The sequence below is a fragment of the Heterocephalus glaber genome, unplaced genomic scaffold (genome assembly GCF_053883595.1).
Source record: "Heterocephalus glaber isolate CG9 unplaced genomic scaffold, H.glaber_assembly_v1.0 deba00001481, whole genome shotgun sequence".
NCBI lineage: Eukaryota > Metazoa > Chordata > Mammalia > Rodentia > Bathyergidae > Heterocephalus > Heterocephalus glaber.
In genome coordinates this window covers 54,787,994-55,076,351 of record NW_028258317.1, presented here as the reverse complement: position 1 = coordinate 55,076,351, position 288,358 = coordinate 54,787,994, and the positions used below count along the sequence as shown (strand labels likewise).

The 288,358-nt window shown below is 38.6% G+C and overlaps 3 protein-coding genes and 1 long non-coding RNA gene across 4 annotated transcripts; 2 read left to right on the top strand and 2 right to left on the bottom strand.

Annotated features, from left to right (window-relative positions):
* The first annotated feature begins 75,030 nt into the window (after positions 1 to 75,030).
* Positions 75,031 to 87,352, top strand: LOC147825968 (uncharacterized). Its single transcript, XR_015440120.1, has 3 exons — positions 75,031 to 75,101; positions 75,627 to 75,852; positions 81,809 to 87,352. It is a non-coding gene; the product is annotated as an uncharacterized LOC147825968 (long non-coding RNA).
* A 17,479-nt stretch (positions 87,353 to 104,831) lies between these two features.
* On the bottom strand, positions 104,832 to 181,345 carry Gda (guanine deaminase). The gene is made up of 14 exons (XM_004838447.4): positions 180,456 to 181,345; positions 147,755 to 147,843; positions 145,612 to 145,783; positions 135,325 to 135,412; positions 133,249 to 133,354; positions 128,134 to 128,161; positions 126,011 to 126,118; positions 123,824 to 123,931; positions 120,121 to 120,218; positions 118,155 to 118,222; positions 111,614 to 111,760; positions 108,484 to 108,614; positions 106,726 to 106,753; positions 104,832 to 105,919 (listed from the first exon to the last, which is right to left on the bottom strand). The coding sequence occupies exons 1-14, from the start codon at positions 180,804 to 180,806 to the stop codon at positions 105,849 to 105,851; spliced, it is 1,593 nt and encodes a 530-aa protein (XP_004838504.3). The 5' UTR covers positions 180,807 to 181,345; the 3' UTR covers positions 104,832 to 105,848.
* Positions 181,346 to 189,725: 8,380 nt separating this feature from the next.
* On the bottom strand, positions 189,726 to 232,822 carry LOC101713397 (carbohydrate sulfotransferase 10). The gene is made up of 3 exons (XM_021253015.2): positions 232,763 to 232,822; positions 229,741 to 229,903; positions 189,726 to 195,485 (listed from the first exon to the last, which is right to left on the bottom strand). The coding sequence occupies exons 1-3, from the start codon at positions 232,820 to 232,822 to the stop codon at positions 194,320 to 194,322; spliced, it is 1,389 nt and encodes a 462-aa protein (XP_021108674.2). The 3' UTR covers positions 189,726 to 194,319.
* Positions 232,823 to 263,885: 31,063 nt separating this feature from the next.
* CUNH9orf57 (chromosome unknown C9orf57 homolog) lies at positions 263,886 to 280,382 on the top strand. Its single transcript, XM_087184101.1, has 4 exons — positions 263,886 to 264,118; positions 264,914 to 265,026; positions 273,091 to 273,213; positions 277,394 to 280,382. The coding sequence occupies exons 2-4, from the start codon at positions 264,975 to 264,977 to the stop codon at positions 277,519 to 277,521; spliced, it is 303 nt and encodes a 100-aa protein (XP_087040227.1). The 5' UTR covers positions 263,886 to 264,118; positions 264,914 to 264,974; the 3' UTR covers positions 277,522 to 280,382.
* The last annotated feature ends 7,976 nt before the right edge of the window (positions 280,383 to 288,358 follow it).

Genomic DNA, 288,358 nt, shown 5'->3' with positions numbered 1-288,358 from the left:
ATTTAAAGAGTAATGGCAATAGTTCTTCTTTAAATGTCTTGTAGAATTCAGCAGTGGAGCAATCAGGACCTGGGCTCTTCTTTGTTGGTAAATTTTTAATTATGTTTTCAATTTCACTCATTGTAATTGGGGTGTTTATAATTTCTATGTCTTCTTCATTTAACTTCAGCAATTCATATGTATCTAGCGATCTGCCCATTTCTTCTGTGTTTTCCATTTTATTAGAGTACAGGTTCTCAAAGTAGGTATTGATGATCCCCTGGATTTCTGCTGGTTCTATTGTGACTTCACCTTTTTCATTCTTAATTGCATGGATTTGAGCCTTTTCTTTACTTATTTTGATAAGGTTGGCTAAAAGTTTATCTATTTTATTTATTCTTTCAAAAAATGAACTCTTTGATTCATTAACTTTTGGTATCATTCTCTTAGTCTCCATTTCATTGATTCCTGCTGTGATCCTTATAATGTCTTCTCTTGTATGAGCTTTGGGTTTATTATTCTCTTCTTTTTCTAGGAGCTTGAAGTTCTGTATTAGTTTATTTATCTAAGTTCTCTGTGTTATCCTAATATGGGCATTCACTGCTATGAATTTCCCACATAGAACTGCTTTCATTGTGTCCCATAGATTCCTGTATGTTGTACTGCCATTATCATTTACTTGAAGAAACTGTTTAATTTCTTAATTTCCTCTGTGATCCATTGGTTGTTCAAGAGGGTGTTATTAAATTTCCAGGAGTTTGTAGAAGTTTTGCGGTTTCTTATGTTATTGATCTCCAATTTTATTGCATTATGGTCTGATAATATACAGGGGGTAACTTTAATTCTTTTACACTTACTTATACATGTCCTATGAGCTAGCATGTGGTCTGTTCTGGAGAATGACCCGTGTGCAGCTGAAAAGAATGTGTATTCTGATTTTCTGAGGTGGAACACTCTGTAAACATCTATTAAGTCCATTTGTTCAATATCTTGGTTCAGTTCTAAAATTTCATTGTTAATTTTTTGTCTAGATGATCTGTCTATTTGTGATAGTGGAGTATTGAAGTCCCCCACTACAATTGTATTAGTGGTTATTTGATTTTTCATATCCATTAATATTTGTTTTGTATAGTTAGGGCATTCATATTTGGTGCATATATATTTAGGATTGTCATCTCTTCCTCTTGGATTGTTCCCTTCACAAGGATATAGTGACCATCTTTTTCTCTCTTAGTTACTTTTTGTTTGAAATCGACTTTGTCTGCATATAAGGTTGTTACCCCTGCTTTTTTCTGGGTTCCTGTCACATGTAGAACTGTTTTCCATCCTTTTACTTTCAGTCTATGAATTTCTTTTTGAGTTAGGTGTGTTTACTGTATACAGCATATTGTTGGATTTTGCTTCTTAATCCATTCTGTCAGTCTATTTCTTTTGATTGGTGAATTGAGGCCACTGAGAGTGATAGTTGATAGATATTAACTCCTCCTTGTTATGATGTTTTCCTGTTGTTGGCTCTTTTATTTTTTATTTTTTTCCCCCTTTCTCTTTAGTTTCTTACCTTGCCTGGTGGCTTCCCCCTGTTGGGCCTCATGGATTCATGACCTTCATTGTCTTTTTCTAGGATATTGTTTAGAATTGTTTGGAGTGCTGGTTTGGTGTTCATGAAATTTCTCAGGTGAAAGTTCTTTGTCATGGAGGTATCTAATTTCCCTATTGATTTTGAGGATAATTTTTCAGGATACAACAGTCTAGGTTGGAAGTTATTTTCTTTTAGAGCTTGAAATTCTTCATTCCAGGCTCTCCTTGATTTTGTCTTGAGATGTCTGCTGTGATTCTGAAGGGCTTTCCTTTGTAGGTGATTTGTTTCTTTTCTCTAACTGCTTGTAGGATTTTGTTCTTCTCTTGGGTTTCTGGGATCTTGACTATTATATGTCTAGGTATAGATTCTTTTTATCATAGCTAGTTGGAGTTCTATATGCCTCACTTGTCTGTATGTCCAAATCTCTACCTCTGTCTGGGAAGTTTTCTACTATTACTTCTGTGAACAGTTTTTTTATGTCAGTGGTGCTTTCTTCTGTTTTTTCTTGGGCTCCTATCAGTCTTATGTTGTTCTTTGCATCGTCTAGCAGCTGCTGGATTGATTTCTCCTGATCCCTTACTATTTTGAATAGATCTCTGCTTTCATGGTCCTTAACTGCAATCCTGTCTTCTATATCTGACATTCTGTCTTCACATTCCCTTAATCTGCTCTGCAGGCTTTTAATGCAGATTTTAATCTCCTGAATATCTGTTTGAATCTGTTTCATGGATTCCATTTCTTTCTTATGTTGGGTGATCATGGTTTCCATTTTTTTCTTATGCTAGGCATTCATGCCTTCCAGCATGTTTTTGAGCTCATCTATTTTTTTTTTTTAATCTGTTTCTGTTCTAGAGCCTCTAATCAGGCCTTTCACTCTGCTCACCATCTCTGTAGTTATCTGGGAAATTATTTCTGTTCTGAATTTTTCTAGAGCCTCATTCATCTGTTTTGTTACTTCCTGTGCTTTCAGTCCAGGTTGTCCAGGTGGTTGATTATCAGACTTTTCCACCTCGTTTCCCCAGAATTTGCCTTTTGTGGGGTGGAAGTCTGAGTTTGTGCCTTGCTTAAATGTCTTCTAATTTTTGCTTTTGGTACTGTCCTTTGTTTAACTCCTGGGTTGATAGTTTAAAACTGCTTACTGTAGGTATCTTTTTTGCTTGTAATTAGAACCCTTATGGAATGATTGCTTCTCAGAGGTGTCTTCCAGATATAGCTGGTCTTTAAGTTTTGATTCTCTAATGGCTCTGAGGCTGTCTCATTTTCATTATACCAGGAAGGACAACTGATTAGATCAATCAGAACACCTTAGCCCAAGTGATACAATCAGCAACACAATAGCATCAAGTACCTGTTAGAAAATGACAATTTGTGGTAGTCATTAATCTATCACCTTTAACTGTGTGAATTAAATCAAAATCAAAGACCAATCCAACATGTGTTTATAGTGAATAAACTCTTCAATATAGCAACTTTACCCTTCAAGATGGGGAGTTAGAAGGATTTGGGGAGGGTGGAATAGGTAAGTAGAAGGATAGGGAAAGGTTAGCAGTGAGGCCAGAGGGCACAGGCAAGAGAAGGAAAGAGAAGAAAAGAAAGATAAAGAAGAAATATGAATTAGGGGCAGAAAAGGAACACAAAGGGAGATGAAGAACAATGTGGGACAGCAAGGGAGTGAGGCAGAGGGAGAGAAAGAAAAGAGAAAAGAAAGAAAAAAGAGAAAAATAAAAATTTTAAAAGAGTTGCAAAGTAGAAAAAAATTAAAAATAAGAGCAAAAAAAATAGTGGTGATTTTGAAAATAACAGATAAAAGATAAAAATGAAGGGCCTCCTTCAGGGTATGTCTCTGCTGTCACAACAGACAACATGGGCAGCAGTGTGTAGGCATAAGTCAATGAGTTTCAGCAAGCCCATCATAGACTCATGAGATTCAGGCAGATTCCTGGCTGCAAGTCCCAAGTTGAGCTCCCTGTCCTCCTGCAGGGTTGAATTCTGCAAGGTTCTACTGCAGGTTCCAGATGCCCTTCCCCTTAAGATAGTCCAGGTTCTGATGGGAGGTGATGATCCTTCCAACTTACCAACTACCATGATCTGGTGTGCCTTTATTGCAGAGATTATCTTCACTTTTCCAGTGGGCTTCTGTTTTCATCAGGGAGCCTGAGAGAGGCCCTCTCTCTGTTGTTCACTTCTGCAGCTCAGGACAATGGCCTTTATGTTCCCCTGTGCCTCTGCAGTATGGATCCAAGTAGCTGTACAGCCAAGAAGCCGGGGAGTGGGGAGGGCTGTAGGCACCTGCGCAGCCAAGCTGGAGGCTGGTGGGCGAGCCCGGGGGTCCTCACTGGCCAGGTCTTTGGCTAGGTCTCCAGGTCAAAGGTGGGCAGAGCCTCACTTTCTCATTTCTGGAAGAATGATTCTCTGGTTTATTTCATTTGTTGTGATAGTTTGTAGTGGTGTCAGTTCATAGTCAGCTGGCTCCAAGGTGGGGTGGCACACAGCAGAGGGGCACTGCAGAGCAGAAACAGTCCACAGCAAGCAGGCAGGTAAGAGCCAGAACTCTAGTAAATTTTGAAAAAATAGAAAATTTAAAAAATTTTTAAACGTAGTAGATGACTACAGAATATTCCACCCCACAACATCAGAATACACATTCTTCTCAGCTGCTGCACTGTCCAGCACAAGCTCACATTGGATAGTTATGACCAGCATTCAGAGACCAGAAGCTGGCTATCAACTGTTGGCATCCAGTTTTTCCTGGTGACATCAGGGTTGCTCATAGAGTTGCTTTTTGGTGATTCATGATTCCCATCTGAATCAAGCAAAAGAACCACAGGCTGATTGGCAATATTTGGACATAGTTAATAATGACAGCACAGTTAAGAATGGTGGCAATAGAGTCAAATCATGTGTGTTTGAATCCTTGTGTATTTGCTTTCTCTTGCTGTTATAACAAATGACCAGAAACGCAGTAGTTTAAAACAGCACAAATGTATTATAGTAGAGCCCTAGAGATCAACCAAATCCTACAACTTATGTTGGAATACAGCTCAGTGATTTTCTTTCTTTCTTTCTTTTTATTTGTACTAGGGATCAAACTCGGGTCCTGGCACTTGCGCAGCAGGCGGTGAAACCACTGAGTTAAATTCCCAGCCCTAATTTTCTTAGTTACGGTTCTTGTTGCTGAGACAAAATACCCAACACCCAAAGTTAAAGGAGAAAAGGTTTATTTAGCTCACAGTCTGTAGAGGTTTCAGTCCATAATTGGCTGGCTCAGCGGCAGGACAGCATCACAGAGAAGAAACAGTTCATGGTGGGCAGAAGATAACAAAACAAGCAAGGGATGACCACAGCTCTTTCTATCCATTGTATCTTATCCAGGTTACTTAGGGCAGGTAGCACTCATACCCTTAATCCTAGTGCCCTTGGTCCTATCATTGTACCACAAATCAATTCCAGCATCACACACTCTAGATCCACCACCTCTGAAAAAGCCCCACCTATGACTGCATGAGGCTTTAGAGGACATCTAGACACAAGCCATAACAGTGGTAGAGCACCTGTATGGCATACATGAGGCCTTGGGTTCTATCCCCAACAGGAAGGAAGGAAGATAGGGAAGGGAGGAGATGGAGAGTGAGGAAAGAAGAAAAAAAATCTAAAATCAAGATATGTTCCTCTGGAACATATTCTGCATGTGTTCCTTGGTTCATGGCCCCTTAATCTATCTTCAGTGTCACAAACAGAGCATCTTGCTCTCTGCTTTCATTATCTCATCTGTCTCTGATTCAACATTCCTATCTCCCTCTCATAAGGTCCCTTATGATAACATTGGGCCCACCCTAATCATCCATGATAATCTTTCCATCTCAAGATCCTCAGAGTCCATTCATCAATGTAAGGTAATATTTCATTTTATCTAGCAAGTGACTTCCATGTAAAGCAATATTCAAAGGTTCTAGGGGTTAAGAGATAGGTAGACATCTTTGGAGGGGATCATTATTCTACATACCATGATAACATATAAAGGACAGAATGATGGTCCCTACTTACAGGTTGCTATGAGGATTGGGTGAGTCCATACATGTAAGTGGTGCTTAGAACACAGAAGCCATGGTATCTAGTTTTAGAATTACATAGTTACCTAAGTTACCTTCTTTGCCCTACACAAGAATGATAGTTCTCTGAAGAAAAATAAAACAGAATTGTATACATCTGTGTGTTCCAGTGCTTATCATAGGGTCTGGGACATAGGAGGTGTTCAATAAATATATGTCAAACTGAATTGTTTCCCCAAACAGTCTATTATTCTGCCAGTAAAAATGATAAGAGAATTGAAATTACGAAAAATATCACAATATTATGTTGTCAAGTGAAGTGACAGAAGCAAAATAAAATATCCCTAGACAATCACAGCTGTTTGAAATATGCAAAACTAAAAATTGTACACAAAAATAGAGTGGAAGGAAATATGCCCAAGCATTAACATTTTAACAGTGGTGGTCTTGGAGTAATGAAATAATAGATGCTTTTTTTCTTCCTGTACTTTACTTTCAGATTTTTTCTGTTGACCATATTCACTTGTGAGACGTAAAAGTAACTTACATCTTATTTATACACACACATCCCTTTTGTTCATTAAATATTAGATACAATATTATAAATTGAATAAACTCAAGTTTTAAGTTAATGTCTAGGTTATGGTTCTGGGTCCAGCATTTATGTGGTAGGTAAACTTTGAGACATCGGCTGAGGCACCTCACTGTCATTTCCTGCTCTGCTGCTGAACGTTGAGGAGGGTGACTATCTGTCCATTCAGGGATGCAGTGAGGTTCTGTATAACAGTGGACATAATGTACTCAACATGTCATGTGGTGCCTGTTAGTTCTTCCCATGTCTGTTATTACTAAAAGCATAATGCTGCCAAACCCACATATGAAGTTATAAGGAAGAATTTATTCAGAAAAAGAAAGCTGGGAAAATAGGAAATAAGACTAAGCTTGCTGGATCTCAGAATCTATAGGATTTATTTTATTTTTACCCCTTTAGAGTAAAAATGTACAAAATCTGATCATAAAAGGTCATTTTCCAAATATTCTGTTTTTAGTAATGGAATCCCACCTCCTCTCAAAAAAAATCTTGTGTAAATCTCTCAAACATAAAACAGATCAAAACAGCTGCCCTGGTAAAAACAGGGCTCAGGCCATGTGCTCTGAGCTCTGGGTCACCAACACTGTCACTGATCTGAAGCTTCTCAGAGAATAATCTAGAAAATTCTGTTGGGACACAAATCTGACTGGCTCAGGAATGCAACTCTCCCCTGACTTCTGGGAGTAGAAGCATGCTATCACCAGTACCCTACAGTGATTGGAAGAGGCAGCAAAAGATCCAGGAACAGCTGTATCCAAGCTCCCAAGCCACTAGGTGCAGAATTCCTGCATCTCTCCGTCCAATTCTGAGAAGTTGTGACCTTATTTGAGCTGGAACTCCACAGAGGGATTGTCCTCCAGCATGGGCCTCCTCGGCCTTGACTACCCCTTGTTTACCCATTCATCAGCAGATGGCAGCTGTATGCTCCCCCTTTGATTTCTGTGCTCAGGAGCAGCCAGCTAAGACCTGAGCTGAATAAACATCATATCATTTGGCACTGGCAGGATTCCTGATAGCCAGGGCCAGGGGAGGTTCAGAGAGGATTAGGTTTAGATTAGAAAAGGGATTGAGTTATTCCCTTTCCCTCATACAGAGGTCTCCTAAGTGCCTTAGGGTTTTGTAAGAGGAAAGTGGGCTGACAGCCCCAGCTCAGCTGCTTTAAAAAAAAAAAAAAAAAAAAAGGCAGTGAGCTTGGCATTCTTTTGTAAAAGGTCTGGTGTGTGGTTCTTCCAAAGTGATTTCTGCTATGAGGGCCATGCATGTTTGGGAACTTGCAGAAGGCTCTGGATCTTTTCTCTAGAGAATTGTACACACACACACACACACACACACACACACACACACACAATGCACTGGTTGGGGAGGAAGGCTGAGGAGAAAGAGAGAATTTTACTTCTTTCTGGAGGTCCCTGACCACTCAAGCAGAAGGAATTGTGAGAGCCTGCACTACTCGCTAACAGGAGGCTACACTCTTCCCCGAGGTGAGCGGGGAGGGTTTCCCACCTGCCATCCTCCCCAGAGTGGTTCTTCAGTGACCACCACGCTGAACGGACCTGCTGTCACAGTGCCAGGTTTCCTTGGCAGTCCAGCCTCAGAGTGGCTTGTTGGGGGCTCTGCCAGTTGCTCTTGTTTATTACACAAAGTCCTGCTCCACTCCATGGAGACAGCTGGCAAACCAAAACTATTTCATTAGCCAGCAACAAACAGGTTAGAGAGAGGAAAAATAAACAAAAGAAGACAAAATAAGGCAGATACCCTTGAAGGCACCACTTCTCCTTAGGCTCCCCGGAAGACTGTTTTCATCCCAGTGTTCCCTAGTTCTGCTGTTCTACTGGATAGTGTTTCTGCCCTCAAGTGAAAGAAACTTCTAGTTGTTTTCCTCCTTGTTCTTCTCTCTCAGTGGGGTTTCCCTCACCATTTTTTAACCTCTTACAAGTCTAATTATTTAAATACAGGATAACCAAACATTGCATATTTTTCATTCATTTTTGTAAGATAATACAACAGGAAATATAAATATAAATTTACTCGATACGAGAATTAACTGGTTGAAATGACACCTGCCCAAGCATTGCTCAGGATTGTCAGTACATGAACAAACGCCCTGCTCAAAAGATGCTCAGGGTAAATATTTAAGTGGCTAAAAGCAATGAGGCTAACCTCCTCCTCCAATTAAATACTTGCTACTATCTAGACTGACTTATTTGGAAAAATTGTAGTATGGATAAGGGTGGGGGCAGGTATCAGGGGAGGTTAGGAGAAGTATTTTTCACCTCTCTAAACAGCTGTGTGCTTCTCATCCTTACCACACAAAAATTCTGGCTCAGAACCCCTGCACTGGGGTGGTTAGACACTGGAGTGCTCGGTCTGCCATTTACTTGGTGACAGTGAGCAGGCTACTTAGACTGTGAGCCTCAGTTTCCTCCCATGATTGAAATGGGACCTACTACATAGGCAATAGTAAGAATTCAATGAGGATTCACGTTAACTGTTTATTATTATTATAGGCAGGCTTTTAATCCCCCAGGAGAACATGAACTTCCCTCTAAAAACACCCTCTGCTGCTCCTACAGTCTGAAAGTTCATGTCCCCCTGAATCCATATGTCGAAACCTGGTCACCCAGGTCATCCCTGGTGGGATTAGGAGGTAGAATCTTTGGAAGGTAATTAGGATATGAGGGTGGAGCCATCACGAATGGGATTAGTGCCGTTATAAAGGCATCCCAGATAGTTACCTTAATCATTTCCATTATGAAGAACACAGCAAGAAGGTACCATCTATGAACCAGAAATCAAGACCTTCCTAGACACTGAACCTGCTAGCAACTGGGTCTTGAACATTCCAGCTTCCAGAACTGTGGCAAATTTCAGTTGTTTATAAACTATCTACTCTATATTTTGTTATGCAGCTCAAACAGACCAAGATGAGCTATAAATACATAGGCTTTCTCCAATTTGTATATTACTTTCCACTTGCCACCCATAGGATGAGCAACCAAGCGTGCAGGTTCTAATTCTTAACAGTACTTAGTACGAAGACAGAACTTGGTAGGTTCAATCTGGCCTACTCTGCATAACATATATTGTAAAAAGCCAGGCATGGTGGTGCACACCTGTAATCCTAGCACTCTGAGAGGCTGAGACAAGAGGATCACAAGTTTGAGCCCAGCCTGAACAATTTAATGACTTACTGAGACTCTGTTTTAAGATATAAGTAAGTAATGGGGTGGGGGTATAGTTCAGCATGAAGACCCTGGGCTCAAGCTCCAGTACCACCAAAAACTTTCAGATTTTGCTCTTCACTGTAGTGTCACTATCATGTCAGTGGAGAAGGCAGTAGAAGATTTACAAAGAGTTAAGATTTACTGGAACACTCCATGTGTTAGTAGATATTCTAAGCAATTTATTTAGTGTAATCCTTTCAGTAACCCTCCCGATAGGTACTATTATTATTATCATTACCATTTTTAAAATGTTAACAAATACCTAGGAGGGTTAAGTGAAGAGCCCAGAGTCAGAGCTGGTGACTGTGAGATCTGGTAGTAAACCCAGAGCTGCCTGCATTGTGTTGCTGTGGTTTCTCCAAATTTTTATTAAACTGTGTTGCTTTGCTTTCTACTCCCAAAATTAATAATTTTCAGTTAAGAAGCTTATCCTTGCTCACTTCAGGAGCCTGATAGTTTCTCCCTAGCAAATCTCTGATGGTTTAAAACTGCCCAGAGCAAACTCAACTTCACATCTATTTAAAGCTGCCTTCACATTGTTTGCAAAACCGCTGGTTAATATAGTTTTTAACCTCCATGCAGAAGAAAATCATGTAAGTGCCCTCCTCCTTGAGTGCTCATCATAAGAGGGGAAAATGGGCCAGAGATTTAGCTCAGTGGTGCCACCACCTCCCTCGCAAGCCCAAAGTCCCGAGTTCAATCCCTGGTACCACAAAACAAAAAAACAATAGTGGGGGAAGAAGGGACAGTGTTCTCCTACATCATCCACAATGTTTGCTAAAAAACGTAAGAAATAGTTCTTAAAGGCATATACAGACACATACGGTGCTTCATAAGAACTTATACCACAGTCACTGTCCCTGGCTTATTTTCTCATTTTAATTGCCCCTGAGCATGTTTTGGATCTGAATTAAATTATTTTACCTAATGTTTATATTTTTCCTGATTCTAAAAATAGTATATCTTCATTGTAGGAAATTCAGAGAATGCAGAAGGATATAAAGAAGCGATAAAATGGAGAGCCAGTTTCTTAGTGTCTGATCTGGGCCCAGATTCAAAATCATTTGTGTCCTAATAATTCCTGTGTAGTTAGTGTTGTGAAGAACTAATAACAAAGAAAATCCTTTTGATTTTAGGACAAGATATTTTAACATAAGTCATTATAAAGCAGCGGACTTAGAAAAAAAATTTCCTCACTACCTTTATTATGGGCAGAGTCAGGAGAATTGTTGAATGGAGAAACAGTAACCCTATGTTACTCCTAAATGTTTTGTATTGTATAGTAAACTGGACCTTTCTCTAAACTTTCACAATGATCTGCGATCTCGAATTTTCAAAAACTGGTTAAAAAGACTCCAATAGAAAACTAATTTCCATTCCACTTTTCCTTATTTATAAAATTTAGAACACATATAAAATACAAAAATTAAGTTTTCAATAGCTACATTTGGATATTTGCAATATATAATATGCGCATCTTAACTGAATGTGATTCAAAGAACAAGCTATCTTCACATAGATTTCTTTCTTCATATAACACCTATCAAACATTCTAAATCTATTTTAGAGTCACTGTCCATATTTGAACACGTAACAGAAAAAAATCATAGTATTTTCTATGTTCTTAACTATATTGAATCTACACTGTGTGCACTGAATGTCTTCAGTGGTATGTAAAAAATGATAATAAGGTAAATTGGGGCCTTATTTTCCTCTTTCTGTTCACTTATTTTCAAAGTCAGATTAGAGAGGAGTTGATTTCATTTTAAATAACATTTCCTCCCATGTCAACTGTGGGCCTAAGTCTTGTGAAGCAATTAGTGTTTACAAATTTACAATCAACAATTTGAGAGGCATTAGTTGCTTGAAGAATTATTTATGTAATAATTAATTTACTTCCTTATCCCTTCACTTCATCTAAGAACCTCAATGTGATTCATAAATATTAGCTTATTGCAATTATATTTTATTGCAAGAATAATAGGATATATAATTATTAGTAAATTTAAATCATTATTAGCTTTGTAATTGACCAAGAAGTTGACATTTTGATTTGTGATTGTGGTTTATCTCTGATTTATACTTAAATCATTCTTCTTTCTGTGCCAGTGAGTTGCTATCATATATTAAAAGAATTCTGGATACTTCAGCATTGTCAAGTGATGCCAGAAAAAATCCAATGTAAGCTGATTCTCATCTCCTTTAAAATACACAGTAATATCTGGGTGTGGTGGCCCATGCCTGTGATCCCAGTGCTCAGGAGGCTGAGGCAGGAGGATCACAAGTTTAGGCCAGCCTGAGCTACCCAGTGAGTTCAAGGCCAATCTGAACTGCAAAGGAAGGCCTTATCTCAAAACAAACAAACAAACAAACAAAATACAGTATTTTTCCTGTAAGATTCTAGGAACATCTTGAATTCAACATGTAAGGTTTCCTTCTTAGTGTTCTGTAATTAACTGGCATTTTGCTTCTTTGAGTGATCCTCAGGAGCCAGCCAAACAAACAAGCAAGCAAAATCTACTAATTATAAATATAGTAATAAAACACACAGAACAAGGAAGCAAAAATTATTTTGATACCTAGTTAATCTCTCTAGGCTTGTACTTTTGCCTTTTTCACTGAAACCTCAGAATATTTCTGGTGTTTTTCTTCTAATCATCAGATCTCTGACCCATGTTATCTATAGTCATTGTCATGGCTGTTCTTGTTTTTAAGTGAATTCTTTCAGGCTGGGGCTTGGGGAGAATACCACGCTGTGTGGATTATGATTTGTAATCTTTTGTGTTGTTTATGCCATTTTGTATTTTTTAAACATGATTTATTGTTTATTTTTAACATTTAGACATCATGCTTTTATATGTCAAAGATAAACTTTGATCTCTGTGTGTTACACTTTCTTAATCTTAGGTCATGGGTCTGGGGAGCCAAAGATGAATGGGACTGAAAAAGCTCTCAGCAACATAGTAGTGGTTGCCACAACTCAATAGCAGGGATGTGAAAATGGATACAGAGTTGCTCAGAATAGGAACTTGTTTGGACTGTGAATCTTAGTCACTGCCTGACCTAGTAACACTTCATCATGGCCCTGAGTCTAGAAAAGGGGTATCTTTGACTGGAGAGTGAACAGTGTCGGCTTTTCCAAAACAACAAAGAAAGATAAAAGGCCCTTTCTTACCTACTTTTAATTATTTTTTCCTAGAAATATGCTAATTTAATAAGTCAACACCTGTACATAACTCAACATGTCAGTAATTTTAATCATGCTCCCATTGGCGTTTTTAAATGTTGGTAACAGGGTCATTCTAGTGACTTGGGTTTGCAAACTTATAAAATAAATGTCCTCCATGAGGATATACTTAGGTGGTTTTCTCAAATTCCCAATTGCATTGCACTTAAGTCAATATTAAAAGAAGTAATTATATTATAAAATTATAATTGCCCAAAAGACTTTTGAGTCCATGTTTCTATAGTATTAGAAGGTAGCAATTATTTGTCTTAAGTAGACCTTAGACTCTGTAATTTTCATTGAGATTAATTCTATTAATTGCTTGGTGGTCCATCCCATTTGGAGAATTTTCTTAAAAAGTAATGCAACTTCCTACTGAAGCAATGTAAGAGTGGAATAGTCCTCAGTGAAAACAAAAAAAAAAAACCATTTTCCTCCTCTGTTCTGTTTCATTTCTTCCTTCCTAATTTACACTCTCACTAAAGAACTCTCATGTGAATCCTGAACATAAGTCATGTGGCTAGAAAGTTAATACTCTGCTACTAACATTATAACATTTGTCATTTTCTGGTTAGGAATCCATCCAACCTCTACAAGGTGAAGGCCAGGTAAGAACACTTCATTGAAAAGGAAAAGAACCAGTTTAGTTTGAGATGCATCTTTACCTAAACATGGCTCTTCACCATTACCTACTGTGATGTTGGACAAACTAACCTTAATTTCAACATGTGTAAAAGGGAAAATAATGGAATGGCAATGAGGACTAAATTAGATAAGAAAAACAAGTAAGTAATGTGCCTAAAAGAGTGTCTTTTACCTGGTAGACCTTCTATATGTGGATATAAGTTATTAGCTATTCTCAAATATTTTGACAATTGTTTTAAATTTCTTCTCTCATCATTCTCTCTAGTAACTTATGAAACCAGTAACCTTTCCTATATATATGAATAATCCCACTTTCGAAAAGAAAACTGACGCTTTCTCTGTACCATCAACAATTATTCCTTATTCATCTTATTTAGTATAGCCAAAGAAGAATATAATAATGGAAACAGATACAGAGAAATAAAGACACTGTCTTTACTTGGGTTGGCAACAGCTGATAATGAGACTTCAACTAGGAATAATATTCTAAGTAGGGTAAATTATAAGATTGAACTGCAAAAGATCTAAAAAGGGAAGAGAAAGTTATATGAAGATAGTATATGAAAGTTGTAAGATGAAATTCAGGCAAGGTATTATGAAATTTTGGCAAAATGAAAGGTACCACTGGGCCAATTCCTGGAGATAATTATAGAGCAAAATTCCACTCAGGAGATTGCCTAGGAAGATGAGTTCAAAAGAGACTCTTAACAAAAGTGTGATTATTGCTAGGAAGGCAATGGGCAGAAGGCCAGAATAATGATACTTAAGTATTTTACAAATACCTTTTTTGTGTTTTCCTGTTTCTCGGAGCTGCCCTGATAAACAGGAACCTTGTTCATCACCACTATTTTACAGATACAGAACTGAATGAATCAGGGTTCACTAGAGGAACAGATTTAATATAATATATTAATATGATTTACAAGGTAGGCTTACAATGGCCACCTGCAGAGTCAGATGTGAAGAATGCAAAAGGGCCATCTTTGTGCTAAAGAGCCAGAGGATCCAGTCAAAAAATCATAGGCCTAGAGATCACTGAACAGTCAGTCCCATGCGAGTTTGTATTGGGAAGCCAAAGGATCTGTGCTGGAAGGTGGAAAAGTCTGAGTTGGAAGGCTGAAGAGTCTGTGCTGGAAGCCGGGAACAGATGCCCAAAGGTAAAGACTACAGCTCCTCCAAAGAAGCAGAAGCAAGACTTCCTTCTTCTTTCCCTTTTTATTACACCCAGGCTACAAGCCTATTGGTTGATACCACCTACATCCAGGAAGGTCTTCCCTCTTCAGTAAGTCCATCATGCAGATACACTCAGAACTATGCTAAATCAGTCCACTTGGCATTTCTTATTCAAATTGACACTAAAGGTAAATATAACACTTAAGCCTAGACACAATTAAGTGATGTGTCCAAAATTATACAGCTGGTGAAGGATGAAGCCAGGTCTGGAATGTAGATCCTCCCAGTCTAAGTGCATTATAACCTCCTCTAAAGAGATGTCAAATGTTGTTTCCCCAAGGAATAATGATTTTTGATTAGTGCCGCCTGGATGTATTCACTTGAACAATTTAGGGAAATGTTTAAAAGATTTAATTATAGACACTATCTTTCAGGTTATCCCCAGCTTCTAAATATTTCCTGGGTCAAAATATTCTGTCTCTGAGGGATGTACAGTCAAGCACTGATTAATGATAGAGATCCATCCTAATGCATGGTTTCATCACAGATTGCATAGATTGAACTTACACAAACTAAGATGACTGCATCACTAGGCAATACAGTATAATCTTTTAGGGCCACAGTTAATATGTGGTCCACTGATGACAAGAAACGTCGTTATGTGGTGCATGACTATGTATGTTGCAGAACAGATTTTAAGCAAACACCCATATTAACACCAACTAGGACTTGACCCCAAATCCTTCCTGGGTTTCCTACACTAGTCACATTAATAACTTGATAATTTCTTCGCTTCTGGCTAACTAAGGCTTACTTTGTATAAAGGCAAACCAACGACAATACACTTAGTTGTTATATTTAAAATCATGGACATTTGCTGGTAATTTCCCAGAAAACTAATAAAATTAACTTAGGTATAACATATACACTAAACTACTTATACAGTATAATACACAAGACTGAAGTAGAGCTTGATGAAGTTTTACATATTATCCAGCATGTAACCATTACTATCAAGATAAATCAGCACATGCAGGGCAGTTTATAGAGTATCTATAAAAATGAGTTTTCTCAGTCTAAGCTGTCAGTCACTAGGTGGATACTGTTTCCCTATGGACTTAACTGGGCAAGCACTATAAGCAATAATCTTTCAATTTTAAGGAGTGCTAGATAATCAAAGGAAGACCCAAAGCCCAATATGAGGTTAGTAGGTCATATTCCTGATACTGCTGTTTCTGGCTCTTCCTCTGCAACATTTACTGTCTGTTTCCCCAGGAGGAAACACTTCTTTCCATGGTTGGTTTCCCCTGGAGGAAACACTCCTTTCCATGTGAGTCAGACTAATCCCACCCTGGAGCTCCAGGGTTGTATGAGGTGAACTGAGACTGAGCCAAAGGGCATGCTGCAATTCTTCTCCCACTGATGCTGGATCGAGGGATAGGCTCAAGGCAACACAAGACTTAATGCTCTTCACTTTTCCCACAGGTGTTCAGTGCTAGAAGATATGAGGACTTGGTGCAAACATCTTGCCATGATGAGCAAAAAGAGAAGGAGCCAATGTCAGGGAGGAGGGAGCCAATGACTGAAATGGAAAGCTGATCTGCTGGTATGCAGAGATACCATACCTACCCTCGCCTAAAACAGGATCTTTCCCTCAACTTGAAGTAATATTGCTCAGTAGATTCTTGAATTTGGTTTTCTTTCACTTACATTTGTAACGATCTGACAAATGTTGGAGAAGGCTAAATCATTCCCTATGGGAAGAGCTTTTTCTTCTTTTAGAAGAGAGTGCACAAACGAAGGGGAAATGAAGAGAAGGAGGCAGCAACTGTAATTTTTGCAGAAAATGACTGGAAGATTTTTCCTTTTTAAGAACAAGGATGATGAATATTGGATTGCTGGATTTTTTTTTTTTTTTACATTCTATGCAAGATAACTTTTACCTTCCTGAAACTCTGCTAAGTGTTTAAGAATACCTTGTGTGAATGTGAGGGTTGTGGGGGGAGGAAGGGAGGGAGGCAAGAAGACTGAGTTCTACAGTGTACCAACATGGTACAAAATATGGGAAACAAGGGCAATGGTGAGATGATCCCTAAATTCAACACTTTCAGCAAAACAGGAGCTTGAGGCTAGAGCTGGTGATGGAAATGTAAATTTTGGCAATGCAGAAAATTGGTAAATGCCTTATACTCCACACAGGTCATGAGGTGGGGGTTGAAGCCTAGCCCCTCTTGATCTTGAGGGACAGGGTGTCTCTGACTAAGTATGGTTCACCTTATTCCTAAGTCTATTTATCTGACAATAATATTACTTAATAGTAGGAGGGGTTTTTTCAACCAATTGTAATTTTTGTTTTGTTTTGTTTTGTTTTGTTTGTTTGTTTTTGGTACCAGGGATCGAATTTGGGACCTTGTGCTTGTGAGGCAGGCGGCAGAACCACTGAGCTAAATCCCCGGCCTGTTTTTTTTGTGGGGGGGGGTGGGTACCAGGGATCAAACTCAGGTCCTTCAGCTTACGGGGCAGGCAGCGGAACCACTGAGCTAAATCCCTGGCCCAATTGTAATTTTGCATTGGTTAAACAGGAGCCAAAAAGGCAAATAAAAATCTACACACCGAGTAAAAAACAGGTAATGCAAGATATTTTTCAAAAATGTCTTGAAATAAGGAACTTCATAATTAACAACAAATTCTTTCACTTTACTGATTTGCAAAGAGCTTCCCAGCCTCCAAATAAACTGAAAGAAAACATAATAATAAAATGTACACACATTATGGTATCAAACATACCTATCTGTACACTATGCTAGGCTTGTGCCAATTTACCTCGCTTCCAGTTTTCAGAAGTTGTCATTATCCCCAAATAAGAATCCTACTATCGTGAAAAACATGTGCATTACCTACTTTTACCACCACACTCCAACATGGAAGTTTTGCCATTCAGTTAACATTTATTAAATTCTACTGTATTGGATGTTCTATGAGACATAGAACTATTAAGTAGCCAGCACTTATACTGTCAAAAATTCCATGTGGAAAAACTTACATATATGATCCATACATTTTTCTATTGGCTAATTTCTTTTTTTAAATTAATTTTATTGGTACATTTTAGGTATACAACATGTTGATATTCATTATGGGAATTGTACCTTTACATAATCTCTCTTGGTTCTTATTTTTTCCTCATTCCCTTGCCCTCCCTTCAATCCCTCCACCCCTCCCCTATTTACAAAGACTTTGTTTCCATTTTTTCCTTTTCTCATATTAATTCCTTTCCCTTCTTTCCTTTCCCCAACCCCTCCCACTTCCCCTTCCCTTTTGCCCCTTTTCTTCCTATTTCACATTATCTATTATACCTTTTGATCCTTATTTACACTTTCCGTTTCTCACACTAGAGAAACTATTGGGTATTTACACATGTGTCCTATTTATTTCACTGAAGACTATCACCTTAATGAGCACCCATTTAGCTAATTTCAATCGCAAGAAAGCAAAAGTAAATAGAAACTAAGGAAAAGGAGAAGCCAGATATTACACATTGTGTGCTGCGGAACCAAACTCGGAGAGATCAGTATGCAAATAATATTTTAGGGAATTTTCTTTTTAGGATCAAAAGATGTAAAAGGGAAGGGAAGAAAGCAGAACTGGCCAGAAGCAGTACAGCGACACAGTCTGAGTGCTCTGCATGCTATGAACTCACTTAGACCTCTGGATATATAAGGGCACCGAATGGTTGGTGTTGCCTGACCTGAGAAGGCAGCTGAGATGTGGTTAATCCCTACTGTTGGCAACTTGAATATCTACTGTCAGTGAAGAGAGTGTGGGACCCAGCCTGTGGAAATATACAAAGTAAATAATAAACATCTGAGGATGCTGACCTAACAAAAATGTCCCATAGAATCCCAAAGGTAAACTTCTGTGATTTTTTTCCTTGATGACATGGAAGGAAAACAAAATCCAAATTCTTTCCTTTATTCCTTTTAAAGGACTACCTGCAGCTGCTCAAGCAGCAGAGAATAAAAGATGTGGCCGAGACACGCCACATGTCAGGTTAACAGGAATGGGCTGTCTGCATTATTGCTCAATTATTTAATTAAGTTAATGGCCCTACCACATTAAAAAGGCCAGCCCCTCACACATTCTTTCTTTGTGTAGATGAAGCAAGGGAAAACAATTCGGGAGAGACAGTTGAGGCCAGGTCCCGTGTTGGTTCAATTCATACTCATTTGCAAAAAGAAAAGAAAAACATCAGATGCTTTTAATTGGAAACCTTCTCTTTTTTAGAGAAATATGCCTTGCCATGTCTTTATCTGAGAACCTCTATGGAGTCTGCAGAGCTTGGGGACAGCTCTGCACAAAGTTAATCATAGCCTGCTTGGCTGATTATAGCATGCATTTGGGTTGCTTGTCACGTGAGGGGAGTGCGCCTCAACTGCATGACATGGAAGGGCTGGACTTGCCAGAGAATTATGTATTGTGTTATTTGTTAAACTTTAGAGACGAGACCAGCACTTAATGCTGAAAACCTCTAATCAGCATCAGATTGTTCAGACTCAAAGCTGTGTTTATAATAATAGCAGAGAGTAGGCTGGATGTATCTTCCATTTGCAAATCAAATAGAAACATACATTGTAATTGAAATCCCCTTAAAATTTCCCCAGATGGAGCTAGAAATTAATTACTTGATGAGTTTATTGAAAAGAAAATGGAAAACTCTTTATTATAATTACTCAGTTACCAGAACCCTTTCTGTTCCCAAGGAATGTTGGGGGTGATACAAAAACAAAGTAACTCCCCAAAATGTATTACATTCTTCATACTAATTGATAAACAACAGCTAAGAGAAAATAGTTACTACACTAATTAATAATTGTAATAAGCCAAGTTAGAGTGAAAGTACCCTCTCCTTGTTCTTGAAATCCTATATTAAAATCCAAATGCATTGTTCAGGACTTTTTGCACGTTATCATAGCAAAATATAGTGAAGTATAGCTTCTAGAAGCATACCTAAACATTTTACGGGCATCTCTCTGTTTGGCTTTCGTCATCTAGTACCTTTTTTTGACAGAAGTAATGACAAGAGTGGGGAAGTTTCTTTGGATTTTTTTTTTAGTAGACACTTATTTTAGCATAATTAAAATAACAAACTCTAAGGACTGTTCTTAAAAGTCATCAGCCTGAAAAAATATTATTGCCTTAGCACATTTTTATTGATTCTGCCTGAGTTTGCTGTTGTTGCCATCAGTGTCTCTGAAGTTCCCCAGAGAAAAGGAGTAAACACACTTCAAGCTACACTGAGGCCTTGGGGTGGAACTTATTTTTATGATAGTTGGAAAGGGTGACGAAAACAGATACATTTTCACTGATATTATTTAAATATGCAAGCAACAATGCTTTTTTGGTGCTGTTGCTGTATTTTTAATCTAATCATCCCTTCTTAAATTCTGTCTCCTTTGATTAAATGAAGCACAAAGTAAATTCGGAAAAACTCAAATACTTTGATTAATTTATGTCATTGTAGGCCAAAGAATTTTTTTCTTCTCATTAAAGGACTGAACTTGTTCATTTGTTCAGCTGGTCAAAAAAGAAAAAAATCAACCAAAGCACTCTAAGCTTTCTTAGGCCCCAGGAGGAAAGGAAAAGGACAAGAACCTACTCTGATTTGACAGATACAGAGAAGTCCTTGTCTCCTCCCACACCTGTCTCACATCCTTCCTTTTCTCTGCTTGCCCAGTACACACACACACACACACACACACACACACACACACTCATCAATCGGACCCACTCTACTTCATTTTAATTAATTCATTCTACAGCATGGAGCAGCAATTGCTTAGGAATATCAAATATTTTTAAGAAATCAATATTCCTTTACTAGCACATATTTATACATTTTATGTTACCTCACAGTCAACTGTGGTCACTTCTTAGAAGAAAAACAAGTTTTCTTTGTATTCTCCAAGCAATGTGAAGTGAGCCAGTCCTAGTAATCACATAGTGACTGACATACACTAACAGACTCTATGGTGTAAATACACCAGCTGTTGATAGCATGGGTGACAACAGGTGGTTTCATGAGGAGTATGAATTCAAGAGTCACCAAGACCTGGATTTGAATCCAGGCTGTATCACTCACTAGTGAGCTGGTTGACCTTGACAACTTTACCTTTCTTGAACTCTGGTTTCCTACTCTGCAAAATGAATGATACTCTCTGACTCAAATATACATGGTGAGATTTAAATGGAGCCCAGTCCAAGTTGCCCTGGGCCTTACCCATCCTGGGTACATGAAGCAGCTCTCCTTAGGGATAGCTCCTGGTATTGTAGCAAAACACCACAGACCGCATGTCTTACACACCAGAAATGTATTTTCTCACAGCCCTGGAGGGTGGAAGTCCAAGCCCAAGGTGCCAGAATAGGGTTTCTGCAGATGCCTCTCTCTCCATGGCATGCAGGTGGGCCTCTTGCTGCCTCTTCTCATGCTCATTCCCCTGCGCACATGGATTCTGGTGTCCTCTTATAAGGAGACGTCACATTGGATTTGAGCCCCTCCAAAGGCCTCATTTCAACTCTATCAGCTCTGTAAAGGCTTTTTCTCCAAATTTTGAAGCCCTAAAACTTGGGGGACTTCAACAGATGAACTGGAAGAGGAGAGGGTGGCACAATTCAGCCCATGTCTGATAGTGATGTATAGGATCAAACCTCCATATAAATCCAAGAGGTATCTTTCACATGCTCAGGGCTCTCGAGTTTTTCCACTTAGGCACTGCTTCTGCCTGGGCTCTCGGTGGGCACATGAATGTCTGTGTCCAGGATGCTGCTCCCACTGCTGAGGACCCTCAGGTGGCACAGCCCTCCTTGCAGCCTATGCTTCATGCAGCCCAGACAGCCTTGTGCAGTGGGGAGGACCCCCTACTCTGATCCCTAGTCACATCATGCACAGGGCCTCCAGCCAGGCTCCACCTAGTTTTGTGTCCCAGATTCTTCATGAGAACAGCTACTTTACCATCTGTCTGCAACCTCTTCCCCTCTGGAGTTTGGACAGTGGAGAACCAAATGTCATGCTCTATTCCTACCTTGCTCTCAAATCCAGTTCACGGGGATGCTCCACCTGCCCACCCCAAGCTTAGCCAACCTCACTGACACTGACTTCTAGCAATCCTCCCTACTAGGTCATTCACATGCTCTCAGTTCCACTTTTGGGCAGGACTCTTTCCATTCAAACCCTCAGACTTCCTCAACATGTTCAATGGGTACTTCAAAGGGGACTGTGCCACTAGCCCCTGATACGGCTCTCTTTAATACTTGCCATCCTGTACTTTCTACAGAGATAGCTCTGAAGTCAGATTGCCTATGCTCAAATACTTACCTTCTTTAAAGCTCAGGTCACCTCAAGGCCATACTCTTGAGTGAAATAAGTAGGACACACATATGTAAATACGAAATAGTTTCTCTAGTGTGAGAAACTGATAGTGTAAATAAGGGTTAAAATGATTAAAATGAATAATTGATAATTTGAAATTGGAAAAAAGGTCCAAAGACATAGGGGTGAAGGGAGGGGAAGGGGAAAGGAAAGAAGGGAAAGAAAAAATTATGAGAAAAGAAAAAAAATGGAAATGAAATCTATGTAAATAGGGAAGGGTGGAGTGGGTAAAGGGTGCATAGGTAATGGGGAAAAAATAAGAACCAAGATACATCATGTACAGGTACAAACACCCAATGATAAATGTATATACCTAAAATGTGCCAATAAAAGAATTTTGAAAAAAAGCTCAGTTCACCTATCTATAAAATAGTTATAATACCATAACAGCTCATATCTGTAGGATTGTAATGAGTTGAATCAATGATATATGTAAAGGGTTTATCATGATATTATGATTATTATGATCATTATTTAACACTCTCCTGAATGCTAACTCTTCTATGTATGTTTTTCAGGTATGATCTTATTTAATTCTAAACAATCCCATGAGGAAGATTGTTTATGATCTCTATTTTATACATAAGTAAACAGTCAACTCCACAGCCTAAATTCACATGGTTTTCAAGCCTCACTGGCAGGATTCAGACCAGTTCAGTCTGGTCTTACACACTGTGCTCTTCACCACTGTCCTCAGTAAGTAATATTTATTAGTCAACAGATTTTATATAGATGCTATATGCTGCTTCATAGGTGTGTGAGAAATACAAGAAGAAATAGCATTTTCCTTGAAGTTTTTTTGTTTAGGCAGCTGTGTTTTCCAACCTATCACCAAACTCCTGGGCTCAAATAATTCTCCTCCCTTTACATCCCAAGAAGCTGGGATGCCAGGTATATCATTGCACTCAGCTTTTCAAGGATCTTATAAAAATTTCACTGAGAAAAATTGGTAAATAAATAAGAAACCAGAATTGAAATCACAAGGCACTAAGTGCAAATAAACAGTGGGAATGAAAATATATTATGAGTTTTCAAAGAGAGAAAAGAGACCCCAGGGTGAGCCAGAAAGGTCAAGGAAGGCTTCATGGAGAAGGGGGATGTGAGGCCAGAAACATAAGAGCTTTGTACATTCTGATGATTTAATAAATTAGGCAAACATCGAAGGATAAATAGAACCAGGAGAAATTGAGAGGAAGACCAAAGAAAGCTATACTTTCAGAAGACTAAGATGAGTAACTGCTAAATTGGAGGATATATCAATAGACTCACAGTATAATTTATGATAACCCTAAACACAAGCGTCACCAGATACATCCAAAGCAAAACTACATTCACAAAGTCACTGCCCTCTTCAACTTTAGGGAACATCAAGAGAGTGGTAAATTTTTAATTGCACAGAGCTCTAGCCAATCCAGGCCTCACCAGCTGCCTGAGGGCTGAAAGGAATGAATAGCTAGATACATAGGCCAAGGAGCTCTACTCTAAACAGCTTAAAGAATAAACACCTGGACACACATGTGTGAATACCGAATAGTTTCTCTAGTGTGAGAAACTGAAAGTGTAAATAAGGATCAAAAGGTATAACAGATAATGTGAAATAGGAAGAAAAGGCGCAAAGGGGAAGGGGAAGTGGGAGGGGAAGGGGAAAGGAAAGAAGGGAATGGAATATGAGAAAATGAAAAAATGGAAACAAAGTCTTTGTAAATAGGGAGGGATGGAGGGGTTGAAGGGAGGGCTGGGGAATGAGGACAAAATAAGAACCAAGAGAGATTATGTAAAGGTGCAAATTTCCAATGATGAAGGTCATTACAGTGTATACCTAAAATGTACCAACAAAATAAAAATTTTAAAAAAAGAATAAACATCTGGGGAGAATAGAAATATACTACATACTGTTTCTCAGTGTGTTTCTACGTAATTATAAGCTGAAAGTGTCTAAAAATAATAAGCTACATGTTACCAAAGCAAGCAAAGAAACTATGCAATCAATTTTACATTAACCCAATGACTCAGCAATCCAAAGGTTTAAAAATGCAATGACAGAAAGCCAGCTAGCCTGAAGGGTTCTACAGCTTGAAACGCTCTACCAGCAAAAGTCAATGACAATAAAAAGCACAGTTTTATTAGGGAATGTCTGGCCACAGAGAATGCTGGGAGTTGGGTTTCACTTAATAAATGCTTTATTAGTACAGTTCACATGAAACAGGACAGCTCATGCACGGCAGCACACTTTGAGTAGCAGCACATCAGCTCCAGCCTCCAAGGTTCTTTGAAACAGAACATTCTACCCACTTTGCATGATTAGAAAATCTAGTGGCCACCAGGACATAGCAAGTCACTTTTAGCCCCAGGCAAGGTGGGGCCCTGTCCGAGGACATATAACCTAGAGTTCTACTTTGGCGCTCCCCATGACACATCCCTCCTTATTGAGCTAGGAATCAATGGGCCCAACGGGATGTGCACACCTAGAACCCACAAATCCTCTTCTCACTTTCATCAGATATCTTGCAGCCACTATGGAGCCCCTGTAGACCTTATCCCCAATGCTGTCCTTTGGAGAGTAAACAGTAGTGATGGAGAGAAAATTCCAGCCATACAGTAACCAAGGACATGGTGCCTGTGTGGTATGGACAGAGTTCAGACAGAGTCCAGGGAATCCATGCCAATTGCACAGAGCCCCTTGTGGCTTACTCAAGACAAAGTGTTCAGAGGGAAGAAGATGGTATACCTTTGAGGGTCTGGGCCCAGCATCCCCTGTGTCTCGTATTCCAATCTGTCACTCTGGGGAGTTTGATGATTCTAAATGCAAAACTAGCTCACAAAGTCATTATAAAGGGGTATTTGTCAAAGTATACCATTTGTCAGTTGTTTCTTTGATCTATAAATTTTATACACACATCAGGTATATGGATCTCCTTTGCCTTCTTGCCCTGGGCCCCATAAATATTTGTAGTGAGCCCAGGACACACAAGAGTCCAATAGAAAGTGGAAAGCATGAGGTTATATAAATCTTTAGTCCCATCTTCTCTTAACTAAGGGCTATGAAACCCAGGCTATGGGTGGAACTTTCTTTCTTCTTCTTCTTTTCTGGTATTGGGGTGGATCCCTGCACCTTATGACTGAGCTACATCCCCAGCCCTGGCCCCTTTTTGAAAGGGTCTCCCTAAGTCACTCAATGGGCCAGGCAGGGCTCAAATTTGTGATCCTCCTGCCTCAGCTTCCCAGAGGGCATATACCACCCTGCCTGGCTGGCTGGTCACATCTGTTTAATAACTGTAATGTTTCCTGGGCATGTCTAAGAACAACTACAACATCAAAGATTTGGGTAATATTTTCACTTTGTGAAGAGAATGGAAAGAGGTAGCCTTGAGGAAAGGTTTTGAGATGTGGGGGAAAAAAACCTAGCAAAATCTTTCATTAGCTGGGTAACACTGAGTAGGTAATTTACTATCTCTGAACTTTGGTTTCCTCTATTGCAAAATGGAAATAGTATCTATGAATGACATCGCTGTATATTTCAAGTGAGATTATGTGATTATGTATGAAAACTTTTAAGTTATGTATGAACTTTTAAGCACTGTGCCAATATTAATTACTATTAAATGCTTATTATGAGGATTTATTCTCAAGTCTCTGTAAGAAGGGGACAGAAAAGAACGCTCAGAAAAAAGAGAAAACTGGACCAGGGATGTAGCTCAGTGGTACCATGCTACCTGGCAAGCACAAGTTCCTGAGTTCAATTCCCAGTACTGAGAAAAAAAAAAAAAAGAGAAAAGTTTGGGAAAATAGTAAAAAGACTCACTAAGCCAGCAGCTGTCCAAGTATTGAACATCTATGCTTTGGACTCTACAGTCAGTATTCATAGGTAGAACTTTAATAACTGACTTGTTAATGAAACTTCCCCAGAATGTGACAAATTTTAAATTGATAAGGACCCCCAAAATTTCCTTATCATTTCTAAGTAAATGTTCTTCTTTTTTTTTTCTGTATGTGTGTAGTACTGAAGATTACAGCCAGGCCCTCATGCACGTCAGGCAAGTACTCTACCACTGAGTTATATCCCCAGCTCCATTTCTAAGTAACTGCTAAGTGGACAAAATGCAAACTTCCCTAAAAGATCCCTAAATCCTATTAAATAAGCAAACAAAACCCCCAAGTAACCATGGCCCCACACATATAGGAAGGCTCCAGCAGAGCACAGATTTCGCTGCTTTATTCGCTGAAGTCACCCCTGAGCAGAGCAGGCTCATTACGTATCTGTTGAAATAAATAGACTGATAGGTAAATGGGGATTATTGCTGTGATTTGGCAGCTAGTTCCCACAGATAATTTACTCTAGAAGAGTCACTAACACTTGCCAGTCCAATGAGAGTCTTGCTAGTTTAAGAGCTGTGTCTCAATGGATGTTTTTAAATGAAAGTTTGGGGTAAAGCTGGCTTTGTACCTCACATGGTGGCCTTGAAGCTTATGGTCTCCTACCAACAGGAGCAGAGCTACAAGATCAAATGTTTCTTGTTTTAAAAGTAACTTATATGTTACAACTCAGTTATTTTAAAAGGCTCTTTCATTTGTTATGTCATTTGATTAGTTCAGCAGCCCAGTGAGGCCGGAAAATGATACTATTTTGTGTTTGAGAAAAAATGAGACTCGAGAAGGAAAACGATTAAAGACTAGTAAGGAGGGAGAAGATAAAAGTCAAAGTTGGGTCCCTTGAATCTTTGTCTCATGGTGAATACATGTAGTCATAATTAATTCATGGCTCATTGGTTGTTTATCTTTAGAAATATATTTAAATGCAAACAAAAACTAAGCAATTATTTGGGCTAAGTCAAAGTAATCTTCAGTTGAGCATAAACACTCCAAAACTGAGTTCAAAGGGCATTGTTTTTTTTCTAGGTTTTCTGAGTAGCTCCCTTTTCTTCACTTATCTTCCCTGCTTGAACACAGCTTTTGTTGATGATTCCCTATGGCTGTGTTAATTACTACCCAACTTCATTCTGTTGGGAAAAAAATGTTTTTTGGTTTCCTCTTGTTTATGATTTAGGGGAACTGAACTTATTTTATGTAATTCATACTTCCAGCACCTTAAGTACATCATGGAAGTTACAATACCCCCAAAATGAAGTCTGTGAAAAAAGTGTGCCCTCTGTTGGAGCAGTAGTGTCATTACAATATCAGGGACCTGGCATGATGTAAAATTTGAAAGAAATGTGATGTTCTCTTAAAGATTCAGTCTGATGTGAGGCTTTATTATTTAGGCCATTAAAATTAAAAGTCTTACTGTCTGTTTGAATGAACTGCAATCACATACTCAGTTCGGAAAATTCAGAGCTCAGTAGTAAGATAACACACTACTGAGTTCTCTCTCTATATAAAATTCCACCTTAGACCAAGGGATATTCTCTCACAAATTATTTATAATAACACTATAGAAGCAAGAAAAAAATGGCTTCTTGAAATTTTTAAAATAAAACCATATAAATAGAGAACAGAATCAGAAACAGAGGAGAAAAATCCTCTTCCTTCCCTGCCTTCTATAAGTTGCAAACTCCTATCCATCTCTTGGGACTCAGCTCAAATGCCATCTTTTCTTTAAATTCAATCATACTTCTATGAAGAAGACTACTCATTTTCCCCTGTACTCCTATAGACCTCATATTTATCACACTGTGTTGAATTCATTCATATATCGCCCCCATAATAACCTCAGAAATATTAAATTAAAACTACAAAAACATGTAAAATGTTCTCTTTAAATCTGAATTACACATATTATTTTAAGAAATGAGGGATTACAACTAGAAAGTATGTATGTTTATAAATTCAAATATAGTCCTTCTCCAAGTTCTTCCTTTATTCTATTTTATAGATGAAGAAACAGATTGTCAAATTAACTAGTCTCTCATTTAGAATTAGAAAATAAGGCTATCAGCCTTGATTCCAATCAGTGCTCTTTTTTTTTTCCACTTCAATATAACTACCATCTTTCCACGGGGTGATTTTTTTAAATTTTATTTTTATTAGAATATGTTTGCAGTATACAGTGATTACATTGTATGGAGTTGGTACATGTACATTACACATCTTAATATTTTTTTTACAATCCCCTTTTCCCCTACCTACCCCATCATTCCATTTCTTGGCCCCCTTCCCATTTGCAAAAAGATCTATTTCCTTTCCACAGGGTGACTCTGTAATAATACATCCTATTAACTCTTTAGGGCTACTTAATCTGGTGTTCTTAAATTTCCTAGAATTATATATAAGATTTATGTGAATGTATTTGGGGCCTTTTTGTGTAAGGAAGACCTTCACTCTCCAAACATTTACTCATTTACATGTGCATGCATTCATTCAACAAATACTTATCAGTGACACTATTTTCAACAAACAGTAACAAATGGAAATTGGCAACATAGGAAAAGGATTATATACCATGACCATGTAATTTTGTCATGAATGCTAGTTGGTTTGACATCTGAAAATCAATCATGTATACACTATGTTGACAGCATAAAGGGCAAATGTGTATGATCATATCAAGAGATACAGTAAAAGAATTTCACAAAATTTAACACATTTCATGGTAAAAAGATTCAATAAACTAGAAATAAAAGGGAACTTCTTAAGCCTGATGAAGGACAACTGTGAAAAACTTAACAACTAACTCATATTCAATAGTGAAAGACTAGATAATTTCTCCAAAGATTAGAAATAAGACAAACACATCCTCTCTCACTTCTGTTCAACATATACTTATAGTCCTGGCCAGGGAGATTATGTAAGAAGAATGAATAAAAAGCATCCAGACTGGAAAGGAGGAAGTAAAACTATCTCTATTTGCAGATGACATGATCTTGTATATTTAAAAAATTCTAAGAAATATGCATACACACAGTTAGAACTAATCTATAAGTTAAGGAAGTTTTCAGGGTACAAGATTAACATACAATATACAGTTGCATTACTACAGGACAGTAATGAAAAATCTGAAAGTGAACTTTTGTGTGTGTGTGTGGTACTGGGGATTGAATTCAGGATCTTGTACTTGTGAGGCAGGCAGCAGCACCACTGAGCTAAATCCTCGGCCCTGAAAGTGAAATTGAAAGAATAATTCCATTTTCAGTAACATCAAAAAGAATAAATATATGAGGATAGATTTAACGAAAGAAGAACACTAATTGTGCACTGAAAACTACAAAACATTGCTGAAAGAAATCAAAGATTTAAATAAATGGAACTCTATCCCATTTTCAAAGATTGAAAAACAGTATTATTAAGATGGCAATACTTTCCCAATTGATAACAGGTTAAAGGTAATCTTGGGCCGGGGATTTAGCTCAGTGGTTTCGCTGCCTGCCTTGCAAGCGCCAAGGACCCAAGTTCAATCTCTGGTACCAAAAAAACAAACAAAGGTAATCTTCAAAATCCTAGCTGCCTTTTGTAGCAGAAATTGACAAACCCATCCTAAAATTCATATGGAAATTTAAAGGACCAAAACTAGACCAATTCTACATAATTTGGGGGGGGAAATCATTTGATTAGGCCTAGTTCTCCTGCCTACAGGCCAGCTATGGGACTTTGAGACAAAACTCCATTTTGGCCTCCAGTCACAATTTAAACCTCAATGATCTGGTGATGCTGTGATGCTCCAGGACAAGATTACACCTACTGAAGACATCCTGGGAGGAACAAAATCTTCATCTGCATAGTTCCTCATTGTTCTAGGATTTCCACTGCTCCCTGAGTCATTTGTTACATTTGTTTCTCCCAATGTGCTGAATAAAGGTGTGGCAGCCAGACCAAGGTACTGAGTACCACTGTTCCCGGCCCAGAGGTAGGGGCTTCTGAGCCATCGTCCCACTGCTCCTGGTCCAGAGAAAGGGGCTTCCTGGTCACCATCCCTCTGGCTGCTCCCAGCCCACAGGAAAGGGCTTTTGGGTCACCATCCCTACCGCTGCTCCTGGCCCCTGTCCCACCTCACCCAGCTCAGAGGAAGTAATCAGTGCAGGTGCTAACAGCTCCCCTGCCCCAGTTGAAATGAGAAAACACATAAATAAGTCTCAAAACCAGACTTCCAGATCACCTACAGCAACCCCAAAGGGAAATGAGATGGAACACTCTGATACTCAACCACCTGGACCCACTAAACTGGCAACAAAAGGGGATCTGGAAAAAATGAAATCAGAAATAATTTCTCAGATAACAGGAGAAATTGTGCCCCTAGTGCAAGACATGATTAATAAATCTAGAGAGGAACTGAGGAACATGATGGAATCCCAACATAAGAAACAAATGGAATCCATAAAACAGATGCAAATAGATTTCCAGGACATGAAAAACTCCACTGAAAGTCTACACAGCAGAATGAGCCAGTGTGAGGACAGAATTTCAGATATAGAAGATAAGATTGCAATTAGTGACCAGGAAAAGAAAAATTGCTTCAAAATTATAAGGGAACATGAGAAATCAATCCAGCAGCTGCTAGATGATGCAAAGAAGAATAACATAAGACTGATTGAGCTCAATGAAGAAACAGGAGAGAGTGGAGATGACATAAAAAATCAATTCACAGAAATAATGGCAGAAAACTTCCCAGGCAGGGGAAAAGAGCTTGACATACAGATAAGTGAGGCATATAGGACTCCAAATAGCCTTGATCAAAAAAAATCTACACATAGGCATATAATTGTTAAGATTCCAGAAACACAACAGAACAAAGTTCTCCAAGCAGTAACAGAAAAGAAACAAATCACATACAAAGGAAAGCCCATCAGAATCACAGCAGACTTCTCAACACAAACCATCAACACAAGAAGAGCTTGGAGTGACATATTCCAAGCCCTAAAAGAAAACAGCCTCCAACCCAGATTGATGTACCCTGCAAAACTCTCTTTCAAAATGGATGGAGAAATAAGATACTTTCATTACAAAGAGCACCTTAGGAACTTCGTGAATACCAAACCAGCACTCCAAAGAATTTTACAAAACATCCTAGGAACAGACATTGAGGATCACAACCCCAGGAAGCAAATCAGAATGAACCCATCTGGCATGACAAGAAACTAAATGTAAAGGGGGAGAACACCCCCAAAAAAGAAAAAGTCATGGCAATGACAAGTCAATACATTTCAGTTATAACCATCAATGATAATGGTCTCAATTCACCAATCAAAAGAAATAGACTGGCACAATGGGTCAAGAAGCAAAATCCAACAATATGCTGCATACCAGAAACACACTTCATTCAAAAGGAAACTCATAGACTGAAAGTTAAAGGGTGGAAAACAATACTCCATGTGACAGGAACCCGAAAAAAAGCAGGAGTAGCTATCCTCTTGGCAGATCAAGTAGATTTCAAACCAACACTGATTAAGAGAGATGAAGAAGGACACTACATCCTTGTAAAGGGAAGAATCCAAGAGGAAGAGATGACAATCATAAATATCTATGCACCAAGCACTAGTGCACCCAACTATATAAAACAAATACTAACGGACATGAAAAGTCATATATGTACTAATACAATTGTAGTGGGGGACCTCAACACCTCATTGTCACAAGTAAATAGATCAACTAGACTAAAAATAAGGGATGAAATACTAGAACTCAATCGAACTCTTGAACAAATGAACTTAACAGATGTTTACAGAGTCTTTGACCCCACAAAATCAGAATACACATTCTTCTCAGCTGCACATGGCTCATTCTCCAAAACAGACCACATACTCACACATAGAACATGTTTAAGTAAGTGCAAAGGAATTGAAGTTATCCCCTGTAGATTATCAGACCATAGTGCGATGAAATTGAAGATCCATAGCGAAAGAAACTCAAAAAATTTCATAAACACATGGAAATTGAACAACACACTTCTGAATAACCAGTGCATCACAGATGAAATTAAAGAAGCAATCAGGGAGTTCCTTCAATTAAATGACAATGACAATACAACATATCGGAATCTATGGGACACAAGGAAAGCAGTCTTACGAGGGAAATTCATAGCAGTGAATACACATATTAGGAAAACAGAACGAGCCCAATTAAACAACCTGATGCTGAACCTCAAGCTTCTAGAAAAAGAAGAGCAGGCCAACCCCAAAGCTCATACAAGGGAGAAAATTATAAAGATCAGAGGAGAAATCAATGCAATGGAGACTAAGAGAATGACACAAAAAATCAATGAAGCGAAGAGTTGGTTCTTCGAAAGAATCAACAAAATTGACAAACCTTTAGCCAATCTTGTCAGAAAAAGGAAAGAAAAGGCCCAAATCCATGCAATTAGGAATGAAAAGGGTGAAATGACAACAGACCCAGCAGAAATCCAGAGGATCATCAATACCTACTTCCAGAACCTATACGCCAATAAGATGGACAACACAGAAGAAATGGACAGATTCCTAGATACATATGAATTACCAAAGTGGAATGAAGAAGACCTCGAAATTCTGAACAACCCAATATCAACCAATGAAATTGAAAATGTAATTAAAAACTTATCAACTAAGAAAAGGCGGGCCCTGATGGCTTCACTGCTGAATTCGACAAGACATTTAAACACTACTGTTTAAACTTTTCAATGAAATTGAAAGGGAAGCAATACTCCCAAATTCATTCCTGGAAGCAAGCATCACCTTGATCCCCAAAGCACAGAAAGACCCAACTGAAAAAGAGAACTATAAGCCAATCTCACTAATGAACATAGATGCAAAAATCCTTAATAAGATACTGACAAACAGAATGCAGAAGATCATCAAGAAGATCATATACCCTTATCAAGTAGGATTCATCCCAGGGATGCAGGGATGGTTCAATATATGAAAATCAATTAATGTAATACACTGTATCAATAGAGCCAAGGACAAAAACCATATGATTATCTCCATAGATGAAGAAAAAGCATGAGACAAAATCCAACATGCATTTATCATAAAAACCCTACAAAACATTGGAATAGATGGTCTCTACCTCAAACTGATAGAAGCCATCTATGAAAAACCAACAGCCAATATCATACTAAATGGTTAAAAACTGAAATCCTTCACACTAAAATCAGGAACAAGACAAGGATGTCCACTATCCCCACTCTTGTTCAATATAGTTCTGGAAACATTAGCCATGGCAATTAGACAAGAGAAAGAAATAAAACGAATAAAGATAGGAAATGAAGAAGTCAAATTGTCATTATTTGCAGATGACATGATACTCTACATAGAAGACCCCAAGAACTCCACCAAAAGTCTTCTCGACTTAATAACCAAATTCAGTCAAGCAGCTGCTTACAAGGTCAACACACAAAAATCAATAGCTTTCCTCTACATGAATGACAGACTCACTGAGAGAGAAATAGGGCAAATAATTCCTTTCACAATAGCATCAAAAAACTGAAATACCTAGGAATCAACCTAACAAAAGAAATCAAAGACCTCTTCTCTGAAAACTAGGGCACTCTGAAAAGAGAGATTGAAGATGATATCAGAAAATGGACAGACATCCCCTGCTCCTGGGTAGGAAGGATTAATAGAGTGAAAATGCCCATACTTACAAAACTGCTATATAGATTTAATGCAATTCCAATTGAGATCCCAGCAGCATACTTCATAGACCTCGAGAAAAAAATCCAAAAATTCATTTGGAGCAAGAAGAGACCCAGAATAGCAAAAGCAATTCTAGGTAACAGAGACATGGCAGGGGGTATCACAATCCCCAAACTGCAACTATACTACAAAGCTACTGTGATAAAAACAGCATGGTACTGGCAAAGAAACAGACTTGAGGACCAGGGGAACACATTAGAAGATGCAGAAACAACTCCAGATGCACTCAGCCATCTCATCTTTGACAAAGGAGCCAAACACCCTCACTGGAGGAAAGATAGCCTCTTTAATAAATGGTGCTGGAAAAATTGGGCTTCAACTTGCCAAAGATTAAAACTAGACCTGTATCTCTCACCATGCAATAAACTAAAATAAAAATGGATTAAAGATCTAAATATTAAAATAGAAACTCTGAACCAGTTGGAACAGAGGTTAGGTAGAACCCTTGAAGACATCGGTGTAGGAAAAGATTTTATGAACAAAACCTCAGTTGCCCGTGAACTAGCACAAACAATCAACAAGTGTGATCTCTTCTTATTAAAAGGCTTCTGCACAGCAAGAGAAACCACCAGCAGTGTGAAGAGACAACCCACAATGTGGGAAAAAATCTTCACCTGCTCTTCCTCAGACAAAGGTCTACTATCTCGAATCTATAAAGAACTTAAAAAGATCAGACCTCCCAAATTTAAAGACTCAATCCAAAAATGGGCATCTGAAATGAACAGACATTTCTCAGACAAAGAAGTAGAAATAGCAAATAAATACATGAAAAAATGTTCAACATCACTGGTCATTCGAGAGATGCAAATGAAAACAATGCTGAGATTCCACTTCACTCCAGAAAGAATGGCTGCTATCAAGAAATCAACCAATAACAAATGCTGGCGGGGCTGTGTGGAAAGAGGAACCCTGCTCCACTGCTGGTGGGAATGTAGACTGGTGCAAGCACTGTCGAAATCAGTATGGAGATACCTCAAAAACTAAGACTGGAAGTCCCATTTGAGCCCGCTATTCCACTGCTGGAGATCTTCCCCAAAGAATTAAAAGAATCATACCACAGTGATATATGTGCACCCATGTTCATAGCAGCACAGTTTGTAATAGCTAAAACTTGGAAACAGCCCAAATGCCCATCAACTGGAGACTGGATAAAGAAAATGTGTTTTTTTTATAAAATGGAGTACTACTCAGCCTTAAAAAATGAGAAATTAGAGACATTTATAGCTAAGTGGATGCACATTGAGGCAATACTCTTAAGTGAAATAAATAGGACACACATGTGTAAATACCGAATAGTTTCTCTGGTGTGAGAAACTGAAAGTGTAAATAAGGACTAAATGTATAATAGGTCATGTGAAATAGGAAGAAAAGGGACAAAGGGGAAGGAAGTGGGAGGGCTAGGGGAAAGGATAGAAGGGAATGGGATTAATATGAGAAAATGGAAAAATAGGAACAGAATCTTTGTAAATAGGTAGGAATGGAGGGGTTGAAGGGAGGGCTGGGCAAGGGTGAAAAATAAGAACCAAGAGAGACTATGTAAAGGTGCAAATTTCCAATGATGAATGTCATTATATTGTATACCTAAAATGTACCAGTTATTAGAATGAATAATCGATAATGCAAAATAGGAAAAAAAGGTGCAAAGGGGTAGGGGTAGTGGGAGGGGAAAGGAAAGAAGGGAAAGAAAAAATGATGAGAAATGGAAATAAAGTCTTTGTAAATAGGGAAGGGTGGAGGGGGTGAAGGGAGCGCTAGGAATGGGGAAAAATAAGAACCAAGATGCATTATGTAAAGGTACAATTCCCAATGAGAAATGTAAAAAAAAAAGGTGTGGCAGTTTCCAGAGCTTTCATCTTTGCCCCCAAGAGCAATACTGATTAGCCCCAAATCTCAGCTTCTCCTCAGTCTCATTTTTTCTATCTTTCCTGTATAATAAATTAATTTGCCTTCTGCTGTCATGGCTCAAAGGAGACCAGGACTTACTGCAGCAGTTCTATAGTAAAGTCCCCTTTCCCTTATCCCTACACCTCTTTTTATACTCTTTACAAAAATTAACTCAAAATGGATTGTAGACCAAAATGAACATGATAAAACCTCAAACTTCTCTCTAAAAAGAAAATGTAGAAGTCAATGCTTGTGACCCTGGATTAGGCAATGATTTCTTAGACACCTGCCCAACGCACAAATGATAAAAGAAAAAAAAAAACTAGACTTCAAAAATTAAAATTTTTGTTTCAAAGGATGATATAAATATGTGAAAAGGCAACTTAAAAAGTGAAACATATTCAAAAGTCATATATAATAAGTGAAAGTCATATCTAGTAAGTGAAATCGGGAGGTAGTGAAAGACCCAGGGAGAACAAACTATGAGCCCTCCATGCAAGTGAGGTTGGGCTTAGGTCCCATTTTCTAAAGTTCAGGTACCATTTTCATAACAAGAGGCACACAACAGTAATTTAAATAGTCAATTCCAGTAAATCATGATGTAGAAGGGTGAGAAGATTTCTCAGAGTGACACTGGCCCATGATGGGAGGAGGAGTGTGGGGAGTGTTCTGGCAAAGGGGGGTTCCACAGAGAGGACAGGCAGCCAGGGAAGAGCCAAGCCAATGAGGGAGTCAGGGTGACTCAGTGAAGGACAGGAAGCCCAAGGCCAGGGCTCCAGAGGCTCAACAAACAAAGCCCTCATTAAATTGTTGGGATTTTCTTGGCCAGAAATAAGATAAAGCAAGGAGATAGAGAACCAGTACCACCAAGCTTCTATTCATACCCCTCTGAAGAGTGCCTTTGTTTTGCTAGTTTTTGAAAAGTTACAAAAGTTCACTTGCTACATAACCTGAGTTCCTATAAGCCCACTTCTTAAGTCAAACTTTCTTGCCTGTAACCCCATAGGTTGATCTCAATTTGGCTGAGATGTAGTCGTTTTTGTGCATAAAATTCCTAGCTAAAGAGTTTCCATGGTAACCTGCTCAAGTTCCCGCCTGGTTTCTGTACTGTGGCTTTCTGCTTTTGCTCTACAATAAATACTTTTGCTCAGTCCTCTTCTGATTCTCTACCTAGTAATTCTTTCTGGGTTGACAGAAGAACCCACCAACTGGATGGTAATAATAAGGACTTATATCTGGAATATAGAACACTTAAAATCTATCAATAAAATAAAAATCACAAATTTTAAAAGAGGCAAAGGATTTGAATAGAAATCTTTTCAAGAAATTGAGCAATTGGTTAGTAAACATACATTACTATTACTCATTAATATTAATCATTACTATTAATCATTAAGGAAATAAAAATCAAAACCACAGAGATATCACTTCCCCATGGTCATAAATTTTTAGGAAAACAAACCATTGTATTAGTGATGACATGGGGGAAAGGACCTCTCACACATTTGTGATTGAGAATGTAAAATGGTGTTGTCACTTTGGAAATTAGTCTGGAAGTCTGGCAGGGGTTGAAGAATTTTATTTATGGCCCTTTCAATAAACGGTTTATAGTCACACCTGGCCTAAGGGCTGAACTAATAGACTGTGTGCTCTTTGAGCTGGGGCCTGTGATTTGATAGCTTGGGGTGCAGATACAATGCCTGACACTTAGTGGATATGCAGTATTCTGGGACTGAATGTTAAGACACTTTTTATAATGTGACTTGCATGGAACAGACCTGAGAAATAGAAAATGCAACACAGCCCCGTTTCAAGCCCCAGCTCTTCTAAGATGTGTACCCTGAGTTGACAAAATTTTAACTCTCAGGAAACTCTCAGGCACTCCTCAAAGCACAGTCCTGGTTCAAGTAAGACCTTTCCCATTTATTACTTTTCTAGTCCTCTGTTTGCCCATATGACACTGAGGAGATTATTTAAATACCATAGCATTGAACATTTCCACAGTTGAAGTTCACACTGTGTATGCAACAGGAGGTTAGAGTGGAAGTTCCAATAGACCTCAAGGTACAATAGCTGTGAATTTCCAATGTGAGATGCCAAATCACTGTTTGCAGAATTTTATAGGTAATGAATGAGAACTTGTTGTGTGATTTTTATAATCTCACACCACTCTGAGAATATAAAAAGCATATTCAAAGCTCCAAAATACAGAAGGCAATAGGGGAGTGGCTATCTTTGAAGAATCCTGGACATTTCCTTTCTTTTTTTTTTTTTTCAAATTTACCATAGGAATGGATTCTTCAGTGGAAAATCTCAGAAGGCCTGATATATTTTGGGGGGAGGAGTCTGTGGTTCTCTGGAATTGGGTATGACTACTGCCAGAATATTAATGGGTAAGAGAAAGATTGCCTAACTACTATGCTGGTCATGACAAGCGAGAGCTGCAGCATTGGTTGGAAATGGTAAAAAGGTGCAGCATTTACTGGGCTGAATGAATAAATGTTTCCTGTTCACCAAAGGTTGGCCACACAGGGCTCAAGTGAAAAGGGATCATCTTCGAAACTCTCTAAGCTTCCACAATAGGGATAAGATCCACAACATGGGAACACTGGGTCAAAGGCTAGGGACTGAAAAAGTTATAGGTCATGGTCAATCTATTCATTATAGATTGGTTCCAGGACCCCCATGGATGCTCAAGTTCCTTATATAAATAGCATAGTATTTTCATAGGATCTATGCAATCCTATTGTATATTTAAATGATTTCTAAATTACTTATAATAACTAATACAATACAAATGCTCTGTAGATAGTTGTTAGACTATGTTGTTTAGGGGATAATGATAAGGAAAATATCCATACATGTTTGGTACAAATGCAATTTTTTCAAATATATTTGACCCACAGCTGGTTTGAATCTGATGAAGAACCTACAAATAAGAAGGACTTATTGTACAGAATAGAATGGGAACTGCCCAGGTAAGAGGGCCAAACCCAGATAAGACCATAAAAAGCCTTAAAAAATACCCTACAAACTAGAGTCATCTTTAAACATTGCCAGGTCTGGAAAGTAGTAGCCAGTTTTCTATAGTGCTGATTCAAATAAGATCTTTGCTTTTCCAGTTTTCTTTTCTTCCACTCAACAATGGAGGGATCTCAAACTGTCTAGGCAGCTGGACTGGGGAATGGGAAGAGAAGAGAAGTCAATTACTATTGGTCCTCAGCAACATTTCTGTCCTCCTTCCATGCCTAACTCCTGCAAACCTTACTTTCCAGATCCCCTTGTCAATAGCCTAGTTAGGTTCTGCCAATTGGAAGCACAAGTTGGAGGTAGGAAACCAGTTAAGAACCTTTGCACTACCCCCTACTCTGATCTCCAGTTGTCTTGCTTTTTATCACAACAACTGTCTAGGAATAATAGAGGGGATTCTGCAAAGAAAAATGTCAGTGCATCTGGAACTCCAGGAGAGAGAGGGAGAATAAATAAAAGGAGAACAACAAGAAGGAAGAGGAAATAAGTCAAACTTTAACTCCATTCACCCATTACTGAGCACTTAGGTTGATTCCGTATCTTAGATATTGTGAACAGTGTCTCAACACCTGGGAAGGCAGGTGTGTCTTTGCTATGCTGATTTCATTTCCTTTGCATATATACTCAAAAGTGAGATACCTGGGTCACATGGCAGATCTACTTTCATTATTTGAGGAAACTTCTTACTCTTCATAATGGCTATACTAGTTTACATACCTATTATTATATGAGTTCCTTTTTTCACCACATCCTCCATTCTCAGCATTACTTTTCTTTTTTAAATAATAGCTAGTCTAACTGGAGATTTGATTTAACTGGCTGTTTTGATTTGCATTTCCCTGATATTAAGAATATTAAGCCTTTTTTCTTATGTCAGCCATTTGTATTTTTTTAGAGATTTGTATTCTGATTGTTTCCCCATTTGAAACTGGATTACTTGCTTTTTTGTTAAGTTTTTCCAGTTCCTTATATATTCTAGATATTAATCTTTTGTCAGATTTTACAGTGCATGCTGTATGTGTGTACTGAAATATCACACTGTATCCTATTAATATGCACAATGAATACATGTTAATCTAAAATTTTAAAAACTTGTTTAACTTCTTCTCTCCTTAGAACCCAACATCTCCTTACCCTAATCCTACACCTTCTTACAGGTGCTTGACCATAGGTGGAGTAAAGGGCCTTGGGCTCCTCCTAAAGCTCAATAGTTTTAAGGGCAGCAAGAACAGAACGATAGTTGAAAGTGAAGTGAGAGGGAGAAATGATATCAAAAGAGTGAAAGAGTAGAGGGTTTTTTAATTAACCCATGTGGTAGTCATGGACTCTTTAGGCTTCTAAGGCAGCAGCTCTTTAAGTATGGACTAGGACCCCAACTGGGGAGTGGGGAATGGCCCACGAAGTCAAAATAGCTTCATCATAATACAAGTTACCATTTTTGCTCTCATTATGAGAATACAGAAACTTCCAGAGGCCACACAACACAGTGAACTCCCAACAGGTTACATGCAGAAGCAGATATGAGTGACTTTCTCTCATTAAGCTAGACATTAAAGGAATTTTAAACACAGTATTATAATTTTTTATTTTTGAAAACATAATTATTTTTCATTTTAAAATGTTATTTTAGCATATTATGGGTTTATTGGTAGGTAAATCCATAAACTTTCTTTTGGTTTTCTTGAGAAAGAGTCTCACCATACAGCTTAGCCTGGCTTTGAACTCATTATGGAGCCCATGCTGGCCTCAAACTCATGGAGACCCTCCTGCCTCTGCCTCTGTCTCTGGAGTGGTGGGGTGACAGGTGTTCACTACCACACCTGGGCACATTTTCTATTTTCATCTCCAATACAGTAAATATCTATATGTAATCCACATTAACTAAAACTATAGGAGCCTCAATAATTTTAAGAAGGATAAGGGATTCTAAGCTTTACCATTTTGAAAATCACTGCATTCAAACTTGGCTTAAGATTGGGATCAACCTAGGAAGTGTGAAGAGTGATCCCTGGATTCCATGCCTGGAAAACCTGATGCAATTTGCCTGTACAACTGGGTATTGAGATTTTTTTAAAGCTTCCAGGAAATTCTAAACCATCCTCACTGGAGGAAAGATAGCCTCTTTTTTTTTTTCTTTTTGGTACTGAGGATCGAACTCGGGACCTTGCACTTGCAAGGCAGGCGGCAAAACCACTGAGGTAAATCCTTGGCCCAAGATAGCCTCTTTAATAAATGGTGTTGGAAAAACTGGATTTCAACCTGCCAAAGATTAAAACTAAATCTCTTTCACCATGCTCTAAGCTAAAAGTGAATTGGATTAAAGATCTAAATATTAAAACAGAAACACTAAACTTGCTGAAAGGTAAGTTAGAACTCTTGAAGACAGTGGCATAAGAAAAGACTTTATGAACAAATCCTCAGTAGCACAGGAACTAGCACAAAGAATCAACAACTGGGATCTCATCTTATTAAAAAGCTTCTGCACTGCAAGAGAAACCACCAGCAGCGTGAAGAGACAACCTACAATGTGGGAAAAAATTTTATCAGCTGTACCTCAGACAAAGGACTATTATCTAGAATATATAAAGAACTGAAAAAAATCAGACCCCCGAAATACAAAGATTCAATTCAAAAATGGGCATCTGAAGTGAACTGACATTTCTCAGACAAAGAAGTAAAAGCAGAAAATAAACATGAAAAAAATGTTCAATATCACTGGTCATTTGAGAGAAGCAGATGAAAACAACACTAAGATTCCACCTCACCCCAGAAAGAATGGCTGTTATCAAGAAATCAACCAATAACAAATGCTGGCAGGGTTGTGGGGAGAAAGGAACCCATCTTCATTGTTGGTGGGAGTACAGACTGGTGCAGCCACTGTGGAAATCAATATGGAGATGCCTCAAAAAACTAGGATTAGAGGTCCCATTTGATCCAGCTATTCCCCTGCTGGGTATCTTCCCAAAAGAATTAAAAGAATCATATCACAGTGATATATGTGCACCCATGTTTATAGCAGCACAGTGTGTAATAGCTAAAGCTTGGAAACAGCCAATTTGCCCTTTAACTGGAGACTGGATAAAGAAGATGTGTTGTTTTATTTTTTATAAAATGGAGTACTACTCAGCCATAAAGAATGAGAAACTAGGAACATTTATAGCTAAGTGGATGCACATTAAGGCCATACTCTTAAATGAATTAAATAGGACACACATATGTAAATACCAAATAGTTTCCCTGGTGTGAGAAACTAAAAGTGTGCATAAGAATCAAAACGTACAATTGATAATGTGAAATAGGAAGAAAAGGTCTAAATGGGGTAGGGGAAAGGAACGAAGGGAAAGGAAAAATATGAGAAAAGGAAAAAATGGAAACAAAATCTTTGTAAATAGGGAGGCGGGAGGGTTTGAAGGGAAGGCAGGGGAATGGGGAAAAAATAAGAACAAGATATATCATGTAAAGGTACAAGATCTCAATGATGACTGTAACTGCATTGTATACCTAAACTACCAATAAACTTAATGAAAGAAAAAAGCTCTCAGGCAATTCTAATGAGCAGTTAAGGTTGAGGACCACAACTAGCGTCTATAGAATTTTATTGGACATTGAAACAAACACAGTTTTCAACAGCAAGTAGGAGAGAAAAGAAACAGTAGAGCTCTCAAGTTATCTCTCAAAGCACAACTGGATAATTTGGGTATTTTGAAGCTCTACTAATTGACCAGAGTTTTTCTCCTCTCAAAGAGGCTGGGTTTATTCATGTACCACTGCATCCATTAAAACACTCTCCAGATGAAGATTTGGATAATTTGAAGGACATAAAATATAATTCCATCTATATAGCTGATACTATAGAACAGGAATCAAACCAACAAAGTCAAGATACTATTTTGGTTCCAAAGGGCATGGTGGTAGAGAGGTGATTCAGGACCCTTAGGAAATATAATGCTAGTGCAATGGACTCAGGCGAGTTTCTATACCCTGCTCTCAGGTGATGATTTCTCAGCGAGGGTGCTACCAGGATGACTTGAATTGGGCACAGAGCTATCAATACAGAAATAACCAAACCCAGCTTTCAAGCTAGGATAGCTCTCTAGTTTCTAAGTAAACTGCTGCTCTTCAAAAATTTAAATTTTGAGGCTGGGGATTTAGCCCCCACTGCCTGTCTCACAAGCTCAAGGTCCTGAGTTCAATCCCCAGTACCAAAAAAAAAAAAAATTAAATTTTGCATTTGGCTATTTACACGGATACAGTTTCAGGTTCCATGTTGTGAGGACACTGTGGAGAGGCTCCATGGAGAGAAGCTGCAGTCAAATGCCAAAAGCCAGTGCTAATGTGCTAGTCTCAGGAACGACTTACCTTGGAGAATGACCCTGCTGCCCTGGACAAGCCTTTAGACAATGGCAACCCTCACTGACATCTAATAACACTTTGAAAGACAATGAGCCAAAATTGCCCAACAAAGCTGCTCCCAAATCTCTGATCCACTGGAACTTTTTGCTTTTCATTGTGCCTACCAAAATTGAACCGCACTGCTCACGGTGGTAACCTTAACAATTCACGCTTCCTTATATTGGGTTTTCTCTCGTCTATGTTTCATTCTCCCAATTGATTCATTCTTGTTTCCTGAGATCACTTCAGAAAAAAACTACCTATACTCAAGTTCTTTTCTCAGGCTGGTTTTAACACAACATATAAGCTTGGCTTTTTCATACATTTCTCCTTCCAATATTCAATGGCCTTATCAAAACCTATTACCTTCCAGAGACTCCACTATAGACTGAATTCCCATCCTCTTAGCATCTTGTAATTGGACTTAAATTTCATCACCTGAAACCATGGGAGCACAGACATAAACTATATCCAAACCTCAGCAAGGAACATGACCCAAACTGGCCAGTCAGATGCCTGGGGACAAATGCTGAAGGGCAATAAGAACATTCTCCATCGTGGTGCCACAATAACAGTGACTGCACACAGCAGTAGCAGTTCAACACAGGCAGGGTCCTCTGGAAGCGGTGTCAGCAGAGCTTCGAGCAGGCTGTTCATAGAGGCTCTGACTGTGATTCCAAGAATCAACAATCTTGTATTGATTCATAAGCCTTGTGATGATTTCTTAAACAGCTGTCCTTAAATTAGCCAGGATCAATTTCTGTTGCTTCTAACAAAGACTCTTGATTATCTTTTGACCCCCCCTTCAATCCAGAAGCTTTAAATTTCTATATATCTCCAGGCAAACCCAGATGAAATTATTTTCAAGCATTATCAAGATGACACATAATAAACAATTTCCACTGTAATAATAGTATATTTATTAAACCATTCTATTGATGGGCAGAAAAAAAGTAAACTAGAAAAGTGAAAACATTTTATTTACCCAAAGATGCAGTAATTTCAGAAAAAGCAAAATGGCTGACACTTTTCAATTATTGTCACAGCAAGATGCCTGTGAAATTCATATAATTGGACTGAGTGACACTGTTAATGACTCTTTAGATATGTACAAATCCAGTCATACATTCTAAAATTTGCAGAGATAAATTGATATATGCTTTATTCACTTTCTGAAGGCAGCATTGGGTTCTATCCCAATTGAACAAGACATTCAAATGTGCTCTCACATTTTTTGCCCATAAAATATTTTCCAATTCTGCCTCATTACCATCACTATTTTGTATTGTAGTTGGCAGTCATTTCTTACAGGGAAGACATTAATTGCATTATCAGTGCAATGATTTAACTTAAATGGTGATAGCAATTCACACGTAACCTAGATAATTAAATATCAAACTTTCTAATGCTGTCTTGCTTACGTTGGGCAAAAGACTGTTAGTTCTATAGACACAACTGTTCTTTCTTTCCAGAGCAAAATATCAGTGACATTATGAAGTGTCACTCTAAGTTTCTCTACTGTTAAACTTCTTTGTATGGAAGATTATGCACATATCTGATTTAGTAATAAAATATGAATTTGTATATGATCTCTAAAGAACAGCTTATAGTAATGAAATATAAATTTTTATATGATCTCTAAAGAACAGCTTGTATGTGATCATAAACACAAAACTATGCATCAGTGACAGACTAAAGGAAGGCCTTGTAATTTTGTATTAGTTTAAGCCTAAGTCATAGGCTGCTCACTGCAGCTATACAGAAATTCAAGCAATAAAGAGGAATATAATGTAAATTCAATAACCTCTGTCTGGGCAAACTTGGAAGGGTGATTCGATCTGGCTGAAGAAGGTGTGTGTATTAGTCAGCTTTCCCTTCACTAGGACAAAATTCCTGATACCCACAACTTAAAGAAGGATACAGTAAGTCCCTAATTTATAAACATCCAAGTTGCAAACTTTCACAGGTATACAGCATAAAATTCACTTTGTTGGCTTACAAATGAATCTGACTTATGAACATTTCTCCCAGAATGGAACTTGTTTGTAAACTGAAGACTTACCGTAGGCTTATTTTGGCTCACAGTTTCAGAGGGCTCAGTCTACGGTAAGCCACATTCATGACAGAAACAGCAGGTAGAAAGCTCTGGTGGAAGAAAGCTGCTCACATCATCACAGCTGGGAATCAGGGAGAAAGGGTAAGGAGCCAGCAAGAATCTACCCTTCCAGGTCATGCCCCCAATGCCTCACCTCTTCAGACCAGGCCCTACCTCCAAACAGCAGTCTGTTATTAATTCATCAGTGGAGTAATCCACTGGTGAGTATAGCATAATCCAATCACCTTCCAAATACATGAGGATTTGGGGGACATTTTAGATTTAGACCAAAAAAATGTTGCTCCTGACTCCAAAGACTCATGTCTATCTCACTATAGAAAAAGAATTTATTTCATCTCTAAGAGTCATCAAAGTCTCAACAGTTCAGCATTGCTAAAATGTCCAAGCCCAAAGTCTCCTCTGTAAAAATCAAAGCTTTTCTAACATACAGAGTAAACATTTCCATTTTAAAAAGGAAAAATAGGGGAACAGACAGAAATTGGACCAAAGCAAGACCAAAACCCAACAGAGCAAGCATTAAATTCTGCAGCAACATGTTTAGCACCTGGGGCTGATGTGAGCTCCAAAGAGCTCAGGCAGCCCTGTCCCTAAAGTGTTGCTGGTTGCAACCCACATGGCCTCTCTCTTGGGCTGGCTCTGTTTCATTGCCTGTGGCTTTCCTCACCAGACATTCCACATTCCTAGCTTCTCCACTGCACTTTAGGCTTCATTTTCGTAGCTTCACATACTGCTAGCTCAGGGGTACACTCCCTGGCTTCTCAGGGTTTCTTCTCAAATTGGGTAAAAACCTCTGTGACCCCAGACTACTGCATTCTGCATACCTGAAAAAACAGTACCAGGTGGATGCCATCAAAGTCTGCCACCAGTAGAAGCAGTAGCCAACACTCACTCCCCCAGACCATGGCTACAGTGGCCTCTGAGGGCAAGTTTTTCACTTTTCCACTTTTAAGCCATGATGGCTGGGTTGTTGCTGATTCCTGAGATGCCTATAAGCCATCTTTCCTTTTTTCCTCATGTAAGTACTTGGATTTATTTTTTTAATGCTAATCTTTTTAGCAACCCACACTCTCCATGGCCCCAACTTTGCAAGTACTTCCTTTCTGGTCAAGCTGCAAGTTTACTAAATTGCTTAACTCTGTAATTTTTTTTCTCCTGATTCTCACTGAAGTTCAGTGCACTGCCCAGGTCAGAGCTGTCCCTTGTCACCAGGCAGGCAAGAAGTAGCCCTCCAGACACAGGCTGGTCCAAACTGGCAGCAAGACACAGAGGGAAATGGAATACTACTATGGTTCCAGGACTGGAGCGGTTAGTATCTGTGGCCACAGGCAAGCTGAGGCTGACGGTTGGCCACCTAGGGAGAGCAGCACACTGCTGGAGACACTGTTGGGACCGAGAGCTATAGAAGCCATCCTCTGGAGGAGCCCAGGCACTCCTCAGTACAGCTTGAGCCAGGGCAGCTCTACACTGCTATGCAGGATGAAGGCTGGATGGCTATCTCACTATAGAGACAGCACCCTAGGACTCTGAGCTGAAAAAAAACGCTGTGGGGAGCAAAAATTTAGGCTGGTTACAATGCAGGTCTGCACTGTTTCGAGCTCCTAGCTACATCACCATTGCCTAAGCCAAGGGATAGAAAAAACACACAGCACTCAAAAGTGCAGAAAGCTATCCCAGAGGCAAAGATTGATGGACTCATCAATCCTAGTGGAGGAAAAGTTGTTCACTGGGAGGCCACTGACAGCACCAGTACCCTCTACTGATAAAACTTAACATTGTGCTAGCTACCAAAGAGATATGTAAAGGCCTAAAAACATTTTTGCGGATCAGGCCAAAAAAGGTAAATCTGAAGTCAAAAGGCAGTATGTTGATAAATTCTACAACATTAATTATTGCTGTGCCTATTTTAGTTATCTGTTAAACTGGGAAACAAACCATTCGAAAATGCAGAGGCTTAAAACAACCACTATTTTATTTTATCTTATGAGTCTTTTCTCCATGAGTAATGGGGCTCAGCTGGATAGGTCTGCACGTGATGTCATTTGGGGCACTGCTCATGTGGAGACTCAACTGGGCTACTGCTTTCAAGATTGCTTTTGTACATGTATGGTGTCTGGAAGAGATGACTGGAAGCCTGGTCTCAGTTGTGATGCTGAAAAGCTGTTTCTTTTCTGATGGACAAATCTTTGCCTTTCATTTTCTAGAACTGAGGTGATTCAAGAAAATTATTTAATATTTCATTTTACTTTTTTCTCCTTGTTAAATTGTCATCACTGGGGAAAACAGAGTATAATTTTTCTGTGACTGATTATATAAAGTGGGTTCAACCTAAGAAGTGATTTATTTTCCCCATATAGCAAATCATGAATTTCTACTCCACTGTGTGCTAAAATAAATTTAATTCAACTCCTCTCATTCTCTGCTCTTGGCCCATTCTGAGAGAGACTTTTGGTTGTTTCAGTCATCTGTCCAAGTGTTGGCCGCTAGGTGGTGCACTGGTTAAACATTACTGGGCACTCTCACGGTGTCCTGAAAAATACTACCAACTGTATACAAAACTGGTATGTTGTACCAAAAGGTCAATTTCATTTTCACTGAAATTTCTGTATTTATTCTAGTATTTGAGTCACATGGAACTGTATTTTATTTTAATCTGGTAATTTAAAAAAAAATTTTTTTTTTGGTACCAGGGATTGAACTCAGGACCTTGTGTTTTCGAGGCAGATGGTGAAACCACTGAGCTAAATTCCCAGCCCAATTTTTTAAAATTTTTAAATTTTTATTAGTATGTGCTTTTAGTACCTAATGATTACATTCACTGTAGGAAACAGGTGCATGTACATAACACATCTCGATTTTTTGCTCCTTCCCCTTCATCACCTTTTTAGTCAGCATTTATGTCCTTATAAATTTAATTATCATATATAGATTAACATGCCAAAAAATAAATAAAACACATAAGACAATTACACTAAAACAAGGTACACTTTTAGATACATTGCCCATGCTAGATTACAAGAAATTTTTCTCTTTTCGTATTGTCTTTGACTTCATGTTTCATTTATATATTGAGGTTCTCATATAAAAGAAACCATGTGATATTTAAGCTTGTGTGTCAGATTTACTTCACTTAGCATTATGGCCATAAGGTATATCCATTTTCCCACAAATGTCTCAAGTTTATCCTTCTAGATCTGTAAGGCATGCTACTGGTATTTTGACTGGGATTGTGTTAGATCTGTATAACAGTATAGGAAGTACAGCCATTTTGACTATATTGGCTCTGCCTATCCAGGAGCTGGGGGTAGCTTTCCATTTTCTCATATCCTCTTTGATCCTCTTTGATCCCCTTTTTTCACAGTACCATAATTTTCATTATAGAGGTCTTTCACTTCCTTGATTAGGGTAATTCCTAATTATTTCATTTATCTCAATGCTACTGTGAAAGACTGTTTCCCTAATTTCTCTCTCAATGCTTTTGTGATCGTATAGGAATGCTACTGATTTTTGTATGTTGACTTTGTATCCTGCTATGCTAATGAATTTGGTTATTAATTCTAGGAGGCTTTTTGTGGACTGTTTGAGGTCTATTATGTAGAAGAACATGTCATCTGCAAATAATGATAATTTAACTTCTTCCTTTCTGTCCATATTTTTTCTTTATTTCTCTTATCTAACTGGTCCAGCTATTCTTTTGAGAAGTATATTGAACAGGAATGATGACAGACAACATCCTTGTCTTGTTCCTCATTATAGAGGGAAAGCTTTCAGCTTCTAATATGATGTTGGCCATTGTTTTATCATCAATAGCATCAGATTGAGATAAAGACCTACTATATTACTATTTTCTTCAGGGGGTTAATTATGAATAGATGTTGGATTATGTCAAATGCTTTTTCTGAGTCTACTGAGGTGATCATGTGATTTTTGTCCTTGCTTCTGTTTATGTGGTTATTACATTTATTGATTTGTATATGTTTAACCATACCTACATCCCTGGAACGAATCTCACTTGGTCATGATGTATGAGCTTTTCTGGTGATATACTGCATTCTGTTTGACAGTATCTTATTGAGAGTTCTTATATTTATGTTCATTAAGAAGATTGGCCTGGGGCAAGGGATTTAGCTCAGTGGTTCCGCCACCTGCCTCGAAAGCTTAAGATCCGGAGTTTGATCCCCGGTACCAAAAATAAGATCGATCGGCCTGTAGTTCTCTTTTTTGTTTGCTTTCAGGAATGATGTTAGAGGAGTACAGCCTCCTTTTAAATTTCATTAGAGTTGGAAGATTATTGGTGTTAGATCTTCTCTAAAGATCTTGTAGAATTCGGCAGTGAATCTGTTGAGACCTGGGCTTTTCCTAGTGGTAGTTTGTACTTTTTTACTTCTTCAATTTCACTGACTGATACTGGATTATTCAGGATTTTTACATCTCCTTGGTTCACCTTTGGTAGTTCATAAGTATCATGGAATTTACCTACTTCTTCTGAATTTTTCATTTTATTAGAGTACAGGCTCTCAAACTACCTACCAATAATCTAGATCTAGGCAGAATCCATGATGAGTTTATCTTCTGCATTTCTAATTGCATGGATTTGAGTATTTTTTTTTCCTTATTTTAGTAAGATTGGCTAAGGGTTTATCTGTTTTGTTTAATCTTTCAAAGAACCAACTCTTTGATTCATTGATTCTTTGAATTTTTGTCTCCATGTCATTAATTTCTGCTTGAATATTTATAATTTCCTTCACTGTATTACTAGCTTTGGACTTGTTTTTTTCTAGGACGGTGAGGTGCATCATTATTTACTTAGACTAGCTCTGTTTTTTCTGCTTTGGGCTTTTACAGCTATAAACTTCCCTTTTTAAACGGCTTTCATTGTGTCCCATAGGTTCTGGTACATTGTAATGATATTATCTGATTCTAGGAGCTAATTTCTTCCTTGATTTCTTCTGTGACCCACTGATTATTCAATAGGGTATTAACTTCCATGTGTTTGCATAGTTTCTTTTGCCACTGATTTCTAGTTTCATTGCTATAATCTAATAATATGAATGGATAATTTGGATTCTTTTTTATTTTGAAACAGGGTCTTGCTATATAGTCCTGGCTGGCAGTGATCCTCCTGCCTCAGCCTCCCAAGTGCTGGGATTACAGGCATGAGCCACCATGCCTGGTTAATTTGGATTCTTTTGCATTTATTTAAACATGCTTTATGAGTTAGCATGTGTTATACTTGAGAAAGGCCCATGTGCTGCTGAAAATTTGTATTTTTTTTTAATGGAGCACTCTATAGAAATCTATTCCATTTGTTTGAAGGTTTGGGTCAACTTTAATTTTTTGTTGTTGTTGATTTTTTGTCTAGTGGATCTATTTGTGACAGTGGAATACTGAGGTTCTAACTGTATTGGTGTTTATCTGATCTTTTATGTCCATTCTATTTGTTTCATGAAGTTGTTTACCATTGCTCAGTTGTATATATGATTGCTATCTCTTTCTGTTGGATTATTTCTTTAACCAATATGTAATAGCCTTTTATGCCTTTTTTTTTTTCGTACCAGGGATCGAACTTTGGTCCTTGCACTTTTGAGGCAGGCAGAGGAACCACTGAGCTATATTAGCCCTTTTATGCCTGTTTTTGATCAGTTCTGCCTTAACATCCTCTTTGTCTGAAAATAGGTTATTTCTGCTTGTTTTGAGGTTCATTTTGTGTGGAACATTGTTTTTCATCTTTTTAGTTTATGAATTTCCTTTTGGATTATATTTGTTTCTTGCATACTGCATATCAATGGGTTTCATTGTTTAACCTATTCTTCACATGTGTTTGACTGGCGAATTGAGACCATTCACATTGAGAGTTACTAATGAAAGATACTGAATTATTCCTGTCATTGAATTATTTTCCTGTTGCTGATTTTTTTCTTTCCTTTCTAGTTAACTGCTCACCCTATCTGGTGTATTCGGTCTATTGGACTTTTTGCATTGTTAGCTTCATTATCTTTTTTTAGGATATTCTTGAAAAATTTTTGCCATGCTGGTTTGATGGTCATAAATTTCTTGAGGTGTTATTATGGAAAGGTCTTATTTCTCCATCAATTTTAAAAGATATTTCTGCAGGATGTATAAGTCTGGGTTGGAAGTTGTTTTCTTTTATGGCTTAAAACACTCCACTCCAAGCTCTCCTGGCCTTTAAGGTTTGTGTTGAGATGTCTGCCACAATTCTATTGGGCTTACCTTTATAAGTGATTCGTTGCTTTTCTCTAACAGACTTTAAGATTCTGTCCCTATGTTAAACATCTGGGATGATGACCCTTATGTGTTGTGGACAGGTTCTTTTTTGACTGTGGTATTTGAGGTTCGATATGCCTCACTTATGAGTATGTTTCTTTCCCTATATTTCAATGTCTTCTGCTATACAAGGGTTTTTTTTATGCCATTTGTGCTGTCTTCTGATACTTGACTAATTTTAGCTCATCTAAGATTAGTCTGCATTGCATCCTGTAAGAGTTGCTGGATCTATTTTTCTTGTTTTCTTGTTTGCAAAGTATCTCTGAATAACTGGTCTCTGATAGCCAACCTATCTTCTGGTTGTGACATTCTGTTCTCACACTGGTTGCTTCTGTTGCAGATATTTTCAATACAGGTTTTAGTCTCCTGGGTTTCTGTTTGGAACCATTTCATGGACTCTAATTCTTTGTTAAATTGGTCATTCATGTTTTGTACCCATTTGTTTAGCTCAGCGAGCTTTTTATTAGTGTCTTCTGTAAACTTTCTCCTATGCTGGACTTAATGTCAGTACTTTCACACTCAACACCCTATGCAAATTACGATTGGTGCGGCTTTTCATCACAGAGGATAGGACTGTCAGGTCCTTTACAATCTGAGTTTGCCATTGCTTAAACTTCTCAGGGGATCTGCAACTAGGCCCCCTCTTCTCTGTGACTGTCTCTTGTGGCTGTCCCATACCCAGTCACTGTGGTAGGATGATCCCAGAGATCCTGAGAAATTTTTCTGTGACTTCTGATTCCTGGAGCATTTCAATCTTAAATAATAAACCACTTCCAAAATGGCTTCTCATTGCATTATTCCCAAGTGTGGTGAACAAGGCAGTGAATTTCTTCTCTGATTCTAACCTGCCATGTGGAAGGAGTCATTTTCACAGTAAAATCCTACACCATGTTTGCAGCTTACAATAACTGCAGGCTTTTCTTTGTGCTAGTGCTGCTGACCCTCTCATGTTTTACAATGTGTTTGTATAGATGAGACAGAAGAGGAGACTTGGGAGCCAAGAAAAACATTTCAGTCTGCTTCATTCTTTTTTCCGATTGTCTTCAGTTTTCCTGCTTTCTCTGTATAGTTTTCCTATCAGCTCTTTTTTTTTTTGGTACCGGGGATCAAACTCAGGACCTTTCACTTAGGAGGCAGGTGAGGTACCACTGAGCTAAATCCCTGGCCCTTATCAGCTCTTTTTTGATTACCAGAGCTCTACTTTTTTTTTCTCTTTTCTAAGTTGTTGTTTTCCAGATGTCTCAATTCCAGGTCCCAGAGAGGCTGTAATTTGCTGCTGATATTTACTCCATTTTTTTTTTTTTTGGTACCAGGGATTGAACTTGGATCCTTGTGCTTGCGAGGCAGCAGAACCACTGAGCTAAATCCCCAGCATTACTCCGTTTTTTGAGGGATCCTATTTTTATAATTCTCCAAGTAGTTATCTTTAATTCAAGTTGAGCAATATAATCCAAAATTCCAAAACTGCAAATACTCTTAAAACCTGATGATACCACAAGTGGAAAATTCCACACCTGACCTCATATGATGAACTTCAGTCAAAATGCAGGCACATTAAAAATATTGTATAAAATCACCTTTATAGCCTGTTTAAATTGTATATGAAACACAAATCAATTTTTTGTTTAGATATTGGTCACTACTCAAGATATCTCATTATATAAACTTTGGAATGAGGGCTACTCAACTTACATTTTTCATATTGAAAAATCAAAGGCAAAATATAATATGCAACTTCTTTTTTTTCTGAACAAGTTTTATACATTTACAATTTTGCTCCCATTTGCCAAACACATCTTCATCTTCTCAATCTTACACATAAGCTACAAATAAGCTTAAGTTATATTAACAAAATCAGAAGAGAAAGAGAATTTTAGTACTTAGAAAGTTTTCTTATGATTAGATACTAACTTAAATTTTTATACTACATTGGAGACAAATAATATACAGAAAATAGAAAACCAAACCTCAGTGACCTGACATTCAGTTTCAAAATTAAGTATCACATGTGTTCAGGTTCCAGGGAGTTCTTTTGATATGTTGTTGTTCTCATAAATATTTTAAATGCATTACTTTAAGATGGTACATATTCTCTATTTAGATGTATTTTAGCATGTTTTCACTTTAAATTCTTTTAAGATTGTTAAATCTTATTTCTATTTTAACTGATTATAGTTTCATCATATATATATCTGTTATTTTTTTCATATTGACTATAGTATGTAGTAAAAAACTCTTGGCCATTCTTTCCTTAACCATTAAAGCTTTCCTGTGAAAGTAAAGCAACTAGCTTTATACCTTAACATCTGTGAATATATCCAGATATCACCACAATATCAGTGACATAAGGCTTGAACGAAAGTTTACATTATTTTGATTCTATGTAAAATTGGGAAATCCTAACATCTTTTAAAAATGAACAAAATAATTATGTATATTACTGTGTCTTACCAAGTAATTGTTTAATATAAAATGTCTCACCATAACAAACTGAGACTTGAATTGTTGCAAAAAAGGATGAAAACACACATGCCTGATAGTTTTAAAACCAGGGAAATAAATGCATTAAGAGCAGGATGAAAACTAGATAAGTTCCATATAATTGCACTTATATTTGGAATCCAACAAAGTTGATTTCACAGAAGTAGGGAGTAGAACAGTGGTTACAGGGACTAAAAAAAAAAAAAGAAAGGAGGCAGAGAATGGGAAAATTATTAGTAAATGGTACAAAGCTTCGGCTAAAAACAAGTAAGTTCTAGTGTGTTTCTAACAAACAATGATAATGTACTATATATTTAAAAGAATTAAAAGAAAGGATTTTAAATTATGTCACCACCAAGAAATGAACTGTATTTTTTAGCAATGTTTGAGGAAATGTATCAGTGTTTACTAGAAAAACAGATATAACACAACATATACAAATATATAAGAATTCACATGATTGGCTTACAATGACCACCCACAGAAAGAGATGTGAAAGAGTGCAGACCATCTGTTTGCACACTAGAGACCAAAGGATTCAGTCGAAGATCTGGAGCTCACTGCAGTGTCACGTGCAAGTCCCTAACAAGAGGTGGATAGGTCTGCAATGGAAGACTGAAGAATCTGCACTGGAAGTTCAAGAGTCTGTGCTGGTAGCCAGGAGATGACATCTAAAGTGAAGGTGAAGACTGGAGCTCCTCTGAAGAAACAGAAGATGATGTGTCTTTCTTTATTTCCCCTTTATGCCATCCAGGTGACAAGCTACCCTAGGGTGGGTCTCCCACACTAGGGTTCCACACCCTAGGGTGTTGAACTTGACACAATCAATCAACCATCACAGGGGATAAATATGCTTACTCTGATTTAAACATTATACAATATATACATGTACAGAAATATCACAGTAAGCCCTATTAATATGTATGACTTTTATGTATCAATTAAAATTTTTTAAAAAAACAGAGGTCTTTACGCCCCATAAAATTTGTTTTTTATTTTTAGTAATAAAAGAAAGCTCACATAGGATGCCTATACATTTGGACCTGACTCTCACTTTGTAAATGAGCAACAACACCTACACTCAGGAAAAACAATTAAATTCACTGTGAAGAAAGGAGGCGTCACTAGCATAGCAGGCACCTTGAACGTCCTTCAGCCTGTAAATGTCAGAAGCCAAGAGTCTCATTTAGCAAAAATGCTTAAAAGCAAAAACCATTCTTATCCTGTCCCAAAGTTCTCAGGTGCTGGCAGAGACTGAATGTGTGGAACTATGGCAAGGTCAAATAAATTGTCTTTGGAGAAAGCATTTGCGGTGACATTTCAAAAACTAAAAACACACAGATTAAACCCATTAAAACCTAGCCAGAAGGACAAAAGAGAAAAAATAAATTAAAAACCTGTAAAAAAAAAAAAGAAAAAAAAGAACCCGTAAAACCCCTTAGAAAGAATTATCCTTTATAGCCCAATCTCTAAACAAATAGGGACCATGGCTGTGGAGGGGAGGCAGCATTAATGTCATTAAAACTTCACTCTTCATATACATGTTCTTACTGCTTCAAATCAAACTACTTGGTTAGGCACTTATTAAGACATCACTATCACATAATGTGGCTAATGTTTTTAAAGCATCAATAGACGCTTGCAATTACTTCAGAAAGTAATTCACTAATTGACCATTTTGCCATAGCTCCATATGGTGAAAGACTAATCAGTCCCCATCATGGCATGTTTCAAGACCTCAAGAACATTTAGAAAGCTACTGCTGAGCCTATATGGAGAGAAGATGTCAGAAGAAGTAGATCCCTGTGAATCCAACAACAGGACATTAACTATAATGGTGGTATCACTGAAAATTGTGTTTCCCATTCACATCAGCTCTAATGTTGATGTGGTCAGACACATTGATCAGATCATCTAGGATTTTAACTAGAGATGATCACAAAAAGTTTATTCTTTTGTTGAGGTAACTTTCAGGAAGGTACAAAGAAGAACCAGAAGAGAAAGCAAAGAATTGTTTGTATAAAAAAAAATAAATGAAAAAATTAAACTGTGCAATTAGCCCCAAAGTTTTTTTTTAAACCAAGCCATCCTTCATTAGAAAGAAATTATAAAGCTTTGTCCTTTACATCTAGAACAAATGGTAACTCTGAGTGAACAATGATTTGTGTTAGGACTCAGAAAACATTCCAGAGTATGGTGCTTTGGGCTCTAGGAGCCACCTCAAAAATCAGTCTCTCCGACTGTCTTCTGTCCTCCTACTTCCTGGACTTCTTTCTTCCCTGTAAGGCAAACCTCAGACACTAAAATTTCTTAGGTCTGGGGTGTAGCAAGTGGTAGAGCATGCACTTAGCATGTGCAAGGTCCTGGGTTAAATCTTCAGCACCAAAAAATGAAATGAAATTTCTTTTCCTTGAGGTTAGTGATAGAAACTAGAATCCCTTTCCCCAATGCAAGACGTATCCTAAAAAGATTAATCTTCCCCTGCCATTCTGTCTTAGAGCTGACCATGAAGAAATTCTCTGACCTACCTTGCTTCATAGATCATGATCTTAGCATTAGATCAAATCTTTTCTAATCATCAAAATAAAAGCATAAAAATATGGAGAGCTCTGTCTTTCAGTCTTCATTCTAAAGGCTCCTGTGCAGATAAAACTTTAATTAAATAAATTTGTTAGGCTTTTTTGCCCTCTTAACCTGTCTTTTGTTATAGAGGGTCAGACATGACCCTTATCACAGGTGAGAAAAGTTACCACTTATTCTATGCCCTTTATTTACAAAATCAAAGATGGGAGGGTACAATGAGAAAAAGATGTACAGGTCAGGACGTGAGAATTCAGATGCTGCTGCTGAGGACAGCAGTAATTAGGAGAGATGATTCCTGGGCCGAACCCTAGACCTCATACCCTGAGCCTGACAGATGTGCCACCTGTCTAAAAAGACAAAAGAAACTAAAGCACATCCTTAGAAGTCCAAAAAGATGCACAGGTCAAAGTGGTCTGCTCAAAGATGCACATCACTATAATTTCCGAAGCCCCAGTGCACACATAATAAACCTCTCATTGTTGGAGGATGGTGTTGAAAAATGTTTCCTTAAGATATTAAGATTCAAACCTCAACTGGCAAAGCTAGATCATGTTTTAATTTAGAGGATGTTGTACAAATCACCTAAAAGATGTTAAATTCTCCTATGGGGTCACTAGACCATAATTAAGGTCACATATGCAAAGTTCTTTGTCATGGTGCTCTTTAAATGCATACTCTGCAAAAAAAATTTCCTCTTGTAAATGTTCTTTTTTTTACCCTCCACCACAGTAAAGTAAAAGTGTCCATCTATCAAGTTCAAATCCTGATCAAACGTAACTGTAAAAGACACATCCTGGAGGAATAAATGACTCAGAAAACAAAGGTATCTGGTAGCCTGCCTGCAACCCACACATTCATAATTTAGCAAGCAATCATCACTTTCTTTCAATAACTTAGAATTGAGACAATGTGAGATGGATGTTCATAATTCATGAATAAGTTACGTTCTTCTTCAGAAAGGTAACAGCCATGCGCCATCAACGTCTGGAGAGAAGAGTGTCACGGAGTTCATCAGTCAAAAATGCCTATGCTAGTATTCTCTCACCAGGGGATATTACAGGGAGAGATGGAAGCTGTGACTTAGCTGTTTCTATCTCCATAAGAACTGTCATGATCATTTATATGTATAAAATCCCTCGGTATAAATTTTATACCTAGGAAATACCTTTAAAATATTTTATCGTGAAAGTCACAGCAAATCTGTGTACCTTTATTCCTTTCTTGTTGGTCTATAAAATAATGAGGGTTTGTCCATGTGATCTTGATCCAAGATATCCAACCAGTTTAAAGATATTATTACTCTATTATCTCTACTTTAGAAAACTGTCAAGTGGCTATTCTTCATAAGTGCATATGTGAACAACTGGTAGGGCTCTGCTTATTCCTAGTCTAATGAGAACTTTTTAGAAATACATAGAAGCTATGAGAGTGGTCCTGCAAAGAACTATTCTTTATTTCTCCTTTTGGTTTTAATATAGCCCCAATAGTCTTGACACATATCACCAAATAAATTTTAACTCACCAATGTTCACATCTTCATAAAATCTAGGAAATCTATGTAAGCATTAATTTATAAGGTAAAATTCATGCAAGAAAGTAGGCACTTCCCTATGAGACCTCTCCAAATTTTTAGGATCTGTCATATTTGTGAGTTTTCTTCCAAGACTTTACTTCTTCAAAATTCTTTTTCCCTCAGTATAAAACCTGCATCTAAATTGCTTTCTCTCTCAGAAGGAATTATTTCAGTGACCATAGAAGTATTTTTAAAGTAAAATGTCCCAACCTCTATGCAAATAAAATATGCAAATTGAGGTTAATGTATTAACCATATAGAAATATACACAGAGGACATAGTAATATGATGCAGCATTTACATGACTTTTGCAGCATATTAACCTTTTATATAAGCTACATTGATATTTCCATTCCCAAGGTCACCAAGAAATTATGTGCTGCAGTAAACTCTCCATACAGTTTGCACATTACACTGAAGGACAAGGCCAAAGGCTACATTACTATAATGAGGACTCTTGTCACTTACTAATTTGAATTAATTATAGCACTAATCTGTACTTATTCTTAGAGTTTAGAAATACTTCCACTTTCTCACTGAGAAAGAGTATTTTAACATTCAGTTGTGCCTTCAAGCACTTTCTGCTATATGAGAACACACCTACACATCAGAACACATCAAACTTTACTGTGCATTCTTCCTTGGAAGCCTGGACACTTCATTTTTGGTGAATGTTGGACAGAATTCTAATGATGTATGTTTTATACTTTAACCAATTCCCTACCTAATGGTCATTTTTAAACTTTCACATGTAATTAACATCCCTATTTATATTCCTTACAGAATAGATCTTTAGAAATGCATTTGCTGCCTCAAAGGAAGGCACATTTCCATGCTAATGGTACTATCAGAATGTTTCTGGAACAAATGACATTACACCCTGGAATGAAGCCTTTAGATTTGACGAGGATGAAACTTCACACACAATTGTAGACCCCACCCCCCCTCCTACATACACAGTGGATTTTAGTCTAGTTTGGTAAATGCATTCATGTCACAGAAGTTTGAAGATTACAACTGAGATTTTAAAATTTAGATAAATGTTCCCTACTTTATATAGATTATGTCATGAAATAGATTTTAAAATTTAGATAAGTATACCCTACTTTACTAGTTTATGCCACAAAATAGAATGTATCTTATTGATCAGAAGATTGTCTTTATCATGGACATTTGTATAGTTTTTATAAGTGAGGCATAAGGTTTTCACCACTTCACCTTATGGAGCTTCTTACATGGCTCTACAAGAAAAGGTATTTTCAAGTTGTTTCTGTAAAATATTAGAAATTATTTTTCATCCCACAAATGCTGTGTGGCTGGTTTCTACTTGCTAATGTGGGGGACCATGTAGGAAGACAACAATAACTACATGTGGGTTTTAGTTAAAATAATTATATATACCACATACAATGTATGACAGAGATAAGTAACACGAATGTGTGTGATCTCAAGACAAATTTTTCCAACAAAGTCTTATAATTTCAAACTGCTGTAAAAAAAATATAAAGTAATGCTTAATGAGAGTCAGAGCCTACTTATTTGTAGCGACCTGCCTCTTAACAGAGTTCAGTGCATTACAGGACAGACAGCATGGCTGACTCATAAGAAAACTGGAACCTGAGCAAAAAGGCTGTGTCTTTAGCTCATGTTCTGACCCTAGTTATTAGTCTGAGGGCAAATAAGTTCTTTCTTTTGGACCTCCCTTTTATTTTTCCTCAAATAACAGAGCTGGGCTAGATGAGTGATTTTCTAAATTCTATTAACTACAAATGTGTTATTCATACTTCATGTTTGCAATTCAAAGAAATCTAATAGGTAAAAGGGATAAACAAGTTGCCCTTCAGGATGCTAAGGATTGAGAATGTGGGACCCTGTTCCTAATCTATTCCTTTTGTTGGTTTTCTCAATGAGCTGCCCTGTAGAAAACATGAACTGGACAATCTTGCTATCATCAAGAAAACGTCCTTAGGAATACACATGCAAGCAAAGCAAGTGAGTCTGAGGCCCAAACATGACCTTTCTCCAGGGAATATAACCTGAGAGGACATAAAGCATTTTGGAGATACAACAAGTAAAAATAACTACTCTAAATTCATAGCCTAAAAAAAAAATCACTTCAGACCTATTGGTGATAAATATATATAATGGGAAATAACTCATGAGCAAATGAACACTATGAAGAATGGCAGTGCCATTTCTCTCTGCCCATAAGGTAGAATTATGCATAGTAAGATAAACTAAAGAAAAAAAATAGTAATGTTCTACAAACAGGTGTTCCACCTACTTAGTGAGATCTATCCCTGGCCTTGAGGAAACTGGATCACTGGTGAACAGTCAAGATGTAGGAAGAAAAGAAAAAACAATCAGATAAGTCATGTCTTTTTGGCAAATGCAAGCAAACACACAGACATCTATACAGATTCTCCAGCAAAAACATTCATTGCATCTTTTTCATTTTAGTTGTCATAAACTTTTAAATGTTACTTATATTCTGTTTTTTATGAACCAGAAGAATCATCCAAGTAGAAACAGTAGAAACATAATCTAAGGTTTTAACTTTATCTCTAAGAGATAATTATGTGGCGTTGAATCCAAAATTCAAAAATCAGACACCAAAATAATAATAATAATAGGAAAGACAAGAACAGTTAATGGGACCTAAGATGATGGGTAAGTACTAAAGGAAAAAAACCCCTACAAAATGGTAAAGAATCAAAAATTTTCCTTTACCTGACAACTTTCTCACAACCTAGTTAACTCTTAAGAGAAGAAATTTTAGTACAATATGGAATTAAGCTTGAATTTTAACCCAACTATAAAAGTTTAAAAGTGTTTTACTGCTAACATCTAACAACTTAATGACAAACTAAGATATATTTTTTTGTTCTCTATGTTAAATTAAAAAACTCAGAACAAAAGAGCTTCTAAATGCATTTGTGTAAGATGGAAATTAGGTTCTTTGCGTTTTTTAAATAATAGCTAGTTCTCTCCAAGAATGAAGGTTTAGAACATAGAGAAGGCATCAAATAAAAGAGAAGTAGGAACAGAATGCATTTAATGTAACCTGCAGAGAATAAGTATCAGTCCGTCATCGATCTTGCTTTTGGGGTATAAAGAGGTCAGAATAAAAGGATTTCAGCTTTTTTACAAAGTTAAAGAACTGGATTAGGTGACATGTGTAAGAGCACCTCCTGCCTGGTAATGCTTTGACTACAAGAGATACCCGAAGAACTGGAGAATACTGCAAATTATGATTTAGAGTACTGAGAAATTTTGCAGGTCTGGACAGAGGTACAACCAGAAGAAAAACACCTATCTGGATGTGGAAATTATGGGCCTTGGCGATGTTCCCAAGTTTACCCCACAAAGTCTCAGAGTGAGAAAGGGAAAAAAGCCATGTCACTATCAGCTATCAGGAACATGCAGATACCATGAACATGCAGCATATCCCATAATGCATATCATGTAGCAAGTTAACTTTACAGCTTCATTTTTTAGGGCATTCTCTAATTCTAAGAATCCACAGAATTTCCTGGTTTCAGGGAAAGGGTCGGGAAGCCCGTATCAGCACCTCTCAGGAGCTTCCCTTCCTTGACCCCAAAATTCACCTGCTGCTAGAAGCACACATTAAAAGGTCTTGCTTAAAGCACAGGTGGGGTCCACCCTCCAGGCCCTTCAGCCCACAAACATCTGGCTTGGGAAGGTCCCAGCCTCGCCCCTCCATACCCTGCTTCTCCCTACTCCTCAGCCTCCTGCCACTCCCTGGCCCACTGCATTGCCAGAGTTACAATTCGCTTTCAACAACTTCCCCACAAAGCTCCAGGACACAAGCAGGAAAGACAAATGGCACTTCCCACCCTGCAGAGTCTTCTCCCTGCTTTGTCAACTGCACATAATTAAGGGCCAAGGGCCTGTGGTGGATCTCCATTTGGTCCCAACCAGGGCCCCCAGAGGCCCCTGCAACTAACTGCCTTCTCCTCACTGTACCAACATCTCCTGTGTTAATTTCTTCCTACCGCTGTGTCTCTTGCTTCCTAATACATGTTTGTTCTTATCAGAGGGAGTGGCCTCTGTCTTTCCTGCTGGGGCATGGGAAGGGAGGCTTCTGGAGAGCACCAGGCCTGCAGAGAGGTAGGAGCGGCACAGAGGACTCGTCCTCACCCCAGCTTTCCTCGCTGCCCCTTCAAGCGTTCTTCACTTGATCATGAGACAAATGGAGCACCACAAAGCCACGTGGATGGCTCAGAATGATCCAGCTCCACAAGGCCCCACCTGGGTCTGTCCTTTCCCTGCTTACCCTCTATGTTGAACGGTGTACTGCAGAGTGAGGATAGGTATACAAAGGCATGATGGCACCCTGGAGCGTCAAGTAACATCTACATGAAAATGTCAGGTTGCTTAGGGTAGTGGCCCTGGGTTCACTGATGGCAGAGTCATGTTTCCCTGGATTTCTTGGAGTGTAACAGTGATACTTGACTTTTAAGCCCCAGCTCTGCTCCTGGTGGCTACATTGGCATGGGTCCTGCCAGTCTCACGTAGGTCAGCCTTGATGACATGGCAGTGTCACCTGCCCCTACACCTGCCTTCATTGCTCTCCAGCTCAGCAGGCAGGCAGGAATCCACAGGCCTGCACAGTGCAGCAGCAAGGATGGAACCCGAAGGCCTGCATGTGTGGGCACAGGTGGCCACTGCAGGAGAGTTGCTAGGGCCTGCACCGCCCTTGCCTTAGCTCAGCTGCCTTTCCTTCTGGGCATGGCTGTATGTGCTGTTGCCATCCACAGAAGAGATGTGTGGGTACAGAGTGAAACGTGGGAGAATAACTGCAAAATGTTCAGCCAATGAAGGAGGCAGAGGGCGTGTGGATTTACTCTGGGCAAACATTCTCTCTACCCAGTGCCATTAACCAGCATGAAAGAAGCATACTTCACAGGTTGAGCTGCTCGCACGATTACCATCATAGTTCTCAGCCCCTCACACCATGGGGCTGGAGAAGCCCCTTTTATGCTAACATGGATCCAAGAAAAAGCAATGCCTTAGGTGGGGAGGATCAATTTCCAAACAGCTTATTTCATAAGCCTGGATGTCATCACCTCTTGAATTGCACAAAGGACCACTTGAAAATGACTGGAAAAGTCAGGGCTAGAGAGCTCTGGAGGTTACTCACAGACTGTTGACCTTTACCTATGCATGTGGACCCCACATTTCTCCTAGGGGAAAGGTTCAGCAATGAAAATGGCCAAGGGCCTGGCCTCGGTCACAAGAACAGGTTCTCTGCTACAGTTCTTGGTTGTCTCATAGACCAGCAGGGGAAGTACACACAGGATTTGTACACACGGGGAGAGACCTGGATAAATTCCAGGAGCTAAATGGATGTGGGGACAGATGAGGAACAGTATCTACTGTGCCCTAGTTTGCTTTCAGCCCACATTTCCACCTCCCAGCATCCATCTACAGGGGAAAGCAGGAGATCCCGAAAGTGGGGAGAAGAATGTGTTCATCCTATCTTGGTCTCCGTGACCGACAACCAGAGAAAAACAATTTCAACGAGGAAAGGCAGATTTCTGACTATGGTCTCACAGCTGGCTCCCAGGCAGAAACATACCGGCAGGAGGTCATGGTGGAGGGCGGTGGACCTCCATAGACACCCACACCACCAAAGACATCTCCACAGGGTACCTCACACAGATACGTACTGCCAGACACTCTTAAGAGTCCTCCTCAGAGTCCTTTACAAAGTCCCTGACCAAGACTCACACTGAGAGATCCAATGCCCACAGACCAATAACCTAGTAGAAACTCTCCCAGTGATGTACATATACACCTACACAGAGACCTCCACACAGACCCACACACACAACTCTACAGGGCCGCACACAAACAACCCAAAGCCAAGATCTACTCTAAGATTCTCGCAAAGAATTCAAGGACACACACTGATAGAGGACCACATAGAGGTATATATTAGAGGCCCACACTGAGAGACATCCACAAAGACACTTGCCCTGACCTACTCAACTTACACAGAGACCCACACTGAGAGAACCCAAAGAGCCCCATGTGGAGACTCCCCCCCCAACACACACCCTGGGCCTCCACACGGACACCACTAAGTAACATGCACAGAAATGTCTCACGAGGACTTCCCTCAGAAATAGAACACCAACTTCAAAGTCTTCACAAAGATATTCCAAACACACCCACGTGGACCTCTTACAGAGGCCTTTGAGAGAGATTCACCCCAAGAGAGACCTCAGTGACATTTCACAGTGACCTCAGACTGCCACACTGTCCTCACACACATCCCCCTGAAGAAAATCACTCAGTCTCCAAGACCTTACACAGATCTCAGACCCTCCTGAAAGATGAGCACATGTGCACCTCCCCTACGGGACACACATGTTAACACCAGAGACCTCACAGAGACACTTACAAAGGGATGTCTTGCAGTGACCTCCCCCCGAGACTGTACTCAGTGAGCAGGAGATGGCACAGAGGCATCTCAGAGAGACCTCAGGCTGAAAGCTCCCAGAGATCTTACAGACTTTCCACAGAGTGCTTCCACAAAACACCCAAAGAGAAGGCACAGAGCCCTGCCTCTGCCTTCCAGAGTTCTGACACAGACTTCTCCCACAGAGGCCTCAACCACTGCCTTCCAGACCCACCAAACCCTCCATCTCCCAGACACCTTCTCCTAGGAGATCCTCTCCCACGGAGATAGCACAGCCACATCGTTCTCACACTTCCTCATTTCCTTGGTCTAAATTTCCCCCAACCTATGCATTCATTGCTGGCCTCTGCCATTACAACAGCTTTTCCCCTAGCTACAAATAATATAATTTGTTGCTCATTCACATAGGCTTTACTCTTTTCCTTGTCCTACCTGAATCTTTTCATTCCTGTCCCACGAAGACAACCTCAGGTTCTACAATTTCAGTAAGAGCCTGTGTGTGCAGATTTCCCTTGGAATATCACCCAGAATGGCAATGGTAAATTAAGCACTTAATTCCTTTACAACAGGCACAAAAAGAACCATGAAGGACCTTCAGAAACATGCTTTACACAAATTTAAAATCCACTACAAATTAAAAGTACTGAAAAACATGAACTTTTTGGGTAAAGAAGTTGTACATAAACCAGCACTTTAACGCTTGCCTAGAAGGCCTTAGCCAAAAATTCTGAACATGAAAGGAGAGTGTGCCTTTAAGATAAGAATAAACTTAATAGAAGAAGAAAGGAAGGCCACTTGAAAAATAAAGCTAAGACTCAGAGCCAAGGAAAGGGACATAATAAAACAACAAGAAGATAGAGAATATTAAAACCTCTCATGTATAAGGTGCTATTTCTAAGTGGCATGGTTTAGTAATTGCCATGTACTATTCTCTAACATCAAGCTTTATTCTTTTAAGTTTAGAAATGTTTCCATTTAACCTAGGTGACTTAGAACCTAGAAAAGTGATTGATGTGTATTAAATGTATTAAAATGTCCCTCAGGACATAAAATATAGGCAAAATCCCTCACCTGCATGTCTGGCCTCACATGGATGCTCTGAGATTCAAATGTGACACAAGATCACAAAACACTTATAAGCATATTGAAAGTATATATTGCTTTCACGTGTATCAAATATAAATTATTATAATCTGATGTTATAAAAAATTCAAACCTCTGTTCATATGCTAATAAAATATGTTTGGTGCCTTTAAATCGCAATGCAGGATGTATTTTGGCCATGTTTTCTTACCAAAGAATACAACTTTGAAAGCCAAATATATTCAAAGGCTCAATTTTGTAAAATATTACTATCTTAATGTTATCTGCAAGTCACTCTACCTATTACTCAAACTCAGTGGGATACATTGTTTTTTATCATGTACCCTATCACCAAAAAACAAGTACTGTCAAGCATTAACATATTGATTTATAAATCATATATAATTATACATATATCTGTTATGATTCTAACTATTTATCTTACACATTAGTCATAATAATATTATAGACAACTAAGTTAGGTAGAAATATGATAGGCAGTCAGACAGGGTTAGGCCCTCAAAGGAAGTGGAAGATGAGAACACATTATAACTGTGGCTGGGGTTACATTTGTTGAAGGCCAGGCCTCAAGATAAAGATGGAATGACTAGGCCTAAATATCTGCCCAAGGGATAAACTATATGCTATAATCAGTATTACCTGGTCCAATAAAGTCTAGGCAGGCATCAGTCACCCAAGTAGGTGACCAGGACCTCCTGACTCATCTCTTCCAAAAAGGTCCTTCTTCTCTCCATGTACACTTACTATGTGACTTGCTTCCCCACAGGATCAATATTACCTAAGCAGCTATACTTTAATCTTACTGGTTGATCATAGATCTGTCCCAGGTCATACCCGCCTTGTGATTTTGCTCTATAAAGCTTCCTCTGTAATGTGGGCTTGTTGGTAACCCATTTTCCAGGTCCCCTCCTGTTTCTCTCAATAAAATTTGCTACTCTTAACCTCCATTGTTCCTCAGAATTCATTCTTCAATTTTGGGAACATGAACTCGGCGTACTGGACATCTAACAGGTTGGGAGTTATATTATTTCCCCTATGTCATTTGGAGGTCCTATATCAATAAGAGAAATGTTCATGTATGTTCCAGAATGTCATTTTGAAATCATGGTCATACATACTAGTTTCAAACCTTTCTAAGCTATGGAACAGCCTTCCAACATCAAGTTTTAAATGCAAACCCAGTCTACAAAACAGATAAAACTGGAGCTGCTCAGATTAAAGAGGACATGAGGGGAGGAAGATATGGGGGCCCTGCTGAGACCTGAAGTTCCAGTGAGCACAGTTTGAAGCTACCAGTCTTGAGATCAGACTTTCCACTAGCCTCTTTGAAAATAAATGTGCTTTTAATTAATAGTGCTGTTCCCACTCCCCAAAGTGAAAGATACAGTATTAGACGATCCAACCAATACAGTACTTGCTGTTGTGCTTGCTGCAAACCTAGAGTTAAGGACACTGTTGAGCACATAACGCGGTGTTCCCACAGGCTTCCATGGAAGGACACTCTCACAGGCCTCACCACCGAAAAATGCTGTCCTCCTAAAAACCGGACTATGTCACTGCATAGATCAAATCTAGTTTCTTTTGAGACAGTGTAGAATACAGTTATATGTCTTAATATTTGTTATGAAGCTTAACAGCAAAACTTTCTGCCCCATCTTAACAACAGAGGAGACTAGTATATACATCTCTGAATTTTTACCTGCTGAATGGATTCTGTTTCTCTATTCCTTTTGGGTTTCCTTTTATTTTCTTTTTCCTCATATCATATTGTATTATCAACAATTATGATAGACTCTCAAACATTTGTTATAATCAATGAAGATATGGGGCCAGGGATTTAGCTCAGTGGTTCTGCCACCTGCCTCACAAGCACAAGGTCCTGAGTTCGACCCCTGTTACCAAAAAAAAAGATACAAATGATGAAACTCAAGCTTCAACTGGTACCATCAGATTTCCATTCCTCTAGGATAGAAACCTTAGAATCATCTTTTATAAGCAATTCACTATCCCACCAATCCCTAAGATTGTACAACCTAATTTGTGCAATATCACACTTATTTACAATGGTTTATTCTTACTGCCATTACCTCTCAAACTTGGGACCCTCCTGTCTCAACCTCTCAAAATACTGGGATTATAGCCACACACCACCAATGCCTGCATCAGACGGACACCATTAACACTTCGTTTGAATGTGTGTGTAAACAATTCCTTAATCTTGGCTTCTTTCTTTGGTAGTGAACTCATACTTTGTGAGATGTTTTATTGAAAAGTTGTCCAGTTTTTTAAATCATACAAACTACCTACTACCATTCTTCCTTTCCAACAATGTTATTTTAAGTATTTTCCTTTTTTCTGATATAATATTTCTTTAGCAAATCTTTTTGTTTCCGTAACTGTTTGTTACCAAATCATTTTTGTAAGGCTCTTTACTTTTTGTTTAGACAACTATTGTTAATTGTTTGACCAATTCATTCACTCATTCTCTTATTTACTGCTGTCATCTCCAAAGCCAAGGGCTCAAAGGTATTTGCTGAACAAATAAACACTCATTGGTATACAGTAATTCTACAGAACAAATGCGGTCTGCCTACAGATGCCCACCTCAAAACTGTGTTATGAATCCACAATCAGCTAAAAGGGACATGCACAAGAACTTAAACCAACTGCATTAGGCAATTCTAACACACACCATTTATACTTTAATCACAGGAAACTACCTCAATGAAACAGAAAACTGATTCACATTCTCGCTCAAGCCACTTACATATATCACAAAACATTAGTTCACGAATTGGCTGAATAGTAATTTTTAAAATGTCAAGAGGTGAGATTAGAGAAAAATGAGAAAAAATTAACTTCAAAGCAAAAAATAATTTGTATACATACTGTCTGGCTCCGAAACGGTGATCATAAATACATCAATGTGTCTTTTAAAGGAAGCTTATGAAACATGAAAGCAAGAAAATTTAAGAATAAGGTTTTTCAGCTAAATGTTAGTTTTAATTATGAAATTTAAGCCATCCCAGTAAATGTCTAAATGAATGAAATCTTTACATTGCAGAGCAGATTATAATACCTGGTCACAGAACTGAAATCACATTAAAAAAAAGCTCTGAATTAAAATACTTCAAGATATGTGTGTGTGTGTGTGTGTGTGTGTGTATATTTCACTCATCACTTTCAGATAAGACCAATCTTGCCATATCATGTCAAATATCAAATATCAAAATAAAACAAATAAACAAGTGCTGGCAGTTTAAAAAGTGAGGAATAAGAGAGAAAGTCACATAACAATGATTTAGAAATCAGAAAGGCACTGGGAAAGGTCATTGGGTTGATATTCAGAATACTGGGTATATAGTCCTCAGGCCCTAACTAACCAACTGAACACCCTAGGACCAATCAACCCACCATTCTGCTCTTCAGTTTCTTCATGAGTAAATAAAATAACTGACCTAACTGATTTCTTGAAACACTCAGACTTTCATTCAGGCAAAACAACATTATTTAAACAGATCCCTTTGTTTCTGAATACCAGACAGGGACTCCCGTGAAATAGTGATACCTACACCTGCATCCCAGCACTCTGCCTGACTGAGGTAGGAGGATGGCAAGTAAGCTCAGACTTGGAAACTGAGCAGCTTAGCGGGACCTTATAGGTGAGTGCAAAGGAACTGGGTTCAATCCCCAGCACATCACCCCCAAAGAAGAATATGCTGAAGCTGGGTGTGGTGGGTTATGCTTGTAATCCCAGCACTACTCTCAAGGCTAAGAGGCAGAAGGAAAGAAAGTTCAAGCCCAGCCTGGGCAACTAAGCGACTTAGTGAGACTTGTCTCAAAATGAAAAATGAGTAACAGACGGGATATGTAGCTTAATGCACAGGCATTTGGTTCATTCCCTAGTACTACATAAAAAAAAAAGAAAATGCAGAAATCCAGTTATATCTCTAATCTTATAAAACCTAATTTAAAAGGTATAAACATTTATATAGAGATTTGCACTGAACTACCTATCACATAAATTATTTACATTCATATCTGATTTAATCCACAGAACAAAAACCTTAAGAGGTAAACATTCTTATTTGGATTTCATAGTGCTTGCTTCAGCAGCACATACATTTATTTGGACCTTGTAAATAACAAAGTTCAAAGAGATATGTAAAAGCAGAATAGGAGTTACTCATATTTGTAAGATTTCATTAAGCTTTCTGTCTTCCACACATCATAAATAAACATATGTAATTTTGTAAGGAAGCAGTGTCAAATAGATCAGAACTCTGAATACAGAATGTTAATACTTAAAAACGTTATTCATGCAGCTCGGATTTTAAAAAATTAATGTAATAAGACAATAATGAGCATGACTTAGCTTTATTTATAAAGTAATACAGAGGGCCAGGAGGTAGCTCAGTAGCACAGCACCTGCCTGGCAAGTGTGAGGTCCTGAGTTTGATCCCCAGTACCAAAAAAAAAAGTAATACAGAACCCCCAAAACCCCAAGGCACGATATAAAAAGTTCAAAGGCTTTAATAAAACTGGAGAATGACCGAGATAAGGTACTCATCTGAATTTCAATTACGGACACACAGTACAAAAATTACTCCTGCCTGTATCTCCTACCTATTCTACTTAGAAGACGTTTAACCTCTTCTCAACCACAGCCACCCCATGGCAGTTGCCTTCCAAAATGACACTACTGCACGGTGATAACAGCTTCCTAGTCACTGAGTAAAATTCAAAATGTGCCAGGCACTGTAAAACAAAAAAATTAAAGCAATCCCTATAATCAGGGAAGAGAAAGAGACAAATAACTAGATCACAGTAAAACAGTAAAATGAGGACTTTCTTAAGAGAAGTACAAGAGGCCAAGCACACAGAAAAGTAATTCACAAGACTAAATATGTTGAAAAAAAAAAAAAAAGGCTTTCTGGAGGATATGCCGAAGTTGATGCATTTATTTTGTGTCAATTTTCTATTTCTCTAACTCTTTTAATAACTACTTGCACTCTACTGCATTTTATACTTCACTGAAATTTCAAATTCCTTCTCTTCCCCCAATTTTTCTGCAAGTTGATCAACTTCATAGTACTTTTATCTCAATCCCTTCTACCAGCTTAGGCTGTGATCCCAACCTCCAGCACCTCAAATTTCCATAACCTTTTGCCACCACAGTCCTTCAGAGTCGTAAATCCTTTAAATAATTTGTTTCCCTGCTATAGAAAATCATACAAGCTTACTACTGCTGAACCCTTTTAGATACTGACAATATTCAGTTGAGTCCTTGGCAAGTTGGGTAACATGGAATATAATTTTAGTGAACCTTCACCAATATCAAAAGTCCCTATCTCTGACCTTTGCCAGAAGCCTTGCCTACTCCTTCTAAATGGTATGAATAGTGATTAAGGATAGCTAAGTATCAGTATTACTTTAGACATTTTTATAGGTTAAAAAATACAGTATTGAGCCAACCTAGAAACCTAAGGTAAAAATCCTTACATTACCTCACTGAGAAAAAAGATTCCGTTCCAAAGGACTTACAAATAAACTGTGACCTGATACCTGACAATCTCAGTCTTTAAAAATGTGACCACAGTTCTACATCCAGAAGCATGTATCTCAACTCTCAAAATGGACATTAATTTTTTTTTGAGACAGGGTCGCTGTGTAGTTCAGGCTGTCCTTGAATTCACTATGTATCCCAGGCTAACACTGAATTTGAGGCAACCCTCCTGCCTCACCTTCCCAAGTGCTGGGATTACAGATGTGTGCCACCACACCTGGCTTGACATTAATTTTTATGCACCAAAGATTAAGTGGGTTTTTTTTAGAAAAGAAAGTGTGCTAAGTTTTCTTAGCTTATACGTTCTTATTACAGATAAAACCTACTAAATTTCATTACTAGTTTGTAGTACACTGGGAGGAGATTCAAAAAAGAAGAAAAGTCAAGCTAAGCTGCACTTGCAGGCTGAGTCTGGCACTATAGCAACAAAATCAGCAGCACCAAGGAGAAGACATAAAATCTAAATAAATACATAAATTCAAATGAAATGACAAAGTAAGATAATGTATCAAAGGAGCAAAGTGCATTTAATGCCTCTATGAAGGCCTAGCATACAGCACAGGTAGACAGCTCTACAGTGCAACTGTACCTGTTCCTCTGTTTATGAATAGTCAAATGTTCACAATCTACCATAGAAATACTTTATTAAAGTGGTCAGAAAATGACCCATTTGATCACTTAGCCTTTGTGTTTATAAAATCGATATATCAATATATTCTCTATGATTTATATTGCATACACAATTATATGTAATTAAAGTTTTATGTATCTATAAAACATTAAACTGGTCTTTTATCACAAATTATGTCCACCATTCAAAAATAAGAATTGTGATTTAAATTAAGAGAATAAGCTGGAAAATCTTAAAGAAATGGACAGATTCATAGACTCAAATAAATCACCCAAACTAAACCATAATGTATATTACAGTAATACAAAAATTAAAAATTAAGTTCTGCAGCGGGATTTACTAGTGGCTACCATACTGGGACACACATAGAGTACATAACATTTCCACTACGCTAGAATTCTATGGGAAAGTGAGACTCTAGACTTAGACACACTTTGTCTGGATATCCCAAGCCAAAAACCTTGCAATGCCACAATGAAGGGCATTTTATTTTTGCAAAGTTTACTTTCAAGAAATTGTTCCTTACAGTCAGCCAAATACATCCCCTTTGAAACATTGACCAGAAATTCTACCAGTTCTTTCTTCAAGTAAATCTTCCTTCTAGTCACAAATAGGTGGACTCTCGGTCACAGTGAATTCTGGGACAAACAGAGTTTGTTGAGAGCTCCTGAGATAAGGAAGCACCCTGTCAATCATTCCTGTCAACGGTACCTGGAGACTCAGGGGAGGCGCCCGGGGTGAGGTGCCTACATTTAAATTCTGAAAGTCTGATTTACCAGCGGCTGTTACTGATTCTGTGTGCTGTGATCTGGTGTGCTTGTTCTTGCTTTTCTGTCATCTCTGAACCCCCTCTCGGCCTGTGCCTTTTCTTTTGTTGGCATGGACTTGCCCTAAGCACAACTTCCTGTGATCCTCAATAAATGTAGATGCTTGCCACTTGGTACAGGCTGTACACTTGGCAATTCTCAGCTCGCTGTACACAAGGACCTGGACTGTACTCACCCATTATGTGGCAACATATACCCACATGGTTTAAAGTGTACGTTTCTACTAACCTCACGGAGACACGTTAGTTTATCCATGTGTAGAGTTCAGGATTGTCTCTGGATGTCAGGTACCACAGTCCACTATCACCACAACTCCACTCTCACTTGTCAGACCTGGAATCTAGATTTTTAATTGAGAAAATAGGAACCTATAGTTATTCTGAACTTTTAAAACAAACTGGGGCGGGGGCGGGGCTGAGGCAGAAGGATCCCGAGTTCTAGGCCAGCCTGGACTCTACTGTAACTCTGCCTCAAAAACCCAAAACAGGCCTCACAATGTTACAGCGGGTTATTATCACCCCTGTATTACAGCCCCGAATACCGAAATAAAGCAGCTGAATGATTTCCCCAGGGACCACAGCCGAGGGCTCAAGCCATGGATGAGAGGGGCCTTTTTCCTCTTTCTGGACGCTGCCATGAACACTCCCTATTCCTTCCCTGAGTCCGAAGGGAGAGTTTTTCTGTATGGACCCCCCCCCCGCTGCAGACTACCTGGAGAGACGCCTCACCACCCCAGCGCGCCGGCTTCCCCGAGGAGTCAGGCGTCCGACACTCGTGGCAAGGGGGACCTCAGCGTTTCCAGGCACCTGCCCAATTCTGCTTCAGGACACCTGTGGGCACGGCTGCAGAGGGTGTGGGGGCAGAAATGGCGCGGTCCTGCGACAGAGGACACTACTGACAGGGAGCAGATGTGGGTGAGGAGAGAGACTACAGGAAGAAAAGGTTACCGGCCTGCGAAAGACGGGCTGACACTACCTCTACAGTGTAGGGCCCGGATCAAGGGAAAATAAGGGGGCGTCCGGCGGCACGTACGCATGCGCGCTGGACTCCGTGGCGCACAGCCTCACGCCCGAGGGTGGGTGCTACTTCCGCCAGCTCCGGCCAGGATGTCATCCACCCCAGGCGGACAGTGAGGGCCAGGAGACTCCCAGTGGAGCACGGACAGCGGGCACTGTCGGGAGCCGGGAGTGTGCGCGGTCCAGACCCCAGCGAGTCCTTTAGGAGTGAATCTAAGAGGGACAGGGATCGTGTGACCCACGCTGGGTGTTTCTTTTGAATTTCAGGTCCCCAATTGGCCGATGCAATCTTATCTTCAGGAATTGGGTGGCCCGGGATCTTAATGAATATTTGGGGCGAGGGAGGCGGCATTGGCGATTAAATCCAGGGCCTTTGCAATGATCTGTATCCATATTTTAAATAAAAAAGAGATTGAAGCTTGTGATTGTACACCTCTTCTGCCTCACCCTAGTAAGGACTCTACTCAAAGAAACTTCAGCTCTGATTCAGACTAAGTACTCTGATGGGCTGGGCTAGAAGGTCAAAGACCAAGAGCATGGCTTCTAGAAGCATCCTGAGTATTATCCCTCTTGAAACTGTACACAAAGGTGGGAATCAAGATACCAAGTTCCTCTATGACACCTACAAGCAGGCTAGTAACTATATTTCCTCACTATGTAACAATATTTTCTTGAGGACAAGAAAGCCCATTTAATGATCAATATTTTTCCCAATTTGATTTAGCGCAGTATTTTCTCAAAATACTTAAAAGACAATTCAATCTCTTTATTAAAAAATAAATGAGTTTGTAAATACATAGTCTTCAACCTTTGCAGGTTTAAAACAGTTTGATTAGAAGCAAGAAACGTAGCAGTACACGGCAGAGGGTGGACAGCCTTGTGGCCCGTTATTGGGGTGCAGCAAGCTCCCGCGGATTTCCCACCTTCTATGGTCACAACCCCTTGTTGCATTTGTTTTGAAGACTGGCAGTTTGAGGCTGACTCTCATCAGCGTAATAATCGCCCTAGCCAGACTCCTTTCTATATAATCCACAAAAAAAGCTAACCAGTAGAAATTCTAACCTCCAAAAATCACACTTTAGGTAAAACCCATCATTTTTTCTCCGTACTCCTTCATCCCCTTCACCACAATATTTTGGGGGTATCCAAAGTGGAAATAACAGCCATTGAAGCATTTTGAATATTGATTTCTTCCCCTCCATGCATCTAGGAAGAAAGTGAAGACACTAAGTAGAACTAGTTTGAGATGCAGGACAGACTTAATAAAAGAATGAAATTCATGGAAAAATGCTGCTCCACCCGCAAAGGTTTTGCAGTTTATTTTAATTACTAAGCTGGTAGATTTCCAGTTCTTAAAAAAATCTCCTCCTTCTTCCCTAGGAGTGACAAGAACGAATATATAAGAAAAAAGAACTGTCCAGCCGTTCACTTGAATTTCTAAAAACTAGGTATTTTGGCAAGTCCCCCCACCCCGTACATCAAATCACTCCATTTTGGGGGATTCCTTGTCCTGTGGGCAGAATGACATAACCATTCTGAGGTGAGCTCCCTGGGATTAGGGCAGCCCCCACTGCTTTGGGCCCGGAGCGCATCGCGCAGGGTCCTTGTGGCGGGCTGTTGGTGCGAGAGGAGCCGGACAGCGACCTGCAGGCCGCAGACGCCCGCGGCCCTAGATGTGAGGCTTGCAACTTACCTCGGGGGAGACCAGGGAGCTTTGCAAGCTTTGCAAATATAGCGGGAGGGAGGGGATGTACCGAAGCGGGCGAGAGAGGGTGCAAAGCGAAGGGAGAGGAAGTAGCCTCGGCGCCCTGCGGAGGAGGGGGAGACGCAGGGCCACGGCTGCGGGGTGGGGGTGGGGGGGTCGCATTCCGGAACCGTTCCCCTCCGCCTCTCGACTCCGACTGGGAGGGGCCGCCTGCGCAACCCCCCTCCCCAGCCTCCTGCAGAACCAAGGGACCCCCAGCGAGCTGCAAATTCTAGTCTCCAGCCTCCCGGGTAAACCGAGCACCGCGCCAGTTCGCAGCTGCTGGCCGGGCGCTCCCTAAGGAGATCTGCGCCCTCCCGGTCCCCCGCCGCCGCCGCCCGACTGTCGGCTCCTGGGACCCGCTTTAGCTTCTCCGCTGCCCCTTCGCCTCTGCCCTCTCAGGACACCCGCCCCGTTCCGACCTCTTCTCCCCTGGTGTTGTGCACGTTCTCCCAGATTCGAGCACCGGCTCCCGCCTCAGCCCCTCACCCCACTGCGGCAGCCTGCAACCTGACAAGTCGGTGGGGGCTGCGCAGCAGCCTGGCACGCCCCCGCCCGCTGGTGGGGCTCATCGCAAACACCTGCCAGAGCTCGACCGCGCCGGTAGCCGGGAGTCCCAGCATCATGTTTGATCCTGCCCTCGCCCCGGCGCTGCACCGAAACCTTGCCAGTGGCCTTCAAGGTGAGAGGCAACGACCCCCCCCCCCCCGGCCTCGCCTAGGCCCGCGCCGTCGCTGTGCCCGCCGGCCGGACGTGCTCCGGGAGACCTCTTGCCTCGGCGGCCGATTCGAGGACTCCAGCCGGCTTCCTCCATGGATGCCCCGCAGACTCGGGCATCACCCGCGCCACCTCGCCCGCCGATGCCCACAGCCGCTCCAAACTCATTACATGTCCCCTGCCCGGTCACCGCCCATGGGTCTCCAGCCTCCAGATGAACCCACTCCTCTTCCCCGGGCCCCCAAGGTGCCCACTGTACCCCCCTGCCCGGTTGGGTCCGCTCTGCCACCTTCCCCAAGGGACGATCTCGCACTTTCCAGGGACTCCATCCAGTGCGTCCTCGCACCTCGAGTGCCCGCGCCGCCGCCTCCCAGGATTCCCTCCCAGCCAATGTCCCTCTGACGGTTTTCGCGCCCCTCCTTGACCCTGCTAAACTCAGCTGCCAGGGACCATCCCCGAGTGAAGGCAGGTGCTCGCGGGGTGCCGGTCCCTGGAGCGGGTGCTGTCCAGGGTGCACGAGGCGCGTCGCCGGTGCGGTGCCCTAGTGGGCCAGAGCAAACCCAGGGCTCCGGAGCGGGGGCGTTTTCGCTAATCGCCGAACCGCTCCCCTCCGGGTTCCCGCGGAAGGCCAGGGAAGAGCACTGGCCAGATTGTTGTGGACTCGGGTTCCGGGGCAACGCGCAACGCGGGTCTGGACGCCAGGGATGGGGTTGAGGCGCTCCAGAGAAGACGCCTCCGAACTCAAGTAGGTGGGCTGGGTCCCCAGGGTTCTGGGTAGACTGGGACTTGGGGGAGGAAAAAAAGAAAGCCAGAGGAATCCTGCCAATTCCTGCACGTGGACCCAGGGGCCAAACTCCCAGACACCCCGGGCGATTCCCAGTTGCGATCACCCCCCACCCCACGTACTAACTCAGATTCGGTGTATGGGGGTGGAAAGAAAGAGGAGTCTAAGGCAAACAGCCGGTTATCACCCTAGGTCCTAAGGCAAAATTTTTCATTGTCATATATTTTTAAAAATTTGAAATGATATATTGAATTTTTTTGTTATTAGAATTCAATCAGCTTTTTCTAAATTCTGGAATAAATTCTAAGTTAACTGTAGTATTTATTAAAATTTTTTATATTTATGTATTTTATATATGTATATATATAAATTATATATTTATATATTTCTTATAGTTATATATAAATCCATTTTTCTGTATATTTTATATTTACAGAGGAATATAATTTTCGTCTTTTCCAGCTACTTATTTGTTTTTATTACAAAGATTTGATCAGATTGTATGTTGAGAAATAATTGCATTCCAGTTATACTGCAAGTACAATGTGCCAAATGAAGTTGACCTACAAAAGTAACTGATTAGTGGAGACTGGACAGCTGTCAAGGGAAATGTCCGGAGCAGTTTTAATTTCACTTGGTCTTCACCAAAAGGCTGAGAAACGATGGGCAGTTTTAATTTCCAGTGTACTAAGACCACATTAACAGTTTTATGGGTCTAAGTTAATTCTTAAAAATGATTCACAGTTTTAGTCGTAATGAATCTCAGATCAGATTTCAATAACTTTGCTAGAATTTAACATCCTTTTAATTTATTTTACAGAAGTTATAAATCATGATTTAAATGCTAGCTATAAGGGAAATGTGTTAAATAAGGGAACTTCTTTCTCGATTATGAAATGTTATAACCAAAAATTACTTCTCCCCTTTCTATAACCTTTCCTGAATCTGTAGATTTTATATTTTAAGCACATCTACAAATATAATTAAAATTTCATCACAAGTTGTTCTTTGCAGAGAAGCACTTTTGTATTGGATAGCATGGAAAAAAAATCCAGTTAAAGAACAATTTTTTACTGCTCTTCACCCCTTCCGATGTTTTTCTATTAATTGAGTTTGGTACACATGAAATTTATAAAAATGTCTTAATTCTTTCTGGTTTTCTTTTAGATAAACACATTTGAGAATCTCTAAGGGAAACTTTAGTTTCAGAGATCTCACCTTCACATACACAACACACACACACACACACACACACACACACAGTTTTTCCCTCAGAAAAATATTGAGCAACCTGATTTGGTAGTATAAATAGCATAAAAAGTAATATTTTTAGCCATTAAACTAGAGTTTACCCATAACAGAAAAGTTTCTCACTATGTTCTGTTAGCATTTTTTTCAGACTAACTTTTAAACCACATAGAAGACTCACACAACCTACAATTATTGGTTTGTTAAAGGTAATGTATAAAATATACCTACATTAAATATGGCCATTATTATGCTGCATAAGCAAAGTAAAACTGATTTATGTGTTTCACTCTTAGGGATCTTTTCCTTCACATTTTTTCTATACTGAGTCAATTTTCCTATTGTAACTTAAAAAAAAATGTATAGCAGTAAAAATATGCATAATAGGGTCCCACAGCTGTTGGAAACCTTTATGTTGGTGTGCAGTTCTTCTTTTTTTTTTTTTCCTGAAATTTAGCTTGACTGGAATAAAGCCCACAAGTAATTGTCTTTATCTCAGCAACTCCAAAGAACATTTCAGGACGTGAAGAATTACATATTCAGTTGAACCCTTTAAGGATACTAATAAGTAAAAAAGAGACAAGAGATCTACACACTTTTACTGGCTCTCTGAGTTTTGACTGGTTTCCCAAATGGCAATTTTTTTTTTTTCTCTTTGGTACCGGGGATCGAACTCGGGTCATTTCACTTGCGCAGCAGGCAGCAAAACCACTGAGCTAAATCCCCGGTCCCCAAATGGCAATTTTTATATTAACATCGATGACAATAACAACAAAGACCTAACTGTGTGCAGACTTTGCACTTGTACAAAAATGAAGAAACCTTTTTTTAATGAAGTGTAATTATGTCTAAACAGAACTCTTTCCCCTATATTTCTTATATTAACTGAAAAAAAGGTTTGTTTGTTTTTCTTGAAGCAGCTGGGACTTTGGGGGGTATCTAAAATGCTACAATCTGCTCCCAGTGTCAGAATTAGAAGATGGGGATGCTTTCAAAGTCCAGTTACTCACGGATACCTTAAAAATCATGAGAACATGAAACATGGACCTGACAACTGCTAGATAATGAAAAAAAGATCAAGATTAATTGGAATAAATGAAAAATCATAAGACTTCACAACGGGCATAAAAAAATCCTCTTTACAGAAATAAGAGCAGGACACTTCCCAAGTACAAGAAAGAATTAAATACACTGATAAATCAGGCATATAGAACCCCAGCTAGCCACGATCAAAAGAGAACATCTCCATGTCACATCATAGTCAATCCCAGAAGTTCAACATAGGGACAGAATTTTAAAAGCTGTTAGAGAAAAACAACGAATCACTTCTAAAAACAAACCCATTAGAATTACAGCAGACCTCTCTATGTAAATCTTAAAAGCAGGACAATTTAGTGTGAAGTGTTTCAAGCCCTAAAAGAAAACTTCCAGACCTAACTTATTTATCCTGCAAAAGTTTCTTTTAAAAATTGATGGAGAAATAAAATACTTCTGATATAAGACACTAAGTAATCCAAAAATGATATAGGGCAGCAAGTAATCCACATAAGAAAAAATAAGACAAACAAGGGAAGTATAACTCGCAACCTGCTAGATAGCTGAAATGGGAGTTTGTGTCCTCTAAAATCAAAGAATGAATTCTAGGAACAACAGACATTAACAGTAGGAAAAATTGAGTGAGGGAAAGAAAGCTTCTGTCCAAGAGAGACAGAAGGGGGACCGGAAAGTGGGTTGCCTGCTCACCCCGCTTTTCAAAGGTGTTTTCTAGGGCAAAGCCACAAGGTGAGGCCAGTACAAAGTGGGACAAAACTATAAGACCCAATGGAAAATCACAAGGTGGGCATGAAGTGGGACAAAACCATGATCAAACAATAAGATTATAAGTACAGTCACCCAGGTAATATTGGGTATCAAATGGGAAAATAAGTCACAAGGAATTTCTGGAAGGGAAATGGGCTAGGGAGATTGATGCCTATTTAGAATATCAATCACTGCTATTTATCCCCAGCCAAACAGGCAAGGTAAGTGGGGTGCAGTACTCCCCCCCCCAATCTCTCTCTCTCTCTCTTTCTCTTTTTTGTATGGGGATGGAACTCGGGACCTCGTGATTTCCAGGCAGGCAGCAGCACCACTGAGCTAAATCCCGGCCCTACTTTTCCTCTTTTTATAATGCTAACCCATGAATGTGTCTGGATTGACTCCTCTTGGCCCAGTCTAACTCCCTACAAGATATCTAATTAACTTACCCATCTACAATAATCAACCACAAAAAGCACCTCAAGATACATGACTGCCAAACCAGAACTACAAAAAACTCTGAAAGATATCCTAGAGACAATGAAGCAAACATTGCCAAAAAATCTAATAACTCGAAAACACCAGGCAAGTTGAGCAGTTAAGTAGAAAGGAGGGGGAAAAAAGGAAGAAAGAAATCAAAGAAGTAAACAATTCAATGCCAGGAATAGGGTCAGTCTCTCTTACCTGAAGAAAATGAATTGTCGGGCCGGGGATTTAGCTCAGTGGTTTCGCCGCCTGTTGTGCAAGTGCAAGGACCCGAGTTCTATCCCGGTACCAAAAAAAAGGAAAAAGAAAATGAAGTGTCTTCAGCACATCAAAAAGTCCCTGTTTGACCAAGGATGTAAAATAATTTGAGAAGTTATGCTTTATAAGCAGCCTAATCGGAGCCTAAGGGGACCGTGACAAGTTACACACAACCAGAGTACAGTAAAGAGGACAAGGGTCAAGTCTAAACAACACAGACCTAAGATGACCATCTGTAACATGGTGTCATAGCTGCTGAGATCTGTAAATGCAAGAAGGGGGAAGGTATATCCTAAAAATAGAACAGATTTCATTATGAGGATAATTATGTTTGCTCAGTACTTAAGTATATCCTAGTTACTTGTCATCACTGTCAGGCCCGGCCTAAACAAACAGGACAAAACAAACAGGCTGCTTTCAGCAAACAACAGCAGCTTCTCAGTACATAGGGCAAATGGACTCAAAACAAAGTATACAACCCCACCCCCCACCCCGGGTGCCCAGGAGTCCAGTGACTATCTGCACACTGAGCAGACTGCTTGGGCATCCAAGTCATAAACATTTCACCACGGATTCCTTAGCCCCTTCAATACCTATATAACCCTAATTCCCTTCCCAGTTAGTTGCTAGTATCTCTCTCTCCTCTGCTGTTAGCCCATCCACCCACGTATGAAATCTTTCCCAGCTAGCTGCGACAGTCTCCTGATTTTAGTCCCTGTTCACTGGAATAAACTTTCCTTTCAAAAGCCTATGTTTGACAAGTGGATTCTTTATAACAGTTACATCAGTTTGCTCATTTTAAGAAATTATGCTTTCCTTAAGGCTACCCACTCCGGACCCCTCCTGCCCCTCAGGAGCTTTCCTATCAATAAATATCTTCCTTGGGCTGGGGATTTAGCTCAGAGGCACTTCACCTGCCTCTCAAGTGCAAGATCCTGAGTTTGATTCTCCGTACAAATAAAACAAAAAATCAAAAAACAAAAAACAAAACAAAAATAAATTCCTTAAAGGTAAAGCCCACATGTTATTAAGCTACATCAGGAATATTTTAGTTCCAGGTATCTATTTTTGGCTAAGTGGGAAGTGCTACTTACCATGTTGAGAATAATCGGGAATTAAAAGTTTGGGTGCCAGACCTTCACTTGCCCCTCACTGGTTGTGGTACCTGAGGCTAATCCTCTAAAACTACACTTCTGGGTTGCACCTAACATGATATACCCTTACCTGGAGAAACCTACAGCCTTTCCATGCAATATGGGTTGCTTTAGAATGGACCAAGGAAAATGATGCATGATCACTTGTTCATTCCAATTGGCTCACATTACTGTTATAAATAATTCTATTGCAGGTTCTTCTTCCTCACCATGGAAGCAATATGCAGAAAAAGACCTGATGCTGAACATGCTTTGGCCGACTGGGTGCTGCTGATTTGCAGATCTCAATATGTATATCTATGCTACCAGAGGTTCCACTCAAAGAAAATGAGCAGTATTTGCCTCCCCATTGGAGGTTACAGAGCTTCAGCAAAACCACCAACTTTCTTGAGCTTTGTTCTTTTTAATTTGCTTTGCATTGAGGCTAGGGAACTTAAACTGAACTAAGGATTACTCCCTTTTGTGTTCATTCAGTAGGTACACATCTGGTGGTGACTACATGTGAGAAACTGCTGTGGCATGTACAAAGGGGAGCTAAATTAAGAAAAAACATTAAAAATGGTCTTTGAACCTTAACACTCACTTTCTAGGACAAATCTCAGATACCTACAGTCAGCTCACCTAAGCAAATGATGATAAGTGAATTTTTGTAGGAGTTCATGTGAGAAGAACAAGAAGAGATTGCTTTTTAGAGTACTCAGATTTCTTAAAAGGGCTTCCATTTTCCCTAGAATTACAAGTATGATTGAGACATTACAGAGATAGTAGGAAAATGGAAAGGGAGTGACAGGAGCCAAGTTGGGGTAAAATGTGTGACACTGTCACAAAATTGGGAGCCACAGATTCTGTTTTGATGAAAGAGTTATATATCAGGAACTCACTAGGAAGAACTTCCCACGAGAATGCAGTTTTCCTAGTTCTAGCAGCCAATGCAGTAGATTAAGTGAGAAACAGAGAGAGAGAGAGAGAGAGAGAGAGACAGCCCACAATCAGCTGTCCACCAGCGCACACCAGGACAGCCAACAGACTTCCACTGGGAAAGCCATTACATGTAGGGTTCTGACACTGGAGGGTGAATGTTCTGTCTAGATGTCCCCCAAAACCTCATGCACCCACAGGTGGGGCTTCTGGGAGGTGACTGAATCATGGTTATGTGACACTCCTGGATTAGTCCACTGATGGAATTATAAACCCTGGTAGGAAGAGGTAGGTCACTGTGGACGTGGCCTGGAAGGACATATATCCTTCTTCTCTTGATCCCTCACTGCTTCTTGCCTGCCATGCCATGAACTGATTCTCCTCTGCCATGCCGCCCTGCATTGGAGCCAGCCACCTATGAAATGAAACCTCTACAATTTGAGCCAAATTAAATCTTTCCTCCTTTAACTTGTGCATGTCAGGTATTTTGTTCCAGCAATGACACAGTGACTAAAAGAGTGAACAATATAAGAGTGGTTTAGAAGCCTTGTTTTGACTTTGTAAAGTCAATGTATTAAACTTTTCAGCAGTAACAAACAAATGTGTGCTAATGTAAACTCATATACTTACATATAACAAACAATGATCTGGTGTGTGCTATTCCTTATACAAGTGTTCCTATTTCTTATCACCATTTTCTCTCTAGCAAACCACAAAGGTAGCACTTCACACAACAGCAAGTAGATCTTGGGTGTAACGGTCCATGTGCTTTCTCCACCTTCCTTACAGGACTTCTCATGTTGCTGAAGAGGAGACAGCATGGCTCTTCATCCTCCCTTCACTCTCAGATGCTGATGCCACTCTTTATTTCAGAGCAAAGTAAAAGAGTTGGAAGATTTTTTTTAAAACCTACTCACTAAACTGGAAATGTCACTACATCAGAAACGTTAATTTAAAAACTAAAAAAATTCTTCCTAATTCACAGTAAACCTAATATTTAGAAATAAAAGGCATTAAAGTAACCCATAGTACTTTATCTTACAGAATCAGGTAAACAGAATAAAATCTAACATGAGATTATATGAAGTGTCATGAAGGATCTATAAATTCAATGACTTTAAATTTATTCAAATTATCACAGAAACCAGCAACTTTTCTCATTAATTATTGCTGCATAACTAACCATCTCAGTACATAGTGACTTCAAATACTTACAGTTTTAGTGCTCATGATTCTGTGCTTTCATTGTTTCCTTAAGCTGGGCTTGCCTGTGCTGTTATGGAGCCACATTTGCTTGATGGAGTTGCTGAACCTAGAAGAACTAAAATGACTTCAGCCACATATCTTGGGTCTTGAAAATGTGGCTAGAATTTTGGGACTTGTGTCTCCTTACAATCATGCATCCTCCACTAGGCCACACCTAGCTTCCATAGATGACAGCTGTGTTTCAAGACAGCCAGCCCAATATACAAGCTCTTCTATAGTCTCTGCATGCATTAACTTGATGATGGCCCATTGACCAAGTCAAATCACATGAACAAACCTGATGTCATGGTGGCAGGGAACCACACAAAGGTGTAAATACTGGGAGGTGTACTTCAATGGAGATCATTAAGGTAGCAGTCTCTTATGATCGCTTCATATGTCCACATACTCAGAGGATGAGGACTGTGTGGAAGATGGAATTATTAATGCCCAAAACAGGATAAGGAGACCTCTTTTTAGTATGGCATATGATGAGCTTAGGAGTTTCCACTTTGTCCCAACATGAAGCAATCAGAGGAGCAAACTGAAAAATCAACAACTCTTTGAGTCACCAGAAAAAAACTGCTATCACAAAAATTTGAGTCAGACAGGCATATACAGAGATTCACAGCTTCCTGGAGCAAAAGTCCACTAGCAGCAACCTCTTTAGAAGGCACTACTGAAGAGGAAAATATGAATGTGAACCAGCTGACCAATAGCTGGAGGCTCAGTGTGAACAAATCCAGGAGTTCAAAACTTCAGGGGATCAAGTCAGACAGGCTTCCTCACATTTTTGTGGTTTTTACCCCCAGGTGTTCAACCAGGTCCTCACAGTGAGTATCAGGAGAAAAAATTCCCCTCGTATTTCCAGCAAGGTCGCAGGAAAGTAGCCAACCAATTCTCACAAATGCCAAAGCTTTCTCTTAATAAGGCTGGACACCAAGACAAACCATTTTACAGAAGCACAAGTTGAAGTATTATCAGAGCCTAAATGACCCCAGGAAAGGAAATAACCCAACTCAAACCTTTACTAACCTTCCGCTTGGGGGAAAGAACATACTCGACTTCAGCTCCCTATATCCTTTTATGTGAGGGAGAAAAATATCCAGCTACAGTTGCTTCTATACATACTGTCCCACCAAATAGAAAAAAAAAGAACACTCATGAAACTTCAGGAGCAGAAACTCATTGAAAGACTGAAACCTAATCACACAACGCTTCCACTTTGCTTCCACCTTGTGACCACATTACTTAATGCCTATTTTCCACAGTTCCTTTTACCCAGTTCATCGTGTCTAGTGTCTTAGTTACTTTTTTCTCATTGCTGAGACAAAATACCCAAAGTTAAAGGAGGAAAGGTGAATTTTGGCTGACAGTTTGTAGAGGTTTCAGTCCATAGTCAGCTGGCTCCTGTGGCCTGGCAGAGGGGCATTGCAGAGGAGAAATAGTCCATGGCAGGCAAGCAGGAGACAGCAAAGCAGTGAGCAAGCAACCAGCAAGAGATGCCAGCAGCCTTCTTTCTGTCCCTTATATTCTTTTTTTTTTTTTTTTTTTTTCTGGTACCGGGATCAAACTTTGGACCTTGTACTTGCAAACCAGGCAGAGGAACCACTGAGCTAAATCCCTGTCCCTGTCCCTTATATTCTACCCAGGATACACGCCCGTAGGGTGGGTAGCACTCAGACCCAGTGTGGGCCTTCCCATTATCCACACCCTGTACTATGCCAGACCATTCAGTGGACTAATTTAGTAATCACACACCCTTGATCCCAGCGTCACATACTCTAGATCCAGCCACCTTTGAAAAGCCCCATCTATGACCAAATGATGCTTTGGGGGACATCTAGACACAAGCCATAACATCTGGCTTTCAACAATATTACAGGACATACAAAAAAGAGCCAAAAAATGGTGTAAAGAGACAGAACAAGCAACACAACTGGATTTATATATGACAGCAATGTTAGAATGATCAGACCAGAAATTCAAAGTTACTATAACTGCAAAGGATTCTAATGTACAAATTAGACATTATGAAAAAAACACATAGGTAATGCACATAGAAAGATGGAAATTCTGAGGAAAAAATAAAAAAGAAACACTGTAGAGCAAAACCATAGTAACAGAAATGAACATTGTCTTGGATGGGCTTCTTAATAGAACACAGCAGAAGAAAGGAGGTTTGAGCTTGAGAATGTCAACAGAAGCTTCCCAAACTAAGGAGCAAAGAGTACATACAAACACACACACACACACACACACACACACACACACACACACACACACGGGGGGGGGGGGGGAGAAAGATCCCAAACTGTGAGACAACTACAAAGGAAATATTCTTACTAGGAAACAAGAAGGGGAAAACAGGAACAAAAACTATTTGAAGCAGTATGTCTGAGAATTTTTCCAAAATTAGTGTCAGATACAAAACCATCAGATGAAAATTCAAAAAACTCCAAGAAATGTTAATGTAAAACCAAAACCAATAAAAATAACAACCAAAAAATGCAACACATAAAGCACATTATAGTCAACTTGTAGGAACTCAAGGGGAAACACTCATGAAAAAAGACAAAGGAAAAAAAATCCCTTGCTTTAACAGGAATCAAAAATGAAATGTGACTTCTCTTTAGGACCCATGTAAGTAAAGAGAGAATGGAGTAAATCATTTAAAAAGAAGAGAGAAAAACAGCATAAATTTTAAATTCTGTACACTGTTAAAAGATCCTTCAAAAATGAATGAGAAATAAAGATTTTTTTCAGACAAATTAAGAGAATTTTTTAGAGTAGTCTTTCTTTGAGGAAATGTGAAAAGAAAATATTCAGAAAAAAAGGAACATGTTACAGGCCAAATTACTTGGAACTATATATGGAAAGAAGAGCATGAGAGAAACAATGTGAAAGTAAAACAAATGTTTTATTTTTCTCATTCTCCAGTGAGCTAACATAATTTGCTAAAAGCAATAATAGCAACTGTTTCCTCTGTATATGTAGATAGAGGATAAGATTCTATGTGTGATTATATATGGAAAATTAATGACATCAATGATACATGGATGGAATTATTTTATTATAAGATAGTTACATTATACGGGCAGTAGTATAGTTTTATTTCAATGTGAACTTGGATTCATTTTAAAAGTACGTTGCCAAGGGCCGGGGATTTAGCTCAGTGGTTTCGCCGCCTGCTGCGCAAGCGCAAGGACCGGAGTTCAATCCCCGGTACGAAAAAAAAAAAAAAAGTATATTGCCAAGCCTAGAGCAACCACTAAAAAATGAATATAGTAAGAAGGATAGGCAATATACTAAGAAAGAAGAAAAAATTGAATAATAAGTACTCAATTTAATCCACAAAAAGAAAAAAAATGAATAGAAGACAAAAATAGAAACAATGAACATGGGCAAACAACATAAAAACAGTTACAGATGGAGGTATTAATAAATATATGTCAATAATCATCTGAAATGTCAATGGTTTAAAAAAACAATTAAAACATAGATGTGTCAGAGTGGATCAAAAAATTTATGTCCTCTACAAGAAATACTGTCTATAAGAAATTTATGTAGTAATCCCAAAGCTGAATGTAATCAGTATATATCACAAACATATTCTAATAAAAATTTAAGAAAAAGAAATTATGTGGTCGACAAGAAATCCACTTTAAATATAAAGATATAGATACATTAAAAGTAAATCAATAGGGTAAGATATCCTATGCCAAAACTAATCCAAAAAAGTGGGAAGCTGTATTAATTTCTAACGCAGATAACTTTACAACAAGGAAAGCAACTGGGGGAAAGAGAAGCATTACATATGATAAAGAAGTCAGTTCTCTGGAGAAGACGTAATAATTCTTCATGTACACATGTCTAACAGTAAAGCAAAAAGAAACGAGACTAAACATGATGTATCTGCAAGGAGAAATAGAAGATTTCACTATGATATCTGCACACATAAATGCCGCACTATCGGAAATTGACACATCTAGGAAATCTGTAAAGATATATAGTACCTAAAACTCAGAGCACCAAACTCTGATCAAGTTCACGTGTAACATTCATAAAAACAGAGCCAAGTTCTGGTCCATAAAACATACCTTAACACATTTAAGAGAATAAATTCAATGCTTTAGACAGCAATGGAATTGAGCTAGAACTTAATTTGTAAAAAGATATGGAAAAAATTAAAAACATCTTAGAGATGATATTTCAAAAAATGAGAAGGAAAAGGGAAGATAAAAGGAATTAAAATATATTGTGCACATGCACCAACTTCCCACAAGGGATGTAAACATTATGTAGTATCCATGTAGTACTAATTAAATAATAAAGAAAACAATAAATGCAATGAGAAAGAGCTATATCTGTGGTCATTTTTTTCAGTTTTTAATAATACCAATGGGAAACTAATACATTGTGGAAGAAACAAATACAGAAAATAAAAAATGTACACAGATTAAAATAAAAATTACTATTTTGAGTATTCCAAAAAATAAGACATACCAGAAAAGTGAAAAAAAAAATTTATAGCACACGGCAGGGCTAGAATGTTAGGAAATAGGCATTATCACATATTTTGGAAGGAGCATAATATGGGGCATTTTGGAGGCAATTTGTTAATAGCTATTAAAATTTACAGATAGGAAGACCTAGAAATGTATCCTACAGATTTGTTTGCAAATGTGAGTAATCTTAGAATGCTAGCCATTATAGTATATTTGTAGTACAAAACAGCATTTGTAAGATTTTACTTATTACTTTAGTGAAAAACTGCAGCCATTTTAAAAAGCTAAATCTATACTGACAGATGTGAAACAATCTTCTAAATACACTTTATGTAGAAAAAATGAATAAAAAAATAAAAGTGTAGTTTGCAGGCTTCTTTGCAGGCTTCTATTTGTTAGAAAAAAAGTAGGGATGTGTACATCTATGCAATATCAATAATACCTCTTAAAGGCTACACCAAATAGCTAGCAACAATGGTTGCCTATAAGGAGCTGGACCCCAAAATGGGTTTGTCCATTATCCTGCAGTTATCTCTTATGGAATCTCAGATTTCAGCTAATCCCACGGCCACCTTCAGTAGCCATTATATTTTCCAAGTTCCTTTGACGAACAGATGTGGCTTAGTTCTGATCAGTCTGGGGTCCTTAAAAAGAGAGATGTGCTCTTCTCATTCTTCCTGTTGGCAGGGTTATAAACCTGATTTTCTGGAAACTAAAGAACCTATTTGAGAGAAAACTCACATTTTGACAATGGTAAAGCAGCAGGATGGAAAGCGGCAAGGTCAGTTTTAACAGTGGTCTCATCAGCCAGCCATGAATCACTTGGCTCTGGACTTTGGTTTTGTGGAAGAAAAATAAATGTGTATGTTGGTTAGATCCCTAGTATGTGAGAGTTTGTGTTATTTGCAGCTAAAGCTAACCCTAACTGACCCAGGAGGAGAGCTAAGTGATGGGGTAGGGGACAGGGGACAGGCTCCTTTTACCGAGTCCCCTTTACAGTGAAGAAAAACAGCAGAACACAGAGGGCATCATGGTATTTTTTTTTTTAGAAAGAACTCTGTCTTTTTTCTTCAGCTTCTCTACTTTTGCAAGGGCTCTTGAGGCATCTTCACCCTCTAAGATTATCAGTTTCATGCTACGTTTTTCGCTCAAAAAGCCTAAAGGCCCACATAACAAACCAAATCATTTCTGTTTTGTTTTGTTTTTTGGTACCGGGGATCGAACTCAGGTCCTTCCGCTTGCGAGTTAGGCGGTGGAACCATTGAGCTAAATCCCCGGCCCTTCCAAATAATTTCTTACTGAGTCTTCTGGCTGTGAGAGTCTATGAAAAGGAAAGGTGAGTGGAAAGGGCGTGTGCACGGTGGGCTGAGAAGGGAGAGGAGAGCGTTCATCCTAACCCACCTCAGTCTCCCTTGGATGCTTTTTAATCAAGCATATTCCACAGCTACAGCTTTTTATACCATCATAAATTAAGTCGTTGCTGGATTGATCCTTAGCAGGAGCTGTTCCAATTCCCTGCTAGGAGAAGCAGCTATTTTATTTAATTGAGGATGTGCTGGCAAGACTGCCAGATATCAACAAGAACCCAGAAACATTCTCAAGCAGCGGCATGATACATAGCAACGATGTCAATTATCTCTTGGCTTTCAATTTTGATTTAGAGGTATGGTCTTAAGAGAAAAAAAAGAAAAGAAACTGAATTTGAGAGTGCTGACCAGGATGCAGGGCACAGGAACACTTCTACTTTCCTAGTGGTTAGAATGAATGCTTCTCACATTCTCATTTTATGCTACTGGTCTTCAAGCATGGCTGAACATTAAAATCATCCTAACGGAATTTTTTTCAATTTTTATCTTTTTATTAGTACATGTTTGCAGTACATAATGATTTGTTCCTCATGAGTAGAGGGAGTTTTGTTTAAAACAGATTCTCAGACTCCTTATTCCAAAAATTCTGATTTAGCAAATCTTTAACAGCTTAAATCTCTACAGATTGTTCTGTTCATTCAGATAGCTAAACCATGGCATAGGTCAATATTTTTAAATGGTTAATATTTGTTAATTAATTTGTTAGAGACAAGTTGGTATATGCTTGCTCTCTTGGCTGTAGGACAATATACTCTAGATATCCTGATTATTTCATTTTCTAGAAACTCAGATACAGTTTTCCCACATCACTTTCATTTTGCTCCCCACCCCATTACTCCACTATCATCAGTCCAATATTATTCTTGACCTTCCTCTATTATCTAAAGAGACTTATGCAAACCAAAGGGGCATGATGAAATGCAAAGAATAAATAGAAGAGAGAATCTTCATCATTTCAGTAGTGTCATGGCCTTTTGCTACTATATGGGGTCATTATTGTATATCAGTCTTTTTTTTTTTTTTTTTTGGTACCGGGGATCGAACTCGGGTCCCTGCGCTTGCAAGGCAGGCTGCGGAACCACTGAGCTAAATCCCCAGCGCCATATATCAGTCCTACAGTTCAAGACAGTCCTATAGTTCAAGGTAGAATACTCTTGCTGACCTAGACACAAGGTAAAGCAGCGGAGGATGCCTCCTTGGAAGGTAAAGGTCACTTTATTCCTTACCGATGGCAGCAATCACCCTCAAAAACTCCCCCTTACCTCGAACACATTGCATCATTCTTGCCACTCTCTGAGGCAGTCTTGGAAGTCCTCTTTCATGAGTGTCTTTACAAGGTGTGATTAAAAAAACAAACAAACAAAAAAACATGGTCAATGCTGGTACCAGGAGCTATTCAAGAGAAAAGCAGGCTTTTTAAAACATTACACTGTATCTTCACCTTATTCACCAATCTGATCCTGTGTGATTTTTGACTCTTTTACTGTAATAAAATTTCTCCATTTAAACATACACTGTATTTCTTGATCATACCATATACACTTCTCTTTCCCTCCTTCAATTTCCTTATTTGTTGTTGTTTTGTTTTTTGGTACCGAGGATTGAACTCAGGACCTTGCACTTGCGAGGCAGGCAGCGGAACTACTGAGCTAAATCCCCAGCCCAATTTCCTTGTTTAATAATAGTCTCCCTTTTACTTTCATATTTTTTTTTATTCCACATATTACGTAAAACATGCAATACTTGCTTAAGAAAGTGACTTTTAGTACAAAATTTAAGAAAGGTATAATCTCAGAATTAAGGACAGGTTTTTGTCAGTACTGGGGATTGAATGTAGGCTCTTGTACTTGATAAATTGGTGTTCTATCACTGAGCCACATCACCAGCCCTTTGAGATATCCAATAGCAAAACACAGGCAGTGTGGACAAAACAGCTACCACCTACCGTAAGGGACAGGTTAGCTATAACTGTTTGCTAGCAATACAGGCCAGACATTTTTTCCCCAAAGCTTAACTTTTTAAAATATATACAAGTTAGAAATGTTTCAATACCAAAGAATATCCACAGACAATAATTAAGGTGAAAATTTTACAAAAGTGGTTGAAAAACTCAACTCCCTTAAAAGAGCCAATGAATTTCCAGTTTAATTAAAAATATCACTAAGTTTAGCTGGGTGGGTGATAGTGGTGTTTTTTATGGTTGGGCTTTTTTGGGGAAGGGGATGGTTTTTAAAAACTAATCAAAACAATGTAACTATGAAGTAACTTTCAGATTTTCCAGATTGTTAATAAAAGCTCAGAGTTTACCATCTTCATTGTTTCAAATCTCTTCACCCAGTTATGTCAAACTTTAGTGAAGGTTTAAATATAGTGGAATTTGGATTTCAATAAAATACTTAAACTTTTTAAATTTGGAGAGATAAATTTGAAATGGAAATACTATATTCATAGAAATTTATTGAAATCGTCTATATTTGAAAAAATATCTTAAGTAATAAGAATAAATATAGCATCAAGTAATTAATAGCCTTTAAATTGCCAGGCATGGTGGTATACGCCTATAATCCAGTACTTGGAAGGCTGAGCCAGGTGGATCACTGTGAGTTCCAGGCCAGTGTGGGCTACATAGTGAGTTCAAGGCCAGCCTGAACTGCACAATGAGACCCCACTTCAAACAAAGAAACAAACAAACAAACAAAAACTCAGCATTTAAATTAAAAATGGATAACTTGAAATTATTCTTAAAGACAGCCATGTGTCCTGCTATGGTGGTGGGTGTCCAGGAGACTTCTGTTGCAGAGCTGAATCCAACAGCCAGGTGACCCGGCTCCCTGAGCCCTTACAACTTAACCCTTTGCTTATTTAGGGACCTGATGATCCAGGGATCCCTGTCAGTCTCGGGTGCTGTGTGGAGAACAGTGTGGGCCACTTGGGAAAAGATGGTATTAAACTCTGCTTCAGCCAAATTTTGTCTACTGGGACCACTTTCTTTTCTTAGCTCATTGAGCTTTCTCTCAGTCTGCAGAGCTGCCAGCCAACATTTTTGTGCCTTTTTTTCCCTCATGATGGATAATCTATCTTTGGTGGAAGAAAGTAATTCTTCCAGTAGGAGTCGCACTAGTGTTTTTATACACTGCGAATTGTCTTCCTTATTTCTAAGGAAATGCCCTCCTCAACTGATTTTCTGTAGTTTTATTACATACTTGAAGACGTTAAAGCTTCTGATGAAGCTTTTGTGAATCTCATATTCAAGGAATGAAATTTTAGACTGTAAATATGTTTGTTTCAGCTTGAGACTTATTTGACCTATAAGTTCTTTATTATTTGATTTTCTTTACATAATTTAAAAATATATCCTTGTTTTTTCTCCTTTAAGCCTTTTTAAGTAAAAAGCATCAATGATTTTCTTGAAATCAACTTCTAGAACTGCTAGGCTAATTTCTGATTTCCTCTTTTTGTCAAATTTCACCTTATAATAGACATGTAATTTTTTTTAAGTGAGGAAGCAAATAACATATTTTTAGAGCAATTGTGACTATTTTAACAGTCTCTCTTCATCTTTTTCCCCCCAGTAAAAAGGGGTTAAATATAGGACCTTCCCACTGAGCTTCATCCTCAGTCCTTTTTATTTTTTATTTTGAGACAGAGTCTTGCTAAATTGCCCACGTAGGGCTTGAATTTGCTGTTCGTCTGCCTTGTTCTCCCACGGACCTGGGATGACAGGTGTGTACAATCACACCCAGTTTCCTTCATCTTTTTACTATGTGCTTTATTCGCATATTGCAGTTGTAAAGCATGTCTCTTCCTGGGCCTTTGCCTCCCACACTCTTTCCTTCTAGAAGCTTCTTGGGAAAGCAGCTTGTCTTTCCTGAAAATAAGTGTTTTCATTCAGACCATCCATGACTTCCTCCTTAAGTTTCTTCATATTCTTCTGAGATGCTTTAAAGCTGCTTCTGTGTCAGTCCCTTGAGAGTGATGGGAATCTGAAGCATCTTCATGTCACACTGTCCTTGAAATCCAGCCATCATCATTTCATGAAATGAAAGTTTAGGGGGATTAATGGTCTATTCTTTTTAGAGAAAGTCTGTGATATGCTTAAATGAAAACATGAATTTGTGCAGCTATAATAAGTGGTCCTGTTACTGTGTGGTGGATGATCCAGCTGACAGACTCCAGGCTCTTATGTATGACATGCAAAGAATTGGAAAACATACACCTGATGGGAAGTGAAAAGCTGCTACATTTATTGAAGATCACAGGAAATGTGCTTGGGGCAAGACCATGCCAACAAAAAATATGGCACAAACAGAAAAGTGGTGCTGGGACACAGGAAAGTAAAAAGTATTGCACAGATAAATCAGGCTTTTAGAATTTAAAGGGTATGCATCCCAACCTGGCTTCCTCCCCCTGAGTTTTTAGACAAGATCAATAGGAATGATTGACAGGGTGCTGAGTCATCTGAGGGGTTTTCAACATGCATGCCTGTCCCAGAATTCACTCTGATCTTAATTATATGCCTGGCATGTAGTAGATATTTATGAACCCTTAATAAGGTTTGAATAAGGTGAGGGTGACTGAAGGTAAGGCCAGGAGATCCAACATGCATGTATTCTCTCCTATGGCTTCAAAAATTTGCTGAGTTTTTGTTATTTTCTGTTTTAGTACAGTGGAAGGAGGAATGGCCCTAGGGTGCTGTCCAAACTCAAATGGGTGTGGCTGGAGATTTATTTCAGTGGTTCTGGCACCATTGTGCTAATCAGGGAGTTCCCCTTCCTGGGTGAGCCTCTATCTGTCTGGGGTCCAGGAGGCAGGAAAAGGCCCCTGGTGTTTATGGGTAGGGTTCATCCTGTCAGGTTTCTGCCTGTGGTGGGAACACAAGGTGGTCAGCTTTCTACTCTTTTAGGACAAAGCATAGCAATTTCCTAATTAGAGATTTGTCCAATGAACTGGGGAGACATGACCTAATTTACACCGGAGTCAGAAAGCCTTGTATTTTTTCTTTAGTAGCTCACACATGTGGTCACATCTGTTCCTTGTCATCCTCCGGATCAGGGTATTTGTTGATAATACAGATTCCTGGGCCCAAGTCCAAACTGGGTGAAGCAGAATCTGCACAGAGAGAGGCCTGGGAATCCACCTTCGGAAGCAACACCCCTGGTCACTCTCAGAATGATTAATTAGCCCACTTTATCCTTATATTACTTTTTCAGAGGTCAAGTTTTTGATGACTTGCTGTTACGCATGTGAGATGCTCTGCTTGGAAAACCCTTTAGAGCCTTCTCATAAAAAATACTCTCCTATTCTCCTTCAAAGCTCAGAGCTCACTCTATGAAATAGTGACTACTCTCTGCCCTCTGCAATCTGTGCTCACCATGAACCAAAGACACACATTTCTCCCTTTAGAAACACTTAACTTTGCATATATTTGATGTAAACAAATGACATTAGGTGAACTTTATATGCATTTATATTGACCTCTGTTAGGCATTTCAGAGGCCCCACAGAGCAAGCCCCCTCCTCTCCTTTCCCCTTACCCCACTCCGGACACAGGGAACAGGGAACTTCCACATAGCTAAGGCCTGACCCCCCTTTGTTAGTGACTCTCTGCCTAGTTAAGGACTTTCTGCCCCACCGGTTTCTTAGTCAGATGTTCCAGTGAGACAGGGGCTTCCCGAAAGCAGTGACTCCATCCCCCGCCCCCATCCAACCGAAACCTATTGCTACATACCCGAGCCCCAGTCACCCACCCCCACCAATGGACCAGTGCTCTCCCACCTGCAAGATCCCCACATAAGCTTCCAGCTCAGCCCATGCAGTTGCTGGTCTCCATTCTGTGAGTCAGCCTGGCAGGCTGCATACTGCCGCCCCAATAAAGCTTGCTTGAACGTCCGTGTGTGCTCCCCTTCTTCGGCAACCCTTTCAACCTCCTATTTATTTATTTATTTATTTATTTATTTATTTAAATTCTTTTATTGGTAAATTGTAGGTATACAACACAATTACATTTCTCATTGGGAACTGTACCCTTACATGATGCATCTTGGTTCTTATTTTTTCCCCATTCCTAGCCCTCCCTTCACTCCCTCCACCCTTCCCTATTTACAAAGACTTTATTTCCATTATTTCCATTTCTCATCATTTTTCCTTTCCCTTCTTTCCTTTCACCTGCCCCTCCCACTACCCCTACCCCTTTGGACCTTTTCTTCCTATTTTACATTTTCAATTATTCATTCTAATAACTGGTACATTTTAGGTATACAATATAATGACATTCATCATTGGAAATTTGCACCTTTACATAGTCTCTCTTGGTTCTTATTTTTCACCCTTGCCCAGCCCTCCCTTCAACCCCTCCAGTCCTCCCTATTTACAAAGATTTTGTTCCTATTTTTCCATTTTCTCATATTAATCCCATCCCCTTCTATCCTTTCCCCTAGCCCTCCCACTTCCTTCCCCTTTGTCCCTTTTCTTCCTATTTCACATTACCTATTATACATTTAGTCTTTATTTACACTTTCAGTTTCTCACACCAGAGAAACTATTTGGTATTTATACATGTGTGTCCTATTTATTTCACTTAACAGTACTGCCTCAATGTGCATCCACTTAGCTATAAATGTCTCTAATTTCTCATTTTTTATGGCTGAGTAGTACTCCATTTTATTAAAAAAACCACATTTTCTTTATCCAGTCTCCAGTTGGTGGGCATTTGGGGTGTTTCCAAGTTTTAGCTATTACAAACTGTGCTGCTATGCACATGGGTGCACATATATCACTGTGGTATGATTCTTTTAATTCTTTGGGGAAGATCTCCAGCAGAGGAATAGTGGGGTCAAATGGGACTTCTAGTCCTAGTTCTTTGAGGTATCTCCATACTGATTTCGACAGTGCTTGCACCAGTCTACACTCCCAGCAGCAGTGGAGCAGGGTTCCTCTTTCCACACAGCCCCGCCAGCATTTGTTATTAGTTGATTTCATGATAGCAGCCACTCTTTCTGGAGTGAAGTGGAATCTCAGCATTGTTTTCATTTGCATCTCTCAAATGACCAGTGATGTTGAACATTTTTTCATGTATTTATTTGCTATTTCTACTTCTTTGTTTGAGAAATGTCTGTTCATTTCAGATGCCCATTTTTGGATTGGGTCTTTAAATTTGGGAGGTCTGATCTTTTTAAGTTCTTTATAGATTCGAGATAGTAGACCTTTGTCTGAGGAAGAGCAGGTGAAGATTTTTTCCCACATTGTGGGTTGTCTCTTCACACTGCTGGTGGTTTCTCTTGCTGTGCAGAAGCCTTTTAATAAGAAGAGATCACACTTGTTGATTGTGCTAGTTCACTTGCAACTGAGGTTTTGTTCATAAAATCTTTTCCTACACCGATGTCTTCAAGGGTTCTACCTAACCTCTGTTCCAACTGGTTCAGAGTTTCTATTTTAATATTTAGATCTTTAATCCATTTTGATTTTAGTTTAGTGCATGGTGAGAGATATAGGTCTAGTTTTAATCTTTGGCAAGTTGAAGCCCAATTTTTCCAGCACCATTTATTAAAGAGGCTATCTTTCCTCCAGTGAGGATGTTTGGCTCCTTTGTCGAAGATGAGATGGCTGAGTGTGTCTGGCATTGTTTCTGCATCTTCTAATCTGTTCCCCTGGTCCTCAAGTCTGTTTCTTTGCCAGTACCATGCTGTTTTTATCACAGTAGCTTTGTAGTATAGTTGCAGGTTGGGGATTGTGATACCCCCTGCCATGTCTCTGTTACCTAGAATTGCTTTTGCTATTCTGGGTCTCTTCTTGCTCCAAATGAATGTTTGGATTTTTTTCTCAAGGTCTATGAAGTATGCTGCTGGGATCTCAATTGGAATTGCATTAAATCTATATAGCAGTTTTGGAAGTATGGCCACTTTCACTCTATTAATCCTTCCTACCCAGGAGCAGGGGATGTCTGTCCATTTTCTGATATCATCTTCAATCTCTCTTTTCAGAGTGCCCTAGTTTTCAGAGAAGAGGTCTTTGATTTCTTTTGTTAGGTTGATTCCTAGGTATTTCAGTTTTTTGATGCTATTGTGAAAGGAATTCTTTGCCCTATTTCTCTCTCAGTGAGTCTGTCATTCGTGTAGAGGAAAGCTATTGATTTTTGTGAGTTGAACTTGTAACCAGCTACTTGACTGAATTAGGTTATTAAGTCTAGAAGACTTTTGGTGGAGTTCTTGGGGTCTTCTATATACAGTATCATGTCATCTGCAAATAATGACAGTTTGACTTCTTCATTACCTATCTTTATTCCTTTTATTTCTTTCTCTTGTCTAATTGCCATGGCTAATGTTTCCAAAACTGTATTGAAGAGGAGTGGTGATAGTGGACATCCTTGTCTTGTTCCTGATTTTAGTGTGAAGGATTTCAGTTTTTGACCATTTAGTATGATATTGGCGGTTGGCTTTTCATAGATGGAAACCTCCTTTTTATTTAATGAGTGCAGTAATTTTATAGGGGAACATGAAGATTTTGTATGACTTTTGATTTGATGATTTTTCCCATATGTCAAAATGAAAAATCTATTCAAAAAAGATTGCAAAATTGACGTGGATGACATAAAAAGATCTATTACTACACTTAAACAATTGCCATTTATTTTGTAGTCATACTTCTGAGGCACTGCTGGACGTAAAGAAAGCTGTGGCACTGTCAGGACAAGATCATGATGCTGGAAGGTTAGCAGTTGTCATACAATTACTCCAAAGTAAGTAAGTTGCCAAGCCTGACTCATCTTTCATTGTTCTAAGCAGATACTGTTCATGAATGGGAAGAAGTATTTGTGCTGAGTTTTCTGTCTTTTAATTTACCCTCTGAAATAACAAAAGCCTCTCATGCCTTTATCTGCTTATGCACCTCAGTCAAGGATTTCAAAGTGCTTTATAAGCACAGAGGCAACCAGCATTTTTTCCTAGATCCAGTGTGGTTAGAACCAACTTTTCCCGAGTGAAAAACAAAACTGAAAAGCTCTTAAAAGTTTCTCAAATACTCCAGGACAGGAAATTTGAAGAAAAAAAAAAATGAAGCAAGAACAAAACTTTCTTGTTCATTTATGGGTTGTGGGATTTCTTGACAGCAATCACACAAAAGTCTGATTTGAACTGTTGGAGATTAAGAGGAAAGAAATTAATTTCACAGTGAAGTTACACATTCCAGTTTTCAAACAATCTCTTGTCAACAGCTGAATAATAATGTTTCCAGGGCCTTTCTCTCATGCTTGATTTTACTGCTAATGACTTTCCACGCTCATTCTACAGACAGGGAGCAGATGAGGGCTTCCTCCAACCAGAGCTGGGCAGAGTCTCCACAAAAGAGGCGGGCCCATTATTTTGCAAATTTCCATGTGATTGCTGCCTATTTTCTTTTTATTACTTTTTGCACTGGAGAGAAAACATTTAATTTCTAAGGTATTTCTGAGCAAATTTCCAAAGAACGTTTTTGCCATAAAGAATGAATTTTGTTGTCTATCTGTATTTCCACTCCAAAACACAAATTCAACTATTATGCAAGAATAAAAAATTCAAATGATCTGATAAAGTCAATGTAATTTTATAATGATGTATATTAGAGGCAGGGTTGGAGGTTAATAGAGATACATTTGACTACTGAAAAAAGCATGTAATGTTCGTTTAAATGCTTTTTTATTCATTTAAAGGACAGAATACTTTTTAATCCAATTCTTAAAAAGCTTAAAACAAAACAAAATTCTGCTTTTATTAGTGACAGTAGCTTGACTGAATAGCCTTTTCTTGGTCTCTTAAAACCTTGCTATGAGTCCAATTTTGCTATTGGCAGGTGTTTATTTCTAAAACTTATTTTATTTAAATCCTGACTTTCATACCATGCAATACTTTGCATGTAGTATTTACCAACTGCTTCTGTCAATGCGCCAATTGGGTGCACATTATTGCTAACTCATAAACATGAAATATCTCTTCTGGGTATTTTGACTAAAATGCTCCTTAGGAGAAAAATGTTGAGTAAGTTGTGTGAAGCAGGTCTACCATGACCACTGCATCTTGGCCTGCAGTTTCTACTACATGCAAGTCTGGTAAGACAACACAATCACACAGTGAGTTATGTAAAGCCACTTTATTACTCACAGATGGACAAGGGACAATAGAATCCTCAGGGCTCATGGTAAGCCAGTCTCCCAAGGCTATAGAAGGCTGCTTACATCAAAATGGAATCTCACCTGCCTTTATTCTGCATTGCATGGCAGTTGAAGAACCTCGAAAACAAATTAGCCTGGTTTTACACCTGAGGAACTCAACATACTGCGTTAAAGCACTGCAGGACAGAATGTTGCATTCTTAGCACATTTAGGTTATTCGGAGAACTACTGCAAGCAAGAAATGGGGAAAAACAAGGTCCTGAGTTGGATCCCCAGTACCAAAAAAAAAAAAAAGAAAAGAAATGGGGAAAAAGCTGGATTACCAAGGCCATCTGGGGACTTGTCCTCCAAGTCACTCAAATGTTTGGGGATAAATTTAGAGAACAAGTGTACCATCTTTGTGTTGTAAATAAAAAAAAATGAACACTGAAAACTCATATACAGAATGTTTTTATGTAGGAGATCCTTACCACAACTTGATTTAGAATCAGAAAATAAACTAATATACATATTTAAAGCTTGTTTTTATTTCTCTTCAGTCTGTATTTATTAAGATTATATCTACTAAATAGTGAGCACAGTATGTGACTGGGTACTATCTTAAACGCTGTCTACACACCACTTTATTTAATTCTCTTGACCCAAAGATTGGCACTCATGTCATCACTCTGTCACAGAGGAAAATATGGAGCCATGGAGACTACAATTTGTCACCTAGCAAGGAAGTGACTGAGCTTAGAATGAAATACTGCTTCCAACAACTTGAAGCTGATGATTCATTGGAGGTAAAAGAAAGCAAATTGGAGAATTACTATCAGTATTAAAAAATCAAATAGAATTGGGAGGGGTAGGGGAAGGGAAAAAAGGGATAGGAAAAAATATGAGAAGAGGAAAAAAATGGAAACAAAGTCTTTGCAAATAGGGAAGGGTGGAGGGGGTGAAGGGAGGGCAAGGGAAGGGGAAAAAATAAGAACCAAGAGCCTCATGTAATGGTACAAGATCCCAATGATGAATGTAACTGTATTGTATACCTAAAATGTACCAATAAAGTTAATGGGGGAAAAAAATCAAATAGAATAAAAGAAAATTGAATAGAATAAAGCAGTACTGAAAACAATCAAGGAATCACAGATAAAGAATTATTTATTAAGCTTTTATTTTGAATACACATTTAAGAATTGTGGGGGCTGGGGATTTAGCTCAGTGGTTCTGGTGCCTGCCTCAAAAGTGCAAGGTCCTGAGTTCGATCCCCGGTACCCCCCCCCCAAAAAATGTGTGAACTAATTCTTTATCTAGCATGCATTTCTTTTGGCTGTAAAAGTATGAAAATATACTATTTTAACATTAAAAGAAATAGTAGTGTGGGCCGGGGATTTAGCTCAGAGGTTTTGATACCTGCTGTGCATGTGCCAGGGACCTGAGTTCAAGCCCCAGTACCAAAAAAAAAGAAAAAAGAAATAGCAGTGTGATTTTAAAGAGGTGAATATCACTGCTTAATTTTTAAAAGATTTTATATAATGTCTATCATAGGATAAAAGATACATGTAGACCCAGAGCTAAATATTGTATTTTGTTTTTTAAAAATCCATGCTAAAATCAGAAAAACATCAGATTAGTCTACTTATCGGACAGATGGAACTCAAACCCAACCAAACCAAACCAAACCACAGACACACAAAAATAAGGTAAATACATAATCTCATTTATTTTTTTCCTGAAGCACAAAGGAGCTCACTCAGGAATAACAATGAGCAAATCATACAAATAAAAGTCTCTATGAATATATATATATATATATATATATATATATTCTTAAGAGTAGCAATCAGGAATTTAATAATAATGTAAGGTGATTTTTCACTAAGGAATGCTTTCTAATGGGCTTTTGAGTAGAAAATGGACAGGTGAGTCACTGTAACACAATAGATTAGTTAAGAATGACATCTGTTACCCAAGTCACCTGCACTCCACAGACTGTGAAAGCTGTCTTGGAAGTTACATTTACTTTATCAAGGGCCTGACATTTGGACACTAGATCCACAAACCAATCCTTCAGCTCTCCATCTCTCTCACACGCAAGGCTGTTGGAGGGAAAGAGAGATGAAGCTAAGTGTGGAAACATGCACGGTGACCTATATCAGGGTTTTCTAATGGTCTTTTTATCTGTGCCCTCCTTTCCAGATCTTTAGACATTTCTTTATTGCCTTTTATTTGTGCACTACTGTCAGGTAAAAAGGCCGAAGACCAAGACCAGACCAGGCCACAACAAGCCCTTATTAGGGGAATAGATCTGCCGAGCTGTCTCTGAAGAAAGGAGAGACAAAAGCAATATGGCTGGGGCAGGGAGAGTGTTTTATAGAGACTGGGGTGGGGTTTGTAGGGGCTGAGGTGGGGTTGAGTGAGGTAGTGACTAAGGAATGGAGGAGCGGGTGATGGCACTAGGTGGTAGGAGGTGAGCAAGTATTAGGTTACTCTCTAGGTGGGAACAGGGGCATGCTGGGAAGAAGGGTTTGTTCTTTGGTGAGAGCAGCCATCTTGGCATGACGTCACACAGGGGAGGGGGCAAGGCACCATAGGAAGAGGGCAGCTACTATACATAATAGCTGCTGAGGTGGTGGGAGACCTATCAACTACATTATTAAATTTACAGACATTATAAGATACGAAGTCCAAAGTCATACCTAAAGCAGCTGGTGGGATCTAAAATTGCAGACAACACCTTTAAATCTCAAAGAAAAAAAAAACTCAAAAATTCCTGACAATCCTTATAATTTAAAAATAATTTCAAGTCATGACACACTGCTTAGTCTAACTTTTAATAGCTCAGGGGACTCTTTTTAGATATGTGAATGTTTTCAGTAGCATCACCAATTTAAAAAATGGACAATGAAAAGATGTCCAATAGCCTTCAGAAGATTCTAGTTCTGCCTATCTCCCATGCATACTGCAGGGTGGAACTGAAACAATGTGCCTTCCACCTTGCCTTTGAAGTTTTCCATCTGTCTGGTTCTGAGGTGAAAAACTTAAAAACAGGAAGAGTCTGGTAGGGAGTGAAGATTCAAATACATTGCGAGATCTCACACCCATTATGTTTCCTCTCTTAAGATCTCAGCAGCAGTTGCCAAGAGGGATATTCAAGGGCACACTTCAAAATCAGCTAAGCATAAAGGAGCGTGTTTCTTACCATTTCCTTTCCTGAAACTTGCACACTTCCCATTGAAGTAGAAAAGATATTCAACAGGGCTCAAGCTTCATAGCATTACTTGAGAAAGACCTCTTCCTGGCAAGAAGGGAACTTGTTTCAAGATATCCTCCTGAATTCTAAAACCTACGGACAATTAGAGAAGCAGCTGAGGAAATAAAGGAGTAGTGTCTCCTTTGTCTTGATTGATGACTAGGACAACTTCTCACACCCTCATCTTGTATTTGTCCTGTTTCCTTCTCTTTTGAAAACCAAAATCACCTGAACTGATGAGCCATCTTTTTTTGTTCTGGCTGCAAATATATTGTGTGAATGTATAGCAAATGATACTTGTAAATATGGTTTTACATTTTAAAGTGTACTCCATTGAAAATACCACAGTATAGGTATAGAGAGGGGATGATAGAGTTTTAATTCTTTCCTTTCAGAGAGCAAACTATTCAAACATAAAATGCAAAACAGAACTGGCTTAGGAGAATACTTCACAATTCAGAAAGTCAACCTACATTAGTCACATGCAGCATTTCAAAGTGCAGAACATGTGGCCCCAAGTATGGCTAATGCCCGTGGTACTAAAAAAAGCTTATTTAACACTCAGGAACACTGCACTTGGGGAATAAAACATTTAAGTTACAAAGGATGCAGAGAGATCAAAGTACATGTAAATATTTCAACACATTCCATTTTTACTAGAAAAGTTACTCAGTTAAGACACCATCAGGGAGGGGCCGGGGACTTAGCTCAGAGGCTCCAGCACCTGCCTCGAAAGCACAAGGTCCCGAGTTTGATCCCTGGTACCAAAAGAAAAAAAAAAAAAAAGACACTATCAGCGCTAAGTGGAATGTATGATGAAATGTTTGTGTATGGCCATTATTCTTGCTTCTGATGCTAATTTGTATTACTGCACCAGAATTCTAAGTCTAAATGAAAACTGATGCTTATCATCAAAATGTTCACCCTAAAGGAAGGTGAAAGCATAGGATCCTGCAAAGCCTGGAAGCAGCTATTTGCAATCACAGGCTTTTACACATCTCATCCAAGCACCTAAGCTATTCATTTGGTCAGACACCAGGTAACCAAGTCCCTCTGTCAGGGGATGAAAGCCAGAGGATAAAACATTTGCCAGCACTATACAGAAATGGGGAGAAACTTGGTGGAGCTACTTTGATGTGGCTTAGGAATTACAAACACTGGAAATACAGACTGACATTGGAAATCCCCAAACAACAAACTATGTTGTTTGCTTTAAAACATTTGTGTTCCATCATTAGATGTAGTGTGTATACAATCAAATCTGAAAGAGTTTCTACAAAGAAAAAAAACTGGGCAAATTACTACTGAATTAAAATGAATATGTGAAAATAATATTTACCCTACAGGAAAGGAAGTATGTTCTTAGTTGTGTAAATATGGGATTAACTATATTTTATAATTTTCTACTATAAGGTAATATTAAGGAGTTACATTCAAGTCCTAGGAACGAACATTATACTATATTGAGAAAATCTATTTCCTTTCCTTGTTTGTTTATATGTAGTACTTGGAATAAATTAGGAAACACAGGATTTAAGTAAGACACCAGTACTTTCTAAGAATGTATCCTAAGATCATAATGTGATTTTAATTCCAGGTTTTGGAAAAGGATACTTTGTTAGGAACCATAACATCACACTGTTCAATGTTCCTAGATGTGTAGTACAGATTAAGTTCTCCTAACATAAACATTAACTGGAATAGCTGGTTTTTAAAAATTATACTGCAATCTGAATGTCCAGGAAATTATTAAGGAATTAAGCAGACAATTGGATACAACTGAAAAACACAGCACTTTCAATATACAGAGTTTAAAGATTTTTAATAATATTTTTAACATAATTTGTCCTTCATTTTAAAGCTCTAGCATATTGATATTTGAGGATAACATCTCCAGCAACTACAGCATAGTGTTGGGTGGAATAGGCCGTTGCAAAGGAGCCTGTCCTGTCAGCATCTACAGCTCTGCAACACCCAATTACTCGCCCCAATTTATGAAGATGCAAATCTATACAACAATGGTTTATGGAATCTGTTTCTCTTATAATAAAATGAAGCAATTATAACATCACACAGTTACAAATTAAGATGATTTTAAAGTACACAAAATACAACAATTTATGCCATGTGGTTATATGAATAATATTCCTAAGTCAAACACTTTGAAGCACAAAACTATATTTAAAAAGCATGTGGCTTTCAATTTCTGATATTCATCCCTGAAAGAAGGCAAAACACAAAATCACATGTCTCTGAAATGCATATTTCTAACACAAGGTCAATCTAGAAATACATTTTGAAATTCAGTAAGTTGCCTTTTAAAATCGGTATGCTCTGGATATAATTTTCAAATACAATCTGAAGTTATTTTCCAACATTTGTTCACCATCTAACTTTTGCTCCCTCATAAAAATATACCCATGGGACCATTTTCAGTTCCATAATTTTCATACTTAATACCTCAAAATATCTAACCAGATAGAAATATCTTTTTTTCTCAGCATTTCCACATATGAAAAAGATTTTACTTCATTCTCATAATGAGCCACCATTAGCAATAGGATTCTCTTTTGCTAGAGCTTAAAGTCAATCTGAACAGCTCAAAAGATTTTCATGAAATTATGAACCTGCCAGCCAGAGCTGAGAGTAAGTACACTTCCTTCAAACAATTTACCAGGTGAATACACTAACTAGACACAGAAAGAGACCATCATCCCAAGAATGAGGTACTGGTTTTGACTTTCTGACCCTGCCTGGACACAAGGGAGATACAGAGCCAGGTCATCCCAGGAGAACCTTGTAGACAGATGCCCAAGGGTCTTACACTGAGCTAGAAAATGGAACCACCTGCTTTCCGCCCACGTAAACCTCCTCAATATTTCGGTCATCTCCTAAAAGAAAAAGAACAATTTGTTAAGCGCTTTGGTGTTGAAAATTATTTAATTGCCATTAAGAGAGATTTAGAACAAACCATTTTTTAAAAAATAGATCCATAAAAGCTGCCTTCCCCTCCTCCTTCTACCTCAGCTTGTTCATAATCTGGTCAGGACGACATGATCAGAAGATGCCATAAGCTAATCTGAGGATTAGGGTTTGAGCCCTGCACCTAAGGCAGAAATGACATCTAGTTGAAACCACTCCCATCTCTGTCCTTTCAGCTGAAGTGGTTGGTTTGCATTCTTAGCCCCAGTTGGAAAAGGAATATGAATCTTTCCACTGCAGAGTCATACTCAGCATGGTGACACAAGCAGCCTGCAGAAACTGAGCTCCACAGGAAGTGACATGTGCACCGCCAAGCAGCACTGAGCCCCTCGATGGAAGGTGAGGCAGAGATCCTTCTGCATTACTTCTTGTTTCTCTCTTGGTGAACAGAGTTGAAGAGAAGTACAGTGGAAACACATGTGGAGAGAGGCCAGGACATACCCACCACACACACAACGGGAAGGAGCACAAGAGGGTTGAAAGTCAAGATCTCCACCCCTTTGTCCTTCACTGCTCACCTTAGGACTTACAATGGCATGTTCTAGGGGTTCACGTGCATTTCAAATATGACCTTTAAAACATGTTTGATGCTGAGGTAAGTTAAAAATGAATCAAATCAGGCTAACATATAGGGTTTAGTATGTGGTGCAGTGAACACAGAGAACCGTACACAAGAAAAAGATTTTATTTAGCATAGAGACATACATGTACCTACCTAGATAGAAGAACTTCTGAATAATAGCCTAAAATGGAAAATAAAGATAATAAGAAATACCTGTAATATCTTGTATATTTACATAAGGAAATTCACAGGAAACTGGTTGGCAAAGCTGATATTTATTTCTCAATGTCAAAATCTATTTCTAGTAATTAATAGTCTTTCCCCCAAAGAAACAAACACAAACTTATTCCACTGGTTATCAACAAATATTTACCTATTGCCAGAAAGATATTGGTATGCAATGGTAAAATCTTCAGAGAAAAAGTATTATATAAATTAAAGAAGTTCATTTAATGAAATGATTCAAATATTTCAGGAAGTATATAAAATGAATAGGATTAAGTCCCATTCACAGAAATTCACTCTAGTAAAAGAATAAATAATATGACACTAATGATAAGAGTCAGGACATAGTACCTAAAAATTAAAGCCAAGAAGTTCATTCTGACCTGTCCTTCACCTTTCTCTCCTGAAGGAGGTGATCAAATCCAGGAAGAATGGTAACCTTCCCCTGAATCAGGTCATAAGACTCTCCCTCACGTGAGAGGTGGCCTCGCTATACTTAGTGGACAGGAGCATCCTTATTTCTACAGACAAAAGATCATGTAGAAGACCGAACAATCTAGCTTCCCCCAGTTTGGGATCATTAGATCATACTCTTCTTTACTGCATTTCTCCACAACTCTACATTCTTCATCACACTTAGAATAAAAATACTCAGGTTTTCTCATTTCTTTGGATTTTCATTTCATTAAGAAGGATCTTTTTTGTCACGTAAAAATAAATTTTCTGTTTCATCTGTCTTTTGTTGCAGGGACTTCAAGTTAAACCAAAAATGGTAGAGGAAGATTTTTTTCTCCGCTAAAATAATGAACGATACAAACTTGAAATAATCTAGCATTTTTCTTTTAAACACTCAGAATGATATATTTGTCTCATTTTTGATAGTAAATAGATCAACTTATAAATGACAACAGTTAATTCTGTTTTTGGAAAAACTATCTTATAAACAATGATTATTAAAGATATATTAGTTTATTATATTCATAATAGAAGATTTTATAATAAGAACAGAACCCATTTCCTTATAAGAAAACTGATACAGCATAGTGGTCAGGAGCACAGCCTCTGATGGCCAGAGAGTCCTCTGTTTGAATCTAAATTCTGCTAACTAATTACTAGCTATGAGTCCTTAGGTAAATCCTGTAACTTCTCCTAAGCCTCACTGACACTATAATTAACACAGGAATATTAATAGTACCTATCTCTCTTGGAAGTATTAATAAGAATTAAATTACAAAGAATTATGTCTGTGAGTGCTGAATCCCATACCTACCTAGCACTTAGAAGTGTTCAATGTAAGATAACTACAGTATGACTCCACTCCTTATAAATACACATAACCAGCTACACAAACACTCACAAAATACAAATATTTTGTTAATACAAATTTTTTTAAAATTTTTTGGTTTTTTGGGCCAGGGTCTCACTATGTAGTCCAGCTGGTCTTGAACTTGTAGCAATCTTCCTGCCTCAGCTTCCTGAGTGCTGGAATTACATGTGTGTGCCACCACGCCCAGCTAAATTTTCTTAACATTGCTCTCATGACATGGTAATAATTATCAAAGGGATCTAGCTTCTCTTTAAGATTTTCCTCCATCTCCATAGAATGTTTCAGTTTCTATTTTCGACAGGGAAGCTATTATGACTTCTATGAAATAAATGTCTTTTGATTAACTTTCTTTTACTTACATCAGAAGCATCACCAGTAAAATGCCCACAAAATAGGTCGATGGGAGAGTCAGATGCTTTGGGGTTGATCAGGAGGGCGTCAAATTCTTTCCCCACTTCAAAGTTTCCAATCTTACTCTCCAGTCCCAGGGCTACAGAGGGGAACAAGTGAGCACACAGTCAGTCCTGCAAGCCATCAGATCATGCCAATGGGCCGGTTTGCAAGGACAGAATCTGCCAACACATCACTAGAAAAAAAATTAGTATCTTAACAATGGGGCAGAAAAGTGCTCTCATTTGAATAGGTCACATGAATTCTACTTATAAAATCAGAGTAAACACAGGAAAGCAAAATCTGAGAATAAAAGCAGTTCCCTTGATCACCATGATTATAATTTCGATGGTGTCTATTTCAGCTCTAGCAGAGCACTTCACAGGCAGCTGGTCTATGCTTTTATAAGTCTGAGAAACATAACTGGCATAATATCTATCTTCTTTTTTCTCCCTCTTCTTCCCCAACACCCCATCTCCTTTCTTTGCCTATTTTTTCATTAAATACCTGACAAGATTTATTTTCATGATAGTGAAATGAACCATAAGTAAATAAAAAATAATTGTCCTTTTGTATATTTGCCAATGCAGGCATATCCATCATTAACTGTGCAGTTTAGATTCTTTGGATAGACAAAAACTCACTTGTCAAAGTGAACAGTTCCTCATAACTCAAGAGTCCCAATGGTTTTGAAAGGAGACTTGTAACTTCAAAGGTTTTCTAGTTGCTGGAAAGAATGATTTTCTAAAATAAGGCACAGGTCAATAATGTGTATTGACTTGGCCCATCTCACAGCTGTAATTCATGTCCATGATGCCAAGGAAGAACATCTCTCCTTTCTGTGATTTAATTTTAAAAGATAAGAGTAGATGGTTTTCCTGGTCAATGTAGGTATTGAAACTAAATCTCCTTAAAGCTTATAATTCAAGCAAGGTATACAGTGAGGTGACAGATGGAAACATACACAAAAGTAAGGTTAACTGGAGTGCAGCGTTATTTATTTCAATTTTTACATGAGATGGCTGCATTCTATTACTGTCAGAATATAGTTTGCTTTGAAAGTACTAAGTACATATGTTTCTGATACATTTTTTATGAATATATATCCAGAATCTTGGCAAGCCTGAAAGTATTGACTTAGAATTCTTATTCTTTTTTTTTTTGGTACTGGGGATTGAACTCGGGTCCCTGCGTTTATGGGGAGGGCGATGGAAACACTGACATAAATCCCCGCCCCAGAATTCTTATTCTTAAAAAATTATTTAAATGGAAACTCTTTTATTCTCAGAAAAGAAAAAGATTTTTTTTAATCTAAAAATTCTCATAGCAAGAAAGTGGTATGAAAATAATTAGAAATGTTAAAAGCAGTTAGATGACCTTCTAATTGTACAGGGAAGGGTTACATATGACAGAAAGATCCCTAGAAAGTTTTCTCCTTCACTGATTACACTCTACTTCTTTTTGCCTCTGACAAAGAAGCATAATTTTTTAATGACTGTATTCAGCATTGTTTTCTCTTTTATAGGCCAGATAGCTAGGTCCATGTTATTAGAACCTGAAGAGTTCAAAAATGAGCTAAGCAAAGAAGACACAATGCTTTTAATGACTTTGTAAACCAATGTAAATTCAGATTTTTACAGATGGACCCAACTAGGCTGGTAAACATTTCAGGAATTGCAGTTTTTCTGCCTTTGGAGCAAATGTTAGCTACGTGGAAATGATTCATATACACTTTGATCTTCTTGAGGGTGTGTTTAAAGGCTGTGGCAGGGCTCAGAAAATGCCACACTTTAAACAGGAATCCATTCATCTCATTTTGTTCAAGAGACACAAGTTAAGGAGAAGAAATCCTGTAACAGTAACCCAGTAGCCCAGAAACACAGATTTAAAAGGTACATTGCAAGGCAGAAAGGATTTGGTAGGCATCCCGTGATGGCTTGATCAGAAACAGGATCCTGCTGGAGCAAATCACAGACAGCCTAGAATAAAAAAAGGATTTGTTAAATTCAACTTGCTTGCACCATGAACATAGTAGAACAACTTGAACCAAACTCAGATGTGTAACACCATGATAGTGTGGGTATGAAGGAGTCACACTTAATAAAGTGGGTGACTTGAAACTTAGAGTTTTCTTTATGGTGTTCATTACAACCTAGAACATTCAAAGAAGAGCTAAGAAGTTGCACTTAATAGGACAGTCCTAGCCCTTGGATCACCCTTCATTTCTAAGGCACAGAATAGCTACCATAAATTCTACATCTGTATATCTGTGTCTTTAAATTTTTTAATTTCACTAGTTACTTATGGTTTTATGCTAATTTCCATTCAGATTACACTATTTCTAAAATGACTTAAAGCAATATGATTACAATTTTTTAAATAAAAATACAGTTATACATAAGAACTGAGAAGAGCCGAGGAACAATATTTGCTTATAAGCCAATTATATATTTACATCTTTCTTCTTTGAAAGAGGCTTGAGTAGTTAGCATATTTAAATATATCAACCAAATAGGTATATGGTCTAGGTAGGATTTACATAGGAAGATATTATAGTGAAGGGTAGAAGATAAGAATCAGCTCTCTGGCAGTAGATTTTCTGGATTCAAATCATGGGATGTTGTAGTTTGTCAGCCTTGTAAATCTCACGTTTGTAAGGATTCAATGACAACATACATAAAGTGTATTGCATTCATGATAAGACCTTGGTAAGATCTTAGTAAGTCTTGGCTATCACTTTGACTTTTTATTAGTACCACTCAAGTCAATAGAAGGCAAATACTTGACTCAATGAAAGAATAGATTATTTTAAAGAACACAAATTCATGTGACCAATGTACATATCCATTAAAATGATTAATACAATAATTGTGTATCAAATATCTATTCCTCCAAAGACAGTGGATTCACCAAAAGAATGATTCCTCGACCACACACCTGAACATAAATTTTTCTAGCTAAGCTTTGGGTGGGTTATGGGAGATGTGACAGGCACAATGAATGGCCCTGATTCCACTATCATGGACCTTTACACTCTATCCCAGGATACATATTAGCATCATTGTACAATGTCTGAGAGAGAAATAAAACAGTCATTACCTTCACTTCCTCCAAGAGTAGCTAGTTTGAAGACATCTTTGAGGGAGAGGCTTTTCTCATTTACCTTATTAATTAAAAGGACATTGGAAACCATTATTGCTCTTCTGATTGCATCAAGCATGGAATATGAATAACCACCAGCCACATCTATAGTGGGCAAAACAAAGCCAAAACAGAGACTGTATGAGGAGAAACGGAATATTAGGTTTATACAATTGTCTTTATCTTCGTGACCACTGTTCCATCTTTAATGTACTTATAGAACAGCTCTTATGTATTAAACATAAGTTAGCTACAAATCAACATTTAAAAGACTTCGAAACCTATAATTAGTATCAAATGTATACCTACATTAGTTTCCTAGGATTGCTCCAATAAATTACTACAAGCGTGGCTTAACAAGAGCTGAAATTTCTTCTTTCACAGTTTTGGAAGTCAGAAGTCTAAAGTCCAAGGGCTGGCAGGGCCACTGTCCCTACAAAAGCTCTAGGGAAAAATCTTTCCTTGCTTATTGCAGTTTATGGCAGCTCCTGGAATTGTTTGGATTATGGCAGGGTAACTATAATCTCTGTTTCTGTTTCAAACAGCCCCTTTTCCTCTATGGCTTTATATGTCTCCCCTTTCCTGTTTCTTATAAAGATAGGTCATTCACTATTTAAGATTGATTTCATCTTGACATCCTTATCTTACTACAACTAAAAAGACCTTTATTCCCAATAAAGTCATATTTATGGTTTCTAGAAGACATTTTTTGGGGTGACAATTCAACCCCTTATAATAACAAACTGGTTAATAAAGCTAAGAGATTAATTTTTGAATATTCCCTAAACTCTCACAGAAATTGTTCAAATATACCCACATAATTTGAAAGATAATTTAGGTAACATAATATGTGATTTAAAATAAACCAGTTCTATATTCTAAAAACTTGTCCTAACTTTATTTTAATTGAGATGAGAATTTTAGAAAATCCAACAATCTATTCATTCTTTAGGATGAACATATATTTTGAGAAGTGAGTAAATTAACCAAACAATGATGTAATCAGATTTCTACATTGGCCGGCATCATGAAATGAGATTTTTAGTGATTTAAATAAAGTCCCTAATTATAATTAAATTGAAATACTACCTTTGAGAAGAACAAACATACAAGGTATTAAATGAGTCTGTATAAATGTCAAGTAAGTTACCATGTTTTACTAGAATAACATACATTTATAGCTAGTAAAATAAAACTTTTTAAAAGGGTTCCTTCTGTCATTTCTAGGCAGACATATATAATTGTTTAGATATATAGCAAAGATCAAAAATTAACTTCCTGTTTAAAAATAACTATAGACTGCAGCTCAATTTTTTTTTTTTAACTGTCTTACATCTCCTTAGATAAACTTGTATGGAAATGATATAGAAACTGCTTTTCTCTAACCAGAATGATATTGCCAGAGGATTACCCAGTTCCCTGAAAAGTTTATTACATCTATTTGTTATTAGTCCTTGTAAGGAGATAGTAACCATCCATTAAGCATTCATCATTGCATTATTATTATAAGTTAATTAAAAAGAAATAAAATGATATAAAAAAGAAAATCAATGCCAAACACCTAATAGCCAACCAGTATTAACTGTTATCCTACGTATAGAATTAGTCTCGAAATAATTAATCTTCAAAATAATTCTATATCTCATATCATCAACCTCATTTTAGAGAGAAACAGCAAAGTACAACGACAAGTTACACTGCCATTTGTCAAGGTAACTTGCCTCCCCAGCTAGTGGGAGAGCTGGAATTTGAACCCAGGCTGTCTTAACATTCTCGTAATATCTTCTCTCCAAAACAGAATGTTGTCACACCCGATAATTGGCAAATTTACGTTGGAAACTTTTAGTTGGAGAGCTCTCTGGGGACTCTTTTGAGAAGCTGATGAATCAAGCTCAACAGAGAGGGGACTGAAAAGTAGCCAGCATCAGGAGGAGACAGTGGTTTGAGATGAGGCTGGGAACTTTGGAGATTTGTGGGCCTAGTGACAAGGATACACACACCAAACCCTACCGAAGAGTGGTGAGCACAATAGGTAAAGTCATCAGACTTTTGTAACTCTTCTGAAAAAAGAAGAATGAATTACAAGGGACCAGAATGGATCATTGGAAGGTAGTGTAGTGCATCAGCAAGAAATGATGGCAGCTTGTGGCAGATGGTGGTGGCCCATGCGGGAAAGGAGATTGTATTCAAAAGATGAGAAGGAGTCATGAGACTGGGCATTGTGCTAGGTTAGGTGTGAGAGAAATAAGGGAGAAGGTCCCAAAGATCATACTATAGTGTCTAACTGGAGAAAATGAACTCTCTAAAAAGGAGACCTAGTTAAGAGCGGAAGTCTTAAATATGTTCTATGGCATAATGAGGTGTTGATGTTTCTTCAAGAGAGGCCAAAGAGGAAAAGGCAGGCAGCTGAAAATGCAAGATTAGAATTCAAAGGAGGAGTTAGGGTGGCAAGAAAAATCAGAGAGTCACTTCCCTATGAGTAGTCAGATGGAGACACAGTTGTGGGTAATCTTCCTAAGAAGAAAGTGTCAAGAACAGAGGAGACACTAAGACTGAGCCTTGAAGGAAGTTTTTTCAAATAACTACGAAGAGGAGAATAAGAGAGGAAAGAGCTGGCAAGAGAGGAAGAAGAGAAATCATAACAAAACTGTTTCAATGACTCAAACATAAGACTTTGGACCAATGAGAGAGAGGTCAATGACCGCAAATGCTGCTGAGATCTCTAGTGTGATAAGGACAGACTGGCATCCCTTGGAGGCAGCAGCAAAGAGATCACAGTGGTAGCAGACACCAGAGAAAGGACAAAGGCTTTTGCCATGGAGGGTGGGCCAAGAGTCTAGGCAGAAGAGGGCAGAGGGATGAAAAAGCATCTCAGAGGTGGCAGTGTGTGTCCTCAGTCTTGGAAGGAATGTTGTGGTGAAGGGAAGCAGAGATGTGGGCAGAAGCTAGAGGAGGACATCTGAAGAAAAGGAAGGTGTGTCTCTGCATAGAAAATCTCAGAAGCTACTCAAGATGTTTGTGCACTCCTAGGAATGATCCAGCAGATAGCAGGTACTGGTGATGCAGGATAGTGGCTGGAGGAATTTGAGATAGTGGGAGTGGGAAAGTACACAAAACACAATTCAGGTAGTTTTGTATTTTGCCTTTGATTCCAATATGTGCTTTATTTTTCTTTTTAAAGCTGTAGCAGGAAAAAGAAAATTCCAGCCGATGTAGGTAGGCATGTAAATGTGGTGGTGGGAATTTGAGGGAACAACTTCTGATTGTTTTGACTTTGTAATGACTTAGGAGACTGTAAGTTGGGAGTGAGAACAGTATGAGCTGGGGTAAAAAGTTTAAGGATAAATGAAAAAAGGCTGTCTTGGAAAAAGGAGAAATGTGCTTATTAGAGTAACATAGCTGCCTCTATTGCTAGTGCTGAAGGTCACTTGGGATTTGATGGCAAAATTTAAAATAAGACACCACTGTGTGTGTGGGGGGGGGGGTTGTTTTCCAGCAACTTCCAGATGCCTAGCTGCAGGCACTGAGAAGCAGAATTGCTGAGGTAATCAAAGGTTGGGCTTGTGTAAAGTGAACACAAAGAAAACAAGAGGGATATGAAAGGTGAGGATGTTTCCAAGGGAATGATTACAGTGATGATTACACCTATCTAGGAGGGATAGACAAGAGAGGGAATAATGGATTTCGTGAAAATGTGGACTCACTGGATTGAAGTCCACAAGGAGAGCAAGGAATTGCTGATTTAACAGTGATGGAACAATCAAGGAAATCATCTCTACAAAGTGAGATACTGACTCATGTAGGATATTTGTTTTAATGAATTTGTATGTCTTGCTTATCCTAATTCATTCTATAGTTTTATATATTTCCTTCTGATTGCTGTTTTTGGATTATTCACTCTTTGGGTTTGCTTTTTTGTTTTCTTCATATTTCAGATATGAGGTATTCCATTTTTATAAGTCTGCAAGTAGTTATCTTTAATACAGGTTGAGCACTCCTAATCCCCAATTCCAAAATACCCAAGGCCCTAAAACACCACAAGTGGAAAAGATGTTCCTACACTCATTGTAATTTGTGAATGAACTGTTCCTGGAGCTCCTCTCGGTCCATAGTATGAATTTAAATATTATCTAAAGTCCACAAGAATAGGAAAAATTGATACATAAAAGTTATGTTTAGGAAACAGCAGAGCACAGGGTGGCTACTGGGTCAAAGACTGAGTAAAAATGAAACAGCATTCTTCAAGGTAATAAGGTATTAACCTCATATTCCTCAAACATTTGGTCAGTCCACCAAATCTGCTCCTTCCTTTTTAAGCCAATCTTGACTAAGTAGTGCTTTGTGGCAGGTCTGTGTTGATCATTTTGCAAGCAATTTTTTCACGTAATTTTCAAAACAAGCTTATAAAATAGATATGGTTATAATTGCTATTGTTATTGTTAAATAAATCAGGAAGTGAACCTTTAGTATTTAATTTGCTTAAAATCTTACTCTTATGAGCTAAAGGTTTCTTTTTTTCCTGGTACTGGGGATTGAACTCAGGTCCTTGCACTTTTGAGATAGGTGGCATAATCACTGAGCTAAATCCCCAGCCCCCAAAGGTTTCTTTGTTCACACTTTTGGTACTGGGGATCGAACTCAGGACCTTGCGCTTTCGGGGAAGGCGCCAGAACCACTGAGCTAAATCCCCGACCTCACACTTTTGAAGCTACAGCTATACAACCCAAAGTCAAGAACTGGAAGTCATACATTGAATTTAAAATATGGGAACTAAATTCCAGAGAATCTAAGGATAAAACCTATCTTATTTTTTGTGTATTTACCTAATTTTTCATATTAATTAACTATATTATCTTTTCATATTAATTGACTCTTGGGCATTCTTTCCTTAACCATTAAAGCTTTCCTTTGAAAGCAAAATATCTAGTTTTAGACCTTAACACCTGTTAGTATATTCAGGTATTACCACCCTATCAGTGACATAAGGCTTGAATTAGAAAATTTTAAGTTACTTTGATTCTACGTAAAATTTAGGAACATTAATGTCCTTTAAAAACATAATTACAATAATTATGCATATTATTGTATTTTACGAAGTAACTGCTTCATATGATAAAATGTCTCACTGTGACAAAATGAGACTGAAGTTATTGGTGAAAATGATGGGATCATTAGTGTTGACATGCACACAGCCTGAGGGTTTTAAATACCAGATAGACAAATGCATTGAGAACAGAATGGAAAATAAAGATAAGTACTGTACAGCTGAACTCATATTTGGAATCTAATAAAGTTGATTTCATAGAACTTGAGAGCAGAATGTGGTTAAAGAGACTGGGAAGCATGGAAGGAGGAAGAGATAGGAAGGTTATTGGTAAATGGGTACAAAATTACAAAAAGAAAGACAAGTAAGTTCTGGTGTGATACTACAGATAACATACTGTGTATTTTAAAAAACTTGGAAGACATGATTATGAGTTATTTCACTACCAAGAAATGATCAGTGTTTGAGGACACAGATATGCTTGCCCTGATTGAAACATTATGCAATGTATACACGTATGAAAATGCCACATGGTACCCCATTAATATGTATAATTTTTATGTGTTGATTAAAATTTAAAAACAGAAATAGAAGAAAAGTCTTTGTGTCCCATACAGTCCCTTTAAATTTTTTTATAGTTATTTCTTAAGTAATAAAAGAAGGCTCATAGCAGATACCTAGACATTTGGGCCTGACTCTCACATTGAAAATGAACAATAGCCTCTATACTCAGGAAATACAACCAAAATGCACCTGAAAAAAACAGGCCTCATGAAGCAGCAGCCACCTTGAATGTCTTTCAGTCAGTAATTATCAGACGCCTGTTAGAAGCCAGGAGCGTCATTCGGCAAAACTGCTTAAAGCAAAGCTTGTTCTTACCCTGTCTCAGAGTTCTGGGATGCTGGCGGAGACTGAATGTGGTCACAATGGCAAAGTCAAATAAGTTTTCTCTTGAGATATTTGTGATGGGCATAGTTTGAAAACGTACAAACACAAAAATCTAAATCACTAAAACCTAGCCAGAAGGAGACAAATAAAAAAACTAAGGACTTTTTTTTTTTTTTTAAAGAAACTGTAGGGCTGGGGATTTATCTCAGTGGCACCAAGCCTGCCTGGCAAGCTCAAGGTCCTGAGTTCAATCCTCAGTATAAAAGAAAAAGAAACTGTAAAACCCTTTAGAAAGATTCATAACCCAATCTCTAAACAACAAATCAGGACCATGGCTGTGTGTGTGTGTGGGGGGGTAGTGTTAGTATCATTAAAACTTCACTCTCTGCATACATGTTCTTACTGCTTCCAATCAAACTGCTTGGCTAGACAGTTATTAAGACATCACTATCAAATAATGAATCTTATGTTTCTTCATCATACAAGAGTTACCTGCAAATCAGTCACCTAAGAAAGTCATTCCCTAACGGACCATTTTGCCACAGCTCCATACAGTGAACTACTAACCTGTCCCCAGGCCTATCTTCACTTTATGTTTCAGGACCTGAAGCACATTTAGAAAGCCACTGTGGAGCCTGTAGAGAGAGAAGATGTCAAGTAGACCCATGTGATTCCAACAACAGAAGGATGCTAATAGTAACAGTGATATCACTGAAAATTGCATTTTCCATTAATACCCACTCTAATGCTGACATAAATACGTTAGTCAAATCAGACCATCCAACTACATAAAGAGCTTATCCTTGGGTTGAGGTTACACTCAGAAAGGTACAAAGAAGCAAGAGCCAGAAGGGAAAGCAGATCACTTATATGAAAAAGAAGAAGAAGAAGAAATTAAACTTTGCAATTAGTCCAAAAGATTTTGGTTTTTTTTTTGGTACTGGGGACAGAACTCAGGACCTTGCGCTTGCAAGGCAGGCGGCAGAACCACTGAGCTAAATCCCTGGCCCAGTCCAAAAGTTTTATCTGTTGTAAACATTTTTTAATCAAGTCATCCATCTTCATTAGAAAGCAGAAACTATAGTATAAAGCTTCGTCCTTCCTCTATGACTAGAACAAGAGGTAACCCTGAGTAAACAGTGATTTGTGTTAGGACTCAGAAAACATCCCAGACAGTGGTGCTTTGGGCTTCAAGAACTGTCTCAAAAATCAGTCTGTCTCCGACTGTCTTCTGGCCTCCTGTTTCCTGGACTTCTTTCTCCCTTGCAAGGCTAAACATAGAAACTGGAATTTCTTAGGGCTGGGTGTAGCTCAGTGATAGAGCAGGTACTTCACATGTGCAAGGGACTAGGTTCAATCCTCCGTACCAAAAAAACAAACAAAAAGCTCTCTTCTTCAAGCTTAGTCACAGAAACTTGAAACTTGTTTCGCCAAAGCAAGCCATAGAAGCTAGAATATTGCTCTAATCTTCCCTCTTCATCCATCTTGGGGGCCATGAAGAAATTCTCTGACCTACCAGGCCTCGGAGAAGGCTATGAGATGCCCATGTTACAAGGGCCTGAAAATGCTGCACGGAGAGGCCAAGAAGAACCTGAACAGCAGGCTTTGATGGGCTTTCTCACTCAATCTCTTAGCATTACGTAAATCTTTCCTGTCTAATAACATTTCTATATGGTTGTCCATGCTTCATCAAATCAAAACAAAAACAGGGAGAAATCTCTGTCTTTTCATCTTCATTCTAAAGGCTCTTGTGCAGCTAAAACTTTGATTAAATCTATTTGTTGAGCTGGTGTCTTTTGTGTTAGAGGATAGGAAATGACCCTTATGCTGATGAGAAAAGGTACCAGCCCTGCCGGGAGGGTACAACTACTAAAAGGGGTACAGACTCATAAGTCAAGGCCTGAGAGTCTAGATGCTGCTGCTGAGAACAGTACTGAGAGGGAGAGAAGGTTCCTGGGCTGATTTCTGGACCTCATGACCTTCAGCTTAAGAGGTGTGCACCTTTCTAAAAAGACAAACTAAAGCATATCCTTAGAAGTCCAAAAAGATGCAAAGGTCAAAGTGATCTGTTCAAAATGCACATGAATATATAAGCCCCAATGACACATAATAAACCTCTCATAGTTGTTAGAGAATGGTAAGCAGAAATGTATCCTTTTGAAATTTAACTTCAAACCTAAATCTGCAAACCTGGATCATGTTTTAATTTAGAGGATGTTGTATAACTCATCCAAAGAATGTTAAGTTTTTTCCCTATGGGGTCACAAGGCCATAATTAAGGTGACATATGCAAAATTTCTTATCATGGTGCTATTCAAATGGATACTCTGCAAAAAAATCCTCATTTTAACTGCTCCTTTTTTTCCTGCACCACAGCAGAGTAAATGTCCACCTATCAAGTTCCTATCCCAATCAGATGTAATGATAAAAGACACATCCTGGAGGGATGAAATGACTCAGAAAACCAAGATGTCTGGTGGCCTACCTGCAACCTACACATTCATAGTTTACCAAACTATTATCACCTACTTACGATAAGTTAGAATTGGGACAATGTGAGATGGAAGCTCCTCGTTCATGGAATATGTCCAGTTCTTCTGCAGAAAGGTAGCAGCCATGCGCCATCACCGTCTGGAGAGAAGATGTCCGACATGAAGTTCATCACTCAAAAATACATACACCAGTACTCTCTCACAAGGAGATATTCTTGGGAGAGAGGAAAGCTGTGACTCAGCTGTCACCCTTGTTACAAGAATAATTACAATTATTTGCATGTACAAAATTCCTGAGTATAAATCTTATACCTCCAGAAAATGCATTTAAAAACATTTTATCACAAAACTCTCAGCCAATTTGTGGATCTTACTTTGGTTTCTTTTTTGTTGTTGTTGTTGTCCTATAAAATAGTGAGGGTTGGTCTAGGTAACCTGCAAAATAAGATACCCTACCAGTTTGAAGTAGTTGGATATCCTATTCTATCATTTCTGCTTTAGAAAACTGTCAAGTTGTTTTCTTTTCTAAGTGTATGTGGTGAGCCACTGGTAGAGCTATGCTTATTCCAATTCTAATCAAAACTTTCTAGAAATATGTGGTAGCTGTGAGAGTGATCCTCCAAGAATCGTGCTTTATTTCTGATCATAGATCTAACGTAGTACCAGTGGTCTTAACACATACCACCAAATAAATCTTAACTCACCCATATTCATGTTTTCATAAAATTAGGCAGTCTAACATAAGCATTAATTTAGAAAGTAAAATTGATGAAAGAAAGCAGACATTGCATATATGTGAGACCTCTCCAAAGTTTTAGTCTTGGTAAAATTTGTGAGTTTTCCTGAATAAGACTTTACTCTTCTAAAATTCTTTTCCTCTCAGTAAAAAACCTATATCTAAATAGCTTTCTCTTTGAAAGTCATAGTTCAGAGACCAGAGAATTACCATTAAAATAAAACCTTCCCAACCTCATGCAAATTGAGGGTTAATTCATTAGTTGTATGGAAATTGTGCAGAGGAGGGTGAAAATTATGATGTAGCATTCATGTGATTTACACAGAGTATTATCCTTTTGAAACAGTTACAGTCATATCTCCTGCCACATGCTCATTCAGAAATTTTTTGCTGCAGTAAATCCTCCATGCAGTTTGCACATTTCAAAGAAGGCCAAAGCCAAAGGGTATATTATTGTAATGAGATTTCTTATCATTCATAATAATTTTAAATAATTATAAAGATAATACATACTATTTTTTAACATCTTAAGAGTTTAGAAATGTTTTTGCTTTCTCCCTCAGGAAGAGCTTCTTTTAACATTCAGTGCATGCCTTCATGCACTTTCTGCCAAGTGAGAACACACCTACACATCAGAGCACATCAAACTCTACTGTGCATTCTTCCCTGGAAGCCTGGACACTTCATTCTTGGTGAATGTTGGACAGAATTCTAATCACGTATGTTTTATAATTAAACAATCCTCTACCGATGGTCATTTAAAATTTTTCATATGTAATTACTATCCCTATTTTTTTTTTTTTTTTTTGGTACCGGGGATCGAACTTGGGTCCTTGCGCTTGCGCAGCAGGTAGCGAAACCACTGAGCTAAATCCCCGGCACCTACTATCCCTATTTTTAATCCTTACAGAAAGAATACTTGAAATGCATTTGCTGGGCAACCCACTTTCCGGTCCCCCTGCCATCTCTCTTAGAAGCTCTCTTTCTCTCATTAAATTTGTCCTACTCTTAACCTCCATTGTTCCAAGAATTCATTCTTTGATTTTAGAAAACACAAACTTGGCCTTTCCGATATCTAGCAGAAATGCATCTAATGTTCTGGATTTGATTTAGATTCAGCCACCAGACATGAAAAGCGAAAACCAAGAGAAAGATCTGTGTCTGAGGGTATTAAGCATAGAACAGGAGCCATGACAGCACAGGTTTGTAATTAGCTTATAGAAATGTGAATAACCATAAAACTTCTGCTTCTATAATTTTAATACATTACCATGGAATGCCTTCTTTTTGTGCAATAAAACAAAAGCTACTTTTGGTTTATCAAAATTTTGAGAAAATAAGAAACATGTAAAAATACACCAAAGTTTGAAAAACAATAGAAAATTCTGAACAACATCATTGAGAAATTGAGCTATCAGAATGTTATTAGGCTGAAGTAAGATTTTAATGATTTTTTTTTCTTTTGGTAACAGGGATGGAACTCAGGACCTTGCATTTGCAAGGCAGGAACAGCACCACTGAGCTAAACCTCCAGCCCAAGATTTTAATGACTGAAATTTAAAATTCCAACTGTTATCCCGGGGATTTAGCTCAGTGGTTCCGCCACCTGCCCTGTAAGTGCAAGGACCCAAGTTTGATCCCTGGTACCAAAAAAAAAAAAAAATCCAATTGTTTCTGAGAATAACAATAATAATAGTGTTTCTGGTCAATCTGCTATAAACACTAGTAAAACTGTTGCTTTCCATATAATCAAAGCCCTTTTCCCAAGGTTCAGATGAGTATTTTGTTTTCCTACATAAACTGTTATTTACAACTATGTTTACATGTGTACATATTTATAATTTATAACTGACAGACACTAAAGGGGCAGTGTAGAAATTTTAAACATTCTTTTTTTTTTGGTACTGGGGATCGAACTTGGGTCCTTGCACTTGCACAGCAGATGACGAAACCACTGAGCTAAATCCCCGGCCCCCAAACATTCTTAAAGTGTTTAATAATGAATACCATAAAAAGTGTCTTTCTCACAAGCCTACAAGCATTACCTACTTTCGATACCATATATGGCACACACACCCAACCTACATCAAAGAGCTCTGCTATATTTAAATGTGTAAGAACATAGGGTCTCTTCTATTCCAAAGTGTGAATAAAGTGAATATTTTAAAAATATTTAGATAACAAAGAAGGTATTAATGGAAAGGGAATTAAAGAAATATATTTATTGGCTCATGTAACAGTTTTATTTTATTAAGGATTATGGATTATTTTTGTGAGGGAATTTTTAATGTCAAGGCTGTCTTCAAAGCAAATTTTGTTAATAAGATGCATTTGTGACCTTAGTATTAATACAATCATGCAAAAACACATAACAGATTCACACTTAAACAAAAAAAATGGAAAAAACTGAGAGGCAAAGGAAAAACAATTTTTGTTAAAGAGTTTGCTTGTGTCTATAAGATACTCCTTTTATTTTGTGAACATGCCTTTTTTGGCACTATAATCAAATACTTTACAAAATTGCAAGAAATGCCACTATTAGGCTATTTACGTTTCTACAAAAACATCCTCATTAAGGTGCATCTATTATTACAAGTCAACCAATGACTGCTAATATACACAACAATTTTGAACCTAGGCAAATATTTGATAACTTTCATTAGCATATTTCAGGGACATAAAGAGTATTTTTAAATATTGAAATAAAAATGAATTTTATCATGAAAAAAAAAAGAAATGCATTTGCTGACTCAAAGGAAGGCACATTTACATGCTAATGGTACTGTCAGATTGTTTGGAACAAATGATGTCTCACTGTGGTAAGGAGCCTTAGAGTTGACTGGGGTGAAACCACACACACACACACACACACACACACTCACACTGGATTTTCTGCTAGTGTGGTATATGAATGCATGTCACAAAAGTCTGATAATCACAACTGAGATTTTAAGGTTTAGATAAATGTACCTGACTTCACATACATTATGTCGTGAAACAGAATGTACCTTATCTGTTAGAAGATTATTTTTATCATAGACATCTGTGTAGTTCTTATAACTGGGGAACAAGTTTTTCACTGCTTCAACTTCATCCAGAGTTTCACTTATATGGCTCTGCAAGAAAAAAATTAGCATTTTTACATTTTTTTTCCTGTAAAATATTAGAAACTACACTTCCTCCAAATTCTCTTTGATTGGTTCCTAGTTGCTGATATAGGGGACCATATAGTATATGGGTTTATTTAAAATAATTATATGCATAATATATAACAACATATGATCAAAATACTATGAAGAATACATGTGTGTATAATATCAAGACAAAATTTTTCAATAGTCTTTTGCAATTCCAACTATAGTAAGAAAAAAATTCAAAGTACTCTGTAAAGTGTGTCAATAATTCAGCTATTTGTAGCAACCTGCCTTTTCTGGTATTGGCCATTTAAGAAAGAGTGTATCACAAGACATATAGCATGGCTGGAATCTGAGCAAAAAAGCTAGAGGTGTAGCCAAAGTTCCAGCTCTAGTTACCACTCTTAGGTGAAATAAATTCTTTCCTTTGGGCCTCCCTTTTCTTGTTTCTCAAATAAAAGGGTTGGGCTAGATGAGTGATTTTCTAAATTCTATTACCTGCAGGTATATTATTCATACTTCATGTTTGCAAGTCATAGGTATCTAACATGTAAAAGGCAAACACAAGTTGCCCCTCAGAATGATAAGGATTGGGCCTCCGGGACCCTGTCCCTAATCTGTCCCCTTTGTTGTTTTTCTCAGTGAGTTCCCCTGCAAAAACATAATTTGAAAATAACCACGGTGAACAATTCTACTCTCATCAAGAAAGAGTCCACAGGAATCCACATGTAAGCAAAGCAAATGAATCTGAGGCCCACATGCTGACCTTTCTCCAGGTCATGTAGCTTGAGAGGACATAAGGCATTTTTGAGATACAACACTTAAGAATAACCACTCCAACTCACAGCCTAAAAGAAAGATCCTTTCAGAGTACTTATGATAAGTATATATTATGGGCAATAACAATGAACACATGAAAACTTCCAAGAATGGCAATGCCATTTCTCTTTCTCCATAAGGGAGACTATGCAGAGCCAGAAAAATGACAGGAAGAGATAGCAATATTCTACAAACAGATGTTCCACCTAGACAATGAGCTCTATCTCTGGCCTTGAGAATCTCAGATCACTGATGAAAGGCCTGAACATAGGAAGAGAAAGGACAATCAGATATTTCATATCATTTTGGTACATGAGAATAAATACAGACCTCTATACTGACCCTAAGCAAGAACAGACCTTGTTGCATGTATTTTCCATTTTAGTTTTTATATCTTCGTAAATGTTTTTTGTACTTTAGTTTATAAGGAACAGAAGAATTTGATGTTAAAAGAAGAAACGTCATCTAATTTTATCTCCAGGAGATAACTGTGTGGGATTGAATCCAAAATTCAAATATCAGACACCAAAATTAATAAAAATAGGAAAAACAAGAATAGGTAATGGGACCTAAGAAGATGAATTTTTTTAAAAACCTACAAAATGGTAAAGGGTCAATAAGTTGCCATTACCTTGAGTTGCCCTTTCTTAAGATAGTCAACTCTTCAGAGGAGAAATTTTAGTACGGTATGTAATTAAGGTGGATGAGGAGGAAAGGGAGCTCCCAATTTAATTCAAGGTTTTAAAAGTGCTTTATACCTAAATTGCAACAATTTATATATATCCTGATTTTAAATTAAGAAACTCAGAACAAAGGGCTTTGCAGTTCATTTTTGTAAGGTAGAAATTAGGTTCTTTTTGTTTTTTGAAATAGCAGCTGATTCCTCCAAGAATGAGGGTATAGAACACAGAGAAGCTGTCAAATAAAAGAGAAGCAAGAAAGAAATGCATTTAGGGTATCATACAGAGACTAGGTAAACAGTACATCACTGACTTTGCTATTGATCACAAAGATATTTCAATCTCTTGAAGACTGACTGGAGAACACTGAGAATGAAAGGAATTTCAGTTTTATTACCTGCGAAGTTAAAGAACTGGATTAAGTGACATCTGGAAGAGCACTTCCTGCCCTGTAATGCTTTGACGCTAAAAGATTTCAGTGGCAGAACTGGAGATCATGATTTAAGGTAATCGGAAATCTTTCAGGTCTAGACAGAGGCACAACCAGAAGAACAATACCTACCTGAATGTGCAACTCATGGGCCTTAGCAATGCTGCCAAGTTCCCCCATCAAAGTCTCAGAGCAGGAAAGGGCAAAACGTGGTGTCACTATGGGCTTCACTCTGGAATACTGGAAATAACAAAAAACAACTGATAAGGAAACTGTAGACATCATGAACATACAGCATACTCCAAAATGCATGCATATATATATATATATATATATATATATATATATTAAAAACACACACAGCAAGTTAATTTTACATCTGCATTTTTGAGGGCAGTTCCCTATTCTAAGTCAGTTTCATGGAAACAACTCATAACTGAAAATAATGTATAATATATTCTACAGTACTAAGGTTAGCAGAAGAAAAACTTGTCCCAAATGAAAGACACTTCTCTCCTTTCATTAAAGCCCAAATGAGGTCTAGAGTGGGTGGCCTTTCTGAAGAGGACTGGAGGCAGAAAGGACCATGCTAAGGAAACTACAAGTGAAGCAGAAGCCTATTTCCTTTTCCACATCTCGGGGAGGCATGCTGGCCACAGCTTATTGGACTGTAGGATCAGCTCTGGTGCCGCCTAAGGTGAGAGGCTGGGCAGGAGAGAAGAACTCAGAGAGAGGTGGTGAGGATAAGGATCTACAAATTTCCACCTAATTCTCCCAAGGTTCAATCAGAAGAAATTCTGAGCATTCCTGTAATTTTCATTAAGATCCTAAAAATGGTAAGGGAAAGATCAAGTTAGTCTAAGAGATGATCTCCTGGAACCATGAACCAGCCTGCTGGCTTGGAAACAGGAAATAATTTTGTCTGCAGAGGCTCACTAATGCCAGGACACTGCCAAAGGCATTTCTGGTGGACTATGTGCCAGCATCTGACAGACCACACATGTATGGGCAAGGCAGCCAGTGCCTCAGGGCACCCAGACCAGACCAAACAGCACCACACTTTCTAGATTCCACCTATTACCCACACCTATGAATCGCTTTCCCTCCTACCCAAAGACCAGTCCTGTGATTAAAAGGTGCTAGAGGAGAAAGACACTCAACTCGGCAATGATGGAGATTTTCAAATGTGAGTTCAACAAACAGCTTAATGAACTTGGGATCAATTCATTTCACCTGACTCAATTTCGTTTTCTTGTAGCACATGGGCAGGGGATTTTGTAGACAAGAAGTTTTGTGGCCAAGAAATGTACCCATAATTATAGAAATAAAACAGACTTCATGTTTGCACATATATGAGTGGTGATTAATTAAATTCACTAAAATCAGTTAGTACTTCCTAATTTCAATGTTATGTGTCAAAAACAAACAAAGAAACAAACACAGGTCTAGATGTAGGGTTGCACCAGCCTTCACCAGAAAGAAAAAAATGCCTGACCTCTGTCTCTATGAGCTCAGCTTTTTTAGATTTCATAAATCCATGAGTAGTCCATGTGTCATTTGTGTTTCTAGGGCTGGGTTCTTTGACCTAGCATAATGTTTTACAATTTATGCATGCTGTAACACAGGCAAAATTTCCTTTTATTATTGCTGAATAACATCACATTTTATACACACATATATTATATATCTATATGTACATTGTATGTACATACATAGAGAGACACACACTGTGTGTGCATATATCCATTCGTTTGCCGACATACTCTTATGTTATTTCCATATCTCAGCTATGGTGAATAATGCTCTATGAACATAGGAGTGAAGACATCTCTTTAAGATACTGATTTTGTTTCCTTGGATAGATGCCCAGAAGTCAGATTTCTCAATTATATGGGGAGATATTGGTCAAAGGGTATAAAATATCAGTTATATAATGAAAAGATTCTAGTATCTGCAGTTTTGGTGTTAATTTAACTGTGATCATCATTAGACAATAAAAAATGTATCAATTCATCCTATTATACACACTAAATATTTATAATAGTTATTTGTCAATTAGATATTTTAAAATTTAAATGCCTGACCTCACTGAGATGAGTTCTCGGGTCCACAATGACAATTTAAGGTTCTAGAAAAATACTTCCTCAGGCATAGAATAAACTAAAGGCACACAGAGTAATCTCTATAAACTTAATAATGCATCCTACACTAATAAAATGGTAATGCAAATGTAAGCTCCGAACGGTCTCACTTACCTTCTTTTCAAGCATTTCTGACACAAATCTGGAACAAAGGAACAAATGGGAAGTTAGAAAATGTAAGTATTTTCAAATAAATGTATTAAAAGGGCACAAACATGCCCCTTACATGTCCTGATTTTCTTTGAAATATTTCTAATGCTGCACTTGCTTCATCACCACTAACTGAAGTTTAACAAGTAGTAATCACTCTGATTTCTTACTTGCAGCCATTCTAGCATCAGTTGGGCTATTCATGAGTATTCCTACACCACTCAAGCTGTTGTACCAGCTCAGACTCTGTGGGGGAACACTGCAATATGCTGGACTCTGTGGATACTGGAGTCAAAGAGCTCTATGCACATGGAAGGTACTAAGAAGCTATGGGGCTGTCTATATCCAATTTTCCTAATGTGGAAGCTACTGGTTCACATAACAGCAGCACTTACTTCCAAGGCCAGGGTCCTACAGGGCATGGATACTGGAGTAAGGCAGAAGGCACAGGCCAATGGTGATTTTAAAAGGTGTGCTGAAAGGGCTGAATGGTGATCCTACCAGGTTTGCTGCATGGATAACGACAATTGTAAGTAAAGGCTATGAAATGTCTACTTTTGCCCTGGCCAGAAGTTCTAGCTTACTAGCTATAGTTCCCTGTCTTCTGGTAGACTTTTTGTTTCAGTATAAAATATAAATTGAGGGACAGGGATTTAGCTCAGTGGCACCGTGGCTGCCTCTCAAGTGCAAGGTCCTGAATTTGATCCCCAGCACCAAAAAAAAAAAAAGGAAATTGAAGTTTACAAGGACCACAAAAGTAGATTATTAGAGAAGCTAAGAATATGACCAACCAATGGTAAAGGGAAAGTAGATACTTCTCCACTCTGAGCATGTAGCAAGCCCCTGCCCTCCTTCCAAGAGGAAATGCTTAAATTGACCAAGGGCTCAGAAATAAAACAAAGTCAGACTTCTAAACCTTGTATTAGGAGAAGTGTTTTTCCCCCTAGGGAAATATCTATGCCAAAAGAATTTTCTTCTCTATTTCTTGGATATTGAATACAATACAATGAAATTCTTAATTACTCAAAGTACTAGGGAAAAGCCATTCACAATCATGTAATCTAAGTACCTACATGATCAATAGAATTTCCCATTGTTATATCAAAATAAACATAATGAAAATTCATGGTCTTAAGAAATATTATGACCCACAAACAAAAGAAATCTTGTGAGATCACACACTTAAAAGTAAATCCAATCTACACAAGGATCCTTGATACAATATAGGATAGGGAGAGGGTAATTTTAAAATTAATTTTATTGGTACATTTTAGGTACACAATATAATGACATTCATCTTTGGAAATTTGTACCTTTACATAATCTCTCTTGGTTCTTATTTTTTCCCTATTCCCCTGCCTTCCCTTCAACCCCTCCATCCCTCCCTATTTACAAAGACTTTGTTTCCATTTTTTCATTTTATCATATTAATTCCATACCTTTCTTTCCTTTCCCCTACCCCTCCCGATTCCCCTTCCCCTTTGCCCCTTTTCTTCCTATTTCACATTATCTATTATACCTTTTAGTCCTTATTTATACTTTCAGTTTTTCACACTAGAGAAACTATTTGGTATTTACACGTGTGTGTCCTATTTCTTTCGCCTAAGAGTATGGCCTCAATGTGCATCCACTTAGCTATAAATGTCTCTAATTTCTCATTTTTTATGGCTAAGTAGTACTCCACTTTATAAAAAAAAAACCCATCACATTTTCTTTATGCAGTCTCCAGTTGATGGGCTGCTTCCAAGTTTTAGCTATTACAAATTGTGCTTCTATGAACATGGGTGCACATATATCACTGTGGTATGATTTTTTAATTCTTTTGGGAAAGTATCCAGCAGGGGAATAGCTAGGTCAAATGGGACTTCCAGTCCTAGTTCTTTGAGGTATTTCCATACTGATTTCCACAGTGGTTGCACCAGATTATAAGGAGAAGGTAATTTTAAAAAAGAATCCTTCATTTTGCCAAGGGATTTACATTAGGGTAATTAAGGTACTTCCCCAAGGCTTTAAAAAATACTTTGATGCACAAAAATAGCATTGATGTGCAAAACTGTAAAAGTAACACACCAATTTCATCAAGTTGGGTAAACCCAGACATGGTCCATGGCAAATGGGAAGAGGGACTTAATGGATAAATTCATCTTTCAACCTTGCGCAGGAGATTTAGCTCAGTGGCACTGTGCCTGCCTTGCAAGTGCAAGGTCCTGAGTTCAATCCCTGGTACCACCTCCCCCAAATCACCTCAATCTTAATTCTACACCATAAAAAGACTCTAGAGTGTGATAACATATCTTGAGACTCTGAGCTTTTTTAAAAAATGTTTTCTTCAACTGTGTGGGATTAGGGTATAAAAGTGAGAGGAAGGATTGCTATTATACTACAAGAAAAAAATATGTAGTCAGAATCTCTGCAACTATGCTATATTTATAGCTTCAAAATCTTTGTATACCAAATGATTCTCTTTAAACTTAAAAGCAAACCTTCAAAGATTATATTTACTTTAAAAAATGAATACTGTTCTACCTAACTCTTATTTAAAAGGATGTAAACTAGGAAGCACACATCTCAGACACACTTTAGAAAACTATTTCATTGGAGTTTTATTTGCATACCATAAAATTCACCTGTTTTAAGTGCACTATTCACTACCATTATAAACTAGTTTTGAACATTTTCATTATTCCAGTTAGATCCTGTCAGCTCATTCACAGTTAATACACATTCTTACCTTTAGTACCAGTTCATCTCTAAGCTAATTTTCTGTCTCTACGGAACTGTATTTTCTACATTTCATATAAATGGAATAATATAATAGGTGCCTTTTGTGTATGGTTTCTTTTTCTTAGTATATTTAAAAATACATCCATGTTCTAGTGTATGTCAGTAACTCATTCCTTTTTATGGCTGAATAACATGCCACTGTATACCCCATTTTGTTTCTCCATTTGCCAGTTGGTGGAAATTTCGATTGTTTCCACTATTTGGTGTAGAAGTCCTCTGATGGCCTTGGTGATCCAACTCTTCCTCTTTCTCTCTTGTAGTCCTCAGAGTACAGAATGTACTATAAATGCAGCATTTGAGATAAGGAGGAGCTGGCCACATCAGCCTGAACTCTGTCATTTTTCCTATTAGAATAGAATGTCCTAAAACTCTTTAGCTTAGTGATTGAAATTTCTCCCTTGTATAAAACCCCAGACAGAGCATGGTTTAAGGGTTCTCAGTTGTATTACAATGTAGGTCACACAGAGCTAAGACTCCACTCATCCTGGGCCTTGGGGGACCTATTTGCCATGAATCCTAGGCTTCTACTATCTGTTACTGCCTGTGTGTGAATAATAACTTACTTAACTGTTGTGTAGAGTTCTGTGCCTCAGCGGACTTGTGCATGTGGATTAACACTAGTGTGTGGTAGTAGTGAGGTGTTTTGAGTCCTCCACTAGGACTGATACTGGTGCACAGTGAAACTTAACTTACACTTGGCTTCTGTGAATAATGATACTATGAACATTCACACGCAAGTCTTTGTGTGGATATATTTTCTCATTTTCTTTGTACACACCTTCTTTTTAACACTTCAATTTGCATACGGAACCCTATTCTTTCAGGTCATGATGTCCTCAAAGCAGACTGTTCACAACCTCTATTGAGTTATGTTTTATGCCCAACAGCAGCAAAGGAGGCCTTGGTCCTTCCCAAGGTCTCTCTCTAGTTTGAGTGCCATGGATCAAACGTCCTTAAAGCTTTTGTATTTTAGTAGTACAGTGAGATACCACACAGAGATGTGGAACAAAGGTAGGAAAAGGAACCATGGTCTTCTCTCTGGTATACATACAATGCACTTTGGAAGATGTCATTTCAGGTCACATTTTTCTATTTCTCTGTGTTAGTAGGTTATAGACATTCTAGCAGCTATGCAGAACAACTTTTCTCTTTCTATACTAGGACAAAATGGTAGTGAGAGATGCATATATTACTTTGAAAAAGTCCTAAAAGGATCCAAAGTAAAATCCCAATATACCAGTAACTTTATGTGCTTTAAGTACAGAGAACATTTTTCTTTGTACTCTTTTGTGCTTCTCCACATTTTAAACCAGAGGAGTACATGGTCTTTTGGTATTTTTAAGAAAACTTTTGTAGTGAAATGGCTTTTATTCCTCTACAAATGTAACTCATTTTTCCAAACTTCCTGTGTGTGATTTCATTCTGTAGATGAGCCCTCAGAGTATCATTTCTGAGTATGCACACACCTAACAAATGCTCTTGCATGGCTCCTGTTTCTCTCTCTTACATTCTCTCTTTTAAATGTTAAACATGATCCATCACATATCAAAAAGACCTCTAAATACAGATGCACTGACCCTGGTTTTAAATTTTGGTTCTGCCACTTAAAAGCCACGTGGCTACTACAGTTTGACAACTATCCCCCAGAGGTACCTGTGTTAGAGGACTGGCCCCCAGGATGGTGCTACTCCAGGTGGAGGAATACCCAAGAGATTACCTAGATCATTGGAGGTGGGTGTGGTCCCCGAGGGGGATTGTGAGAATCCAGCCAGGCCAGTCTTCTGTCCCTTGCTCTGCTTCCTCACTCCTGAAGTGCCTGGTTTGCTCTGCCACAGGCTTTTGCCATGATGTTCTGTCTCATCAGAGGCCCAAAGACATGGGGCTATGCAATTAAGTGCAGGAACCTCAGGACCATGAGTCCAAATAAACCTTTTCCCCTTATAAGTTAATTATCTATGGTATTTCATTGTACTAAAAGTAGACTGATGAATACAGTGTGGGCAAGTCATAGCCTATGTAGACTCAGTTCTCTTATCATGAGATACCTAATGTAGATTTTACTAAGGATCAAGTGTGGCACTGTAAAGGAAAGTGCTTTGTAAATGATGAACAACTATCAAGTGTTAGAGCAGATTCACTGGAGCTGTAGGCACTGCATTAAACAGAACATTCTGAATCAACATACGCAGATGCAATGAGAAGAGTCATATGCAGATTTCCTCTTTCCATCTCAAAGTCCATCAGTGTAGCAGAAGACTCACCCACAGGATGAACAAAGACACATGGGCATGTTACCTTTTTGTTTCCCTGACTGATTCATCAGTGGTTTCCTTGTATTCTGGAACACTGTTATTCAAATCCATGCATACTTTGCCAACAAATGCCCGTTGCCCAAATTTATCTGTGAAACACAAAAAGAATCTGAAGGAATTTTTCTTTTCCAAAGTGTACTTTTCTGAGCCTTCTAGAAATACTTTAAATTAAAATAATTATAAAAAATGCAAGTGTAAAGGGTATTCAGTATCACACCACTTAGGAATAATAACAACGACCCACTAAATTCAGTAAGTTGTAGAAGTGTTTCTAAGTATTGTACATCTGCCTGACTAGGTAATAACTGGGTGTACTGTAGCTCTTAATCAGATTTTCCCTTTGTTTATACAGTTTGTCTATATGTTTACCAGTGTCAACTATCTTTGCTCTCATTTTACCACACAGGAAAGAGGGAACAGCCTCAGATCCTAGGGAAACACTCTACTATTTTTTGGCATACCCACATTCTATCTCTTCTCCTTTTTCCATTTCTCTTTCTCCTCTACTCATAATCTCCCTCCTGTCAACCACTCCACTACCATGCCTTGGATTGGTCTGTGTACACATGGTGCTCTCCTTGATGAAACACAGCATGGTAAAGTGTTAAGAATGTAAAGTGTTAAAAATGTGAGGGATTCAGTGTGACACCTTATGTGGATTTGATACCTTATTTCTCTGGTTAATTCCTAGGATGGCCGATGCTATTTGCTTAAGATCTAGACCTCTATGTTCCCATTGTCCTCTGCCAAATGCAGGGTTATAAGGAATATACCCAATTACGTACTAGGCTCTGTTTATGCTACTCGGGTACTATACTGTTGCTCTCCTTAACTGTTGCCGTATCAGTAGTATTACTTTGGGGAATTTTACTTAATGTCACTAGCAGCTCTGAGCACTAAGAACCTAATACTCACCAGAGGTGCTGGAAGAATTCTATTTCAGCGAGAAAGTTGAAGGTACACAGGGCAATGTTGCTTTGACAAAGTTCCCACTGCTATTATACAAGTCTTTCAAAATGTTTTCTGCTATTCTCTTTCTGCTGTAATTTAGTTTAATACCTGGCTATTAGATTATTCTCCCTTACAATGTCACTTTCATTATATCACTCACTTGGCCTAAAAATTTTACTATCATGTTTGATGCTTATTCAAGCCCCTCCTTAATCTAAACTATCCCACCTGCCCAATATCCTCAACCACCCCAACATGCAAAGTCTTCTTCTCCATTAAACTACTGTTTCCTGCTTCCTGTATTCACCACTGATATCCTTGTTTAAGCCATCTCATTTCAGATGTTTAGGAGATGGTTTAGTCTCTCCCCAGTTTTCTTTTCTCCAAAACCCAGTTTAAAGGTCCTTTCTATGAAACATTCCCAGATGACCTAGTTGGGTTTTCATTTCCTCCTCTGATCACTGTAATAATTACTTTCAGGATTACCTTGGCCACCAGCAGTGGCTTAAGTGCATCGGTCAACAGCATTTACTAAGTGCTTGCTACACGCCAGACACTGTACTGGACACAAGAATTAGAACCATCGACCTAAATTCAGTCTCACTTCGGCTTACTAGCTGTTCTACCTTGGGCTTATTTAATCCATATAGAGTGCTTGATCCAATGTTGGGCATCTAATAACAGCTCCACAAATGTTACTAAAATTATTAATCAATCTATACAAGTGTTCTGTCTGGCTCTTCAAGGACAGAGACTATCTTCCCAGCATCAAGCACTCTGACCTGAGTCTAGCCAAAAGACCTAAATAAACTGTTGCCATAGAAAGAATTAATAAACTTACCCTAAAAGGCTCTAAATGAGTACACAAAATTCAGATCCATAAACATTATTCTGGAACTAGAAACCATAAGTAAATAATCAAATTACTTAAACAATAAAAAAAATTCAAGGGGCACAGTTATACACAGACACCTAATTACTTGCAAAAAATGCAGTGCTCCAGGTCTAGCCATTAAAAAGCAGGACTGCCTACAAAGCAAAGTCGCTGTCCAGGCTGGGCTGGCTGTCTTTGCTTGATGTGTGCATAAATCCTGCTTTATCCACTCACCTGTAATCTCTGCAAGGAGCAGGGATGCATCTGTGTGAATTGTGCCAAAGTAGCAAGCTGTGGTTGTTCCATTCTTTAATGTTCTCCTCTAAAAATAAATCACAAAAACCCCAAATTACATGTGCTCAGAAAAGTCACATGGCATTTACAAGACGAAAATAGAATTCTAGTTTTTAATTTTCAAATGCTTTTAAAAGTATGCCATCTTGATGTGAAATATATTTAAGTGGCAAAAGTATTTATATTCCCAGTGTTAGTTCATACTTTTGATTTCCTACAGTCATGCAGCTCTATGTTTCAAAATTCACAAATGTGATTCATATTTCTTAGGATTGTTTGAGGATATCCAAATTTCATTGCATGTAGGAGTGCAAAATGAGATTTTCCTATTAACAGAGTAAAATTATTCAGCTCTACTTAGAATTCCATCTGGTAAATTGATCACATGTATGTATCTTTTTGTGTTTAGCAATCTTTATTAACAACACAGTGGAGAAGTAAAAAATTTATTCCCTCACAATAAGAACATGAGACAGGAACAGGGGAGACATTTCAATGTCTTCTTAGAAGACAAAGAACATGGATAAGAACCTGGAAACAACTTTAGAAAGAAGGTGAGAGCATGCAGGTGCTAGCATGGAATCGGCTGCAAGTCTGTACGCAGATAATTAAAGCCTGGCCGGAACCTTCTCCACAATGTTGAAATCATTCAATCACTCCTAATCTGTTCCTTGCAGAAAGATATACTCTCTGTATATCTGGAAAATCGATAGTACTTACAGGGTAAAATCCCCACCCAAACAAGATGAAGTGGTTAAAGTAAAAATCTGGCTAATCTCCAGGGTCTCTGGTCATCTTACTCAGAATATCACATGTATTACTCCTACTTCTCCTGAAAAGAACCCAAAGGATTCTTTCCTAAAGAAAAAGATTGGCTTTAAAAGAACAATGTCCCCACAGTGACACTTAGGGCCTATTTACTGCTTCCACAGGTCATCCCATAATGACGTTCACTAGTCAGCAGGTGCTAGCTCTACCCAAATCTTCCCATTGGCATTTTAGGGCATCACATTTATTTATTTATTTATTTTTCCCCCCATTAACTTTATTGGTACATTTTAGGTATAAAATAGTTACATTCATCATTGGGATCTTGTACCATTACATGAGTCTCTTGGTTCTTATTTTTTTCCCCTCCCCTTGCCCTCCCTTCACCCCCTCCACCCTTCCCTATTTGCAAAGATGTTGTTTCCATTTTTTTCCTTTTCTCATATTATTTCTTTTCCCCTACACCTCCCACTTCCCCTGCTCCTTTAGACCTTTTCTTCCTATTACACAATATCAATTATACATTTTTTAAATTACAATATCAAGATCTAGGAGACATTACCACAGATTTTACAGAATTTTAAAGGATATAGAAAGCATATTACAAAAATCTTTTTTGAAATAAATTTGACAACTTCTAAGAAGTATCTTGGAAGACAAATTAATGAAACTAACTCTGGAGGAAATATAAAATTTAAATAGCACCTATTAAAGAAAGTATATTCCTAGCTTGAAGACCTACCTATATGACAACAGCAGGCTCATATACATTTTAACTGATAAATTATATCAAACAGTTGAGGCATAAAAAAGAAGGAACATTTCTCCCCTCATTTTAGGAACTCAACATTGTGCCAATCCTAAAACTGGATAAAGATAATAGAAAAAAAAAGTATGAACATAGATAGAAATTTGTTTAACAAAACAAACTATTAGAAGTCAGATCTGGCAGGATGTAGAAAGTGGTTTTGTTATAGGGATAGCAGTGTAGGTCCAGCATTGGAAGATCCACCCCCAAAAGTCATCATTTTAACAGAGGAAAGGAGAAAGCCATATGATCCTGTCACTAGTTGGAGAAAAAGTATTGGACTAAATTCTACAGCTGTTCATGGTAAAAGCTATCAGGAAACTAGAAGTAGAACAGAACCTTCTCAACAGATCAAAGACATGTACTCCATACTTCCAACAAAAACTCCTTCTATGAATGGAGACGATACAATGCTTTCTCCCTAAAGTGGGGAACAAGGGCATATATGCCTAGTCTTCATCTGTCCATTAGACTTTGAAACACAGGTCTAAACCAAAATAGTCTGTCAATAAAATGACACAACTAGGATAGGATTGGCACGGCAGAAGCAAAATCTTTATATGTAGATGAAATGATCATCTACAGAGAAAATACTAAGAAATCTCTAGGAGCCCCTAGAACTTGTACTTGAATTTAGCAGGATTAGAAAACACAAGGTATATATAAAAATTCAGGTCTGTGTATGTGTATACTTGTGATAAATGAAGAGCTGGATATTGAAATTTAAAAGTTATGTAGGAGTACAAAGGACCCAGAAAAGCCAAAAACAAAAACAAAAGCAGTGTTGGAAGACATTTAGCACCCAATTTTAAGACTTCTTCTAAAGCTACAGTAATCAAGGCAGTGTTGGTGTAAGGAAAGACATATAGATCATTGAAATAAAACAGAGAATCTAGAAATAGAACCACACATATATGGTCCACTGAGTTTTGAAAGATTATTTAACATTAGCATTTTATAGAATATAAACTCAATTCAAGAGCTGAGGAAGAGACAGTGTCTTCAGCAAACGGCACTAGAACAGCTGGTATCCGTATATAAAAAATTAACCTCAACCCTTTTTTTCCATACATGAAAATCACTGGATCTATGAAGCTAAATAAGAAAGCCTAGAAGTATAAAATTTTAAGAAGAAATTATAAGGGAAAATATTTATGAATTCAGGGTAGGCAAGAACTACCTAGGACACAAAAAACATGATGTATAAAAGAAAAAAAATGATAAATGAGATTCCATCAAAATTTAGCACTTTAAATGACATCATTAAAATGAAAAGTAGTCCTTAAACAGACCATATTTACAATGCATATAATCTATGAGCAGAATATATAAAGAATTCTTACAGCTCATTAATAGACAACCCAATTAAAAGGTAGACATAAGAAGATGATAAATAGCCAGTATAGCAAAAGGAATGGTGTGGAATTCTAGAATCAGAAAAATACTAATCAGTACAATAATAAGACTGAATTATACACTCATTAGGGAGCTGAAGTTAAAAGTTTTAAAAGCCTTGTCATGACTTTTTCTTTTTGTTGGACTCTCCCCCTTTGCGTTTAATTTGTCACACCCAATGGAGTCATTCTGCTGGGTTTCCCGGGGTTGTGATCCTCATTGTCTTTTCCTAGGGTATTGTCTAAAATTTTTTGGAGTGCCGGTTTGGTATTCATGAAGTTCCTGAGGTACTCTTTATCATGGAAGTATCTTATTTCTCCATCAATTTTGAAAGATAGTTTTGCAGGGTACATCAGTCTGGGTCGGAGGCTGTTTTCCTTTAGGGCTTGAAATACATCACTCCAAGCTCTTCTTGCCTTGAGGGTTTGCATTGAGAAGTCTGCTGTGATTCTGATGGGCTTTCCTTTGTATGTGATTTGTTTCTTTTCTCTCATTGCTTGTAGAATTTTATTCTTCTGTTGGATTTCTGGAATCCTAACTATTATATGCCTATGTGTAGATTTTTTTTGATTAAGGCTAGCTGGAGTCCTATATGCCTCACTTATCTGTATGTCAAGTTCTTTTCCCCTCCTTGGGAAGTTTTCTGCCATCACTTCTGGGAAGAGTTTTTTTATGTCATCTGCACTCTCTCCTCTTTCTTTATTGACTCCAATCAGTCTTATGTTATTCTTCTTTGAATCATCTAGCAGCTGCTGGGTTGATTTCTCATGTTCCCTTACAATTTTAAAGCAATTTTTCTTTTCCTCCTCACTAATTGCAACCTTATCTTCTATATCTGAAATTCTATCCTCACATTGGTTCATTCTGCTGCGCAGACTTTCGATGGAGTTTTTAATCTCTTGGAAATCTGTTTGTATCTGTTTTATGGATTCCATTTGTTTCCTATGTTGGGATTCCATCATGTTCCTCAGATCCTCTATTTTTTTTATCTGTGTCCTCTCTAGATTTATTAATCATGTCTTGCACCATGAGCACAGTCTTTGCTGTTATTTGAGTAATTATTTCTGATTTCATTTTTCCCAGATCCTCTTTTTTTGTCAGTTCAGAGAGTCCAGGTGGTTGAGTATCAGAGTGTTCCATCTCGTCTCCCTTTAGGGTTGCTGTAGGTGATCCAGAAGTCTTCTTTTGAGGCTTGTTTATGTGTCTTCTCATTTCCACAGGGGGGTGGGGTGGTGCTTCTGGTGCCCACGCAGCTCACCTTCTCTGCCCTAGATGCTTGGGATGGCAGTGGGGGAACTTCCTTCCGGGTGCTGGGACCAGCTCAGCTTCTCTGCCCTAGGAGCCTGGGATGGAGGCAGGGAGCTTCCTTCCGGGTGCTGGGACTGGCTGAGCTTCTCTGCCCTAGGAGCCTGGGATGGAGGTGGGGAGCTTTCTTCCGGGTGCTGGGACCAGCTGAGCTTCTCTGCCAGGGCATCACATTTAAATATGAATGTATGCCCAAAATTCAGCAGACATTGGAGGAAAGCTACTATGAAAAGAGGAGGGAGTGTGAGAGAGAATGTAAAAAAATTTTTTGAGGAAACAATCTATAAGGTCAAAAGAAAGGTCAGTTAAAAAACTATAATTAACATCCTCAAAGAAATATAATCAGATATGAGTTCCCAAAATAAGAACAAAATGCTTATTAAGAACAGAATGCTGATTAAGAAAATCAGAGAAGAAGAGCCATCCAAATGTAAAACATATTATACATGATATCTGGAAGCCCAATAGGATTGAAGGATGAATCAGAAGAGAATTTCTTAGGAACCTGGGAGCAAAAATGTGAAAATGATTCAAGCCAGGAGGTCTAACATTTAGACTAAGAGTTCTAAAACAATTCTTGAAGTAAATGAAGGGGTGAAATTACTTGAGATGTATTAGTCTCCAAAATGAAAATCCTCACAGAACAATGAATAAAAAGCAGAGCCCAAGTAAGGCACGTAACTGTGAGCTATTCAGGTTATAAGTAAAAACAAAACAACACAGAACCCATAAGCTTCCAGAAAAAGAAAACCAGTCATAGAGAAAGGAGAGAAATCAAAATGACACTGAAGCTTTCATCAACAATGCTGGAGGCAGAGGAACAAGCCTTCACAATTCTGGAGAGGTTATTTTTAATGTAGAATTTTATGGCCTGGTAAATTATTAATCAAGCATTAAGCCAGAGTACAGAAATAATCAGCTATTCCAGGACTTAAAATTTTATCCCAAAGAACACTTTCCTAAGAAGCTCTTAGAAGATGCATTTTAGTAAAATAAGAGAGTGATACAAAGTAAAGGAACTCCTGGATCCAAGAAATGAGAATCATAACCACGAGAGAGGCAAACAGAATGGCCACATTACAGTAGTATCAGAAAGTGTCCCAATCAGACTGAAATAAGATACTGGTAGGAGGTGGGAAGGTCTTTAAAAAGAAAATGGAACTGATACTGCCTGACCTGCTGGAGCACCTGGGAAAGGACAGGTTGACCAGACTGCTTTGGGGTATGTCTTTAGCAGATGTTTTGAAAGTGTGGAATAATATTCTCCAGACTGGGTTCTTGCTTGCTTTTTGCTTATTATTAGCTATCTGATCTTAAGAAAGTTGCTTTATTTTCTCTATGTCAGTTTCCTCCTTTGTGAACTAACAGGATTTCCTTGAGTAGCACATGGGTCAGAGCTCAAATGTCTGCAGGAGTTACACAGTTTGGGATTCAGATACCAGGGAAGGATATGGCCCACATGGGCAGGTGCTACTTGGCTTCAGACAGTTAGTAGAGAGCCCAGTAGTGTCAGTTAGTCCTAAAGGTCAAAAGACTTTGGAAACCTGGATTTTCATGACCATCTTTCCAAATTTTAAGACATTTTGCCTACGAAATAAAATATATCTGCCTGCCAGTAGAGAACAGTTAGAATCTGTGTGCTCTAGACATGGATCAGCACTCCACCAGAATTATGAATCCAAATGAAAAGCTAGTATCATGACAGAATTTGATATCCAGCAACCAGAAAAAGATCTGCATTCTAGCATGTGCTCAGAAAGTATTTGCTGAAAGAACACCTAAGAAAGCAGAACTACTAAAACAATAAGAGACATAAAGTGAACTAAAATTATCCTTAGGTGAATAGAGAGTGTGTCCTCAAGAAGAGTGGTATAACAGTAAGTGAATTAATGATTTAAAAAATCGGGCTATGACATTGTTTAAGCATGTAACAAGAAAGAAAACTCAGAGACATGAAAGTAGCACCAACATCTTTTTGATAGCACTTACCAAAAGAAAGAACTAATTAGAGGGAAGAATGCACTAAGTGAGAGACTCACTCAAAGGGAGGGAAGAGATACACAAAGAAGAAACAGAGAGAGGCAAAGAGAAGTACATTTTCCCAAACAGAAGACAATAAATAAATAAATGTGTTAACACATTTTAAGTATAGGTAGTAAAGAAAAATAAACTGGAACTAAATTTGAGATATAACAGGATATGGCAAAGTGGGGAGGGAAGAGAAGAAAAGAGTGGCAAAGGTTCTTGTCTTATTATATGGGAGAATATGAAGGAAATTGATAGAAAAGAATTATTTTAACAAATTAATCTCAGATGTAAAAATGTCTATCAACAGAGAAAATATGTACAGCTAAAATCTGCAGAACAATCATAAAAATTAAGCTCTTATTAGGTTACAAAATAAATCTCAACTCTTCCCAAGAAAAACACAAGTTATCTTCACTAACAAGAATAAAATAAAACTCAAAACTGAAATAGAAGTATAATCAGAATTTTTCTAAATTCTCAAAATTGTAAGCACCTTTCTAAAATCCTCCTTCGAAGATGAAGTCAAAGTTGAAAAAATGCCTCTTTAGGAAGGGAGACAATGCAATCAGTCCACAGATACTGGACAGTCAGTCCCTGTCTTGCTGTCAGACCCTGACTAGGAGTGTATGGGTTAAGGGAGAGAAACCAAAACCAACAGGATGACAAATGATAGTTTTACATTAGATGGGAATGAAGTAAAACTCCTAGAAAGGCCATGAATCTTCCCAAATTATAGGCAAAGGTCAAGATAGGGAGAGCCCCCGGGAAGGAAGGAAGGGAAGAAAAGAAGGGAGGGAGGAAAAGAGAGAAGGAGAGAGGGAAAGAACCCAAAGCTACTCTTGCTTGTTCCCACTGAGCTCAGCTTATTTAATAAACCAACTACAAGGCCGGAGATTTAGCTCAGTGGTTCCCCCACCTGTCTACCTGTCTCACAAGCGCAAGGTCCCGAGTTCCATCCCCAGTACCAAAAACAAAAACAAAACTATGCAGTTGTTATTTATGTAACTTTAAAAAATAAGAAAATCCATCTTCATCTGTTTTTTTTTTTTTTTTGGCTTCCCAGGCCCCAATTCCACTTCGGTTTCTCACAAGTTTTAGTGAGTTATTAATGACTATTTTACAGTTTTCCCATTTATAACGAAATCTGTCAAGAACTAAGTGTTAGCTATATTTCCTAACCTTTTCTGATTCACCAATTCTTGAAAGAGTTTTGAGACCAAGTTTTATGAGCTCAAAGAAATTCCAAATTTAAGATGACCATGAACTTTAAAGCTAATGTCCAGTGGTGGGGGGGAAGTGGTCTGACTCCCTTTGCTTTCATTTTGTATTTTAATGACTTGCTGTATCTGGAATTAGTTGGATTTCTCCTTCTCTGCCCAATCATTGAAACCGCCATGAAGTATTTTCATTCTATTAAGATACAGCATTTGCAACTGGTTTGTCTTGGCACATTCACTGAGGAGCTTATCTTCTTGTCCCTTAATTATAATCTGGGCATTTTTCAGAATCTTCTGTTCATTTCAGCCCTATTTGAAACTGCAATCTCTTTTTCAGTTTGCAGTGTTTAAAAGGAGATCTTCTAGGTTTGGCTTACTGGGATTTTTTTTCTAGCAATCCAAGTAAATTTTTGCTAATTTGTATTTTAAATAATCTGCAGAATAATTGATCATTGCCATAATCTATGGAGCAAATTTGTTGAAGTAAGTCTATGAATGTTTTCTAGAGGAGAAAATAAAAAGCAAAAATTTCTTAATTTTATTGCTGGATACTTCCTTTGTATTTCTTTGCACTGCCCTAGGAAACTTCGGCCCAGAGACAGGTTCTAGAGAGCAAAGCTCAACTTTCTTAAACAGATCTCAACCATACTCTAAGTTCATCCAAAGTATATAGGCCTTCTCATAATCTGAAAATAGGATCCATGAATGCAATACTTATCAGGAATAAAACCTACTTTATACCCACTGACATCAAATACTTAAATCTCTAGTATTTATAGACTATTGCCTGAAAGATATATATAGTCCTTGATATTCTATCTTTCTAAACATAAAAGTCTGATCTAGCCAACTTTTTTGGGGGGGGTGGGTACCAGGGAATCAAACTCAGAACCTTGTGCTTGCGAGGCAAGCAGCGGAACCACTGACCTAAATCCCTGGCATAGTCAACTTTTTTACACTATAGCATCTTCACAATATGTATTTTGAAAATATAGCACCTATCCACATTAAGGAATACTGGAATTAATTTTCTTAAATTTCAGTAGGAGGAATAGATATGCTTTATTTGACAAATGTGGATTTAAAAAATCATATGCACAGTACAAACTGCATAATTGATTTCCCCCTCTGGACCAGCTAATATAAACTTGTAGCCAAATTTGTGACAAACGCTAACAGGTGTATGTATTCCATCCCCATAATATGGTTCACTTCTTGATTTAATTCTATTTTTCCCACTTCCCTTTTGTTCTTTGCTGTGATTTGATGACTCATTTTCTTTTGTTATATACTATGCAATTTTAAGCTATCTCAAACCCTTTTCAGAACAACATGAAGTATAAATAAATCTTGAGAATAAATATTTGGTGTGGTTAACACAATGTACCAATAACTTCATATAGAGCTTTTAGGCTTTCTGTTTTTGTGGTGTCATGTGGAGGCATGCTAAATATATATGTAAGGCCCACTATTACACTGAATTTATAAGTAAGCAAGGCAAATGTATAAATGTTACCACTCGCTTCTACTCTTTAAAGTTGGAATGACGCAAGACCAGGGAAAGTGGCAGGATGAATAAACCAGTCTATGCAGAAGGCTTGTAACATCCTCAACACCTTAGAAGAAAAACTATCAAGTGGATCCAAAAAAATCCAAGAGTGTACAGCCCAAGGGTACTGAATGGCAGGAGGCAGTGGTCAGATGAAAAGGCATTTGAAGCTCTAACTTCTTTACTGCAGAAGTACAAAGAAAGGAACTAATTTTCTTGAAAGAGCAAACGGAAGAGCCTTCAGTGGGTACGTAGTCGGCACACACTACAGCCACTGTTCACTGCTGGAACTGGCCCCAGAGTTCCCTCTAGTAGCATTCATGCTCAAGAAAGCAGATGGGGCCATTTCATTTTCCCCTCGTGGCAAACCTGCCAAAATAACATGATATTCTTCTACCAGTAATTTGAAATTTTAATTTCTTATTTCCTTGAATGTTTTTAAGAAAACCAACAGAGCTCTTAGCATGTGCTAGGCACCCTTTTAAAAAGCTCACAAATATTGATTTGCCGAATTATCCTAACAATCCTATGAAGTAGGTAGTACGATTATTTGTATTTTTTACAGATGGGGAAAATGAGTCACAGAACTTAGTCACATAGCTATTCCATTTGGTCTTCAGAACAGCATTACAAATTGGCAGGAAGGAAATACACATATGCAGTCAACTCAAATTTGGTAATGTAAAACACAAGAATTATAAGTAAAGGAGAGTAATGGACCACCTACCCGATTAGAGGTTTAGTAATTTGGACTCAAATTCTCTCTTTGCCATTGATTGGTTGTGTAGGTGAGGTGGGCACAAAGTCACTGAATTGTGATAACCCTAAAAAATAAAATTCTTGCTGGCCCTTGTGGCATACACCCGTAGGCCTAGCACTCTTCGAGGCCAAAGTAAAGGACTGCAATGAGGCCCAGCCTGGGCAACTTATTGCCTTAGCAAGACCCTGTTTCAAAAGAAATATAAAAAAGCAGTGGGGATATATAGCACAGTGCAAATGTCCTGGGTTTTAGTCTCCAGTACTGTAAAATAAGCAAAAATTGCTATGGTCTCTTCAAGCCTTCACTGCTGATGCTATATAACTTAAATCTGGCTCTAGAAATGGATGTTCGTATAAATGACCAAGCATGGTACAATTCTCACATACAGAATACTTACCACAACTCTGGTGTAGACTTCCTCAGCAAGTGTGGTGCTCTGGAATTTATGCTCTGTAGGAAATGTGTAGGTCTTCAGCCACTCCAAAAGTGGCAGGTCCACATTACTTCCAGCAAAGGCGTACTGAGGGGCATGGATGTGTGTATCTACCAGCCCAGGTATGAAGAACTCACTGGAAGTTAATGAGAGAGAAAGCATTTAAGAACATCTTTAGTTGCTTTCTATTATCTTTAAAATTATATATTCTTCTGGCAATGATTTAATTGATCATCCCACACCAGTTTACAGCAATCTAACAACAGTAAGCCTTTCTATTATCAAGAGGTCTGGTAATAAGAATGACACTCTCCTAGGAAAGAGAAAGCTTCTGTAATGAAACAGGAGGTGTGAGGATAACTAGAGATGACAAAGGGAGGAAAAAGCACAACACTAAGCAGAAGCAAAAGCAGCTGTAGCACAAGAGCAGAGAAGTCAGGACCTTATCCTATGACTTTGGTCTCACAGCTGGGGGTTGTGAAACTGACAGCAAAGATGGGAGAGGAGGTCTGAAAATTCTAGGGCCAGATGCAGTGAATACACGTGAGTCATCAAGAGTGACCAAAGATGAGAAACAAAGTGGCTACAACTTTGGTTCCGTGGTCATCTTGATCTTGGCTGACTGCAAGTCATCTAATCTTTCCCCTTAAGCCCAAGGCACTAGTTCTGAAACAGAAGCAGCAAGAACAAACTGGGGCTGATTAGGGACAGGTGATCTGAGGAGAGCAGAACATAAATGGGTCATTGGTAAGAACGGTTAAGTGAAGAGGGAATTTCTGTGCTGTGACTGCCATTCTCTAGAAGTTTCTAATCACTCCTGCTGTTGTCCTCATCCACCAATCAGTATTCACATACTTGCAGCTCTCCCACAGAGGCAAGCCTGTGTCTAGTAAGTATCTAAACTCATCCAAATGGCTGTTGAAAGGTGGTATGCGCTTCCCCTATTATCACCCTTTGTTCCTCAACATAGTCTCTTACGGAAATCCAGGAAGAAGAAAGAACATTAACACCAGAAGTTACTGTGTTAATTTTCATGCTTATTCCCCACACTCTTCCAAGCTACTGAGAGGCAGTGGGGAGAAGGAAGGCATAGGCACTGCGATATACACTACAAATACAAGTGCAATGAAACTGCGTGCACAGTCATCTGGTTCCCCGGACTTTCACTAGAGACCGCTCAGTAGCCAAGGTGAGCTCAAAGAAAGGAAGACGCCTGCTTCACATCTAACAAATGGAAAGTATGGGTCTTGCTACATTATCCTAAAGACAATTTCCAAGTAAGGAAGGGGTTTTCAGAATGAAAATAGTACTTTTTTGGGGAAATACAGTTGGCCTAAAGCAAGATAAAATATTTAAGATATTTGAGCAGAAAACAAGTATCCCCTTCCCTTTCTTCATGCTGGGGATTGCTAGGCAAGCGCTCTATCATTGAGCTGTACAATCCCAGGCCTCTTTATTTTATTTTGAAACAGGGACTGGCTACATTACCCAGGCTGGCCATGAACTTGGAATCCTCCTGCCTCAGTTTTCCCAGTAGCTATGATAACAAGTGTGTGTAACCACACCTGGCTAAGTAGTCCCATGTCTAGAAAACAAATGAACCAGGCTATAAAGGCATGGACCCAACCACAGGAGACACATTTTACACAAATATTAAAAGTCACTAAAATTGCAGCTCAAACGCACTTCTGAATATAGGTCTTCCCTAATCATGCTGTCAGAGTAATTTTTTCAAACTCTATATGCCAATAGTTTATCTGTCATTTCTCTCCCCTTCCTCATTTACTTCCTTTTTGGGAGAGAACACAACGTGCCATGGTCATGCTTATATATCTGTCTGCATGGGGCTGTGAACTCTGTGAGGCCCAGCTAGTAGTACATAGTAGCACAACAGATATTTGCTGAAGAAACATATGAATATGGCAACTTCTGGCTCTCCAAGTTCTGTCCTTTAAGTTGCTATTCTCTTCATTCTCCTTCCTACTGCCCCAATTAAATAGCTAATTAATTGATTTAGAAAGTTCCTCTGTCTCTCAAGGCAGCTTTCCGGTCATTTAAGCCTAGTTAATGGCACCCAGCAAAAGGGAGGAAGTTAATGATGACTTACTGGTGGCCCAGCTCTCTCACATCACTTGATTTGAAGCCCCATTCTTTGGCTAGTTTTTCTTGCTGACATGCTTCTTCCAAAAACTCTATCTTTAAGAGAAAGAAAGAAAAGAATCACATGTTAATGAATCGTAAGTTATTTGTTGCATTAAATATACGCATCTTTTAAAGGGAGACTATACTGTTGCTGAGTTAATTTTATTTTATTTTTTTGGTACTGGGGATTGAACTCGGGACCGTGCGCTTGTGAGGCAGGCGGTGGAACCACTGAGCTAAATCCCGGCCCAGCTGAGTTAATTTTAAAAGGTATTTGATACTAAACGGAACTGAGTTGAGAGGCGAAAATGACAAGGGTTTGCCTTTGGTCATCACAGATGTAAACTGTAATTTCTCCTTTGCTGCCATAATATGACACATCAAAAATTCTAGATATTGAAAGTAGCAAAATGGAAATGATTAAAGAAAAGAATTGTTTTAGAAAACGTACCTTATCTTGAATGAAAAAGGTCTCTGTTTGGCTGTTCTAAGAAACCGCAACCCCACAGTGCAGAAGTAATGACATAGGGCAATTTATTAGCACAAGTGCCTGACACTGAGTGTTACCGTGAGCTATGTTGTTATTTGGATGCTAGATGTCTTCTGCAAAGAGGTCTTCTGCATATTTCTAGTATCATGTGTAACAGACACTTGAGGGAGGTAAGGAAGGGATGATTCGAGTTAGGCTTGTGAAACCCAGGGCCAAGAGCTGGGCAAGCGTGGGTGGTCTCTAACTCTCTCTGGTCTGCTACTCCCACCCTCCATCCCGGGATAACCCTAGACACATTTCACAGGGCTGCACATCCATCAGTTTACAGCAGGTCTTTAGTAGTTAGCAAGGGTCTAGCTCTCCAAAAACTGACAGATTAAAGCCACCAATCCCTTTTCCTGTTTTGTTTTTTTAAAAAATGTTTCCAGTCAACACCCAAATCGAATGCACTGGGCTCCTCACATACACACCAGGGATCTTGATTTTTACCAGTATCAACAAGACTCTCTCTACCACTAGCCACTTACAAAATCTTCACTGTGACCTCTTTTACTGCTCCTCCATAAGCAGCAAACTACCCTAGTCTTCAATGTGTACTGTCAATGTCTTCATCTGAAGAATGGGGCTGTCCCCCGGTGCCTTCTCAAACAGCAGATTTTTTGTATCTTAGGGTAAGGGAATGAGTTTGCGACCTCTATATTCCCTATGGGCTTTGCCAAACCATTTTTCTGCAGCTTCCTGCAGGCAAACAAATCTGATTCTTTAAAATGCTCCCTTTCTGTTTCAGGGGCATCACTCCTCTCCCTTTGAGGCTCTTCTTTACCAACTTTTCCTCATTCTTCCACTTTGTTGATGCCTACCTCATACTTTCTCTTCACTCCCACCCTCCACCACTCCTTCAGGTTTCACCCTTTTGAAGAACATGCTCAACTATTTCTGTGAATTCATTCTCAATAATTTGTTCTGTTTCACATCAGCCACAAAAAACACCTTTAATGTGTTCATGGCCCATAACTGCTCCACCTCCAAAGCCACAAAATCACATTTAGGACCATATTTTCTTCTCTTTCCTGTTTGCCCCTTCAACCACTATAATCAATGCTCTACCCGAAAGAGCACTACCTTTACTTTCTCCCCTCCACGTCTTCCCAGCCCCCTAGCCATCTTCTTTCATCATTTTCCTTGCCCAGAGTAGATTCCACCACACATGATTTCAGATTCCCACTGTCCTTTAATGTACACCCTGAGTCAGTTAATTCCACCCTGATGTAATCCGACTCTCCCTTTCTCTGGTCCGAACCTAAGCAGCAAGTGTTGGAGCAAGATACATAACACGGTAAATAGAATATTCATCATCACCAGGCTCAAAAGTGCTCTTACCAATACCTGTGCCTGGCACCCTCTGACATTTCTCTAGCACTGTGGTGTTTACTGTCAATAAAACTGACGGATGATTGACCTAACTGCTTACAAAGCAATCATTAATATTTTTTGATGATAGTTTATACAATTTTTGTCAAATAATTTAGGACTTCAAAGATTGATGAACATCACTATAATAAAACTTTGTATTCCCATTTACTTGATTTTTATAAAAAATGTTTCTCAGCATTCACATTTACAGAAATGGAAAATTTAAAAAAAATCACAGTGCTTCTATTTCATTCTAACAACAAGTAACTCTGAATCACAGATATATTACACAGTTGAAGGAAAAATAACAGACTTTTTATTTCACATGTAACAAATTACCATTCAAAATTTATAACACACATTTTTAAATTTCCTTGTGTTCTCAGGAAACTTTAAGTGTCCACATAATGTCCACAAAATTTTTTGCAGTGGCTGATCAATAAAAGGCTTTCAGGTGTAAAAACATTGCATTAGTTTAAAAACTTGGTAAGGAAAGTAGATTAGAATTAGTAATTTAAGAAGAAAAAAGACAATATAACATTTTAGATCAGTAAAAATGGAGCCGGTTCATGGTATTTTAAAAAACTGATTAAGGTGATATCAATTCACTATATCTTGCTTCCTTCAGAATTATTTAAAAAATATAATTCATAGCTTAATTTCAACATGCATATATCTAAATTTTTATGGAAATCATTGGCTTTCCACATATTTAAGTTTAATAAAAACCCCTACATATAAACTTTTTGAACTAAATCTAGAAAGATTTAAACAATTTCTTTAGAGAGCAGATTGGTAATAAAGTGTGAAGAGTACTTCTCCAGTCAGCTTGTGTTCCAGCCATCCACAATGCTGATTTTAAATCTGCTCTCTTCCAGGTTTCTCACCCTATCAATCCCTGAAGTTAGCATCATATACGTGCAGTAATGAAATGTTGCAAACAATCTCAAAGTCAGTCAATCACAAACTGGCTAAGTATAACTAAACAATGAGTGATTCAAATTGACAGTAGAGACTTACATGGACTAAGTGGAAAGTTATCCTTGATAAAGTTACTAGGTGTCATGGTTTTATCTAGACAGCCCCCAAAGCCTCACATATGCATAGGTAGAGCTTTGAGGTAGTGACTAAATCATGAGAGTGTGATGCTTATCAGTGGGTTAGTCCACTGATATGTTTACAGCTCAATTCGATGTTGGAAAGTGAAGCCAGGTTGGAGGAGGTGGGTCACTGGGGGGATGGCCCAGAGGGTCTGTCTCCCTCCATCCTCCTTTGGTCCCTCTCTGCTTTCCACCACCATGCCATGGACTGTTTCTTCTCTCCAATGCCCCTCTGCCATGCTGCCCTGCCTCGGAGCCAGCCAACTATGGACTAAAACCTCTACAAGCTGTGAGCTAAAACAAACCTTTTGTATTTAGAGCTGTATGTGTTGGGTAATGTGTCTCAGCAATGAGAAAGTAACTAATACATTAGGTCAAGAGTACGGTATGATTACATTTTTGGTAAAAGAATGGTGTGTGCATTTGTTGAAATGGTGGTGTCTAAATATTTATTAATATTGGTTAATTTTTAGCTGGGCATAGGGGCACATGCCTGTAATCCTAGCATTTGAAAGGCTGAGACAGGAGGACCACTATCAGTTCAAGGCCAGCCCTAAGCTACATAGTGAGTTCAAGGCCAGCCTGAACTACATAATAAGACCCTGGCTTAAACAACAACAACAACAACAACAACAAAAATTGGTTATCTCTTTATAGAAGTTGGGAATTCTTTCTATTCAAAATTGTTACATAAATGGCTTATTCTAGTCAAAATAAATATGGTTTCATTTTAAATATATATGAAAGTATAAAAGATAGAAGTACATGAGTCTAGTCCCTGTGCATGGGGCTTATGGCTGGGAAATGAAGACATAAAGAAGCAGAGGCATGAAAGCAAAAAGCTACAAGATGTGTTATAGACAAGAGTGTTCTATAAATGACATTGATGTACTGGCCTGAGGAGAACTCTACTCATGAACCAAGTTGATTTTTTTGGCTCTTATTCATGTATTCACTTATCAAATACTTCCTATTGTATCCTGTACAATAAATTGATAGATGAATATAAGTTATGCTGCCTATAGTGCTGAGTGCTATGATGAAAGATAAAGGGGAGTAAATACATGGACAAAAGCTGGCCTGTGAAGGTCTCCCCAAGAGATGCTGTTTGAGCACAGATTGGCATGCAGTTGGGAGGAGAGCCCTTCCCTGTGGCTACTCTGGGAGGAGCATTCCAGGTAGAGGGAACATCTAGTGCAAGGGCCCCAAGATATAGATGTTCCTGGCATGTTATGAATCCCCAGGTATGCCAGGGGGACACAGGAAATGTGAAACAGTGGTAGGAACCAGATAGTGATAGTGAAGGCTTATAGAGTATAATATAAGGAAGAAATCCAAGGTTTACCTTAAGAAAATCTCTAAAATTTTTGAAAAACTAATGTAGCAAAATTATAAAATATGATTGATGTTTTCTTCATGGGGCGATGAGTTTTTTCCTACCAAGGTTTTCTGGACTCCTACAGCCATTCACTCACTCATTCACCACCCAACATGTCCCTGGCATGGCCCATGGCTTTCTTCACAGGCCATAGTCTCAGTCTGGGTGGGTTGACAAACACATAGGCAAGTCATTAAAATCCAAGTTTCATAAAATCATAGATGGTTTTAGCTGGCAAGGACCCTCTCATCCAAACATCTTGTTTTCCAGATGAGGAAAATGAGCCCCTTCTGTTAAGCAAATAGCTCCAAGTACTTTCTTACTTGAAACTGGGACTCTTTAGGACAAGCAATAACAAGAATGTCAGGAATACTAAAGCCAAAGCAGATGAGTAATGACTGTTCACTAATGAAACAAATCTCTGCAAGATAGAGGCTTCAAACACCAGATGGTAAATTCTGGTAAGAGGCTCGTTGCCATGGAATGGACTAAACTGCTCATTGGGCCATTGTGAAACAGCTGGCCATGCAGCAAAATAAGGTAATACATGTCTCTACCCATTACACAAAATCCACCTTAAGTCACTATGATGGGAGATAATACAGGATAGAAACATGAAGTTTTGAAGATTTCTTAAGCTCTTGCACAGAAATGAATACCGTGATATTAGCTCGATCTATGTCAACACACTAATGGAAAAGAAAGATGAAGTGAGAATAACTTAAAAAAAAAAGCCTCTAAGCCTATACAGGAAGAAAGAAATGAATAATGTCACAAAAGGATCAAAGAGTAGCTGAGAAACCTAGATGTTTGGGTCCAATATTCTCCTTTTATAAATAAGGAAACAGACCAAGTATGGGATTTGCCAAGGTACAGTGTACGGGGCAAGCTGGAAGTATCTGCTTGACTAGACCCACTTCCCAGAGATTCCTTCAGACCTCTATGGCTGCCTTCCTCATATACCAAGAGTCAGCAAATTTCCCTAAAGTAATTTGCATTTTCCATATTTTTTCACTTGTTACAAAACATTCTTCTTGGACAGAGGGTATAGATCAGTAGTAGAGTCCTTGTCTAGCATGTGGAAAGCCCTGGATTTGATTCCCAGCACTGCAATAAAGTGATATTCTTTTTAAACTTTTTAATCATTTAAAACTATGCTTTGCTCATTAGCTATGTAGAATCAGTCAGTAGGCTGGACATGACCTGTGGTCTATAGTTGCTAACCTCTGATGCAGACCGTTGAAAAGATACTAGTAAACTAAAATTATATAACTGGAAAATCATCCTCATGGCTTACATTAGTATGTCTTGGAAATTTTATCTTTATTTATGGTTGGTTTTCAATTGTTAATAAGTTTGTTTTTTTTTTTTTTGGTACCGGGGATCGAACTTGGGACCTTCCGCTTGCAAGGCAGGCGCCGGAACCACTGAGCTAAATCCCCGGCCCTGTTAATAATATTTGACAATTTTTAACTTTAGGATTGATCAAATGCCCTTAGAACAGTAAAGATTCTAGCTGCTAACAAAGCCCCATTTGCTATAGAAATCAACTACTTTTTGACAGATCAAAACTAACTTTAAAAGGAAACTAAGATGTTCTTCAGTAGGTGAATAAACTATAATACTAATACATAAAAGAAATGGAAGATTTGAAAAGTGAGCATGGGTAACCATTATTACAACACATGATTCAAACAAATACCATCAACGAATGTTAAAACTAGTGGAAGAAATTTTGGTGAGGAACGTGACACTTACATAATTATCAAAGTATCTCCCCATAGAATTTATTTTACAGAGACAATAGTATGTCTAGCATCCTCTGAAAATTTGAGTATTTAATATGACACATGTGAAAAGGCTGTTACAAAAAGAGATTCATTCCTTCAGAATATTTAGAATCATGTTTGAGCCCCTAAACCTTTTGCATTTCCCATGGGACAGTTGCTGCTGGTTCCAACTGATGCCATGTTTCCCTGTGAACCATATAGATTTCGAATCAGTAACACTACCATTACCAGTGCTGATGGGGTCTTTGTCCCAGGCCCTATGGGATCAGCCTTCTGAAGAAAAGCAGATCCATGGCTTCCCAGCTGAGGCTTGGTTTGGGAAGCTATGCTGTTCCATCCCAGTTGACTCGTGTTGAAGTGATCCCATCTTAGTGGTGACCAGTTTAGAATGTGCGCTTCTTCACTAAAAGTAGTGAATCTCTTTACATGTAGAGAAACTCTTCAGTTTCTGTTTAATGATACTTGCTAGGCCAAGCAACAGATAGGACCATGTGTGGTTTTATTGTGGAGACTTGGATATCTAAGGAAAGAGAAACAGCTTGTTCTGGGGGGATTTTGCTCTTATCCTATAGCTCTTTTGCATTCTTAGGTATATATTATTTCCTGATAGGAAGAAAATTATTACTTGTTTCAATTTTCTTTTTTCTTAGTTGCTCTCAACTAAACTTTTGTTTTTAGATATAATGTGTGCTGTGCAATAGTGTCTGCAGGCCTAACTGCTAGACTTACTAATAAAATGTTAGCTTTTTGTTAAAAAAAAAAAAAAGAACAATTGTCCATGAAAGTGGACTCCAAATAAAGTCATATTTGCAAGAATGCAAGCAGACCTTGCTTTGTGTGGTTCTGCTATACACAAATTTCTGATACGATGGTTTAGTTAAGTAATATCATCTCCCAACAACATAGTTCAATTATCAGTTACTACAGCATATTAACTGTAAGTATATAAACACCCATTTAGCTTCTAGGTCTGCAATCCACAAACCGCTACAACCATAACAGATGTGCATCATGATCAATGGTCAGTCATTTCCCTTCTTCCAAAGCCTGTAGTGATTGGTCACTGCATCTGCTATTCAGTTCTCACACAGATATCAAAGTATGTAGTTGTGTTACTTCCGTGTCTCCCAGCAAAAAAGCAACGTGGCATTTTACAGGAATGAATAGTTTAAAGATCTAGTTCATCAACAAAGATGAAAGTGCAATTGAGGCCATACTCTTAAGTGAAATAAACAGGACACACACGTGTAAATACCAAATAGTTTCTCTGGTGTGAGAAACTGAAAGTGTAAATAAGGACTAAATGTATAATAGGTAATGTGAAATAGGAAGAAAAGGGGCAAAGGGGAAGGAAGTGGGAGGGGTAGGAGGAAGGAAAGAAGGGAATGGGATTAATATGAGAAAATGAAAGAATGGAAACAAAGTCTTTGTAAATAGGGAGGGATGGAGGGGTTGAAGGGAGGGCAGGGGAAGGGGAAAAAATAAGAACCAAGAGAGACTATGTAAAGGTGCAAATTTTCAATGATGAATGTTATTATATTGTATACCTAAAATGTACCAATAAAACAAAATAAAATAAAAGATGAAAGTGCAGCAAAGAAATGAAAAATGATAGCCAGAAGTAGAACTGAAATTTGACATAAGAGTTATAGAAGAAATGGCTGACTGTGGCAATGTTGTTCTTGCATGATCCGATCTGGAGCCAGAATTTATCAGAGGTGAATTTATGGACATAAATATGATAGTGATAGAATATCTCCCAGAAGTGACACCAACAAAAAACTCCATATTAAAGAAATTCTTGGAGAAAGGCTCAGAGATATTTCATAATATTGAAGGCCAAAGGATATATTGGAAACTTATCCAAATTTCTAAAACAGGATAACAATTTGCTAAAAAACAAAACCTATTTACTCATATTACAAGTTACATAATGAAAAAGCAGTGGCAAATCCTGTTCAACTACTCTTGGGAATTTTTTTACAAAGAAATAAAACATCTGAAGTCTTTACATTTCTAATATTTTAAATTACAACAAATGAAATTACATTAAATTACTACTAAGTGAACACTTGTTTCACTAATTTTTTCACTTAATTCTGAAAAAAAGTTTTTCACATTTTAATAGAAGTTTTTAAAGGTCACAGAGTAGCTGTAATTTTCCCCATTGTTACTAGGATCATTTTGCATGATTTCACCTTTCACAGGCATTTCTTTCCTTCCTACACGGCTGGGTAAAGTGAGGAATTCCTCTCCTGTCCTTTTATACTTAGCTTGAGTACAGAACTAGGAGTCTGAATTGAAATGCTCAGGAAGGTGACCAAAATATGGAAAAACCCTGAAAATAAAACACAAGAGAGGGTTCTGAATGGACTTGATGATATTTTTTTTTCTGAAGAAGAGAGAAGAAGCCATCATGTAGAAGTGTCATTCTAGAGTACCCAAACTAGTTTCAGTAATGAAATATCAGCAACTGAGTTTTCAATTTCATCAACAGAAGAAACTTTTAACAATTAAAATCGGATAAAAATGGAACTTGCTGACTCACAACACAGTGAACTCCTCATAGCCACAAGTGCCAAGCAGAGGCTGAATGACCATATGTCAGTGATATTAAGGCGAAAATCATTTCCTACACAGGATGAAAGGGGAGGTGCCATCCACAGTTCAGCTTCCAAACATACACTGGTGTTCCAAAATATGCTCACAAATTCTCTGACACTTCTCTCTTCAAAAGGTTCCCTCCCTCCCTCATCTTTGAGACGGGCCAATTTAGTTACCTGCTTGGAATGAAGTGCTCACCACACAACTTGACTTCCAAGGCTGGCTCATAAAAAATAGTGTCCAGGGCTGGGGATTTAGCTCAGTGGCACCGTGCCTGCCTCGCAAGTGCAAGGTCATGAGTTTGATCCCCGATACCAAACAAAAAACAATGTCCACCTGGCTCCTTCACTCTCAGATTTCTGGCCAGGGAGAAGCCTTTAGTTAGGTGGTAAGGACACTCAAGTAGCCCCAAGAGAAGCATGGGTAGGGAGAAACCAAGGATTCCTGCCAACAGCCAACACTGAGTTACAGTCATGAGAATGAACTTGAATCTGAGAAGCGGATCTTTCAGCCCCATCAAACCTTCATGACATCTTGACTGAGACAGCATGAGAAATCCTGAGCCCAAGCTATTCTATTCACCTAAACTTCTCTAGAATTCCTGGCTCATAGAAGTGGTGAAAGTAACAATATTATTGTTGTCTTAAACCTCTAAAATGTGGGCAATGTGTTATACAGAAACAAATAACAAGTACAACCCATTTTTTACCTGAATACTGAGGCTATGTTGTGCCTCACATAGATTTCCTCACATAGATTTTTGTGTTTTTCCAGTTTCCTTTTAACATTACACTCAAATCACAATTTCCAAAATCTAGTTCTCATCAGTGAAGAACAAATGATTATCCAATGATGTTCTGTTGTTCAAAGTAGAAAGCAGAAGACACTACAGTTAATGTCTCCTATTCTGCCTGATTTTTCAGCCACACTCAAATCTACTACAAAAGATTAGTGTACACCTCACTTGAAGTCCTCTTTAGCAGGAGAGAAATCTTCAACACATTTATCTTTCACTTGCCAAAAGTCAGTGGAACAAGGGCTGGGTTCTTCTGCCTTGCATGGTAAAGGAATCAGTTCTTTCAATACAGCACCATCAGCTCACCCAAACTTAAAGGTCCAGTGTAGCCTTTTCCTGTGAACTTTATGTCCATTTGTACTTGATATTTTCCTTGATATCTCATTTGGATTTTTCCCATGGTATCTCAAAGTCAACATGTCTAAAAGAGTATATGACCACCTTCCTGAAGCTAATCCCTGTTTCAGAGTTTTCTGTGCTAGAGAATGAGACTTGAAGGTACAAGGCAGAAACATTTGACACATCTTTCTCTTCCTTTCTTGCACAAAACCTCAACAGCTTCCCATTGTATTTGATTATTTACTTATTTATTTTTGCAGTGCTGGAAATCAAATCCAGGGCCTCATACATGCTAGATAAGCACTCTACCACTAAGGTACACCCCTGATACCCCCACTGCATTTAAGACAATGAAAAATTTTGTAACATAATCTAAAGTATAATAGATGGCTTGGCATCTACCTGCCTCCTCAGCCTACTCCCATGCCCTGCGTTTCCCTCCCAATCACTGTCTCTGCTCCAACACATAGGTCCCATATTACACCTGGTATGTACCTTGCTCCTCCCACCACAGGCCTTGACAAATGACATCTCCAAATGGAACATCTTTCCAATTAACTTCAATTCATCTTTCCTATTTCAGTTTGGCTGCCCTGACCTAAGGAAGCCTTTCCTGATTAGAAGCATCACTCCCATCTATACCTCTATTCTCTGTTAATGATTCTCACAGCACAGGTGCTTTGCTTAGTAGTTCCTACACAAAATGTGGAACCAAACTCCTGCCTGGCTTAAATCTTTTTCAGCTGTGTGAATTTATGCCAGTCACTGAAACTCTCTGTCCTTGTTTTCTGATGTATAAAGTTGGAGTAATATTTATTTATGAACATGCTGTGAGGGCTAAATGAGACAATATAGGTAAAAGTCTTAGAACACATGGCAGGCATTACATAAGTCTGAGCTGTTGTTTTATTATAGTTGCAATATGACAACTGTAATTCCTTTATTCATATCTGTCTTTCTCATTAGATGGAAATTTTTTTTTTTTTGGACCGGGGATCGAACTTGGGTCCTTGTGCTTGCACAGCAGGCAGCAAAACCACTGAGCTAAATCCCCGGCCCTAGATGGAAAATTTTATGAGAGTGTAGATGCTAGTTTTACTCACTGAAGTGTCTGGCACAGTCTTAACACATGAGAAGTCCTAATTTACATTAGGTATGTGAATAAATGGACATGAGGTAGAGCCTGGACTCTGGAGGCCTTGAAGTATCAAAAGTACTAAAGAATTTAGAATTTATTTTCTGGAAATTTTTAAACAAGAGTCACATATGAAAAGCAACGGAGCCGTGACTGTAAGGTAAGTTGGGTAGAGAACTTAGTGACAGTGACAGCCTTTTTCTGACAATTTGAATGGTTTATCTGAGTTGAGGCAATGGTTAGTTAGCCTCATGTGCTCATAGGTGGGGCTTTTGGGAGGTGAGTAGATCATGGGGGCATGATACTCACTAGTGGATTAGTCTATGGCTGAGTTTTTACCTAAATGTAATTTGGAAGGTGAAGCCTGGTTGGATGAGGTGGGTCACTGGGGCATAGCCTAGGAGGGTGTATCTCCCTCCTCTCACTTCTGCTCCCCCTTGATCGCTATCTGCTTCCTGCTGCCATACTATGAGCTCTTTCTCTTCTGCCATTCTGCCCTGCCTTGGAGCCAGCCCACTATGCACTGAAAGCCTATAAACTATGAGCCAAAATAAAACTTTCCTTCTTTAATTTTCAAGTGTCTGGTATTGTGTCTCAGTGATGAAAAAAGTAACTTATACATATGTCTATTTAAATACTAAAGGTCTGAATGTGAGAATGAGGACAGAAGGACAGAGGTATAGAAGCCAGGATAGCCCTGGAATGACAGTGTAGGCAGAGCTTGAAGACAGAGCTGTTCAACAACAGGAGTGGACACAACACCTCAGCTCTCAAAGATGACCAGGTCTAAACACAGAGCTAGGAGTCTTCTGTGTGGGGATGAACTTGTACTCCACAGGAGGGACTGACATATAGGGGCAAGAGAAGTGGAGAAGAGTTGATGGGAAGTCTGAGTTGAGGGCTCATTGAAAGAGTCTAGAAAGGTGAGAGGAGCCAGGAATGATAAAAGGTACAGTCAGAGTAACAATATGAAGGACCACTCCCACCCACTGGGTAGGATTTCACAGATCCTGGAGGATTTCACTTCCCCTGGAGACATTCTTGACATGCCACTTCAAGCTAAGTGAGGTGCCCACTTTGGTACTGTTTAGCAATAGCACTGTGGTAAGCTAGATAATGACCCCTAAAGATATCCAGGTCCTTATTCCTGGAACTGTAAGTATATCACCTTATATGGCAAAGGGGTCTCTATAGATGTGGCTAAATTAAAGGTCTTAAACAGAAGGTATTATCCCAGATAATCAGGGGAGAGCTCTCAAATACAATCAGTGTCAGACAAATCAGAGAGCTATGACACAAAAGGCAGTACGATCAAGATGGCTTTGTAATTACCTTGACACAGGAAAAACTGAAACAAAGATGTTTTCAATTACACCATCCCTATGGTGTGAATGCTTTTGCTCTTGAAGGAAACACTGAGATCCCACCATGCCCTACCCCTTCTCTGCTTCCAGTCTATCAGGAAGCGAGCAACCTCCTCCACTATACACGCCCATCATGATGTACTGTGTTGCCAGAGTCCCAAACCAATAAGACCATGTGACCACCGACTGAAACTTCTGAAACTGTGAGCCAAAATAAACCTTTCCTCCTTATAAATTGATTATTTCAGATATTTTGTTACAATGATGGGAAGTTGACAGAAACACCATTTCCTTTTTGCAGATGAAGAAACTGAGTCACTGACTGAGTCCCTTGTTCAAAGTGACATAGCTAGAAATGGTAGACAAAGTCTAGTTATAAAGACGGTACTTTCAGCAGTTCTGCCATGAGAGAAATTAAATGTTTTACTGTATGGTACTCAAATGTTTGGGGTACATGTAAGTAGGATATAGTCACCAGTCTTTGAGTGTTTTTGAGTTTCTGTCTTACTAAGGCAAACTTCTAAGGGGTACTGGCAATTTGTCAGTAAATTTTCCAAAGCAATTACATGGCTCTTCCAAGGTCATCAAATTGTTAGTTCTTAATCAGTTTTCAGTGACAATGTTCATATTACATGTCAGGACTTTATTTTTTGCCATGTTGGGACTTAAACCCAGGCCCTCACACATGCCAGTCAAGCTCTCTACCAGAGCTTTAGAAGCAGGCAGAGTAAGGATAGGAATTTGGAAATGAAGAAAAATAAGCTAGTATTTATGTATGGCTAGCATCTTTATACAGAAAAATAATTTGCAAGTGCAGTAGCTAAGCTTGTTCTGAGTTTCTTTTATTGGCTCCAACAGTAGTTTGTTGAGCTAAGCAGGTGTATTAATGCTTATAAGAGCTTTCAGGGCTGGGGCAAGGCTCCTCAAAAGACAGCAGTGCTCTGAATCAGATTTAATGCAAGACACAGAAATTTGCAAGACTGGCCCACAATGGCTGCCCACAGAATCAAACGTAGAAGAGTGCAAAAGATCTAGGCATGTGCTAGAGATCCGAAGGATCCAGATGAAGGCCTGGAGCCCACAGAAATGTCCAGTATGAGTCTGCATCAGGAGGCCAAAGGATCTGTGACAGAAGACTAAGCAGTTTGTGCTCAGAGGTCAAAGGGTTGGTGCTAGAAGCTAAGGAGTGTGCACCTGCAGGCCAAAAGGCCGGTACTGGAAGATCAAGAATCTGTGCCAAAAGCTAGGAGATGATGTGACCAAGGCAAAGGTGAAGACTGGAGCTCCTCCAAAGAGAACAGCCAAAACTCCTCCGAGGAAAATCAGCTGAAACCCTTCCCTCTCATTCTCCTTTTTATACTGTTCTGACGACAATTCTCCCTAAAGTGCATCTTCCACGCCCAGAACCAGGCTGACTAAATTCAGCTGGGTGTTTCCACTCAAGTTGACAATCAAGTAACTACCACAGCAGGGTATTTGAAATATTAATCACATGAAACCTAATGCCTGGTCCACTTTGAAGTCACCATTAGAGAACACAAATAAGGAGCTAGAGAGTTATCAAGTCACATGGAGTAGTTCTTGTTGAGCTCAGATTTTATTTAACTCTGTCCTTTTTGAAATGGAGCCACACTCTGACTTAATTTGGTTATTCTGAAGACACGATCGTCATAACTGACATAATTTCTTTACATATTCTTATTGATTCTCTGAGTTTGATTTTCTTATAAATTACACTGTGGAATAAGATACCTGGTGTGACTTATTTAAAGAACTTCCCCAAATCATGGATATGACATCATGGGAGTACTGTTTAGAAGAAACAAACTGGACCAATATTTTGCTTTTCTGCTATCACCAAACTTCCCAATACACTGTCAATCTCATAAAAACCTTGTAGAATATTTCTAGGGGAACAGAAAATGGCTTTGAAATTAATATGACCAGAGAACACATTTTTAAATTACTGTATTCTTAACATACGATTGCTAGTCAGCTTTCTATCACTGTAACAAAACACCTGAAATAATCAGCTTGTACGGAAGAAAGATTTGTTCTGTTTCATGCTTTCAGAGGTTTCAGTCCAGGCTGACTTGACCTGGTCGCTTTGGGCCTGCTGTGAGGCGGAGGAAATCTGCTCACCGCACGGCAGCAGGGAAGAGAAAGGGAAGAAAGAAGGGCTGGGATCCCAAGATCCCCTCAAGCACATACCCACAATGCTGTAGCTTCTTTCCACTAGGCCCCACCCCTTAAAGGTCCTGCCACCTGCCAACAGCACCATGGGGGATGAAGCCTTCAATACGTGGGCTTCTGTGGGCCCCCTGTCTAAACTATACCAATGCCATACAATGTTTTACCTTCATTAAAAATGATCATTTTCTTACTTATGGATTCCACAAATACTGCTCAGCACATTCTGCCTCCCAGATCAGTTGCCCCATTTCTGAGGACACAATGTAGGCAACACACACTCCTGGCCCTCACAGAGTGTATAGTTTATGGAAGGAGCCATACTAATAAGAAAAAACTATTTTGACAAGATTTACATCTTCACTTGTTTGGAAATTTCCTTAAGAACAATACAGAGGAAAATACCGAATATTCTTCAGCATGCGGAGATACTGCATATTTGACAGGATGGGATGTTACACAGAGCTTTGACACTGATAGGCACCTGTGTCAATGGCTACCGACCAGCACACCAACACGCACCTCCCAGGACTCACACACCAACACAAAATTACAAATTATCTTCCAGGCTCCTTTAGCCTGCACATGCTAAGGGCCTGTGGCAGAGTGTCTGACAATCAAATCATTACGTACAGAGGAGAGGATCAGAAATGTCAGGGTTGGACAGGAGGCTATTTAGAGCATGCTTTTCTTGGACTATTTTTTGCCATGTTCAAAAAGACAGTATCTCAAATGATAACTGTTCAAGGAACTTCATATTCCTTAAATGTATATGTTATATCCAGCTGACTGCTGAGGTTACGTAAATGAATAAAAAGCCATCCTTGGTTTTTAAGAGTTTACTTTCTGGCAGAAGAATGAGATTTACATGCATGTAAGAAACAACAATGAGAAACTAGAGACATTTATAGCTAAGTGGATGCACATTGAGGTGATACTCTTAAGTGAAATAAATAGGACACACATGAGTAAATACCAAATAGTTTCTCTGGTGTGAAAAACTAAGAGTGTAAATAAGAATCAAAATGTATAATTGATAGTGTGAAACAGGAAGAAAAAGTCTAAAGGGGTAGGGGAAGTGGGAGGGGTAGGGGAAAGGAAAGAATGGAAAAGAAAAAATATGAGAAAAGGAAAACAATGGAAACAAAGTCTTTATAAATAAGGAAGGGTGGAGGGAGTGAAGGGAGGACAGGGAAATGAGGAAAAAATAAGAACTAAGATACATCATGTAAAGGTACAAGTTTCCAATGATGAATGTAACTGTATTGGTTTTTTTTTTTTTTTGGTACCAGAGATTGAACTTGGGACCTTGCGCTTGCAAAGCAGGTGGTGGAACCACTGAGCTAAATCCCTGGCCCAATGTAACTGTATTGTACATCTAAAATGTACCAATAAACTTAATGGAAAAAAAGAATAAGTAAATAAATAATGTGTTCCCCTCATCCAAGGTGAATAAGTTGAGCCATATTATTTTCAAACAGGAATTTTATTTTAAAAATAAATTACATGTTTCCTCATTCAAAAAAAAAAAAGAAACAAAGAACAATGCATGTTGGCATGTTTCTAAACATCAAATTGGCATTAGGGACTGAGCTTTGAAAATGAAAGAAAGGAAAATAGTCAAGGTGTTTATCTGGGGTGATGACAGTTAAGATATCTATAGGAGGGATATAGAAGTAAAGGCATTAAGAGTGTGGAGAAAAAGGTGGAGAAGTGCAAAGACATGAAAAATGTAAATTTATGCAGAAGAATTTAATATATCATAATTTTTTTAGCAGTTCTTTTTTGCATTTTGTCTTATCATTCAATCTACTCGTGATTTGGGACTTCTGGGTTTTTGTTTTGTTTTTTGAGACAGGATCTTACTCAATAGTTGAGGGGCCCTTGAATTCACTATGTTCCCTGGGCAGGCCTTGAACTCATGGCAATCCTTCTACCTCAGTCTCCGGAGTGCTGGGATTACAATGGGGTGTGCTACCATGCCCAGCCCTGATTTGTCACTTTTGAAGTATCCACTCCTGTCTACATTAAGGGATTTCAATTGCCATAACCTAGCCTTAATCTTGTTTTCCTCCTTCCCACTAGATTGTCCTGACAGTAGGGAAAAAATTTAGAATGAATGCACAAATCTCCATTCTTACATAGAAAGGTTATAGTTTTTCCTTCTCAATGGAAGTCACTGACATGTTGTTGTGGGTTTGTTTTCTTTTTCCTTTCCTCAGCTGTACAGTCTTCCTTGTACCGTCATTCACTTAGGGGTGAGGTGAGAAGGGAGGAAAGAGGACAGTCTCAGTTGCATTAGGAAGAGGAGATATTACAAAATGCTTTGGTAGAACCAAACTGTATTTTTGAATAATGGAAACATCTGCATTTGCTGTCTTCCCTGGTTCTACAAGTTTGTTTAACACATTCCCACCAGCTTGAAGCTCTGGTGTAGTACATGCATGACCGTCCCATTGGACAGCTTGTACCACCGGTGGTATAAATGGATCTCATTGCTTTTTTTTTGGTACTGGGATTGAACTCAGGTCCTTGAACTTGTGAGGCAGGTGGCAGAACCACTGAGCTAAATCCCCGGCATCTAATCACTTTTAGCAGTCTTTTTACTAATAAAATTAATTTAAAAAACCAACTGATGGGACAGTCATACATGTATTACAGGTAGTTCAACCTGCCTGGCACTGAGACATACAAATTGTGGCTTTGTTGTGAATATGTTAATTTCAAAACTATCTCAAATGTATAGAAAAAAAATCGTGTCTTGCCTGTTTAAGCATCACAAAATAAAGTTTCACTACTGGCATCCTGCACTTTAAAACAAAAACACTGACTGTGAGAGTTCCTGTGACAATGAAAAGCTAATTTTTATTTCTGAAATAAAGTAGTGAAGTGATTATTAAGGAGGCTGAAAGTGATTCTAAGCTTTGGCACATGTATGTTTGCCAGTGCGATGTTTGGTGACCATTCAAATTAAATATTTGCAAACGGGCAAAAGTGGCATGCTTACATAACTTCTGAAATGTCTCTAGAGAGTAGTTAATCATTTTACAATATGGGAAGGCTGAGAAACACATAAGAACACAGGAATATGAGCACAAATGAATTCTGAATTAGTTTGAGTGTGTATACACAAAAGTCACTTGAAACCTAAAGACACCCCAAAGCTTTGGCAAAAGATTTGAAGACTGGAGGAGAGTTGAGGGTATTATGACCCTAGAATGCTACAAGTGCAAGCATCTGTATAAAAATGCTTTGATTAACTTAAGCACTGGGGGAACGAAATAAATGTAACTTATTTTATTACTATGGGAAGCACTTTTTATTTTTATATGGGAAATAAAATATACATTTAATATCTCAAAAAGGTTTTCAATCAGCATAATCTGTATTTCCTTAGCTTCGACCCATCCCAAAACCCAACCTAATCTGATTGCCACCCTCTTTCTCCACCAAAATAAGCTTCCTAGAATCAACAGTTACCTGGAGTTACTAAATTCACTGGTCAGGCTTCCATTGTTGTTTTTACTGCTACTTCTCAGTCACATGTTTTGCCCTATTCCTCCTTGAAGTATCCACATCACTTGCCTTCCAGGGCAAAACTTACCTACAGTCTTTCTCTGACTTTCAGGTTATCCTTCTCATTTCATTCATTCTCTTTTATTCCAAACCCAACCACAGGGTTTAACCTTTTTCCTCTTCTCAGCCCTTGTTTTACATTTTATGTCTTATTCTAAGGTATCTCATCTGAGCTCAGGCCCTGCAAGCCAACACATGCATGACATCTCTACGTGGATGTCACAAAAGCATGTGAACTTGGTACGACCCCTGGAGCTGCTCTCCCTAGCCCAACCTCTTCTATCCCCTAGCTCAGTGATGGCCACTACTTCCATCCAGTCATCTCAAGCCCGAAATCCAGGGGAAATTTCTCCCTTTCCCTTCATAATCATTTGTCATCCAATCCCATTGACCTTGGCTCTTCCTTGTCTCACAGATCTGCCTACTTCTCTCCATCAACATCTAGCTGTCTCTTTCACTGCAATCACCTTCTAACTTATCTCTTCCAGCAAATATTTCTTCCTTCATCCAAGTCTGATTACCACTCCACAATTATTAATATATCTCAGAAGGGCAAATCCAATCTACTATCCTACTAACATACTTCACTGGCTTTCCCTTTTCCTTGGGGAGGGGAAAAGGGTCTGTAGGCAGGGAAATAATAGAATATGGGTCTCATTGAACTTTCTGGAAAATACTGACTAGAAAGAGCTAGAACTTTGCTGGCAGGAGTAATTAAAAGGGAGAGAACTCTGCCAGGTCCCCTAAGTTAGCTGCCTGTCCTCAACTCCAGTAAGATGCAAAGGAGACAAAAGGAGGAGGGAGCTATATAATAGGAAATTCTCATTTAGTATATAATATATATATAAATATTCATACAGACACATATATTCTCACTGTGTCAGTGCACTAGATACACATGCATCCCCTCACCTAATCACTAGCTTGATCTTTTACGTAAGGTTCCTCTTAATGAATCTATAAATTCCAGAGATAAGACAAGCAAGCAAGAGAAAATTAAATAAAACCCACCTAGGAATGGGCACATAGGTGATGGTGCCCAGGTTAGGGTCTTGGGGCCTGGGACAGCCAATCAGGTTGAGTTGCAAAAAGCTCCAAGGGGAAGGGTGTCTGTCACTTGATAAAAGGTATTCACCTTTTTGGTGCCCCTTACCCTTCGGGGTAGCGATCTTGTCCTTTCTCCCCTTTTTCAAACAGTGTTTCCCTTTGAAACTTTGCTCCTTTAATTCATTAATGCTGCTGAGTTTACATACCCGGTTGGCTGCAAAGCAATGGTGCAGTATACAATCTTCAGACATTACACTTGGAATAAAGGGAAAGATCAACAATGACAACCTGGGGGCCATCACTTATGTCTTGGGCATCATCTGTTTCCACCATCTTCTCTTTCTCCATCCTTCACTTCATAGTTTCTGGCTCTTTCTCCCTCTAGTCTTTGTTAAAGTCCTTTTCCACCCCCTCTCTTATTTCTTTCTGTTTAACTTTCAAACAGAGCTCAAATATCACTTCATTAGGATGCATTCTTGAAGAATCTCCTCAAAATAAGCTAAGTTCTCTGGATTTACATCTCCATAACACTCTGCATTTTTTTTTCCTTTTTAGAAATTTTACACTTACCCATTCGATTATTGAATCGGAGTGCAATTAAATTAGAGACGGCATCTCTTTTGCTTCCTATTTTATCCTAACATCCTGAAGTCTTTGGTCTTCATCTGCAATTATCAACTCTTAAGAACGCCAAGCATAGGGCCGGGGATTTAGCTCAGTGGTTTCGCCACCTGCTGCACAAGCACAAGGACCCAAGTTTGATCCTCATTAATAAAAAAAAAAGGGGGAGACTTAAAAAAAGGGGGAGACATCTCTTTTGGGCCAGGGATTTAGCTCAGTGGTTCCACCGCCTACCTTGAAACTAGAAGGTCCTGAGTTCGATCCCTGGTCCATCCCCCCGCCCCACCAACAGAAAAAAAACAAAGAATACATGCAAGAACGCCAAGCATAATAGCTTCACGGGGCCATTGAGTCCTGGCTCTGTTGGAACATGAAGAGGTAAAAGCTAGGGATCCTGAATGACTTCTGTGTTTGATACTTCATAAAAGAGCTTAACATTCCATGAGACAACTACATGCACAGAAAGAAAAACTGCCTCCCTGTTAAATAGTGCAGGGCAAAAAAAAAATATATCTGCCCCATTATAAGAAAAGTGCTAACAATGTTACTTCTTGGATTGCTAGCACCTTGGCTACAACCTGCTGAGAAAGCTGAATGACCATTTCTTGTCTACTCTGTACATGGCATAACAACCCATTCTGTTCATTCTTTTGTTAAAAAGCATCTATTGAAATGCTAGTTTTGTGCAAAAGTACTATGCAAATTACTATCAAGAACAGGGGATCAATAACAAGAACTATTGTTTATGGAGAGTCTACCATGTTCCAGGACTATACATTGTAAGTGGCAATTTTCAAACCCATTCCAATTACTATTTTATAAAGAAGCAAACCCTTAAACACAATTCAAACTAAAGGTATAAGCGGGCCTTTATGATCTACATTATTCCAGGTCCTAACATGGGCTTAATTAAAAGCATTTGAGAACTTCATGAGGTCTCAGAGTCCTAATTAAAATCCACTCTTCCAGGGTTCTTAATTATTCACCAGGACATGAAACTACTTATAGTTTCCAGTGGCCAAATACATTGTTAGCAAGCATGGAGATTTTAAAAACCTAGAGTTCTTATTCAAACAACCGGTTGTATGGAAGATATTTTTAGCCACTGTACATTTGACTGGGTCCTAAAGTGAACTTTTCAAACCTGGCTAACCTGAGAAGAAAAAACCCAAGCATCATTTACCCAACAAATATTCATCTGAGTGCCTAACAACTGCTAATGTTGTGGCTACAAAGGTGATACAGTTAAGGAGCTATCTTCAAGCTTATGTTATGGGGAAGATTCATGAGATCAAGTAGGAGTTATAATGAGGTACTGAGCAAAAAAGGAGGCACACAGAAGTGTGAGATTGATGTCAGCAATGACCTCATTGAAGAACTGATGCGAAAACTGAGTCTTAAAAGGTGTATTCGTGAAGCAGACTGAACTGGAGAAAAATGGACAAAGACATGGACATGAAGGCAAATACAACATGGAAGGCTGAGCATATACAAGGTCAAGCCACACTGATCCTATAGTGAGGCAACAGGGAAGTATAAAACAATTTTTAATAAGTCAGTTTTCAAAACTTATGCATGAAATATTCACAGAGGCATTGCTGACAGTAGCTAAAGGCTGAAAAAACTCAAATACCTATAGCTAAAGAGAGGATAAGCATAATGTCGTCCATCCAAACAATAGAACAATATTCAGACATAAAAAGGAATGAATTCTGACACCTGCCATGACTTGGATGAACCTTGAAAATAAGGGGAAAAAATGTAGACACAAAAGGTCATGTATTTTGTATGTGTACATTTATTAAGAAAATCCAAAATAAGCAAATCTATATAGGGAGAAAGTAGATTAGTGGTTGTCAGTGGATGAAAGAGGGGATAGAGAGTGAGTGTTGAATGGGCAGTGAGTTCCCTTCAGGATGATGAGCATAATCTGGAAATAGATAGTGGATGGTGAGTACAGTGGTACTGCAATGTGAGTATAATAAATAACACTGAACCTTATACTTCAAAATGATTAACTTTATGTTACATTTATTTTACCATATTTAAGAAAACACAAATTTTAAAATAAATTAGTTTTAAATTATAAAATCAAAGCAAAATAAGCAAGCAAAACCTAACAATACAAAAATGTAAGATTATGCCAAGTGTGGTGATGCACGTCTGTGATTCCAGCACTCGAGAGGCTGAGCAGAAGGATCACCACAAGTTTGAGTTCAGTCTGGGCTATGTAGTGAGTTCAAGGCTAGTCTGAACCACACAGTGACAGCTATCTCAAAAATTAAAAAAATAAAATAAAATTATTCTCCACTCCTAATCTATAAAAGGTAACTATTGAGTTTTATTTCAACATCTCCTTCCAGAAATTTAATTTATGAGTATATAAAAGTATGGGTGTGGAGGGGTGTATGGTTTTATGTCATACACACTTTTTCTTTTCACTGAAGCTGTTGGGGAATTCTAGGACTTTAAAATTTTTATATCTTTATATGTAAGCCTAAAACTCACCTTAAATTAGGATTACTTTGCTTTAGCCTCCAAAGATTTTTTTTAAAACCTATGAATCAATAGCTTGTCAATAAATTGAGTTTCACACAGCTGGGTTTTAAGGTAGGGTTTGCTGAGGAAGGTTCATTTTGTCAAAATAATCATTTAAAAACATAATATTAAGCAGAAAAGAGAAAAAGCACTGTGACCATAGCAACAGATCCTACAGTGCCGCCACGTGAGCAAATCCATGACAGAAGTGCAGACATGAAGGATGTTTATGGTGAAATGGCTTCAGCTGATGTGTGAGGAACAAATGGCTAGAAGAAAATAGCATTTCTCAGAGACACCAACTTCAACAGTCAAAACGATTTTGAAAAACATCTATAAGCTACAGTTTATATAATTTATCCTTTTGAGTTAATCAGTAAATGTAGTTGTTACAGTTTGGATCTGGAATATCCTTCAAAGACTCAGTTGGGGAAAGTTGGGTCCCCAGCTGATAGTGCTACTGGGAGGTGGTGGATATTCCAGAAGGTGGGGCCTAACTGGAGAAAGGTAGTTTACTGGGTGTGCCCTTGAAGGGGATATTTTGTCCCCTGCCCTTGGCTTTCTCACTTTTGTGGTGAGTAGACTTCTCTGCCACACATTCCTGCTGCCATAATCTGCTGCCCCAGGCCTAAAACAATGGACTAAAACAGCTGACCATGGACTGAAGCCTCTGAAATCATGAGCCCAAAACAACCTTTCCTCCTTTAAGTTGATTTTTCTTTGGTATTTTGTCACAGCAATGGAAAGCTAACCCAGCAACAAAGTCAAGTGGACAATGCTTTCACTGAGGAAAAGGGAAAGGTTTTTGGAAGCTAGGATATAAAGTCAAAGACGTTCATGAAGCAAAAACTTTTGAGAGATGCTCTCATATTTATTGCTTAACTTAGAAAATGTATCAGATGAGATGAATCTGTTGTTAGTCTTTGGAATTAAATCCTTATTAACAATGTGAGTAAGGAAGCCTACTGGTAAACTTACTGTTTGACTATCACAAAAGCTACAGGATAGGGCCGAGGATTTAGCTTAGTGGTTCCGCCGCCTGCCTCCCAAGTGCAAGGTCCCAAGTTCAATCCCCGGTACCAAAAAAAAGAAAAAGCTACATGATGGCTTTAAGAAGGAGAAAACTCACTCATCATTACTAGATATATACTGCAGAGGTAAGATCAACACTCTGAACCTCAGCTTCCTTGTCTATAAAATAAGGAAAACAATTTCATCTCAGAAAGCAGTCATGAAGACTATATATTAATATGCAAAGCATTCAGCACAGGACCTAGCATGTAACAAATGTTCAGTAAAAGTTCAATATTATTATTCAGTATAATCAATTTTACCATCAATATGCATTGTATCTGTGAGTTCATAATCAAATGTTGAGAGCAAGAACCCTAATGCAATGTATGAACTGCAAATAAAATTCATTACTTTTAAAACATTTTGTAATATTTTAATGTTCAACTGCTTAATGTAGAGAGATGGTAGTAATATTTTAATTGATACCTTAATTATACCATAAAAGTACTACAGAACTCATTGAAAAGTTTTAATTTGCACTGAATGCCCAATAATAATACCTTGCACTTTTAGCATCTTGGATGCACCAGGAAAGAATGACACATTGCTCTTCTCCCTACGGGCAAGCCAATTTTAAAGCCAATGTGACCACAGAGGTCTGTGTAAGTTGTTCCAGAACAAGCTGAGTATGGGATGTGGACAGCCACTGAACTGGCCTTGGGAAGGTCCCTTCCTGACTGGACAGGGCAGGCAGCATTGCAGACAGATGGCTGGAGTCAGCACCCAAGTGCAGCATCATGTGGCCACAAGGAACAAGGGCAGCAGCGGCCACCATGGACTTGGAGGTAAGGCAGTTTCCTCATTTAAAAACCAGAGAACTGGAAGATGCCTATTCAGAACTGAAAAATGCCCCACAATGGCAGTATCTTTATCTTGTTCACAGCTATAGCCCCAGGACAAGAAACCCTGGGATCTAACACTCAACCAACATCTGTGAATGAATGATGCTTGGATCATAAAGCTCACCAGGAATTCAGGAAGGGTGAAGAGAGAAGAACAAGAGGTCTCAAAACAGATGGCACTGGACTTTCTAATAATTGTAGTGGGTAGGGAGGGGTTCGAAGTACTTCTCTTGAACACTGGATGCAATTTTTAAAGTGACATGATTAGTGCTCAATTAGTAGGCCCGAAATATTCCTAATATATCAATCATTGAAAGCATTTAAGTAACGGCCAAGCAAGGATGTTGTACAGATGAAACCACTCTACTGGAGACTCAAGATTGGATAGTCTAGAAATTTTTGACACTTTTAAGTCACCCTTTCAAGATTTGATGAAAAATCTACCTGTAGACATTGGAACAATCTAGGGGTCAGGAGGATGGGGAGGGGTGCAGCCAAGGCAGGTAGATACAAATAGATAAACTTTTAAAAACAGGATAAGAAGGAACCCTCTTAAAATCTATCTCAATCTGTCTATTTAAACATACCTCTTATCAACTCCTTCATTAAGCACATATGTATCCTCCTTCAATCAGTCTTATGAATTCAGATTTATGCACCTTGATTTAGATTAAAGGCACCATTTTTGCATTGTTTGGAGAAGCTTGGGGTTGCAGGAAGGCTGCAGATTTAACAGATCGGGACTTGGGTTAAGTTTGATGGGTGCTGGGAACTGAGACATCAAAATAGCTTTACTGGCGAGAGAAGGAAACAATGCTGAGGGAAAAGACCAAGCAAAGAGGCAGCACAGTTTCAGTGGGTAAAGAGCCAGAAGGTGAACAATAGGAGAGAGAAGATCTTGGCTACAGAACTCAAAGGTACAGAAGCAAAGGGGCAGGACTTGATGGGGCTGAAATCGTCCCCAGGGTCATTAAATCAGATAGAGAAAGGTGATAAATGCTAAAGAGGAAACAGATCTAGATTCAAATCCCAACTGTGTTCTTTCTCAACTGTCTCTCTTTGGGCAAGCCACTTACTTTCATTGCTTCATGTTCCTTGTCACTGTATCCATTGATGGAGCCAATTTAAAAATACAACCCTTTACCCTGAGTACTTAGCTCTAAGTGGTAAATCCATGTTTTACTGCAGTTGGAACATGTTGCTTATAATATGTCACAGAATCTAGTTCTTTGGTACATTAAAGCATATACCAGGTACTCAATATTTGTGGAATACATGGTTCAAACCGTAATGTATTTACAGATAGAGGAATCCAAGAAAGTGATTTCCAGTTCCTGTGTTTTCATTTCTAAGAGCCTTTAAAAAGTAATATCATTTTCAAGCCAAAGTGGATTTAATCAACAGAACAAATTAACTTGTGAACATTTAATTTAGGGTAATAAAAATCAGTTGACATAAGACTAAATTTCACGCAATGTTGCACTTTCTAAGGTACCCATAAATATATTAAAGGAACCTTCTTAGTAAAGATAAAGCAAATTGAGCAACAGTTACTGTAATTTTCTCAGATAGTTCATTCATTTAATAAATACTGAACACCTACACTATTTGCAAGATCCTGTGTTTTCCAGGGAGTAGTAACTATTTCTACATTTTTGTGTGTGTGTGTGTCGAGGATCGAACTTGGGGCCTTGCGCTTGCGAGGCAGGTGGCGGAACCACTGAGCTAAATCTCTGGCCTATTTCTACATTTTTATAGGTTATGCAACTAGGAACTTAGAAACTACTTGAATGAAAATATACACAAACAAGGGGCATAGTCAGCAAATGTATGTAAGCATATGAAAAACAGACAATAAAAGAGATGTCAGCAATAGGGACAGATCAATTGGGAATACAGAAGTAATAAAAAAGTTTGGAGATGATACTTGAATTGATCTTAAAGAATGTCTTCAGTACAAGCAAAACCGAAGACAAGACACAGTTCAGAGTCAGTACATCTTCCATCTTAATCTGTTTTCTGTTGTTAATAACACAATCTCATAAACTGGGAAGTCATAAAGAAAAGAGGTTTATTTTGGCTGATAGTCCTGGTCCAAGGTCAAGGGCCATAAATGATGATGGCCTGTTGGCAGAGTCCTGAGGCAGAGCAGGACATCACACAGCAAGAGACAGAGTACAGGTATGTACATGTTTATCGTGTCTCTCCCTCTTATAAAGCCACCAGTATTCAATCAGGAGGTTCCACCCTGATGACATTATGAGATCTAATCCTAATTACATTGCAAAGGCCTCACCTCTGAACACATAATCTTAATACCTCAAAGGGAGGATTAAATTTCAACCTGTGAAACCTTGGATTGGGAGGCTCAGATGCATTAGGAAATTTGTGCAAGTAAGTGGTAGAGCTGACTTCATATAATCTGGCTCCATGTTAACTACTCTTAACTACTGTGAAAACACTAGCTTGAAATATATACAAAACTTTATGGGAAAACAGAAGTAGCAATTGATCCCAATTAGGGGATAACGGCCAGAAAAGCTTTGTGGAAAAAGGGGACATCAGAACTGGGCCTTAAAGGAAGCAACATTTCATTTGGATAGACAGAAGTCAAGCGGAAAGTGAATTAAAAGGAGGGCTATTCCAACCTGGGAGATTGGTACTAACACCATGGAGACATAAAAGAACATGATGTACTAGGGAACAGCAAGAAGTTTTAAGGGACTGTCCCTCTGCTCATGACCTCATGGTATGAGTCATGGTAATCCTATTTTCATTTGCCAGACAGACATGAAGTTCAAGGAAGGATGAGAAAACAGGTTGGGTCCAAATAATGTCTAAAATGTTTTCAAAAACATTTGAGCCTTAGCACTAACAGTGAGCCACAGATGGCTGCAGAAGAGAAGATACATGATACTATCCATGGTCCAAGAAAGTAACTGTTGGTAATGTGGAGGAAACATTAGAATGGGGGAGAGAGTTTCTGTACTGTTTATCCCAAGAGACAATGAAGGGCTGGTAAGGGCAATTGCAGTGGGAAGGAATGAACAAGCATAGATATCCCAAGGGAGAACTGGCTGGGCTTGACTGGGCCTAAAAAGACACATCTTTTTGGCCAATAAAGAGAAGAAAGGAAAAGAACAAGGTAGCTAACTGTCCTTTGAAAAATATGATTCTTTGAAAATCAGTGTGATAATAGGGGTGCAGTGGGCTGCAGTGAACAGAGTACTCAACTAAAAGAGGTTTAGACGATAAAAACATTTCATCATCTCACCAAAGAAGTCTGACAGCTGTCAGTTCTATACGCAGGTAAACTGCACAAATATGTCAGAGACCAGGTTAAGTGTCTCTGAAATCCTCATAACCTTTTCCTCATATTTTCCCAAAGTGGTGGTAGCAGCTTCTGGGATCCCATCTTCACATGAAAGGATCTAAAGAAAGGAAGGGCCTCTCTTCCCACATCCTGGAAGTGTCAGAGGAGATTTCCTCTATTCCAGAATTTCATCACTGTCCACTCTTTGTTACCAAAGACAATTCCTTCACCATTTCACTTTGCCAGGTGTTCTCTCGGTCTGAATCACAAATCCTAGTGGTTCTGTCATCCTTTCCCCCTGCTTGGAAGTGTGAGGATCCATCTTCCTGCCAAGCTCAAGAACTCAGAATAACTTCCTGTCCCTGAGAAGGATGCTGGGCTAAGCCATCCCTTTTGGGGCTGTCATTAGAAGAACTTGTGAAAATAAGTATGCAGCAAATGGGTGTAGGATTATCATGACTGATTTACACCATGATGTATCCATGAGCCAAATATCTCATAAGCTGAACAAATTCAGGATGTGTTAATAAAGAAAAGGTCATGGGTGTTGAGTGTGGAACCAATCGTGTCTGTCATGAATATTTTGAACTAAGCAATCAGGAATTCACAGGATGATATTGTGATACTTGGGCACAAAAGCATCTTTGTATGAAAGCCAAGTTCCTCTTTCAACAGCCTCAGAAAGGATGGGTTAGCCCAGTCTCTCTCCCTGAGACCAGGAGGATATTCTGAGTTCTCAAGCTTGGCAGGAAGGAGGGTTCTCACCCTTCTAAGCAGAAGGAAAGGATGACACAGAACCACCAAGGATTTGTGACTCAGACCGAGAACTCCTGGTAAAGCAAGATGGTGAAGCAGTTTAAGGTGAAAAACAACTTTTCCGCAGCTTGGGAATAGCTCAGCTCAATGACCATTTCCTTCAAGAAGCCTCTCCTATCACTGGCCAATTTGTACCCCAGTGTACTATGTTCACACACTTGGTATGTACCATTATGTATACACATCTGTCTTGATGCTCATGCCTTCTAACTCTACATACACAAGTTAGCACTGGAGCTAGCTGACTTGATCTAAATAGGTACTGATTCTGTCCACTTCTCCCCATCTCCACTGCTGATAATAACTTTAATGCTCACAGAATGTGTGCCACACACCAGGAATCACTGTGTACATTTTACGTTTCTTAATATACTTAATCCTTTCAATGACCCCATGAAGTAGACTACAGTAATTATTTCATATAAAACTTAAAACTGGAAATGTTAAGTAACTTGACGAATTCACATAGGTAATAAGTGACAGAAGTGCTCTTAGGAGTTTGTCTTCATTGATACACGACATACTGCCTCTCTCATTTAAATCACATTCCATTTCATCTAAACTACTTCAATAGGATCCAATATGACTTCCTTAATGGCACTCAACTTACTTTCAATGCATCCTTTATCTTAACCCTAAGATGACCTTTAAAGATAAAATATGATCACAGTATAATCCCTCCCTCACTTCCCATGTCCTCCAGATGTTGCCCTGCCTACCTGTCTTGCCTTACCTTGTGTTATCTGCCCCCCTCATCTCTGGACTCTAGTCACCTTGCTCTTTCCTTCTTTCCTACCCCAGGACCCTTGCATAGACTGTTTCCTCTACCTGAAAGATTCCCTCTACTTTGAGTCTTGTGTGCCTTATCCTACTTAACTTTTATTCACCCTTCAGATATTTACTTAAATGACACTTCACACTGGGCAAAGCCTTCATTTCACCCCCAGACTAATTCAAATTCTGTCAGTGTATCACTAAATTATCAACCTCCGTGAGGCAGTTTTTGTACTTTGCTCATCAAAATTCAATGATGAACCCAGTATTTAGCTCAGGAATCAGTCCAGTTTTATTAGAGCAACAAATCCTAGCTGCCTTGCTAAAGGGCAAGCTCTGCAGCAAGAGCCTTAGGGAAGCAGTCTGCTGTAGTAAAAGGAGCATGACCTTTGGTCCATATTTCAAAATCCAGCTATAACACCATTATCTTTAGATGCATGATTTCTCAAGTCTCAACTTCATCTGTCAGAGGGAACAATGACACTGTGAAGGTTATGAAAATAACATGCGAGCAAAGCTAGCTGCACATGCTCCTTGGATCTTTCTTCTCCGGTGTATCTTTGTGTCCCAGGAGCTCTAGCAACTGCTCTCCTTCTCCCACCTAGCTCATCTATCCCAGGCCGTGGCTTCCTTCTCTACTACTTTGCCTTCATTGATACCACCAATGAAGAAATGTGCAAAAATGCTGCAGTGAGGAAGAGGCTAAAGATTTGTTAGGAGCAGAGGAAAAAGGGGATGGAATGAGCAGGGTACAGGTTAAGAGTATGCACTAAGTGCCGGGCACTTTCATGCATCACAGGTCATATAATATTTAACGAATGGAAATCTCATTCTACAGTTGAAGAAACTGAGGCTCAGAGAGGTTAGGCGTCTTGCCCATGGTCTCAGAGCAGGCAACTGGTAAAGACTCAGACTTAAACCCAGGTTTCTGTCTCTCCATGGCATTTGCTCCTGCCACCCAGGGCCCTCCTTTCAAAATAATTCTCTTCCTCACTCTTGCTTCTGTGTAAGTGTACATTCAAAGTCCCAAGGCATCTGGATATAAATTTAAAGTCAACCTGACTTTGGCCTATGTGAGAAGAATCAGGGAACTCAGTAATATTTGAGCACACAGTGTCTCAAGAGTAATTAAATATATGCAAATGAATCACACATGTTGAAATCCTTATTTAAAAAAAAAAGCTTAAGTAGAAAAACTATGACTTCAAAATGCCCATACCAAAGTGTTGGCTGCAAAATTTTTTAAATTAAACTTTAATTTAATGAACTAAATGTAGTTAGTTACTAGCTTTCTGCAGGCCTAAATGAATTTACAAAAAATGAGGGATGAGGAGTAGAAGACAGAAGGAAGACAGGAAATTGTGTCCCCTCTCTCTGGGATGTTACCCCAGATCCGGGTTTGAAACAGAGAACCAAGCTCCTGACCTCTCACATAACCATGCCATCACACAAACTACCTACTGTAGTTACTTAATGTGTAATTCTCCCACTACTTGGGTCTGAATCTCCTGGGACTCTTGTTTGGGTGTCACCTCCTAGGGCCCACTCCAGGCCCACGAATTGAGATTCTCTGAGGATGGTGCCCAGCAATCAGCATTTTAACACATACCTTTAGATGTTTCTAAATCATCCCAACTTTCACCACAAGAACAGTTTTAGGAGCTTGGTAAAAATGTAAACATAATGGCAATTCCACATATTTATTTAGTTCAAGGGGATATTATTTTTGGAACCTTAAAAAATTTTAAATAATAAATAAATACTTTATCCCAGCAATTCCAAAGGTGAAATATTCTTTATTTCTACATAGGGGAAATCAACTCTTGAAATGCATTAACATGCCATTTCCCTTAAACACAGTCAGAAATTGTCTGCCTAGCCCCTGGGAGGGGAGCAAGCTTTAGCAATTCACTGATTATGGATTTTCACCTTAAATCTAAAGCACTTGGTTAACCTACCTTTGCAGTTAATTTTATCTCATGAGGGAATGGCATGTTTTCTAAATTGAAAATCTCAGTAAGCTCCTTAGGAATAAACTCCCTGACTCAAACACTAATTGCATATTTCTTATTTCTCTTCTGCATAAACCCCAGGAAAGGTAATTTTTAAGATAATTTAGTTCCTTTTCTTATTCTTTGAGCCACTGTTAAAAAGCCAGTCCCCAAATCCTCCCTTCCTACTCTTGCCTACTTCCCTACCCATTAGAATCCTGGACATGAGAAATTAATTTTTTAAAAGGAATCTGAGAGTTGATCAGTTCCTTGTCACTAGACTGCCACCTCCAATCTTTCACCAGCTTAGCAGTCTCTGTACTGTGGTTTCCTGGGACTTGCCCCAAATTTGAGCCCTCTGAAACTTGAGGGCTATGTCACCCCATGCGAGGATGCCCATCTTAGGACCTACTAGAATTACAGCACTGGGTGAGCACTGAGAGTTGTATCACCTTGGAAACACAACAGCAGGCTTCCCAAATATGCACAGAGATTATTTTTAAAGCACCATATAAACAGGGTTTCTTTTTTCTCCACAAATGGAAGAGAAGAATCACAATTCAAAATTGTCAGACTGACTCAGTCATGGCTTTAGGTAAGAATAGTCTTCAATCTGACAAATTGCAAATTTGTGTATTTTGCTAACCAAACTAAGAGTTGGGATACGGCTCAAAAACATTCCATTCTCAGATTTGTTTTTCTTCCCCAAATGGAATAGCTTCACTTATTAAACTGGTCAGGGCCACTACTGAATACAGTCATCATCTGTGTTTACAGAACAGTAAATATTAGATATCAAGTTACTTTCGTCATTTGTAAAAGTCTTCATTTTTAGAAAAAAAAGTATAGAAGATATGCTCATAGAAGGCATTTTGAACCTTAAAAATGGAACTGGTTGCTTTGATGCAAATGGCTGTATGTGTGTGAGAGAATATGAATTTCTCTGGACCACTGTTACTAGTCAGTTAGCCTTACTAGTTAGTGTATTGTCCCTGCTGAATGACCAGGTGAATGGAATCAGATTCTTTGCTTATTCTGTATACTGAACAGACTAAGCAACACTGATCCAATGATCCCTCCTCTGTTACTGTTTTCACACACACAAAAAAATTCTACCAAATTTACGGAGCGCCTGTTCTGTGCCAGGCACTGTGCCAGGCTCCAGAGGTATAAAGACGAATGAAACTGTTCTGGTTCATTGGCAATCTCTAGATCTGGGAGCATATCCTCGCCTTTCCACTTGACCCTGCAGCCCAGAAGGCTGGCTGACGGACCAGTACTGGGCCAAGTACTCCACCGCTCCGGGCTCTTCCGGGAAACTACCGGCTGGTCCAGCAACCTAGGGGCAGGATTCTCTCCGGGTCCCCTAGAGCCGAACGATCAAGTTCCACTCCGCCCCGCTCCGCACGGAGAGAACCCGGGACTCCGCAGCGCCCCGGACCGGGTCCCAGCCACCAGACCCCGCGCCCACTTACTTTGCCGCTGTCGCTCACGCCAAGGAGGTGATCTCGAAGCACCTCCATGGGGGAGATTGAGGTGGAGTGGACGAAAGTCCCTCGGAAGATGTGAGCCAGGGGCGGCATTCCGGCGGCGCACAGGTCGGCGCGGGGCGCGAGTCCAGAGGCGCACGGCGAGGTGCGCGGGCCCTGCGCGGCGGGCAGCTGCGGAGGACTCCGGCTCGGCCTCGCCCAGTGCCCGCTTCCCCGGGCGATCGCCTGCCCCCTGGAGGCCGCGCCCAGGGGTGGCTCCTTGCCTCCCCAATGCCAATAGGATTTTCCTCCAGCAAGTGGGCTCCGCGCCCCGGTGGGGTGTGGTTTACTCCCCATTCCTGCGTTGGTTCTGGATTTGTTAACTCTTCGGGCTGTCAAATCAACCTCTGCTTTCTTTAATCGTCACACCTGGGCTGATGTCTGCCTTCTTCTCTGCCCCAGACACTTAAAAGAGTCAAGCATTTCCTGAACTTGCAGCCCCGGGTTCTGAATGAACTTCGGCAAGTTTACAGACAGGTGAAAGGTCCTTTGGGGCCGCTTCGCCGACGACCAGTTTCATTTTCGGTTTCTGCGGGGCCGCAGAGTGTGTCTTCGTCCTTAAGTGAGGTCCTGGATACTTGTTTTACAAAACTGTCCAGAACTGCTCCGGGCATTCATGTGGATCCCAGAGTTCCTCTCTTCCCTTGAAGCCAATGTTTTGGTTCCTGTGTCCGTCCACAAACAAATCCAATACTAATTTTTCTCATGTATAAAATAAATGCCCTTGTTTACTTCTAGTTGTACACAGGGAGAAAATTTCTCAAGCCACATAGGCGGTGGTGTAGAGTGGGTTGCAGGATGAGGAATCAAGAGGCTAAGAAAGAGGGGGACCATTGGCTCTGCAAAGATGGGAAGGGGACCTGGAGATGGGGAGACAGGAGAGGAAGGGAAGTAAAAAAGATCAAGATGCAATATGTGTATGTAACACTTCCCCACACTGGAGTATTCATTACATATCACAAACATACATGAATTAAAAAAAAAAAAAAAGAGGCTCTCTGTTCCTGATCTGCTCTCTTGTGGAGATGGAGCTTCCTTCGATTGTTGTGAAGCCTCAAATATTGCCATTCCTTCCTGAGACAGGAGTCCCTGGCTCCTTGAGACAGCTCCTTGGAGAAGGGCCAACTTATTCCCTTCAGGGCCTTCAAATATCTGATTCCTTCTGCCTCTCATGCTTCTAGAGAATCTTGATGTAACTGTTCTTATCCCTGGTTTGTCTCCAGTGTCAGCTGTTTGGGGTAACCTTCCCTGGCGAACGAGTTAGCAGTGCCTCTTCCACCCAACTTCCCCTGCAGTTTTTATTCCATCCTTTTCACCACCGCACTCTTCATATTCTTCCTATTTATTTTATGTCTTTTCATTTATTCCACACATACCCACCCCCTCCCGCCCCATACACTCCTCAGTAACAGAAGCACCACAAGAGCAGAGACTCTTATGTCTGGAACAGTGCCCGTGTCCCATACATATTTACTGAGTAAATAAGTAGATGAACGAATGTTTTTTCTGTGAGCAGAGCAACAACCTGAGATAAATATGTACTTGGACTCCTACATAAAGCATGAGGGTTTCATGGTAGTGTTGGAGCAGGCTTTCTCTGAATTGCTGTTTGGTGACGCAGAGCTGGCTTATACAAATGATTCATCCCTTCAGTTTCTTCATCTCCTCCACACCAAGGTGACTAACTCATCCTTGTTTACAAAGGGATTTTTTTCTTGTTTCAGCCCTAAGGTCTCAAGTGCCAGGAGATCCTTTGGTACCAGGACCATGGAGATGATCCGTTACTCTTCCGTGAATGCAGAATTAAGAATCCCTGAAGCTGAAGCCATTACAATTGTTTCATACAGGCTTCCATAGCCTCTCCCTGTTAACTTTCTTGATCCTGCAGACCAGGCTCCCTCCTTGCTGACCCAACAGTCTGCACACTGAAAACATTTTCCTGTTGGCCTGTAAACACACGTAAATCTCAGGGAGAAAGGGGAGAAAAATGTCTGCTTTTCAACTCAGAGGGTTCAATTAAACATTCCAGCAGCGTGTATCAGTTTCCTTAAAAGACACAGCTAATGAGAGCAGCCTAAATATTCAACAACTGTGAGTAGTTTTGTGATTTAGAATACATTATATTGGGCTGGGGATGTATCTCAGTGGTGGAGCACTTGCCTAGCATCTGTGAGGCCCTGGATTCAATCCCCAGTACCACATAGATAAGTAAACAGAATACAAGATATTATGGCTGGTAATACAAGATTACTGCCTCTAATCCCAGCTACTTGAAGCAGAAGGATCCCTTGAGCCCAGGAATTTGAGGCCAGCCTGGGCAAGATGACTTTACCTCAAAAGAAAAAGATAAATGTGTATTATGCAGTTATTTTTTAAAAATAGGGTAACTGTAAAGCCACATGGGAAATATACATGATGTTAAGCTTTTAAAATGGTATTTATGCTGTGACTAAACAGTGAAAAGCTGTAAGTATCTAGAATTGAAAAGGTACATCAAACAATGGAAATTGTTGAGATAATGGAATTGTTAGGGAGTTTTGGTTTCATGTTCATTAATGTTATTATCAAGTGGTTCATGGAAAGAATAATCTTATGTAGCCTTAATCTTTTTAAACAGAAGGAATGTCCAGGGCCTCCAGCTCACTTCGCATTAGCACCTGTAGCAACACGAAAAGCTGAGTGTTAGCTCTTTCAAAAAATACACAGTCCCACCCTTCCATTCCATTCCCAATCAAGTCATGGGCCCCTGGGCTCAGGATCCAGTAACCCAGGCGCCACTCTGTCAGGCCATCTGGCTCAGCTCCATGTCACAAGTCTTGGTTTCTTCACTATTCTCCCTGGTTCTCCACCCTCAGACTTGGTGACTCCTTTAAATTACTGGTCCTCCTACAATTTTAACTCCTATCCTGGTATCACTGGGCAAATGTTCTCCAAGCTACTGAGGTTTGGAGGAAGAAAGGAGTATTGAGCTTTCATATTCACCTTCAGTAAACAGCCTGAGCATCTCATTGGGTCACTTCCTTTAGAAGAAAGACTTCCCCCTTGGCAAGAACCATCCCGAAGTAGCCACTGGCTGCGTCCTCAGATTCATTCCCCTTCCCCTCTCCCTACCACACGCACATATCTGCTTTGTTTGTGCCTTTCCCTTAGCATGTCATGCCCTTTGACCATCTAACGCCATGCCTGCTTCCTTTTCTACCCTCACCCTACCTCTAAAAGTCTCACTCATTGTGAAAGGCTGAGGCAGGAGGATGGAAACTTCAAGCCCAGCCAGGGCAACTCAGTATATTAGTGAGACCCTGTCTCAAAATAAAAAATAAAAAAGGCTGGGTATATTGCTTGGTGAGAAATCCCAGGGTTCTATCCCCAGTACCACAGAAGAAAAGAAAAAGTTTCAGGGGAGATGCTCACAAGCCCCATCCCACCACTTCGGCAGGAAGCCTTCACACCTCTGCTCTCTCAGATGTTAGTCTTCCTCCTTTGGGAGCCTGGGATGATGTTGTTTCTCTTTACTCGTCTGTCTCCTAGAAGATTGTGTTCTCCAGGAAAACTATACCCTCTCTCTTCCTTCCTTTCTGTTGTTTATCTTCTTTACCCAATCTTACTTATCTATAGGATGTTCTGAGTAGAACGTTGAATTTCAAAAGATGGTTGTGCTTATATTTTAGTGATTAAAAACTAAAAGATGGGGGCCAGGGATTTAGCTCAGTGGTTCCGTCGCCTGCCTTGCAAGCGCAAGGACCCAAGTTTGATCCCTGGTACCAAAAAAAAAAAAACTAAAAGATTACATGCTGGGTGTATGCTAAGGATGAGTAACTCATTGGAACTAGAAATTTAAAAAGAGCTTTATTTATTTATTCTCCAACATTTTATAATAAAAATTTTCAACATACAGAAAAGCTGAAATGCTTTGTTTCTTAAGATTACAATTCTCCCTGCTTCAAATGGACCCAAGTGCTACCCGCAAATTAGCCATTTCACAGATGAGGAGACTGAGGTCAGGGAGGTTGGCTTGCCTATCCACTTAGTACGGGTCAGACCTGGGTCTGGCCACTAGTTGTCCTCACACACCGTCTCACCTTGACAGACTGCAGGGAATCAGCTGATCAATTCTGCCAGGCCCCACGCATTCCTGCACCATGGGTTCAGCCATCTATCCCCTTCACACTGTATGTGGTTTTCTAACACTGCTGATGACACACACAGCTCTTGCCCCAGATGAGAGCAAGGTGAGGTAATGGGCCTTGAGGAGAACAGCAGTCTAGCCAGTATTGGTCAGAAGTCAGTCCAGTGAGAATAATTCCTGTTTGCATGGGGCACAGAGAGTGAAGGGGAAGCAAGTTAAATAAAACCCACTTTTCCTCTCCTACCTAGGAGAGTGAAATAAATGCCTGCCTATTTTATTTATTCTTTTAGTGTAGCTAAATCTATCAGTTTCCATGGTGCCCTGTGTTCACCATGGAAACTCTGACAAGCTCATTATGCTTTAAGGGAAAAAAAGATACACCAAAAAGCTGAGATGGGATAAATGCATTCCTTTTAAAACTGTGTTCTTCTGAGTGGGAAGCTTTGATGGGTAGCAAATCATAATGATCTCAATTTTTCAATCCTTAAGTGAGAACACAGGTGTACCTATCCATCAAAAACACCCTTGGCTCCCCAAATTACTTTATCTGTGAAGCAGGTGATGCGTCTGTGTCTCACCTGTGTATTTACTGCAGTAGAGAGATGGCCCCCAATCCTCACCTTGTCCGTCTGTTTATGAATACAGTGTTAGCCCCTATATATTCTTCATCTGTTTGTTCACTCAAGCATGTATCTACTGGGCTTCTGCGAGTATAGCTGTGTATGAAACAGACACTGCCCTGACCACACAGGACTTATACTAATCTTTCTCTCTGCCACCTCTGGGAGCAGGAATCAGTAGCTTTCATAGAATTGCCATGGGCTGGGGATTTAGCTCAGTGGTGCTGCTGCCTACTTTGCAAGGGCAAGGTCCTGAGTTCAATCCCTGTATATATAAAAAAAAGGTAAAGGATGCATAGTATTGCCATGATTATTTCCCTAGCATGGTGAATAGCATATAATAAATACTACATACCAGATTTTACATGTTATGAATATAATAGCAGGCACCTAAAACTGAAACTGGAGAGCCATATTGATAAAAATGTAGAAGTACAGCAATTCTTTAGAATATCTTATTTTTTAAAAGTCTGGGGTTTTTTATTTTGGGTTTTATTTTTTTGTACTGGTGATTAAACTCAGGACCTTGTGCTTGCCAGGTAGGCACAGCACCACTAAGTTACATCCTTGGCCCACAGAAAGTCTGTTTTTTCTTTTTGGTACCAGGGATTGAACTCAGGTCCTTGTGCTTGGGAGGCAGGCGGGGAACCAGTGAGCTAAATCCCCAGCCCAAAAGTCTGTTATTTTTAAGTAACTACTTTAAGACTTTTGTAAAATTGACAAGTTTATTATTTAAGATTTGAGCATTAAAAAAAAAAAAGCTTGTATAGAGCCAAGCGTGGTGGTGCTCACCTGTGATCCCAGCACTAGGGAGGCTGAAGCAGCAGGATTGCCACAAGTTCGAGGCCACCCTGGACTACATAGTGAGTTCAAGGCCAGCCTGACTACATAGTGAGATCCTGTCTCAAAGAAACAAAACAAAACAAAAAAACCCATGTATCTTGTTAGCCAGATATATCATCACCATTAACATCCTTGTGATTTTCTTAAAAGAGTCCAAATACACAAAAGGCAAAAGATAATAAGCAGTTTGTAGAAGGGAAAAGTAAGCTAGAGAAAATCTACCTCTACTTTGTAGAACAGACATTAAATTTATAGAAATGCATACCTGTTACTCAAATTCAAAGGAAGAAAGGGAATCTTCAGAATGAGAGAACTGACTTGCAACCTGAATTAGGTTTCAGGCTGCTCAACTGCAGATTCTCTTCCCAGGTGGAAGGCTGTAAGTACCAAGCAAGTTGCTGTATCCATCTTGTACTCATTCTACTGATACCTAGAATCCACTGGTACCTCAGCAGAGCCAGTACGTTCTGAATTCCAGATCAAAGAATATTTCTCCCAATTGGCAATATAACACGATTCAGACAGTCCAGAAGTAAAAGGACTGGAAACAGCAGAGGCTACGCCTTTGTGGAGTTTGCGTTTGAGGCTGTTGCGAAGATGGTGGCTGAGAGGAAGCCACAACTGCCTCTTCGGTGAGAGACTCCTGGTCTGTCGTTTTATGCCACCAGAAAGGGTACATGAAGATCTTTTTAAAGGCTGGCAAACTCCATTGCATCATCCAGTATACCCAGCAGTGAAACGGTATCTACCTTACTGGTGTAAGTTCTTGCTTTTTTTGCTCTTCCTTTTTTTTTGCTGGGTCACGCGACGCCTGACCTACACCATCTCCTTCTGAAACTCACCACCTTCCTGTGGGTTCAGAGACAGAATTGGCATGGCAGGATCAGAAAACACCGTCATGCTGAGAGCACCCCAGCACCCTAGCTCCACTACACTTTTAAGTCTTAACATTTTATCTGTCAAATAAACCAATACAAGCTAGAAACATAATAAATTCATTAAATGATTCCCCTTTTTATTAAGTAAAGACCAAAATAAGTACCAGCCATGCTTTTTGGCAACATGAACTCTAGTATTACCCTGTTAAGTTCATGCAACTCAAACCTAAAGCAGATCTAAAATTTTACTTAGCTCACACAATCTATCTCAAGTTGGACAAACTGTGGTAAGGCTTTGCAAAATGTTAGAAGTTGCTTAAGATAATTTGAATTTGTTGAGTAATCCTCTATAGCACCCTGGGACTCTGAATTGATAAGTACTGAAGTAGGGTAGTCAAACCACTGACATGATTTCACACATTTTTGAGAACTAGTTGTTCTTAAATTTTTTTTCCTTAAATGACAAGAATTTCTGCATTCCTAACGTGCCATGTTGACAATTGGAAACTGGAAGATGACCTGAATCCTATTAGGTGCTAATTTTTGAGACTACAGACAAAGTGTGGTTTTATTCAAAGACATCAATGGGCAACTCAGTGGGCTTGGGCCAAGAGTGGATCCAGAGTGGAAGTTGCTTGTCCTGCTGACGGCACACAGCAGGGGCTATGCTGAGTTACTGCCTGTACGATCTTAGTACCCATATTGCTAGAAACTGCCAACTTTGGGCTCCACACAGCCCAAACACGCTTATCATTTCAGAAGACATGTATTCAGTGCCTCTTTAGATAGTAAAGACCAACTGAACTTCAAGGTAAATGACAAAAACTGATGTTTCTTAAAAAAAGAAAAAGTTCTGAGGAATTTTGTCAATGTTATTTGAATACGTAAAATGAGACTTATTTGGAAATCAGAAATGAATGTCATTATTTCCTCTATTTTTATTTTTAAAGGTGATTTTAATATTATATATGAATGAAGAAATTTATTATTTATGGAAAACTCTTCCATAGGAAGTGCAAAGGCCTCTTGTTATATTTGTGACAAAAATCCAACCCTAAAGGCAGGGAAAAAACATGTCTGAGAAGCAATTTTAGTTGTTGATTTTGTAAGGTTGGTGTATGTTTTCAGTATTCTTTGTGGAATGACAGATAATAGGGATTCAGTAAATATCTGATGATTTAATGTTATATACACTAAAACTCCAATTGACAATCACTCATTTTCCCTCTGGAGCATTCAAATTATCATAGTGTGTATACTACTATAATAAGCTGTGACATTATGAACAGATAAGTGGAGTTTGGGACATTTATAAGTTAAAAATAATGAATTGACAGCTGGTCATGGTAGTACATACATGCCTTTAATACCACGTACTAAGGAAGCTGAGTCAGGGGGCTCTCTAGTTTGAGGCCAACCTAGACAAAATAGTGAGACCCTATCTTAAAAATCAAACAACCAATCCAACCAAACAAACAAAAACCACACGAGTTGAAAGTGACAGAAAACCAACCCAAATTCCTTAGGTGAAATGGGAATGGAAATACCATCCCACATAAGAAACATATGTGTTGTCACACTGTCCTCTAGAAGCAGGTTCAACCATTATCTAGGCCTCTCTCTGTCTCTGTCTCTGTCCTGTGTCTCTCTCTCTTTCTCCCTTACCCTCTCTCCCTCCCTCCATCCCCCTTCCTCTCTTTCTTTGTTTTTCCCTCTTTCCACCCCTCTCTCTTTTCCTTCCCTTTCTCCTCTTCTCTTTCTATCTCTATTGCATGGACTCCATTCCCTAACATCTCTCCTCATGAATTCAAGATCACAGAACCAGCTTTAGACTTTCTATTTTCTCAAATTCAAATGAAGGAAAATGATGCAACCGTCACTTTAGAACATCTCAAAAATTTCAGGAGAAAAACAATAACAACAGACAAAAACAATAACAACAGAAAAAAACATCATGTTATTAGCCCCAAATTGGATCACTGGCCCAATCCAAAGAAAGAAAAAAAATCATTGTAGCCAGGGAACTGTGTTATGTGTTACTTTGACCCAGCTTACATGTCCAGCCCTCATTCAGGGTTGGAGTGGGAGGAGGACAGGGAGGGGACAGGGACACACACTACCAACTAAAATGGAAGAGGTGACTGCGGGGGGGGGGGGGCTCCTTAGACGCATGGGGATATCGTGTTTGGAAGGTGAATGGAGGCTGGGCAGCGAAACTCACAGATGTTTATTAGAGTATGATGGGTATAGATTTCTTTGCCCAAAGTTACTTTAACTGGAATGATGAGCACAGATATAGTTAGAAATAGGACCAGCATATTGATAAAATATGATAAAATACATGATGTACATGACTCAATAATACTGCAACATACTTTCTTTTTTTTAATGAATTTTATTTTGTGCCCACTATGTATAAGGTAATATACTACATGTTCTGTAGGATATAAAAATGACTGTGATGTATATCCTGCCTTTAGACTAAGAATCTCATTAGAAAGGGCTAAAAATAAAGTATATGGTAGAATGACTCTTTGGTTTTTATTTACAGACTTCTTTTACCTTAGATCTCAGACACAAATACAAGAATTTGGGTCAGAGATTTGCTCACCATAATTAGAAGAAGACATTATCATTTTGGGTTATAAGGAGTTTCTCTTCTTCTTGGTTAATTACAGTCATTTCCAGATACGTAACATTTTGATGGGTTATTTCAATGGAAAAATCTTTCAATAACCTAGAACATACATTACAATGTCAATTCGTCAATGTGAATTTTTATCATTGATCTTTATAATCTTCACCTACCTCTCATGCCATCCTATAAAATTTCATTATTAAATCAGTACATTTGATTTCATAATCAACTATACCAAAAATGTCTGCTTTGAATGAGCCAAATTACAAAGCCCTCCTTTGATTCCCTCTAGTCATCAAAATTTTGCTGATTAACCATAAGGTAAGGTGCTAGAAAGAGTGAAATTATAGTAGCATGATCCATATTTGTAGATACTGTATTTAGATGTGTGAGGATGAAGGACTATGTTTATTAAAACAATATACCATGAAACTCACAGAAAGATACAATGATATGAGGGGATCACAAGATAAATTTAATAATAAAATAATAAAAATTTAATAATAAAATAATAAAAATTTAATAATATAAACTCTCCTTCCCCAATTAAATATGGTCAGTTTTGTTGTTATAATTGCTGTTTAATGTACCAGATGTGCTACACTCCCTGACTTTACCGAATCGCTTACATTCTCCTGTGTTTAGCTAGCAAAAAGTATTGAGTACCTCTGTATTCCAGGCATTCTGCTAGGCCCTGGAATCAAGAGATTAAAAAGTCATGATGCTCACCCCTCAAGAAGCTACAAGATAATGGTAAAAATAGGCAGGCACATGGGCCACTATAAGAAATTATATGCAGGATTTTCTCTTCCCCCTCAACCCTAACAAACCCCTATGTGAGGACTGTGTCTGCCTCCCTTAGTACTTCAGCTACAGTGCTTAACACAGTGTCTGGTATGCTGTAGACATTCCAGAGATGCTTATTAGATCCCTTAACTACAATGGTGACAGTATATATGAGGTACTCATATTTAGGGAACTTCTCATTGATTCCTGTCTCAGAGGAGTAGCTGCATAGAGAGATGTGGTTCTGAGGCAGTGAGTCTCACTGAGAGAAGTTTTGCTCCCCCGGGGACATTGAACAATGTCAGGAGGTATTTTTGGTTGTCATAATTCAAGATTGTGACTAACACTGAATGGAGTAGTGGCCCAGAAAGCTGTTAAACAACTTATTATGGCAGGTAGCTAAGTCAGGCAGTTAGAAAGGGGCGAGGCCCAGGATACAGTCAGAACAGAGATTAGTCAAACCAGTCCTGTGGTTGAAGGCTGAGCCGACAGAAACTGGGCCTCAAGATGGAGAGAGGATGGCTGGGCCTGCAAGTCTCCCCAAAGATAAACAGCAGCTCAAAGCTAATAGGCCTGGACAGCGTCATAAACACATAGAAGCAGCATAACAAACACGTAGCTAGAACACTCTGATACCCACTCCTACACCCCCAGAAATGCCTTTGTTCTTCTCCTCCCAGAAACGCCTAAGTGCACCCTTGCTACATACTTTTTCTATTAGATCAATATTAGCTAAGTGACTGTCCTTGTAAGCCTATAGGTTCATTACAGTTTGACCTAAGGTAACTATGAGGTGATTTTACTGCATTAAAACCCCCAGACAGCCTCAGCGGCACCCGCTTTCAGAACCTCTCCTCCCTCCCAGGAACATTCTTTTCATAAACTTTTCTTATTCTTAACCTCCTTTATCCTCCAGTCCCCTTCTTAGCAGTCCTGACACACAAACTCAGAACATCTAACAGGTTGGTAGTTGATTCACGGTAACACTGTGATGCACAGGACAGCCCTCATCACAGAGTTATCTATCCCAGTGTTAGTAGTGCTGAGGTTGAGAAACCTTTTTCTGGGGGCGTTAATCCTCAGCTACAAGATCCTAAAGGTTCAGTGCTTTTTGAACTACTAGGAATACTATGAAATCTTAGAAAGTGGTAGAGTTGAAAAGGATCTTAGGTTTGACACCAGTCCCCTAATCAATAAAATCATTTGTTTTATTTTATACTTGGAAGATAATCTGCTATCAATTTTCCAAGGCAAAGAACTCAGATCTTTGAGTGATAGCTACTTCCTCTGCTGGCTTTAATGTTTATTTTGTATTGAACCAAAAATTGCATTTCAAAATGTTGCACAATTTGTCCTCATTTGGCCTTCTGGATCAAGGAAAAAGAAACCTGCACATGTTGGTCTCCTTGGATTTGAAAATGCTGATGATTGCCCCCAAATCTGTGTTTTTCCCCCTTTCCCCCAGAGCCATCATCCCACTAAAGTACAAGGCAATTAGGAAGAATGGCAGTGTGTAGTAGAAAATATCAGACGTGAACGACTTGGGGAGTATGAGATGAGGTTGAGGGTTCAGGAGATGATCTCGGCCATCTCAGACACTGCATTAAACAGCACTGAGTTACACAGAAACACACAGGGCTAACGTTTCCATTCGAATAGTTTAATACTTCCTATATCAAGAAGATAGGCTGAGTTTGCTATTAAAGGTCTTTAACATCCCCATAGCCTGGTTAATTTCCCTCTTCAGTAGAAAGAGGAGACTTTTTTAACCGAGACATCAACATCTCTGTAACCTTGTGGATTTCTTCTTTTTTTTTTTTAATTCATTAAGTTTATTGGTACATTTTAGGTATACAATATGACGACATTCATCATTGGGAATTTGTATCTGTACATGATGTATCTTGGTTCTTATTTTTTCCCCATTCCCCTGCCCTCCCTTCACCCCCTCTACCCCTCCCTATTTACAAAGACTTTTCACAGGGGAAGGGGAAGTGGGAGGGGTAGGGGAAAGGAAAGAAGAGAAAGGAATAAATATGAGAAAAGGGAAACACAGAAACAAAGTACTTTTTAATTTCTTTTCAACACAGCAAAGAGTTCCCTTTTCCAACAGAGATTTTAACATGTTGCGTTAACTTCCCTTTTTCAACAGATTTCCTCTTTTCAACAGAGACTTTAACATATCTGTAACCTTATTAACTTCCCTATTTATTTATTTATTTACTTTTTCTGAGAGAAAATGTTATTTTAATTAGGAATAGCTTTAAGGCCTTAAATTCACATACATTTCTCACACTGTGACTTTTCATACAAGAAAGAGGTAATCAATCAGCTCATCAGGTCCAAAATGATAACAAGACTTTACCATTGGGCCAGGGATTTAGCTCAGTGGTTCCGTCGCCTGCCTCGCAAGCACAAGGACCCGAGTTCGATCCCCGGTACAAAAAAAAAAAAAAAAAAGAGAAAGACTTCACCAAAACTTTGTATAAAAATAACAACACATTGTTGGCCCAACAGTCAAGGATAAAGGGCCTGAAGGGCCGTGTCCCGCTTCCTGTCCACAGTCTTGTCCCTACTGCCAGACCTGGGGTCTCACGTATGGCCCAGAGCACCTTTCGCTGGAGCTGCAGCACGAATCTGGTTTGGCACATATTTTACATTTTATTTCACTTTCACATTTATAAATTCAGGAAGCCATCTTGAGAAGGGGGAGGCAGCCTCTAAGAAAGGCCTGGCTCCATTCTCCCAGGCCTGGGCTCACAGGCATAGTACAGATGTGAGCGCCACCAACTCTTGGGGATGCTGTCTTGTCACCTTTGTCAGCCAGGTCTGAAACAGCCACAGTGGCTCACTCATCAGCAGGGCTGCTTCTGTGCCCAGAAGGCACCTCACTGGAGGGTTTATTGCTGGTGAACTTGGTTACCCAACTCCTGGCCACTTCATCCAGGATGGTGGCATGATCATAAAAGGGCCTAGGGGCAGCCACCTTGTGGAGATGAGAAGACACTAAGACGGGTAAGCCCAAATGAATCCCACGAGCCTGCCATGCTGCCCCCAATGTTTGGTTTCCTCCAGTTGCTCTGTCAGACAGCAGATGTTCAGTTCTCTCCTCTGAGGAGAGCAAATGGTGGGGAGAGATGTGGGGAGCCCTGCTGCCCACCGCGACAGTCACTTAAGACAGGAGGTGTGCAGGCAGGACACGGGCCCATCCACAGCAGCCTCCCTCGCCATGTTCTTTTTTGGACCCCGAGGTGTCCCCTGCTCAGGTGGAAAGAATCTACTCCCTCCTCATGTACCAAAACTATGCTGGATGAAAGAGGTGCTTGGCACACAAAGCTTCAGAAATGAGGGCAAGTGTCACACGGCGTGGTTCTGAACAAATGGACCACTGGGACCACTCTGTGGTCACCACTGTCACTGGAACCGATGGCCACAGGAAGTCCAGTTTGCCTTCATAATTACAGCAGTCCCAAAAGGGAGCCAGAGGTGTCATTCCATGACCCAGATTTGATCCTGCACGAGCCATGGGAGTGTTTGCTGTGTCTCAGTTTCTCCATCTCTCCTTTGTTTGGTGCTCTTTGTTCCTGCCATCCACCAGTGACTGATGCGACCACTGGGTCTAGCCAGGACAGCCACAGGTATGACTCCCACTTAGACAACTCCTAATGCTGTGTCACATCTCTTCTGGGAAATGGCAAGGGCCACTGGTGTCCTGTTGATACAGGTTGCGTGGGTGGAGCCCTCAGCATCTTACACCTAAGCCAGGCAGAGCTGCCAGGGTACAACTTCACTTGCTCCTAGGACCAGACATCCGGGGAGTCTCTTAAGCAGAGGTGTGACCGAGAAGTCATTCCTGTGCTCAGATCTCTCCTGGTTATCCCTGCACTAATAAAGACTCTGCATTCACAGATCCTACACATTAGTTTAGCAAAACATCTGATTTTTGATACCCAAAGAGCTTGAAGTCTCCCTCGAAGCGCACATACAGTCGCCGGATATCCCGTTTACTGATGCCCAGGAAGTAGTTCTGGACCTTGGTTCTGTTATACACGGTAATGCCCAGAGGGATGGCTGGGTAGGACACCAGGTGGTCGATGCCAGCTTCTCGCAGGATGTATGGGGCATCCTCTTCCAGCGTCTCATGCTGTCCAATCACACTGTACTTGATTTCACAGGGTGCACAAAGTTCCATATATGTCACCCGGTGGATGATGTGGTCCCCAAACTGAAGGTCAAGCCACCTGTGGTTCGTGTCGCCCAGGTAGCGCATGAAACCCTCAAACTGGATCCCCCGGGTCTCCGTCCGGTTCCTCCTGTACTTCCGGATGATGCCCGGGGCAATCTCATGCCTACACCACGGTTCAAATCGGGGATTGTGCACGAACTTGTCCTTAAAGGCAGAAATGGGTCGGTCGAAGGCATCTCTTACGATGAAAAGCCTGAAGTGTGCTTTTAATCGCTTCTGGATCTTGGCCTCACTGAAGGAAGAGAGGTGTGGGAGGCCGTTCTTCTCGCGGTCATGCACCACGTTCTCCAGGATTTCTTCAATGGATAGAAAGGCTCCATTGAGGACAGTCAGCACCCTCTTCCACTGTGTGTTGCCCATTTTGGGAGTCTGGCAGAAAAGAATCTTGTGCTTGTCGCAGACAAATATTCGGTGCAGGACAAACTTGGAGATGGCTGTGTGCGAGAGGCTCCTCGAGGCCTCATCCCTGCAGACATTCCGGATGAACTCCAGGTAGACCAGGGGCTGGACAGGCCGGCTATCCACAAACATCTTCCCTGTCAGCTTCCGTTCCCCAGGAGAGTGCTTCTCTTCTGCCAGCCTCCCCACTTCCGGCAGAGTGGTCAGGAACAGCAGCTCCCGTTTGGCACCGTCTCCTACGCACGCCGGGTTTCTCCCGGGAGGCTCCGCTCGGCGTCGCCCGGCTTGAGTGCACGGCGCGGAGTCCACGCGTCCCGTGAGCGCGGGAGGCCCCGCTGGGGCCAGGGAGGATGCAGAGGCCGCGCTGGAAGGAGGAAGCCTGGCCCGAGACGCCCGTGGGGGGCGAGGCCCCCGCTGCCCTCCGGCTGTGCCTAATTTCCCTTTTTAACAGGACTCTTGGAAGCAACTTTCTCTAGCTAGGATTCAATAGCATTATTTTGTTTATAATGTATTTATATTTATGGCTTCCTATTCATGGCAAAAAGTGATGGCTTTCCTTTTATAGATTTGGAATAGCTGGTTCCTCATAGCTTTGTATAAAGTTTTCAAGTTAAATATTGAGTTTGTTTCAAAAAATCAAGATTTAAAGAAAAATACATTACAACATAGATTTATATACAAGGTGAAATGAACAGAGATGCCATATGTAATAAGTGACAAACCACAGTCACTGAGTCAAACAATGAGCAGCCTGATCCTGATTCTACCGCTTACTTACTAGGTATTTGTAGGTGAATTATTTAGTTGTTTGAACACTGCTTTCCTCATATTAAAATGGGAGTGGTCACAACACTATTCGTTGAGTTGTTGTATTAGCAAAAACTATGTGCGAAAAATGTCTAGCAAATAGTAGGTGCCTGATGGATGTTAAGTCACTTTCCCTTTACTCTTCCCTGCCCCTGTTTATTTTCTCCTCCAGGTCATCAGTTCAGTGTTTAGTGCTCCTTAGGACTCTGGGGTAGTGATGTAGTGGAATGAAATGAGTTTTCTGTTTTGTTTTGATTTGTTTTTAATTACTTCCTGGGGGCTAAACCCAGGGCCTTTGCCCTGGTCTGTGTCTCTAGCCTCACCCAGCCCCAAACAGAATCTCCTTAAATTTCTAAATTGCCCAAGCTGGGATTCAATTTGCAATCCCTCTGCCTCAGCTTCTCAAAGTGCTGGGATCACAGGTGTGCGTCACCACGCCCAGCTATGAGATGAGCCTTGAAATGACACCAACCTAAAATCAAATCTCAGCTTTACCTCAAACAACTACTTAACCTTCTGAGGTTTGGTCATCACATCTTTCTTCAAAAGTGCTTTTCAGGGATACTGTAGGGTTTGAATGACACATATGTGAAATCACCCAGGATATAACCTGGCACATTGTAAGCCCTAATATATATTGTCTCCACTGAATCTCACTGTTTGGTCACTATCTCATTTAAAGGAAGACACGCCAAACTGTTGCAGTATGGTTTTAAAGAGTACAGCCAAGGCGCTGAGTACATGGAAAACTACCTTCATCCATCTGAGTAAGATGCTTCCATTAATGGAGGCTGTGGTCACACCTGCCCCACCTGCAGCCTCATCATTGTAATCATTGTATTTGAACATACCGTTTCTCTCCTTCTCTCTCTCTCCCTCTTCCTTTTCTCTTCTCTCCCCTCTTTTTCATCATTAACAGCTATTAGTATCTTCCAGGTACAAAATGTAAATGACTTCCTGAGCCTAAATTCAAAGCTTTACCTTACATTCAGTAATGATTACCTTGCTAGTTTTTAATCTTATGTCAATTATTTCTTAAAATCTTATGCCAGTCACAGATTTATTGTGTGCCAAACAAATCTACAACCTAAGGTTTTGTTAAAAGATACAACAAGCTAGGCATGATCGTTTATGCCTATAATCCTAGTACTCTGAGAGAGTGAAGGTCCTGGTTCAATCTCCAGTACCAGAAGAAGGAGAGAAGGGAGGAAAAAAGGGAGGAAGGAAGGAAGGAGATTTGAGCACATCAGGGGCAAAGACAATGGCTCACCTTGCTCCAGCTTGGCATTGACAAGCTTAATGTGAGAGTTCAATCAACTGAATTCTCCAAAATACATTATCATTTATACATTATGTCCACAACTCTCAAAAGTTTTATGAAAGATTGCCTGATGCCTTATTAAAGTCAATATACCATGTATCATTATTTTATTGTTTAAAATATTTCACCTCAAACTATAACATTTATTATTTCTATGAAAAACTATAGCAGTCAATTTAATTCTTGTGTGCTTTTCAATAACAGCTTTTATAGTTCTCATCCAATTGTTAAGTGGACCTCGATGGAGACATGGATACTCCTACTCACTGTTCTATACCCAGTGTACAGTGTATCTTCCTCAGATTAGACACCCTCAGGTGAAGATAAATGAGCAAAGAAATTGAGAATCTGGGATTCAACATCAGACAAAGCTAGATTTGAATCTTGGATCTGCTTAGCACACAAAACCTTATCAATACTTAAATCTCAGTATTTCAAAATGAGAATATGCATACTGACTGTTTCACTACAAAAATTAAACAAAACAGTACACATGTTATTTCTTAGCATAGTAGTTGGAATAGAGAAGATGCTCAAAGTATTATTACTATTGTTTTTTCTTAGAGCTGGGGATTAAACATAGGACCTTAGGCGGTGAAATATGTGCTGTACCTATGAGTTAACACCTCTTGGCTATTATTGTTCATTTTTACTATTTGACCATGTGATTACTTTTCTTGATTGAAATGGAAAACACACACACACAAAGTAGTGCATGTCTGAGACCATACTTTACTTCATTTTTGGTAAAACAAAATGTACTTATTTAAAAGAGAATACAAAATTTTATCAGTTTTGCCAGTGAATAGCCAACTGTGGATATTAATATAGGAAAAATAGAAGGAATGGAATGGTCTGTTTTTGGCTGACATTGGTTTCCTCTAAACTTGGGGAATTTCATAATTGCAGAGAAGTATTTCTCGGCAGGAAGGTAATCAAAAAGAAACTCAAAAGTTACAGAACATCACAGCTCAATATCATCGGGATCAACTACTCCCTTTTGTAAAATAACACGATTCCACTAAAAAAGTGTGTTTGACCAGCATATCCTAGGGAGTGCCAAGAATTTACCATGCAAATTGCCAAACAGAAGCACCTTGGCTTCTGGATATGGCTGACAAATACTGATTCAGTTCTATGGACTCTTGTAGATTTTGAAGTAGGATTTTTGTATGCTTATAATACATGATTAAAACAACTGAGTGGTTTCCTGGGGCAGAGCAGAAAATCTTCTGAAATAAAAATTTAGATTTCACAATCAGCTGGGGAGTTAGGAAGGGCAGGCCTAGTTCCTTGCATGTTACAAAGGACTTTGAGATTAAAAAAACACTTAGGGTCATGTCTCAGATCACAACACTGGTTTTCTAAGATCCTACTTGGACCTTTGGCAAGTGGTTCAAGACTATTTTCAACACCTGTTGTGGTCTTCTGTGTGATCCAAGTGTTTCAGCCAAAAATGTTTATCCTTATTTGCTGAGCTTCTTCCCTTTCCTTTCCCTATTCCCTCCATGCAGTCTCTTATTCATGGTCTTCCCTTGTTATACTAATGGTTTCCACTCTTTTGACATGGAGCAGAGAGTATGACGGGATTTTGTACACTAAATGAGAAACACAGAAAGAATTTAATATGTAACCCAAGAGTCCAGCTTGCTGAACACTGAGCTCAATGACAGCACATTCTTGTGATCACCCAAACTCCAATATAATGGGATGACAGATTGATGTCAGTCCTCACAGCAGGCTTTCCCAGTACCTGTCTGGAACTGTGCATCAAAGCAGCACTGCATTACACAGAACGACAATTTTAGATCCCAGTCATAGAGTTATGACAGTGTTTTATTACAATGTGTTGCTAGCATCGTTTGAGAGAATATAGGAGGCCAGTTAGTGTGAGAAGAAATGAAGGTGCTTTCCTGATCATCCTTAAATTGTAACCACAGTGAACATCTATTCTGTCCATGGGAATTGAGATGACTGAAAGCTGTGGAGTTTAAAACAAATGATCAGAGAATAATTGCTGCATGGGCTAGAGTCACTCAGCTCATCTAAATGCAAACAATTTGAGCCTGACAAACCCAACAGCAACATTCACCCAGATAAGGGAAGTCCGAGTGGTATCAAAACCTCACCTATTGCTGATTTTGTGTATCAAAATAGCTGCTTCGCTGGCACCTGCAAATCAATAGATGATATAGACTGAGGCAGAATAAGAAAGCTCAGAGATTGCTTCCTAAGCAAAAATCATCTCTTGTTATCAGAGAAAAACAGTTCTCCTGAAACTGACGGTCACACATATAGATGCTCAGCTGCCTCCTTTTCTTCTGTTTCACTTTGTCCTTGCAGATGATGGAACCCAATTCCTGGTCAGGTACATATACAAGTTGCGCTGCATAATGGGGTGCCAAAATCTGGAGAGCTGTTAGGTACAAGGATATTGTTCTGATTGGCACTGGGGTGGTGGGAGGTGAGGGCACTGCAGGGGGTATAACTACTGTAACTACCAGCAAACCCCTGAAGGGTGGGGTCTCTCAGTTGTAGTGCCCTATGGGCCATCCTTGGGTTACTAGTCTTAGCACCAATCTGCATCCTCTTGACTGATTTGGAGATCTTGAGAATGATAAAGAAATAACAAGAATAGGTCAAGAATGCTGCATTTGTCATTTACTGTCAAAGTGGGCAAGAGAGAAGAGTTGCTGAACATATTTTTCCCTCTCTATTTCGAAAGGCTGTCTGTCACATCAGTTTTGTCATTTCAGCTCACTTTGTATGAGTGTTGCTTTTTCCAGGCTTCTTTTTCCTATACCGTGCTTACACTATTTTTCAGATCCTTGTCAGGGTATGATTTTACCCTGTGTCAGAGGAGAATTCTCTCACATCAGTAAACTCTTCTATCCAAATTTATCTTCTACCCTCCTTGCTCAAGCCCCCACAGAATCTGGCCCCAGGCATAATCTCCCAGTTGGCAAGTCTTAAAATCAGTCTAGAGAAAGTATAGTTCTTTTCCGCCCTTACCAGCTCCAACATAACCTTAACAGAATTATTTTATGACTTAACACCAATTTATTGATCTGATTTCCAACTGATATGTCTCGGGTCACAGCTGTGGTGTGTTTCACCTTTGTCCTAACCCTCTCGAGGACCTAGCCCTACATGACTGCCTATAATATTTCTACCTAACTCATCTGTCTATAATAATTAGATGGGGATACTCCAGGAAAGAACCATGAGCTCAGATGAAGTTTTCTTCCACCACAGCAGAAAGCTGACAGCTAAATACTACTTTTCACCCATTTAAAGTGTTTAGTCACTTTTAGCATATTGACAGAGTTATGTGATCTATATCACTGATTCCACAGCAGTTTTATCAAAAAGGTTAACAGTTGCTTATGGTTTAAGAATATAGGGCCAGGGATTTAGCTCAGTGGTTCCACCACCTGCCTCGCAAGCACAAGGTCCCAAGTTCGATTCCTGGTACCAAAAAATAAAAAAATAAATATATAGTCATTTCAATTTTTTGTCCTTACTTCACCACCAGAATCACTAAAGCTTGTTTCTCTTTTTCTGTTTTCCATCAAATAATTAAATTTTCTGTTAGGTAATTTTTTCTTTTATTTGTTTCTGTTTTTATAACTAATAATACCTTTCTCCTCCTATAATTCATGTTTGCTTGCTTTAGCTCCTTGGGTTCTATATTGATTTAATCGATACATTTTATAGCATTTTAATATGTGCATTAGTATTGGATTATAATATGGCTTTTTAATATAATATAGCTTTTTGTTTTATTTGGTTTTTTCAGTACTGCAGACTGAACACAGAGCCTTCACACTGAGCTATATCCCCAGCCCCTTTTTTACATTTTATTTTGAGGAAAGGTCTCACCGAATTACCCAGTCTGAACTCAAACTCACGATCCTCCTGCCTCAGGCTCCCAGAGTGCTGAAATTACAGAAATGCATCACCACACGTGGTACCAATATTGGTTTTTACTGCCATTTAGAGGTTTTCTGGTTCTGTTCTCAATTTCATTCACATGTGAATATGTATAATAGATTTCTTTCCTTGACCCATTTAATTAGAGGGGCTATTAAATTAGTTCTCAGATATTTAATGGCCATCTTATTGTTACTGTTTTCCCCATCTGGTCAAAGAAAGTGATCTGTATGTTTTCTCCTTTCTTGCAACAAAATAAGAAAAATGTTCTCATCCTTTCCTGCTATATTTTTTTTTCTTGGTGGTGCTGGGGTGGGAGGTGGTGTTTTGTTTTGTTTTGTTTTGTTTTGCCACAGGATCTTGTTATGTGGTTCAGGCGGCTTTCTTAGATTCTTTGCATTCATGAGGTTTCTTACCAGAATGAATTCTTTGATGTTGAGAAAGGTATGAGTTACAACTGAAGGCCTTTCCACAATCTTTACAAAGGATTTTTCACTAGTATGGATTTTCAGATGTGAACCACAACTTAAAATATTTCCCACACTCCTTATGTTCATAAGATTTTTCACCAATATGAATTCTGCGATGTTAAATAGTGAACTCTGACGAAAGAGCTTTCCACATTTTTAACAACCACAGTTTCTCTTTATTATTATTTGATAGAGAGTAAGGAATGTCTGTTGAATAAATATGGGCATGTAGTCATGAGTGAATATTTCTTGGTTTAAATGCCCATTTGGGTATTTATTCCAAATGTTTTACAAAGTGGTTTCTATATTCCAAACATCTCTAAAACAAGAGCATCCAAGGCCATGCTTTGTAAGTCCCTTATCTCCCTGTGGCATGACTCTATTTCATAAACTTCCTTTTGTAGAGATAATAACTTGCTTTCACACATTGATTCCTGATCTAAGCACAGGCCTCGTGTAAGCACTCTGCCCACCGTCCAGAGCTCTTTCCCTTGTTCCAATAGGGAGATCACTTGAGGCTCAGGAGGGAGAGGGGGGTGCTCTAGTTCTTCAGTGTGGCATCTCTGTACCAGTCCCCCTGAGCAGAGTGCAGGGATTCCTACTGCCCCCAAGAGAAGTCAGCAGACACATCACTGCACATCACAATCCCTCAGCCACGGCTTTTGGTACTGCAGAACACAGTAAGTCCTCCTCGAGGCCGTTCTCCTTATACTTGGCTTGGTCAACAACCATCCCTCTTCCTTCCTCTGAGTACCTCTGGAAAAGCGGAGCTTGCTACAACCACACTGCTACAGCAAGAATGTACAGCCATGGAACACTATTTTCTGACCACAGGGGAAATAAATCCTTATTCTAAAGAAGCACCAGGGTGGCACATCCCAGCATCCACCAAATACATGATAAAACCACACTGCATCTTTCACAACTATTGTCATAGTATCCAGAAAATCATTTGAAGGGTTAAACAGCTAGTAGTGCAACAACACATAGCTTTGGGGGCTATATTATCCAGAGACAACTACTCAATTCAGCTGTGAAAACAACAATAGACAAAATTTAAATAAGTCAGTGTGGCTGTGTTCCAATAAAGTTGTGTTTGTAAAAATGTGGTGAGCTAGACTTGGCTCACAGACCATAGTTTTCTGGTTTAAGGAGCTGGGACTTTGAGCATGAAAAAATTTTTGTTAGAGTAGTAGAGGAGGGGCATTTCAGCAAAACAGAAAGTATTATTAAACTGACAGCTATAAGGAAATGCATGGTGAAGTTATGAATAGCAAGAATGCTGGCAAAGCTACCGCACAGGGTTCCGGAAGCCGGAAGTGCAGTGGAATGGGGGTTAAGTGTTAAGGTTATAGCTGCGAATGGGGAGGTGAGGGTTTAAATGTTTAAATGTCCAGGTACTTTTGTCTGCCCAAAACATTTCTCTTGTATCCTTTGCCTAATCCAACTCTATACTTACCCTCCGCAACTCACACAAGAATTAATCTCACCCTAAAGGCTTCCTGGACTCTTTCCCAGCTTCAAGCTGGACCAGGGGCTGACTCATTATTCTCACAACACTTTTATCTCCTCTATCATGTAACATCACACCCAAGGATCTGCATATGGGTCTGTCTCACTGTACCAGTGGTTTTTAACCTCAGCTGTACATATGGAAGTGCAACTTGATCAGTCTTACAGTTTAAAAAGCCTGGGTGATTCTGAACTGCAACCAGCACTGAAAATCACTGCACTATACCATGAGATCCTCCAAAACAAACATGTTCACTAACCTGTCTTCTATCTCTCACAAGTAGCACCTAGATGTGATAGAGTAAGTAGTGAGCTACATATGAACTGGAAATGGGAGACTGGCAGTTGAGCCCAGGGAAGAAATTCTGCAAACAGTCAGTGGTCTAAGTTTCCTGAGTTTGTGGTCTCCAAGTTTCCTGAGAAGGGCACATCTAGCCTCTTTCACGTTCCCGCACCTATATAGTCTTCACCCTCTGGAGCCCACACAGTCACATGAAGGAGGACAAATATGGCGCTGCATATTGAGTCATGATAACCTTGCCTAACCCAATTAGGCCACATTTACATGCATTTGTGTGGTGGTTTTAACCTGCTCTGTCCTTTTTCCAACTAAGACTGTGCACATTCAAAAACTCTCACTCCAACATGAGGGTGATGGGCCAGGGATGTAGCTCAGTGGTGCTGCGCCTGCCTGGCAAGGGCAAGGTCCTGAGTTCGATTCCTGATCCCCAAAAAACCCACAAAGAGCAAAAACAAACAAACAACAAGAGGGTGGAGGCTCACAGTTGATTGGAAGGAAGCCCCAACCACACCCCAAATTCTAGGAAATCAAAAGAGAAAGCAAGCCCAGACCTCACTGAAGTTCTGAGGCTTTGCCCACCTTCCCTTCTTTTTTTTCTTGGTACCGGGGATCGAACTCGGGACCTTGCTCTTTTGAGGCAGGCAGTGGCATCACTGAGCTACATCCCTGGCCCCCACCTTCCCTTCTTGAGATGTACTTTCATTACTGGCAGTTGCCACCTCTGGCTCAGCCCACTTGGCACTCTCCCAAACATCCTATGCTTGCTAATAAAAGTTAGCCTTGTTTAGAATGTACTGTGCTCATACCTCAATAAATATGCTTGCTAAAAACTAATCCTTCTGACTCTGAGTCTCATTCTGTGGACCTCGATGCAAAGCTTCTCAGGGAGGATACAAGAACCAATATGCCACACAGTACGGGTCATCATCCCCCAGAGCGGACCCCCAAATTCTGGTAACAGATGTTCAATAGATGATAATAAATGTATGGATGAATAAAGAGAAGTGAAAGAAAACCATGGTAAGGGGCTGGGTTGCAATGTGTGGAGACAATTTGAGAAATATGCTTAATCAAGTGAGATTGTTACCAGCTTGTGCGGCGGTCATATAGTGATGTTTATCCCTCTGAGACTCATGCTTCCCCACCCACGTCTCATTCTCAGAAAGCACTTCCTTCCCCTTCTCTCTCTCCCCCAAGTCGTAATTCCCTCTCCTTATTTGGTGCATATCAACTAGGTGATACGAGAAAAGGCAATGCTTAAGACCGAGGATTTTAAAAGCATGGATTTTGCCCCGCCTCTGGCTAGCTGTGTGGGTTTCAGCAGGATGCTGAAACGCTGTGGGTCTCAGCTGCTGCTCATAGAAACTTCTGCATTGTCATTTGCTGTAAATCAAGCACTAAATCTCACTAAAAATGATTCATTTAAGTGCACTAAGTTATGACTGTTACTTGGCTCAAACCCCCGGTAGCATTTGTGCATGCGTGTGTGCGTGTGTGTGTGTGTGTGTGTGTGTAAAACAGCTCTTATCTAATTATATAAGCCATTAAATGACACTGAAAGATATTTATTTAAAATATAGAGCCTCCAGTGGTGCTGCTGCCTGCCTTGCAAGCACAAGGGCCTGAGTTCAATCCCTGGTACCAAAACCAAAAAACCCCCCCAAAATATAGAGCCTCCTTCTCTCCTATGCCCTGCCCCCACCCATCACCTCCATACTGTCACAACAAGTAAAGGAACACCTCTTGGCATCTTATTTCAGGAAGATGATCTCTTCCTGATGTGATTAGGGGCACTTCTTGTCTACAGGCTATGAGTGCTTTTTGCTTAAGCATCTTTCTCTCAGGGCCTGCTCAGTGCAGTGTGCTGGAGTTGGGTGAGAGGGATGCCAGAGGAAATATTTCCAGGGCTCTTCAACAGTGTCTGCCAAGCACAAGTCATCTCTAGCCCAAGGAATTTCCAGGGAGTAAATTCTCTGGCTCAAGAATCTGCCTTTGGATTTAGCTCAGTGGTTTCGCCGCCTGCTGTGAAAGCTCAAGGACCCAAGTTTGATCCCCGGTACAAAAACAAAAAAAAAGAATCTGCCTGATCCCATGTGGTGACAAGATGAGAGGCCTGCTCTCGTGTGATCTGTCCTGAGTGTGATCACCCATTGTGCTAACTCCCCTGCCCTACTTTCTTGCTCAATAAGAAACCCGCTGATTTAGTTTCTCATATTGATTTCATTAACAGAGTCTTGTGGGTAGTTACATTTCTCATTGTGAGCTAAACACCTTAATACTTTGTGTTTTCCATAAATTCTGCTGTGAGCCAAGTGAGCATTTATCAGTTTTCTGGGAAATTCTGGGGCCCTAGTAATGAGTAAGTACATTAGTCAGCTCTCCCATTGCTGAGACAAATTATCTGATACCCACAACTTAAAGGAGAGGTTTACTTGGCTTATTGTTTCAGAGGATTCAGTCCATGGTTTTCTGGCACCAAGGAAGAAAATCACAGAAAAAGGGCCTAGAAGAATAAAGTTGCTTAGCTCATGGTGGCCAGGAAGCAGAGAAGGGGAATTGTGCCAATGAGGAGGGGTGAGGGACCAGATGTAGACCCACCCAGAAACACTCAGAAGTGTGCTTTACTAATCCCTACAGCAACTCACAAGCCAATTCAGTTGGCAATTAAAGTTAACCATCACAGTAGGTATATGTAGCTATCTGTAATACTGAAGGCCAGAATATGGGATGTGGAACATATACTGCAATAGTTAGGATGAACTCTGTATGTGTCTCAACCAGTAATTTTTCTTCACTGACTCCTTGACCTCATCCAATGTTGATTCAACCCTTAATGAGTCCCAACTTGGTTTGAAACTAGAGGGGTGGCAATTCTCTGTGGGGACTGGGATACACAGCCAGAGGATACCCAAGGGTCTGGAAGCACAGTGGAGAAAACAAACTCAGCATGCCAGGAGGAGTGAAGCACAGTCAGTCGAGGATCCAGCTGTGCTGATTAGTCTTTGATTTTCTTGTGGCTTATCTATTCTGTTGAAAGCTAGAATAATTTCCTAAGGCAAAAATTGGAATGATTATATTCTCTCATTGCCAGGCAAAGACATATTTTATTCACCTACAAAAAAAATTCCAGTGGCAGGGGTGGAGGGGGGGACTCCAGTGAGAACCCACTCAATCTAAGAAATATATTCAAATAGGTGTGATTGTATTGCTTTTCAGTATTTTATTTTTACTGTCTTTGTATTGCATTCTAAAAATAAGGTAGGTGCTAGGCAAAAAATTGAATCAGGCTTAAGCCTTGTCTATTTAAAGATGCTGGCTGCCAGCCTGTCTCACAGGACTCCTATGAGGGTTTGAAGCTGGTAAAGAACTCCCTCAAAGAGTTGTCAAATATGTATGTAAACAATTAACCCACACTAATTATATTTACATTATATGTTTATTATATATCAGCATTGGAAAGTGAGTGATATTATGTATTTTCCATTATCATTATAAAGATAATAGATATAGCCCATACACTTTCCCCAACCCCCATCAATTGTACCACTCCAGGATTTGAATCACTTATTTTGAAAGTGGAGAAATGCAGAAGAAAACAGAATGGTGAATAAACACATTTGCTACTTTCCATTCATTAAGATATGAAGATAGCTTTATAAACATGTCAGGAGTAATATATGGTGGTAATAGGTTCAGAAGCAGTCATGCAATTCTAATTTAATCTGTTTATTTCTTTTCCACTTGCATTCATGTCACTCTGATATAAAATGATTTCCCACTTTCCTACTTCATCCCTGGGGCTGTGGGTAACTAACAACAAAGTCCAGTAAACAGGAAACCCTGAAGTATTTTGGCTTCCAGGAATCACCACATGGCTATTATAGCAGGTTATCCTATCCTTAAATAGTACACAAAACTTTGAAAACAGAAAAGATGACAAAAAATTTAACCGTTGTCTCACAAAGAAATAGTTTTAGACTTGGTGAACCCAAAAGAACCTGCTTTCTGGGGTACTATGAGTCCCAGTTTGTAACAGATGAAGAATAATTTTGGATGGCAGTTAACATATAATCACAAACGTTCAGTTTCACATTCTGTTGATAATTTAATTAGATACTCAATGTACAATTCCAAAAAGGGCAAAATGCTTACCTTATTTTCGATAATTCCTTCGAAGGGGCATCTCAGTATTCCTCACTGCCTTGAAGATGTTAATAATATAATTTTTTAAATTTAATTTTATTGGTACATTTTAGGTATACAATACAGTTACATTCATCATTGGAAATTTGCATCTTTACATAATCTCTCAGGATCCTTATTATTTCCCCCTTCCCCTGCCCTCCCTTCAACCCCTCCATCCCTCCCTATTTACAAAGACTTTGGTTCCTTTTTTTCATTTTCTCATATTAATTCCAGTCCCTTCTTTACTTTCCCTACCCCTGCTACTTCCCCTTCCCCTTTGCCCCTTTTCTTCCTATTTCACATTATCTATTATACCTTTTAGTCCTTATTTACACTTTTAGTTTCTCACACTAGAGAAACTTCAGTATTTACACATGCTCTATTTATTTCACTTAAGACTATCGCCTCAATGTGCATCCACTTAGCCATAAATATCTCTAATTTCTCACTTTTTATGGCTGAGTAGTCAGTCAACAGTTGATGGGCAATTGGGCTGTTTCCAAGGTTTAGCTATTACAAACCGTACTGCTATGAACATGGGTGCACATATATCACCGTGGTATGATTCTTTCAATTCTTTGGGGAAGATACCCAGCAGGGGAATAGCTGGGTCAAAAGGGACTTCCAGTCCTAGTTCTTTGAGGTATCCCAATACTGATTTCCACAGTGGTTGCACCAGTCGACACTCCCACCAGCAGTGAAGCAGTGTTCCTCTTTCCCCACAGCCCCGCCAGCAGTTGTTATTGGTTGATTTCATGATAGGAGCCATTCTTTCTGGGGTGAGGTGTAATCTCAGCATTGTTTTCATTTGCATCTCTCAAAAGACCAATGATGTTGAACATTTTTTCATATATTTATTTGCTATTTTTTACTTCTTTGTTTGAGAAATGTCTGCTCATTTCAGATGCCCATTTTTGGATTGGGTCTTTAAATTTGGGAGGTCTGATTTTTTAAAGTTCTTTATAGGTTCTAGATAGTAAATCTTTGACTGAGGCACAGCAGGCGAAAATTTTTTCCCACATTGTGGGTTGTCTCTTCACTCTGTTGGTGGTTTCTCTTGCTTTCTCTTACAGCTTTTTAGTAAGAAGAGATCCCACTTGTTGATTATTTATGCTAGTTCATGGGCAACTGAGGTTTTGCTCATAAAATCTTTTCCTACACCAACATCTTCAAGAGTTCTACCTAACCTCTGTTCCAGCTGGTTCAGCATTTTAGTTTTAATATTTAGATCTTTAATCGATTTCAATTTTAGTTTAGAGCATGGTGAGAGATATAGGTCCAGTTTTAATCTTCGGCAAGTTGAAACCCAATTTTTCCAACACCATTTATTAAAGAGGCTATCTGTCCTCCAGTGAGGGTGTTTGGCTCCTTTGTCAAAGATGAGGTGGCTGAGTGTGTCTGGAGTTGTTTCTGCATCTTCTAATCTGTTCCACTGGTCCTCAAGTCTGTTTCTTTGCCAGTACCATGCTGTTTTAATCATAGTAGCTTTGTAGTATAGTTTCAGGTTGGAGGTTGTAATATCCCCTGCCATGTCTCTGTTACCTAGAATTGCTTTTGCCATTTTAGGTCTCCTCTTGTTCCAAATGAATTTTGGATTATTTTCCCAAGGTCTGTGAAGTATGCTGCTGGGATTTCCATTGGGATTGCATTGAATCTGTATAGCAGTTTTGGAAGTATGGCCATTTCTACTATGTTGATCCTTTCTACCCAGGAGCAGGGGATGTCGTTCCATTTTCTGATATCATCTTCAATCTCTGTTTTTAGAGTGCTATAGTTTTCAGAGAAGAGGTCTTTGATTTCTTTAGTTAGGTTGATTCCTAGGTATTTCAGTTTTTTGGATGCTATTGTGAAAGAAATTGTTCGCCCTTTTTCTGTCTCAGTGAGTCTATTGTTTGTGTAGAGGAAAGCTATTGATTTTTGTGTGTTGACCTTGTATCCAGCTACTTTACTGAATTTGGTTATTAAGTCTAGAAGGCTTCTGGTGGAGTTCTTGGGGTCTTCTATATAGAGTATCATGTCATCTGCAAATAATTGTTCCAGAAATCTTGGAAAAAAATACACGGAGACACAGAATTCGGGCAAAATAATAAAAATTTTACTTGCAAGCAGGCAGGACCACCAGAAACCAGTCTGGTCAGTATCTGCATGCCCCTTTGTTCAGCGTTTCCTTTTTATATCCTTTTTAGCCATTATCTCATCTCTAGTGATCTTTGATGTGTAAATATAATTCCAGTTCCTATTTACAAGTCACAGACACAAGATAAGCACATATACATTATAAATTCACCCAGCCATTGGAACTTTGTTAGGTTAATGAAGTTACAGTTAAAGAGTCAGATAACTGTCACCTTAAAGTCACCTTAAACAAGAAGAGTTATGGGAAAGCAAATCTTAAAGGAACACATTAGTTATTTTGCTTCTACAACTACCTTAATATTCAATCTACTAGGTTATCTAAAACTTTTCCCTATCAATGACAATTTGACTTCTTCATTTTCTATCTTTATTCCTTTTATTTCTTTCTCATGTCTAATTGCCATGGCTAATGTTTCCAAAACTATATGGAACAGGAGTGGGGATAGTGGACATTCTTGTCTTGTTCCTGATTTTGGTGTGAAGGATTTCAGTTTTTGACCATTTACTATGATATTGGCTGTTGGTTTTTCATAGATGGCTTTTATCACATGGACACAGGGACTGTCTATTCCAATTTTTTGTAGGGTTTTTATCATAAATCCATGTTGGATTTTGTCAAATGCTTTTTCTGCACCTATTGAGATGATCAAATGGTTTTTGTTTTGGGCTCTATTGATATACTGTATTCCATTTATTGATTGGTGTATGTTGAACCTTCCCTGCATCCCTGGGATGAATTCCACTTGGTCAGGGTGTATGATCTTCTTGATGATCTTCTGCATTCTATTTGCCAGTATCTTAATAAGGATTTTTGCATCTCTGTTCATTTGTGAGATTGACCTATAGTTCTCTTTTTTGGTTGAGTCATTCTCTGGTTTGGGGATCAAGGTGATGCTTGCTTCAAGGAATGAATTTGGGAGTATTGCTTTCCTTTCAATATCATTGAAGAGTTTAAACAGTAGTGGCAGTAGTTCCTCTCTAAATGTCTTGTAGAATTCAGCAGTGAAGCCATCAGGACCTGGGCTTTTCTTAGTTGCTAAGTTTTTAATTATGTTTTCAATTTCATTGATGGAGTTGTTTAGAATTTTTAGGTCTTCTTTATTCAACTTTGGTAATTCATAATTATCTAGGAATATATCCATTTCTTCTGTGTTTTCCATCTTCTTGGCATATAGGTTCTCGAAGTAGGTATTGATGATACTCTGGATTTCTGCTGGGTCCATTGTAATTTCATCCTTTTCATTCCAAATTGCATGGATTTGTCCCTTTTCTTTCCTTTTCCTGATAAGGTTGGCTAAGGGTTTGTCAATTTTGTTGATTCTTTCAAAGAACCAACTCTTGGCTTCATTGATTTCTTTTTTTGTATCATTGTTTTAGTCTCCATTGCATTGATTTCTGCTCTGATCTTTATAATTTCCTCCCTTGTATGAGCTTTGGGTTTGTCCTGCTTTTCTTTTTCTAGAAGCTTGAGGTTCAGCATCAGGTTAATTGGGCTCACTCAGTTTTCATAATATGAATATTCACTGCTATGAATTTCCCTAGTAAAACTGCTGTCATTGTGTCCCATAGATTCCAATATGTTGTATTGTTATGGTCATTTAATTGAAGGTACTGCCTGATTTCTTCTTTAATTTCCTCTGTGACCCATTCGTTATGCAGAAGTTTGCTGTTCCATTTCCATGTGTTTACAAAATTTTTGCGGTTTGTTTTTCTATTGATCTCTAATTTCATCACACTATGGTCTGATAATATACAGGGGGATAACTTCAATTCCTTTGCACTTACTTAAACATATTCTGTGAGTTAGTATGTGGTCTATTTTGGAGAAGGACCCATGTGCAGCTGCTAAGAATGTGTATTCTGATTTTGTGGGGTGGAAGACTCTGTAAATACCTGTTAAGTTCATTCGTTCAAGGGTTTGATTGAGTTGTAATATTTTGTTCCTTATTTTTTGTCTAGTTGATCTATTTGTGACAGTGGGATATTGAGGTCCCCCACTACTATTGTATTAGCACTTATATGATTTTTCATGTCCGTTAGCATTTGTTTTATATAGTTGGGTGCACTAGTGTTTGGTGCATAAATATTTATGATTGTCATCTCTTTCTCTTGGATTGTTCCCTTTAAAAGGATGTAGTGTCCTTCTTTGTCTCTCTTAATCAATGTTGGTTTGAAATCCACTTGATCTGTAAAGAGGATAGGTATGCCTGCTTTTTTTTTTCAGTTTCCTGTTACATGGAGTATTGTTTTCCACCCTTTAACTTTCAATCTATGACTTTATTTTTGAATTGTGTATTTTCTTGTATGCAGCATATTGTTGAATCTTGCTTCTTGACTCATTCTGCTAGTCTATTTCTTTTGGTTGGTGAATTGAGACCACTAACATTTATGGTTATAACTGATATGTATTGACTTATCATTGTCATGACTTTCTCTTTTTGGTGGATTCTTCCCCTTTACATTTAATTCCTTGTCACACCTGATGGATTCATTCTGCTGTGCTTCCTGGGGTTGTGATCCTCATTGTCTTTTCCTAGGATATTGTCTAAAATTTTTTGGAGTGCTGGTTTGGTATTCATGAAGTTCCCAAGGTGCTCTTTGTCATGAAAGTATCTTATTTCTCTTCAATTTTGAAAGATAGTTTTGCAGGATACATCAGTCTGGGTTGGAGGCTATTTTCCTTTAGGGCTTGGAATATGTCACTCCAAGCTCTTCTTGCCTTGAGGGTTTGCATTGAGAAGTCTGCTGTGATTCTGATGGGCTTTCCTTTGTATTTAATTTGTTTCTTTTCTCTCACTGCTGATAGAACTTTGTTCTTCTGTTGGGTTTCTGGAATCTTAACAATTATATGACTATATGTAGGTTTTTTTTGATCAAGGCTAGTTGGAGTCCTATATGTCTGACTTATCTGTATGTCAAGTTCTTTTCCCCTCCTTGGGAAGTTTTCTTCCATCACTTCTGTGAACAGTTTTTTAAAATGTTGTCTCCACTCTCTCTTGTTCCTTCATTGACTCCAATCAGTCTTATGTTATTCTTCTTTGCATCGTCTAGCAACTGCTGGATTGATTTCTCGTGGTCCCTTACAATTTGATGTAATTTTTCTTTTCCTGGTCAGTAATTGCAATCTTTTCTTCTATATCTGAAGTTCTGTCCTCACATTGGCTCGTTCTGCTGTGTAGACTTTCAGTGGAGTTTTTAATCTCCTGGAAATCTGTTTGCATCTGTTTTATGGATTCCATTTGTTTCCTATGCTGGGATTCCACCATGTTCCTCAGATCCTCTATTTTTTAATCTGTGTCTTCTCTTGATTTATTAACCATGTTTTGCACTATGGGCACAATCTCTGCTGATATCTGAGAGATTATTTCTGATTTCATTTTTTTCCAGATCCTCTTTTGTTGCCAGTTCAGGGAGTCCAGGTGGTTGAGTATCAAAGTGTTCCATCTTGTTTCCCTTTTGTGTTGTTGTAGGTGATCTAGAAGTCTGATTTTGAGGCTTGTTCACTTGTCTTTCATTTCAATGGGGGTGGGTGGCCAGGAGGGTGCTACTGTTACCTCCTCTGTGCTGGGAGCCATGCTATGGCAACCAGGAAGCATTTTCCTCTCAATAATATCTTGAACATCATGTTTATATGAACATTCTGTGGACTGATTATCTATAGAAATAAGTAGTAGATACTTTTGATATTTTTAAGTTAATCTGGGGGTGATTTAATTTTAGCACAATAGTATTTTCTGTCAAATTAATGATACTAATTTAAATTTCATTGGTTTTAATGTTCCTGTATATATTTATAATATTTTTTACTTTAGCTTATATAAGAAATATAAATAACACATTTTATATTTATTTAAGCCTTTAATTTAAAAAATAATTTATATCAATATTGAGATTCCCCATAAGTTGTTTTTCTTAAAAGGGCTTGAGTTTGAAAAGCATCAGCCTAGATTAATTCTAAAATCTCTCTAAGCATTAAAATTAAAGAAGTTTAAATGGAGAACTGGGAGGAGTGTTTCTATAACCAAACACAGCTGGAATCTCAGTTCTCTTGCTGACCATCTGTATGGGTTTAGGCCATCTGTTTAACCATCTCATGTTAGTCAGTTTTCCCACTACTAGGACAAAATGGCTGACATATGTAGTTTAAAGAGGGAAATGGTTTCTTTGGCTCATTGTTTCAGAGGTTTTAGTGCATGGTCAGCTTTTTCCAAAGCAGAAACATAAGTTGGAAGCCTGTGGTGAAACAGAGCTGCACAGGTGATAGCAGTCAGGAAAAAAAGTACAGGGGCATCCTAAGGGCATGGCTCCAGTGACCCACTTCCTAATACCAAATTCAGCTCTGAACATCACTGGACTAGTCCCTCTGTCCAATCAACTCTCCAAGCATCTCTTAATCCAGTCAAGTTGACAATTAAGATTAAAGTGCATACTTCTTACACCTATTTACTTCCTGAAAAAGTTAGAATAATAATTCCGCCTCTTACCATTATGCTGTTGGTAAATCATTAGGACATGAAAAATACTAGCTATTACTCTCCTCTTTTGAAATTCTGCTCATTTGTATTCTCCCTCATTTTCTAGCAGGGCAGCCTGGTTGAGTTTTGTTTATATTTGTACAAGTTCCTGATTTTGTTAAATGAATATCTCCTTCAAGATAACAATTGGAGAATCAGCCTGCTGAAGACAGGCAAGTCTGCAGACGCCTTACCGAGGTCACGAGTCATGCGGAACATGGAGATTCAGCCTGCGCCCTGGCAGCAATCCACTGGACACCCCCCCCGCCCCCTGACCCGCTCCTCTGGCTTCTTCTCTGTACAGCCACCTCGTTCCACACTACAAAGACACAGAGGACACTGGACCACCAGACCACTGTACTGGGTAAGTTGGAGTCATCTTCACCTCCCATTAGGACCAGGTCTATCTTCAGGGGAAGGGCAGCTGGAACTTGCAATACAACTCTGCAGAGTTCAACCCTACAGGAGGAAAGGGAGCTCAACTTGGGACTTGCTGCCAGAAATCTGCCTGAATCTCATGGGTCTGTGACTAGCTCGCTGAGACTCATTGACTTATATCTGCACACTGCTACCCACGTTGTCTATTGTGACAGTAAAGACATACCCTGAAAGAGGCCCTACATCTTCACTGGGTTTTTTAATTCCCAAATTAGTATTATTTGTTTTTTTCTCTTTTCTTTTCTTTTCTTTTGCTCCTCTTATCTTTAATTTTTTCCCTACTCTTTGCAAATACTTGTTTTTGTCTCCTTTTTTTCTTTTCTTTTCTTCTTTCCTCCCCCCCCCAATTAACTTTATTGGTACATTTTTGGTATACAATACAGTTACATTCATCATTGGGATCTTGTACCATTACATGAATCTCTTGGTTCTTATTTTTTTTCCCCTTCCCTTGCCCTCCCTTCACCCCCTCCACCCTTCCCTATTTGCAAAGGCCTTGTTTCCATTTTTTTCCTCTGCTCATATTTTTTCCTTTCCCTTTTTTCTCTTCCCCTACCCCTCCCAATTACCCTGCTCTTTTAGACCTTTTCTTCCTGTTACACAATATCAGTTATACATTTTTAAAATTACAACATTAAGATCTATGAGACATTACCACAGATTTTACAGAATTTAAAAGGATATAGAAAGCATACTACAAAAATCTTTTTTGAAATAAATTTGACAACTTCTAAGAAGTAACTTGGAAGACAAATTAATGAAACTAACTCTGGATGAAACATAAAATTTGAATAGCACCTATTAAAGAAAGGCCTTATTAAAGACCAGCTGAGCTTCACTGCCTAGGAGCCTGGGATGGCGGTGGGGGAGCTTCCTTCCGAGTACTCTCTTCTTTCTTTCCTTTTTCCTTTCTCTCTTGCACTCACTCTCTTGCTATCCCACATTGTTCATCTTCCCTTTTTGTCCCTGTTTTGGTCCTCAGTCAGAGTTCTTCTTTATTTTCCTATTATTCTCTTTTTCCTTCTCACCTGTGTCCTCTGGCCACACTGCTAACCTTCCCCTATCCTTCTTCTCATCTGTCCCTCCCTCCCCAACCCCTTCTAACTCTCCATCCCAAAGGGTAAAGTTGTTATATTGAAGAGTTTATTCACTATACATTGGGTTGTTCCTCGATCTTGATTTCATTCACACAGCTAAAGGTGATAAATTAATAACTACCACAAAATGTCATTTTCTAAGATGTACCTGATGCAATGGTGTTGCTGATTGTATCACTTGGGCTAAGGTGTTGGTATTGATCTAGTCGATGAACCATCCTAGTATAAGGAAAATGAGATAGTCTTAGAGTCATTAGAGACTCAAAACTTAAAGACCAGCTATACCTGGAAGACACCTCTGAGAAGCAATCATTCTATAAGGGTTCTAATTACAAGCAACAAAGATACCTACAATAAGCAATTTCAAACTATCAACCCAGGAGTTAAACCAAGGATGGTACCAAAAACAAAAATGAGAAGACACTTAAGCAAGGCACAAACTCAGACTTCCACCCCAACAAGAGTAAATCCTGGGGGAAATGAGATGGATAAGTCCCATAAACAACCACCTGGATAACCTGAACTGATAGCATAGGACGTAACAAAACAGATGAATGAGGCTCTAGAAAAATTCAAAACAGAAATAATTTCCCAGATAACTACAGAGATGGTGAGCAGAGTGAAAGGCATGATTAGAGGCTCTAGAACAGAAACAGATAAAAAAAAATAGATGATCTCAGAACCATGCTGGAAGCCATGAACACCCAGCATAAGAAAGAAATGGAAACTATGATTGCCCAACATAAGAAAGAAATGGAATCCTTGAAACAGATTCAAACAGATATTCAGGAGATCAAAAACTCCATTGAAAGTATCCACAGCCGATTAAGGGAATCTGAAGATAGAATATCAGATATAGAAGACAGAATCGCAGTTAGAGACCATGAAAATAGAGATTTCTTAAAAATAGTAAGGGACCACAAGAAATCAATCCAACAACTGCTAGAAGAAAAACATAAGACTGATAGGAGTTCATGAAAAAACAGGAGAAAGCACAATTGACATAAAAAAACTGTTCACAGAAGTAATAGTGGAAAACTTCCCAGACAGAGGTAGAGAATTGGACATACGGATTAGTGAGGCATATAGAACTCCAACTAGCCATGATCAAAAAACATCTACATCTAGACATATAATAGTCAAGATCCCAGAAACTCAACAGAAAAACAAAATCCTACAAGCAGTTAGAGAAAAGAAACAAATCACCTACAAAAGAAAGCCCAAATCACGGCAGACTTCTCAACACAAACCCTCAAATCAAGGAGAGCCTGGAGTGAAGTATTTCAAGCCCTAAAAGAAAATAACTTCCAACCTAGACTGTTGTATCCTGAAAAATTATCTTTCAAAATCGATGGGGAAATTAGATATTTCCATGTCAAAGAACACCTGAGAAATTTCATGAACACCAAACCAGCACTACAAGCAATTCTAAACAATATCCTAGAAAAAAGCAATGAAGGCCACAACTCCATGAGGCCCAACAGGGGGAAGCCACCAGGCAAGGTAAGACACTAACAGGAAAGGGGGAAAAATAAGAAATAAAAGAGCCAACAAAAGTGAAACAGCATGACAAGGACAAATAAATATTTATCAATTATAACCCTCAATGTTAATGGCCTCAATTCACCAATCAAAAGAAATAGACTGACAGAATGGATTAAAAAGGAAAATACAACAAATATGCTGTATACAAGAAACACACTTAACTCAAAAAGAAACTCATAGACTGAAAGAAAAAGGATGGAAAACAGTTCTCCATCCCACAGGAACCCAGAAGAAAGCAGGGGTAGCAATCTTATTTCCAGACAAAGTAGATTTCAAACCAAAACTAATTGAGAGACAAAGATGGTCACTACATCCTTGTGAAGGGAACAATCCAAGAGGAAGACGTGACAATCATAAATATCTATGCACCAAATATGAATGTCCCCAACTATACAAAACAAATATTAATAGACATGAAAAACCAAATAAACACTAACACAATTGTAGTGGTGGACCTCAATACCCCACTAGAACTGAACCAAGCTATGGAAGAAATGGACTTAATAGATGTTTACAGAGTGTTCCACCCCACAAAATCAGAATAGACATTCTTTTCACCTCTCTAGGCCACACCTCTGAGCATTGCTGCACTTTAATACATGAGCCTTTGAGGAACACTTCATATTTAAACCACAGCAGGATATTAGTGTCATTATTATTTAAGACAGCAAAATAAATATTTTTTTACTTCCAGCCCAAAGCATTTTAATTTATATAAAATGCTTTTTATTATTACTACTATTGAGAGGTTCATGAAGCATGTAAGCTGAGCACAAACTGATATGGTAACTTCTGGAAACCCCCAACCTCAAGAATTTATTTGAATCCATTATTCTGCATGCAGGACTTACTATCTTTCCTCACCCACACACACACACACACACACACACACACACACACACACACACGATGGTTTTACATAGTAATATGAACCAAAGAAAAGAGAGAAGTGGAAAAGAAGGGCAGAAAACTGTCTATTGAATATCCCAATTCTCAGAGGCTCCTCAGAGAGAAGCACGGGTTGTATTATGATTAGGAACTTATAAGACAACTGTGTACACAATAGTACTGTGGAACTCAGATGCCTAATAGCTATGTAGCGAGGAAGAGCACACTCCCAATCTCTGCATGACACCTGGCAGGAATCCCAGAGCAGTAGTAAAGCAGGAATGCCAGGAAGCAGCATTCCACTGAGGATCCTGATCACAGCAGCTGGATTGAGGAACTGCTATGCAATGGCTGGTACCAACTGACTTTAATGTTGATACACAGTTAAGAACACGTGTGGACTTGTTCCTGAGCCTATGAAATTGTTAATCTGAATATGAACTGCACTTCTGATGTGTTGGGAAGGGCATGGGTAAGCTAAATTATATATTAATGTTCCAGTGACTTCATTTATACCTACTGGCTGGTGAGGGCTGGAGATCTTCAAGTCATATTGCATTATTAAAATTAAGGAAATGACTGAAGCTTCTCTTTCCATCCTTGTTTTCTAACTTACAGACTATTCTTCTCTCCCTTAGTTATTAACTCCTCCCCCTCCCACCCCGCAATCTCTGTATTAACTTGTCCAATTTTCAGTTATGAATAATCCAATAGAATTTTTCCATAGAAAAAAAGAAATACAAATTTGCATGGGGCAAAGAAAATTTAGTTAAGGGGTATGCTATGGAAAAATGCTAGGAATGTCTTTATGGTCAGAAGCTCATAAAATTTACTGGGTCAGAGATACTTCTGAAAATCTGACAACACTCTGGGCTTCTCTGCAGATAAAGCTTATTTGGAATAGTACATCTGAAGCACAGATAGGCATTGCCCTCAATCTTACATAAAGAAAGGCCCTTAGTTAAAAGCTCTTGCAACATAGCTCTGGATTCTAGACACCCTGTAAAGGTTAGGAGTTAAACAATGACAACAATAAGACATAGTTCAGAACATTGACTTACCTGATGGTCAGCTAGTATTATGCATCTTTTACTGTCTTCAGAATCTAGCAAATGTACATGAGTTCATCTCACCAAATAGGTAGGTTTGTTGACACAGGTACTAGTTCTGTGTTCCATGGAGTGCTATTGAGAACTTCCTTTTCAAGCACAACAAACCACCATCATAGTGAGGGATTGCAGAATGGCTAACACTTTTTATTCATAAAAGAGTCCTTAGAACAGCTACCTAAACAAAAGACATAGCCTAACACTTTAAAAATGTTATCCCATTTCATTTTCGTAGGAGCTGTGTGAGATAATCACTCCCATTATACATATGAGAAAAGTAAGATTAGTGACATGACCAGCATCATGTAGGCAATAAGTGGTGTTAACATATTTGTTATGGCTTGTATTTAGATGTCTCACCAAAGCCTCATGCAGTCATAGGTGGGGCTTTTTCAGAGTTGGATGGATCTAGAGTGTGTAATTGATTCATGGTGCAATGCTAGGATCAAGGGTGCTAGGATTAAGGGTGTGAGTGCTACTCACTGTAAGTAGCCTGGATAAGATATAAGGGATAGAAAGAGCTGTGGACACTCCCTTGCTTGCTTTTGTCATCTTCTGCCTGCCATAAACTATTTCTCCTCTATGATAACCCTTTGCCAACCCACCCTGCCTTGGAGCCAGCTAATTATGGACTGAAACCTCTACAAACTGTGAGCTAAATAAACCCTTCTTCCCTTAACTTGTGGGTGTTGGGTATTTTGTCTCAGCAACAAGAAAAGTAACTAAGACAATATCCCACTGTTATGGACTGAAAATTGTGCCCCCTTTCCACTGTGATTCATATGCTGAAAAGCTACCTCCTGATGTAATGGGGTAAGGAGTAAGTAGGTCTTTGGGAGATAATTAGGTTTAGATGAGGTCATGAGGGTGGCGTCCCCATCATGGACTCAGTGCCATTATAGGGAGAGGAGGAGACACCAGAGCTACCTTTTTCTCTTAAGTGAGGATCTGGTGAGAAGGTAGCTATCTGTAAGCCAAGAGGAGAGCCTTATCAGACACTGACTCTGCCAGCACCTTGATCATGGGCTTGCCAGCTTCCATAGATGTGAGAAATACATTTCTGTTGTTTATGTCTCCCAGCCTATAGTGTTTGTTAGAGAAGCCTGATCTGACCAGGGCACCCAAGATGGCTGAGCTTATGTTTTCACCTCCATGCCTTTTGGGTTTGAACTAACATAAATGTTATACTTTATAATCTTTGTCCCAAGAGTGAACCCCAAATGAAACAGGTTAACAAATGCTCAATGTAAATACTACTAAACCTCATTAAATGATTTCAATTAAATGAAATGGCTTTTGAAAGGCATTAAAATGTACTGATATAAAAAGGAGAAAAAGATGCCTTTTCATTTAATTGTTAAAATCCCACCATTTGTATCCTGCCCACATAATCCTTAACTAATAATAGCTTTTTTCACTCAGTGGCAGCAAAGAATATGGAATGCTGTTATCCACTTGTGTGTTATTTTGTTGTACATGCCTACAAACTATAATTAGTAGCTATCTTCTTCAAATATCAAGTCAAACATTTTTGAGAGTTTTTTCTTTTGAGAATTTTACAGAAAATTCAGGAGCAGACAGCTTGGAAAAACATTTAAAAGGCACTAAAAATAAACCCTGTTTTATCTTATATCATGATTTGACTTTGAATCTATCATACTTGTTCATTCTTTTAAAATTATACTTGAAAAGGTATTACTTGAAGCAAAGACTATACCCACCATGATACAAATTTCAAAGAAAATACATCAAAGAAAATGACAGCAAGGGAGGGTCATATTAGAAGTCCTTACAAAACATCTCATTGGATTTAAAGGTATGAAATCAGCATGACTGTAGTGGGTTAAAAACAATCCTTGCACTTCCATACAATAGAGAACTCTATGGTGGTTAAACAGATTGAGGAGCACCTATACAAGCTAAGTTAGAAATACGTCCATGAGAAAAGCAAATTGTCAACAGTATAAATAGCATGATTTCATATTTGCAAAAATAAAATTATCAGAGAATAGAAATGTAAATAGATATAGATACATAGGTTTATTTGTATACTTGTAAATGTATGAGTGAATAGTCTAAAAGGACACACACCAGAAACCTGTTAGCACCTTGCATCACACTCACTGAAATTACCTCTGATTTCAGCCACAGTTGTGGTTGATGGCTCCACACAAGCTCTGACTCATGGTATGATGTCCACCAAAAACCCCATACCTGTGATCTTTTCATAAAGAGCAAGAAACAAAAGCAGCCTAGGACAAGTGAGTGAATGTCCTTGGAAAAAACAATCAGTGGGCAATAAGAGCTAATGGATAAATGTCCCAGGCCTCCCACTACAACCTTTGACTAGACAAGACTAGGAATCATCTGTACACTTTTTTTTATTATGGTAAAATACACAGAATGTGAGTTTACCACTGTAATCATTTTTAAGTGTAAAATTTGATGCCATTAAATACATTCACAGTGTTGTGCAATCATCACCACTAACCATTTCCAAACATTTTTTATCATCCTCAACATAAACTCTGTGGGTATTGGTATTCATAAGTCAGTAACTTTCCATTCTTCCCTGCCCTTGATTCCTGGAATCCTCTGTTCTACTTTCTGTCCTTATGAACTGGAATAGCCTAGAGATCTCATATAAGTGTGATTATTCAGTATTTGTCATTTTGTCTTTGGCTTATAGTAGAATGATATAGTGTGAGTCTAGACTGGCCCCCAGAGGCTAGAACAACACCTACTTATGAGGGTAATTACCTTTGGGAATTAGGATTAGAGTGGGGGAGACAAAGGTCTAATATCTAGAATATATAAAGAAATCAAAACATTAGCCCACCTAAAATAAAGAACCCACTCAAAATATGGGCAACTGAAATGAATACACAATTCTCAGAAGAACTACAAATGACCACTAAAGACATGAAAAAATGCTTAGCATCTGTGGCCACCAGAAACATGGAAATCAAAACAACACTGAGATTCCATCTTACTGTAGAAAGAATAGCTATTTCAAGAAATCAAATAACAACAAATGCTGGAGGGACTTGGTGGAAAAGGAACAATTCTACATTGCTGTGGGAATATAAACTAGTACAAGTACTATGGAGATTCCTCAAAAAACTAAAAATAGAAATTTCACTGGACCCAGTTATTCCTCTTCTGGTAGTCTTCCCAAAAGAGTTAGAGACATTATACCACAGTGAAACATGCATATCCATGATGAGCATAATTCATAATAGCTAAATTTTGGAAGTGGTCTATATGTTCATCAACAGATGAATGGATAAATAAAATATGATATTTTTACATACTGGAGTGCTACTCTGCTATAAAGAAAGATAAACTTCAGTTATGATAGAGAAATGGATTCACCTGGAGACCGTAATGTTAAGCGAAATAAATCAGACACAGAAGCTTAAATATCACATGGTTTCTCTCGTATAAGAAGCTCAAAATATAAATAAAGAGTAAAACAAAAGATAATAAGAAGTAGGGAGAGAGATTCTTTGCAAAAGGAATGGGCACCAAGAGATGGAGAGAAGGGAGACAGAGAGAGGGGAGAAGGATGAAAAAGGGATTTAGATGTGTTATACATATGTACCAACTTCCCATGAGGAATGTAAGCATTATGTGCTGCGAAGATGTAATAATAGCCATAAAAATTTATTAGAAAATAAAAGCTGTATTTTATTGTGCCCATGAATCAACAGAAACTCTTGATAGTGGTAGTATATATTTGTTGCAAGCACGACAACAGATGGCATTATTTCAGAAGCATCAACTTGTATACATCCTATGACCTAGCAATTCTCCTCTCAAGGGGACAGGAGATCCTCTTGACTATGTACAGATAACAAGGGCAAGAATGTTCACAGAACATTCTCTAATGACAAATAAGTGACAACAGCCAGCATCTGTTTGTGGGAATATGAGCAAAAAACAATGAAGGAGTCATATGAGACAAATGAACTACAGCTGCTCACATAAACACAACACTCTTTCAGTCAAATATTAAATCAAGGAAAAATGTATCTGGAATAATACATTTAAATAACATAAAGTTTACAGTTTATTTCATAAAGTTTACAAACAAGCAAAACCAAACGACATTTGCTGTATCATAAACTGGACAATGAGCAGGACTGGGGTGAAGCAGGGCTAAGTGAAGCACTCACCTCAAGTGCAAGATTAAAGGGGGTGCCAGTGAACTCAGGAACCAAGATAAATTGTACTTTAATGCTACTTTCTAAAAAGTCAAATTAGCATATCAAAGCCCTCTGAACCAGCCTTCTGTCCGTCTACTAAAATCATATAGGAACCAAGTGCGGGGTTAGGGTGAAACAAGTTAATAAGTGAGGGGAAAGTAGGGGTCAGATCTTGATTTATTTAAAATGTCATGTTCTGTTCATTATGGACTTTTTCATATTAATCTTGATTTGAAGTATTATATTAAAGTATGAATTATCTTGATTATGGCTTTTTGGGGGGATTACTGTCATATTGTACAACTTGGCAAACTTTCATATACATGTATTCCTTTAAGTTTCCTCAGTGTTTCAAAATTAAGTTAAGAATAAAACAGAAGAAAAGAGGGCTTAATCTGGAAGAGGATATGTAGCAAGCAAAGGAGATCAGAAAGAAAAACCAGCAAGGTTGGAGGAAAAACAGATTGTGGCACTTTCCAAGTATGGCAATATTTACAAGCCTACTGGGTCATTGCAGCTGATGGTAAAATAGCTAGACAATCCTGTTAATTATGTCCCCTTTCAATCACCTAGGACCTGACTCTAGAAATCTTGCTTAAGAAAAGCCCAGCTGTAAGAAGAAAACACATTGTGCATTCACGCACATGCAAAATTCTGAAAAGCTGTATTTTTAAGCAATCAAAGATTTACTTTTGTTTTTAGCACATTGAATTGTCAAAACAAGCTGAATTCATTTCAGAGGCTCCAACTGTCTACCTGTCTTACTTTGCTTTTATTCCTTTTATGTTTTGAGCCAAGTCTACTCTTGTATATCTTCCTTGTGACTAATTTTTCTTCTGTTTTTCATGTGTCATGATAGGATACAGAAAAATGTGAACAAAAAAATTTGAGCCATGCTTTCGACAGGAAAAAGGGCCAAGCTGGAAGTGAGAGAATTTAGGTAGGGTATCAGATGATTTAAGACAATGGGGAAGTTGAAGACTCCTGAAAGAAGGATTTTTGAGAATGTTTGAGCTTGTTAGAGCAGACATAGTTGAGGATATGAATGAAAATTGAGAACTGAAAAGAAAGGAAGGGAGGTAGACTATATCTCTGAGGTCCACATTCAAATGCTGGACAAATCAGGGTCCCTTCTTTACTCCTTTCTCTTCCTTTTTCTTCAATATTTATTGAATACCTGCTATATGCTAAGTGCTGGTTTTGAGACAGGAGCTGCTTATTAATAAGACATGAATGGTAGCATAAAAGTGTGCTATTTGGTCAATTCCAATTTGTGCATTATTTTTTTATATTATACCTTCTCTGAGATTGGACCATATGTTATAAGCATATTATAGTTTCATTGATAGAACTTTATAATATCTTTCAATTGAAAGTGACTCATATTTGATAAAATATTATAGAAGATCTACCAATCTGTGTCAATCTGTTTTTTAAACTTTACCTGACAGCCATATATTGGTATGGAGCCTTCTTCATGGTTTTCCATAAGAATTTCAAATAGGGATAGGTACTAGGACTTTTAAGCGTAATGTCAATTTGATTGGCTTGGGAGCTGCCTGTGGAATTAGTAAAGCACACTTTTAGATGTTTCTGGGTGAGTTGTGGAGACATGATGTTGGGTCTATATCTGGTCCCTTCCCCTTCTTCTCTGGCAGAATTCCCCTGCTCTGCTTCTCAGTCACTGTGAACTAAGCAGCTTCGTTCTGCCATATCCTTCTTCCATGATGTTTCTTCCTTGGAGTTACTCAATCATGGACTGAATCCTCTGAAAATGTGGGTCAAATAAACCTCTTATCCATTAAGTTGTGGATGTCAGGTATTTTGTCCAGCAAGAAGAAAGGTCAGTAATACAGATAATTGGTACCAGAAAAGTGGGATTGTTGTTGTTACTATATTTAACCAAATGGTTCAGAAGCTTTGGAACTGATTTGTGGAGGAGTTTGGGAAGGTTCAGAGATGCAAGCTACATAATCTGTAGAATGCAGTAATCAGAGCTTGATGTGTGATTCTAGTTGGAGCTCAAAATATCAGAATTCTGCTAGGAATGCAGGCAGTAAAGTCAGGCTCAGGAGGCAACAAGAACTTCATCAACAACTGGACTAGAGACTATGTACATTATACTCTGGAAAAACATTTTGCTATATTTTACCCATGTCCTGAGTCTATCAGAGACTAAGAGTGGAGGACTAATTAATACAGTGGAGGAAATTTCAAGGCAACTCAATATTCAGGCTGTGGATACTGCTTGGATACTGCTGACTGCTTTTGTTTGGTTTGGTTTTTAAAAATCCAGATGTATAGTGAAATTTGGGAGCAAAAAGCAGAGCAGAAAAATTTGAAAAACTTAAATTTTGGACCGAAAGGAGTCATGTGTAAAGTTAGGGTCAAAGGGAATATAGTTGCTGGAGATTAGCAGCACTAAAAACAAAATGAGGACTTTGAACAGATACCCCCCCACCCAAAAAAACATGCCTCGAGGGCATCTCAGAAATTGGCAAGGCCCCACCTATCCCAGGCTCAAGGTTACAACAGTTGCAGGAATAAACCTTGGAAAGAACTCTGGAATTACCATCTAACCATATTACTCCCATCTCTCTCTGCATCTTACAACTGCTAACCTTAGGCAGAAAACAGCAACAACAACAAGGCTTTGGCAAAAAAAAAGCCTTTGGCAAAATTCAGCATCCATTCATGATAAAAAATAAATAAACTTAATGAAAATAGGTATATGAGGAAGACCTTATCTCAATTTGATAAAAGCCATTTATGACAAACTTACTTCCAACATCATATTAAATGGGGAAAAGCTGAAAGCTTTCCCTCTACAATCAGGAAGAAGACAAAGCCTCCACTATCACCACTCCTGTTTAATATAGTACCTAAAGCATTAGCTAGAGCAGTCAGGCAAGAAAAAGAAAAAAAAAGATGTGCATAGAAAGGAAGGAGTTAAATTATCATTATTATAGAAGACCCCCCAAAATTCCACCAAAAGACTCCTAGAATTAATAACCAAATTCAGTAGTGTAGCAAGATACAAAAGCAGCACATAAAAATCAATAGTGTTCCTCTACACCAATAATGAAATCACTGAGAAAGAAATTCAGAAAATGATACCATTCACAATAGGGTCAAGAATTAACCTAGTAGGCCAGGGATTTAGCTCAGTGGTTCTACCACCTGCCTCACAAGCTCAAGGTCCCGAGTTCAATACCCAGTACCAAAAAAAAAAAAAAAAAAGAATTAACCTAACCAGGTTATTTTTTCTTTTCTTTTTTGGTACCAAGAATCAAACTCAGGACCTTGAGCTTGCCAGGCAGGCACAGTGCCACTGAGCTATATCCTTGGCCTGTACTTTAATCTAACTATGGAAGAGAAAGACCCTTACAATGAAAATTATAATGCTTTGAAAAAGGAAATTGAAGAGAACATCAGAAATTGGAAAGATAGGCTATTGTGCTATCTTCAGGATAGCTCACCTTATGCTATAGAGTGTATTTTTTATTTTTTTCCTTCATTTTTCCTTCCTTTTTACTCAGTCCAAAACTCATGCTGGAGAGCCCATTTCTCCCTTACCCTTTTGTTTTTTCCTATCTTTAATAAATATGATTTTTCCTCCTTTTTCACTCAGCCCATTACTTGCTTTGTAGAGCTTGTTTTCCTCTTACACTTCTGCTTTTTTCCTAACTTTAATAAATGTGAAACTTTGCTACAAAAAAAAAAAAAAGAAAAGAAAAGAAAAAAAGAAATTGGACAGGTATATCCTGTTCCTGGATAGGCAGAACCAAAATTGTCAAAATGGCCATACTTCCAAAACTGATACACAGATTTAACACAATCTCAATCCAAATATTAATAGTATTTTTCACAGAACCACAGAAAACAATCCTAAAATTCATATGGAACCAGAAGAGACCCGGAATAGCAAAAGCAATCCTGGGCAATAAGAGCAAAGCAGACATCACATTACAAAGCTACAGTGATTAAAAGAACAGCATGGTACTGGCACAAAAACAGTCATGTGAATCAATGGAACAGAATAGAGGATGCAGAAATAATCCCAGGCAATTTAATGATCTGATCTTTGACAAAGTGGCTAAAGACATACACATAGGAAAGACAGCCTCTTTTAGTAGACAGTTCTGATAAAACTGGCTATACACACACAGAAGACTGAAATTAGACCTGTATCTCTCACCTGTGGGACTGTGTGATTCAAAATTCATTTATTCCCCTTGCCTCTGTTCTGTTTAGAGTTAGTGGTCAGAAATGTGCTTGCTAAGCAGATAAAATCTGTAACTAAGAGTTCTTAGTTAAATCATCCACCCTCTTGTTTGCCCGGAACTTGGAAAATTCCCGGACTCACTATCAGTAGAACAACCGTCACCAGACGTGCTGACTATCAGTACGTGACGGCCGTGACCCTATGGTCACAAGGTCTTACTGTGTGCCTGCTGACCATCAGCATGTAATAATGAGTCATAAACCTTTGTTCCCGTTCCTGCCTGTTAACCCCCGCTTCAGTCTCCTATAAAAATAGCTTTGGATTCTGTGCCTGCTGCCTCTCTCAGCTACCTTGCTTTGGGAGTGCCGTCTGGCCAGACTAATAAAGGTCTGTTTTTTTTTACCTTCCACTTGTCCGGTGTGTTCCTTCCCGGGTGATCGCCGCTGTAGCCAGCTCCTCGGAGTATTTGGTAAGGCCCTCGGTCTTACACACCATGTACTAAAATCAAAATGAATCAAAGATCTAAATGTTAAAACAGAAACATTAAATCCATTGGAAGATAAAATAGGTAAAACTCTTGAAGACATAGGCACAGGAAAGGACTTTGTGAACAGAATCCCAATTACACAAGAAATAACATCAAGAAACTATAAACAGGATAATATCAAATTAAAAAGCTTCTGGACAGGAAAAGAAATAACCAACAGGTTGAAGAGACAACCTACAGGATGGCTAAAAAAAAAAAAGTTTTGCCAGCCATTCCTTGGACAGAGGACTAATATCTAGAACATATAAAGAACTGAAAAGAAAAATTAGACCTACCCAAAATAAAAGACCCAATCCCCAAATGAGCAACTAAAGTAGACATTTCTCAAAAGTACAACTGTTCAATAAGTACATGAAAAAATGTTCAACACCTCTGGCCATTAGTGAAGTGCAAATTAAAACAACACTTCGATTCTATCTCACCCCAGAAAGACTATCAAGAAATCAAATAACCGGGCCAGGGATTTAGCTCAGTGGTTCTGCTGCCTGACTCTCGAGCTCAAGGTCCTGAGTTTGATCCCTGGTACCAAAAAAAAGAAAGAAAAGAAATCAAATAATAATAAATGCTGGAGAGGCTTGGCAGGAAAAGGAATGCTTCCACTTTGTTGGGAATGTAAACTACTACAACTACTATGGAAATAAGTAGGAAGAGTCCTCCCAAAGTTAAAAATAGAAATTCCTTAGCTCAGTGGTTCCAGTGCCTGCCTCGCAAGCACAAGGTTCCGACTTCGAACCCTGGTACCAAAAAAAAAAATTCAAACAAAAAAAAATAGAAATTCCATTTGACCTAGCTATTCCCCTTTTAGGTACCTTCCCAAAAGTCATCATATTAGAGTGATACATGCATACTCATGTTTATAGCAGTACAACTCATAATAGCTAAATCTTGGAAGTGGCCTATATGGTCATCAACAGATGAATAGATAAACAAAGTGTGATATTTATATATAATGGAGTACTACTCTGCCATAAAGAAGGATAAACTTTGAGTCATTTGTAAGAAAATGGATTCACTTTGATACCACAATGTTAAGTAAAATAAATCAGACACACAAGCTTAAATATTACATGTTTTCTCTTATATGAGAACTCCAAAATATAAATCAAGAGCAAAATAAAAGACAATAAGAAGTTGGGATGTAAATCTTCTACAAAAAGGCTGAAGGCTAAGAAATGGAGAGAAGGGGAAGGAAGCGGGCAGAGGAAGGGAGTGGAAAAAGAATTCAGGTGTGGTTTGTACTGTACCAACTTTCCACGAGGAATGTAACCATTATACACTGCAAATATGTACTAATAAAAAAATAAGTGTATATTTTATATCTTATATGTATACTTGTAATTTATATTTTACTTTATGAATTTCAAATGTATTTCCAGATGCATGCAAAGGACTGTAAAATAAATAATAATGTCTGCCTAACCTGTTTATAGGCGTGTAAGGAAAGCCATGCAGACCCCACCTGCTCTGGCTTCTGCCTGGCTCTGCAGCAGCTCTGCCTGGGGCCCAGTACTCGCTCTCCTGCAGCGCAGGGAACCGGCTTGCTGGCCGCTGCGGGTTGGGGTGGGGGGTTTGGTCCCCAGGCGACTGGGCTGTCCCACCCCAACATTTGCCTTAATAAAGCACTGTGGGGGGGGGACAAATCTATGTTTATAGATTGGTAACTTTACTTTTTAAAATATTTTCATGTTTAGGTTTTCTAGTTGTCTTACATGACTGGTCTTTTTTACGATCTAGTCCTTTGGTTAATTTACCAAATATTTTAAGGTCTCCAGTATATTAATTTATATAAATATCTCTTTTAGACTAACTTTGTCAGTTCTATCATTCATATATTGAATCTCCTAGATTTATTTTCCTCAGCACTTATCAGCTCTTTTAACTTAAAGCCATCTCTGTTGATATTCTATTTTTTCCCTATGTTCTACAATGATTTCTTGGGTCTTGGGTTCTAATTCATTGATTTGTTTGAAAGTTGACAATCAGGTTTTCTGTTTTCTCAGTCTTTTCTGATTTTAAATTTCTTCCCACTTGATGATTACTTCTTATTCTGATGTCCAATATGCAAAAATTCTCCTCAATAATCAGAATTTTTAAAACTTCATGTAGAAATATTTTATATCATTACCCAGATAATAGCCAGATGGGCACCTTTCTTTTTGTGACTTTTAGTCTCTTCTTATTTATAGCTGTTTACTGAATTAAAGAGGGAGGTCAGTCCTGTCTGATATCAGTGACTTAAGTTCTTTTGAGAATTATGTGGGTTTGAAGTTCCAAGCCAACAAAAATAAAGGGGGGGGGGAATCTTTCAGTTTACTGGACTTTTAATTTTCTGCTTCAAAAATACAGTTGCCTAACGGAAAAAGAAGGTAAACAGGAGTATGTCCCCTAGGCCAGAGTTCCTTTGAAAGTATGTAGTGGCAGCTAAGGTTATCTAGGACAGCCATCCCATTCTCTTTCGGGCAGAGGTGCCTTCATCTAGACAGAGTTATTAGCAGGCAGTACAGCATTCATGATCAGCATAAAGTATCTGGGAGGACCCTAAGGCTCCTGCTCCATGTGGTCCAGCACACAGTGTGTTCCCCAGAGGAAGGGGCTGAATCGCACATACTCCCTTACCTGTCATTATCTCCAGCCCTTGCTACTGCACTGAAGGTTAGAGTCAGATTTTGCTGAGGTCCTTTTTTTCACTTAATTTCCAGACTACACAGAAACCTGGAGAGACAGACCTTTTCTCCACAGCCCCATCTGTATGGCATTTAGCAAAGATTGCTTGTATCAATTACCAACATGTAAGAGATTCCCTGTTTATAATATCTATAGGTTATTTCAAATGAAAATGTGGATAGAATAAAGGATAGTTAAATGCAGCCTCGAGTTGTCATTTTTAACTGAAAGCCATCTCTGCTTTTATGAAATCTGGGACAGCTACCAAATTAGCACCCATGTGCACTAGTAATGGCTGGCAAAGGAAGGAATCGGGGGCAGAAGATTTATGCTATATTCTTATTCCATTTCTCAGTCATCACCTACAAGCAGATGTCTTCTACAAGAACATCGATTTAGAGGCCAAGAATGTCTAGGAGAGAGAAAACCAAGACTTCTTCCACAATGCTTGGTCTTCCAATATTTTTGATGTCTAGAAGCCACCAGATCAATTAAGTGTTCACTGATGTTCTGCTGCTTTCCGCATTCTGTGGTCTCATTTGTTGCTGCTGTCAGGCTTCAGAAAAACAGGGCAATGCCTATATAAAACCTCTGTTTTGCCATTTCATGTAAGCAACTTCATGTTAGTGAGATTTACCATTGGGTGAATGACAACTCAAATCATTCCTCCCACCTGGGAAATTTTTTCTTCTAAATTTATATGGTCAGCACCCCATTGCACATGTATGTCAAAATAAGGACTTCTGACAAACATTCTCAGGTTGTAAAAGTGACATCAAAGTTTCCTTTTAAAATTCTAGAAACACATAAGAAGCTTAATCATTTTACACTTAGGTTCTAGTCCTCAAATAATTTCTGCTTTGGGTTCTGGCTGGATTTTCTTTTACCTCCCACAAATCACAAAGCATTAGGTAGTTAGTGGTCAAATTCACTGACTTAGAAGCAAAATTTGCAGAAGCTTGGCATTTGGCTAAAGCCTCATAACTTCAGCAAGAAGAGAAAAGATGCTAAGATTTCAGTTATTTCTGAGAGGTACATGGGAGAAAGTATACCTGAGGAGAAAAGCCTGCTAATGCCTGAGGTTTGCTACCGTGCTACTAGGGGGACTCGGTACAGAAATACCTAGAGGGGGTGACATGTAATGCAGAGTGTACCCGATCTTACTTCATGAAAATTGCCAAGGCCTATGCTATTACCAACACTTATGAACAAAATCAGAAGCTTTTTAAATTTATAAGTGACTAAACAAATTTTCCAGAGTAATAGTGTTTGATACTGGTTATTAGCATTTAGCAACATTTTTTCAGGTGGCTACTGTATGTCAGTCACTGTATTAAGAGTCAAGTATGCCGAGATGCATAAGACCTCCCCACCAAAACCTGGTAGTTTGAGGAGATTAACACACCCACAATACTATATCAATATCATCACATAAGTGTTCACATTGAGCTGATTTTCCCATTTAATTTTGTTTTACAGTTTTTTTGAAGCTCAAATAAAGATCCATAGCTTACCACTGGGCCAAAGCTTAATTTTTACTATTTATCAGATTTCAAATGATGTTTCTCTGACATCTTCCAAAGGTGTCCAATTAGTTTACTTTTAGTATAATTATAAAATTATGGCTTTAAACCTATAAGGTATGATAAAAAGAAACTATGGTGAATGTTTAAATTATAAAAAATTATTATAGTAAAAGACATTGCCATTAACTTCCCTCAAACACACCCCTTGGTTTGAATACACTTATTCCAAGGTTTTTGCCACTTTCTGAAGCAGTTTTAGATGTTCTCTTTCATAAGTATCTGACGCTGTACTGTGGTGGCTGCCTCAATGTTCTGTATTGGCCTCAAACCATTTTTACCATTCATGGTCATTTTGACTTTGGGGAAGAGCCAGAAGTCATACACTTCCAGATCCAGTGAACAAGGGGGATGAGGACTCACAGTAATGTTTTCATGAGCCTCCCTTTCCATTGAATGTCACCTGGCAGCAGCATTCATCATATTTTTTTATCATTCCTTGTAAAGACACTCACTAAAGAGGACTTCCAGAACTGCTTCAGAAGGTAGCAAGAATGATGGGATACATGTATTCAAAGTGAGAGGGAGTACTTGAAGGGAGATTAGTGACAATGTGTCTTTCACTATAATAAAATTTAAAAATTTAAACATTAACTGTATATTTCAATCACCCCTTCTGTTTAGTTTCATGCCTAAGTACTTTTAACATATCCCTGACGTTCTTCCATAAACTCCTTGGTTTTTTTGAATAACAAGATATTCCAGCATGTTTTTGCATTCCATGTCCTAGACTCAGAATAATTTTTCCAGTGATCCCTGATTGCTATAACAGAGAAATAATATTTAAAGATCATAAGCTGGATACCAGGGGTATTCATTGCTATAGGATTCATTGTTGATTCTTTGTCTTTTCAGTGGTTAGAATTAGGAAGTTTATTATTTTTGTTTTGTTAAGATGAAGAATCATAAATACATATTTATATATTAAATACCATATTATAATTTAGTTATCATTTAATATCATTAATTACTAATCTGTATCTCATACCAATGACACACACACAAAGCCTCAGCTCTCTATGACATAAGCTTAACTAGACATTTGATTTTTTTCCCATACAATGTACATAGCCATCTCTGAAAGCAAATGGACACTATCACCACCAACCTGATTCCTGAAAGTAGTTGGAAATAATTTACTTTTTTGTGGCTCTTTTTACCTTAGGATATATCTCTACCTTAGGATACATATCTACATCTACAAATACATGCTAGCTGTATTTTAAAGTCCTTTTTAATAATATCTCTCTTTCCCTGATTATTCTACCAACTAGATACATAGTAAGGTTCATTTTTTACTATTACTTTCAAATTCAGAGGTTAATATTATTGTTTAATTTTGTTTTTATTTTTATGTAAGACATTTACATAACTCAATCCAAACCAACAACAAATACACCATGGTGTATTTAGGGAAGTCTAGCACCTAGTCAAAGCCCCTCTATCATGTTCCTTCTTCTTCTTATGAGTAACCATTTACAACCTGCTTTCAGGGCTGGGAATAGAGTGGAATGGTAGAGCATATGCTTTGCATGTTTGAGGCCCTGGGTTCAGTTCCCAGAACAGCAAGGAAAGAGAAAAAAATGGTTTCGTTGCTTTAAAAAATATTAGCAATAAAGAATCAGACTGCAGAGAAGGAAGAATTTGACTATCAGCAGAAGGAGCTCGACAAAGTCTGCAATCCCACCATTACCAAGCTGTTCCAGAGTGCAGGTGATATGCCTGGGGGCTTCCCTGGTGGGGAGTTCCTCCTTCTGGTGGTGCTTCCTCAGGGCCTACCATTGAAGATGTTGATTAAGCCAACCCTAAGTATAGATTTAGCGTTGTTCCACACAATAAAACATTGAAGGACCTAAATTTGTAGCAAATTCTGTGGCAGTTGCTAAAGTTTAACTGCTACAGTAAAGTACTGGGCATTCTCAATACTTGAACATGGAACATGTGCACAGGGAAAAGACAACATTGCACTTCATCAGCACTGTATTATAAGTGGAAATGCAATGTCTTCAATAAAAGTATTTAAAATTGGCACCAAAAAATATTAGCAATAAACAAAAATTGTAGGTAAATACATATATTTACTTATATAAATGTATATTAAGGGCTGGGAGTATAGCTCAGTGGTACAGCACTTGCTTAGCATGCACAAAGGCCTGGGGTTCAATCCCCAGCACCACAAAAATAATTAACTAAATAAATAGTTATAATAATGAGTATAGAATCACCCTGCTGCAGACAGGCAGGTCTGCCCATGCCCTACCAAGGTCCCCAGTCACACGGAACACACGCCTAATCAGCTCGCTGCAGACAGGCAGGTCTGTGCACACCCTACCGAGGTCCTGAGTCGCGCGGAAGACACCGAATCACCCCGCTGCAGAGAGGCAGCCACCTGATTCCACACTACAAAGACGCAGAGGACACCAGACCACCAGACCAAGGTGCTGAGTCCCACTGTTCCCAGCCCAGAGGTAGGGGCTTCTGAGCCGTCGTCCCACTGCTCCTGGTCCAGAGGAAGGGGCTTCCCGGTCACCATCCCTCCTCCTACTGCCAGCCCAGAGGAAAGGGCTTTAGGGCCACCATCCCTACCGCTGCTCCTGGCCCCTGTCCCACCTCACCCAGCTCAGAGGAGGTAATCCATGCAGGTGCTAACAGCACCCTGCCCCAGTCGAAATGAGAAAACACATAAATAAGTCTCAAAACCAGACTTCCAGATCACCTACAGCAACCCCAAAGGGAAATGAGATGGAACACTCTGATACTCAACCACCTGGACCCACTAAACTGGCAACAAAAGGGGATCTGGAAAAAATGAAATCAGAAATAATTTCTCAGATAACAGGAGAAATTGTGCCTCTAGTGCAAGACATGATTAATAAATCTAGAGAGGAGCTGAGGAACATGATGGAATCCCAACATAAGAAACAAATGGAATCCATAAAACAGATGCAAATAGATTTCCAGGACATGAAAAACGCCACTGAAAGTCTACACAGCAGAATGAGCCAATGTGAGGACAGAATTTCAGATACAGAAGATAAGATTGCAATTAGTGACCAGGAAAAGAAAAATTGCTTCAAAATTATAAGGGAACATGAGAAATCAATCCAGCAGCTGCTAGATGATGCAAAAAAGAATAACATAAGACTGATTGGGCTCAACGAAGAAACAGGAGAGAGTGCAGATGACATAAAAAAATCTCTTCACAGAAATAATGGCAGAAAACTTCCCAGGCAGGGGAAAAGAGCTTGACATACAGATAAGTGAGGCATATAGGACTCCAAATAGCTTTGATCAAAAAAAATCTACACATAGGCATATAATTGTTAAGATTCCAGAAACTCAACAGAAGAACAAAGTTCTCCAAGCAGTCAGAGAAAAGAAACAAATCACATACAAAGGAAAGCCCATCAGAATCACAGCAGACTTCTCAACACAAACCATCAAGGCAAGAAGAGCTTGGAGTGACATATTCCAAGCCCTAAAAGAAAACAGCCTCCAACCCAGATTGATGTACCCTGCAAAACTATCTTTCAAAATGGATGGAGAAATAAGATACTTTCATGACAAAGAGCACCTTAGGAACTTTGTGAATACCAAACCAGCACTCCAAAGAATTTTACACAATATCCTAGGAACAGACATTGAGGATCACAACCCCAGGAAGCAAAGCAGAATGAACCCATCTGGCATGACAAGAAACTAAATGTAAAGGGGGAGAACACCCCCAAAAAAGAAAAAGTCATGGCAATGACAAGTCAATACATTTCAGTTATAACCATCAATGTTAATGGTCTCAATTCACCAATCAAAAGAAATAGACTGGCACAATGGGTCAAGAAGCAAAATCCAACAATATGCTGCATACCAGAAACACACTTCATTCAAAAGGAAACTCATAGACTGAAAGTTAAAGGGTGGAAAACAATACTCCATGTGACAGGAACCCCCCAAAAAGCAGGAGTAGCTATCCTCTTGGCAGATCAAGTAGATTTCAAACCAACACTGATTAAGAGAGATGAAGAAGGACACTACATCCTTGTAAAGGGAAGAATCCAAGAGGAAGAGATGACAATCATAAATATCTATGCACCAAACACTAGTGTGCCCAACTATATAAAACAAATACTAACAGACATGAAAAGTCATATATGCACTAATACAATTGTAGTGGGGGACCTCAACACCCCACTGTCACAAATAGATAGATCAACTAGACTAAAAATAAGGAACGAAATACTAGAACTCAATCCAACTCTTGAGCAAATGAACTTAACAGATGTTTACAGAGTCTTCCACCCCACAAAATCAGAATACACATTCTTCTCAGCTGCACATGGCTCATTCTCCAAAATAGACCACATACTCACACACAGAACATGTTTAAGTAAGTGCAAAGGAATTGAAGTTATCCCCTCTATATTATCAGACCATAGTGTGATGAAATAAGAGATCCATAGTGAAAGAAACTCAAAAAATTTCATAAACACATGGAAATTGAACAACACACTTCTGAATAACCAATGAGTCACAGAGGAAATTAAAGAAGAAATCAGACAGTTCCTTCAATTAAATGACAATGATAATACAACATATCGGAATCTATGGGACACAATGAAAGCAGTCTTACGAGGGAAATTCATAGCAGTGAATACTCATATTAGGAAAACAGAACGAGCCCAATTAAACAACCTGATGCTGAACCTCAAGCTTCTAGAAAAAGAAGAGCAGGACAAACACAAAGCTCATACAAGGGAGGAAATCATAAAGATCAGAGGAGAAATCAAATGCAATGGAGACTAAGAGAATGATATAAAAAAATCAATGAAGCCAAGAGTTGGTTCTTCGAAAGAATCAACAAAATTGAAAAAATTTTAGCCAACCTTGTCAGAAAAAGGAAAGAAAAGGCCCAAATCCAGGAATGAAAAGGGTGAAATTACAACAGACCCAGCAGAAATCCAGAGGATCATCAATACCTACTTCCAGAACCTATATGCCAATAAGATGGACAACACAGAAGAAATGGACAGATTCCTAGATACATATGAATTACCAAAGTGGAACAAAGAAGACCTCAAAATTCTGAAAAACCCAATATCAACCAATGAAATTGAAAATGTAATTAAAAACTTATCAACTAAGAAAAGCCCGGCCCTGATGGCTTCACTGCTGAATTCAACAAGACATTTAGAGAGGAACTGCTGCCACTACTGTTGAAACTCTTCAATGAAATTGAAAGGGAAGCAATACTCCCAAATTCATTCCTAGAAGCAAGCATCACCTTGATCCCCAAAGCAGAGAAAGGTCCAACTGAAAAAGAGAACTATAGGCCAATCTCACTAATGAACATAGATGCAAAAATCCTTAATAAGATACTGGCAAACAGAATGCAGAAGATCATCAAGAAGATCATACACTCTGATCAAGTGGGATTCATCCCAGGGATGCAGGGATGGTTCAATATATGAAAATCAATTAATGTAATACACTATATCAATAGAGGCAAGGGCAAAAACCATATGATTATCTCCATAGATGTAGAAAAAGCATTTGACAAAATCCAACATGCATTTATCATAAAAACCCTACAAAACATTGGAATAGATGGTCTCTACCTCAAACTGATAGAAGCCATCTATGAAAAACCAACAGCCAATATCATACTAAATGGTCAAAAACTGAAATCCTTCACACGAAAATCAGGAACAAGACAAGGATGTCCACTGTCACCACTCTTGTTCAATATAGTTCTGGAAACATTAGCCACAGCAATTAGACAAGAGAAAGAAATAAAAGGAATAAAGATAGGTAAGGAAGAAGTCAAATTGTCATTCTGTGCAGATGACATGATACTCTATATAGAAGACCCCAAGAACTCCACCAAAAGTCTTCTAGACTTAATAACCAAATTCAGTCAAGTAGCTGGTTACAAGATCAACACACAAAAATCAATAGCTTTCCTCTACACGAATGACAGACTCACTGAGAGAGAAATAGGGCAAAGAATTCCTTTCACAATAGCATCCAAACACTGAAATACCTAGGAATCATCCTAACGAAAGAAATCAAAGACCTCTTCTCTGAAAACTATGGCACTCTTAAAAGAGAGATTGAAGATGATATCAGAAAATGGACAGACATCCCCTGCTCCTGGGTAGGAAGGATTAATATAGCAAAAATAGCCATACTTCCAAAACTGCTGTATAGATTTAATGCAATTCCAATTGAGATCCCAGCAGCATACTTCATAGACCTCGAGAAAACAATCCAAAAATTCATTTGGAGCAGGAAGAGACCCAGAATAGCAAAAGCAATTCTAGGTAACAGAGACATGGCAGGGGGTATCACAATCCCCAACCTGCAACTCTACTACAAAGCTACTGTGATAAAAACAGCATGGTACTGGCAAAGAAACAGACCTGAGGACCAGTGGAACAGATTAGAAGATTCAGAAACAACTCCAGACACACTCAGCCACCTCATCTTTGACAAAGGAGCTAAACACCCTCACTGGAAGAAAGATAGCCTCATTAATAAATGGTGCTGGAAAAATTGGGTTTCAACTTGCCAAAGATTAAAACTAGACCTATATCTCTCACCATGCACTAAACTAAAATTGAAATTGATTAAAGATCTAAATATTAAAACAGAAACGCTGAACCCACTGGAACAGAGGTTAGGTAGAACTTTTGAAGACATTGGTATAGGAAAAGATTTTATGAACAAAACCTCAGTTGCCCGTGAACTAGCACAAACAATCAACAAGTGGGATCTCTTCTTACTAAAAAGCTTCAGCACAGCAAGAGAAACCACCAGCAGTGTGAAGAGACAACCCACAATGTGGGAAAAAATTTTCACCTGCTGTTCCTTAGACAGAATCAATAATGAGCTTCTATCTCGAATGTATAAAGAACTTAAAATAAATCAGACCTCCCAAATTTAAAGACCCAATCCAAAAATGGGCATCTGAAATGAACAGACATTTCTCAGACAAAGAAGTAGAAATAGCCAATAAACACATGAAAAAATGTGCAACACCACTGGTCATTCGAGAGATGCAAATGGAAACAATGCTGAGATTCCACCTCACCCCAGAAAGAATGGCTGCTGTCATGAAATCAATCAGCAACAAATGCTGGTGGGGCTGTGGGGAAAGAGGAACCCTACTCCACTCCTGGTGGGAGTATAGCCTGGTGCAACCACTATGGAAATCAGTATGGAGATACTTCAAGGAACTAGGACTGGAAGTCCCATTTGACCCAGCTATTCCCCTGCTGGCTATCTTCCCCAAAGAATTAAAAGAATCATACCACAGTGATATATGTGCAGCCATGTTCATAGCAGCACAAGTTGTAATAGCTAAAACTTGGAAACAGCCCAAATGCCCATCAACTGGAGACTGGGTAAAGAAAATTTGTTTTTTTTAACACAATGGAGTACTACTCAGCCATAAAAATGAGAAATTAGAGACATTTATAGCTAAATGGATGGACATTGAGGTGATACTCTTAAGTGAAATAAATATGACACACATGTAAATACTGAATAGTTTCTCTAGTGTGAGAAACTGAAAATGTAAATAAGGACTAAAAGTATAATAGATGATGTGAAATAGGAAGAAAAGGGGCACAGAGGAAGGGGAAGTTGGAGGGGTAGGGGGAAGGATAGAAGGGAATGGGATTAATATGAGAAAATGAAAAAATGGAAACAAAGTCTGTGTAAATAGGGAGGGATGGAGGGGTTGAAGGGAGGGCAAGGGAAGGGGAAAAATAAGAACTAAGAGAGATTATGTAAAGGTGCAAATTTCCCATGATGAATGTCATTATATTGTATACCTAAAATATACCAATAAAATTAAATTAAAAAAAATTTTTTGCATCTCTAGAAGTTAGAAATGTGCAATGAAGATGTTGACAGAAAATCCTGTCTCTGAAGGCTCTAAGGGAAGAACTTTCCTTACTTTTCTCTGTGCTTTTGGTGATTCTTAGCAATGCTACATGGCCTTCTTCCATGTTTGTGTCCAAACTTCTCTCTTATGAGGAGACCAGTCATTGGATCAGGTCCCACCCTAATCCACTATGATCTCCTCAAAGTTTTTTATATGTTATGTTAATTTTTTGTGTCTCTACAAAAAGATACCCACAAAAGTCAACTTAAAGGAGAAAAGGTTTAGTTTGGCTCATAGTTGCAGTGGTTTTAGTCCATGACTAGCTGGCTCCATTACCTTTATTTTTTTGGCAAAGCAATAATACTATGGCAGAAGGGCATGGCAGAAGAAAGCTGCTCACCTAATGGCAGCTGAGAATCAGAGAGCAAGGAAAGTTCCAGAGAGTTCTGAAGTCTAGAATAATTTCCAAAGTCATGCCCCCATGACCCACTCCCTCAACTGACCTCTACCTCCTGTTTTTATCACCTTTCAGTAGTGCCATCAAACTACAACTTCATCAGTGGATGAATCACTTGGTTAAGTTAGAGCCCTTGTGACCTTATCACCTTCCAAAAGTATATACTCTGAGCATATGAGCTTTTGAGAAGAACGTTTTAGAACCAAACTATATTATATGTGGAAGACAGTATTACCAAATATGGTCACATTCAGAGGCACTGAGGGCTATATATCTTTTTAAGGGACACAAATTCAATTCAACTCACAACATGTATGTAGTACACCTATGTAACATACAGAACCTGAGAGACAGACTTTAACAGAATACCTGTTGAATGAAAGTCCTTACAAAGCCTGCTGCTCCATTGTCTAGGGCATTTGAAGAATCACAAAGTGGACCCTTTAAATTATGCAAATATAGACGCTCAATTTAAAAATGCAGTCAAGCAGATATTTCTTACATACTGGTATGCAATGCTGGCCACTTGGAAAATGTAGGGGTGGGGTGGGTCAATTTGCTTATGAAGGTTATTCTTTTCTACAAGGTAAGAGAGAGAAGACCCTGCTCTTCTTTCAGGCCCTTTGGAATTAAGGAATTCTTTGGGGATGAATTGAGTTAGCTCCAAGCTAGGCAACCTGGCAAGGGAAGACAGAAAACATTTAAAACACAATTAACTGAACAGAAGAAAGTCTAAATGGAGGACCTGTTTAGACACAGAGTGTAGCAAATGCCAGGACTTTCTCAGGGCCCTGCCTCCAGGGCAGGCTGTGATTTGGGAAACAATGGCAAGTCATGAGAAAGCAGATGTGTTGTACCTACATGTGTTTGACACCCAAGGAGAATCTGTTTTTTTAAATAAACCCCTCCTCTACATGACAATTATTTTCAGTAATAATAATAAAATTAAACAAATATATGTTGCATATAAATTAAAATTTGGACTTACCAAAGAAAAGATGGTATAGGGCCGGGGATTTAGCTCAGTGGTTTCGCCGCCTGCTGCACAGGCACAAGGACTCAAATTTGATCCCCGGTACCAAAAAAAAAAAAAAAGAAAAGATGGTATCCCATTATAGGCTACACCTTTTTATTGCGCTAAATTTTAAATAAAAAAATAAGAGTTCCATGGAATGGCAGGAATCAAAGTAACTTATATTCATTTTTTACATTTTTATAACCAACAATGATTGTGCATGAGGCAGTAATTTCAATTTAATTTGAAAATGTAGTACCACAGGAATCTGAGGCATGAACTGCTCTGAAGCAAACTGGAACAATTTCAGACTTTTAGGAGCTCATCCATTTCAAGAGTGAATTGGCCTGTGTGGGATTTCTCTGCAGAAAAGTGCATGCAGCATAGTGGTTTTTTAAGGGATAAACGAGAACAATGTGGTCATTCGAAACATGTGTAGCACTGAACTACAATAGGAACCACAGCACTTGAGTAGAACAGTGGTTCTCAAACTTTAGTGCTTTTCAGAATCAACCAGACAGCTGGTTAAACAGATTCCTGGGTGTGTTCCTACCCCGCCAAGCTTCTGACTCAGTCTGGAATCTGCCTATCAAGTTCTTAGTTGAGGCCTATGCTGCTACTCCAAGACTACAACTTGAGAACCACTGTTTTTTGGAACTTAAGCCAACAAAGGCTTTCAGGAAAGTGTAGTTTTATCACTGACATCATTTAGTCTCCAGCTCAGGGTGAAAATGAGACAGTCTGCTTTCTGATCACTTGTATTGTATTATACTGTAGATAGTTAAGTTAGTTAGCAAATATTATAAGACAGCTAATTAGGGCTGGGACCTCAGCACAGAAGACAACTAGGGCTGAAGGCACAGTCACTGAAGGCCAGGCTTCAAGAAAAAGAGGGACTATATCCACATACTTCCCCCAGGGATGAATAGTAGTGGTTGATATTCTAAATAGGCATCAATCACCTTGTGTGGAGAACCATAACCTCCCTAGCCCATTCCTTTCTGGAAAATCCTTGTTTATTTCATGTACATTTGCTACATATCTTGTTTCTCCATTTGAACCTCATTTAATCAATATTACCTAAGTAACTATATTGTAATCTTATTAGTTGACCACAGTTTTGTCTCACCTCATGCCCACCTTGTGATTTCACATTGGATCAATATTACCTAAGTAACTATACTTGTAATCTTATCTGTTGACCATAGTTTTGTCCCACCTGGAACCTGATTAACCTCATAACTCTGGCTCAATAAAATAAAATAAACCATTATCTCATTAAGGGTGGGCCATCTTTTCCCACCCACTAAAACTAACCCTAAGATTATGACTAAGACTATTAAGACAAAGACAAGACTAAAATTGTGCTTTATTGATCAAGGTTAATGATGTCATCCATATACACTTCCTACATGACTTGCTTCCCCATTGGATCAATATTACTTAAGTGACTATACTTGTAGTCCTATTGGTTAATCATAGTTTCATCCCACCTTGTATCTACCCCTTGATTTTACTCTATAAAACCTCCCCTGTAAGTGGAGTCTGCAGCAACCCACTTTCTGGATCCCCTCCTGTCTCTGTCAAAAACTGTCTCTCCTTAAATTAAATAAAATTTCCTATCTTTAACCTCTGTCATTCCTCAGAATTCATTCTTCAATTTTGGGGAACCCAAAATCCGTGCGTTGAACATCTAGTAGGTTTGGGAGTCACATCTATCCCCCCTATGATATTGACCTCCAAAATATTATAACTCCCAACCTGCTAGATGTCTGAAATGCCAATTTTGTGTTCTCTAAAACTGAAGAATGAATTCTAGGAAAAACAAGTTAAGAGTAGGAAGAATTTACTGAGAGAAAGATAGCTTCTGTCTAAGAGAGAAAGAGGGGGAATGGGAAAATGGGTTGCCTGGTGACCCTGCTTCTAAAGGGTGTCTTATTGAGCCTAAAATTATATAGAAGAGAGACTTTAAAGACTGTGTAGAGGAGCCTAGCCTTCAGTTGACCAACTTGAGTTACAGCCAGCCCTCAGGAACAAATTGAGTTCATAAGTCAAGGCTCTATTGTACTGTTAAAGATCAGGACCTGTGCCTGGCAAGCGATGTTAGTCAGCAGTTCACCACTGGCTTACTAAAGGCATCCTGGGAGGTGAGGACAGTCTCACCGCACTGTCCTTCACCCACTGATTTCCAGGGTTGATCTGTCTGATCTGGCTACCTAGGTGGGTTTCCCCTTCCTGCCGCACTGCCCCGTGTGCATCCCTCCTGAAACTGCATGCTTGGTCGAAGAGGACGAACTTCTCTGATCGAGGCGGATCATTTCCTCAGTCAAGGGTAGAGGAGTAGCTGTGCTCCAATGCTAGAACCTCCAAACAAGCTCTCAAAAGGCACCCTGTTACTTCATGTGCTTGGATGAAAGCACAGACATAAATAATCATACAAGGCTAGCTGTAATTTTGCATTTTTCTGTTGGTGATATCATGAGAGAAGAACTGGTGAAACTGGTGTCTTGCCCAGAAGAACATAGAGGATAGATACCTACAATTCTGTGATGGAAGCTTTTTTGTCACAAGACATAATAATAGAAAAAGTAGCTGCAGTCACCAGTGATGTGCCACTGTGCACGGTGGGGGGAAACCTCTGGTTTCATACCTTTCTTTGTTAAAGAAGCAAAATATCCAGTCATTAAGCTTCACTGTATTATACATCAAGAAGCTCTTTTTGCCAGGGAAAGCAAAAAATTAGATGATATCCTCAAAGGTGTCACAAAAATGATGAATTATATCATGGATCGTGCTCTTAATTTTTTATAGTTTCAAGCACTTCTTGATGAGGTTCAGTATAATGCATTACTTAATGCATGATAATGTCCAGTGGGTGAGCAGAGGAGGAGTCCTGGAGAGATCTGTAGCCTGCTTGGATGAAATCAGGCTGTTTATGAATGAAAAAGAGCAAGGATATCCATAGCTCATAACCAGGCTTAACAACTTTGTTTTTTTATAGATTTTATACTACACTTCAGTGTACTAAACAAAAAACTATAAAGCATAGGGAGAACAGCAGAAAGGATGTTTTGTGATATCAAAGATTTGAGAGGAAACTGTATACTTTTGAAAGAGACCTTGAAAGTGAGCAGCTGAAATATTTTCCAAATCTGAAAGTACATTTAGGAAATTGTGCATTTGCAGACAATCCTACAAGACACCATGAACTCTACAAGCAATTTTCTAGCATTGTAGCAGTTGCAAAGGAGAATTTTAGTAATAGAATTTTACAGTTCTGTAATATGGAAACAACCTTGTGTTTTCTTACTTCTCCAGATAAAGTCAAATTTGAAGAACTTGATCTTTCCTGCTTACACTGGTTAGATTTTGGAAATCTGGAAATGGAGCTATTGGAATTTCAAGAAAGCTCTATCTGGAAAAATAAATTCTATGACCTGAATGCAACACTTGAATAGAGAAGATAGAGTATAAAGGGATGACAAAGACAGCACAGTTGGTAGTTCTGAAAACGAAATCCTTCAAGTTTGGAATTCTCTGTCAAATAATTTTAAGTCAATAAAAGCACATGGAATTGCTTTTCTTACTTTATTTGGATCATCTTATGCTTATGAAAAGCTGTTTTCAGCTTGGAATTATATTTACATCTGATAAAAGAAACAGATTAATAGATGATGTGAGTTATCTACTGCATATCATCTAGTTGCATGTGTTGCTCTCAAACTAATGAAGCATGAGCTAAGTTTTGACAAATTATCAGTATACATACAACAGCAAAGATCACATTAATTGTGCAAAAGTATCCCAAATGCACACATTTTTATCTTTCAATAAAAAGCTGTGTGTATCACTGAAAGTTCTGTTATTGTGTTTTTCTTTAGAGACAAAAGATGTTAATGTGTGAGCTGTTTTTTCTAAACTAAAACCCCAGTATTCGAATTTAATTGTAGTGTGGCACTGTGTGATAAATAAGAGGGTTTCGGGCTGCATTTGAGTAACTTGGTCCCTAAAAGGCTCACCATCACTGCCCTGGGCTGTGCCAACTGTCCACACTGGGGCATACCCTTGATCACATTGGCAGATGGAGAGGGTAAATAGAGCACTGAGCTCTGTGTTGGATATAAGCAGAAGATCGGAAGTGACTGTCAAGCAGTCTGTTGGACTTAACATCAGAACTCTCAGATCAGCCCCCACCCCTCCAAAACCACACACAACTGGCCTGGCTTCTCACTGCGGAGGGCAGAATCCCTATGTTCTTCCTCACCTGAGCTTAAACTTCTCAGGGGGCCTATGTCTAGCCTGAGCCCTCCCTGTGACTGTCTCTTGTGACCGTCTCCCACACAGTCACTGTGGTCGGGGGATCCCAGAAACCCTAAAGTGTCGTTGTTTTGTAGCTCAGTCTTACTACTTCACAGTTTATCCCCAGCGTCCCTCAGCAGCACGTTTGTTTATGTGTCTGTTTAGGTACTGACCATCCCAAGTATCACCCAAGTATCCTCTCAACCAGTCAATTCTTGTTTGCGGGAGATACACTCACATGTCTATTTGTTTTACATCAACTACTTTTTGCATACTTTTTCATTTAGAATGTATTTACTTTTGATATTTGTTTCTAGCAAAACATAATAATAAGACCTGGTTACTTTCCTTTACTAATTTATTTTTATTTATGAAGAATAACCCATAAGGGGCCAGGGATGTAGCTCAGTGGCACTGTGCCTACCTGGCAGGCACAAGGTCTTGAGTTCAGTCCCTGGTACCAGAAAAAAAAAAAGTCATTTACACTTTAGATTAGGTCAAATAGACCAAATAATTGAAAAATATGGGGTAGCAAAACACCAACCAGGGGGGCCAGGGATTTAGCTCAAGGGCACTGCACCTGCCTCACAAATGCAAGGTCCTGAGTTCAATCCCCAGTATCAGAAAGACAAAAAACACCAACCAGGATGTTTATCATCAGTGTCTTCACCATTACATTTAGTGAGTAGACATTTTATTCAAATTATAACACCCAAGAAAAGAAGCAAAGATCAACATTACAGTGTGAAGTGTGTTATTCAAAGAAAGACAATAATGCAAAAAGAATTCAGAAAGAGACTAGATACTATGTCCAGATTGTAACACTATGTTGGGTATTGAATATTTTATGATATACCATATACAGCAAAATTATTGAATAAATTTGATAAAATTGTCATTTTTATATTTCCTATTATATTACCTTATACAAATTAACAAAATAATATTCAATTTTTGGTCATCCTATATTTAAATAATTGGACTGGTAAGTGGTTAATAAACATTTAGCCCCTTTTCAAAATGACTCCTGATAAATATGCCTCAAATATGGCAGATGCTGCACTGGATTTCTTCTCCAATTTTAGACTGCCTTGTGGAAGAAATTACTCTCGGAGTAAAGCCCCATGCTGTTTTCACAGCTTACAACAGACATGACTTTTTGGGGGCTAGCACTGCTGGCCTGGTCCATTGTTTCCCCCTGGGGATGCCAACCCTCTTTCGGCTTGCCTTGTAATAGAAGAGACAGGTCCCTTTCCCTGGGAGCTGGGGTTATCTTTCCAGACTGCTTCATTCTTTTCTCTGAATTGTGCTGTTTCTCCAGCTTCTCGTAGTTTCTAGTTTTCCTGTCAGTTCCCTCTAGATTTCTGAAGATCTCTTTTTAAAAATTTCTTCAATCATTTGTTTTCCAGGTGTCTGATTCCACAGAATCTGTATTTGCTGCCAGTCTTTGCTCTGCCATTTTTAGTCTCCTTGTTAGTTTTTTTTATAAGTATTTTTGGAAATTCTTTCTATATTCTGAATATCAACATACTTGTATGAATTCTAAATACTTTCTCCAGGGCCGGGGATTTACTTCAGTGGTTCCAGCACCTGCCTTGCAAGTGCAAGGCCCCAAGTTCGATCCCCAGTACCAAAAAGAAAAAAAAACTTTCTCTAACTTTGAAGCTCATTTTTCCCCTTTCTTATTTCTTCATTTACTAAAGTTCTTAATTTTAATGTAATCAGATTTATTATTTTTATCTTTTACTATCAGTACTTTCTTTTTCTTGCTTATAAAATCATTGTGCTGTCATCATAAAGATAATTTTCTTTATTTTCTTCCAACTGTTTTGAAGTTTTGGCTTTCATATGTACATCTGAATTAATATTTATCATGTGAAGCAGGAATCAAATTTCAATATGATAACCTATTATATCAGTCATATTTGCCAAAAAGTCCTGCTGCAAATGATCTGCAATGTCATATCTTTCACATATTAGTGTCAATATATCTCTTTATCTTTATACCAAGGCTCATGGTTTTATTTAGCACACTTTTCAGAAAATCTTGGTATCTACTTGGTCATAGTATTCTCACTAAGTTCTTTTAGAATCAAAACCTGAGGCAAAATTAGCTTGGTAAGCATTATCATCTTGACAATATTGTTTTCATATCTATGAACATGGCACATCACTCCATTTATTAGATTGAATGGTGACCCCAAAAGACATGTCCATATTCTTACCCCTGGAAACTAAGAATATAACCTTACTTGGGAAAAGATCTTTGCAGATATAATTAATGATTTCACGATGATATAATCCTGGACTATTTTTGTAGCCTTAAATATAATAAAATGTCATAAGTGAGAGAAGAGGACATGCAGATGTAGAGGAGAGAAGTCATGTGAAGATGGAGACAGAAATTAGAGTTCTATAGTCACCAAGAGTCACCAGGAGCTGGTAAAAGCAAGGAAGTCTTCTCCCCTAGAATCCTCAGAGGGAGTATGGCCCTGTTAACATCTTAATTTTGTGCCTCTGGCATCCAGAACTCTGAGAAAATAAAGTTCTCTTGTTTAATCCCAAGTTTGAGTTAATTTGTTCTGGTAGCCCTAGGAAACTAATATATTTTCCATAAAGTTTTATAATTTTTTTTAATGATCTTGCTTTATTTTCTTATATTTATTTCCAAATTCTTTTTTTTTACTGTGGTAAATGGCCCATCTTTTAAAATTTACTTTTTTAGTGGTTCACTGATGATATTCAGGAAGGTGATTAGTATTTTGACATGGATCTTGTATCCAGAAATTCTGCTAAAATCTTTATTTTAATAATGTGATAATATCTTATTAAAACCTTGAATGTAAGCAAGAAAAAATAACGTGCTTTGTGGTTCAGTCAAAATATTTACTCCTGGCAGGAGAAATTTACTCCTGATAGGTTAGAAAAATAAAATGGATATTCACTGTTAGACTAGATCTAGACAAAAAGAACCCATCTCATTGGAGGTCATTAGATCACTGATTGACAGTCACCTGTGTGTGTCACTCATGATCCAGAATAAGTTTCCATCAAAATTCATCACAAACTGCCATGAGGATTTTTTTTAAATTAGAAATCCAAATTCTTCCCCAGAGGAGGGTATGAATTACAGTCTGTAAAAGGATTTTCTTCCCAGGATATTATTTCTTTTACACTGAGATCCTCACTTCACGAACAGATGTTCCAGCTTCATCTCTTGCTCATTTCCAATCCATTCTCCAATCTGTAGCCCTTTTTACAAAGCACTATTGTCTATCTAATCTTGTTACTGGTACTCACTAGCAAAGCCTCAGTGTTCTTAAATCGGAGTCAAAATCCTTGCAGAGTTGGTCCCTCAGTCTTAAGTCTGACCTCTCATCACTCTTGTCTTTGTGCTCTAGATTAGGACCACAATGGCTTCCACTCAACTTTTGAGAATCAATACTGTTCCTTTGCCTTGTCAAGTACAGTCATCCCTCAATATCCATGGTCCCAGCAGACACCAAATCCAAGGATGTTTAAGTCCTTTATATAAAACAAAGTATTACTTGCATACCTAAACACATTCTCCCATATATTTTAAATCATCTCTGGATTACTTATGATATCTACTACAAGGCAAATAGAATATAAATAATTATTATACTGTATTGTTGTTTGGGGATACAGTAATGATGAAAAAGTCTATACATATTAACTACAGATGCAATTTAAAAAAATATTTTCTATCCGTGGCTGATTAAATACCAATGTAGAACTCATAGATGTTGAGGATTGACTACTTATATAAGTTATTGCCTCTACCCAAAATCCTTTTCCCTCGCTTCTCCCCTCAGTCTTCCCTATCTTTCACAGCTCAATTTAAAGTCACTTCTTCAGGGTCTTCCCCAATATAAATTACAATACCCTTTTATTGTTTCTTTTAATCTCAAAATCTTTCCTTACCAGTATCCATGGATTTTTCCCTATTATTTTAATTTTTTATTTTAAAATTCATATTCACTAGAATTCGTCTGCTTTTGTTGTACAGTTCTATAAGATTTGACAAATGTGTAGCCATATCACCACTACCACACACAAGATACATAACAGTTTGATTACTTATTTCCAAATTTCTTCATGCCATCTTTTTGCAGTCAGTCCCTCCTTTCACCTGCATCCCATGGTAACTACGATAGGTTTGCTTATTACAGATTATAATTTAAATGGTATCAAATAATATGCAAGCTTCAGCATATGACTTCTGGGATTCACTCCAATGTAGCTGAGATCCACTTTTGCTGTTTGTGTATCAATAGTTCATTACTTTTTATTGTTGAGTAGTACCCCATGGTGAGGATGTACCATTGTTTGTTTATCCATTCCATTGAAGGAATTAGTTCTGGTGTAAAATAATTACAAGTAAAGTTGTTATAAAGATTCATGAACAAGTTTCTGACTAAAGCAACATTTTTACTTCTCTTAGCTAAATATGTAAGAGTGAGATGGCTGGGTTACATAATAAGTATATGTTTATCTTTATTGAGAAATTCCAAACTATTTTCCAAGGAGGGTGTGAAATTTTGCATTCCCACCAGCAGTGGTGAAGATACATTACTTGCTAACAGCAGGTTCTGTTTTATTTTGTTTCAGCCATTCTAATAGGTACATATTGGTATCTAATTATGATTTAAATTTGTATTTCCCCAATGACTAAAGATGTTGAGCATCTTTCTTGTGCATATTTCCCATCCGTATATCTTACTTGAGAAGATTTCTGTTTTTGCCTGTATCAGTCAGTGCTTACTAGAGAAACAGATTTAGTGCAAGATATACAAATATATAAGAATTTACAAGATTGTCTTACAATGGCCACCTTCAAAGTCAGGTGTGGAGCTCAGTGTAATGTACCATATAAGCCCATATCAAGAGAAAGGGTCTGTGATGGAAGCCAAGAGACCAAGATGAAGGCGAAGACTGGAGCTCCTCCAAAGAAACAGCACCAAGTCTTCCTTCTTCACTTCCCTTTTATACCACTGTGGCAACAATACTCTCTAGGGTGGGTCTTCTACATCCAGAACTACACTGAGACAATTTAGTTGGGCATTTCTTACTCAAGTTGACACAATCAGTTACTAAACTGTCCATTTTCCTAAAAACCTGGGCTACTTGTTTTCCTAACACTGAGTTTTGAGAATGCTTTATATTTTCTAAATACAAGTTCTTTATCAGACAGAGGATTTTCAAATATTTCCTTCTTGTCTATAGCTTATTGTTTTGTTCTTATAACTGTCTTTTGGAGGAAAAAAGGTTTTTAGTTTGGATGAAGTCTAATTTATCTGGGTTTTTTTTCTTTTTGGACATGCCTTCTGTATCTCATACATTTTTTACTTATACTTACAAAATTGTTCCTTTTTTTTTAAAAGGGGAAAGGGTTTAGCTCATAATTTGTAGAGGTTTCAGTCCATAATCAGCTGGCTCCAAGGCAGAGTGGTACATGGCAGAGGGATGTCGCAGAAGAGAAACAGTTCATGGCACCTACATGGCACCAAAAACAACAGGCAGGGGATTTAGCTCAGTGGTGCTGCCATCTGCTTTGCAAGCGAAGGGCTTTCCTTTTTTCTTCTGGGAAATTATACTGTAGTTTTGCATTTTACATTTATCTCTATGATCCATTTTTAGGTTTTTTTCTAAGTGTAAGGTATAGGTTAAAGTGTTTGTTTTGTTTTAAAAAGGATAGATAATTGTTTTAGCACTATTTGTTGAAGAAACTATCCTTTCTTGACCTTTGCCAAGTAAGTACCTGTTGATCATGTAGACTAGACATGCAAGTTTATTTGCTTTCATTATGGTCAGAGAATCTACTTTGTCAGATTTCTATTCTTTACAAATTTTCAGGTTTATTTTATAAATTATTATGTGGTCTATCTTAGTAAATGTTCCATGTCACACTGGAAAAAAAATCTCCAAGACTTTGAAATCCTTGCTGATTTTCTGCCTATTCTATGGATCACTACAAGGCTGGATCTCTTGGCAATTGATGTTCTAAAAGTTGCTGTAAGGACTACAGTACACACACCTTTTTTGATCTGCTTAGAGCTAGTATTTTGCTACCTCAAAACCAGATGCCTTTCAATCACATTGGTTCCTTCACATTTATATTAACGTTGTCATCTGTATTACAATTGTAACTCCTTTCAGACAATGCTAACCTTTTTGCCTTCAGCTATTACATATATTTGAAAGAACTTAAATGGGAAAGGTCTGCTCTATCAAACACTTGATATTTTTGTTGCTTATTTTTATTCTTGAAATTCCAAGACTCTCCCAGGTGTCAATTCCCTCCAGTCCAAAGAATTTAGAACTTCAGTATTTCCTTTAGAGTCAGTCTGATGGTGACAAATTCTGTTCATCTTCCTTCATCTGAGATTTTATTAGTTTGTCTGCATTTGTGAAGGATATTTGGTTTTGCTGGATGTAGAATTCAGGGTTGATAATTCTTTTCTCTCAATAGTTTAAATTATGTTGCTTCACTCTCTTAACTTTTATGCCCATTTTTCTAAACACTTGGGCTATTTGCTTTTCTAACACCGAGTTTTGAGAGTTTTTTATATTTTCTAAATATAAGTTCTCTATCAGACATATGATTTTCAAATATTTTCTCCTGGTCTATAGTTTGTTTTTTTATCTTGATAAGAACTCCATAGTCATTTGAATCATTATCCTGAGCTTTTTTCTTTTCTTTTTTAAAAATTATTTTTATTTGGTTTTATTAAGAGTTTGTTAATTTTGTTAGCATTTTTAAGAGCCAAACTTTTACTCTATCCATTCATTTCTACCTCTTTTTCTTTTACATTTAAATTGACTGTAGCTATTTCTTCTTCTCACTATTGGTTTGGAAGATATGTACTCTATTTCTGTTCTCTTAGTCACTAAAATAAAAATAGATACTTGGTTTACCAGAATATAAAGTTAGCCTGTAACTATCTCACTTACAAATATAAAGATTTTGGAATGCTTTAACTGGATCTACCTTGTTGCTGCTTGTTATGCAATGTGAGCTCTATCTTAATTTTAACTTCATATCATAAGCATAGTTAGTATTTTATAATATCAATATATCTTTATGTATTCCTATATGTTACCATAATCTTTTCTATTTTATCTTACATCTCAAGACATCTTTTGAGATGTCTTGAAGTACATCTTTTCCAAATTGTTTGGAGCAAGGGTCTTTTTTGGTAAACTATATTTTATTTGTCTTTTATTGAAATGGCTTCATAATTTGTCTACATTGTTAAAAGTTGGATATTTCTGAGTATACATTCCAGGTTTCTGCCTGTATTGTCTCAGCACTTTGAAGATACTATGCCGTATTTTCTGCACCCCATCCTTAAAGTAAGGTGTCAGCAGCGGCCTCATCCTTCTTTTGTAATATCTTTTCTTTGGCTACTTTGAAAATCTTAGTTTTGTAAGATGAATCTGAATCATCAAAATTTCACCAAATTACAATCCATTAAATCCTTGAAAATTTTTTCACATTGTATTTTAATCTCTTTTTGCAACTCTTATCTGTCACTCTATCTTACTCTGACCCTTCATCTGTCACATTTTCCCAGACCTTTGTATTTCTAAGCAACTGTTACTTCTTTGTATCTATTTGTACACTGTTATTTATTAGAGATTTATTTTCCATTTCTTTAATTCTTACTTCAGTTTGAGTTATTTGCTCGTTAGCATTTCCATTGTGTTTTAAATTTTATTTCTCCAATAGGACACACATTTGTAAATACCGAGTAGTTTCTCTGGTGTGGGAAACTGAAAATGTAAATAAGGATCAAAATGTATAATAGGTAATGTGAAATAGGAAGAAAAGGTCCAAAGGGGAAGGGAAAGTAGGAGGGGTAGGGGAAAGGAAAGAAGGGAATGGAATTAATATGAGAAAAGGAAAAAATGGAAACAAAGTCTTTGTGAATAGGGAGGGGTGGAGGGGTTGATGGGAGGGCAGGGGAATAGGGGAAAAAATAAGAATCAAGATATATCATGTAAAGGTACAAATTCCCAATGATGAATGTCATCATATTATATACCTAAAATGTACCAATAAAATTAATGGAAAAAATTTTTATTTCTCTATCCAGAAGGTAAGTTTCATGAGATCAAATATTTTTGTGTCTTTTGTTCGCTGCAGTAAATATAATTACGAGGACAGTCTGTTACACAACAGATGCTCAATAACTATTTGTTGGCAAACAATATCCCTGGAAAAAATTTTTTCCAATCTATTTGTTTAGGGAAGTGTTCTCTTGTTGCTTGCTGGGTGTTATTTCATCTTTTTATCTTAAGCAACAACATTTTATTTTGTATCTTATATCCACTAATTCCAAATATAAATAATTTACTGTTCTAGTTCTGTTGTTTCTTGTTTCTGCTCACCTTGTTCAAAGTAACTTGTTTCCTTATATGTTTTAAGTTTGCCCGAATTTTATTTGTGAGAACTCTTTGAGACTTGATATGAAAGAGTAAGTCTCCAGGGAAGCTTTGTATTGGTTTTCTACGTGCCTGGAGTCTATGTGAAGCTACAGTCCTTCATCAGTTGTTCTTAGGACCATGAATATACTATAAACTCTACCAAGTCCACAAAAGAGGTTTTTAGAAGAAAACATTTGTTTCCTTTAACCTCTACCCAGCAGCATGTCCACTGGTGCTGTCTACTAGGAGCAAGTTTTGTTTTTCTAGTTCATTTTTACACAAGGACAGAGCCCTTCCTGTATAAATGTCCTGCATTTATACCTGCTGATCTCTAATAAATTTGGGTCTTTTGCTAATGCTACACTTTGCTTCAAATCCCTTATGCCCCAAAACTCTAGACCACTCATACAGTGGCTTCAATATATGAAGAGGATTCAGGCTGTGTTTAATGTATCAGTTTGGTAGAGAATAATAGCAAAGCACTATAGACTATGGTGGCTTAAACAACACACAATTATTTTCTCACAGATCTGAAGGCTTAAAAGTTCAAAATCCAGATCCCCACTGATTCTGCTTCTAGTGGGACTCTTCTTGGCTTTGTACTGTGTCCTCACGTGCCCTTTCCTTAGAGCATGGTTCAAGTGTAGACACAAAGCAAGCTCTCTGTTGTCTCTTGTAAATCAATCAGATCAGATCAGGGTCCTGTTCTCATGATTTAATTTAATCTCAGCTACTTTTTTAAAGGCCCCATTTCCAAATATAGCCACACTGGGGTTAGAGCTTTAATAAGAATTTGAGAGAGACATGAATGTTTCATCTGTAACAATTATCTCCAGGTTTTCTTGTTATACTTCATTCTTAACCTCATAACATTTCCATTAGTTTCCTAAAGGGTTATTTGATTACTCCAAAAGTTTTTTTCACTAAATATTTTAGATGTCATGTAGCCAACATGAGTTTCAGAATCGCTAGCTTTCCATATTGCCAGAAAAATATATCTCTCTTACATGTATAATCTTGGAGTAGGAAATTCCATCCAAACTCATATATACTTCAAATAACACATCAAATTTATATTTCCGGCCTGAATTTTCTCCTGGGATTGAGACTCATAGCCACTTGCTACTTGACATTCTTAGCTGGAAGTTTATAGACTATCTAAAACACAGTATCTCAAATCAGAGCTCATAGTTTTCCTAACAAATTTATGCTTCCCTTGACTTCACCTTTTTTTTTTTTTTTTTTGGTACTGGTGATCAAACTCAGGACCCTGCACTTATGAGGCAGGCTTGGTACCACTGAGCTAAATCCCTGGCCCTTGACTTCACTATTTCAGTTAATATCATGATGAACTATTCAACTGCTCAAGTCAAAACTCTATACATCAACCTTTATTCCTTTTTGCCTTTCTTCCCACATGCAAACCAAGAACAAGCCCCATCTTCCTTGCTTTTTTTTTTTTTTTTTTTTTTGGTCCTGGAGATCAAACTCTGGTCCTTGTGCTTGCATAGCAGCAACGAAACCACGGAGCTAAATCCCCGGGCCCCTTGCTTTGAAATTGGTCCACCACCTCCTTTCCTATCACTTCTGGCCAAGCCACCCTCATGTGTCATCTGGCTATTGCTCTTGCCTCTTAAGCAGGCATCCTGTTTCTACACTCAGCCCCAGCCAACAGGCTCCATAAAGCAGTTACAGTGATCCGCTTAAAATACAGACTACAACATAGCTCACTAAGTTAAAATTCTCTGCTTGCTTCCCATCATATTTTGAATAAAATCTAAGTGTCTTGCTGTCATCTTCAAGATGTAAACATTCCAACTGTCGGAGTTTACCTTGTACATACAGCCCTGTGCTCACATCACTATAGGCACTTTGGTCCTATTTCCATTTGTTAAAAACAGTCCATTCCTACCTCCAGCCCTGGACACTTGCTGTTCCCCCTGCAGGAATAGGCTTTTCTATGGTCTTTGCTTCATTAAAGTTTCCACTTAGATTCCCACCTCCTCAAAAAGACCTTCTCTGTTATCCATACAGAAAGTTCAGAATCTATGTATTTGAAGAGGGGTGGTTGTTGTTGTTGTTGTTGTTGTTTTGGTCGCACATCTACCACTGACTCGTTGTATATATTGTGAAATCTTGTAATCTCTGGGCCTGAACTTCCTTGAATGGGAATAAAAAATCTCTTCTATCCCTAATATTGGAAGGCTTGTGAAAGATAACTATGAATCCAAAAATGCTTTATCAAATGTGAAGTGAGGAACAATTGCAAGCTTTCGTAGATGATTGTGGCTATTAGTGGGACATTATTTGGATCAGAATTTATTCTTTTTTTTTGGTACCAGGGATCGAACTTGGGACCTTGCGCTTGCACAATAGGCGCAGGAACCACTGAGCTAAATCCATGGCCAGAATTTATTCTTAATGATGTTAAGATGCTCTTGAAAAAAATAAGTGGTTGGTAAATTCAGGGGAGATCAAGTTAAAGTTTTCTTCAGTCCTTTCTTGATGCTGGAGATTAAACCCAAGGTCTCATGGATGCTCGGCAAGTGCTCTACTACTGAGCTACATCCCCAGGCCTAAAACAAAATTTCGTTATCTCAGTAATACAAAACTCTTAATATTACAAAGTATAGTTAAGTTTTCCACTTGAGAATAGCATATACTGCTTTTTTTCAAACTCACCTGCCCATGAAACAGTTTTTATTCAAAGCATCTCATAGGATTAGACGTTGAGAAATGAATTGGGGAAATGTCTAGAAAACTCAAAGTCACCTATGAGATACAGTAGATTTCTACACCAAAAGTGCAAAGAGAAAAGAATTCCTAGTCTAGATACAAGCAAATTATTGCCAACATTTTCTAGCTTCAAAGCAACACAACTTGGTGTGGCACAGAATAAGATGCCAACAATTCCACAGGTAAATCTCTTTCCTTGCAGTAAGTATTACAGGGCTTTTGAACTCTGCTCTCACCCGGCTGGGAATAAAATGAAAATTATGCCCTTTCATGTTTTTCATTATCACAATATTTATCACAAAACAGAGGAAAGCTTCCAATTGTGGCTCACTAGTGGTACCCTGCCTCATGAGCATCTACATGTTCATTGTTCATGGGAATAAGCATGTCTATGTGCAAACCTACTCTTACTGTGAATGAGACTTCAAGGCTCCTAGGCTATAAAAAGTCATTTCGACCACTGAGTATGAGTTGTCCAGCTGAGATGCTATGATTCCTCACTCTGCTCCCAGAAACTGGAGAATAAAATAGAGCTACTAAGTTATGAGTAGCTAAAACTACAGAAAACTGTAATCCAGACCCCTTATTATAGAGGATCATGTAGTGAACTCAAGATCTCCAGGGACCTTTGTATGCTCACAGAGGTGACCACCCAGGGAGGCGGACAACTGTGCCCTGATTTGCCTGGAGAGAGTGCTCCAAGATGCTCCAGCTACCCAGCTCTAAAGACTTCACTCCTAGCTACCTTGGCTTCCTGGACTGCATTAGGAAGCCTGAGATAAGCTACTTCTTTCTAACTGCCAGAGGACAACTATCTTAAGAGACAACAAGATAACTGAGGAACTCATAGACAGAACTGGAGTCTGCTCATCTGCTCAGGCCTTAAACAATATCTTGGACTAAAGATTGCACCAGTGCTGGGAGAGTTCTTCCAAATCCACTGCCCATCCTAGTCACTCAATGTCATCTACCCTTCTCACAAACTCTCATCCCCACACTATTCTGGGATTCCCTTCCCAATCTTCCCACTATCATTTGACATCTGCCTATAATGTGGAGGCTAGGACACCAGATACCAATATAGCATTTCTTGATTCAAGGTGTGAAGCTGGTAAAGGACAATATAGAGATAATCCTCTTAAAGGGGTGAATGAAGGCCATAAAGTGAAGGCCAGCACTGAACTGCTCCTCATGCACAGATCTTTAAACCTTTAGGGTTAGCATGGTGAAGACCGAATCATCTGCCCTTCTTTTACCTAGTGCCTCTCTGCTTCTGCCCTGACTAAGCTAGTGCAACACCTTTCAGCCATATGGACTTACTACAGTTCACTTAGTAAACTGCTTCATGGTTGAGCATTTATACTATATCTTTATTTATGTTTGAATATTTCTTTAGAATAAATTCATAGAAATGACATTACTAGAGGACTGAGGATATAGCTCATTGATAGGCACTTGCCTGGTATGTACAAGGCCCTGGGCTCCATCCCAGTACAAAAACAAAAAAGGAAAGAGGAAAAACAAAACAGAGAGAGAGAAAGAAGGAAATGGACAAAACATTAACCTTTGCTAAGCCTTTTGTTAAACATTAGTAAATTGTTTTCTAGAAAAGTAATATCAGTTTAAAGCTAGTCTGACATACTCACTTTTAAATCCTTAGTGCTTGTCACTGTGTCTAGACCATAATAAGCTATCAATTAATGCTACATTTTTTCTCTTCTATATCTTCTTTATGTTTCCCTTTTGTTTCAAATATCTTCATTATAAGCTTTCCTTTGGACTCAGTGAGCCACTATTAGAAATTTACTTCTTTGAATGAAGATGACATTTTCTGATTAGTTGATCAGCAAAGATATATTCATGTAAATATAAATTTTTAGGTATTAATCATAGGGATATTTCTCTTGATATATATTAATATATTATCCATGTTGCCTTTCCTTAGGGAAAGTTTTTTTTCTGACACCTTTTAATATATGTAATATAAATGATATATTATATATGAGTAATAAACACTATATATTATATAGGTTTCATGTAGTTATATATGCTACATATAACATATTATATATCATATATACACATATATACATGTGTATATATGTGTATATATGTTTTGGTGAATACAAGGAAAGCAATATCTACTGTGGGGCTCCTGAAAGTGATCACTGGATGCCTTGGAGTTGCAGGATGGAGATTTCCTTCTGAGATCCTCTAGGAAACACGACTGGATACAAGATAGTGATACACAAATCAATAGCAGTGCATACTGCATGAGTCTATTGAATGGAAGCAGTTCAAGAATAGGTGACACTAATCAGTAGTGATTACAGTGGAACAGTGGTTATCCATGAGTGCGAGGACTGACTTGCAAAGGAACATGAGAAAACTTTCAAGGCTGATGAAAATGTTCTGTACTTGATCTGAACAGTAGATATGTGCATATATTCAAATGTAAAGTGTTATTGAGAAGTACCCTCGGATTTGTGGATATCATGAAATAATTATTCAGAGGTATACATGAGTTCATTGCTTTCTCATTAGGGATAAATCGGGGAAGATGTGAAGTTTTAAAGAAGGATACAGAATGATATATGTCTGAGCAAAATACAAGGGATTGAATAGGTAGAATATGATACCTTTTTTTATTTAAAAACTCCAACAAATTGATGTTGTGGTTACATCTGAAGAAGACAACAGGTTTGATAGGAACATGTCAAGAAAATTTTAATATTTTCATGCAATGTGATATATGCATGTACTAATTCCCAATATGAATGTAATTGCATATACTAATAAAATTTTTAATTTATTAATTTGGAACTATATATTAATTTAGAAATAAACACATTTTAAAAATCAAATTACTTTCTATGTGTACTAAGCACTGCTTTAAGAATTATACCTTTCTTTTTACAGTAAGACCGAGAGTGAGGATGTATCTCAGTGGCACAGCACACAATTAGAAAACACAACACCTTGAGACGGTCCCAGCACCCGGAAGGAAGCTCCCCCACCTCCATCCCAGGCTCGTAGGGCAGAGAAGGTGAGCCGCATGGGTGCAAGAAGCACCCCCCACCCTATGGAAATGAGAAAATAAATAAACAAGTCTCAAAAACAGACTTCCGGATCACCTACAGCAACCCCAAAGGGAAATGAGAGGGAACAATCAGATACTCAACCACCTGGACTCTCTGAACTGGCAACAAAAGAGGATCTGGGAAAAATGAAATCAGAAATAATTACTCAGATAACACCAAAGATTGTGCTCATGGTGCAAGACATGATTAATAAATCTAGAGAGGACACAGATAAAAAAATAGAGGATCTGAGGAACATGATGGAATCCCAACATAGGAAACAAATGGAATCCATAAAACAGATACAAACAGATTTCCAAGAGATTAAAAACTCCATCAAAAGTCTGCGCAGCAGAATGAACCAATGTGAGGATAGAATTTCAGATATAGAAGGTAAGATTGCAATTAGTGACCAGGAAAAGAAAAATTGCTTTAAAATTGTAAGGGAACATGAGAAATCAATCCAGCAGCTGCTAGAGGATGCAAAGAAGAATAACATAAGACTGATTGGAGTCAATAAAGAAAGAGGAGAGAGTGCAGATGACATAAAAAAACTCTTCCCAGAAGTGATGGCAGAAAACTTCCCAAGGAGGGGAAAAGAACTTGACATACAGATAAGTGAGGCATATAGGACTCCAGCTAGCCTAATCAAAAAAATCTACACATCGGCATATAATAGTTAGGATTCCAGAAATCCAAAAGAAGAACAAAATTCTACAAGCAGTGAGAGAAAAGAAACAAATCACATACAAAGGAAAGCCCATCAGAATCACAGCAGACTTCTCAACCCAAACCCTCAAGGCAAGAAGAGCTTGGAGTGATGTATTTCAAGCCCTAAAGGAAAACAGCCTCCAACCCAGATTGATGTACCCTGCAAAACTATCTTTCAAAATTGATGGAGAAATAAGATACTTCCATGATAAAGAGTACCTCAGGAACTTCATGAATACCAAACCAGCACTCCAAAAAATTTTAGACAATACCCTAGGAAAAGACAATGAGGATCACAACCCCAGGAAACCCACCAGAATGAATCCACTGGGTGTAACAAATTAAATGGAAAGGGGGAGAATCCAACAAAAACAAAAAGTCATGACAAGGCTTTTAAAACTTTTAACTTCATCTCCCTAATGAGTGTATAATTCAATCTTATTATTGTACTGATTAGTATTTTTCTGATTCTAGAGTTGCAAACCATTCCTCGAGCTATACTGGCTATTTATCATCTTATGTCTACTTTTTAATTGGGTTGTCTATTAATGAGCTCTAAGAATTCTTTATATATTCTGGTCATAGGTTAAATGCATTGTAAATATGGTCTGTTTAAGGACTACTTTTCATTTTAATGATGTCATTTAAAGTTCTAAATATTGACGGAATCTCATTTATCAATTTTTTTCTTTCATACATCATGTTTTTTGTATCCTAGGTAGTTCTTGCCTACCCTGAATTTATAACTATTTTCCCTTATAATTTCTTCTTAAAGTTTGATACTTTTAGGCTTTCTTATTTAGGTTCATAGATCCCTTCAAGTTATTTTCATGTATGGAAAAAAAGGGTTGAGGTTAATTTTTTATATACGGATACCAGGTGTTCTAATGTCATTTGCTGAAAACACTATCTGTTCCTCGGCTCTTGAATTGAGTTTATATTCTATAAAATGTTAATGTTAAATAATCTTTCAAAACTCAGTGGACCATATATGTATGGTTCTATTTCTACATTCTCTGTTTTATTCCAATGATCTATATGTCTTTCCTTACACCAACACTGCCCTGATTACTGTAGCTTTAGAAGAAGTCTTAAAATTAGGTACTAAACGTCTTCCAACACTGTTTTTGTTTTTGTTTTTGTTTTTAACTTTTCTAGGTCCTTTGTACTCCCACATAACTTTTAAATTTCAATATCCAGTTCTTCATTTATAGCAAGTATACACAGACCTGAATTTTTATATATACCTTGTGTTTTCTAATCCTGCTAAATTCAAATACAAGTTCTAGGGGATCCTAGAGATTTCTTAGTATTTTCTCTGTAGATGGTCATTTCATCTACATATAAAGATTTTGCTTCTACCTTGCCAATTCTATCCTAATTATGTCATTTTATTGCCAGACTATTTTGGTGGGGACTAGGTTTCAAAGTTTAACCAACAGATAAAGAGTAAGCATATCTGCCCTTGCTCCCCACCTTAAGGAGAAAGCATTGTATCTTCTCCATTCATATAAGGCATTCTTACTGGAAGTATGGAGTACATGTCTTTAATCTGTTGAGAAGGTTCTGTTCTACTTCTAGTCTCCTGATAGCTTTTACCATGAACAGCTGTAGAATTTAGTCCAATACTTTTTCTCCAACTAGTGACAGGATCATATGGCTTTTTCCTTTCTTCTGTTAAAATGATGACTTTTGGGAGTGGATCTTCCAATGCTGAACCAACACTGCCATCCCGATAACAAAACCACTTTCTACATACTGCCAGATCTGACTTCTAAGAGTTTGTCTTGTTAAACAAATTTCTATCTATGTTCATACTGTTTTCTTCTATTATCTTTATCCAGTTTTAGGATTAGCACAATGTTGAGTTCCTAAAATGAGGGGAGAAGTGTTCCTTCTTTTTTCTACTTTAAATGTTTGATATAATTTATCAGTTAAAATGTTTATGAGCCTGCTGTTGTCATATAGGTAGGTTTTCAAGCTAGGAATATACTTTCTTTAATAGGTGCTATTCAAATTTTATATTTCCTCCAGAGTTAGTTTCATTAATTTGTCTTCGAAGGTACTTCTTAGAAGTTGTCAAATTTATTTCAAAAAAGATTTTTGTAATATGCTTTCCATATCCTTTTAAATTCTGTAAAATCTGTGGTAATGTCTCCCAGATCTTAATGTTGTAATTTTAAAAATGTATAACTGATATTGTGTAACAGGAAGAAAAGGTCTAAAAGAGCAGGGTAATTGGGAGGGGTAGGGGAAACAAAAAAAGGGAAAGGAAAAAATATGAGAAGAGAAAAAAAATGGAAACAAGGTCTTTGCAAATAGGGAGGGGTGGAGGGGGTGAAGGGAGGGCAAGGAAAGGGGAAGAAAAAAGAACCAAGAGACTCATGTAATGGTACAAGATCCCAATGATGAATGTAACTGTATTTTATACCTAAAATGTACCAATAAAGTTAATGGGGGAAAAAAAAAGAAAAGAAAACACAACACCCTGGATTCCATCCCCAGCATCAAAAAGAAAAAAGATAAAAATACATACTTTATACAATAAACAGATAAAATGCCCACATAGCTATGTATATCCAAACTAACCAGCAGCATAGTGAATTTTTAGTGAAATTTATAGTTTAATTGTTGACTGACTTAGCCTTATTATATTCATTTAAGAGATTAAGTTCCACATAGATGAGAGCATTCAAGTACAAAATTTTCTTATCTGGGCCGGGGATTTAGCTCAGTGGTTCTGCTGCCTGCCCCGCAAGCATAAGGTCCTCAGTTCGATCCTCGGTACAAAAAAAATTTTTTTGTCTGTTTTCTTGGGCAATTTTTACTGTTTAAACCGTTTGGAACTTGGTGGATCAGGCACTTTTTTCAGTTATAACTGGATTCAGTCCATCAGGAATTTTACTTGTCAAACTTTTAAAGAACTTCAAACCAGGAAAATTCATGAAGAAGATAGGTAAGTCATAAATGACTGGTGTGGATATTTTTACCAATCTGACAATTCCTTTCCTTGCATTTTAATAAATATTAACTTTTGTTAACTCTCAGATGATACTTTTCCATATATATATATAGATATATATACATATATATATGAACTTTCACAATAAAAGCATTAGTTTTTAAATTTATTTACTTATTTATTTTTGAGACAGAGTCTCACTATGTAGTTCAGGCTGGCTTTTAACACACTATGTACCCTGGGCTGGCCTCAAAATTGAGGTGATCCTCCTGCTTCAGCCTCCTGAGTGCTGGGACTACAGATATGTGCCATCATGTCTGGCTGAAAGCATTAGTTTTTTGTTTTGCTTTTTGGTACCGGGAATTGAACTCAGGACCTTGTGCTTATGAGGTAGGCACGGTGCCACTGAGCTAAATCCCTGGCCCTGAAAGCATTAGTTTTTGAAGAAGCTTAAATGAAAATTTTCCTTTTAATCACTAGTTACAATTTCTAACAGAAAATTATTCTGGAAGCATCATCTATTTCACTTCATATTTTTATACTAAACAATTGTAATTTAGGGGAAAAATAAAGGGAGGGAATGGTATTTGGTAATAAGAAGATATCTCAATTTAAAAGATTCTGAAATTAGAGGATTTATGGTAAATTTTTTTATAAAGACAGGCAGCTGATTTATCTTCCTTTACAAAATAAATTTATTTGTACTTTCTTACTGAAATAAATGAAACTTAGTAGCCATTTCCCTTTTAAAATGGCTAACATGAGTTTGTAACCATATTATCTCCCCAGGAAAGGGTTAACGGTGGGATATGTCTTTCCATCTATCTTCCTATTGGCTGCAAATCTAAGAATGAGAAGGATGATCTTTGTCAGCGTTTTTATCTTATTCTGCCTCTTAGGTGGTAAGTCATTAAGAAAGCACAACTCAAGAGGGACAACTTCTTAAGGAACTGCAGAGTTACTATATGACTAAGTGGAAGGTGGATTTAAATACGCTAACTTGAATAGTCCATCACCTTCTCTTGTTTCTTGCTCTAAACCCTCTCTCTTCTGATTCCAAGAGTTTCTTCCCTGTAAACTCTGAGTGCACCTGAGTAAGCACTCAATGAACAATAATAGGAGCTAGCATTAATTGAGCACTTACTGTATTTCAGCCTCTGTTCTAAACATTTCACTTTTATGTATTAATTCGTTTAATCCTCATGACAGCCCTGTTAGGCAAATTTTTTCCCCCATTTTATAGAGAAGGAAACTGAGTCAATAGATAGTGTGTTATACATTATCATTCCTAAACTAGAACACACATACCAAGTTAGATTGAAAGTACTTATAGGGCTAGGGATTTAGCTCAGTGGTTCCACCGCCTGCCTCGAAAGTGCAAGGACCCGAGTTCGATCCCGGTACCAAAAAAAAAAAAAAAGAAAGTACTTATAAATATGGCAAAATGAGTAAATTAAATTGGAACAAAAGAAGCACAGATGCAGCCTTCCTAGCACTTTTCCTGTTCTGAGTGCTCTTTTTCACCAATTTCAACATTTCTTTATTTATAAGAAGAACCACATAAGGGATAACGGAGTTTTCAGTTCTTTTGGAGGAATTGAAAAAACTCTTAAAGTGGCTCAAATTGGCAGCTATTCATACACATGTCTTCAAACAGATGAGCTCAAATACTGTCATGGGATGTTTTTTTTCCCTCTCAGTAAAATGCAAAGATGGCAATGAGCACAGCTGCTCTGTGCTGGACCAAGTTAGAAGAGCAGAAGGAGCAGAGAAGGTGGCTTCGACAGCAGTATGTCAGAGATTTAAGCTGCATAGGCATTACTGGGGGATCTAAGGAAGAGTTAGATCCAGTAGTCTCGGATGAAGCCTGAGATTCTGCATTTCCAACAAGCTCCATGTGTGGGTGATGCTGATGGTGTGCAGACCACAGTCCAGTAGGAGCAATCTACAAGGCATCTCAGAAGAAAAAAACTCTAATATTCATACTTAGAGACTTTTGGTTCCAAATACTGAGGTCAACAACTCAAATGCTTAAAATGTTTGGCCAGAGACTGTAAGCTGGAGAAACCAGGCAGCTATAACCCAACAGGAAAGGCTCTGGTTAAAGGGGGGCAGTGAGGACCCAGCTACAGGCATTTGCCAAGATGGAGAAAGGAGACCCTACCCCAGGGAGAGCACCTGATTCTTCATGGAAAGCTAAAAACACAAATTGTATGAGAACTATCCCAATTTTAAAATATTGACAACTAATATAATTTTTGAAAACTACATGCAAGATAAACACACACAGTCTGGCCCACAAACCTGCAGTTAAGGCCTCTATTTCCCACACTCCTCTTACTGCTAAGCACAGTGCTCAACAGCTCTGATTATTCCTTGTAGAGATGGCAGCAAGACTCAAACTGCACAGTTTGGGTCTCTGTTGCATTTTAATTTCTTATACTTCTCCCCCACAAAGGAGAGGAGAATGTGAGGAGGTGAAGAAATTTTGCAATTTTTTTCAATGTTTTGGATAACGTGAAAAATGATACAGGGAATTGCACTAATTTTGCTCCACATAGGAAAATGTGAACGCAAAAAGAAAATTCAGGCTAAAGAAAAATTCTGTTGTTGACACTTACTTAACTTCTTCTCGGGACTGCCCATAAAGTAGAGGGTAGTTACTTTAAAAGACTGTCATCATCCTGATTCATAATACATGTTTAAATATCTATATCTACATATAATTATATCTAACATAGATAAATAACTATATATAGGTTGTTCTTTCACTAATAAAGTCATACATAGACTAACATACTTCAGAATTAATGGTATAAGAAAAGTATTCATTTTACATTTAACTTAAAGCATTATATACTTAGTTGTTGAATTGGAAAATATCAGGTAGTAGATATGTTAATAAAATCAGTAAATTTTTAGATAAAGAGACTGGAAAAAGAAAATGGGATCTGAGAGCATAATTGTAAGTATTCTGACAACTGAAGAACTGGTCACCAAAAAGATTTGCAAGTTAAGGTTTCATCTTCAGTCTCAGTGAAGAATTTCAGGACAGAGATTTTAGAAGGAAGAAGGCTGTGGATGCTGAATGTGGAAGCAGAAGGTGGGACGTCTGACAGCAAGAGAGAAAAGCAGGAACAGGTCTTGCCCAGAAGCAGTGCAGGGCCTCCAGGCAAGCAGTGCATGACCCGGCACCATGTGAGCTCCACCTTTGGGCCCCTGGGCACCAGATCTGAGTACTGGGTGGGTCTCCAATGGCAAATGGTGAGATTGATTGATCATAAATGCAGGAGGAAAACTTCCTCTGGCATGTCCTGAAGAACAGCAGATTTCATAATCTCACAAGCAGCTGACCCATTTCGGGAAAAACCAAAGCCTCCAGCAAGAAGAGGTAACAGAAGTCCTGGAATACATAAAAGCAGCTGGGGACATAGTGTGCTTGCCAAGAACAAGGGCGTGGACTTCAACAGAATTTTTTTGGTTTTGATTTTGTCTCTGCCATTCATGCAAGTTTAATTAAGACTGCAGCTTTCCGCTATATGAAATATGGGCAATTATAACACCTGGCTGAAAGGTATATTTTGGGAAGCAATCACATGTTACTTACCTAGTATAAGCTCCCTTTTTTTTCTTTTCCAGTACTGGGGATTGAACTCAGGACCTTGCACTTGCAATCCAGGTGCAGCGCCACTGAACTAAATCCCTGACCCAAAAGCTGCTTTCTTAAAAAAATTTTGTCGATTGAATATTGATTAGGGATTGAAAATGTGTCATACACAGTGAAAAAACAAACATGAATGTTCTTAAGTGTCTTTAGATGAGGTTGAACCTAAGAACAGTCAACAGAGGTTAATAAGACTCATCAGCCAGACTGTTTTCTATTAAAAGTTACCTCTTCTTTTTTGGTAACAGGGCTCAAACTTGGGACCTTGCACTTGTGAGACAGGCAGCGGAACCACTGAGCTAAATCCCCAGCATAAAAGCTACCTCTTCTGAAAAATAAAAAATAAAAGTTACCTCTTCTAACCCCTAATTTGGCAGATGGAGATACAAAATATATCATACAAAATTTCTACGAATCTTTTTTTCAGGTGATCAATTATTAACATTATTAAATTATAAATTATTAACTATTAAAAAGCTTTTGTACCACAAAAGAAATTACTAACAAAGTGAAGAGATAACCCACAGAGTGGGAAAAAATTCTAGCCAGTAGTCCCTCAATCAAAGGACTAATATCTAGAAAATACAAGGAAGTGAAAAAAATCAGACCCCCCGCAAATTTAAAGACCCAATCCAAAAGTGGGCATCTGAAATGAATAGACACTTCCCAGATGAAGAAGTACAAATGGCAAATAAATATATGAAAAAATGTTCAACATAACTGGTCATTCAAGAGATGCGAATTAAAACAATGCTAAAAAAACAAACAAAAACAACGCTGAGATTCCACCTCACTCCAGAAAGAATGGCTGTTATCAAGAAATCAACCAACCACAAATGCTGCTGGGAATGTGGGGGAAAAGGAACCCTTCCCCACTGTTGATGGGAATGCAGACTGGTGCTACCACTGTGGAAATCAGCATGGAGATTCCTCAAAAAACTAGGATTAGAGGTCCCATTTGACCCAGCTATTCCTCTTCTATGGATCTTCCCAAAAGAATTAAAAGCATCATACCACAGCAGTATATGCACACTCATGTTCATAGTGACACAGTTTGTAAACAGCCCAAATGCTCATCAACTGAAGAATGGATAAAAAGATGTGCTTTTTCTATGCAATGGACTGTTACTCAGCCATAAAGAAGGATAAACTTGAGACATATATAGCTAATTGGATGCACCTTGAAGCTACACTCTTAAGTGAAATAAACAGTTCACACATATGTAAATATCACATTGTATTGCTGGTGTAAGACATTGAAAGTGTAAATAGGGACAAAAATGTATAATAGACAATGTGAAATAAAAAATTATTCAAAAAGAAGGGGGAAATAGAGAGGCGGGAGGGGGAAAGGAAGGAAGAAAAAAGAAAAAAATGAGAAAAGAAGGAAAAAATGGAAACAGGCTTTTGTAAAGAAAGAAAGAGAACAGGGGTTGAAAGGAGGGGAAGGTAATTGGAAAAAAAGAGGAATCAAGATTCATATGTACAGGTACAATTCCCTATGATGAATGTTATCATTATGTATACCTAAATTGTACCAATAAAATTTTTAAAAGCATAATGGTGATCATTATATATTGAAAGATGGGAACAGTGAACATGAGGTTACAGCGTGTCTCAATTACAGATCTGAGCTTTTTTTTTTTTTGGTACTAGGGATTAAACTTGGGATCTTGCCGGAACCACTGAGCTAAATCCCCAGCCCAGATCTGAGCTATTTTTAATGGTGATGAGCTCCTCATCACTGGTCAGGGCTTCCTGTAGGAAGTACTATAAAGCACAGTTCCCCAACCTGTGGGCCACAGACTAATGCTGGTCTGTGGCCTGTTAGGAACCAGGCCACACAGCAGGAGGTGAGTATTGGGCAAATGAGCAAAGCTTCACCTGTAGTTGCTGCTCTCCCCCATTGCTCATATTACCACCTGAGCTCTACTTCCTGTCAGATGAGCTGTGGCATTAGATTCTCATAGGATTGCAAACCCTATTAAGAACTTTGTATTTGAGAGATCTAGGCTGTGTGCTCTTTATGATAATCTAATGCCTGATATTCTGAGATGGAGCTGAGGAGGTGATGCTAGCTCTGGGAAGCAGCTGCAAATACAGATTAATATTAGCAGAGTGGTTTGACTACACAGATACCATAATAAATCAATGGACTGCAGACTCCTATCAAAACTCTATCAGTGGGCCAGAGATTTAGCTCTGTAGTTCCAGTGCCTGCCTCACAAGTGTAAGGTCCTGAGTTTGATCCCTGGTACCAAAGAAACAAAACAAACCCTATCAGTGAGTGGCAACTAATAATTAAGGTGCATCTGGTGGCAGTATTTATAGTGGCAGGTGAGTTGATGCATTTCAGTTGTACAACTGCACCAGGAGGAGGCTTTAAGTCAGAATCTGATATTTCTTTTGGTGCTTTATGGTCTGCACATTATTTTATTTACCACTTCTGTACATTTTTCCTCCACATTGTGGTCTCGTCTCAGTCACAGTTTTGGTAACTTCACAAACTAACCCTTGCCAAAATGAGTAAAAAACAAACATCACTGAAGAGCTTCTTCGAAAAGGGGGAATGAGCCAATGATGAGATCAACAGAAGACTCTATAATTGATAGCAAAAGAAGAAAGCTGCATTTAAAAGAAAATATCAAGAGTTCTACTTAAATTATGGCTTCATTGCAACAGGTGATTTATATTCTTCAAGCCCACTCAATGTAATAAGTGGTGACCTGCTGTCCAGTGAAGTCATGAAACCTTCAAAACTGCTTTGCCACATGTCGACCAAGCAGTATACATTAAAAGACAAGAATTTAGAGTTTTTCAAAAGAAACAAATGTAAACACAAAGGACAGAAGCAATTATTGAAGGCTACCACTTTATCAAATGTGTTAGCACTAAAAACGTCATTCTTAGTGGCTAATCACATTGCTAAAGCTAGAAAACCCTTTACTATTGGTGAAGAGTTGATCTTGCCTATTGCTAAAGTCATTTGTCTTGAACTTTTAGGAGAGGTTACAGTTAAAAAAAAAACCAGCATGTGTTCATCTTTTAGCTAGCACCATAACTAGACAAATTGATGAAACAGCAAATGATATTGAGACACAATTGTCAGAGAGAATTAATGAGTCACTGTGGCACGCAGTCCAGTTTAACAAGTCTACTGATGTTGACAACAAGGAAACAATGCTTGTTTTTGTGTGATTTTAGGAGGATATACATGAATATATGCTACGTGCACTTTTGTTGCAGACCAACACCACAGCTGTAGAACTACGCAAGTCTTTGAATGATTATATATCAGGAAAACTAAATTGGTCATTTTGTGTTGGTATGTGCACAGAGTGGCTGTCATGACTAGATGGCTTTCTGGTTTCACTACTCAGATCAAAGAGGTCACTTCTCAGTGTGAGTCTACACATTGTGTTATCCACAAAGAAACGCTGGCTAGCCAAAAAAAGTCACCTGAACTTGACAATGTTTTGCAGGATGTGATTAAACACAATTAAACTATATTAAAGTACATACCCTCAACTTATTTTTGTTCATGCAGCTTTGTAAAGAAATGAATGTGGAGCACATGTCTTCTCTTATACACAGAAGTGAGATAGCTTTCTGAAGGTAGATCACTGGCCAGAATTTTGGAGTTACAATGACACAGAATGGATCGCAAAACATACTTACTTGTGTGACATAGTCAACCTGCTCAAGAAAATCAATCTGTCATTTCAGGGGAGAATGAAAACTATGTTCAAGTTGGCAGATAAAATGGCTACACTCAAAGCCAAACTGGAATTATAAGAGTGACAAGTGAACACTGGGATTTTTGACATGTTTCAAACATTTACAGAGATTTTGAAAAAGACTGAGTCAAGGTCTTCTTTCTCCCAGCTAGTGCATGGTCTGCTATCTCTGCTTTCTAAAATGTTTGAGCATTACTTCTCAACCACAAAAGACCTCCAAACTTGGAAGGAATGGATCTGTGATTCATTTGTGAATAAGCTAAGCACACCAACTTTGTTCATCCCAGAAGAAGATTGACTGCTTGAGATCACAAATGACCATAGCCTTAAAATAGTATGTTTGAGACAATTTCAAATCTCCATATGGTCTAGGTTAGAGTCAAGGCAGAATATCATGATATGGCCACAAACAGCACTGAAAAACTTGCTTCCGTTTCCAACATTTTGTTTTTGTGAAGCAGAGTTTTCTGCAGTGACAGCAACCAAAATGAGAGTATAGAGTAGACTGGACAAGAGCAACGTACTTTGGGTGTCACTGCTTCCCATCACCTCTAGATGGGACCATCTAGTTATAGGAAAACAAGTGCAGGGCCCCCACTGATTCTGTATTATGGTGAGTGGTATAATTATTTCATTATACATTACAATGTAGTAATAATAGAAATAAAGTGCATAATAAATGCAATAATGCACTTGACATCACAAAACCATCCCTCCCTACCACCGCATCCATGGAAAAGTTGTTTTCCACAAAACTGGTCCCTGCTGCTAGGAAGATTTGGAACTGTTGCTATAAAGGACTCAAATTGATAGATTCAGTGGGTCTCCAACAGTGGCTCAGATATCCATAGCCAACTCATAGCATCTCAGCTATGACTACCTATCTACAATACAAATTCTCAGGCCCTACCTCCTATGCATTAACTCAGGTCCATGGTGCCTCTAGGAATCCGTGGATTTTATTTTAACCACTCAAATAAATCAGATACCCATGGAAATTAGGAAACCAATCTTCTAGATAATGTCTTTCCAACCTTACTTATATTGCCTAAGTTCACAAATTTCTGGGCTAGTTTTACATACTCAAAGTTAATAACATCTTTGAGCCCCTGAATTTAAGTATTAAAGATAACTAATATGTATCATTAATCAAGTAATAAATATTCATGAAAAACTATTATATACACTATACTACCATAGGCATTGAAATGAAGTCCTAATAATGGATATATAACTGAAATTAAATTCTATGGTAAAATGACTTTGGTTTGATTTAATTAGGCACTAAGAAATTGAACAAATTATAATCAACTGAGTTGTTTAGATCACCTATCCTCATTCTGACTATTCTCAGGTCCAGTTCATTAATGTAGCATATGTCATGAAATTTCCCTCACTAAATTCTCAAAACAATTTAAATTTTGTGAATTTTTATAATTTTTAAATGTTGCTTACTTTTTAAAGTTGAAAATCACTGCTCTAATTTCGGATCTCTTCTTCATTATTTTTTCTCACTCTCTGGTCTTCAATATTTTTGCCTTATTTTTTCATCTCTGCATTTGGAGATGTTGGAAGTGTGATTTGTAGGTCATGCAATCTCTCAATCCCCTTCCATGGATGCCTTCTGGATTTTAGAACCTGCAAAACAAAGCCTGGTCAGTACTGTATACAGGAGAGTCATGTGAAAGGTAAGTCTTTATAATAAAAAGCATGCATAGTTACAGTAAAGTACAGGGAAGATCCTTATAACAGCAAACATTCATTGAGCATTTACTATATTCCAGATGTTATATAAAGGGGTTTGTTGGGACTACATTACACCAACAATGCAATGATATGAGTTGGATGAATCCTGTTACTATCACCATTTTAAAACTGAAAGATCTAAGGCATAGACAGATTAAGTTAATTGTACAAAGTTACACAGCTAATGACTTTTATAGCCGATATTCAAATACAAGTAATTTGACTCCTGAGCACTAATAAACCTACACATTGCCTCATTTACTCCATTCACATCTTCATTATTCTTTTTCTTTTTTCTTTTTTTTTTTCTTGTGATACTGGGGGGTTGAACTCAAGTTCTTCACAATGAGCTACATTTCCAGATCTGTGTGTGTGTGTGTGTGTGTGTGTGTGTGTGTGTGATGGGATCTTGCTAAGTTGTTAAATTGCCCAGACTGGGTCAAAACTCACCCATAATTCCTGCCTCAGCCTCCCAGACTGCTGGGAAGCCAGGCTCTTACAACAATTAATACATAACTAATACATAATTAATACATAATGCAATACCACATATCACATACAGTGAAGCTCCTTTGTCTACTTGGACTAAAAATTTAAATATAAAAATCCAAATGATGAAAACAGTAGAAGAAAAACTGGAGGACATATTTAAAGTTTCAAACAAAGGAGGCCTCTTTAACATACAAAACTCAAAATTCAGAAAGGAAATGATAGTTAAATTTGAATATATCAATATTTTTAAATTCATAAAATAAATGGTAACTTGAAAATGTCAAAGATAAGCAATGAACTGAGTAGAAGTAGTTGGAACGTGGATAAGAGAAATAAACACATTAATATCTAGCCAGAGTAGATAATCCCTAAAAATCAGTTTTGAAAAGGACTAACCATCAAAAACAAAAAAATAAATCAAGGAAAAATGAAGGAAATTCTTAGAAAAGAAAATATAAATAAACCTAAAAAAGGGCTGCTCGACTTTGTTATTAGAAAAAAAACAAGGAAGTATAAATTACAGAAATAATATAAGATTTTTAACCCCTCATAATGGTAAGACACATAAAAGTTTTTACCAGGTATGGTAGCACACACCTGTAATTCCAGGTATTTGGGAGGCTAAGGTAGAAAGACTGAGTTTGTGGCAAACCTGGGCAACTTAGTGAGACTCTGTCTCAAAATAAAATATAGGGGGCTAGAGATGTAGCTCAGTGGTAGAGTCCCCTGGGTTCAATACCCAGTACCACAATCAATAATCAATCTATCAATTTTAGTGACAGTGTGGGAAAATGGTAACTCTTATACCTTTCCAATGATAGTTCGACTGATCCAATACACTTGAGACAAATTGTATATTTTCATTAAAATGTAAATGAGCACAGCCATCTACAAAGGAGTTCTTTTCCTTGGAATCTACCACAGAGAAATATTTATATGTAAAGGCATATATCAAAATTATCATTGCAGCACTAAATTTAACAGTGAAGCAATGGAAATGGTTTAAACACTTACCTGTTAAATTAGGGGGCTATTAAATTAGGGGGCTGTTAAATGATATTATATTCAGGCCATGGAATAATGTGATGAAATATTTGGAACAAATTAGATCCATTTGTTAACATGGGAAAAATCTTTAAAATGTTGCTCAGTGTATGAGTCAGTTTTCTTGCTGCTAAGACACAATACTCGACACTCACACCTTAAAGAGGCAGAAATTTAATTCAGTTCATGATTTTAGGGGATTCAGTCCATGGTCAACATACTCTAAAGCATCATGATGGAACCTCATGATGGAAGCATGCACGGAGCAAAGCTGCTTAGTTTATGGTGGTAGGGAAGTGGAGCAGGGGAGTAGTACCAGTTCAAAGTGGAAGGTGTGGAAGCTTGTTGGTATGAGTCTGCATTGGAAGACAGAAGAAACCAGAAACTGATGTCCAAAGGCAGCAGCAGCAAAAGACACACCTGCTCAAGCAGTCTGGAGCTCTTCCAAAAGGAGCCTATTTTCTTCTTTCCCTTTTATTATTCTATCTAGGCTATAAGCCTATTAGTTGGTGCCATCCACAACCAGGGTGGGTCATCCTCCCTCAGTTTACTGGCCTGCATGCCTATCATCTTTGGAAATATGTCACAGACACATCCAGAACTATGCTTTATTAATCTCTAGGCATTTATTAATCCAGTCAAGTTGATATAATTAACATTCATACTGTGTAAGAAAAAAGTCAGTTGCAAAATTGTACAGACAGTGTATCACATATGAATACACTTGATCTTAGCCAAAAGGCCAAGAAGTGGTATCACATATGAATACAAATCAACAAAGCAAAACTCTCTTTCAATGGAATTAGAAGTAGAGAACAAAATTTAAAAGGAATCAAAGTTAGCTGGGAGAGGAGAATCATGGGGTCATATCTCAAGGGCTTTTTGGTATTAAGAGGGTTACTGAGATCTGTTCAACAACCTCTCCTCTCCAAGCTCTAGACCCCTTCTTTATCGATGCCAAGGCCCCTAGTTACTATGAGTCATTGGTTCTCAGACCTTGCCTCCTATTCCTGAATGAGGACAGAGAGTCATCTAATCAGACCAACATCGAAATAAGAATTAAATGATTTTATGCCTAGAAAAGAGCTAGAAGCTTACACAGCAGAATATTAACAATGCTTCCTGATGATCAAAGACCTAGAATGAATGACTACAGTGTTGTGGGAAGAAGAGTTTCCTAACTTGGAAATTTTGCCATTTCACACTGAAACAAAGTGAAACTTACTTTTTTTTTTTGGTACCGGGGATTGAACTCGGGACCTTGTGCTTGCGAGGCAGATGCCAGAACCACTGAACTAAATCCCTGGCCCTTGACACTTACATTTTTAAAATATTTTTTTCAATAGGATTTTTTTCAATAGAATTTGGACATTATTGACATTTGGGCCAATAACAGTAATTCTTTGTTATGGGGAGCGGTTGCTATTATTTGGAATTTCAATGTCCCTGAAAGGTCCAGGTGTGTTAAAGGCTTGGTCCCCACATGCTGCTGGGAGGCAGTGGAATCTTTAGGAGGTGGCCCTAGTAGGAGGAAGTTAGGTCTGGCTGCATGCTCTAGGATGGTATTTCGTCTCTCTTTTTCTTTCTTGGCTGCCGTAAAGTGGCTTCCTTTGCTGTGCTTTCCCATTATGATTGCATTGTCTCACCACTGGCCCAAAAGCAACAGGCTAATAGACCATGGACTGAACCTTCTGCAACCATCAGCCTAAACATACTTTTCTTCTTTTTAAATCAGTTATATTAGAAATTTTGTCATAGTAAAGGAAAGCTAATACAAGAGTCGTTTGTATAGTAAGATGTATAGTAGCATCCCTATTATACATCTATTTCTGAGGTCTCCAGAGTACCTCCTCTCCCTATTTTGCTGCCTTATCCAGTTATGATAATAAAAATGTCTCTGGGTCTATATAATGTCCTGGGGTTGGGGGACCAAAAACATCTCCAGTTGAGAAATCATTGTTTCTCATTTGCTGCTATAAGGGAATTGGTCCTTTTGTCCTCCTCCATATAACTGAAGCTCAGGGTGGAAGAATTGTGGGAAGTCATGTCTTCTACTTTGTTTGCATTTTTGTTTGTATTTTCTACAGTGAAGATACTTCTTAACCTAAGGGAAAAATCAGTAGAGTCATAGATAAGCCTCCATTTCTCAGAAGCGTTTACATATCTCCATAATTCTTCTATGGATTTGGCCCACTGAATAACTTCTGACCTGGCTGAAATTAGGGAATGGTTATCAGCATGCTTCCAAAAAGCTACAAACACTTCAGAAATTTCTACATAATCAATGCTAATCACATGGCTTTTATTAATCTGAAATGAAAAGCTATTTTGTTTTATAATTTCCAAACTCATGTGTTGCAACTAAACTAATTTAAGTGGGCATTCTTAAAGACAAGATGATAAAATGAGCCATTTTGAGGTAGAAACTCTAGATTTGATAAACCTAAAGGTTTTGCTGTTTTTCTTTGTCTTTAAACAAACGACAACCAAAAACCCAAACCTGTTAGTTATGTGAAACATCTGAGGCCAGGTAGGTTGTGCCTCCCAAGACATTCCCCTATCTCTACCTCTTTTTTTTTCTTGCAGGTGGCATTGAGTGGTTTACAATTAAAGGTTGCACGGAGAACGCATCAGAGTGTTTCAAGAAAAAACATATAAATGCTTATGAAACTCACTCTACTTACTGCTGCCTTCAACCAATGTGTAATTTCTGAAGAAGTGGCCCATATTCAAGTCAGTCAGTCTCGCAGTTTGACCTGTTTTTCACAAGATGGAAGCTTCTGCCAATTAGCCCTCTTCAAAAACCTTAGACTTTTGCAAGCCATGGAGCTTACAATCTGAAGTTAACTTTGGCATTGAAAGTGCCCGACTCCTCTCCAACCACCTCCAACTCAGAGACAACTTTTTCAACACCATCTCTCTCCTCTCTTCCTTCTACTTAATTCCATTTCCTGTCACAGGCAATTTCAAGGCTACAAACAAGTGAAAATGAGTTTCCAAGTCAAACTAATCACATTATTTCTAATTAGTTTATTTCCCTAAATATTTCCATACTGAAAAATACATTTATGAATGAATTGAATCACAAGATGCCAAGTGACCTGAGAGAGTTCATTCAGTTTCCAAAATAGACTGCCTTGTTCCACTGGAATGATTTATGGTACGAGAGAAACTGACTTAACAAGTACCATAGGAAAAAAGTAAATGAATCAGTCCAGGCCGATGACAGCTACATACCCAAATGACAAAGAGACAGAATGAGGGTTGGCATTTATTTCCTCCATCAGCATCAGGATTTGTCCAAATTCTGCATGTCCATATCTTAGGCATACCTAAGTGTTTGTTTACTATTGGTACATTAAGCAATTCTAGTTAAGTAGGGGAATAGGCTGTCATCCACAAAGAGTTTAAAAGGAGTGTGACTATATCTAAACTACATTTCACATTTTTTGACACATTATGTATTCTATTATTTTAATTCAATGCCTCACTTTTGCAATCTAAAGACTGTTGTGTTTTAAAGTTGTTTCTCTGTATTTTCAGGAGTTCAGAAAATCCAAAACTAAATAGGGTAAATAAAACCTTCTTTGATTTTCTTTTTCTCAGGACTTAGGACAACATCTCACACATGGCCTTCAACACATACCATTCTATAAACTTTGATGAAAAGCAAGCGTTTTTTTAAAAGCCCAAGAAATCTAGGCTTTATCCTCCACACTCACTTCATCTTTATTCCTCAGATCATATTTCTGGGCCTAAGAAAAAAATTCCTTTAATCTCATATTTAAATCCAGTTGCCCCTATTCTGTCATTCTTTGCATAAGTATATTGGTAAATAGTAGTTAGATCAGCAAACTTCACAGAGATTCAATTTTTCACTCTTTTTTTTCCATTTTTAGCCCAATATCGTGGGGGAAATGAGAAGATTATATAGTCAGTGGCTTGGTTACATGCCAGAGGGTTTCCTCAGCATAATTCACAATCCAGGGGATGTCCTAAGAAGAGAACCAGGAAGCAGGTGCTCATTTCTTGTGTCACTAACTAGCCACTGACCTTGGCACATCTGCCTGACCTCTCTGTAGCCCATTCTGCTCAGAAGAGGACCGGATCTCACAGATTCTTAGATCCCTCAGGTTTTCACATTTTACAACTCAAGACTGATTACTCCTTTGCTGTTATTGACTTAGATTAAACATAAGACCTGGTGCTGGCCACAGCCCCTGAGGTAGCCTTGCTTGACAGTTAATGATTCCCCAGTTCGGTGTAACCCAGACAGCTGAAAGGAGAAATGGAAGCCATGAGAGTAGTCACTGTCTAAAGCCAATTTGACCCCAAAGTCACTACGGAAACAAAAATATCTGTCACATCTTGACATGTTTGGCTGAATTGTGACCTTCTAAAGATGTCTATGTTCTAGTCACAAGAACCTGTGAATATATTTCCTTCTTTGTCAAAAGGAGCTGTGCAGATACACTTAAGTTAAAGATTTTGAAGTTTGGAGAGTATCTTAGATTACCCACATAGGTCTGATGTGCCCACAAAGCTCTTCACAAAAGGGAGGGAGGAGGTCAGAGTCAGAGGAGAAGATGCTGTGATGGAAGCAGGCATCTCAGGTTTGAAGATGCTTCCCTGGTGGCTTTGAAGTGGGAGGAAGGGGATCACAAACCAAGGAATCTGGGCAGCCTCTAGAAACCAAAAAAGGCAAAAACAGAAGAAGCAAAGCCTCCAGCAGCATGCAGCCCAGCAGTCACATTTTGGACTTCCTACATCCAGAACTGTAAGATAAAATCTTGCTTTAAGTGTGGTAATTTGTTACAGCAGCCATGAGAAATGAACACATTGTTGCACAGTGGACAGTGTGGCATTTCCCTTCCCTCAGGTTAATATATCCAGTGCTTGGATTGTATAGGACCTGGTTTCAAGAGGGGCACCTTGGTGTCCCATTGTCTTCCTCTCCTTCTCTGATTCTCAGTCACAATTTCCCTTGAAACACACAGATGGACTACAGGCTTGAAATCACATCTTCCCAGCTGACACCTCCCCCTCAAGCTCCTACCCATTCAGGATTTCTTCAGCTAACAAGTTTATTCTTTTCAAATCTTCACATCTAAAGATAAAGTGCTACCAGATTAGCCAGAATGCAGTCTATTTATAAGACATCAGGCTGAAGGACTAGCAAACAGCAAGATCATCTTTGATCCTCTGACTACCAGGGTGGCTTTCTTTTTTATTACATTTTTTTCTGTAACTAAAATAGCAACTTCAGTGGTTCCTGTCTTTTAACTCATTTTAAAGAAAAGTCTCTAAGTCTGATAAATCGGTGACATCTGAAGAAACTGGCAGGGTAGAGACTAAAATGATTCTATAAGCAAAGGAGGGATATAACATTCTTCCTATTGGCATTTGATTACAAGATGTTTGAAATCCATAAAGTATGCTTTTTATTACCAAGACATTTTTATTACCAAGACATTGCTGCTTCTCCTGCTATACTGATGAGGAGTCTGAAGCCCCTCTCTGGATAAGTGGCAGAGTGGGAAACTTCTGGCGATGTGTCATGTGATCCTCAGGCATCCATCCCATAACACATCCTGTGGCTGGGCCAGAAGCCAAGCCTTTGGGATGCTGCCCTCTAGTTTCCTGAGAAGTGAAACTTGGTGGTTTCTGAAAAAAGCACAGATGTAAAGAGATAGAAATTGTAGCCTGCTGATTGGCCCTTTCTGTGGACAGAAATCATAACTTCTTAGCATGAGTGTATTTTTTAACTCCTCATCCCCATACATACTAAATAAAGTGAACAGTTCTGCCATCCAAAAGTACTGTGCAGAGTAGGGCACAGTGGTGTGTGCCTATAATCTCACCTACTCAGGAGACTGAGGCCAGAGCATCTCAAGTTTGGGCCCTGCCTAGGCAATTTAGCAAAACTCTGTCTCAAAATTTTAAAATGTAAAAGGGCTGGGGGGATAGATCAATGGTAGAGCATCTGCCTAGTGTGCACAAGACTCTGGGTTCAATTTTGAGCACAAGGAAGAAAGAAAGAAGGAAGGAAAGGAGAAAAGGAAGGAGGGAGAGAAGGAAAGAAGAAAAAGAAAGAAACTATTCTATTCAGTGGAACACCCAGCAGAACTGCGTCTAGAAATTCTGGTGCCAGCCCCAGCACAAAATATGCCCTCAAGTCAGCTGTGTAATATGTAGTAATTTATGTTCTGGCTCACGTATGGGTGCTGTGAATAATACTTCCCATCTGGTAGCTTCCTATTTTAACTATTCTTGCTAAGTAGGTGTTAAACTTAGCGATATTCTGTGCATGTGTATTTTAGTTCATTCTGTGTTGCTATAACAAAGCACCTGCAGCTGGATAATCTATAAAGAGAAAGGTTTATTTAGCTCACAGTTTTGGAAGCTGAAAGTCCAAGATGAGGCGGGCACTTCTAGTGAGAGCTTTAGCTACACCATGGCATGGAAGATGACATCACAAGGTAGTAGCCCATGCACAAGCCAAACACATAGGGTAACCTCACTTTGTAACTACTGGCTCTTGTAGTAGCTAATTCAGTCCTGTGAGAACTAACCCACTTCTTCAAGAAGGCCAGTAATCTCTTCTGTGGGTGGTGGCCTCCTGGCCTGATTATTTCCCACCATACCCCCACCTCTTAATGATTCTGTTACTATCATATGAGGATCAATCCCCAAGCACATGATCTTTGTGGGGACAAACTATCTGTAACCCATAGCAATGTGCTGCTGAACTAACTGAATAGTAATTTCAGAGATACGCTGTAAATTTCAGAGAACTAGGCAAAAGCAAATTAGTCTATTACAGCTCTTATAACGGGAACAAAAAAATATAGAAAGAAAATGTAGGCAATGATGATAGAAATTTGAAGCATACTGGATTCACTAATTCAATAAATGTTTATTGAGCAATTCTTGTGTTAGGCACTGATTCTTGCAGTCTCTTTTTCCCATAAGAAACATAAATGAGATGTTTATGCATGTTTCTTGTGGGGGAAGAGACCACTAGAATTGGCATTTGTAATGAAATCTGTGCTATGGATAAATACAAGGTAACATATGGGATTCAAAGGGGGAAGTATCTACCCCAGTGTGGCCAGAATGGGACTCTCAAAGTGGTATAGAAACCAATATCTGAATGATAGGAAATAATCTGAAAGTTTTGGATAGAAAAGATTCTATGATGATTAATTTTATGTCAACTTATTTAGGTCATAGCATTCACATATCTGCATTATTATGCATTATCATGGATAGTTCTATAAAGGTATTTTTTAGATGAGGTGAACATTTAAATCAATAGACCTCAAGTAAAGCTGATTATCCGTCATAATATGAGTGGGACTCATCCAGTCATTTGAAGGCTTGGTAGAAAAAAAGACTAGGAATGTAGGAATTCTGCTACCAGACTGCCTTCAGACTCAAACTACAACTCTTCTCTGATTCAAACTCAGGACCTTGCACTTACTAGGCAGGCACAGTGCCACTGAGCTACATCCCCTGCCCCTATGAGTTGATTCTTTAAATCTCTCTGAATGTATGCAGATGGTCCCTGACCTACAATGTCTTAGCTTACAATTTTTCAATTTTACAATGGTGTGAAAGTATACCCTTAACAATCATTCTACTTTTCACTTTTGGTACCAGTGTTCAATAAATTAGATGACATACTCAACACTTTTATTAGGTAGACTTAGTGTCAGATGATTTTACTCAACTGTAGGCTAATGTAAGTGTTTTGAGTGTGTTTGAGGTGGGCTAGGCCAAGCTATGATACCCAGTAGGTTGGGCATACCAAATTCATTTTGACTTAGGATATTTTCAACTTACAATGGGTTTATCAGAAGGTAATCCATTGGAAATCAAGAAACATCTGGACACATTCTATTGGTTCCATTTCTCTGGAGAATCCAGACTAATATAGATTCTAATTGGTGATCACACATACCAGTCTTTGAAGCAGGAGAGAAACTTCATGTCCCCACTGTTTGGTCTGAGAGATCAAAACTTGGACTGAGTGTGAGTGGAGAAGGAGGATCTTAACGCATGTCAAGGAATTTGATTTTATCTACAAGTAGTGATAGCCAGCTCTGCTGTCTATCTAGCAACTCCCCACCTTTTTCTGGAAGCATCACACTTTTCTGGAAATTCAGCCTCACCTTCTCCAACCAAAAGACCTCCACCAAAATGTGTTTTTCTTACTCTAACTCTGCACATGGTTGCGTTTTCTGGCTTAATAACCAAGACAAGCCAATTGGAGCTCTTACCTGGAATTTTAAAAACTAAATTTGAATAAAAGAGAGGGAGATACATTAGTCATCTGCATGACAGGATGGAAGACCTAGAACTGGTGAGCTGAATGTGGAAAATGTCAGTCTGAGGGAAGGAGAATAAAGTCAGTAACAGAAAAGTATCAATGGGGAGGGAGCAGTGAACTTCAGCAGCACTTTAGTACCATGTTCCCTTTGTTCCTGAAGTTTGACTTCATCCCAGTTCGTATCACTTTTACTCAGTCCTTCCTTAAACTCTTGTGCTCCAGCATCCATGCTTGCCTGGACAAAATGGGTTTCTGTTGCTTGAGATCAAGGGTCCAGGCTAACACAGTAGCTTCCAGATAGGTCTAAGAAGGGTAGTGATTTAACAGATTTTTGTTCTAGAAAGCTCATGGTGGTTTGGTTTGGAAAATGATGAAACTGTAGGCAAGGGGGAGATTTCAGCTTTTGTAGGAAAGGAAGTCACGTGAGAGATAATTGTGGCTTGTGTTAAGAAAGTGGCCATAGTGGGTATCTAAGAATAAGAACAATTTCTTGTACTTACTATGTACAGGAACCTTGCTAGGTACTGAATATAGCAGTGAACAAGTTTTTGCTTATAGATCTTACATTAGAGTGGAAGAATGAATGGTTTTGTTTTGTTTTGTTTTGTACTGGAGATCGAACTCGGGTCCTTAGCTTGCGAGGCAGGCGGTGGAACCACTGAGCTAAATCCCCAGCCCTAGAGTATAAGAATGAGAAAATAAAAAATATGCAACCTAATTCCTGGAAGCAAATACTATGAAGATAAAATTGAGCAGGCTAAAGTGATGGTAGGTGCTCTGATTTAGACAGGATGGGAAAAGAAAGCCATCTCTATACCAAGACATGAAATGGATGGAGGAATAATCTTTTACCATGTACAAGGTGGACACTGGAGGCATCAGAGACCTCTACATCCTCTTGTAAGTGTGAGTCATTGATTAGACAGACACTCAGTTATAGGCACCTAATATGAGATAGAGCACAGATTTAAAGCTCATGGGAGAGGTCTGGCTGGAGAGAGATATTTGTCAGCAAGTCTACACGATGAAATGCTTTTGAACTGAAGTGATGCTACTTAAGGAGTAATAGTATGAGGGTCTAGGACTGAGCCCTGGTGTCCTGCAACATCTAGAGTTGGAAAGGATTATAGACCTAGAGAGGGGCCACTACATAGAGGCTGGAAAAGAGGTCAATGAGTCTTTACAGAATCTGCCAAAGAAACTGAGGTGGTTTCTAGGGAAAGATGGTTGGAAGTAAGGACAAGGAATGGAGTCCAACTTGTGAATTTTAGTGCCTATCAAAATGACACTAAGCATTTGGAAATGTGGGTATGAGGGTCAACATGGATGTCTTGACTAGAGATAAGTTCAAGAATCTAGCATACAAGTGCAAAAACTGAGGTCAGTGTGAAGAGTGAAGAGAGAGAAAACACAAGAACAGAACTCTCAGAAGGATGTAGTGGATGACTAAATCCACTAACACAGTATCCAGTCTCACTCATTTGCTCGCCCTTGCAGCAGTCACCTGAGGTTTAAGATCTGTGGCATGAAATGATGAGAGGGTTTGGAGCTAAAAACAAAAAAAACCAAGCCTGCAAGTTTAGTTCTTCTATTTACTAATCTTGTATTTGCTTGAACAAGTGGCCCTCCCTGCAGAGAACACCTGTTAACCAACCTTCCATCATCGGATCTCAGGCCTCTGAGGAGCCTCATCTGTAGCCAGGCCTTCGGAACATCCTTTGCCTGTGCTGTGTGCCTCTGCCATCTGGTGCCCCATAGCAGTAACTGCACTCATCTTGTGTGTACTATCTTGCCTGGACCTAGCAAGCCAGGATTCTCTGCTTACTCGCTTTAGGTCCCAGTGTCTCACATGAAATTATGCAAAAAAAAAAAAAAATAGCCTGAGCTTATTAAAATGTATGCCAAATGGTATCAAAACCTGTAACAAGTCCTGTGGAAACATTTTGATGTCTGACAGAGTGGGACAGAGTATACAATTTAGGATGAAGAAGAAAAGAGGAAATGATTCTTGTGGCCTAATGAACTCACTTGGCCTAGTAGATTCTATAACTCTGAAGTTCAAAAAACAATTGAGAATTCTATATGTGCTGTTGAGGACCACATCTCTGCTTGATATCATTGTGATTATAATCTTTAGTCTGAGTTGTTGTTCTGAAAATTAAATACTTTTGCAAAACACCTGACCAGTGACTAGCAGACAGTAAGTGCTCAGTCTTTGGTGGCTTTAACTACTGTTTGCTTCAGAGATGATTCAGAGTGTCGGAACTGTTTTTGTTAGGGCAAACTCTCAGCACATCATGTGTTTATGGTGAAAGAGAGATGCTCAAAATTAGGAGATGGGATAGATAGGCAGAAAAATCTGAGGGAAAAGTTGGAAGTGGGTGTTTTTATTTATAGAGAAGCCATTTAAAATGTTTAAGCTTTTAAAAGTCTTTCCCATGGAGAATAATAAAAGGTCACTGTCATGCCTCATGTCTACTAAAGAGAGAAAATTAAGCCAAATAGTTTGCCAATAATTAATTATGTCTGAGCCAAAAATACCTCAAAAAGGTTTATAGATCCCAGGCTTGGGATGTAGCTCAGTGGTGCCATGATTGCCTGGCAAGAGCAAGGTCCTGTGTTCGATTCCCAGTACCAGGGAAAAAATTTATAAATCCCTTTGTGTTTTTAATCCTGAAAGTATTGTATCTTCTCCACTCACATAGAATAATTCCCACATATGGACTGGTTTATGATCTGAATTGCCACCAAGGAAGAAACATGATGTAATGAATCCACTGAGAGCTCAGTGTTGTTCCTGATTCTCACATGCTAGACATTCAGCATCAGCAGTAGCTAGTAGGTTGGCCTTGAAGGCCCCTTCCACTGGGCAAATGCAGAGACTCCACCCCCACCAGCATTCTTCCCTCATCCATGAGCCACTGATTAAGCTTTGAGTGGTCAAGAAGAGTCACTGGCTGATATTTACTGGGCAAGACCATGTCTCCTCCATCAGATGCTGTCATCTCAGTAGGATGTGCCTACTTCTGTAGATCCTTCCTGTTTAGTTCATTCACACTACTGTACCAAAATACCATAAACTAAATGGCTTGCAAACTATAGAAGTTTATTTCTTACAATTCTAGAGGCTGGAGAATCCAAGATCAAGGTGACATCAGATGTGGTCATTTCTCACTATGCCCTTTTACGGTGGGAGAGGTTAGTTAATTCTCACAGGTCTCCTTTATAAGGTAGGACCCTCAGGACCTAACCACCTCCCAAAAGTCCCATCTTCTAATATATCACTTTGGGGGTTAAGTTTCAACAAATGAATTGGGGGACATACATATTAAGACCGTAGCAACCTACATGTCTCCAGTCTTCTAATATTGGTAGTTTCACACTTCTGACCAAAAAACCAAGCCATCCTTCTCTACCTAGAAGCCTACATATATCCATACCCCTGGCTACTCTTCCCATACAAAGTCTACAACCAAGTGTATTGCTTGCACGCTCTCTTCTGTTGGCTCTTCTTTTTTGACTTATTCACCTTCTCCTCTTTTTTTTTTTTTTTGGTACTGGGGATTGAACTCAGGTCCTTCCACTTGCAAGGCAGGTGCCAGAACCACTGAGCTCAATCCCCAGCCCTTCACCTTCTCCTCTTGCTCACTCCTTTCTTGGAATTAAATCACAAACTATGCAACAAAGAATTTGTGTTCAAAATGCAGGGAGGGGTTCAAGGTTCTCAGACAAATCCATGCAAATTTCATCACCCTGAAGCCTTGACTTTAGCATAGGAATTGAGTGCTGCAAATCCATGTGTTCTACACAGCTCTGCCACCTTGTTACTACATCTTGGGCCTCGGGAGACAAGACTTTTTCTATGCTTCCCAGGAAGCCTTCTGGCTTTTATAGTTTCCCTCGAGTTAATAATTGGCTGACCCACATCTGTTCTCCTTCAAAGATCCCGCAGCAGAAATTCAGCCAACTCCATCATCTTTTACAATTACCACTGCCCGATACTACTTAGGTGCTGAGTTTCTCCTTCTATTTTACCCCAACCCATCACACTGAGAGCCCTAGCAACTGTGAAGCTACAGGATGAAAGGAGTTAACATCACCTTCCTCACCACCGGCCCCTTCATTGGTGATGAACAGAGCTCAGATGCCCATTCTAAGGGTCTGCTGTGTCAGGCTAATGCTGAAGACTTGCATAGTTTGTGATCTAATTCCAAGAAAAAGGAGTGAGCAAGAGGAGAAGGTGAATCAGGCAAAAAGGAAGAGCCAAAAAAAGGGAGCATCAGCAAGATCACTCCTATCCTGATCATCTGGTATCTCCTGGAAAGGTACAAAATGCCTCCGGGAATTGACCCCCTGAGGGATGGAAGCCTGGAACATTTACCTGTTGGCTCCTGTTTCCTCTGGCTTGAGAATTGCCCAGGGGACATAAACTCCCCTCACTTGCAGGTTGCACTTGGTGGGGTCGCCCTTCAATATTGATTAAATCTGTATTCTACCGACATGGTAAATCCTCATGAATTTTCAGTTCCTTGAACACAAATCCTTTCTTTAGCCCAATAAATCTCATAATCATAAGCTTACAGATAGTATTCATGATGGTTTTGGGTTTTATTATAATCTGCTCATGGTAACACTACCTCTTGACTACATAAATTCAATGAAATAGACCATTTTATAGTTTCTTTTCAGTTCTTTTCATAAGGCTAGAGAGCACTAAAAACAAACAAATCAACCAGAGAGTAGGAATTTTAAATGTACAGTGAAATTAAATATAGTTACTAATTTAACTAAGTGTTCAATAGCTCTATTATATCTTTACCTTATGCTTAAATTTTTAATTATTTGGGCACGGAACTTGAGATTTCAGAAAGCTGTTCCTATATGAATATTCATGTATATTAAATGCTATAGTAAAAACCCAGCATGTTCTTTTTTCTTTCCTTCTTTCTTTTTTTTTGACAGGGTCTCACTATGTACTTCAGGCTGGCCTTGAACTACTCTGTAGCCAACGCTGGCAGTGAACTCAAGGCAATCCTCCTACCTCAGCCTCTCGAGTGCTGGGATTACAAGTGTGCACCACCATGCCTGGCTTGCAATTGTCATTATAAATACTCCTTTCAACACACAGTTACATTTAATAAGATATTTTAATATTAGAAAAGACATGCATTAGAAAACAATCATCAAAAATTTAAGACTAATGAAAAGTATCTGTAGAA

What these genes read in the sequence shown, in the direction of transcription:
- Gda (XM_004838447.4), bottom strand. Translation starts at nt 180,806, where the DNA reads ATGGGGAGTAAACCACACCCCACCGGGGCGCGGAGCCCACTTGCTGGA. An exon ending in TCAGTCAGGGAAACAAAAAG is followed by an intron (nt 128,162 to 133,248) that starts GTAACATGCCCA and finishes CCTTTGTTCCAG; the next exon opens with ATTTGTGTCAGAAATGCTTG. An exon ending in TTACTGGTGATGCTTCTGAT is followed by an intron (nt 106,754 to 108,483) that starts GTAAGTAAAAGA and finishes TTTCCATTTTAG; the next exon opens with GCTATTATTCAGAAGTTCTT.
- LOC101713397 (XM_021253015.2), bottom strand. Translation starts at nt 232,822, where the DNA reads ATGACCATGAATGGTAAAAATGGTTTGAGGCCAATACAGAACATTGAG. An exon ending in ACATTGAGGCAGCCACCACA is followed by an intron (nt 229,904 to 232,762) that starts GTACAGCGTCAG and finishes CCCCCCCCACAG; the next exon opens with TGCTTTATTAAGGCAAATGT. An exon ending in CCAGGCAGAAGCCAGAGCAG is followed by an intron (nt 195,486 to 229,740) that starts GTGGGGTCTGCA and finishes CCTGTTAAAAAG; the next exon opens with GGAAATTAGGCACAGCCGGA.
- CUNH9orf57 (XM_087184101.1), top strand. Translation starts at nt 264,975, where the DNA reads ATGAGAAGGATGATCTTTGTCAGCGTTTTTATCTTATTCTGCCTCTTA. An exon ending in CTTATTCTGCCTCTTAGGTG is followed by an intron (nt 265,027 to 273,090) that starts GTAAGTCATTAA and finishes CTGCATTTGGAG; the next exon opens with ATGTTGGAAGTGTGATTTGT. An exon ending in ACAGGAGAGTCATGTGAAAG is followed by an intron (nt 273,214 to 277,393) that starts GTAAGTCTTTAT and finishes TTTTTCTTGCAG; the next exon opens with GTGGCATTGAGTGGTTTACA.